Source organism: Carettochelys insculpta, chromosome 18, assembly GCF_033958435.1.
Source record: "Carettochelys insculpta isolate YL-2023 chromosome 18, ASM3395843v1, whole genome shotgun sequence".
NCBI classification, from domain to species: Eukaryota; Metazoa; Chordata; order Testudines; family Carettochelyidae; genus Carettochelys; species Carettochelys insculpta.
The window spans coordinates 2,971,872-3,256,080 of record NC_134154.1 but is presented as its reverse complement, the minus strand read 5'-3'; the positions used below and the strand labels follow the sequence as shown (position 1 = coordinate 3,256,080).

Here is a 284,209-nt window from a genome sequence, read left to right as displayed (position 1 = left end):
AGGTCGCCGTGTTGTTCTGTAGCTTCAAGAACAAGAAGTCTTGTGGCACTTTATAGACTAACAGATATTTTGGAGCATAAGCTTTCATGGGCAATGACCTGCTTCATTGGATGCATGAGTGGGGGGGGGGGGTTCCTTTACTGGAGCCCCATTCTTTAAATACTCCTCTGACACCCCCCCTCCCCAAACTCATGCATCTGATGAAGCAGGTCTTTGCCCACGAAAGCTCATGGTCCAAAAATATCTGTTAGTCTATAAGGTGCCACAAGACTTCTTGTTGTTCTCAAAGCATTGAAATATGGAATTCTGTTCATGTAGCTCTTTCCTCTTTGTAAATATCACTTCCCTCAAGTATTGTGATTCTGTGAATATACTTTGTTGGAGTCAGTGTGTCTAATTTAAAGAAAAGTAGTATTTTCTTTCTCTAGGAGCAAACTAGTGTTTTGGCATTGCTGATGCCTCTGCTTTGGCATTCCTGTGCTGGTTTCATTTTGCTGCTGTAGGCCACAAGATAGTTATGTCTACTTAATGCTTCTAAAATGACTGGGGGGAAAAAAAGCCTTTTGCTCCTTCTTCTTGACTAACCCCTCAAATTCTTCAGTAATTGTTACGAAAATGTTCAAAAAAATTCTTTCCCCATCTTCCATGTCACTCTGAGATCTCCATTTCTTTTTGTGCTACCAAGATTTTGAGACCTAGCATTGTCTTCAAAATAAAACTGTTTGGCTAGCTCTGCATTAGAGTTTTGTCAACAAAACCAGGGTCTGGCTGCTCTCTTTGTCAACAGAGTCCATTTTTCTTTCGATCCGCTTGTGTGTGTGGATGTGATCTGTCTGCAGAAGTTTTGCCAGAGGATCCCTTCCAACAGAAACTTCTGTCAACAGATTGCTGTGGTGTAGACATAGCCTTTCAAATTTACATGGCAGTTCAATATGCATAGTAGCCTTAATTTTGATTACCTGTTCTGTCAATAGCCGTGGTGACAGAAGTCCTGTTAAATCAAGTTGATGCTTTTCAAGGGCACTGAATCTATGGAGAAATATACAACAAGACCAAGTAATTCTATATCTCAGATCTTGAAAAGCTTATTAAAGCCTTCTATATTATGTAGGCAAAATTTATGGGAAAAGAAATGTACCATATTATTCTCCTATTTTGTCCTAGGTTTAGAGCTGTACTGTTGCAAAGATGTCCATTGGGGTGCCAATTAAAGTGCTGCATGAGGCAGAGGGCCACATTGTGACATGTGAGACAAATACAGGGGAAGTCTACCGTGGCAAACTTATTGAGGCTGAGGACAACATGAACTGCCAGGTATGTATGGGGTCGGTTGGGGGCGGGGAGGGAAGGGTGAGCTGGTGTATTTCTGAAAAGGTCCCTCTTTGGCTGTTTTTTAACTTTATTTAAATATTGACGTTACTTCAGAGTAGACAAGAGGGCTGAGTTGTCCTGCCTTGTAGCTTTGCCAACGTGAAATAGTTTCATCTCTGATGCTCTAGAGAGGAGACCGCTTAAACTTTTTGATTTATGGGCAGGAACAGCTGTCCCTAATGTAAATTGTACTTCTTTTTTTTTTTTTAGAAGTCTTGTTTATTTATGCCTAACTTAAGGTAACTGCAATTCTGCTCATTATTTCAGCAGCTAGCTGCTACTCATTACTGCTTTGTGCTCAGGATACTCTGTTGCCAAATTAGTGTCTTAAAGTTTTTTCTTAAATATTTTTGTAAAAACGCAAGTCTAGCACTTAACATGGGATTCTAATTGATTTTGAAGACTAGGGCTTCACATTCAAATATCAAATTGTTCTCTTGCTTCATGAGCAGTTACTCTTGTTAGAATAAACTAATTTTATATGTGATACTACAGAAGGGAACAGATTTCCCTTTATTGTATTCCTGTTTTATCTCTCTTATAAAAGCTTATTTTGGGTATTATGAGCAACTATAGGAATTTGTTACTAGAAATGCAATCTGGGGGAATATCTAAATCTACAAAATCCTCTGTGTTACTAACAGAACTTTAAATGCCTTGTTTCCCATAAATAACTACAACAGACAAAGGGCATTTGAAAATTCTGTAAAACACATCTTCAGCTTTGGTGCTTGAGTTAACAAACCTGAGCACAAATTGAGTAGTCCTTTGTAGTACAGGTTGAACTTCTTTAATCCAGCACAGGTGGGATCTGGCTGGTGCTGAACATAAGAATTTGCTGAACCATGGAAGGTCAGTATTGTCTAAGAGTATTATCAACACTTCCACTGCATATTGGGCTCTTGAAAGAAATTCAGGGGTAAATTACAGCTAAATAACAGTACAAAACACTGAGAGCCAGGGCTGGTGGCTGTAAACAAACTTTGGACATATGGCTAACTAAAATAATGCCAGACCAAGGATGTTGCCAGGTGAGAGAAGTTCAACCTGTATTGTTTGTGTACCAGGCTACATGGCTAATTCTAACTGTATGTGAAATCTGATTTAGCAAACACTGCATATGCAAGTAAAAGACAAAACGTATGTAAGGATGTGATATCTTTGAAAGATTCTCTCTGATATTGCTCTTCTGTTTCAGTGTATTTGCTTAAACAGGATTCCATTAGATTAGTCTACTTGCTGCAGCTTCTGAAAAAGACCAATTGATGTTCGCATACAAAAGATGAAAACTCTCAAAGGACTTTCAAAACAATCCTGGAGAGCTATTCTGTTGATTTTTGTATATGTTTATGCTATAGTTGACCAGACAGCTTTCCCTATTAAAAAGATTTCTTTGAATCAGGATTTTGTAGCCCAAAACAAACTGGAACACTTCACTGTTTGAGACAGTTATAGGCATTAACCAGCGTTATGCATTTCAGATGTCCAACATCACAGTGACATACAGAGATGGGCGAGTGGCACAACTGGAGCAAGTGTATATTAGGGGTAGCAAGATACGGTTCCTCATTTTACCTGATATGTTGAAAAATGCTCCTATGTTAAAGAGCATGAAGAATAAAAATCAGGGTTCTGGGGCTGGACGAGGCAAAGCAGCTATTCTCAAAGCCCAAGGTGAGTATCTCTGTGTTTGATCATATGTTTCCTGTAAATTTGTAAGAAACTGAAGCAGGTGTTATCAGGAGTCCTAAAACACAGAGTTTGCTTTATTACATCCCTTAACTATGAAATCATAAACAGAGAAGAGGGATTTGTTTAACAAGTCTCTAGGCTTAATTTACACTGTATTTTCCTTACCTCATGCTGTGAAACTCAAATTGCTAGTGCTTCAGAAAACTTAAATTGTATTAGTTCAAAAATAACCAGATGCTTAACAGTTTTGTAAAATCTCAGCTCAGTGCTCCAATGTAAATGTCAAGATTTTAGTGTTTCCCTAAATGCATGTGTGCAGATTCTCAAACAGCTCTAATTGCAGCATTTGGATCTTTTGTGCAGTGATCTTTCTCTTGGCATTAGGTTAATCAATCAATTACATATAAAAATGGCACTTATGTTCAAATCTTCTGTATTTAAAAGCCAGAGAAGTCAGATTTCCCTTATCGTTGACTAAATTATGCAGACTAGTGTATAGTTAAGAACATATCTTTTGGGGCTATTTATGTTTATAGAAATTGTATTGAAAAGGTTTTTGCTTGTAGGGGTTGAAATACTTGTAGAGCACTTTCCGATACGCTTGAGCAGGTTGTGTGATTGAAGTGGTGAAATGTTACTCAGAAGTGTCTGGTATGGCAGTGATTTTTTTTTTTTTTTTAAAGAAGAAGAAAAAAAAAAAAAAAAAAGATCCTGGGCTGCAGGTTTGTGCTGCTAAATAGAATGATCACATGTATTGCCTTTTGTTTTACTGTCACTCCAATATTAGTTACTTCTAGTCACACAAGATGTATATAAACATTAACCTCTGCTCCCCATTGCCAGGCTCTCTGATGTAGATCGTTACGCATCACCACCTGAATTGTACAGGGTAGTATAGTTTTCATATTGCTAACCAAGCACAGGAGGCTAGATTCAATATGCTTTGATACAGCACTAGTAGATTCTTACAAACAGGCATTTCTGAGGTCCATGTGGCGCTGCTGTGAGGGCAGGGGACTGGACTCGTTGACCTCTTGAGAGCCCTTCATTCTATGATCCCTTATTTTCTTTCTTCAGTGGCTGCAAGAGGAAGAGGTCGTGGAATGGGCCGTGGCAATATTTTCCAGAAGCGAAGATAATTTTGGACTTGACTTTTTTTTGTAGGCATTGAATTCACTAGTGGTGTAGCAGTTAGGGCTCCATTTTAAATAAAACATGTTTCTGACAAACAAGTGTTGCGTGCTGTTGTATGTTGACAGGTCTTGTCTGAGACACTGTGGAAGAAGCAATGGCTTTCTGTAGTGGGAAGAGTAATGCACATTGATAGAGAATATTTTATTTCTAAATCCATCTTGAACTAGAGGCTGGTACCTGGATGTGTGTTTTCATAGTGTGGTGGTGGTGGTGGTGGTAAACCTTGTATTTCAAGAAGTCCTTGTGTCCCTGACTGTTCTGACTAAATTCTGTTGCTGTCAGCATTGAAATGTATCCTTTAGGTAGGACAGGATGCACTCTGAACTAGCAGAATGCTTGACTCCCTGTGGAGTGTTTCAGGGTTTCTGGGGCCTTGAGTCTCTCTGGATTGGTCTACACATGCCCCTTCCTTTCCATGGGGGCATGTAAATGACAGGGATTGGAACTATTTAATGAGGCTCGATATGAATACTCAGTGCCTTATTGGCACAATGCCAGCCAGTCACACTTCAAAAGTGCTGCTTTCTAAATGCAAACTGGCTGTGTAGACAGGGGCACCTCAAAATAAACCCCAGACTTCAAACTTCCCTTATTCCCAATTTGTTTTAGGAATAAGGCTTTTTCCATGAGTTAGTGATAGTCTTGTTGTGTTTGTTAAATAAAGTGGTAAATCCAGAAACTCGACAAATGCACCTGGCCCGATGTCATGGGGATGAACCAGCAAATGATGCCAAGGGATGGTAAGAGCATAATTAGCGATGCACAAGACATCATAGATCACTGAGTTGCTGTGTAGATCTCACTCCACTTATGAAAAGTTACATGAACATAAGTTCTGTTCTCCCATTCTTTGTCCAGTTGAGGACACTCAAGCTCCTAAATCTGTATTTGCAGCATCGACTGCAAGGGCTAGTTCAATGCCTCTCATGTTAAAGGGGATGCACTGGGGTCAACTAACCCTCTTCTCTCAGCAGGCCACAAGGCACCTCTTCTCCACTAGCCCTCTGCAGGCAAGTCAGTGGCCTGGTTCAACCTGGAATAAGGGGTGGGGATGGGGGTAGCTGATCCTCTGTGCTGCCTGGACTGCCTCCCCTGCCACCAGCTGGAGTGTGCCTCCCTGTACTTTGGCAGCACTTAAAAGGGTCCAAACTCTAGTGGCAGCAGCTGCTTCCATGGTATCAATAGCAGCAGCCAAGAATCTGGCCCCTTTGAAGCACCAAGCGCTGTTGGCATGCCTGGCTGTGGTGTGAATGTACAATACCCTACTGAGGATTTGCATAAGCTTAACTGATGACAGAATCTGATCCAGTTGAATGGACACCTGGCAACAGGGGGCTAGAAGGGTCTTTGAGAGCATCTCATCCAGATTGTGCACTGAGGACCAACAGCCCTGACAGCTGTTTGTTTAACCTGCTTGTAAAAATGTCTAAGTGCTGGGGATTCCATGGCTGCCGGAGGTACCTTTGGCCAAGTCTTAGCTAGCCTTCTAGTTAGGAAGCTTTTCCTAATCTCTAACCTGAGTCTGTCTTGGGGCAAGTTTCCCTTTCTGAGTCTCCTGAATGAGAACAAAGTAGTTTACTAAACTCTCCCTCTGTGAATACCACTTCAGTGAAGATGTTTGAGGCATACTCTCTTTTTTTTTTTTCTCCAAAGAGTGGGCATGGCTAGTGCTGCAGAGTGGTTTTAATTGCTACTAAGCTCCAGGAAGCAGTAGGTTGGCCTATCAGTTCTCTGCCAAGGAGCAAGCATTTGGTTTCATCACCATGAACAACAAATTTTGTTAGTCTGGTAAGAATGATCCCTTACCACCCAGACAGAGGTCAGACTGCCCCTAATATTGGGGAGGGACAAGAAGATACACTCATGATTGGGAGACACAGATGTAACGTTTCCTCCTCAGCTGTTAACCCACTGAGATGTACTGGTGCAGGAAGGGAGGTTTAATCCCAAACAATTTTATGTCTCCCCTGTTTGTTATACAAAGAAGCAAGTGGAAGTAAAATAGATGCCATTAGAATCAACCCTTCAACAAACCAGTGCCCCTGCCCCAGGGGCAAAAACAGCCCTTCCACCTGCTTTGGTATGGAGCATAAATAACCTTTTCATGTAGGAAAATACCTTGACAGGTTCCATTCTCAAATACATTGTATAAAAATAAATCATACAAGTTGCTGCTTCCAGCTGTCTTGGCTCACTTATTTCTGCAGCCCTACAGGCCTGTAGGGTGCTTTGCAGGGTCCCGTGCCAAGGAGTTGACAACTTAGACGATGTGAAAACAGACAGCTTTCTCGATGCAAAATTGTCAGGCTTGGGGCACTAGTGAAAGAATGGAGGTGCCAGTTGCCTCAGCAACGAGGGGCCCATTGTTCTGGATCCAAGCAGTGCTGGCTTTTATCGGGGCCTGAGGCCTACCCTCTTTTGTGGATGGCCCAAATCTCATTTGTAACTCTGTTACTTTGTCAGCATCCTGCTCAGTGAGCACCGCTCTGCCAGTGTTCCCTCTGATTTTTTCATTTATGCGTGGAATAAATTTTATGTGCACCACAGCATGGGGGGAGGGTTATCTCAGTGGTTTGAGCATTGGCCTGCTAAGCCCAGGGCTGTGAGTTCAGCCCTTCAGGAGACCATTTAGAGGTCCAGGGTGAATAAATTAAAAAAAAAAATGGGTGAGGGATGGTGTTTGGCCCTGCCAAGAGGGCAGGGGACTGGACTCCGTGACCTCTCAAAGTCTATCCCTTCCAGCTCTGATGTGTATCTTGATAGATTCACTATCACTAGGAACCCATTCTGGTGAGTGGCACCTGGCAGCCACCAAAGCACTCAGCTTACAGGGAACACTGCTCTCTTCCCTGGGCACCACGTGCCTCTTTGGCTGGCTTTGCACTGCTCACCATTCCTGGGGCTCATGGGGGCTAGTCCCCTCCTGTGCCACAGCCCTCTGATGGCCACCTGACACTATGCTGCTAGGGAGACACCACTTATCAGCAACCCTGCTTTGTTGCCACACCTGGCTGTCTCCCTTGACCCCTGAGCACAGGGCAGGCTGGAGATGGGTTACAGCAGTGGCTGCCCCAGGCTATCATTTGAAAGAAGAGTTTGGAGGGGTGGTCATTGCCTCAGCAGCGGAATTATTCTGAAAAGAGGCCAGGCAGTGCCAGGAGGAGAATTTTAGGGATCTTTAATGAAGCAGGGGGATTGCTTAAAGACCCAGAGCACAAGCTGCACAGTCAGCAGTAGGGAAGAAATAGCAGGTAAGGGTGTCTGCCCAGTGTTGAAAACTCCCTTCTCCACTCCTAGGAGGTGTTTCTGAGGGGCGTGCTTTGTCCTCTCCTCATGGCCTGGCTGAGGCTTGTGCTGAAGCGAGCAGGCTGAGCTCTGCTCATGCACGCAGCACCATAAATCCCAAGGGACTCTGTAGACATCAGTGGGTGAGGTTACAATAGCATAAGTGCACACAGGAATTTGCCCAGTGTGATCTATCCTGTAGGTGGTACCTCTGTGTTACATCACCCAGGAGACAGGGCCTAGTCTGGGGTCAGCCTGACACAGAGTGAGCTGGACATCAGTGCTGGGTGGGATGTGCCTGTTCACCTTCCAAAAGCCCCCAGCTGCTGATGTGAGTGAGTTGTCACCTTCCTCTGCTGTGACCTTACAGCTGGGCTGGCACTCAGGTCTCTGTGGCCCCAATCAGTTCCCCCAGCAATGGCTGACTGAATAATTAGCGAATCAGAAGAGCCTGGGGTAGTAAGGAGCTAATTGGTCCTCAGCTAACCAGCCCAGGAAGGAAGCACGAAGAGGAGGAGGGCAGCTAAGTGAGCTGGGATGAAGAGAGTGAGCTTTGCCTGCCTGCTTTTCTGCTGAGGGCCCCAGTGAAGAGAGGCTGAAAGAAGTAGAGGTCCGAGGCGTGGGGTTGTATGGTAAGGGGGCACGTGGGTGGCTGTGTTTGGAATAAAATGCAGCCTGCCCACAAGAAGGAAATGGGGCTGAGCAGTTTGTGGGGCCAGGCCAAGGCCTTTTTGCAGTGGGTGGCCAGTGCAGGCCCTATTCTTCTCAGGTACAGGGGGCAACTTCCATTGAAGATTGCTCCCTGCAAAAAGGATTTGGCCCTTTATCTTTACTGGGGCATTAGCCTCCCTCAGGGAGTGGCAGCTGTTCCCTGTTCTCTATTTCACCGTAACTTCTATGCTGGCCGCTCAACCAAATCACCACAGGCAGAGACACCCTATGTCCGTGACTGAGCAGCCAAGTGCAGGTCTGTGAGCAAACATCACTCTGACCTGGCTTGAAAGCACTTCCAAGGACTCTGTTTCCTGGCAAAAGCTTTGTTGCTAGAGGACTGTAGACTCCTTGTCTTTTGAAATAGGGCTGCAGATGACCCCAGGCAATAGCAGCACTTTATTTCAAAAGCAGGCTGAATAACTGAGAGAACCAACAGACAGAGGATGTGTTTCTCTGCTCCATTGTACCTGGCCTTGTTTCTCACCCATCGTGTGGAGATGTAGGTGGTAAGGGAGAACCCCAGGACTGGCTGGTTAGGAAGTAAGAAGAGTAAAGGGGAGCTGTAACAGAATTAGAGAGGATAAATACAGAGGAAACAAGCTAGATGGTTCTATGTATCTTTCCCCATAGTACTCAAATAGATGGGCATCTAATGAAATTTAAAGGCCAGAATATTTTAGTGATAGAATCTGTACAATATATAGTTAACCTGCAAAACTCACTGTCTCATGATATTGTTAAAGTAAATAGTCTGGTGTGATGATTTAGGCACTGCAATTAAAACTTGTGCTTGGTGTATTGGTAAGGAAGCTAAAAATCAAGGGTTTTTGGATTTCCTGACTCATGGTGTAGCCCAGAGGCACTGAGAGAGGGAGAGGGACATCTACTCAACAGCCTTAGCTGAAAGGCATTTGGCTTTTAGCTAATGCAGTAGTGGCATATGGCTTTAGCCTCCAGCTGCCCAGGTTCGATCCGCAGACAACCCAGGTCTATCAGCTTCACAATAGACCAAAACCCAAGTAGAATAAGGAGGAGAGTTCTGCTCTGGCACAGCACTGCACACCGAGCTATGTTAGAGGATTTTACACAACTTCGCCTGGAACTTTGTGAAGCGGCCACTTCTGGGGGAGATGAATTTAAATAAACCGGTAGTTGATGCATGCTGGAATGTTGCTTCTACACAAGCCGCCGAATGAGCTGGTATCTACATCCTCTGATAGGCTCCTGTCTGGCTGTTGTAAGGACATGAATGGAAAATCTAAAGGATCATTAGATGCCAGTTATATTCTGGGTGATGGGCATTGTTAGGTCCCGACAACCTTGGATGCCTGTGACTACTTTTGTGGCTTATGGGGAAAGTGGTTACGACACAGACGATGCTGACAAATTGGCACACACGAGCTGAAAAGCCAGTCCAGGTCCATGAAAGGAGCTTGCAGATTGTGTCTGTCAACATCATAGAACTGTAGTGTTGTCTGGTAGCCCAGACAAGAGACGAGGAGTCACGGCTCCTAGGTTCCATGCCTGGCTCTGCCACTAACTTATTGCATGAGTCACTTACCTACTTTGGGTGCTCCATCAGGAAAAGGGGACAGTATTTACTGTTTTGTGCAGGGCTACAAGCTGGCTTTACTAACGAAGCCTGCTAGCACCCCCTAGAGATGGATCTAGAAAAAGGCAAACATTTTTAATTGAACAGTGTTAGTTGCAGTGTCAGAAGGTTGTGGGCAGGGAGAGAGGCTTTTTAAAAAATTAACAACCGATCAGTTTCTCACGTGGAACGGTACTGGGCAGCCCCAGAGACAGGTAGCAGCATGGGACTGTGCGTGAGGACTCCCTCCTGTGCTTATACCTGTTTGCCCAACATCTTACACAATGGGGCTCTAGACTCAGTGAGGCCATCTGGATCCTCCCATAGAATGAACCAAACTGCAGCATCCTGCTAAGAGAATGGCAACACTCTGTCCAAGAGAACCGTTTATTGTGTTCACATACAGCATGGCAATGTGGCAAACACTGGAAGTCTTGCATCGCTGGTTGGGTTTCCTGGATGGTGTTAGGAATGGTGTCTTGACAGTTTCCCTCATTTCTATAGTCTCAGAGAGATAACCGTGTTCCTCTGACACTTCAAAACCAACCAGCAGCCCCTTGGCACCTTAGGGACTACCCAGTGCTCAGGTCAGGAGCTTTCCAATCCCTCTGAGGAAGGTTTTAGCCACAGAAACTCATGACCTAATACCTTTGTGAGTCTCTAAGGTGCCATCGGACTGCTTGTTTCATCATAGCTACAGTGTTTGGAAACCCTGGCTCCAGCTGGACAAATGCAGGGTGTGGTTACCAAGGGGTAACCCAAAGCGCTGCTGTGGTTGGGGCTGTGCCCAGCTGCATTGCCATAACTTGTTCTTTATCCCCCATTGTAATGGTCCTTTTGGTGACTTCCCCCTCCCCGGTGTTTGGTTCTGATTGGTTTGTTTTGTACACAAGCACCATTTGTAAAACCAATCAGGTTAATCCACAAGGAGTGGCTATTTCCTACCCTCTTCCTGAGCAACCCCTCTCCCACCCCTGCCACACTCCCACCAGTGCACACACCCACTTTGTCCCTAAATGTCCTGACGCCGCAATTCCCAATCCTGTGTCCTCCCTGGCCTGCACTCTATTGGGCCGCCTGATTTTAATTCCTGTTGTTTGGCCATTGACACAAATCACACAATGGGAAAAAACAACTGAGCCAGGCTTCAGGGGAAGAGGCTGCGCTGACTCTGGTTCCAGTCTCTGTGTTTGATTAAAGCCTGCCAGAACCTCGACTCTGGGGCAGCTCCCATCCTGCAACGCCCTGACAATTACAGGGCCAGGAAGAAAAGGGAGAGAGGAGATAACCCAGCACGTGACATGGCTTTTTCTTCAGCTTTTCCCCCCTCTCTGCTCTGGTCAGTAGCCTCCGAGGAATATAGCAAACTCTACGACAACTCAGTTCCCATCTTCCAATGAGCTCCTGCTCCGAGGCCGGGTTCGCTGGGAGTATCTGCTTCCTGGTTGGAATGGGGGGGATGGCTCTGGCAGTGGCTGGCGGTGGAGGAGGCAGGCTTTCACTGAGAGCACAGCAAGTCTGGGATGTCTGTAAAGGCGAGAGAAGCACCAGAGGAAGCCGGTGAAGCTGGCCTTCTGCATTGCGGTTGTACTTGGAGCGCTGCTTGCCACGGCTTCAGTCCAACAGTGATGGCCTGCTGCTGAATCACCTTTCACAGCACTTCTGGGGGAAGTCCCCTGGGGTGGCCTTGTCTTCAGGTGCTCGCTGTGTGACTGCCATGTCCCTCACCTCTTCCTGGCAGCTGGCATCGTGTTCACCGGGCAGCTCCGCGTCACAATCGAGGGACTCGTAAATGGTGGGCAGCGTGGTCTGCTGGCTGAGGCGCTTGCGCAGACCCACCAGCAAGGGCTGTGGCATGGAGGAGATGTCCACGTTGTTGCCGAGGTCGATCCAGGCCAAGCACGGGAACTTGCTAGTGTCCTTCATGGCATCGGTCAGCTCCTTCACAGTGGCTCTAGTGAGCCGGTTGCCATTGAGGGAGAGGTGAGTGAGCGTGGGCAACGCCCAGAAGAAGGGAAGCAGCAGGCGCACCATGTCGTCGGTCAGCTCGGTGAAGCTCAGGTCCACTGCTGTGAGGTTGTCCCCGTTGTTCTGTAGGTAATAGGCCATGCGATGGACATCCCGCATAGTCAGGGGAATCCCTGAGAGATCCATGGTGTCTTGGCTCAGCTTCTTCTTCAAGCTGGTCTTCAGGCTAATGAGGAGAGGGAGCATGTTAGAAATGTGGACACGCAGCAGGGAAGGAGCTTGTTAGGAACCTGGAAACCGAACTCAAACAATACTTCCTTGGACAGAACCTCCCTTGCTAGAGGTCTTGCTCCCATTCATTTCCTCTTGACCGGCCCTAGCCACAGGCTTGCTAGGCCATGGCACAGAGCTCAGTGGGGATGCTGGGCTGGGTTTCGGCCACGGGGAGGGATGCCCAGTATGGTGTTCTAAAGTGACTGTAACGTCAAACACTTGCATCTCGGATTCTGCTTTACAAAAGCACATTGGACGTAACGGTGGTGAAAACCCTTATTAATGGGCAGGTCTGCACTGCTCTGCCTCTGTGGGCTTACTGGGTCCCTAATTGAGCGCAGACACCTCCCGGATCTCCAGGAGGTCCTTGGAGTCACCTGCTGTGGAGCAGCTTCCCCACCATGGGGCCCCAATGGATTGAACTTGGAGCACACAAGCTGCCCCCCTGCAATCAATGGGGACTGTTGGTTTCATAGGCCCCAGTTCAGCCAGGTGCCTGAGAAGGAATAAACCATTTCTAGCCCCCTTGCTCTGCAAGGCTGTTCTCCAGGAGGTGGCAAGGGCATTTGCATGCCTCGTGGCAAAGCTGATCAGAGGCAGCAATGGTATCATAGTAGTCATGTGGTGCCTCTCCGCCTGCAAGTGCCCCACTGGACAGCCTGGCTTGGAGGTGGTGCAGCTCCATTGGCTGCGTGGAAGGTTTGCAAAGGGGGTGTGTGGAGGCAGACTGCGTGTACTTCCATGCATTATCTCCTCCCCCTCTGCTCCCGCACAAGAAGCCCAGTACTCTGCAGCTTCCAGGTCGCTGGTGGAGACGTTTGCACCTGTGTAAAGGGCAAGTTACACCTATTGGGCTCCTCAGCTTTGTGGAGAAAAGTCTAATGCCCCCCGTTGGGCGTAACTCACCAGTGAAACGACTTGCCAAGGGTCACGGTGGTTACCTGGCACTGACCATTTTATAATCCAAACAGAATGTTTCTGCCACCCAAGATTTCCGCCCCCCCCTCAGGGAAAAGCCCGACATTCCCAAACCCCAGTGACATGGCTCAGCGCAGCCTCTGAAGAACAGGACATGCTGTAATCCAGTACATGTTCTTCATAGCAACGTTTTTACAGCCTGTGTCTCACTGGGGCTGAGTGAGCGCGCTGCGACCTAGGGCCCTGTGTAGCTCTGGCGTTCGTTGGTTGTTGACTTGAGAGCTCTGGTAGGGGCAGCCAGAGATCACACAGTTGGTTTTCACCTGCAGGCGTGCTGTGGGGACATTGGCTTTCCAGGTGATCGGCGTGCTGGGAGCCAGCCGGCAGAAACGGAATTTTTTTGCCTCCATTACTGTTCTCGGTGGTTTCAAGGTTTTATCAATTTAATATCAGAAATGCACCACTGCTGTCTGGGTTAGGAGTGGCTGGGGCTGGGCCAGCCACCTGCATGGCGATTGCAGGGAAGCTGTGCTCGGGGTCCGGGGCTCAGCACTGGAGTAGCCACAGGAGTGCAGCGCGCTGGCAGCATTTGGCAGGAATCACGACCTGCTGTGCTGCACTTGCAGAGCTGGATGGGAGACCGGGGAACATGAGACAGAAGCAGCAAGCGAAGACTGAGCTGCCTGGGCAGAGCTGCGCAAGGGAGCAGGGGTCCCACCTTTCAAGGTTGTTGTTATTCCTGGAGCCCTGTGCAGCCCGAGGGCGCAGCTGCACCCTCCATCCTCTGCTGGGATGGGGGCAGGTAGCTACTCCATGGGGTAGGACGGGGGGGAGGGCAGGTGGGGGAGCAGGCAGACTGGGTGGTACAGCTGGCTGGAGCTGCTGGCCAGTGGAGCAGGCAGCAGGGGGAGTGATGTGACCTGTTGAAACTGCAAGCTGGCTGGCATAGCAGGGGCCAGGAGGGAGTGCAGGGGGCCTGGGGATGACAGGCCTGGGAAGCAGAGCCTGGATGGGAATTTGGGGGTTGCCAGAGCCGGTCCTGCCCACAGTCAGTCGTGACCATAGGAACATGCACAGGTGTCCCAAGGTTGGCGGGGCCCCGCACAGCTGCATATGCCTAAAGATGGCTCTGCCAGCTCCAGCTGGCACTGGGCTGGCTCTTGCCTTCCTGGATGTGAAGGACTAAGCTGAATGCACAAAATAGGCAGGTGACAAGGCCGGGAGTGGTGCAGCCCAGTAAGGTTCAGCTCTTGCGGAATGGGCAATCGTGGGCACCCGGACATTTACACACACCCTTGCAGGTTCTGGTGGGCAGAGGGGTGTTTGCAGGTGTGGTTATTTGCTCCTGCCTGTGCAGAACTACGCAGTGTGTGAAATGCAGCCTGGCTCCTTCCTCTGGCTTATTGCACCTGGGCATCTGCCAGAATTTTCATGCTGCACCACTTCTCCTAACCCAGCGTGGATGGAGAACCAACTGTCCCTCTGCACGCACCTCGTCTTCTCTCTGGAGCCCTTCTGCAGTGGTAGAGGAGCTTGAGAGAGAGACGCACCTACCTAATAGAACTGGAAGGGGCCTCGAGAGGTTGACTCCCGTCCCCTACACTCACAGCAGGACCTACCACCATCCCTGACAGACTGGATTGTTTTTGCCCCAGATCCCTCAATGGCCCCCTCAAGGATTGAGCTCACAGCCCTGGGTTTACCAGGCCCATGCTTGAGCCACTGAGAGAGATTCAGGGGTGGGGGAGTGGGAGGCAAGAAAGCAGCTCATTGGGGGCTTCATATCTTTCCCCAAGAGCATCATTCAGTGCCCTGGATGACCGTTCTGGCAGCTGAGAACGTGACTTGTAACCCTCACAGTGCTATGGGAACACTAACCAAAGCATCCCCGCAGCCCTCTGCAGCCCATCCCATCCCCGCAGCCCAGCCCATCCCATCCCCGCAGCCCTCTGCAGCCCAGCCCATCCCATCCCATCCCATCCCATCCCTGCAGCCCTCCGCGGGAGGGAAAGAACGATCGGCCTTGTTTTATAGACAGGGAAACTGAGGCAGAGAATCGCCATTTTCCACGCCTGCCCCAGGGCAGTCAGGATCTGCACACAGGCCTTTCTGGTGCCAGGCCCTGGGCTTATTGATCCAGACACACCATCTCCTGTGGATGTGGATGTCAGTCAGCCCAATACAAGCTGGAGAGAGGGCGCTGGGGAGCGTTAGCATTTGTGCCAGGCAGTGTGCAGGCAGGTCTGGCTCCTCTACGTAATAGCACAGATAAATCCCAAATTCCAGCTGCCCCCCTGGGATTAGGGCACCAGCTTGGCAAACCCCCTCTGGGAACACCAACACCCAAGATCCCTGGAGTCGCCCACTAAATGCACCAGGGAAAGCATTTACCAGGGTGGGTTGAGAGGGGCTGTGGCTAGTCATGTTCACTGGGCTCCTGACAAAATACCCTGTCCGGGATCAACAGCTAAAGACCAGCCTTGGACTGCCAGGAGGGACAGGCAGACATGGGGAACTGGAGGGTAAGCTGCTATGGGTGGGGAGGGGTGAGACGTGGGAGAGGGCTGTCAGTTAGTAGGAAATGAGAATCAGTGATGGAATTGCATCTTCAAAGCTCTTATGTGCCCACGGATCCTTAACCAGTCAGGAGACTCCGACTGGGAGAGGAAGTGACTTGCCCAAGGTCACAGGGAGAGTCAGTGGCAGAGGCAGGCACAGGCATGTTCCTGGCTCTCCCATCATGCCGCGAGCTCAGAGGTTAGTGCACTGGCCTTGTAAACCAGAGGTCGTAAGTTCAACCCCTGACTGGGGGCCTCAGATGAATTTCTTGCTGACAGCTTTCAAGGCTCTGGGTCAGGGATGGTGCTCGGTTCTGCCATGAGGGCAGGGACTAGACTTGGTGACCTTGTGAAGTCCCTTCTGGTTCTATTCTATGGCTCTCTCCGTTGGCAAGGGCAGAGCAAAGCCAGGCAGGGCCTGCACATGAGGAAAGATTCAGGGCCGGTCATGGCTACAAACCCCAGACAGCTCCAAAGGAATTTGGGGGAGCAGCTGGAAGGTGATTTCTTGCTGGAAATGGGGCCCATGTGCATGGCCAAGGCTCAGTGCTGCCTCCTCTCATGCTCCCATAGCGAGCTGGGGAAACTAGCCCCCAACAGCAGGCAGCCTTGGGGTTAGCTGTGCTTCTCTTCTGATCCTTCCGGTGCCTGGCCCAGTGCAGCCACAGACCCGCCCAGGGGGCACCCTGGCAACCTAGGGAGGCAGATTATGCTAACAAGGCCATTGAGAAGGGCTCAGTCCTTTCCCTGATCCAGGCCAGGAATGGGAGGAATTGTTCAAAGGGCTCTTTGGCTGCACTCAGCAGAAGGAGCTGTCACAATTGCCAGTTCTGTGCTAACTAGCCAGTGGTGGTGGTTCCTCGCCTCTGGGGCGGTGTTGTCGGGAGGCAGCGGCACAGGGAACTATTGTGAAATGTCTGTGCTGCGGATGCAGAGGACAAAACCGTGAAAGGCAAAAGGATGAGGCTGGTAATTAGCTGGGGAGATGGGGGATGGGGCTGGCATGCCATGGGTGCCGCTGGCAGAGGCTGTGCTGGGAGCTGGGACAGGTTTAGCGGCGCACAGGGATTAGGAAGTCCAAGCTGCTTGTGGATTTGGAAGCAGGGTGTGTGGTTAGACCTGACAGCTGGCTGTGCAGCTGTGAAAGCTGAGACGAGCTGGGCATGGCTTGTCACTCAGCAGTGCAGCTCTGGTGTCAGTTAGGGAGCCGCAGGAAATGGTAAAGCCTATGCAGACCACTGTTCCCCGTCATTTTTTTCCATCCAGGCATGAAATAAATTTTGTTATGTGCACCAAGGTGTGTGCACCACCAGTAGAAACACACGTGAACAGCTGTGGGTGCTCTGGGTGGCCGCTGAAGTGCTCAGACCCCCTTAGCAGAAATGCTGGTATCCCCCACCAGGTTCCCGCTAATATTTTCCATCCATGGGTAGAATAAATGTTATGTGCACGAAGGCAAAGGTGGATGTGCACCACAGTAGAAATGCAGAGTGGGGGCCTGGGGCGCTCTGCTAACCTGCTGGGCAGCTGCTTACAGTGAACGCTGTCCCCAAAGCAGGTCAGACAGGTTAGGACACTGTATGCTGGGGCCTGCCTTCTGTGCTGGTTGCTCTGAGTTATCTGCATCTGGAGTGAGCTACCAGGGCAGCCCTCAGCCAGGCAAGGAAAGGAGCCAGGGAGTTAGCACTGCCTGGGAAAAGGCAAGCGGCCCTGGCGACTGTGCAAAAGGGCTGCTCTGTAAAGCCTCCCATTGTGACAGCGCGGCTGAGCCGCTGCTGCATTCTACAGTCAGTGCCAGAGGTGGGAGCGGGGGAGTTGAGCTGGGGGGCCACTAAAAATCTGGGCTGGTGGACATGGGGCAGCCCTCCTCCTAGTCCCAGAACCTCGAGAGGCTGAGGGGAAAGGGCCAGGCCCCAGGGACAGGGTTCTGTCAATTCCTGGTAAACAAAAGAAATTTCTTGCTGGCAGATTCTTTCCTCTACAGCTTCAAAGCGTCCTGCATTGGTTAAGCCCCAGTTTGCAGGAAGCTGGAGTGCTGCCGGAGGCAATGTGCAGAGAGGCTGTTTGCTATGCGAGAGAGAAGTCAGGGGATGCTCATGCTGAAACTTGCCTCCTGGGGAGCTCTCTCCACCAAGGCTGGCTGCCTCCCCTCCCTGCCCTGGTGCTTCCTTACCCCCCCCATGCTGGTGTGCTGTTTTGTCCCGTTGGCCACTTGCCCTGCTGCCCTATCTGGGGAGAAGGCAACATCCCCTGCAGGAGGCTGGTTACTCTTGGGCCTGTGGTTTGCTAAGGAATCCAGACTGGTGCCTGGTGCAATCTGCGTTTCACGCTGGCAGGGCTGCTGCGCTGCAGGGAACACCCCCAAGGCAGTGGGGAAATGCACACTTAGGAGCAAATACAGGCCTGGCCATCTTGGGAGAGGGGCGGTTTCAGATTCCTAGACTGTAAGGCCAGAAGGGATCACTGTTATCCTCTCGTCTGACCCCCTGTGTAACATAGGTCACACCAGTTCATAGAGCAGATCTCTTAGGCAATTGAAGCTGTCTGTTTAGAAACAACAGCAACCCTCCGGAGGCTCGACTGCTCACAGCAGCAAGGAGAAACCTTCCAAATGTGACCCAGGTGTGCAGGGATGCCCGGAGGTTGGGGAGAAGCGTGAACCAGACAATAGATTTGGGAGAGGTAGAACTATCCCGCTACATTGGCCACTCTGAAGCCTAATGAGGACCATGCCGATGCCAGCAGCGGTAACGATTTCACTGTGGATGAAGAGGCGGAAGGAAGCAGCGGGAGGGCGGCATTACAAAGCTCTACCCCAGCTGTTGAGAGCTGGAATGCCCACTGATGTCACGAGTGGGAGGAGCCTGGGAGCGTGCCATCGCTTTTCCCCCGACTCTGACCTGTGACGTTCTTCATTCATCTACTAGCACCCTAGTCAGCACTGAAACGCTTCTTGCTGGTTCTGACCTCATGCACACCAGCGCCACGTCCTCCTGATTTACACCTGTATGAGTGAAAGCAGCATTAAGGCTGTCCTCTTGCTGAGCTTCACAGGAGGAGAGGGGCAGGATCACATGTCACGGCTACTCTCTTAGGGCACATCCATACTTAGGGGGGATTGATACTCTGGAGGTTGATCTTTGCGGGGGCTGATTTAGCAGGCCTAGTAGGGATGCACTAAATCGAACGGTGAGGGTGCTCTCGTCGTTGCTCTTTGCAGCTGTGAGGCATAAGGGAGAGTTTCTCCCATAGACCTCCTGCAGCAGGGCAGTGCTGGAAATTCAACTTCAGGTACGTCGACTCTGACTATGCAAGGAACATAGCTGGAGTTGTGTATCTCAAGTCGAATTTCCTTTGTATCGTAGAGCTGGCCTTACCAGGGTGAAACGGCACCAGCCCATGTGCTGCTACCCATTCGGTGAGGCAGGCAGGCTGCCACATGCTGCAGGAAGAGTCTACATCCCCTGCTGTGGGCCTTCGCCCAGCAATTTCCACAACTGCTTCACCAAGCACCTCACTAAGATATAACTCGTGACATGACAAACAGGCTGGACATCCCCTATTGCATTCTGCTAATCTCAGCTGCTGCTAGGAGAGGCCTTTGGACTGAAATGAGTGATCCTCTTCTTTTCTGCACTGCTGGCTGGGGCAACACAGCAGGCAAAGCCATTGGCTCCGATCCTCAGTGATGCTCTGTACGCTGCCCACTCCCACTGTCTCAGGATCAGCGAGTGCACCGCAGCCATCTTCTGCGAGCTGAGCTCCAGCTGGCTAAGCATCGCTGTTGCATTTAATTACCCTGGTTTGAACTCCACTGACCTGCACTTCCTACATTAGCCCCTATGGCTATGTAGGACTTCGCAGTACTGCCTTAGAAGAGAAGGCACTTACCCCACAGAGCACAGCAAGATGTCCATCCGTTGTCCTTGGCTCATAGCTAGGTCCCTTCCATATTCATGGCCCATTTTGATGAATTTCACAGTCGCCAGCTGTTCCTTTGTTCAGCTATTGAACTGAAGTTTTTGTGGTGCTGTAGTGGTAGGGGCCCTGCCCTAAAAGGAGTTGTAAGGGGATCGCAAGGTATTGTAGGAAGGGTTAGGGTACTGCTAACCTTACTTCTGCGCTGCTGCTGGCCGCGATGCTGCCTTGAGAGCTGGGCTGCCACCCTCCCTACAATAACCCTGCAGAAAGGATGAGCAGCTGCAGAGCAGCAGCTGCTGGCCAGAAGCCCAGCTCTGAGGACGGAGCTACCACTAGCAGCAGCACAGAAGTAAGGGTGGCAATACTATGACCCTCCTAAATTAACCTTATGGACCTCCCCGCATTGCAATTCCCTTTTGGATCAGGATCCTGATTTGAGAAGCGCTGGTTTCGCCCAGGAAATCTGTACTGCACAGGGTGAAAGCACCCACAACCTCTGATTTCCCAGTCTGTGATGTGCTTGTCATGGCTGTGAATTTGGCAGGGCCCTAGTCACACCTACAGCTCATGTCAAGACAGCTGAGTGTGCTTTGTTGTTCAAATACATCGCAACAGAGGGCACCCATGAGTCAATAGGAACTTGGCCTTGACTTCAGTGGGACCAGGAAAGTCCATGCTGAAAGCTCTGACATGATGTGGGCGATAGAGACACTTTTTGAATATAGTGTATCAGCACCAGAATTTCATTGGCTTTTACAACAGAGTCTTTATAGTCTGAGCAAATTCTCGCTGTTCCTGCGAAGTACAAGTCTGATCCAGGCACAGTGCGTTAAACTCTTCCAGCCTTGCTTGAACCACATCCAAACTGGAATGGGTTTGGAAAGTTATTCTACCATCACCCCTGCTGTTACCTGGGTAGTTCCATGTGTGATTTGCTGGGCCGCTTGGAGCTCCACTGAGGCTGTACTGGAGGACAGGCCCGTACCTGTTACGTTCTGACCTGCTGGTGCTCTCTTGGAGATGGAGGCTGCCACATTCCAGGGCTCCAGCCTTTCATCTCCTTCCCTTTCCACCGCCCCTGCATAACTGCATTTCCGTAACAGCCCAAGCATAATTAACACGCAGCAGATGCTCCCGGTTCTCACTGTGGCCAGGCTTGTTAATTACCTTCCGGGCCCATCTGACAAGCTGCCAGAAAGCGGAAGCATTTCTGAGGAGAACAGGGTGGGGGTCTGCGTCTAGGCCAGGCCAGCCAGCTGCCGAGTGGGGCAGGAGACGTGGAAGGCAAGAGGAGAGCTCCTCCTGAAATGTGGCTTCCCTGCCTGGATCTTTCCCAGCTGCTCTGGGATCTGCCTTTGAACTTGATTAAACAGAAGCTGACACTCCCCTCCCCGACATGGTGTTCAGTGAGGCCATCTGGTAGGAAGGGCTTATGGCACCACGAAGATGCTGCTGAGGGGCTCATTCTGCACTGCTGTGTGTGCTGAGTGGGCAGCGTAGGAAGATGAAGGTCTAAGCCCATGCAGCACAGGCCTGGTGTGAGGCCTAGCAACAATGGACAAAACAAGGCTAACCAAAAGCAAAGCTAAGCTGTGAGCAGAGGCAGGCCCCTGCTAGCAGAACGTGGCACAGACAGGGCTGAGAGTGCAAAGCACGAATCGGTAATCGGCCCAGGTGCAGAACAACCATTGGTACAGGTCATAAGCTGAAGTCACAAGGTGCCACCAGCTCATTTACAAAAGACCTTGGTCCCTATTCCTCATAGATACTGACCCAGGCTCAGGAAAGGGTCTGCAATAAGAGATGATCTAACCAAACCACAAGGAACGGGGTGATGGGCGGTATCTAAGTAGCGTCAGAGGGTGGCAACCAGATACATCAGCAGTGAGATGTGCTCTGTTTGTACCTGTCAATAAAATGGTGTCTTGGGCAGGGGGCTGTCCTTGTCTGACCTAGAGGGGCAGTGGAATTCCCACTGACTGAGTCAGTCCACTGCTACAGGTACATATGTACAGTGGTTCAGCAGAGTCTAACACCTGTTGTATTTTGCTTGGAAATAAACCTGGCTGGGTGCCGCTGACCCTCACTTGGGGTCTGCTGCGGTCACTGGGCCCACATCACTGAACACACATGCAAGCAGCCTTCTGGTTATCATCATCCAGGAAGCCAGAGACCTGGGAGGACACCACGGCAGTAAATCTGCTGACCTACAGGCAGCAGGGCTGAAAACGCTTTCAGCAGAATGAGGGCGGGAGCAGCGCATTGGAGAGGGTTTTGTGCGAATTCTGTGCAGCTGGAAACGATCAGGCCATGAGGAACCAGGCCCAAGGGTTTCAAAAGGGAGCAGGTGTTTCTGCTGAACATCCTGCTCCTGGCATTAGCCATGTCACTGCAGTAACCTCAGAACCCAGCTTCCCGGGGGCCCACTGGCAGAGTCTGCAAACTGGTTTCTCTTTGGCTTCAACGCCAGTTTAGACATGTGAAGTAAAAGATCCCAGTGTGAGAGCCTCTTAGTTCGTGCTTCCTGGAGCAGAGTGGCTTGGCCCTGGGCCTGGAGCACCACCAGCCCTGACCACAGGACGAGCCCCACCTGTGAGGAGTCAGGTGGAGGCAGTGTAGGAGGAGCAGGAGGTTGCAGCGAAAGAGGGAAATGCTGGAAGCTGTGAGAGTCGGTAGGGAGTGAGGAAAGCTCTTCGGACGGCAGGGGCCTGTGAGACACCCTGACCAAGCAGGAGCGCATTGGCTAAGGAAAGCCTGAGAGGAGGCAGGAAAGCCTGGGGTTGTGTGGACACGTGGACGGACTTTTTGTTGGCTGTTAATAAGCCATGTCCCCAGCGACAAGCTGGAAGGTCTCTGGGTCAAGAAAGCTGGAAGTGGAGTTCATCTGAGCAGCCTCAGAAGAAACAGGGGCAGGCTGCCTCTCGCGTGACCCTAAGCCAAGAGGGGTATGCCGGAGGCAACTGGCCTGGTTACAACCTGGCTATGCCAGCAGGAGCCCGTGAGTCCCTCTTGTCAAAGAGAGAAATGGAAGGTGGGGACAAGTCCGAAGCAGAGAATGGAAGGAGCCATTTGTTGGCTGCCCAGCTGGGATGGACACAAGCGGCTTCTCTGCTGGTGCAGGAGGAGGAGGGGGCGGCTCTGTGAACTGTGCAGCAGAAGATAGGGGTGTTTGGGGCTCAAGGTCTCGGAAGGCAGGGACCTGCGGGGAGGTTGGAGAGCAAGAAAAGTTCCCTACCTAGCTGGGTGGTTAAGCACTGAGATAAATTGCCTGGGGAGGCTGTGGAGACTTTTACGAGCAGGTTAGACAAACGCCTGTCAGGAATGGCCTCCAGCAGGCTGGTCTGGCCCCAGCGTCTCCCTCTCTGACCCATGGCGAGGCTCGGGGCTTCTTTGCTTCCTGCAGTGGGGCCAACTGGTACCAGTGCTCCAGCCCTGCTGCATGTCTCCCTGCCTTGGTGCCCTCCTGTGGGGCGGGAGCTGTGTGAGATGAAGGAAGCCCAGAACCTTGCTGTGAGCTGGAGCTGGCCCCCAGGAGCTGGAGCACAAGGGAGCCCCAGTGCCCCACATGTAACCAGGGTGTCGTGTTTGGCTGGTTGGTTGTCTCTAGGGCTGGGCAGTGAGGGAGAAGGGCTCTGGCAGGGTGGTGCAGGAAGGTTGGTGCCTTTTTTATGTATTTATGTTTTTGCTTTTCATTGGTGTGTGGTCCCCAAAGGATGTTTCTTTGGGTCAGTGTCCCCTGACCAAAAAAGATTCCCCATCCTGGGTCTCCACAATGCTTGGTCCTGCCATGAGAGCAGGGGAGTGGCCTGGAAGACCTCTCGATGGGACTGGAAGGGACATGATTCTACAAAGAAAGGGCTCAAAACTGGTCATCAGAGAGTGTTCGGCTGAAAATTAAATGAAGGGTTGTTAATCAACAGAGGAACGGAATGTTTGATGATTGCCTCCTCTGTTTCTTTCCTTCTGAAGCTCCGGGCACTGACCACTGCTGGGGGACAGGCTATCGGACCATTGGTGTGACCCATTAGGGCTATTCTGATGCTCTTATATAAAGTCCCATTGTATCTGTCCCCTGCTAAAACCCACCAGACCCCACTCTCCTTCCGGAGCTGAGCCTGAGTTCTGACAGTCTCTCTCTGAGACCGACCACAAGAGACCCACTAGCCAACATGGTTATTGCATTTCAGTAGTGCCCTGGATGGGGGTCGTGAGAAGTCGTGTGTCCTCCCCTCCCTTGAGGCAGTCCCTCCGACGGGCCGTGGTTAATCCTAGGCAGGCTGTATCCAGTGGGAGTCACTCCACTGAAACACGGGGGTAAAGCTGCTGCAACCAAGATCAGAATCAGGAGGAAGCCTGCCTGCAGCTATCCCTGAGCTGTGGGGCAGCAGGGGCTGTCAGGCCCTAGTCTGTCCATCTCAGGCCTTCCACCACCACCGACTTCAAGCCAAGTTACAGGCTTGGAGCTGTAACACCCCACCCCCACCCTCGTGCTGCAGGGAGAGTTGTTGGCATTGCATGGACTCGGCGTTAGTTGGTGGGTGGAATGCTCTGTGGGCGGCTTGGGGAACATTTCAGGTCCAGAGGGCCATCAGGATATAACCAACAAAGCCAGCAAGGTCGCCCTGACCTGGCCAGGAACAGTTTGGCCAAGGTCCCTTTAAGAGATGAAAATCAAGCAAAGCATTTGGCTGCCACTCAAGCGGTTCTGGGATGTGGTCTCTCTCTGGGCTCGGGCAGTGCAAGTGGGGTTGGGCTAGCCTGCAACCATGGCAGTGAACTGGGCTTCCCCCAGCTGGCTGTGCCTGAGGTGACCGAGCAGAATTCTTCTGCATCCCCCCTCCCTGCCCAGCCACTTGGCTCACCATGCTTGGGACTTCCTGCGGGGCAGGCCATGCCTGTGCCATGTGGAGTGAGGGCTCAGATGGTAGATCAGCTGCCGGCAGATCCTGTCCGCAGACTTCCAGGGGTCGTATTCCTGGAAACAAAATGGCACATCAGCCTCCTGCTGTGCAGCTCTGGGCGTGCCTGGCCCAGTGGGAGAAGGCGAACCTCTAGAGCGTGTCAGAGAAGATAGATGGGCCAGGGAAGGGGGTGAGATCCACAGGGAGAGATGGGACCAAGGAAAAGGAGTAAAGGCAAAGCCGGGGCAGGGGACTGAGGCAATAGGAGATGAAGTCGTGGGTGATGCTCTCTCCCAGTAAGTAATTGAGGAACCAGTGAAATTTGCAACGGTTACTCAACATCTCTGGCATGGCACGTGTTGCTGGTTTTCCATCTGGTGTTTTCTGTGGTGGGTTTGAAACATTAATGCATTTGATCCTTGTTTAGCTTCTTGCAAACCTCTCTGGTATGATGGTAACCATAGCAAATGTAAGTAAATGTGATGTTTACAACCAATCGATCCAGCTGAAAAAAGCGGGTGCGCTGTGGAGTTGTTTGTCTTGTTGAATGGTGCCGTGTTACTGAACAGGGTGGGAGCCGCCACCCAACAGTGATTCCCACTGGTGAAAGATGGCACTGAAATACCAGGATCTGCTCCATGCACGCTGCAGGGAGACTGAGGAAGGGTAGAGCTAAAAGCAGGGTCTTTACAGCTCCAGCAAACAGCTGCTCTTCTGCAGCCCTCCACACAGAACCCCACTCAGACTGGCCTGATCCGGGGGTTTAGGATGCACCTGCTCGCTGCTCTGCAATCCATGGCTGTGCTGGCTGGGAGTGGGACCCAACCAGTCACATACAATGTTACATGTTTTCCAAGTTCCTCAGGCCTTTGGGTTCACCTGTTTTCATTTTACAGCCTAGCACAGTCTGCTACAGCTGTTCCTTTAGCCCAGACCCTGCTTCCTGTTCCTTAGGGGTCCTGTAACTAGACACCCGATTTTAATGGCTAGACTGGAGATGGGTGCAGCTTTCTCATTACTTGCCTTACGTCTATAATCCACAGTTTTGGGCTGCCAGGCACCCATATGAAAAACAGAAACAAACAAGGGCAGGGGTGGCCAGGCTCTACTATTTATCTCTCTTACATGCCTGGAGTCAGGGCTGCCTCAAAAGAGGGGACATGGTCTGGGGCAGCCTTGGGGTGCAGGCTCCACCCCTTTCCTGCTCCGTCTCCGCCCCCAAACAGTGCTGCCTGGGGGTGGTTACAGGGTCTGGCATTGCAGCAGCAAGGGTCAGTCCCCCACTCACTACGCCGGGGGCAGCACACCAGGAGGGAGGCATGGTGGAGGGGAGCAGGCTACCGAGGTCCCAGCACCCCCACGTTGGTGGACATGGGCGACCCTTGCTGCCGCAGCATCAGGCTCCTCCCATGACCCCGGACTCCTTCTAGCCATAGGACAGTTGGCGCAGCCACTGGGAGGCCCCCAAAAGTGCAGGGCCTGGGGTGGGTGCCCCCCTTCATCCTATGGACCGGACAACTCTGCCTGGAAGTCTGATCCTGAGAGGAGCTGGGCCTGAGCTACTCATCAACTTTGCTTTCACTGACTTCCAAGGCCAAGAGAGGTGCTCAGCTTCCTCAGAGTGTATATCAGAGTGGAGGGGTAGATAGACCCAGGGTTCACTCTGTCTGCTAAGCGACAGGCCAGCAGAAGAAGGTAGCACCATCAACCCCACCTCCCCTAGAAGACACTGTGCTTGGTGAGGTTCGAGAGACAATCTGCATGAAGGAACTTAGAACTATAGCCCCAGAGGTCACGGGGGTTATGGTTGTGAAGCTCTTTCATTCCAACACAATTTTCAAATAGTTACTTCCTGCGGGAGGAAATGACCCACCGGGTGGATGTTTTTCAGGCTTTCTCTCAACTCAGGACTGATGGTTGAAGTTCTCCCGGTTGTTTGCCTACTGACGAGCTGGCTGCTTGGTGGGGCCGGGGGCAGTGGGAGGTGGATTTTCTGAGCTAATGGCCTACCCTATCTAACCCTTCCTGACCCAAGGAGCCCTACACGCTCCATGTTCCACTAACACCAATGGGAGGCTCAGGCTTGGGTAACTGAACCATCCGGTGCAGGCTGGTAGGGAGAGCAGCACCTTTGCCCACCCTGAAAGTAGCCAGGAGCCGGGTCTGCCGTACTGCATCCGTAATGGAGCTGAAGCAGCCCCCGGCACACACACTCAACGAGTCTTTCCCCAGCAATGTAAAGGCTCAGTCTTTCTGCATGCCACAGACTGGGGCAGCTCAGCACCCTGCAGAAACAGGCCCAGCTGGCCAGACTATTAAAGAGCTCAGCACCCTTAGTAGGGGCCAGATTTTGAAAAAAAGCCCTCTTGCCGAGGCCCCTCAGGGGAGTCTCTGAGGGTGGAGCTCTCCTTGAAATAGCCGGCTCTTCTTGGGTGCCAAAATGGGGGCTGACCTCTGCGGAAAATGGAGTCCTAGTGGTGGGTGCTGAGCCCTTGGACAGCTGGCCCTGAGCCCTTTCAGTACTCTGGGCTCCCGCAGGGCAAAGCCGATTGACTTAGATGGGAGTTGTGGAGGCAGGGGGCTCACAGGACAGCTAGCTAGACGTGCTGGCATTTACCCGAATGTCTGCCTCGTTGCCTGGATGCACAGGACCACTTAATCCCTGCCTGTGCAGAGCCCCGGGGAGATGCAGGAGATCACTGGATGATTGCTGGAGCTGCACGCATTTGCATCTCGCATCCCACAATGCAACACCCTGTTCAGTTGGATGTGTGGTCAGTTAGCATTTGCTCCTGGATATCCAGAGTATCCCACTATAAGGGGGGCTATCTGCTGGTGAGCGCCCCGCTGGGGCAAAGGGTGCACTGTTGAGGTCTTCTCTGGTTGTCTTCAGGGCTGTGGGAATGTGATCTGACTAGACCTGTCCAGGGAGCTGTCAGTTCCTATCCTAGTGTGGTCAGTCTCAGGACTCAGGGCCTGGGCCTTGCCCAGATCTAGGTTTAGCTGGCACACAGAGCTGTCCATAGTGTTTCAGGCATTATACAGACCTGCCTGGGTGGAGCTCCCATCAGGAGCTGCCTGGCCCTAGCCCAGCAGCTTCTTTTATATGAGCCTGCTAGGTCCTGACTGTCTGCCATAGAGACAGCCACTCTGTCCCACTGGGAGGACCTTTCTTCTGCTCCTCTTGCTGGGCTGGGGTTTGGAAAGGCCTCTGGCCTCCTGCAGGGGGCATCATGGCTTAGTCCATCCCATCACACCCACCGCCATTAATACAATGGTAGGACACGTACATGAGGCAAGAGGCTTGATCCGCTGCTCCATTATACCGGTGTTACCTGGGTGTAACTCGTTCTGTGGCCGGACGCTAGAAGTGAATGCAAGCAGTGGGCCTGTGGGATGAAGACTGGGCTTGCAAGCATGGCTGAATTTCCTGCATTTTTTTTGATCCATGTGAATGCAAACATACATGCCCATGGAGCCTGAGTTTACTGTTGCTGTAGGAGAGAATTTCTTACCTCTCTGATGATTTAGGGGAAAAAAAAGACTTTGATATAAATCTATGGGATTATCTTCAGACATCCCTTCAGAGGAGTAGGCTGGCTGTTTCTAGAGACCTACAGCTCCTCCACCCAACCCAACAAAGAGTGGAGTGGCATCAGTCGGTTCGATATGCTCATTCCTGGGTCAACGTTTTCTCCCAAGGACACCCTTGTATGAGCGGGCTTCACCTTTTTGGGGCACTGCAGATCTCTAGCAAGGCTCATCAGCAGGTCGTGGGAAATGGGATCCACCAAGTTGAGGAAAGTAGCATTCTTGTAGAGCACTTCACTGAGGAACGTTCCTTCCAACCCCAGGTCCTAGGAGAGAACATAGGCAGTGAGAGGCGGCGGGGGCAAAGGATATACGGTGGCTACCTTTTTTTAAAACGTAGCATGAAAGCCCTAAAACAACCCTGCTACGACCCAAGAAGAACAGACTGTGCGAGGCAGGCGGCTGCTGTGCAATGTTGAATGCAGATTCTCGTGTGATGGGAGCCTTTTAAATGTCTGGGTGGACATGGCAATCAATGGTCTGCTAAGACTGGGGCCCGTCTGATGTATGAGGGGGTTCCTGAAAAGGTTTCACTCCATTAACCAAAGAAAGACGAGCCAGTCCCTTCCCAGAAGGAGGAGATATGTGCGAGCTCCCAGATGCTCCAGCCCTGCTCTGCCCCAGCAAGTCGGTGCAGGAGCACCAGCACTGAGGGAGCTGCCAGCGAGTTCAGCTGCAGCTGTTTCCTGGGGAGTGAATGCCTGAGTCAGAGGCTGGACTGGGCTACCTATGCAGCAGCAGTGACAGCCCTGAAGCTGCAGTGACAAAGTCTATTTGTAGCACGTCCTCTAGAGCTCTCGCAGGACCAACAGGGAAGCAGCAGCCTGCTTCTCCCATTGCAGCAGCCCCGGCATGAGCCCCAGTTGGGAACGCAGTGCCTAGAGCTGCTCTGTGGGCTCAGGACAGCCTCTCCCTGGCTCTCCTGCCGTTCCTGTGTTTGCGAGTGACGACTTTCCTGGGTGATGGGCTGAATTGTGGGATGTTCCACGGGACCAAGATTTGGAGGGCTGGTCTAGGCTAAAAGTCCTGCTGGGAATGGAGGGAAAGGCTGCTGTGAAAAGGGGAAATGGAGATGCCATGAGGCCTGGGAAGGGTGACCAGTGGAGGAGGCAGGAAAGAGGCACCCAGGAGACCGTGCTCTGAGGAGAGCGGAGGCAGCAGAAGTGGTGGTGGGGGAAGCAGAGCAGCCCTGTGCAGGAGGAGGGACTGTGCTGGAACTTGGCTGGATCAGCAGGGAGGATTCAGCTGAGAGAATAAACAAGTCATCTGTCCGCTCTGCAGTGCTGCCAGGAGACGTGAGCAAGCAAACGGGTGTCCCCTAGGCTCTCGCCGCTCCGCTGAGCCTGTGCTTCACGCAGCACGGGGCGAAAGATGCATTGCCAGCACTGAAGGGAGGTGCTTCGTGCAGGCACATCCCCCAGGGGACAGGGACAGGAGAGAACTGGCCCTAGATAGCAGCAAGAGGAAAACAACACCTGCTCTCCTCACCCCGCCCTGGTCTCGCCAAGCAGAGAGCAGGGTCCAAAAGAGCCCTATCCAGTGAAGGGCAGTAGAGCAGATCGCAGGCCTTAGAGATGCAGTTCAGTGCATGTTGGCTCATCTTCAGGGCACAGATGACGCAGACAGGCCTAAGATATCCCTGAGCGCACTGGGGAACGTGCTTCATGGGTCAGCAATGGAAGCCTAAGCTCTCACGCAGGGCTATTGCTATGGACAGCAGCTGGCCTGACCATCACTTCAGGGAAGTTGGCCCACGCCCTTCAGTCCTGTACTCCCCCACCTACCTACAGTGTGAAGCACAAAGATGGAGGAGGGAGGCCTGGCTGGAACCCCTGCAGCTGGAATTAAACACTCTGATTCAGCCGCCTCTTCGGAGCTTTCCAGTTAGAGAAGACTCTGCGTTCCTGCCATAACTCTCGCATGGGAGCAGCTCAGTGTGATCAGCAGTACCTTTGCAGCACCTGCCAGTGACTCCTTCCCTCCCGCATACAGCAATGTAAAGGGGCAAGCTGGTGGCTAGCAGACAGCACAGCCCTGTGGTTTTGGCCCCTTTATAGTTTTGAGAGTTCTGTTAATTACAGGGGCCTGATACTTGGTTGGTGTAGACCGGGGCAGGTCCCTGCTCTGAGGGGAGCCAGGCCTGCTGACGCCCACAGAGGAGCCGTCTCCGGGATGTGAAATCAGCAGCTTGCTGTGGCTGAAGGAGCTGTCCCAGTGCTGAACCCCAAAGCCCACTTGGGCTACATCTACATTAGCTGGAAAACTGACCCGCTCAGGGTCAAGCTTCCAGGTTTGATTTTGCACATCCAGTGTGGACACACAAAATCAGCCTCTCAGGGGCCACAGCTGACCCCTGTACACCTCGCGAGACACCAGGAGTAAAGGAGGTCGATCTGCCAGCAACCTTCCCCAGGAGGGCCAGGCAAGTTAGCCAAGAACAGATATGTCAACTCCAGCTACACAACTGCCATAGCTAGAACTGCGTATCTGTGGTTGACATACTTTGCCTAGTGTATACATGGCCTTGGACTGCATCTGGTAATAGAATAGAGCTGGTCAAAGCACTGCCCACCCCTGACAATGCAGTGGCACAAAGTATAAAAAAACTGCCAGGTTAACATTCAGAGCTGGCTGCAACCTGTTCTGGTGGCAGGAAGGGGATGGAGCGCGGTGGCAGGAGGGGGAAGAATTCCCAATGGGGCTCTGGGGGTAGAGGGGAGGAGGGCATGTGCTCCTTTTGCCCTGCTCATCTCTGCTTCTCAGTGCCCCTACGGGGGTGGTCCCAGCCACCCACTGGCTCTGCCCCCTTTGAAATGCCCAGCTCCAGCACCAGCACCCATGCTGGGTTCCTTCAGCCGTCTCCCCAGCTCCTGGCAGCTCCAGGGTATGGTCTGAAATGAAGCTGAACCTCTTAAGAGTGGATAAGAGCATCTCACTCCCTTCAAACAACCACCCTCCCCACACCTGTGCCCCTCGCTGTGCGGTTCTCACACGCCTGGGGACTGTGCATGGGGAACTCCCCATGCTCAGACTGGAGCCGAGGGTTCTAATGCCCATGGTCAGGAAGGCGGAGGGAGGAACTGAGCACAAGCTAAACAGCTAAGACAGGCTCAGTGCTTCCTGTAAGCTGAGCCCTTGGGCGGCCACCCAGCTCATATGCAGAGCACCCACAGCCAACTCCGCTATCGGTGGTGCACGCCCACACATGCCTTGGTGCGCACTCCACCCGCGGATGGAAAACCACTAGAGGGACCCCTGCTCAGGACACCCTCTTCAGGTAGCGCTGACCAGGGAATTGTTTTACCACCAGTGCTACTGACCAAGCTAGGCCGGCACTAACTGAAGGCACAACAACAACAACAACAATCACACTACATGCAGTGACGGAGCCCAGAGTGTAGCAGATAGGCCTTTGTCTCCACCCGACTCAGCCTTGGCAAGGTCCAGGTCCAGTTTCAAAGCGGCCACCCAGCATGGCGACATGTGACTGACCCTACATCCTTTACAGTAGGTTACTGCCCTCGCGCACAAACAACTGGAAATCCTGAGACAGGGATGAGCAGGGAAGGGAAAGGGACAAACCTTACCCAGCAAGAGGCTCTTCTCAGATGAACTGCAGAGCCCAGGAGGAGCGGGGCAGTGGCCTAGCTCGCCAGCGCTGTCTTTTAAACATAAGGGACTGTCTTGCCAGCACACTGCCACTCTTCCCAGTATTATTTATCAATACAGAGCCGCACTCAACTGTATTTGCCAGGGTATTTCTTGCTGCTTTTTCCAGCACTCCACAGCCCCTGATCTTGCTGTACACAGGTGAAAAAATAAGGCACATCCCTTCTAATGAGGGACTGCTGGCAGCCCAATAACTGGACCAGAAAGAAGCTGTCCGGCCATGTGCAGAAGGTTTCTAAATGACCTCACATGCCAGATGGCCCAGTGACTCAGCATGAAAACCCCAGCTGCCATCTAAAGAGCTGGCTGGAGACTTCAAGATCTGAGAGGGGTTTAAATGTCTGTCTGGGTAAAAGATTCTGAGCGCCATTGGAAATGACACTCTGTAATTCCAGCCCTGGGAAAGCCCACAACATTCTTCTCTCGTCACATCACTGCATTTTAGAAGCAAGTTGCAGCCTCACCCTACCTCTCTCCCCTCAAGCTTCTTGTAATAATCTCTTGCAAGTCCTCTTAGATCTCTACCCTCCTGCAGAACATGTAGTCTAAATCATTTCAAGGGGAAAAAACAGAATTTTTTGGCCACAAGGACTAATGTACTGAGCCTTTATATTAAAGGGTCAGGAGATGGTGTAAATTCTACTGCAAGGAGACACAATGAAACTAAGAATCTACATTAGGTTCCAACTCAGCAGGTTCTTGCTCATCAGAGTGCTGTATACTCATGTGAGTAATCCAGTGAGTAAGGCTACTCAGATGAGCAAGTTTTGTAGCATCAGAACCTTAAACTACTGAACAGATATGCTCTTTGCATAATGCACCATGAATCTATGGAACTCACTGCTACAGGATAATTACATTATACTGAAGTGCATAGATGCACACCAGTCAAAGTACTACATAAATACGACAGGTGACCCCTGCCCAAAGAGTTCACACTCTGAAGAAGTTTACTGATCAGTCTGATGTTGGACATTTCAAATGAAGATCAGACACTTATGTGAACAAGGACGGCACCTGCCAGGAGAGGATAGTGGAAGGGTTTTCAGTCCTCGGACGCTGTCCGTCCACCAGAATCAGGGAGGAGTCTCCCTCTGTGGTCTAGAATACAAACACCCAGACGGGGTCAGGGCATGTGCCTGCATTGGATGCACCGATCCAGCATTGGCAGCTGTCTGCCTGTGCCCTGCTCCAGTAGGTAATACGGTACTTGTGTCTTTATGATCAATGTGGCAAAGCATTGTCTGCATCTTCCCTTTTAGCTCCTGAACGGACACAGACCAGAACAAGTTTGCCTGTGATCCACTGACCCACTTACCTCTCCCTCCCTGACTAGCCAAACAAAAAAGCAGTCCCGTAGCACTTTAAAGACTAACAAAATAATTTATTAGGTGACGAGCTGTTGTGGGACAGACCCACTGCTTCTGATCATAGTCATACCAGAACGGACTCAATAGTTAAGGCACAGAGAACTCCCTGACCAGGTTATCTTTGGATAGTCAGTATCTGGGTCACTAGGTGGACCACCAGATTAATGGATTCTGAAATCTTTGCACTGACTCTGTTATTGTCATTATTATTATTATTATTTTCTCTGGAGGATGGATCTTGACTACAACTTGCTCAACAAATTTGAACCTTGGCAAATAATAATAATTAATAATTGATTACCCGAGTCTAGGGCCTGCATTCAGGTTCCCTGGTAGCCTGTTTTGATAGGCTCATCAGGTAGGATCAAGCTAGCAAAGGGCTCTGATTATCTCTTGTTAGTCTCTGGCATAAAATGGCTTTGATTAGTAAGTGGCTTTCCCTGGTCCTTGTGTGATGTTTTGGTCACAGAGTTTTGGCTCTAAAGTCCCTCACTGCACAGCTTGCGTGGCGCCCCCAGTGGTTACCGTCCGGTAACTCCCTCCCCCCACTTTCTAAGGCATTTGGTTAAACTGTCCCCCCGCCTCACAATGAGACTCAAGGAAATGCTAGTTACCACTAGCTTTCCTGGCTTCTCTGCTTCCACCCTGCACCTCCCGCCCCAGTGGACAGTGCCTCTGAGCATCCTTCCTGCCACTGGGGATGTGTGGGGAACAAAGAGCTTCCCCTTCCCCATGTCCACACCCAGTGTGGGACTGACAACGCCCCATCTCCTTGCACAAAGCAGCACAAAGAGCCCAGCCCCTCTCAGACCCCCTCCCCAGGTGCAGTCGCGGGAGAACTCAACACAAATCCCCCCCCACCAGCACCCCGGAAAGGGGCAAATCCGACCCCGCCTTGCAGCTGCATAGGGACAGTCCTGTGGGTCGAACCCAACAATGGGGAACGAGGCTTCTGTTCCCCTAAAGCAGGAGCTTCCTGCAGCTCCTCGACTCCCTGCAAAAGGCACCATGTGCAAATCCACGTCAACACGAGAGACAATCAGAATCCGTCTCTCATCCACAGGCCATTGTCTGGCCATAGCCTCCGTTCCGCCCAGTTCACAACAGCTCTGCCCACGATTAACCCCTTCCTTGCTGCCACGTCCGGGAGGAAGGGCCTTGTTGTTCCTCAGCATCACTTTCTCGGTGGCTGTTATTGATTGGTTTTGTGCCTGCACTCACCTATTGCTCTTTAAGCAATTGTTTTCCCCGTCCAAGCACTTCTTAAATAGCCCCGCTTGCTCTCAGAATCGGTCTGCTTAGGTGCATGCATTTGCCGCTGCTATTTCTTAAACTGCTGCCCGCTGCGCGCGCTGCTCCATTTCTGCGGGCTTTGAAACGTTTTGCAGGGGCGTGCAGCCTTTCAGCACCGGGCACGCGTTTTCTCGCCCGGCCTTCTGGCGGCTGAGCACGGCTGGCCGGGGGGCACACCTGGCCTAGTCAGCAGGTTGCACGCGCTTTTTTCTCCTTACACACGCCAGTCTTTGCAAGACGGGGTGTTAGTACTTTCTAACGTCCATGCACCCCCCACCTCCCGGGCACGGCTCGCGCGCTACCTTTCGGAGCAATCGGAGGACGTGGACCGCCTGCTCTCGCTTGTGCTCGCGGACGGTCGCCTGGATCTCCCGGATCCACCCCACCCGCCGCACGTGGGGCGCCGGGTTGTTTTTCCTCAGCACCCCGGACAGCTTCTCGGAGCTCAGCAGCAGGGAGGCGAACTGCAAGTCCCCGCGGTTAGCCTCCGCCCTCTGGCGGGGCTCCTGGCGAGCGTCTCCCCCCGCCGCGCTCTCCCCTCCCGGGCTGCTCTGTCTGCTCAGCCGGGAGCCCATGGCGGCTCGCGCGGGGTGCTCCGGTCCCGGGGGGGAGCCACGCGCCGGGGCAGGCAGCGCGTGGAACTGCCCCGCGGGCTGTGGTTGCGCCCAGCTGGGCGGGGTGCGTGCGCGTGCGGGCTGGGGACGCCGCTTGCTGGCTGCAGCCAATGGGGGGCGGGGGCCGGACCCCGCTGGGAAAGCGGCCCCGCCACGTTTATTGCTGCCCGACGCGCGGGAACTGATCCCCCCCCGGGCCGGGCAGAGCCCGCGGCGGCCGCCCCCCAGCGCGCGCCGGCTGCAACGCAGGGGCTGCGCTGCTGCGGGGGCGGGCCGGGGCCGGGGGGCGCTCGCGGGTTGCAGCAGCTGCCGCGCTTGCCTGGCTTTGGGGCGTTCCCGCGCGGCGCAGGCAGGGCCGGGCTTCCAGCCGCGGCTGCCGCCTGCTTGCCCGGCGGGGACATGCCAGGAAGGGCGGAGTTCTCCGGGCCTTTCCCCCTGCTGAGCGCAGAGCATGGGGCTCGACTGCGAAGCCCGGGTCAGCCTGGGCCCTGCCGCGGCAGCCCGGCAGAGAGGCGGCGTTGGGCCGGGTGTTTCTTTTCCTTGGTCCTTCTCCGCAGCTCACGGGCACGTGCACCGGCCGCTTCGGAAGATGGTGAAGCAGCCTCGACAAAGAAGCGCCGGAGCGGCTGGCAGCGCCCTGGCCATTGCCCGGGTCTTTGCTCTCTCTGGCCCGGTGTAGGGCGAGCAGAATGTGTTGGAGCGGGCTCAGCTGGCATGCCTGAGGTCAGGGCTGAGGGACTGGTCAGCCCAGACTTTGCAGGCCCGGATGGCGTTTTCCATCACTTCTGCAGTTCGACCCCGGGCTGGGTGGTTTATAAATCCAGGCCGGGGGTGAGAATTGCCCTAGTCACCAATGGTTTGTAATGGACCCCAGGGTCCTGGCTGGTTTCCTTGACTGGTATGGGCCGAGATGTTTTCAGTTTCTTAGCCCTGCCATCACAGACACCCACTCCCGCACATCACCCCCATCGGCAGCGCAAGAGCATTAAGCTTCTTCTCGGACAAAGTCTTCTTCTGTACAGTGGGAGGAGAAGAGGCTAGAACCCCTCTGGCAATAGCCCTGTAGCTCACAACATTCCCATTCCAGCATCGATAAAGCCTTGGTCTGACCATCCGTTGTAAAAGGCACTAGAACGTCTCCCTGAGCCATCTCCTCCATGGCGTGACTTCAGCACTGTTTGTGTGGGAGTGGGTGAGAGCATTCCTGGGCTCGAGTCAGGTGTGGCTGGACTCGCTGTGCTGCATGAATGAATGCAACGGATGTGCATGGCTATATGTGCAAGGCTGTGGATTCACTTCCAGTGGCAGATCCTTGTGCGCACTCAATGTGTGAGTGTAGTCCTGTGCATCTTCTTGCTCCCCTTCAAAAGAATGCGAGAAGGAAGAGAGGAAAAATTGTGCTTGTTAAGCTCAAAGGCTGGTTCGGGTTGGACATTGGGGAATAAAATTCCTAACTGTCAGGGTAATTAGACAACAGAATAACTTGTCCCGGGAGATTGTGAAATCATGGTCCTCGGAGACTTTTAAAAGTGCCCTGGGCAAAGACCTAGCGGGGATGGTCTAGGTCATAACTGCGCATTAACTCCAGTGCGAGCAGAGGTAGGCCAGCACAGGCCCACACGTAAGGGTCTGAGCTGGCTTCGCCCTAGTGGCTCACAGAAGGGTGGAGCTGGCTTTGGAAGTCGTCCATTCAGGGTGCTGCCGTGTGCCTCCAGCAGCAATAGCTCCTTAGCCTGCTGACCACGGGAACAGAAAACTTCCAAGGCCTAATCTGGCTTCTCGTTGGGTAAAACTTCTGTTAACTCCACTGGGTGTCGGTGCAGGCTCTGGGGAGAGATTCACACTGGGCAGACTAGAAGCACACAGCACATGTACTACCAAGGAAAGCAACTGCGCCCTCTGCAGATAGGGCAGGGGAGGAGATGACTGTCCCCAGAGGCCAGAAACTGAACTCATGTCACACAGCACCGAAACATCATGTGACTTGACGCTTCAGCATTGCAGGAGAGTGAGGTTAAGATTGCCAGTTTGGGTTGGCTGCATTCCTGGTGGTTTCACCCTGGTACCGTTAATTTAAGATTCATCTTTAATTCCTGGAGGCTGCAAGACAACCCTGGAGGCTGGTTGGCAACCCTAGCAAGAGTGAGATCCCTACACTCAACCTTGAAGTTGACTGTAGATGCGCAATTCCAGCTGCGGCAATGGCGTAGCTGGAATTGACTTGTCTACCATCAACTTAGCTGGCCGTCCTCCCTTACTCCTCGTGATATTGAGGAGTACAGGGGACGACTGCTGACCCCTGATCATTCAATTTCACAAGTCCCCGTTAGGTGTGTGAAATTGAACCCCAGGAGATCAATCCTGACTGGGTCGATCTTCTGGATCACGAGGACACACCCTCAGGGTCTGCAGGCCGAGTCATGCTCTTCAGAGAAGGCGGAAAACATTTCTCTGTTTTGTGGGAATTTTGGCCCTCTAGTTGCCATATCAACCTAGCTGCAATTCACGGCAAGCTCGGGAACAGGACCAGCTGGCTCTGCTCCTTTCCAAATAAGTCTGGTTTTCCCCCACACTCACAAGAGCTCCTCTCTTTGAAGAAAGTTCTGTCAGTTACGAAAAAGAGTCAGGCGCTATGCTGAGCGAGCCTGCGGCTTGCAGACAGGGACATGAGTGCCTGCCTGCCTGCCTTTCTGCGGCAGAGGCGTTTGGAGTCACAGCAGCCGATGCTGCCCCGGGCTTTCGACGAACTCCTGGAACTGCAGTTGTTGAAGGTGATCTGCCAAGTAGTGACAAAGATGGGGGGGCTGGGACAATTTCTACCATGGGGGGAATGGAGAGATGTTGAACCCAACTGGAAACCCTGTAGATAATGGAAACCACTTCAAGAGAGGGGATGCTGCAGAACCACCATCACCCCACGCCCCTAGTGCCAGCAGCTGTGGCTGGGCGCTGGCGTTCCCTCTAGTCTTTTCCATCAGTGTACAGAATATATTTTGTTCTGTGCACAAAGGTAGGTGCAGATGCGCACCACCAATAGAAACACACGCTGCTGGCTGTGGGCGCTCTGCCAATCAGCTGTGCAGCACCTGACTCGGACCCGGGCGACCACACAAGGGCTTAGCTTCCAGGGAACACTGGTGGGTGCCCTTTCATTGCTCTTTTCAGGTGTGTAAAAATGGCCCGTTTGTTTTTCACATTAGAAAGCTTGGTTGTGCCGCAGCTCTAAGATGGCCAGAAAGCTAATGCAATAGAGACAACACCAGAGCTGAGAGGGAATTAGGTAGGAAAGGGACTTTTGACTCTGATTAGTTAATACCTTCTGCTTTCAGGCGGCATCTATTAACTTCAACTACACGCTAAATTTTGAGTAAGAGTTGCCTTTGCCACGCCTTCCCTGAGCTGTGAGCATTCACAACACACCTCCTCAGAGAAATCCAGTAGGTCCTCCAGCCACACCAAGGAAGAGCTCAGCTGATACTCCTGATTCCCATAGCCAAGGGAAAAAATGCCTCTCTGGTGGGCGGTGGGGAGAGAGATCTGACTAATGTGGACCCAGGAAGGGGGGTGAGCCACAAAGGCCTATTTTAAACAATAGGCCAAGACAAATATGAACGTTCAAAGTAAAATCATTTGCTGGACTTACTCTGGCTATGCAAGACCTCAGTCTATTGCAGCGTCACCTGCGGTGGGAACCTCCGTCTGCCTGTCCCCTTTTTGGTGAGAGGAGACCAAAATGGCTCACAGCAGACAAAGGAGTAATTACCCACTTCCCGAGTGTGCTCTGACCTTTATCAAGTTGTGATTATGAAAACACTCCTTGGTGGGGTTTGAAGGACTGTTCATCTTCTCTGTTGGCAAGCAGCCAGGCGAGGCAATGGGAAGAGAGAGGGAGCTTTTGAACTGAAGCAGTTATTTGCTGAGGAAATCTTTTGTGTGGCTGGAGGAAAGAGCCAAAGACGTTTAAGCCTAAGTAGGGCTTAAGGAATTCAGTAACTCTCCAGGCCACAAGACGATCTGGGCACACAGATATGTAAGTAGAAAGGAAATGCTTAGTTAGAGGAGATCAGGTTATTTTTTATTTTGGGTTTGGAGTAGAGTAGGACTTCTTAGGCTGATGTACTCTACCCCATACACTGTAACTTCTAACATGAATCTCAGAGAAGTAATTCTCTGTGCTTTTATCTACCTTTTTTAAGTTGCTCTGTAACATCTAGCAACCAAGTATGCTTTCTTACTTAATCTGTATACTTTATCTTTTGTTTTGATAATAAGTCACCTTTATAAGGCAAAGATTTGATTCCTGTGTCCTAGGCTGAGTCTTTGCTTACCTGACAATTGACTGCGCTGCAGTCAATCTTCCAGAGTTCAGCTTTGGTGCATGTGTTGAGATGCAGCAAAATTGGTCTCTTTGGGCTCAGTCGTCGACCCTGGTACTCCACACTATTTCATGGAGTAAGGGAGGTCAGCGCGAGCCTGCAGAGTCCCCGTCTACACTAGGTAAGAAAGTCGATTCTGGTACGTTGATTCTAGCTATGCTAATGCCATAATATCGGAAATTGACTTTCTACCCTAATGTAGATCTAGCCCTAGAGAAGGGGCTGTATCTACCCAGGCCTAAGACTGAAAAGTCAGCTATCAGACTGCAGCCTAATTTCTTCCTCTTTGTTTTCAAGCGCTTGCTTAAGAGATGGTTAAGAACTTGCGGTTACCCCACAGGGAGACATCCCAAGTGTGTCTTTGTAGGCTTTAAAGGGGGGAGGGTTCATACTTGGGTGGTGGCAGCTACCTCCCAGGGTCAGGGAATCTGTGACCTTGGGAAGCTGTTAAGCAGATGCCTATAGAGGCATGGGGCTTTAAGGCGTCTTGCAGGCTTCCACCTTCTCCCCTCAGAGTTTCAAAGTGAGGATCAGCCTTGACGAGCATATATAACCAGGTTATGGCCGCTCCCTTACACTGTGATGGCGGCGGAGTCAGTTGGTCAGTTCCCCACCAGCCAATCTCCTCAAGCTGGCCTCCTGGGGGTGAGCTGTGAACTGGGCCAGCAGCACCAATAAAATTCAGTGGTTGTTCTGCAAAAACGTCTTGCTGGTTTTTGTGGAATGGAAAATCCTGCCAGCGTTGCCAACCCCGAGCCTTCACCAGTCATGAGCCCGGCCTTCAGACAGTATGAGATGGGCTTAAAACTCCAAGATTTTAAAGAATAACAGTGTTTGTCATCTGCTGGTGCCATAGCCACTCCTGGGGTCACGTTTCCAAGCTTTTCTCTGCAGCCACAAGGAAATGTACCTGGAATGAAAGTTGAGGTTGTCCCAAAACCCCGGCTGGGACTTGCAGGAAAGCACCAAACATTGCAAGAGTGACCGTCAAATTGCAAGAGCGTCACAGCTGTAGAAAACAGCAGGAATTTTGTAAGCACTTACTTACTCAGTGGAACCAAATAGTGATAACAAGAAAGATCATTAGTCTTATTAAAAGTCAGTCCCTTTACTCCACTCCTATGGCCTGGCCCAGGATTGTGCGAGAAGTGTGACATCACACCATGAGCCGTGATGGGGTGCAACAATGGCAGATACCCGCCAATTTAAGTGTAACTTCAGGAGACAGGAATGAACCATAAGTTATTGGACTGCTTCTCTGCTGCTGGGCACTTTGCATTGTCCTTTATCTCAATGCAAAGAGGGTGCGGTACAAAATGGAGCAGGTTAGACAGACACCTAACATCATCATCATCATCATCAATAACCACGGGCTCAGTGCGTCAGACACCTACCAGTGGTGGTCTGATACTGCCACGAGGGCAGGGGACTGGACTCAATGACCTCTCAAGGTCCCTTCCAGTTCTCGTGTTCTATGGTTCTATGATCAAGCCTAGAACTGCAGAACACCTGGTGTAACCTGTCTCCTTGGGGGCCTTTGGTACATACAGATCAGCTCATTACAAAAAATCACAGATCACCTTCACATTTCCTAAACAAGAAGAAGTCCTGTGGCGCCTTTGCCCACCAAGACCTTTGCCCACGAAAGCTGATGCTCCAGAATATCTGTTAGTCTGCAAGGTGCCACAGGACTTCTTGTTTTTGAAGATACAAACTCAGCTACCTCTCTGATACTAACAGAGAGGGAGCCGTGCTAGTCTATATAATATAGTCTATATTGTCTATAGGGGCTCGTCTGCATACTTGGCTTAATCTAATTCTCGACTTTCCTCCCCCCAACCCCTCCACTCTCTGATTTGCTCACCTTGATCATTTTTTTCTGATTTGTCCTCCTTGATTACTGTTTTTGGTTTTCTGGGCCTTAAATATTGAGCCTGTTCTGGTAATGGCTACGGGCTGAAGAAGTGGGTCTGTCCCACGAAAGCTCATCACCTAATAAATTATTTTGCTAGTCTTTAAAGCGCTACTTGACTGCTTTTTTCTCTCTCTGCACCGGTTCGCATTTCCTACGACTCATGGCGCGTGCCATCTAGTGGCCAGGCAAGGAATTTGCAACTTTTGTTAGAGCTTGTCTGTTTCACCCAGGAGAACAGACAGGTGGAAGTTGCTCTCTAGAAGTCTCCTTTCTCTTTAGGGAAGCCCATCAGACAAACCGCCCGAGGTGATGTGTTGAAAACACCCGTGAAGTGCCACGCAGACTCTTTGGAAAAATCAGACCTGGTTCCAGGTAGGCGTCTTTGTGTCCAGGTGTGTTTGTAGGGCTGGGTGGAAAGGGGAGGGAGGTGATTATGTTGCAAGCTTCCAGGTAACGTGCCCAGAGCACACAGAGCTGGAGTGGCCAAGGGTGCTAGGCTGCTGCTGAAGATTTGATAAGCTGAACGGGGACTAGCCATTGCTATCATTGCCCTTGCTTTTCACTTATTAAATTACTTCATCAAGGTCTGAGCGTGCCAGCCTCAGAAGCTCATCGTTATAAACGAAATGACCTGCCACAGTTTGATCTTGAATTGTTGTGTCTGGTTTGTTGTCGTTTCTATTGTGATCTGAGTGGAAAACAGCTGCCTTGAACTGGAACATCCTTTTATTGTTTTAAACACAAATACAGCACAGTCTCTGTTATGCCATTTCTGACCCAGCAGCACAGACAGTCATATCATTATTGCTCAGCACTGAGCACCTGGGATCAATGGATTTGCCAATTCTTAACTCTCTCCTCAGTCCCCCTTATCCTCTCCAAAGACATGGCTTTCCCCTTTCCCAGGCACAATTTCATTGATAAACCGTGGCTAAGAGGAAATCAATTAGGAGCTCCCAGGGTCCAGATGACGCAGACAGCACCTCCAGCAGCATCTTCTGACTGCATGTCTTCACACATTGAGAGAAAGAGACATTTGTTTGGGGTGGGGGTGGGGGAATTGCTCCTAAACTGAACCCAGCAGTGTGTATTTATAAGCTCTTCTTTCTCTCAGGTATTACCATGCACAGATCATCCTCAGATTGCCCCACTTCTCAGTTTTGTCTAGGGCTTCACAAGCTCCTTACAAACTCCTTCTCCCCAAGGTCTAACTAACCTAAATTTGTATCCTCATCCATTGCATTAACACTCCCTCTTCCAGGTCATTAACAGATACACAGCTGCCACTGAGCCGGGGGGGGGGGGGGGGGCGCGCAAACTGCTCCTAAGACACCCCATGCTGAGCTTGGTTATTTATTCCTGTATCTTTGAACCAGTTTTTAGTCCAGGGCAGGTCAGTATATCAAAGTATGTGGTGACTTACTGGCTACGTCTACACGTGCAGCCAACATCGAAATAGTCTATTTCGATGAATAACGTCTACACGTCCTCCAGGGCCAGCAACGTCGATGTTCAACTTCGACGTTGCTCAGCCCAACATCGAAATAGGCGCAGCGAGGGAACGTCTACACGTCAAAGTAGCACACATCGAAATAGGGATGCCAGGCACAGCTGCAGACAGGGTCACAGGGCGGACTCAACAGCAAGCCGCTCCCTTAAAGGGCCCCTCCCAGACACAGTTGCACTAAACAACACAAGATACACAGAGCTGACAACTGGTTGCAGACCCTGTGCCTGCAGCATAGATCCCCAGCTGCCGCAGAAGCAGCCAGAAGCCCTGGGCTAAGGGCTGCTGCCCACGGTGACCATAGAGCCCCGCAGAGAGAGCATCTCTCAACCCCCCAGCTGATGGCCGCCATGGAGGACCCAGCAATTTCGACGTTGCGGGATGCAGATCGTCTACACGGTCCCTACTTCGACGTTGAACGTCGAAGTAGGGCGCTATTCTTATCTCCTCATGAGGTTAGCGACTTCGACGTCTCGCCGCCTAACGTCGAAGTTAACTTCGAAATAGCGCCCGACACGTGTAGACGCGACGGGCGCTATTTTGAAGTTGGTGCCGCTACTTCGAAGTAGCGTGCACGTGTAGACGCAGCTACTAGCTCCTCTTGGGACTCTATTAAAACCCTCATCAAAGAGCTCTGTGGATCACACCCAACAATTGAGCCAGTTTTGCTAATAAATGATGGCTACCAATTTATCCTGCTGGCTTGGCTCTGTCACACTGCATTGATCAGAAAAGGGTGATAACTCATTGGAGTTCCTCACTTTGCTTTTTCAGTACTTGGGTCAGGGTTACTGGCTTAGAATTTGTGGGAGCTCCCTTAAGCTTTTTAAAAAATCACAACATTGATCAATTTATGGTCCACTCAGGTAGCGGCTGGTTTCACTCATCACTCAGCAATTTCATGTGCAGCATTTTCACAGGCATGCTATTTAGTCTTGGTGATGGGCTGGCGTTTAAGAGGCTGAGCCTGCAAACAGAGGTCATGGTTCAGTAAAGTGTTCAGAACTTGCTGAAATCCTGTTGAGTTGCCAAAGTGCCATTGACTTCTCAGTGGGACACATGGTTAAAGAGAAGTGTATGCTTAAGTGCTTTCCTGAATAGGGATGGGTTCAAGCATAGGTTAAAGTGCTTTTTGGGATGCGGGCTCCACATAGCTGGGCATGGAAAGTATGTCTGTGAGTGTGGTGGGATGGTCCTAGCAGCAAATGCCCCTAGGGAGTCATTGTAGGTCTGGGCCCTCATTGCTCAGGTAGTTCCATGAGCTTTTTGTTGCTCTCCATCTCTGGTGAGGCCCGGTATCTGCTGCCTGGCAAGAGCAATCTGAGTGTTTCTTTGTGGTGAAGATTCGGGCAAGGAACTCAGTTCACCCACAATCTCTGAGACCTCTTTGGCTGTTCCCACCAGACGATGTAGTCAGAGGGCTGGTTCTCCAGTGAGCTTTTGCTGCTAACATGCCCAAAGAATTCCTCTGGTACTGTCTTGATGCCTTTGGCTGTTTGTTCACAGGTCCCCTCTCAGGTAGTTCTGTGCTGCACAAGGTGCAAGGCACCGAAGGACTGCACCAGTTCCCCTACCTGGCTGTCTTGGAGAAGACATGTTCATTCATAGCTCTCAAAGGGCGTTAACAAAGGAATTCAGTACTAGCATCCCTGTTTTGCACATGGGGAAACTGAGGCATGGTGCTGTAGATTGACTTGCTCAAGGTCACCAAGCAGGCCTGTGGGAGAGCTGATAATATCCCCTATTCCCCCTGAGTCCCAGTCCAGGGCACCATCCCTAGGTTACATTTTGCCCTCAGTCTGGAAGACCAGTGTCTTTGCTATGGTTGTCTGGCTGTAAATCAGGGCTGAACTGGGTGTGGAGGGACCACTTCCAGGGCTGAGAAGGTGCTTTGCTTTGTGCATCACATATCCTCCCCCAGCACCGCCGTGGCTATCTCCACTAGGTTGAGCCGAGGTTGGATTTAGGTCCAGTATGATGGTTGCTAAGCCGAACTTGGTAGTTTTCCTGGTGTATATGCTGGGAAGCACCTTGTAGCTTGACTCAGCTGGCTGACTTCTACCCCCAGGGCTCCTGCCTAGGATTAACACATAGCCTCTACTGATGCATGTGATTACTGGTTGAGAAATTACAATGGGATTTTAATAAGCTCAGAGTAACTTCATCCGCCCTGAGTTTAGAGCCTTGCAAGCCAAACAAACAAAACTTCCTGCACCCTGAGTTAATGGGCTTTCTAGCCAAACCAACTGAAACACAGAGCAGGATGTGGGTGTGTCTGAAGAAGTGGGTCTGTCCCACGAAAGCTCACCAAGTAAATTATTTTGTTAGTCTTTAAAGTGCTACTTGACTTTAAAGTGCTACTTTAAAGTGCTTTTTTGTTTTGACAGAGCAGGATGTGCTTCAGGATATGTGCAGCAGCCACATACAGCAGGTGCTTTGCAGTGGTGTGTTGGCAACTTGAGGCGCTAATACCTCAAACAAGCATTTACAAATCAATGACTAAAAGCAGCCTGGCCCACCTGGAATAGTGTTGCTAAAACAAGTGGTAGCTGTGTAAGAATGGGCTTAGACTTTAGGGAATGCTTGGTGGCAGTTGCATGCATTCAGCTCACTTGTAACACCCATTATAAGGTAATATCTGAGCATTTGCATTATAAAGCCTCTGTAGGGAGGTGCATCACCAGACAGGACAGAGGTGTTAACTAGTGTGGAAAGCTGATCTCCAGTGAAAGGTGCCCTGTTCTGCCCATGGACACTGGACAGACTAGTGTGGAATGTTAAAGAGGACAAATGAATTTGTTGCTTATTCTTCCCTTCCCCTGAGAGTCACAGTATCACAGAACTGGAAGGGACCTCAAGAGGTCATCAAGTCCAGTCACTGCCCTCACAGCAGGACCAAGCACCATCTCAGGTGAGTCATTCAAGTGAATCCCTTCCCTGTTCTGGTATGGCTACGGTCTGAAGAAGTGGGTCTGTCCCACAAAAGCTCATCTAATAAATTATTTTGTTATCTTTCAAGTGCCACTTGACTGCTTTTTTGTTTTGATAGTATATACACTAGCACAGCTCCCTCTCTGTTACTTCCCCAGCTGAGTTTGCAGCACAGATCAGAAGGGGGGAGGAATCTGACACAAAAGGAACTGTTGGGTTTTCCTTGCTTGGATGCTGGGGGGCAAGGATTTTGGGGCACGAGCTGAAGGTCAGCAGTGTGCAACCTGGGCTAGGCCTAAAGACACATGGAGCTTATTGCAGAAGTGTCTTACTTTTTGAAACTCAAGATGGGAACTCACTTGTGCGTGTACATCTGTTTTCCTGCTTTAACCTTGTCCATAATGCCCTTTTCCTATCTAATAACATTAGCTGGTTTATGATAGGACTGGCTACAAACTTTGTCTTAGATCTCACACCAAAGGTTCAACTGACCTGGGATAAGAGACTGGATCTCTGGGAGTGGGAATGACCTGAGTCTTGCTGTGACCATCCGTGTAAGGGACCATCTATCACAAAGGAATGCCTACCTGGGCAGCACAGCAAATTGGAGTGCACAGGGAGTCTGTCTGTGACCCTGTGTGCAGCTGAGGAGAGACTTCATAGGCCCTGGGTGGCAGGGGCGGGGCTGGGGCTAGGCTTCCCCAGCTAGCCCTTCGGTTCTGCCATGCGGGGCTCTGGCACTGAGTGAAAGGGTCGGGACAGCTGCCATTTCCCCACCCGGGGCCCTGGCTCCTGGCTGGGGCTGTTATAGTCCTAGGGGAGTTTACACTTGATAACTGGTTGGTGAACTCACAGCCAGTTTGGGGTTTGTGTCCCATTTCCTAACAGTCTGCCTCTGGCTGGTCCCCCCAACCCTGGGCCTCTGCCAGACAGTGGGACGCAGGCATCTCTTGGCAGGTTTCCTGGGCTGGGCCTGTGTGCAGCTCTTTGGGGCTCTCGGCAGGGAACACAGGGCGGGTGCAGGGGCATCAGAATTCCATCCCAGGGCCACACCCTGAGCTGAAAATCCAACAGATCCATGTGCGGGCTGGGGTGTGGGGTGGGGTGGGCTGTGGACTTGGGGAGTGGGGCTCAGCATCACCAATCCCCTCTTGGAGTCGCAGGAAACGGACTGGGCGAGAGGGACCCCAGGAGCATCCACATCTGGGAGTGGGCAGGGCGGATGAACACTGTCTGCCCCATCAACTCCCACTGTAAATCCACGCAGAGCCCTGAGCGCTTGGACGCTGCGCCCAGGGCATGCAGAGGCGGCTGGTGGACCTGCTGGTTTGTCCTGGTCCAGGGCTGAAAGAGGGCAGCTGTGGATAGAGAGCAGGTATGGGGGCACCTTAGCCCTGGCCATTTGGGGATCCCCTGACACCTATGAAGGTCCTGGGGATGCACAAATTTTGGAGACCAAGCCCTGCACAGCTGCATCTACGCGGCCCCTCCCTTTCAGAAGGGGCATGCAAATGCAGCTGATTAGAAATGCAAATACGGCACATATTTAAGTGTCTCATGCCTCATTTGCATATTCCTACATGATCTGGCTTCCAGAAGAGACACTTCAGGAAGCCAAAGCAGCTGTGTGGATGGGGTTCCTTTGGAAGGAAACTCCCCTTTTGAAAGCACCTTTCTTCCTAATTTCTTTCAGGACGAAGGGTGATTTCAAAAGGGGGTTTCCTTCCGAAAGGGAGGGGGCCATGTAAATGAAGCTCACGTGTTTTGCTGAGGGACAAGCCAGGTGCAGGAGAACGGGAGGGGAACCTCTCCGTAGCTGCCCAAAGGGGTTGGGTACCTTTCAGTGCACACTGGTGTTCCCTTTAACTTTTTCCATCTCCGTGCGGCATAAATTTTTATGTGCACGGCGACAAGTGCGAATGTACACCACCGGTAGAAACATAAAGCCTGCAGTGTGTGCTCTGCTTAACAGCATCTGAATCCCTCCTGAGTGACTGCCCGCCCACGCGCACACAGCTCACCAGCGCACACACCCACACGCTGTTTCTATCAGCCTGTGCACTGCTGTGAGCATCCCAGGTGGACAGGGAGTGTCTGGCTGCACGGTGGTAGCTGGCTCTGACAGCACAGGTGCTCTCGCACGCTGCCTGTCAGCTGCTCAGGGCCTGGGCAGGCTGTGAAAATGAGCAGCAGAAAAATCCTCCCCACAGATCCCTTTACAGCCCGGTAAAGGGATCCGTGTTCCCTGCTGGTGATGGAAGCAGGAGCTGCAGGCGCCGCTCAAGGTGAGCGAAAAGCAGGCCGAGTTCTTCCATTACTCACTCAGAGCTAGGGGCAAAAGGCTGCCGAATTCAGTGACTCAGCAGCAGCACCCCCCCCCCCCCCCCCCCCGAGCGGGAACTCATTCGCATAGCTGGGGCTGGTGCAGGTGTACTGTGGCACTGCCAGCAGCTGGCTCGGTGGCAGTGGGGTTGTATCGCCTTGCTTTGTGCTCAACCGCAGGGGCTGATGCAGCTGCCAAACCAGACACCAAAGCCCAGAAAGGAATGCGACCGTGCAGGGGATTAAACGTGATCGGCCTTTATTCAATCCAGTGCTGGCAAAGAGCATAGACTCTCCTGCCTCTGCCAGCAACACTCTCGCCTCAAACCCCAGCACCCCAGTCTTCTGGGCCCCTGCCCCATTACAGCCCATCTGGCAGTCCGTCTGTCTGCCCTGCTCTGGCGCTGGATGCACACGCTAAATAATAGCCCGAGCAGACTGAGCAACTCAGACTGCATGTGCTTCGGTGTCCTTGCAGTGGAAAGATCTCAGGGGTACATGCAGTCCTGGTTGAGAAACGCTGGACTGGAGGACCTCCTGAGGTCTCTTCTAACCCTACTCTGCCCTGATTCTATGATCCTATCTTGTACTGATTGAGGACATTGGCAGCAAACTTGACCTTCATCTTAAATTTGCTACTGGGACTGACACCAAGGGGTTAATTTGTTCTTGCACAGCAAAGAAAGTGTATTGATTTGTCCGGCTACCCAGAATGAACTTTGGTTACTCACAGAAATCACCCTCTTACTCTAGGTTCAGAGCCCTGTCATCTTAGCAGACTTTAACAAGAATCAGTCACCAAACAGCTCCTTATGGCTATCGAAAAGTTTTATATTAAATAGTACGTGCTTTGAATTTCTTTTCAAGCCCTTTGCTGCAATGCAATGTGCCTTCATTTTGCATGAGGAGTCTGAGTTGTCTTCATGTTTTATTCATGTCTTGTTTATGCTGGAGGAGAAAAGGAGCCACATGAACCAGCAAAAGCAGCCCACACAGCTCCATGCATTGCGCAGTCAAATCGGAGCCAGCATTTTCAATTGCCATTTCCAACTTAGTCTGGGTTTAACACGTGTTAGCGAAAGGACAGAGAGAGAGAGAGAGGGGTGGTGTCTGTTGACTGGAGGCAGAAGCTACTGAGCTCTCATTTCAGCTAGGACACTGATTTGCTCTGTGGCCTTAAGCATGTCACCTTAATCCGTCTGATCTCCGTTTTCTTGTCTTTACCCTGGAGGTAATGATGCTTATTTCATGCAGAGCAGTGGGATTCATTGGATAAGCCTATAAAGAATATTCAAGATTAAAAGTGCTATCTAGGTGTAAAGCTTTGCTGTGATTTCCAAAGGAACAGGGGGAAAGATGGACATGTGGGATTTGGGGACCCATTCAAATTGTTTAAACTGCTTCAAAAAGCATTACCAGCACTACCCTGTCTCCCCCTTGCAGTCAGACAATTCTGCACGACCTCCCAAGTGAGCCTGCATTGCAGTGCCTTGTAACAGGTGCGTTCCCACACGGGCAGCTGCAGTTCAGTTAGGGGAAGACTGACTCTTTCAGGTATAAGCCTGAGAGGTCCCCTCCGCTGTGAGGCCTGGAGGAGAATTACACGAATGTACCTTCTGGCCAAACTGCCTATTCAGCACATAAATGAAGAACAGAATCATCAGAGCCATAATCTCTGCTTCTAACTCAACAGCTGTTCTTTGAGCTCTCTCAGGCGTGGGAGGGGGAGACCAGCTCCCTTACACAGGCTAGTGCAAGGCTGGGAATGAAGGTACCTGATGATAAGGGCCTCTGGGGAAGGGCAGCCCATAGGTTAGGCTGGGTGTGTTGCAAGGGCTCTTTGCCCTCCCATGGAGCATCTGAGGACAGGTCGACGTGAGGAAAATAAGTCCACTTCAGATCTGGAATTCTAGCTACGGTAATTGCGTAGTTGGGCTCCACTCATCTGAAATCAACGTACCTGGCCACCGGCAGTGGAGCCCTGATGAGTTGGTTTTGCGTGCCTCTACCAGCCAGTCAATCTTCTTGCTGTGTAGACCTGGCCTGAGTCTGTCATTGTACAGCACAGTTCTGGGAAGCTGCATCTGTATTCCCCCCTGTGTACCTTGTGAAGGGTTCCTGACTGCCAGCTGGCACCTCTCTTGGGCAGACGCACGTCTGTCTCACTCCTTCCTGAACCTGGGGTTCAACAGCTGCAAAGCCCCCTGGGTTATAAAGTGATGAGCCCAGGAAGCCAGACTGTCTAAATGAGCCAGTGACTGGGCTTGGTTCTCTCTTTCTGAGGTCTGTGATCAGTGTTTTGCTGCAGTTACAGGGTACCACACAGCTCCTTCCAAGCAAGCACGCTGATTTCAAAGGTGAAAGCCTTACAGGGAAAACATGTTCAAAAACCAGAAAAGAAACCGTATGCAGGCTGAAAGCCTACCAGTGGTCACCCAGCTGTCCGGGTTCCCCAGAGTCACATGTGACAAGGGGTGTCCCTATTTAAATGGAAAATGGCCTGTCCCATATTTCATCCCTGCATAACAAGAGTGGGAGTTGCTGAGGGCTGCAAAAAAGCAGCAAAAAATACATTGGGGAATGTAGAGTTGTGCTTCTGATTGTAGTAATAATAATAAATTAATGACTGGCAGTGGGGTAAGGGAGGGGTGGTAAGAACACCGTCCCTTATTTCTGAACCGCATTGTTGGCAATTCTGCAGCATTCTTCTGGGGCCCTGGTAGGTCAAGTCCTTCCAACCCATCCTCGAGCCTTGGGCTCCCCCTTTGGCAGAGGGGTCTGTGTTTCTGCGGATCACAAAGGATGTCCTGAGTCAGTTTAAACTCAGGTTATTTATTCTGCAGCCCTTTATTTGCTGGTTCCTGGGTAATCTAGTTTGAACTAGTATATGTGAGTGTGCCCAGGCGATGGTACCTCTCTGGGAAGAGGTGCATGGCTAATCAAACACCCCCACGGTTTTTAGTTCCTGGAGGAGCTGTGACATTCCCTTCCCCAAGTAGAACTGAATCCTTATTTCAAACAATGGCTCCCCAGCGATATTGCACGGACTTGCAGTATCTGTCATGCCTCCCCGCTAGAGAGATTCCATGCTATCTCACCAGTGCTCCCTGTAAGCCCTGCGCTCGTGTGGCCTGAGCAGGACAGAGTCAAAGGCCCCAGCTGGGTTTTTTGTTTTGGCTGGTGGTGCACATTTGGACATGCCTCAGCGCACATAACCACTGTGGCAGTGTTGGAAGGATGTTTCATCTGTCAGATCCCATTGTAAAGTTGGAAAGACCCCTGGTAAACTTATCTGCATGCAAGGAGGTGCTTTTATTTATTCATTTATTTATTTCATGTTTTCTCTGCAATGCTTTCACCTTAAGAATAATTGTGCCTGCTTAGAAGGAGCTGTGTGTGCCTTTACCCAGGAGCATTAACACTCTGTGTAGCTTCTGAGGAAGCCAGGCAGAGAGGGCTTGTTTAGGCAGCCTTACTTGCTCAGGCGTTCACAATGTAGGTAGAGAACAGCACAGCCTGGAAAAACACCAGGTCAGGAGCAGTGCTCCCTGTAATTGGAGCACGTAGGCAGCCTCCCAGGAGAAATTTAGGTGCCACCCAGCAGATGAGCTGAGCACCCAAAGCCACCCATAGCCAGCAGTGTGTGTTTCTATTGGTGGTGCACGTAACAAAATTTATTCCACTCACAGATGGACAAAAATTACAGGGACCACTGGTCAGGAGGGGAGAGAGAAAGACATGAGGGTTTGAACTCAGGAGTGGTTATCTCACTCTACAGGGCATGTATATCGGCCAAACCAGACAGTCTCTGTGCCAAAGGATAAGTGGACACAAATCAGGCATGGTAACACATGTAAACCTGTGGGAGAACATTTTAACCCCTCTGGACGTTCCATAAGGGATTTAAAAGCAGCCATTCTTCTATGAAAGAATTTTGTCACCTGATTACAGTGGGAGACATCTGAAAGGGACTTCATTTAGAAATTTAATACCATCCACTTAGGCTTGAATAACGATATTAACGGGTTAATGTGTTACAAGGGCAATTTCCCCATCTTTGATATTTACCTTTCTACATCACACACTATGAATGAGACACATCTAGCCCGACTTAAAGTGAGATATTAATCACTGACCCTATTAATGACAGGTAACTTCTTTTGTATTTTGCTGCTATATGTACCCTGGATTCTGTACTTTCAACTCCAACTCTTCGGAGGTAGTGGGTTTTACCCCAAAAAGCTCACGACCTAACACATGTGGTTGTTGTTTTCAATACAATGAAAGACTGTCAAGGATCCATCAGGAAAGTGCCATATCTGTCACAAATGTGTTACAGGATTCACTCTGTGTCCAGGTCACAAGGAGGCTATGTCTGTTACAGCCGTACCTGGGAACACTTGGCTCTTTGGGGCATGTTTTTAGCTCTGGAGAGCCTCAATTCTTCAGGGTGTGTTAAACAAGGTGGTGGTCTCAGCAACAGCTTTATTGGCCTCCTGCAGACTTCTGAGCAATATTCTGTGCCTGCAGCTGGTGTTCTCTCTGCAGTGGAAGGTGGCCTGAAGGGGGTCAGTGAGTTTCAGTGTGACTGAAGGGACACCCCTTGTCCCTGCCCACCAGCCTGGACACCTCAGAGGAACAGCTCCTGTTTTCAGTGAGTTTAAAGCCAGTGGGGTCTACCACACGTTGTGGTAGGAGGTTCCAGTTTACAGTTTTTATAGTGCTCAAAGATGCAAGTGGATGCAAGACGCAGCCAGGGGCCATTAACATGATTCCTATACGGCACCTTAAAAAATTCAGCCGCACCCTCAATGTCAGTAGCAAATTATTCTCACAAGCAAAACATGTTCAACTCCTTTGGGCCCTTTCCTCCCGTGTTCTCAGTCTGCTTTGCAAGTGCCTCACACCCTTCCTGGGAGTTAGAACGGCATTTTACAAGACAGTAGCTGAGGCAGTGAGAGCAAGTGCCTCACCCAATCTCAGCGTAAACGAGGGGCTCGCACCAGAAACTCACATCTCATCTTGAGTGATAGGCTTGTGCCCTGGTGTGAAGGCCACACTCCCAGCTGTACAGAGGGTGCTGTTTGTGCCCTATGCATGGCTGTAGGTAGGAAGTGTCACAGCAAGGCCCTGAACTCTACCCCAGGTAGTTTATAATGAGCGGGTACATTGCAGACTGGTGCTGAGTAGGTTAAAAACAGACAGGTGCCGAGCCGGTGTTGCTGGATGCCTTTTTCTATATGAAGTCTCTGGTTTACAGTAGTGATGAGAAATGGCCATAGCAATCTTCATGCCAAAGCTGGGTGTGGTCAGCATTCATTACCCGACTGGCTAATAAGAGCCATGGCCTGAGTGAGGTCCCATGTCCAGCATGGGGAAGGTCAACATCCCCTGTCCAGCATGGGGAAGGTGCTCTCTGGTCACCGTGGAAAGCAGCAGCCAGATTCAATCCAGGTGAGTCGAACTGGTGAGCTATGCTTGTATGGGAGTCACATGATGCAGTCCAGGCACAAGGTTAATCGTTTGGAAGCCCAGGAGGACTAACTGATGCCAGGAGAGTGGTGTGGTTTCCAAGTGCCAGTGGGGTTCTCTCAGACTGACGGCGGAGGGGAGACAGCGTTGTTCTTTTCTGGTGATGGAGTCAGACTCCATAGAGATGGCGTATTCTGCAGGGGCTACTTCACAGTGCAGGTCAAGTTTCTATTATAATCCTGACCTTTTTTTTCCCTGCTCTTGGCCTACTTCTCAACCACTAAAGTCCACCACCAAAAGGAGTATCAGCCTCGACTTTGGCAGGTTAGGACTGGGACTGAGGTCCACATTTTCTACCAAATAGGCAGAGTATTGGGCAAGGGCTTCCAAAATTAGAGGTGTTCACCAGCATCTAGTCTTCTAACTTCTTTTTTGCTCTTTGGAGCAGAAAGAAGCAGAGAAATAAAACTTACCAGGATTAGTGATTAGCTATTGAGATTTAAAAGTTGTTAAAGTTTTAACTGCTCACATCAGATAGGCATATTGGCCCCAGTGCACTGAACCCAGGGTGTCAAATGACCTCTGGAGCTTGACGCTTTAATATAATGACAAGGCTCTTTTCTCTTTTAGTACTGAATATTATGATTTAACATTGTACTGTCATAAGGTCTTGAGGACCCATCTGAGATTGGGGCCCCATTGTACAAGTTGGAACTCCCCGGTCTGGCACCCGTGGGACCTGCCCAGTCCTGAACAAGGAAATTTGCTGGACTAGGGAGGTCCCCATCCTGCCACTGGCCCCCCATCCTGCCACTGGCTTGACTTCCCACCCTCTGGCCCTGGGTCTCCAGCTCTCTGGCCACAGGGGCCTCAGCTGTGACTCTCCAGTGGCCCCCAGCTTTGGTATTCCCAGTTCTCCGGCATGCCCAGCTCCCAGCTACAGGGGCTCTGACCCAAATCAGGGAGTCCTGGTTTAGGGAGGTGCAACAAAAATACACAGTAGGATCTGACAGGCCAGACGCTGAGTTTGGGTAGTGGGGGTGCTGAGAGCCACTGAACTGAGCGGCAAACCCCAGAAACCACTTGTGAGGGTTTGAAGCAGCCCACACCGGTACCCTTGAGTTCCCGCCCTTATCTCTGACCCTGCCAAAGTCCATGCGGTATGTGTGGTATGTATGGCACCAGCCTTCAGTGTCTGAGACGAAGCCTCCAGGTAGAGACAGAACACAGCCACCAAGAAGGAGACCGAAATGGGATCCTTCATAAGCAGGGTAACCCAGCCAGGGTGGGCAAAGAGACCCAGAACTGAGGAAGGAAAAGCCGAAGGGACAGGGAACGGGGAAGCAATTTTCCAACCCCCTCATTGGCTTTGTTTCTGACCACTCTCATTTATAAAGTTTAGCAACCATCAAGCCCTGCGTGGGAGTTCTTACCTGGGAAATAGCTTTGCAGGCAGGTACAAGGCGAAAGAGCTGTCCTTGGTGTCACTGGCAGGAGGCAGACATTCCCAGCTAACGTCTCAGTTTTTCCAAAGGTAGGTAAAGCCCAGGGGTTATCTCCCCTTCTGAACTTTCCCTTCCGGTTGGGTTGTGTTCAGGTCTCGCTCCTGGCCTGTAAACAGCCCCCTTTCTCTGGCTGCTTTCCGCAATGTTCTGTTACAGTATCCTTAGGATGTGTGGAGAGAGCATGCAGCTGACCGAGCAGGACTGTGTCTCCTTACAGAGAACAATAAAAGCAGCCCTGTAGCGCCTTAAATACCAACAATATCATTGATTAGTGGGTCTGTCCCAGGAAAGCTCATCGCCTAACAAAAGCTATTGTTAGTGTTTAAGGTGCTGCAGGACTGCTTCTTTTTTGTTTTGTGACGATACTGACTAACACGATGACCTCTCTGAAAGTGCGGTTACAGCTGGGGACTGGGTGTCACATGAGCTGGGGTCATTTCTCAGCTTTGCTATTGACGAGCTGGGTGACCTAGGGTAAGCTGTTCCACTGTGTTGTGACTCAGTTTACCCATCCATCCCTTGTTGTTAATAATCATTCCTGCCCAGCTCCTGGAGGAGGAGTGAGGCGTCATTAATTAATATTTGGTGTTGAAAGGGCCTGTAGCAGTGCCAGGTTTTGTGTGCCACATACCTGAGTCCCACGCTTTGACCTGGATTCTCTCTAGTGAGGTGCAGTCCAAGGGTAGTGGGCAACATGACTGAGAGGAATACCTGCCAGAATAGCAGGAGAGTGTTGACTTGGCTGGGTGTGTGTGTGTGTGCGCGCGCGCGCGTGCGTGTGCACGCGTGTGTGCGTGTGCGGGTGAGAATTCCTTGCTGTTCTGAAATGACAGCCCCATTGGCTGCATGGAGTCTCCTTTAGGCCACCAGAGACTAACTGGACTAATTCCCAGGTGGCTGACACCCGGACAATAACTGATTATCTGGGCTTGTGGAGTGCCTGCGGGGAGGAGGTGCTCTACCCGGGAGCCAGGGGGACTGGGTAGCTGGGAGCTCTGGGTGGGCCCACCTGCCTCCCTACTCTTCTTTTCCACTGTTTTTGTGCACCCATGTGACCCCCCCCCCACCTTCTGCTTATTCTGAACCCTTGGCAGAGGGACCAGCCGTGGGAGGCTGGGAGCCCAAGCGCCAGGGATGATGGGCCCTAACTGACGGCACTAGTGAGACCAGCAGGAACGGGAAGGGTGGCTCACAGGGGGGTGTTGGCAGTGGCACAGAGCAAGCAGACGGAAGTCGATCTAGGCCTGTTGCACTACCGGTGGTGATGCCAGGAGGTTTTGGGGGTTTAAATAGCCTGTGGTTGGCAGGCCAGGCCAGGGCACACATGGCGGGGGGGCACGTGGGGAACCCCACCTGCCATGCCTGGAGCCCTGCCAGACAGCAGTGCCAAGTAGCCCTCCAGGTGGATTTGAGGCCTGGCACTGACCCAAAGGTAAATTGAGTTTGAGAGCACTGGGCGAGCGGGACCTCTCTCCCCCAGTGGCTACGCCAAACTGACACCAGCTGCACCCACATTTCCCTTCCCTGGTGAAGTCCCTTGTTTTGGAAAGCACTGTAAGCCCCTGCATAGGTCCCACTGATGTCAGCGAACATGGGTGAGGGCCAGAGTTAAACGGGTGGCTACAGCCCTGGCCTTCAAAGTTATTTAGGCTCCCAATGTCCATTGACATTGGTAGCAGTTAGGAGGAGCCTAAAACCCTTTGAGGACCTGGGCTTAAGCCTTCTCCTGACTCAGGGCCTGAACGCCTTTCCACATGGGTCAATGCGAGTCTTCCAAATAACTTTAACAGCAACAAAGGGTCCTGTGGCACCGATTGACGATATTGCTGGCTGAGTTAGTGGTACCACTGCTGTGGCTCTGTGTGGCAGGCAGGAGTTTAGACAGCTTGCAGTCCTTTTCCCTCTGTAGAGTAGTGAAGTGTGTAATGTAAATCTCCTGTCTTATTTTAGTAAAGTTCAGCAGTGTGGAAGTTTGTGTTAAAAGTTGGTTTTTTTATGGAAGACTCCAGATTTGAGAGCTCTTTTTTGATGTTCTCCTGTTTGTTGTACAGGATGCTGATTAGGTGGTTCCTCAGTTTCTTCGAGAGTGTGTGGCACAATCTCTCACTGTAGTCTGTGCAGTATGTAGATTGCAAAGGATTTTTCACCTTTAGTCCATTTGGTCTGATGTCCATTTGTTTGTATTTGGAGAGAAAAATGATGCCTGTCTGAGTGTGTTGCTGTTACAGACCCAGACTAACACGGCTACCCCCTCTGATACCAATACCTTTAGTGGGTGTTGGATCCATCCCTCGATCCCAGTAACTATTCTGGAATCGGCCTCTCTTCCCCACATCAGGGCTTGGTGGGCACCAAATAAGCTACGTGCTGCTGGGGCACAACGTTTTCAAAAACAAACCGCCAGGTCCAGGAGAGCAAAATACCATCAAGACTCAAATCCCGAAAGCAACAGCGTTCTGCTGTCCCTGTCTTGCAGGGCGGGTAGGGACAGTCTGTGGAGGAAGGGCCGCCAGATCTGCCTCAGCACCTGGGCTGCATGAACCAGGAGCCGCTAGCCTAAAGGCTGGGCATTGGTTCTCCTGTTGTCTTCCCCCATCCCAGGCTTTCTCTCTTTCTCCCCTCCCAGCCCCATTGTTCCTTCCCTGGCTCAAAAGAGTGTACACTCCTCTCTCCCACCTGGCTTTAATCTCTCCCATCTGCCTGTCTTCTTCCCTCCTTAGGAAACCCCCCGCTCCCCTAGCCCGGGGTTCCCAAAGAACTGTGAGCGTGAGGGGATTTCTGGGGCGCCCCACCTGTGGCCCAGGCGAAGGCCGAGTGTGGTGAGCAGAGCAGAGGTGAAAGTAAGCCCCAGCTCCACCAGCCTCACGCCTCCCGCTCCTTCCACACTGAGGGAGGGTGGGGGAGGTAATGCCCCCCGTCCTGATTCATAGTGGGATGTTGCTTGCTGTTCCCCTTCGTCACTGTCAGAACCCCTGACAACTCCCACCTTCTGCCTGACTCCTGCTTCCCTGGCCCCAGTCATCCTCTGCCCCGAGCCCCTCCCCACCCCCACCCCTGACTCCAGCACCTTTCACCCCGACCCCCTGCCCTGAGTCCCCCACAGCCCCAGCCTTCTGTGCTGACTCCTGCAACCCCCCCACAGGTCCCCCTGTCCTGAGACCCCCCCACACCCAAACAATCTCCAGCTCCTGCCTTGAACTCCAGCACCCCACCACTGTCATATTACAACCACCCCCAGCCCTTCTGCCCCTCCCCAGTGGTGCTGCAATACGACACGAGGTGTAAGATATGGAAGTTACTCTCACCCCATGGCAGAGGCAGGCTCGCAGGCGCTGAGGAAGCGGTAACCTGACCAAAGGGTTCGAAAGGCTGAAGGCGTGAGGAAGGCAGCTGAGGAAATTGTCTGGCCCGCAGCAGTTCAGAAATGACAGCGCAGGGCCTAACAAACAGCAGAAAACAGTGCAGCCGCGGCAGCGGAGGCGTAGCAATCTCAACCGTCCAGGGATGCGAGAGACCCGACCCGGAGGGGCTGAACTGATGGGATATGGCACTTGCCCCTGTGGTGGGCAGGAAAAGGGTTAAAATCCCTCCTTCAGCACATAATCTTTCATCAGCTGCCTGTCTGTAGGGCAGTGTACCCTGGCTTGGGAGCTGGGCTTTTCTGGGGCTAATTACCTCCTCAGAGAGGAAATCCAGAGATTGTTGATGACAGCATATGGCAGGAAGCTAGTCTCTGTTGGGTGCTGGATTACTCCTGCAAGGAGGCAGTGACTCTGGCTCTGAGAGGCCCTTCGTTTATTGCTGTGTGGGCTCTATGGCCAATGTGTTGGGCCTTGGATGGCCGTGGTGTAGGCCAGGTAACCTTTTCATCCTTCTACAATGTCTTTCCTCCACAGATTCTAATCTGCTGATTACTTGCTTTCCAAGGCTCTGTCAGCAAACTTGCCTGCTCTGGGGCTCAAAGGCTGGCCCAGGTTGGCTCTTTTATGGCCCTGATATAAGGAAGAGATTTGCAGCCTGTTTCCTGATGGGGGGAGGTGAGACAAACTGTTGACTTTGGCTCTGACAACTTGGATAACTGGGAATAGTGGCCCCTCTGCCCCACTCTTCCCTTTCTTGTACAATCCACCACAGCCTGTGTTTGGATTTAAAAACCCTTTCCTACTCCCACAAGAGAGCCCAGGGAGCTTCAACACCAGGCTAGCTCCCTGGGTGGGAGGGCTCAAATATTTGCTAGGAGCTGAGTGGCGGACAGCTGTTCAATGCAACAATTCATTAGGAGGCTGAAAATGGACTTTCTGCTTCCTTGCCTGTCATGTGATGTCCTGTGGGCTGGATTCAGGTGTTACTGAGCTGAAATGCTGCTGGCTTGAATGGAGTTGTTCTGGGAGGATCCTGGCGCACGAGAAAGGGGGAGCTCATGATATCCTGCCATCTGCACTGTGTTCGGCCCCTCTTAATAAAAGACAACTTCGCCCCCATGACTATAATCCGGGGAAGAACATGGTGGCAACCTGCCACATAGAATCCTAGAATCCTAGGGCTGGAGGAGACCTCAGGAGGTCATTGAGTCTAGGCCCCCTACCCAAAGCAGGACCAACCCCGACTCAATCATCCCAGCCATGAGATGAAAAGGTTTTAGAGCCACTTGGATGTTCTCAGCAGATGGTCATTTGTCTGACCTCACCCCACCTGGAAAGTGTTGCTGCTAAGATAACACGTGCTCCAATGAGATTAAACTTCACCTCTGTACAAAGTGGAGCCTCACCGAATAACCTCATTGTTGACCCTGGACAAAGAGAACATCTCTAGCTCTTTTCAGAGGTCTGGCTGACACGCACCACTGCTAGCCACAGCATCTGGCATGGGCTAACACCAGACAGGATGATGGTGCTTTGCATGGGCCATTTCTCTGCTGGTGCTTCTTTCAAACAAAGGCTCTGAGATGTTTTGTCGAGGCCTCACCTCGCATTTGAGCACAGATTTGTTGTCAGCTTTTTCTTTTAAGATGGTCTCATCTTTGTTTGGGTCCAGCGTCCCTTATGTTGAATAGGAGCAGATTACCATGCGGGGGGGTTATGATGTCTAAGGGGGAAAGGTGCCTCATAAAAGAGTGAAGTGCTGTTTATTAAGCGTGTACAGCTAACGCATGGAGCGGAAGCTGGTAAGTGACTCAGCAGCTAGGGGCACAGACCTCAGTGGGAAAGCCCTGCTCACATCTCTTTCATTGCTGAGACAATGGGCTGATTCCGTTCAGGGATGCCAGACAGTGCCTCTTAGAACGTCTGTGGTGAGATCAATCACCTAGGCTTGATTACCAGTTGGTGAAAGGCCGCTACAAAAAAATCTGCAGCGGTGCAAACACTGCAAACAAATAGAGAAACAATATCGAAGCATCACTCCAGAAACGATCTCCAAGGTGCTTGATGGATCTCAATGTCTGCAAACTGTCTCCTGAAGGTGATAAAACAAAAATATCCCTAAGGTAAGTAACACACGTTCCTTTAGGAGAAAGGGAACAACTTAGACATCCTATTTCTATTTAACCTGGCGATCTAAGATTTAGAACAAGATGGGCAAAATAGGCGGCAGGGGCTGCATCCTGCCCCTGTAAGCCTTTTAGTCCAGCCCGTAGCAGGGCTCATATGGCTGCAGAGTGAGTGGAGCTTCAAGTGCTGCCCCTGCCCCCTCAGGAAATTCTCTTAGCTCCCATTGGCTGGAAACCAGCCAATGGGAACTGAGAAATTGGGCTGCACTTCCCCCCTGTCCCCAGCAAAACCTCTCAGTTCCTATTGGTTGGACGCACAAGACTGACCACTGGGAAGTGAGAGATTTTGCTGAGGGTGCAATTTCGCAGCTCCCATTGGCTAATTACTGGCCATTACTAGTCTAGCACAGTCTCTGCATCTAGGGTTACGTCTATATTACGTGAACGATAGACCCAGTCAGGGCTGATCTTCTGGGGTTCGGTTTCACGTGCGCCTGGTAGGGACATGTGAAATCAAACTGTCTGGGGTCAGCAGTCAACCCCTGTACGCCTCAGTGTTGTGAGGAGTAAGGGAGGTCAATGGTAGAGTTTCTTCCATCAGCCTCCCTCTGTGAGGATGGTCAGGTAAAGTGATTGCAGATAGGTCGATTCTAGTGATGCCATTGCCGTAGCTAGGCTTACGTATCAATATTCGACTTTAATGCCTAGTGTAGACCTGGCCTATAATGGAGCTCCTATTATACAGATGGAGAACTCACTGCAGGGAAGCTGTGACTTTGAAAAAGATCAGGGGTCATGACGATTGCTCAGCAGAACATGAGCGGCCAGTGTGATGCAGTGGACAAAAGGGCTAATGCAAGTTAAGTGTTGGATGCATAAACAGGGGAATCTCAAGTAGGAGCAGAGATGTTATTTTACCTCTATATTTCATATTGTCGCTGGACTATTGTGTCCAGTTCTTGCATCCACAGCACAAAAAAGGGTTTTCATACACTAGCCAGGGTTCAGACAAGAACCACAAGAATGATTAAAGGATTGGAAAGCATGCTGCATACTGATAGATTGATAAGACAGATTCAATTGCTTAAGGAGGCAGTTAAGAAGTGACTTGATTACAGCCTAGAAGGACCTGCTTGGGGAACAAATATTTAATAATGGGCTCTTCAGTCTAGAGAAGAGAGATCTAACACCACCCAGTGTCCAGAAGTTGAAGCCAGAAAAATTCACACTGGATGTAATGTGTAAATTTTATCTGTGAAACTAACCAGTGGAACAATTTACTGGGGATAGCGATTGATTTGTTGTCACTGACCATCTTTAAATGGAGATTGGATGTTTTTCTAAAAGATCTGCTAGAGGAATTATGTTGTGGCCTGTGTAACAGAAGACCTCAGAGCAGATGAGCACAATGGTCCCCTCCTGCCTTGGCATCTAATGACCACAGGCACCAGTTGGGGTACTGATGTTTATCTGTGGCCTCACCCACTACTTCTCATCCTTCTCAATCGATAGCACATTTACTTGTTATGGATCAAAATGTGGGTCTCCACTGCCTACCTCCTGAAAGCTTCCTTTGTCTCAGCCTGCTCTTTGGATTCCTTGTAACCCACCCTGACCCACTGAGATTATTCTTGTATTAGGGTCAATAAGTGTGACAAATGCGAAGCTTTCACACTTCCGATGTCTAGTGTGTGAGGCATTTATCTGAAGTGAAAACCCTATCCTGAAAAACAACAAGAAGTCCTGTGGCATCTTAAAGACTAACAGATATTTTGGAGCAGGTCTTTGCCCATGAAAGCTGATGCTCCAAAATATCTGTTAGTTTATAAGGTGCCACAGGACTTCTTGCAATTTTTGAAGATACAGACTAACTTGGCTACCGCTCTGATACTAATCCAATTCTGAATAGTAACAGAGAGAGCCATGTTAGTCTATATACTATCAAAACAAAAAAGCAGTCCAGTACCACTTGAAAGACTAACAAAATAATTCATTAGGTGATGAGCTTTCGTGGGATAGACCCACTGCTTCAGACCATAGCCGTACCAGAACAGACTCCAGTATGGCTATGGTCTGAAGAAGTGGGTCTGTCCCACGAAAGCTCACCACCTAATACATTATTTTGTTAGTTTTTAAAGTGCTACTGGACTGCTTGTTTGTTTTAATCCTATCCTGGTTGTTCAAAAAGGTTTACATGCCATGCAGGGGACTTCTGTGCATCTCTGAAGCTAGAAAATAGATTGATGTTTTAATGTTAAGAAAATAATAGAAATGTTTAGTTGAACTTGAGGTTGGGTTTTTCCACCTGTAGAGATGGTCTCCCTCAGGAAAAGAATCACACTTTTATTTTCAGAAGCATAGAACCTTATTGGGAATGACTTCTTATTCTTGGAGTTAAGTCAGGCTACTTTTGAGTTTCAATGTCATACAGCCTTCACTTTTGTTATTGGGCTTCATGCCCTGAGGCAGGAGAACTTGGGTAAGGAGAGGGTTCACTGGCTGAGGATGGGGATAACGAGCCTTTAATTATTTGAAACCTTTAACAATTAGGTGGCTGCTTTAGAGTGCATCTGTTGCTAGAGGCCAGAAGTTAACATCTGATGGCATTAACTGACACCTCGGGAAAGCTGGGCGAGGAGCCAAATAAATTAAGCATTTGTTCCCAGAAGAAGCAAAGTCCAGAGAGGAAGGGCATTACTGGCTGGGGTAGCTAGTTCAGGTGCCTGCCCTGTCACTGTGTGACTGGCCCGAAGTGCCTCTCTCTGCCTCAGTTCCAAGTTTTTTTTCGAAGAGAACAACACTTGCCTAACTTGCAGAGCTTTGAGGATAAAGGTGCTGAAGACTGAGCGGTTCCGATACCATGGTAATAAGGTCCATGTAAGTACAGAATGTGTCTCCAAATGCTTTCCTCCATAGGAGAGACTCCTCTTAATTGGAAGTCAGACATCTTGGTGTTGTGTGGGAAGGCTGCTCTTCATCTTGAGGAGCAAATAAGCTGTGCTCCAAGTCCTAAATAAGGGTGGAGGTGAGTGGAGTGTTGAACTGGGGAAAAAGGAGGGCTGCTTCTCGGTGATGACCCGCACCACTGAGATTGATTCTGCCATTACGAAACTGGTGTAGTTATAGCCATGGCTTACACCACACTACTAACAGGAGGAATAGGATTACGCCCAAAAGAAAGAGAAGCACGCCCTAGTAGTAGTAGGCATCCTTCAGTCTGCATAGACTATGGATCGCGCCCTTTATAGTTTCAATTGAGGACTTCATTTACAGCGTCTACTGTGACTATGAAGACCCACATGAGAGTGACAGTCCTTGCTGCACCTCTTGCAGTTGTGGTGGGTGTCTGGCAAGTCCTTAGTGTGCTTTCTGTGCACTCGCTTCTCCTCTGCTAACTGTCTGATCCTCATCTTGCCCTTCTGAAGGCCCTTGTGTAACCCCTGCCTCCATCTGCGGTCGTCTGCTAGTTCTTCCCAGTTGTCCAACTTGATGTCTGCCTCTCTGAGGTCTCTCTTGCAAACATCTTTGTAACGCAACTGGGTGCGTCCGGGAGGTCTTTTGCCAGAGGCTAGCTCACCATACAGGATGTCTTTTGGAATCCTTCCATCATTCATCCTGTGGACGTGGCCAAGCCAGCAGAGTCGATGCTGCCTGAGGAGGGTGTGCATGGTTGGGATTCCAGCTTGGTCGAGGACAGCTGTGTTGGTCACTCTGTCCTTCCATGATATTCCAAGGATGTGCCTGAGGCAGCGTAAGTGGAAGACGTTCAGCCTCTTTTCCTGATGGGCATACAGGGTCCAAGTCTCGCTCCCATAAAGGAGGGTGCTGAGGATGCCGGCTCTGTAGACTTGCATTTTGGTGTGAGTGTACAGCTTGTTGTTATTCCACACTCTGTTGCTGAGTCTGGACAAAGTTGTGGCCACTTTTCCGATCCTCCTATTTAGCTCAGTGTCCAACGACAGGGTGTCAGTGATGGTGGACCCGAGGTAAACGAACTTGTGGACGACCTCTAACATATAGTTGTCAATGCTGATTGATGGGGATTCAGCAACATCCAGACCGAGTACATTTGTCATCTTTAGGCTGATGGTAAGCCCAAAGTCCTTGCACACTTTGGAGAACTGATTCAGCAGTTTTTGAAGCTGGTCTTCTGTGTGAGACACTACAGCATCATCGTCTGCGAACAGCATGTCTCTGATGAGGACTTCCCACACCTTAGACTTAGCTTTCAGTCTTGCAAGATTAAACAGTTTCCCATCAGATCTTGTGTGCAGCAAGATGCCCTCTGTTGAAGATCCAAAGGCGTGCTTCAGGAGGAGTGCGAAGAAGATTCCGAACAATGTCGGAGCAAGCACGCACCCTTGTTTGACGCCGCTCCTGATTCTGAAAGCACCCAATAACGCTGCCTGTGTGCCTGAGCTTGTGCTGTGCAGAGAGGAGCAGTTTGCAAGGTGTGAACTGGGGGAGTGCCCTGCCAGGTGAGCCTTCAAGGGCTGATTAGACTGGAGGCAAGGCTTTGAGCCAGGCCTAACCAGCTAGCAGCTCTCTCTATAAGAAGGGAGCTTTCAGCGAACACTGTGAGCAGTGAACAGGGGCAGCAGCTAACAGGGAAGGGAGTTTGCCTCTGGGCAAAGCGTCCTAGAGGAGCTTGGGTGAGTGTGGGATTTGGGGGGCTGTGTGGTGAGCTGGTGGGTTAATGTCTGTCTGTGCAGCTATGTTACTTTGCAGAGAAGCATGCCCTGGGGTTTTTGTAACTCCCAGTAGTTATCTAAAACAGCCCACGGGGTGGTGGAATTCATTGGCTGTTATCTATCCCAGTTTCTAAGAGCTGTTATCTATCCCCAAGAAGTGTGAATTTCGAGTTTCAGGGGATGGGACTACTTGAGGGTTAGTAGGTGGGTATGACATACAGACAGAAACGACACTCTGTCCTGTAGAGCTCGGAGGCTCAGCGGATCACGCTTCCCAGAGGAGGCAGCTTGCGTTCAGAACTTCCCGGTCATTGGGTCAAAGCCCTTTTGGGGGTTCTGGGGCGTCTTTGCCTCTGCCTTACACGTGACCCTTACAGGCTCATGAAACTAAAACATAAACACATCACCATATAGACGGACTTGCCACAGGACAGGATACAAACAGACAGAATACAAATAGAGTTAATGAGAGCATTTACTGAGAGCGTATACCTACATAGTTAAGCAGATACAGGAATAAGACGCACTGTTGCATCATGTTACTTCAGCTAACTATACTACTAATACAGATTTTTTGTGGTACCGTTAGGTATTCATACCCTACTCTATCTAACTTGTGAGCAGGTGGGAGGAGCGGCGAAGAGTGATCAGGCCTTGTTAGACAGCATCTGGTCTCTCCAGGATTCGGGAGTTCCTCCTCCTCCTTACGTTGTAGCCCCCCCTTTATAATCCTGCCGTTTGCTGGCTCTACCCGAGGCCTGACACATCTCAGCCTGGTTGCTTCTGCTTCTCTTCGCTTGCAGCCCCCCTCAGCCCCCTCCCCATTTTACCCAACTATATATCTCATCCTTATTTTTTCCCTTTTTAAGGTACACAGCTGGCTCCTCTGGGCTGATGGGTCAGAGGCCATGGTCTTTCCTGTTTTCAGGCCTCTGAAACAATTTAGGCTGGGAGGATGTGGATGCTGCTGAAATTACATACTGCTGTTAATGCAGGCTGTATGCAATCCAGTAAATCCCAGTGCTAACTGGTTTAGACTTGCCCAATTTACTCGGTTCCTCAGTTCTTATCCTGGGGTTAATGTTTTAGCCATTTTGTGCTGAGGCATATTTCTTTATAGTATTTTAAAGGGGTCTCTGTACCCTGCCTCCATCCCACGTACCTCACCGCATTGTTCAAGTGCCCATGCAATTCACCCTAACATGCCCGAGCGTGGTCGGTCACTTAGGGGTCACCAGGTTATTTTGCACACATCTCTTGGTTCCATCTACCAGTAACGACTTACGTCTCCAGGGCTGTCAATACAGTACCTTTCACAAGCAGTAAATCAGTATTAAATGGACAAGTTCTTGTTTCTTCAGTCAGTGACTAACTAAGGTTCTCCTTTGAGCCTGTTAATTGAAAAGTAACTAGATGGAGGGAACTCAACCTTAATGATCAAGGGAGTGCAGAGCTCATACAGTGAGGAATTCCTCAGCGTGCTTTTCAAGAGACATACAATTAATTATTACTAGTGCTGAGGCTGTACAATGGCAATTGGAAGAGCAATTATTGCTGCTTGGGAAACTGCATGAAAGGACAGGAGTGGTTAAAGATTTGCACTTGTGAGAACTAAAGGGGGATTACAGAGTTTTTTAGCAGATGATCACCTGGGACCTAGAAGTGACAAAGCTCTGTTGATGGGATTGCTTATGGACAAGGATACAGCAGACTGGCTCTCCATATGCATCTTAAATGCACGTACTGACACAGTCTGCCAGACTGTGTACAGAGACCGACAAGAAGGCCAGACCTCTTATTCAATTAAGCAGGAAGCTGGCCAAAATTTTTTTGACATTATGGAGGGGGAAGCTTTTCTACATCTGGCTCCATCAAAAATTTCTAAATATGTTATTCTGATGGAAGTTTCTTCATTTTGATTCACCCAATTGGAAGATCAAATTAGCTTTGATTCAATATTTAAAAATGCCATTTTTTGTTTTGGGAAGATGAAACTTTGATTTATGTACTTCCAGTGTTTAGGTTTTTGGGGAGCCACCCAAGTGAAAAAGTTGGCAAGTACCACATGGGATCACCACTTAACACCTTCTCCACCCCCTTTGTTCCTTTGGGAGGAAGGAACTACATTTGAACCTTAAATCAAAGCAAAAAGAAAATTAGATTAGAAAATACAAGTAACCTGGTGGAAAACCCCTAAATCATTTTCAGCTCTATTTCCAGATCTGAAGAAATAGGTCTACCCCACAAAAACTCATCACCTAATAAATTATATTGTTAGTCTTTAAAGTGCTACAGGAGTACTTGTTTGTTTTGTAAAGATACAGACTAACATGGCTACCTCTCTGTAATGACTATCTCTTGCCATCCTGAAAAACAATTAACAGACCAAGCCGGCGATGTATGATGGTTCTGTTAAGAATGAGGGACTCTACTACAAATTACTTCCTTCTAACAAAGCGTGGAACTACAAATTAAGTACAATGAATGTGTTACTAAATTTGGTACAAAGGGAAGATTTGTAAATATGAATCCTTATGTTCTGAATAATAGTTACTAGTACAAGGGAGTCTTGAAATGTGTATGCACATACTATAGAATATTTGAATGTTACAAATTAAGAGTGGCAATTGATAATTTAGCATAGGGTACTGATTATAAATATTGTTTCTTGATTATATTTCTGAATATTATTCTAGATAACTTCAAAAATGGAACAGCTGGAGTACTTGATATTAGGGGTATTTATTTTATAATGAACTCTGGATATTATTTGAAATCAAATTGGGGAATAAAAGGTCCTACACTTGAAGGCAGGCTGGGAAGAATTCTCCTCAAATTAAGGCTCATAGAAGAAGAATGAAACATGAAATTTAAGATTCAAGATTAATGAAGCTTTGTGAAAATAATCCCCAAATTTTCAACAGAATAAAACTGTTCATTTAAAAAAAAAAAAAAGAATTGTCAGAGAACCAGAATAAAAACTTCAGGTAGTTTTATAAGTATTATACACGTAGGGTGCGTCTACGCTAGCCAGCTACTTCGAAGTAGCCGGCACAACGTCGAAATAGCACGTGTCACGTCTACACGCACCGTGCGCTATTTCGACCTTGAAATCGACGTTAAGCAGTGAGACTTCGAAATCGCTGTTTCTATCCGAAGAGGGGAGTAGCGCCCACTTCGACGTTCAACATCAAAGTAGGGCGTGTATAGACATCTGTGTCCTGCTACTTTGAAATCGCTGGGTCCTTCATGGCAGCAATCAGCTGAGGGGTTGAGACGCTCTGTCCAGCCCCTGCGGGGCTCTATGATCACTATGCGCAACAGCCCTTAAAGCACCACGGACCCGGATTTCCTGTGGCAGGAAGCTGAGAGTGTGCAGGCAGCAGCACATGCACATGGCAGCCCTGCATGCCCTCCACAGACCCCGACCCCTCCAACCAGTGCCATGGCATCCAGCCAGCCCCCAGAGCACCCCCCAGGGCTCCCCCCCCCAAGGGGACCCAGGGTCCCCTGGCCGCCAAACGGGGGGCCAAAAAGTGGCAGGGCCCCTCCTGCTTGGAGGCCGAGCTCTGAGACATGCTGGGGCTCTGGGGTGAGGAGGAGGTGCTCCACGTGGTGGGGGGCAAGCAGTGGAATGCAGAAGTGTTCGCCCAACTGGCCGAGGGCCTGGCCGCCTGGGGTCACCCTGCCCGCACTCTGGATCACGACTGGAGCAAAGTGAAGGAGTTGCAGCAGGGTTACGCCTGGGCCCAGGACTTAGCCAGCCAGTCTGGGGCCACCCCCGCTGCTTGCCCCTATTACAGGGAGCTCAGGGCCACCCTGGGCCCCCAGGACACCTCCTCCCCACCAGGCCACATTGGACACCGCAGCCGAGGAGGTCCAGCAGGCCTCAGAGAAGGAGGCCAGCCCCACAGCCAGCACCACTCCCCAGGGCCCACCTGAGGAGCCACCTCTCAGGACAGTGGAAAAGCACCATAGACCTCCCCTCCCGGAGCACCAGCCAGGCATCCGCCCACCAGGCTTCCCCTGACCGCGGCAGTGGACGGTCAGGTACGTACCCCACAGGGCACACACCCCTGGGCCACAGGGCTGGGGGACCAGACACGACCGGGAGGCCCACACACTCCTGGCAGACCCAGCCAGAGCACAGTCCAGGACAGCAGCATGGCCATCAGTGCCTGTCAGCACCCACACCCATGGACAGCACTGTGCCCTAACCCCAGGGTCAGAGGGATCAGGCAGTGGGGACATCCAACGGGGGCACCACACCCACCAATGGGGACGGAGACCCAGGACCCAAGCGGGGGCAGGGGGGAATGGCCCGCAGGGCAGGCCACAGTACTAACAGCCCTCCCCTCCCACGCTCCCTCCCCGCAGCTGTACCATCCGAGGCCCCAGGCAGCCAGGCACTCTCCGTGGTCCCTGAGAGCCCACCAAAGGCCGGGCACCGCCAGCACCCGGGGACACCTCCAAGGCCAGCAGGACAGGCACGCCACCGCCAGACCCAGGGGATGGCCCCCGTGAACTCCCAGCTTCTGGCGGCTCTCCAGCGGTAGGCAGAGGTGGTCGAGGAGAGGCTTCACTGCGACAGGGAGGAGTTCGCTCAGAGCTGGGCGGCTTGGCAGGAATTCATGGGCATCTTCTGGGACATAGCCGGGTCGCTCCAGGAGGCTGTCGACCGGCTCCTGCCCCCTGCTGACCCCCTGTTGCCCTCCCTGCCACTCCACTCAATGCCCCCCCTGCTGCCCCACCTGCCTTGCCCATTGCCTCACCTGCCACCCCACCTGCCTTGCTGCCTGCCAGCCCCCCAGACCGGAGCCCACTGAGGCTGAAGACCGGCCAGTGGAGGCATCCTGGCCATACCTGCTGGTTGTCCTGGCCCCCAGCCAGCTGCACCAGGGACCATGGACAAGGTGGGAGGGCATGACCCATACTCGCCAGGGGTTGCACCTATCTGCACCCATCCAGATTGATGGGCCGACGGCTGAGCTGGCCTCCCCTTTGTATATAGTTGTCCCCCTTGTATATGGTTGTCTCCTTTCTATATTGGTTCCAGTTTTTTGTTGTGCACATAACACAGTTTACCAGTTTTCAATAATCCACAGTTTTATTTTCCAAAGAACCTGAGATGTGTGCTTTTTGGGGGGGTTGGTGTGCAGGCGATGGGGGCAGTGTGTGGAAAGCCCTCTGGGGAAGGCCAGGGAGGTGCTCACGGGTCTCCCTGATTGAAATGGGCCCACAGGGCCTCACGGACCCGTACCCTCTCATGGTGGGCCTGGAGACTGGGTGTGGCAGCCGGCTGGGGGAAGCCCATGCCAGTGTCAACTGCCCACCCCAGGACGAAGGCCTCCCCCTTGCTCTCAACAATGTTGTGGAGTGTGCAGCATGCTCCCAAAACCTGGGGGATGTTCTGGAGGCCAACGTCCAGGAGGCCAAGGAGGCACCACCAGCGGCCCTTCAGGCGGCTGAAGGTCCTCTCCACCACCTGGCGGGCGTGGTTCAGTTGGGCATTGGACCGCTCCTGGCTGATGGTGAGGTGGCCGATATACGGGTGCATGAGCTAGGGCTGGAGGGGGTAGGCCACGTCCGCCATGAGGCAGGGGGCACGGTGGTGTCCCCCAGAGGGATCTCCCTCTGGGGGATATAGGTCCCCACCTCCAGCCAGCGGCACAGGCCCAAGTTCCTAAAAATGCGGGTGTTGTGTGTACAGCCGGGTCCACCTACGCAGACATCCTGGAAATGGCCCCGGCTGTCCACCATGGCCTGCAGAACCACAGAGTAGTAGCCCCTCTGGTTGATGTATCTTCCCCCACTGCAGTCCGGGGCTCGAATGGGGATGTGGGTCCCATCCAGGGCCCTGAAGCTGTTTGGGAACCCCATGGCAGCAAATCCAGAAATGGCTGTGTCCAGGTCCCCGACTCGGATGACCCTGTGGAGCAGCATGGCATTGAGCACATGGACCGCCTGTGGGGAGGGGACATGAGAGCCCATGAGGGTGTGCAGGGAGCCCCCTCCTCCCAGGCCCTCCTCCCAGGCACCTCCCCACGCACCCCCACACCCAGCCCCTGCCTCCCTGGCACCTCTCCCTCTCCAGCCTCACACCCGGCCCCCTCCATGGCCCCCTGCCCCCCAGTGGGTGCGTGCCCAGGCCTCCTTACCTCCATGACGATGGCCCCGACCGTGGACTTTCCCACTCCAAACTGGTGTCCCACGGAGCGGTAACTGTCTGGAGCGGCCAGCTTCCAGATGGCTATTGCGACCCTCCTCTCGACGGGGAGGGCATGCCACATCCGTGTGTCCTGCTGCCTCAGTGTGGGGGTGAGCCACTGGCAGAGCTCCAGGAAGGTCTGCTGGCGCATGCGGAACTTCTGCAGCCACATGTCGTCGTCCCACTCCTGCATGACCAGCTGCTCCCGCCACTCGGAGCTGGAGGGTAGCTCCAGAGGCAGGGGAGCAGCCGGTGGGGTAGAAAAGAGGGGAGCCCAGTGAACAGGGGCATCCCCATCTGCCCCCTGGGAGGCCCCCTGCCAGGAGCTGCTGGGTGGCCTCCTGTGCAGCACCTAGCATGGCACTTGCTCCCTGGGTGACTACCTGGAAGGTGTCCAGGTGCTGCTGCTGCTGCTGGGGGTCCATAGCTGATGTGCGTTGGTGTGCGAGAGTGTGGCTAGCGCTGTATAGTCCCTGTGCTGTGCAGGCCAGGTGTGTCTCCCCCTTACAAGCCTCCCCCTTACAAGCCAGCTTGCTCGCTGCCCCCCCCCAACTGAGAAGCACACAGGGCATGGAAACAGCTGCTGACAGCTCGGTCTTTGATGCCCTTCATTGAGGCCCAGATGTGCTAGCTCATCGTGACCCTGAGAAACAGAAAGTACAGATAAAAGGCTAACAGGCCAAACTGTCAACAAGGGGGGGGCGGGAACCTCAGGAAATCACCCCAGATGGCGTTGATGGATATGATGACCACACAGCCATCCCAGAAGAGGAAGTCTCCACCCACACAAAAAGAATGTCCTGTACTGCTAAATTGCTTATCTCCTGTCTTACAAGTGCAAATTAAGAATCGCCCTTGTAACAAACTGGTGTCACAAAAGACAGACCAGTACGTTCTGGCACCTTAGATAAGAAAGAATATGTAACCTAAAAGGGGGTATAAAGGTGGGTATAAAAGGTGGGCCCAGCAGAACTCTAACTTTGAGTGCATCTCCACCAACTACCTGCTGGTCGGGTCAGGTGATTGCCTCTCGAGGTCCGCAACTGGGGACGCCCAACCTTGTATTCGTCTTTCCACGGAATTGAGTGACCGATCCGGCTTGGCTACGCTGGTATCGAGAGACGCAGAGAGGGTAAGATATACCCATGCAAGGTCTCCTTTTTTTTTTGTGCACAGTTAAAGAATTAGAGCTCTGTAACTAGATGTCGTCGTATCAAGATATCATTGTGTTAGATGGTAACAGATATCTTTGTATTGGATTGTAATGTAACCTGTTAACACCTGTACTTTGCTAGCATATAAGAAGTAGACAATAGCCTTTTGTAACCACACGCTTATAACTGTAGCTTAATAAACTTGTAACCAGTTAAGATCTAAGCCTGACTGCTGTTACTCTTTGTCAGTGTAACACAGCCGGCACAATAAAAAGAACTGTAACCGTTTGGTTACCACAGCCTGGCCGTAGGTGAGAGTGCTAGGAGCTCCCTGCTCTAACAGTAAAAAACTGGGTTGTTTAGGACCCAGGGGAGTACGTCACTGCACATTACCTGGCCACCGGCTAACAGAGGGGCCCTTTAAAGGAGCGGCTTGCTGTTGCCCTGGAAGGGCTAGTCCAGCCTGTGACCCGGTCCGCAGGCTTTCCTGGCCCCTTATTTTGATGGGGAGCGCTTGTGTGTGTGGACGCTCCGCGTTTCCTTCCGGGGTGGCTCCTTTTGACATTCTCTGTCGTTACTTTGATGCTGAACATCGACGGCAGCAGCCCTGGAGGATGTGTGGACGCTACGTGTCAAAGTAGCCTATTTCGATGCTGTTAGTTCGAAATAGGCTACTTCGATGTAGTGTCCTAGTAATGAAGTAGCCTTACTGTGCCAAGTAAGAATTAAAAATATATCCAGGAAAGAACTGAAATCACATGGGAACCGTAATTTTCCTGAATCACGGACATCATCTACTGGATGGGTAAAAGAATGCACTAACTCCACACCTGCCAAAATGATGGATTCATCTGCAGCCTGAGGGTGAGACACCATCACATTTTGGAAATGACCACTGAAAAGGCACCAAAAACATGACAGTGATCTTTATGGGGATGGTTCAGCTAATCAGTCCATCAGAATGGAAGAAGGATGCATTCTTGGGTGAGTAGAAGCAGCCTTGTCTGAAGATCAACAGGTCCCGAGTGCCCAGTTGTCATGATCTGAGCTAGAGATAGTGGTGACCCACTTCAAGCAAGGAGCAATCTGTCATTTGAGTCATTCTGCAAATGAGTCTGTCATGGACCGAAACCTTTGAGTTTGGGTTCTGGATCCAAAATGCCAACCATAAGCCCAGTTTTGGAAAAGAGAAAACTTTCCTGAAGATCCGAGATACCCAAAAGATCCTCTCACCACTTGAGAAAACTCTAGAGGCAACTAAATTAAGAGTGAGATAATCCTAATCTGCTACAAGAGTGAAGGGACGGGGAAATCACTATTTATTGCTAAATTATTCCATAGACAAATTCTACACTACAAAGGTTACTACAAAGGTGACACAGAACTTGGCTCTGGAGAGCAAATATTCTGCTTTCCTAGGTCATTGAATGAATTGGAATTCAGATATTTGTTCCATAAATCCAGATTTTTGTGCTGAAAGGATTTAAACTAGAACAAATACAAAACAGATCAATTTAACAACTTCCAGAGATGACTACTGAGATTCTGGCTGCAAAGAGTGGAAGGAAAGGCCATTCCAGAAGCAAACAAAAGCTATCGCATTGAATTAGCATTAAGATTTTGAAATCTTCCTCCTAAGAGCAATAACTGGATAAGTTTATAGGATTTGGATTGGACTGTTTGAGGATAAATACCTTTTGATGCCTGATTTAACTTCTTGTTTCCAAATAGAGCATTGCAGGCTTAAGGAGACACAGCATTTTTGTATGATATGTCTTTTTGACCATCACCCAGTTTATTAATGTTATCATTTTTACTGCTTAAAAGAGCCAACAATAGGCTTATAATTGTTTTGCTGTGTCTATAAACTCGTGAATTATTGTGTATTATACTTTCATGAGAGATCACAGTTTGATCATTACCTCTTGACTTGCTAAGACTTTCCAGAGATGTGAGGATTAATGAGCACTTTCTAGCATTAAAAACATCACTCTGTTCTGCTATAGTCCCTATCTAGCTCCTCAATGGTTATTGTGCTTGCCGTTTGTGAACCTTAACTCCTACCCTTGCTTCATTCTTCACATGGGCTTGCAAATGCTAAAGCACTCTTCTCCAGTGATTCAGACTGTGGTGTGTCTTACTAACTACCAGAGTTATTTTGTTTAGGTGGATGCCTCGTACAGTACATTCAAACACTGTCATTATTTCCACTTTTGTGCCTTTAGCTCCAACTGGGATTGGTTTACCTTTGTCAGACTTCAATACTGAGAGCTCTGTGTCTTGTATTTTCTTTTCTGTGTCTCCACTTTGCTAACTTTTGTCATGTGTTTTAAGAAACATCTGCTCTTCTTTGTGCAAACTGACGTGGATGGTATAATCACTCCCAGTGCATGCAACTCTTGGTTTTCCAGACACTGCTTGTTTTTCCGGATTTCAACATCCCACTTACGCACTGCCTGACTGAACTGCTTCATTATCTCTCACCGTTTTAAACACATATTAATTCCACACATACTTCGAGCTACATTGTTCACTCTGTATTGTTATAACAGTCTTCAGCTAGACACTGCATGACATTAAGGAGGAATGTCATCAGACCTTGAAATTATCTCTGTGAATCTTGTTCTTAATTCTTAAACTAAGGTTAAGATGGAATTGTTGATTTGCATCACTAGTCTTTAAGTGGGCAATGTTTAACAGTATCCCACTTTTGTTAGCTTGTATCTTCAGTTTTTATTTTTTCCTCTGTAGTTCAAATTTCTAGGCTCAGAATAATTAAATTTTGATGTGTAAATGTTGATTTCATCATATGACCCGTTGGAAGAAACATTTCCCTCTGTGAGGATTTAAATTTACAGATAGGCAAAATAAGAAAAAATTTGCTTGAGAAGTTATTAGCATTTGATTTCAGGATACTTCCTTTGTATATTTTGATGTGTTGTGTTAACAGTTTGTGTTTTAACGATTATAACCTGTTAATTTTTAATCTCAACATCTGTCATTAAATAGTTGACACTCTATTGTCTGCCCTTCCATAATTCCCTGCAGCTGTGAAAGAGTGAAAGAGTTAAAAAAGTTAAAAAATCAGATTCAGCCAACCTAGATATTTCTAAGTTGGAGTCTACTCTTGTCTTGTAATATAGTTTACTTTAATTTCTATCTAGTTACATGACAATAATCCTTTAAATACAAACATTGAATTATGTTAGCAGTACTTGATTACTGTTCTAGCTCAGTTGAATACAAATACTTTTTTGAAGCAATAACATTCCAAGTAAGCAACTGAATAGCGTTGCGTTTGACACTGTTTGTTGAACTTTATGTTCCCATGATATTAGCCCATCAGACACAGCTAATTAAATTCTTTTAAATTTAAATTCCTTACTGTAAATTTCCTACTTGATTAAGATGTTGCTTTTTAAGCACAATACCTGTATATACTGTAATTAATTTACATATGCTCTTCTGGTGACTGGTTTTGTTTTATTTTCTTCAACCATCTTTCAAAATCAAATTTCTTTTGTTAATTTTGGTTGCCATCTGAAATCCTGGCAGAAGAGCCCTTGTTGACAGAACATAGGATCAGCTCCCTGGAATAATCACGTAACATTGATCAGTACTTCCATCTGTTTTGTTCTTACATGGCGAATTGCATGAGAATCAGTTAGTCAGTACTGACATCTAATTGGCTTTCCCCACCCAAACTTCAATTTGGCTTTAGGTTTCAGGGTGACTTTAACTTTTGTGACAGCATCAGGCCAGAGGGCAAGCTTGCAAGAGGGGAGAGGCAGCTCTAAAACGTAGCCATGCCTCTGGCTACTCAGGTGTTATCACAGGCAGAGGTGGGAGCAGCAGGGAAGAGGCAGCTATAAATCATTTAGGGCTAGTTGGTCCCACCTGAGGCTGCCAGGGGCCTTTTAAAGCCTTCCCCCAGGGAGGGTGGCAGGAGAGAGGTGAGGAGGAGGTTGGAGAGAGGTGGGGGGATGAGAGCAGACAAGGAAAGCGTTAGAAACTAGTGAGGGAGAACACCTATGCATCTGCGCTAGAAGTTGCAGCGTCTACACACATTTTCCCTTACTTCGAAGTCGGGAGCACAGTTCCTGGGAATGGAGTAGTGCCCTACTTTGAAGTTGATCCTCAACTTCGAAGTTGTACTTCAAAGTAAGCAACTCTGAAGTTATTTTTGCAGTGCAGCCATGGCCCAAGAGTATCAGAAACAGCAGGGGAGGTGAGGAGTTCCTGCAGGAAGTGTTTGGAGCTCCTTGGCCCTGGTAACCTCAGGGCCCAGCTAGAGTCTGGGAGGGATGGGTCACTCAGTCTGGTTGGACCAGGGGGCTTTACTTCTTGCCCTTTGAGCCAAGGGACCAAAGCCTGAACCCTGGCAAGAGCAAGCAGGCCCCATACTGTGGTACAGTGAACTGAATAGAGGTCTGGGGCCCAGGCTTGGTACTGACCCTGCCACACTTTATAGTTACCTGGCACTTCTCCCTGTGCTGGCATCTCAGAATTTAGCTGCTGGTGCTAAGGGCTTGGTGAGATGTGGGGGGGATCTGACGTATTAGCACCGGATGAACTGAAATGGCTGAGAAGAGCCGTAAGAATGACCCTGAAGACCAAGAAGTTCTCCAGAAGCAGACTTGGAATAAATGGTCAGGTCACATTTATCTGTGCTGTGTGTTTAGGACAGGCTGATGGATAAAGCAAGTGCTTCCCATTTTAGACCCACTGGTCTGCTCGACTGCAAGTGGGGGAAAACTCCTGTTTTTTGATTTATGGGATGAGTCTGATTCTCTGTACATTAAATATTTTACGTCTTGGGCACCTGGTGACAAATGCAAGGCCACCTAGGACTGTATTGCAGCTGCGGCCAAGGAGGGCAAATTGCCTGTTTCAAAGGCAGAAGGTACCAAATGCAGAACAGAATTCCTATTTCCAGCTAGCAATGTTGGGCCTATGTCCTACAGCTGCACTGCATCAGTTTCATTGAAGGGAAATGATGTGTACTTACACACCCACAGTTCTTTACAATGGTACACAGAACAGGACTCTTATTGTTCTGTGTAATGTGTTCACAACCTATGAGTTCTTAAGTGACTCTATCAAATTACAGTGTTACAGGATCCCAACACTTACCTCTCCTAAGGATTATGAGGCTTGTCTAATAATACCCCTACAGAAGTTCTCTGTAAGGACTTATCTTGGGAACTTCAGAGTGAAAAGTGTAAACCTTTACCGGTTAAGCTAAAAGACCAACCAAATCTGTCAGCTCAGGTGCAGCAGGAAGCTCAGAAACCACTTAGCGTGGTCTAGCATTAAAGGAGGACAAAGATCAAAGTAGTAATACCAGAGATAATACTAGCATAAACCTTAGAACAACCACTAGAGGCTGGTGTGTGTGAATAGAGACAAAATAGACCAATTCTTATTTAGGTTCAAAAGAAACAAAAATCTTGAATGTTTTCTGCACCAATAACACGGAAATACCACCTGAAAGCCTTGTCATCTGAACCTACTCTACACATGGTCAGTATAATCTCTGCCTTTACTGTGGTGTTGGTAATTTTCTTTTTCCTCAGTGCTAGAAGGTGTCCCATGGAGCAAATAACCATAGCTTAATTGGCAGTGCAGAAATGATGAGCTGGGATGTTACTGCACACAGAGGCCGTGTCTACACTAGCCCCAAACTTCCCATGCGCTCATGGGAATAAGGGGACTTCGAAGTAGGCGGGATCCTTTCGAAAAGGAGCCCCATCGGGACGAGCCGCGCGGTGGCGAGGTGTGTCAATTTCGAAGTGCCGCGGCCGCCCGCATGCTAATGAAGCGCTAAATATGCATTTCAGTGCTTCATTAGTAAACTTTGAAATGGCCATTTGCGTGGACATTTCGAAGTTTGGGGCTAGTGTAGACATAGCCAGAGAGTGTGTGCTGCCCCTGACCCTACTAACAATTGGAAGAGGTTTTGGATGAATGCAGAATTAGACCACAGCATCCAAGGATATAAACAATAGCTATCTAGGCTTGCATAGAATGTCCCAGAAGAATCATTTGCTTTCTCTGTTACATAGCGGTGATGTGAGTTCATTGCCTCACATGTGAGCAAGGAAATGATGGTTTAGTTGGCTAAATGGATATATAATTACTGCAAACCTACCTTTAGCGGGAGAATGAAGTGACTCTTGTTCTCTAGCAGCCTATTGGCAGGTGCTGTTATAGGCTGAACCTCTCTAGTCTGGCACCCTCAGGATCTGACTGGTGCCGAATGAGAGAATTTGCCGAACCACAGGTCAATATTGTCTAGTAGCATTACCAACACTTCCACTCCTTACTGGGCTCTTAGAAGACAATTGGGGTAAATGAGAATTAAATAGCAGCACAGAGCACTGAGAGCTAGGCCTGCTGGCTGTAAACAAACTTTATGGGACCACAGGAAACTTGGCCACACCTATGACAAGTGGACATCCAGAAAGCTAAAATCACGCTGGACCACAAATGTTGCTGGACAAGTGTGCCGGACTAAAGAGGTTCGACCTGTACATAAGTACAGAGATATTTGGGAAAAGGCACTAACAACTACATCTGAAAGGAATGGTCCCCAGGTAACCAGGACTCCTACTCTTAACTGTCTCAGAGGAGTAGCCAAGTTAGTCTGTAATTTCACAAAATACAAGTAGTCCTGTGACACCTTAGAGACTAACATTGATTAGGTCATGAGCTTTTGTGGGTAAAACCCACTTCCTCAGATGAATGGAGTGGAAAAAAAGAAATTATTCATTCACTCCATTCAAGGGCCGGTGCCCTCTTCTTAGGCGCTGCACTGGTTTCTTTGGTAGGGGAGAATCTAGACAGCTTTCTGCCTGTGGGTTTTCGACTTACGGACACAAATGTTGTTGGCTGCTGGAAGATCTGGGTAAAAATCAGAGCTATTACAATCGGATTCAGGAGGTCTCACTGTCACCTCTATGCTGTGTGCTAGAAATGCACAGCTAGCTGCTAGGATGGCCCTGTGTTCCTGACAGCTTCAAGGAGTCCTCGCCTGGAATTCCTGGTCCTGTGGGCCACTGTGACCTCAGACTTTAAATGACGTGCATATGGAAAGGAGCCCTTCTGATGTCGAGGGGGAAATGCTAAATTCTGACATGCTTCTTGCAGTCACCTCTGGCCATATCCCCTTTTCAAGCCGACGTTGAATAAGCTGAAGAGTGGTGCTCCAGGCAGACCCTACTATTTACACCACTGCTTTTTCCCTAGCTGTTAAGTGGAGTGCCTGGCAGCATTCACACTATCACCTAACAAACCTTTAGTTACTTGAGTGAGGCCCCAGAGCAAAGCTGAGAACAGAACAGAGCTAGGCCAAATGCTTTAAGCAGACCTCAGGTATGAAGTCCCAGGTGGTTCAAACTTTGCAGTGGGCTAGAGACCCCTTGGGCCCCCCTTAAGTGGCTCCTTTATTGCAGAGCTGACAGCGGTAGGTGTCTGCAGAAGGTGACAGAGCAGAGCCATTGTGGGTGGAACAGTTGAGTGAACACAACAGACTACTATTGTCAAACCCTCTCTCACTCTTCCCTTTTGCAGACTAAAGAATCCTGGTTCCCTCAGCCTCTCCTCACGAGTCACATGCCCTGACCCCCTAATCATTTTCGCCATCTGCTGGACTCTCTCCTATTTCTCCACATCTTTTTTTGTGTTGGGGTGAGGCGGGGAAATGAACACAAGGTTCCAGATGTGCCCTCACCAGTGTCAAATAGAGGGCCTTGGTCTCAGCTGCTCTGAGCCCTAGCCCTACCCTCGAGGGTCTCTCTCTCTCTCCCCACCGCTTAGCATCCTCTGCAAACTTACTGAGGGTTCAGTACAGCATCCAGATCATTCATGGAGACGTTGAACAAAACCATCCCCAGGACTGACCCCTGGAACACTTCGCTTGATACCAGTGGCCAACCAGACATTAAGCCACTGAGATGGAATATTTAGCCAGTTTTCAATCCACCTCAAAGTCCATTCATGCAAGCCAGAGCACTTTAACTGGCTGGCAAGAGTAGTGTGGGAGTTCATAACAAAAGCTTTGTTAGAGTCAAGCTATATCACATCTGCCACTTTCCTCATATCAACAAAGCCAGTTACCTCCTCATAGAAGGCAATCAGGTTGGGTCAGGCATGAGTTGCCCTGGGTGACTCCATGCTGACTGTTCCCGGTTACCTTCCTCTCCTCTGAGGGTTTCAAAATGGATTCCCTGAGGACCTGCTCCGTGATTTTTTCCTAGGGACTCAGGTGAGTCTGACTTGTCTATAGTTCCCCAGATTCACCTTCTTCCCTTTTTTAAAGACGGGCACTAAGTTTGCCTTTTCCTACACTTGCTTCATTGATTTTTCAAAAGGCATTTGACAGCATAGATCAGAAAGTGACTTGAGTGGTGTTGGAGTCATATGGAGTGGATAGCAGACTGATACGGTTGTCGAAGGATATCAATGACAATGCGGAGGCAGCAGTGAGGACATGCAGGGAGTTGGAAAGTTGGTTTAAAACAAGTAGAGGTACAAGACAAGGAGATCCAATATCGCTAAGTATCTTCATCAGACATCTGGAGAGAGCGATGGACAAGATCAAGGAAGAGGTCGAAGAGCTATCGGTGCACGGGAAAAGAATTAACAACTTGAGGTTCGTGGGTGATATAGTTAACATTGAGGAAGATGAGGAGAAGCCAGCGAAAACAGTGCAGGTGCTAAGCGAAGAAGGGAAGTGGTGTGGACTGATTATGAACATGGTTGAAACAAAAACAATGGTATTTGGAGATAAGGAAATAGGAAGGGAGATCAGTGTGGATGGGATTGAACTAGAAAATGTAGAGAAGTTCACAGATCTGGGGAGCAACATAACGTATGATCTAGACTGTAAGAAGGAAATAGCGGCTAGAATAGCGAAACAAAAAGCAGTCAAGTAGCACTTTAAAGACTAGCAAAATAGTTTATTAGGTGAGCTTTAGTGGGACAGACCCACTTCTTCAGACCACAGCCAGACCAGAACAGACTCAATATTTAAGACACAAAGAACCAAAAACAGTAAGCAAGGAGGACAAATCAGAAAAAGATAATCAAGGTGAGCAAATCAGAGAGTGGAGCGGTGGGACTATTTTGGTAGTCTTTACAGTGCTACTTGACTGCTTTTTGTTTTGATAGTGTATAGACTAGCACGGCTTCCTCTCTGTTAGAATAGCGAAAGCAAGAGCAAGTTTGAAGGCGATGGATAAGTTCTGGAAAAGCAAAGCAATTAGCTTAAGAACGAAGCTTAGTGTCTTGAAAATGTGTGTATTCAACAGCATGTTGTACGGATGTGAGACATGGGTAATAATGAAAGATTTGAAAAGAAGAATATTGGTGTTTGAAAGCAGTTGTTATAGAAAGATTCTGAGAATAGGATGGATGCAGAAGGTCACTAATGAGGAATTATATAGAAAGATACAGCCGAACAAGAACCTGCTTCAGAAGGTTATGAAATGGAAGCTGCAACTATTTGGAGATATTTGCAGAATGAACGACGAACGAAAAATCAAGATCCTGGTATTTGGCATAATGGACGGTTCGAATAGGAGAGGCAGACCCCACAGAGAATGGATTGATTATATTGGTTGGTGCAGAAACTAAGCCGCTGTGCACTGGACAGGGAAAGATGGAAGGAAATAGTGATAGAGACATCAGACACCAATGGGCGCTGAGCTTGTGGTTATTCATGATGATGAATCATCCAGCACCTCCCCCGGTCGCCATGAGTTTTCAAAGATAATAGCCAACGGCTCTGCAATCACATCGGCCAGCTCCCTCAGCACCTGGGCGGTACTGGATCCGGGCCCATGGACTTGTGCATGGTCAGCTTTTCTAAACAGTCCTTAACCCGCTCCTTCAAAGCAGAAGGCCCCCCCCCCGGCCCCGCGCACTGTGCTGCCCCGTGCGGCAGTTGGGGAGCCGACTTTGTGAAGATGGAGGCAAAAAGAGCATTGAGTACTTCAGGTTTTTCCACATCACCTGTCACTAGGTTGTCTTCCCCTTTCAGCAAGGGTCTCACACTTGCCCTGAGCTGCTTCTTGTTGCTAACATACCTTTAAAAACCCTTCCTGTTACGTTCACGTCCCTGTCCAGCTGGACCTTCTCTAGCCTTCTTGATCACACCCCTTCAGGCTTGAATCTCCTTGCCTGGCAGTAGCTAAGCTGCTGTTTTTAAATAAAGGTTCCATATGTTTAGGACTGTTTAAGCTGTGACACAATTAACATGACTCCCTGGTAAAATCGCTCTTCCAGCCATAAAGCTGTTGCTTGCTGTTCTTCCCCTGCAAGAATTAAGACAGGTCAGACTTGGCCTTGAATTTCCTGCCTAGCTCTGGCCAGTGTCACAACCATCATGTCTGCGGAGTAGTTGTAGCGCCTTTTAATTGCTCGATAGCTCCTCTGTCCTGGCCCCCTGCTGCTGAGAAGGGCTGTCTGACTGAAATACTAACAAAGCTGCCACAGAGCTGGCTCTGGCCAAAGGTTAGAAGCACTTGCAGAACGCCGCTTGCTAGAGAGTTCCAGCACCCGCTAGCTGCACAGTCATTGTTCTGACTAGTCCCTGCAATAAATCCCTGGAGAAAAGAGACAGCAGCGTCAGCAGGAAAAAACTAAGCTGGTGTCTTAACACACCTGTCTATGCCACTTAGCCAGAGGCCTCAGGTAAGTACTGAGATGTTGGGCCTAACATTGGCCAGGACTTTGTAAGCTCCAGGCTGCAACACTCACAGGCTTCGTTCTTAGCTTCAAAACTGCAGTGCAGAAGCTCTCGTGTATGGCGGGGTCGGGTGGGGGATGCTGCCCACTAGTGGTTGGGCCAACAAAAGGTGAGGGAACCTGGTCGCTTTCCTTTAGCTCGGGCAGCGGAGACGTGTGTTCTTGGCTCTGATTCTAGTCTGGGCTGTGCTCAGGATTGCCTGCTTTTAGGTAGCTCAGTCCTGGAGCTTCCTACAGCAGCCAGTTCCCGCCCCCCGCCCCCCGCTTGCTCTCTTCCCTGGCATGATCCATCTCACGCTGCTGTGTTTGGTTGAGGTGGCTTCTCCTTCTGCTGGTCACAGGTCCGTGAACATACGGTGTCCTAACTGGCCCTTCCAAGTGCATGATTTTTCTTCCTGCTTTCTTGGGACTTGGCCTCAAATGACAGTAGTTAGAAACTCACCGCTTAGCTCTCAGGAGCCGCTGCAGGCTGGGGGCCTGGTCTCCTGGGGGAGAACGCATTGGATGTGCCACTATTTCAAAGCTCTGAGGTCACTTGGAAGAGCTGAATTCTGAACTGAGCATTAAGCTGCGACACTCACTGGGACAGTGACGCTTGAATGCAGTGCTCAGCTGTCTCATACGCACCATCCTGAGGACGCAGCCTGGCAGAGCTGCACTGGCTCCAGGAGTTGCTCCCAGGTACAGAGGCAGAGGCATGGACACAACCATTCTCTGTGTCTTTCCAGCTGTGCTGAGATGAGGGATGAGGTCCCTTTTGAAGTAAAGGGCTTAGGATAAACCCTCCTCCTCCCGCCACTGTACGAATGGGTCACCTGTTGGTGAGAAGTGACGCTCTCCCCTGCTACCCCACACCAGAGCCAGGCCACTCCGGACATGGCTGTCAATGAGTCAGAGGTTCAGGCTCAGGCCGGGGGCCATGGGACTGTGCCCCCTGCTGCAGGGGTAGAGGTGCCGTCCTTCAGCTGAGCCACTGAAAAGAGACGTCTCCCGCCCGACGACAAGCCCCATGGCACTTTCTGTAAGGTGCTGAGGACAGGGCCCATGCGCCAGCCTAACAGGCAAAGCGGCCTGTAAGAGCCAAGGCTGAGGGAGCGACTGGAGACATAATGGCCGCTCTGTTTCTGTGCACAGTGACTGTATGGCAAGTACGCCCTTGATTTTAGCCTGGTCTAGTGCAAAGCAAGCTCTGAACCTGCGCAGAGAGGCTCTGCCCTTCCCTGTTTGCTGCCAGTCATTAAGACTCATGAGCTTCATGGCAGAGGCAGTAGATTTGCTTTGTAACAAGCTATGGGACGTAGAAAGCTTTCAGTGCTTGCATAGGGGGAGTGATGCAATGGCTATTAACAGACAAAGGGGTGGGGTGGCAGATTGACCTGTTTGGCTGCCATGGTGTGTAGGCTGTTCAGCTAACTCCTCTCCAGTGGGCCAACTCACCCACTCTGCTTCCGTCCTGGCTGTTCTGCGTCCTCCAGCAACCTCAGCACTGGCCTCCCTGCAGCTGGTTGGTCCTGCATGTGCTGCTGCCACACAGCAGGGAGAGTTAGGGTAGGTCTTTGCTACCTTGAAGATCGACCTGGTGAGGATTGATCTTCCAGTGTTCGGTCTTCATCTCCTCGTAGGGGGCGCATGAAATTGAACAATCGGGGCTTGACAGGTGACCCCTGTACTCCTCAATCTCGCGAGAAGTAAGGGAGGTCTCCCATCAACTTCTGTCTCTGGGGACAGCCAGGCAAGTCGAGCTCAGGTAAGTCGATTCCATCTATGCCATTGCCGTAGCTGGAATTGTGTATTTACCATCAACTTTAAGGGCTAGCGTAGACCTGGCCTCGGTCTGACCTCTCTGGAAATCACATCCTGCTTTGGGTCTGTCACTGGACAAGGTCATTCCTTGCTCGTTGCACCCAAAGCCTCTGCCTGGTTTCGCTCTGTGCACAGCAGAAGGTTTGGGAAGGTGCCCGGGTAGCAGGCCTATTGCACTCGGTGCACTGGTGTATTAAATCCGTGCCTTGCCTGTGCCTTTCGGGAAGGGGGAAAAGTCACGAGCAGTTAAAAGAAAAACGTTCAGTTTCTTGCTTCCGCTGTGGCTGTTCCTGGAGGGATAAGGGACTGCAAGGGCTCCAGTGCACCTTGGAATGGGAAAAAAGACAATTCTTGAGCACTCTGCTGGTTGTGCCCCCTACTGTTGGAGGTGCCTGTATTGACATATGGCTTCTGGAAAATTGAGGGACAATGTAACTCATAGGCTATGTCTACACGTGAAGCCTACCTCGAAGTAGCTTATTTCGATGTAGCGACATTGAAATAGCCTATTTCGATGAATAACGTCTACACGTCCTCCAGGGCTGGCAACGTCGATGGTCAACTTCGACGTTACGCAGCACCACATTGAAATAGGCGCAGCGAGGGAATATCTACACGCCAAAGTAGCACACATTGAAATAAGGGTGCCAGGCACAGCTGCAGACAGGGTCACAGGGCGGACTCAACAGCAAGCTGCTCCCTTAAAGGGCCCCTCCCAGACACAGTTGCACTAAACAACACAAGATCCACAGAGCCGACAACTGGTTGCAGACCCTGTGCATGCAGCATGGATCCCCAGCTGCAGCAGCAGCAGCCAGAAGCCCTGGGCTAAGGGCTGCTGCACACGGTGACCATAGAGCCCCACAGAGGCTGGAGAGAGAGCGTCTCTCAACCCCTCAGCTGATGGCCGCCATGGCGGACCCCGCTATTTCGAAGTTGCGGAACGCGCAACGACTACACAGTCTCTACTTCGACGTTGAACGTCGAAGTAGGGCGCTATTCCCATCCCCTCATGGGGTTAGCGGCTTCGACGTCTCGCCGCCTAACGTCGATGTTAACATCGAAATAGCGCCCAACACGTGTAGCCGTGACGGGCGCTATTTCGAAGTTAGTCCCGCTACTTCGAAGTAGTGTGCACGTGTAGACACGGCTATAATGTCACAATTGACTAATGTGGGTATTAATGTACAATTGTATCTTTGAGTTGCTGTGATACTAGAATTTGAAAACATGCTGGTCCACCTGCGACATCATCGTCCGGCACTTATAACCTTCCTTCCAGTTTAATTTGAGTTCTGAACTTGGGGCTTTCCCTGCTCACGCCTCTTCTGCTCTCATTGGACCTGCTCCCTTCTCACAATGTAACACAATCTATCCTAGATGCTGGCTGTGTTAATGACTCCATCTTGGCCGGGCTCTTTTGGAAGAAAGGTTGGTGAGTCTTGCGAAGCCGTTCGCTGGATTAAAATGTTAGCAAAAGCTGCTGGGTTTGAAGGGCTCTGTGCTTATAGCTGGGACAATAGTGATGCCATATTAAGAGTACATAGGCAGAGGTGGATGGGGCAGCAAGTATATTACAGAGTAGGCCTGTTAATGGATGAGGAGGGAGAATTCACTAACCCTTCTAAAATGGTAGAACTGCAGACCCACTCCTTGTAACTGCAGTTCAACATGAAAACCAAAGACTTTTCTAGGGATGGTGCTGATAGAATATACTTGTGAATGAAAAATACATCTAGGGTGGGGAATTGCTGCAGATCAGCAGGGCTGGGGATGGCCGCTCATTGATTTACTGAGCTACTGGCCAGGAAAAGCTATGGAGAGCTAGTGTAAAGACAAGAACTGAGCGGAGGAATGAAATGTATAGATTTCCTGTGAGGGGAAAAGGAGGTTGTAGGGAGAGGAGAAGCAGTGCTGGTAGCTGCCCTCCAGTAAATCTAACTTACTCACTTACTTAAACCCGTGTACTCCGAGTGGAGCACAGGTCATCTACAAGTCTCCTACTTCACTCCGTCATGGGACAAAACTTCTAGCTGACTCCAGGAGAAACCCAGTTGTTGTCCTTCAATCTCAGTAGATCTTCTTTCTCCATGTTAGCCGAGGTTATCTTCTTTTGCTTTTTCCTTGAAGGTTCCATGTGAGAGCTTGATGGACTATGCTGGATGATGGTTTTCTGAGAGTGTGGCCCAGCCACCCCCACTTTCTTGTCTTGATTTGAAAGTCAAGTGGTTCTTGTCCTGCTCTGTTCCAAAGCTCCTCAGTTGTGACAGTCTTGCCATTTGATGTGAAGGATGGACCTCAGGCATCTGCTTATGAATGTCTGTAGCTTGTGATTTAAAGATTTTTTTAGTACTCCAGGTCTCGCATCCATACAAGAGCACACTCTTCACATTTGTGTTGAAGATCTGTAGCTTCATCTTTGCAGATATTATTCTTAACGCCAGATGGGATGGAGAGTCTTGAATGGCAGTGGTATCCTTAGCTGTTCCCCCGTCTCTGCCCGTAACACTCCCCAAGTAGGTGAACTGCTCCACATCTTCCAAGTCATCCCCCTCCCAGTGCAATCATGATGTTTTTGGATGGGTTGATCCTCATATTTCCCTTTTTAATGCTCAGTCCAATCACTGAAGCACTTTTGTCTAGAGTTGCGGCTTTTCTTCTATGCTTTCATGCTGGTGTGAAAGGAAGGAAACATCATCAGCAAAATCATTGTCCTCTAGCTGTTTAAAAAGTGTCCACTGAGTGCCCCTTTGATGGCCATCTGTTGTCCTTTTCCTAGTCCAGTCCATTGTGATCAAGAACAGGAAAAGGTGACAATAGGCACCCTTGTTGCACTCCTGAGAGTATGCTGAAGGGTTCTGTCAAGACAGCATTGTGAACAACTTGGCGTGTTGAAGGTTCATACGTTGAATGGATCAGGTTGATAAGTTTGGGTGGGATGCCATGGCGTTGCACCCATTTCCACAAAGTGTCTCTGTCAATGCTGTCAAAGGCTTTTTCAAAGTCTATGAAGGTTATGTACAGGGGGAGTTCCACTCAAGCGACTGTTCTATGATCACTCTGAGAGTAAATCTAGCTTGGGGCTCTAATGAAAATATTGGCTCAGATGCTGAGGCAGGGACTGTTTGTTTCCTTTATGCTCCAGATGCTCTCATAAGTAGGAAGCTGCTGAAGTAGCCCAAGCCAGACAGAGATGAGCATCTTAATTTTGACCAAATTACAAACGGTTGAATGACGGGCATGTGGGGATGTAATAGAGCTGGAGACTGGCAAAGCATCTGTTAGGGGTCCTCAGAGTTAACTGAGGTGGGATGGTGTTTAAGCACTGCCCCACTGGTACCGAGGGCTCTCTGTCTCGCAGGACTGCAAGAACAGGCCCGCCTGATGACTTTGAAATACTTCTTGGCATGGGGCTGAGTTCTGAAAGGCAAAAGGGGTAATCAGCCCCGGGGGGCCTAACTAAAGGCTGTTTGAGGTAGGTGCTCATTCACACAGGTGCCCTGGGAGAGCTTGTGACCTCCCTCCCTTCCAGACGGAGTATCCACAGTCTCTAGTTTCTCTGACTGGAATGAGCCTTTGGCCTCCATCAGCTGCTCTTCTCTGCACTTCCCTGCTTTGGAGAGGAGACAACTGGGTGAGAAACCAGAGCGTGGAACTGGCTAGATGGACATTCATACCCACTGTACAACACAACCCTCTGCTGGAGGCCTGTCTGAGACCATGTTCAGGAACCCCTGACAGGCTCTGTGCAGGTTGCCTGCTCACTCTGTCTCTCTTTCCACAGAAAGATGAAGCAGTGCTATTTGGTGGTTGGCCTTCTGACTGGCATCCTGGTGGGCTTGGCCCTTCTCTTTGGGCTTTTCTTTGGGCTGCGTACTGGCCCCTGGCCCCAGGCTGTGCACCTCTACAAGAAAGCAGCTGTGGCTACAGATGCTGGGCAATGCTCAATCATTGGCAGGTATCTCTCCTTACTCGCATCCAGATGTTGCTTGTAGCTACTGTCACAAAATCAAGGGCACAAACCAGTGGGGCTGACAGCCACCGCAGGCCCCGAGGCAAGGTGGGATGGTGCGGGGATCGGCGCCACACCTCCAGAAGGGGTGGGGCACAGGCAGAAGACGCAGGACCTAGCGAAGTCAGTGGTGCTGGGACCACCCATCAGAGACACACGGAGTTGGTGCAGCAGTGCTGCCATGTGGGTATTTCAAAGGGCCCTGGAGCTCCAGCCACCATCACTGCTGAAATAGCTGCAGCCAGGCCTCTGGGCCTCTTTGATGTGCCAGGCCCCAGGCAAGTTGTGGTCTTGAGGCAGTGTGTGTGGCCCACACCCACAGGTGGTGCTGCTTTATAGAAATTGTCCCGTAAGCTGGGGAAAGCTCAAGAGTAGGGGATGTGCTTAGTCACCTGCGGGCTTGTTCCCTGGGAAGTCGCCCCAGGGTGCCCTTGGCTGAGAAAGCGACTGGATACTGCTTCCCTCCTGCCTTTGTGCTGAAGCAGACAACCCCTGGGGGCCCAGGAGCAGGCGGAGAGAGTGGTGGCCGGGCTAGGAGGCTAAACTCTTCTAGCATGTGCAGCCACGAGAGGTGCCGCATGGAACGTCCCTCATGAACGTGCCACAGCCGAGGCTGCTGTGCTGTCGTGGGACTATGATTTGGTTCTCTTTTTTGCCTGGACAGGGATATCCTTCAGCAAGGAGGATCTGCCGTGGATGCTGCAATTGCAGCTCTGCTCTGTGTAGGCCTCCTGAATCCCCACAGCATGGGAATCGGAGGGGGTCTCTCCCTCACCATCTACACCAGCACAGGTAAGAGGGTCAGTGGTCTGTAGGGGCAGTATTGCCATGGGAAGGTAGCTCTGCCAATTCAAGCCGATTGCTTACGGCCCAGGACAGGGTGGGTTTGATAGACTTCATAGTCTGCCACGACAGGTGGGTGTGCTCAGGCACCGCAGCCGAGAAGGAGCCGGTTCTCTGTGCTGTAGCACCCCAGTCGAGAGGTTCAGTAACTGCGTGTGCAGAGCGAACAGGGGATGCCATCCTAATTCCTTGTGTTTTTCAAGGGAAAGTAGAAGTCATCAATGCAAGAGAAGTGGCTCCCAAAAATGCATCCCTGGGCATGTTTGGGAATGACTCCGAGCTCTCCCTTAAAGGTAAGGAGAGGTCAGGTGGGGCTGATGCATTGATTCCGGTAGGTGGGCCCTGAGCTACTGTTGCAAAGTCACCTTGGCTGAAAGCGCGCCTGACTGGTCTGCATCTTGTGGCTGGAGTTGGCTCTAACTACCCACCTGGGGCTTTCCCCGTCACAACATCCCCAGCAATCTCTTCTGCCTCCTCCCGATTGCCATTGTGTGTCTTCCCTTGTCCAGGAGAGCTGAGTACACTGCTTTGTCCATGACCGTTAATCACAGCAGCATCTGTTGTCTCTATCATACAGAGAACGAAGTAGAAAATCTACCTTCACGTACAACTGTTAAGGGACCATATTTTGTATTGCCCTGAACAGCATAACATCTGCCACTTCTTCCTCCCGCTGTGACAGACGAGAGTCCCCGCTGTTAGAGCGTGTCTTTCTGGGGGAGCCCTCACTCGACAATCTTAGTAGTGATGGCTCCAGCTGGAGAGCAGGAGGATCTGGAGGAGAGGCAGAAATTCTTCTGACAGAAAATAGAAACACACCAAAGAGACGTTAAACAGCTCAGTAAGGGTGGGCAATAATTTTTGCTGGCGGGGGCCGGGGGGAACATTTTGGAAAGTAGTCAAGGATCAAACTTTAGTATGGTGGGAATGGAGGGTCTGGGGCGGAGGCTGTGTGCAGAAGGGAGCTTGGGGCATGGGTCTGGGGTTTGGGAGCTCAGCGGGAGTTTGGGTGAAGGAGGAGGTTGTGACCTGGGCCGTGGGGTTGGGGTGCAGGGTCCAGGAGCGGGTATGGGTGCAGGAAAGGATTCTGATCCGTGGGAGTGGACAGGCTGTGATCTGGGCCAGGGGGTTGGGGTGCAGCAGGGGATACGGGGTCAGGGAGGGGATAAGGGTGCAGAGGAGGATGCTGGCCTGGGGGAGAAGTGTCAGAGGCAGTTGTGACCTGGGGCAGAGGAGCAAAGAGAGTGCAGGGGGTTTGGATGAGGATGTGGGGCAGGCGGGGTGTTGACTTGGGGCAGGGAGCCGGGGTGTGGCAGGGGGTGGGGTGCCAGGGGCAGGCTCTGGCTGGTAGGTTCTTACCTAGGCGGCTTCAGGCCAGCAGCCCAGTGGGGCCCTCAGGCAGGCTCCTTGCCTGCTGCAGCCCCAGGCCACTCAAAGCAGTTGGCTGCTGGGGCCTTGTGGCGCGGGGCAGGGAGGCTGCATGTGATGCCTGCGCCAGAAGCACAATCCTCTGAACTCCCATTGCTTTGACACCAGCCAATGGGAGCCGCGAGGATCATGCAGGGAGTGGGGGCTGAGTGCAAAGCCCCCACCCACAAGGCTCATGTGGCGCCTAGAGGCATGTGGCCCCAGCAGCTGGCTGCTTTGAACAGCCTGGGGCTGTGGCATGCAGGGAGCCTGCCTGAGGGTCCCAGAGGGCCACGGGCCGGATCCAAAGGCTTGGTGGGCTGGATCCATTCCACAGGCCATATTTTGCCCTTCCCTGAGTGAATCAAGCTGAGTGCTCAGAATCCTCTGTGGGCCCTTGGAAACCACGTTGTATTGGTAGGGCAGAAAAGCCGGGGGTGGAGAGGGCAGAACCGGGATCTGAGGAATACACGGTCATTTAGGGTAGTGCCAATGACTGGCTACAGAAGGAGCAAGTCCTTGCACCAAGCCACACATTGAAAACCCATCCACGTGAGTTTCATGCACAGTGCTGCATGTCCACACCCCAGAGCCAGCCTATTGCAGATGGCACCAGGAGGATGCAGTGAGGCCTAGGCTTCAGCTCTGGTTGCATTGGTGTCCTTTACTACAGACTGAACCTCTCTAATCCAGAACTCTCTTGCCCAGCAAACTCTGTAATCCAGCATGATTTCAGTTAGCTGGATGACCACTTATTGTGGGTGAGGCCAAGGTTCCTGTGGTCCCATAAAGTTGGTTTCCAGCCACCCGTCCTGGTGCTAAGTGTTCTGAGCTGTTATTTACATCTAATTTACCCCTAAATGGTTTCTAAGAACCCAGTAAGCAGCTGAAGAGTTGGCAATGATGGTAGACAATATTGACCTCCCGTGGTCTGGCAAATCCTCTTGTCCGGCACTGGTCAGATCCCAAGAGTGCTGGACAAGAGAAGTTCAACCTGTACAATGTTTCTCCCCTTCATGGATGGAAGCCATAAGCTAGTTCATCAGTTCAGGTCCCTCTAAGTCACACTATCCCATGCTCCAAGGCTTCATATTGGGTAACACACCAGACTCTCTTGCTGCTGGGCCCTCTAGGGTTAGCTGCTTCAAGAGTTGCAGAACATGGACAGGGAGTGACTGGACGCAAAGCAGCTGCATCAACTAGCACGATTACCCGGATGGGCTGAACATACGCAAAGATGAAGGACAGGGCCAGCCAGTTCCTGCAGACCTTTCCTATGCAACTGCTTCCTCGTTGAGCAGGAAGCAGAGGAAAGCAGCATTATATGCTGAAAATGCAGGTTTGGGTCAAGGGGGCTTTCTGATTTGAGGCTGAATTCAGCAAGGAGCTTCAGCGTTAAAAAAAAAACACAGGACTTCTGAAATGGAGCCCAACCCTTTGACCTCTCCTCTTCAGACCATGTTTTCATTTAGAAATTCACCCGGGTTTAATGACAGAATCAAACAAACACTGCCACCATCAAGGTTTTGAATTCAATTAAAAGGTTTTGTTCAAAGCCAAAACTTGGTTGTATTTTTTTTTTTCCATTTTGGTGAGAAACTAAACTTCCCATCTGGGCACAACAATTGTTTCCAGATTTCTCTCCCCATCCTCCCAGTTTGGCCCCTGAAGCAAAAACCAAAACCAAAATAAAAACCCACCGGTTGTTTGCTCAGCTCCAGTGAAGGTACGGCTGGGGAGGGTGGCCTGACACTTCTTGTTCTGGACCTGGGAGGGGACAGCTGCCCTGGGACCTGGCAGTCGGAGCACTGGACCCTTTAAATTGTCACTTGTCTTCCGGGCAGTGTACTCCAGGTGGCACTGAAGGGTTGGCTGGGGGGGTGGGGGAGCTAGCTCCAGCCCCGCCCTTTTGTCCAAGACTCCACCCCTTTTGCCAAAGGCCCTGCCCCTTCTGCCAAAGGCCCCACCCCTTCCAAGGCTGCAGAGCCGTAACCACCTCTTGCCCACGGGCCTGTCAAATCTTTTGGCCACCCTGAGAAACGGGCGTGTGTGAAGACAACTCTGTTTTTGCTCTTGCTTAGCGTTTGGTGCCAAGCGGTCTAATGAACTTCCTGTCTACTCCAGGGGGCCTCTCTGTTGCGGTGCCAGGAGAAATTCGTGGCTATGAAATGGCTCATAAGCGGCACGGAAGGTTGCCATGGAGTAGTCTGTTTCTGCCCAACATCAAACTGGCGAGAGAGGGGTTCCCAGCTGGGAAAGCCCTGGCAGCAGCCTTAAAATCAGAAGAGAAGGCTATCAAAAGCAACCCCTCGCTCTGGTAGGTAGCATCTCTGGACCCTGGGACTTCAGACCCAGCAGAATGTGTGGTGCCATTGGAGTGGGCAGACAATCCCCATAGCTGGCTGCTGTGGTAGTTGTGAGCTCTTCTGCTGGAGAGCCCCTCTCTTCCAACAGCGTCCCATCCGTGTGCAGAAAAACTTTGTTATGCGCACTAAGGGTGGACGTGCACCCTCAGCGGAAACACATGCTGCCTGCCAGAGCCGTCCAACCCGTCGGATGAATGGGGGTGGCCGCCCCAGGCCCTGTGCTTTTGGGAGGCTTGCGGCGGCTGCCCCAGGCGTTCTCTGGATGCGTGGCGGGAGGCTTACCTAGGGCAGCAGCAGCAGCAGGGGTTGCGTCCCCCCCCGGCCCTCACCACATGGGTGACGTGAGCGGCTGCCTGCGCTGCGTTGTGCTCTCGAGGCCCCCTGAGCCTGCTTCTCTGTGGCAGCGGGAAGTGGCCTCCAGTGCCCGTGGAGTAGCAGGGCCAGGAGGGCCTGGTGCAGTGGGGTGGAGGAGGCTGCTGCTCGCCCTGCGTGGTGAGTGCCGGGGGGGGGAGGGCAGGTGGCCCCTGCTGCTGTTACAGCCTTGCCCCAGGTAACCCCCAGCCTGCTTGGTTGGGGAGAGGGTAAAGATGGCCCGGTGTGAGCAGAGCAGGGGAGGGACAGGGTCTGTAGTGTGCGTGTGTGTGTGTGTGTGTGTGTGTGTGTGTGTGTGGTCGGAGTCCCAGGCTCTTTAAGTTGCTGCCAGAGGCCATATGCTCCGGACAGCCTGGGGCTAGAGGGACCAGGTGCGGGGGAGGTTGCTGCAGCCCATCTGGCTGGCCCCAGTCTCGCCCCTTTTCCCCAGGGCCCTGCCCTTCTGGCGGCTCAGAGCAGGGCCGGCTGTTTCCCAAGGACCTGCTGGTAGTATTACTATCCCGGTCCTCGTGTCTGCGGGAGTCTGCGACTAGCAAGTCTTGGAATTCAGCAGTCCTGGTGCTCTGCTGGAAGCTGTTTGCCTGAATACTGTGTGCAGTCCAAAGGCCAAGGGGTCTGTGCTGCTGAAGTGCAACATTATAGCTGATTCTCTCCTTTTTCCTCCCCCCTGCACCCCACAGCGAAGTGTTCTGCAGAGGAGGAAAGATCCTGCAGGAGGGGGATATCATCAAAATGCCCAAACTAGCCAACACCTACGAGACGTTAGCCAACGAGGGAGCTGATGCCTTTTACACTGGGAGCCTGGCGCAGCAAATTGTCAAAGACATCCGAGAGGCCGGTGAGACACTGGGGCTTGTGTGTATTTTTTGGTTAAGTACAGATCAAATGAGATGCCCCAAACTTATTCTTCGATAAGAGGGGCAGAAGCTCGGCTTCCACGGATGAAATCTTCACTCTGACACCAAATCTCAGACCCAGTGAAACTTCTTGTAATGGCCATCAAGTGAAACCCATTGCCCCTTGGCTGAAGTGGTCATTGATTAGAAACCAGTAATGGTGGAGATCTACTTAAAGCATTGTAGAGCAGCGGCTCTCAGCTTTCCCAGACTCTGCTTTTCAGGAGACTTAACCCCCGCAAGTTTCACCTCCTTAAATGTGACTCGATTGCAAAATCAGCCCTAAAAATACGAAAGCGTCACAACACAGGCTTACTGGCAAGGGTGATCTTCCTCCTTTTTACCACCTCGGTGCCCCCCAAGGTACAGGTATCCCTGGGGCACAACCACTGATTTAGACTGTTAATGGAGATAAACAATTTTATTGGAAGAATATTTTGTGCCAAATTAAATTTAATCTTGGGGAGCAATCAACTCTGCTCCAAACATCTTTTGATTTAAGGCTCCTGGGAAATACTGGCTTCCCACAGCAGATCAGGGGTCTGCTGTCTAGTCTGAGGTGCAACCTCTGATATTAGTTTATACCTAAAAATATAGGTCTATACCATAGTAACAGAGAGAGCCGTGTTAGTCCGTACTCTAACAAAACAAAACAGCAGAAATGTAGCAAAGACTAACATGATTTATTTGGTGATGAGCTTTTGTGGGACAGACCCACTTTGTCAGATCAATTTCATTTCCAATACAAACTGGCATCTATGAGTACAGACGTTCAAAAAAATGCAATAAAACTGACAAATCAAGTACATAGGACTGAAGGAGGGGGAATGAGAGGTGGGGGATGTTAAGTGTCCTGCCTGAGATAATAGCTGGCATCAAAGGAAGGGAAGCAGTCCTTGTACTGTGTGATGTGATTGGTGTCTCTGTTCATACCAAGTATTAATGTGTCAAATTGAATATGAACCCCAGTTCGCAGCTTTCTCTGTGCAATCTGTTTTTAAAGTCTCTTTGCTCTAAGACACAACTTCTCAGGTCTTTAACAGAATGGCCTGCTCCATCGACGTGTTCACGGACAGGCTTATGTGCATTGAGATTCCTGATGTTTGCTCTGTGTCCATTCATTCTCTGGCGAAGCGTTTACCCAGTCTGTCCAATACACACAGTCGAGGGGCATTGTTGGCACATAATGACATATATAATATTGGTCGAAGTACACGAGAATGTGCCTTTGATCTTGAAACTAACGTGGTTGGGTCCAGTGATGGTATCCCCAGAATAAATATGTGGACAAAGTTGGCACTGGGGTTTGCCACAGGAAAAAGTTCCAGGATTAGTTTTACTGTGGGTGTAACCAGTGATTGCTAGTCAGAATCTTCCTTAGGTGAAGGTTGTCAATAGGGGAGGACTTGTCACCTAGGGCCTTGCGGAGTGTAGCATCCTGATCCAGAATAGGTTGTAGGTTTTTAATGATACATAGCTCATAACATTGTACATAGCTTCTGAATTCATCTATTGTGCTTGTGTTCCTGGGGCAGTGAATTCCTCCTGCTGCTGTATATATACAGTAAACCCTTGAAATGCGTGATTTCGAGTTGTGCTTAACTCACATTAATGCCCAGTTAAGCGCAACTCAAAATCCTGCTCTCCTCAGCCCAGGTCAAAGTCCCCGGCCCCACGCGGCCCCGGTTCAACCCCCCCAGCTTCAATTCACACCCCATGTGGCTCCACGCCACCCACTCCACCCCATGGCAACCCTAAGCCACCCCACGCTTAACCCCCTGACTCCCTCCCACGTCCCCAACCCGCCACGAGGCTTAACCCTCCTCAAAAGTTCCCCCCAGCCCCTGGATTTACCTTTCAAAAGGAGCTCCAGGTGCTTCTGCTTTTCCACCGGTGAAAATGCTGCCCCCAACTTAAGTGAAATTCAAGTTATGCGAGGGTACAAGGGAGCACAACCCTCGCATAACTCAAGGGACTGCTGTACTGGGGTTTCATTTCAAAGCATTTCCTTTGGCTGGGTGTAAATGCTGATTCTCAACATCACCGAGCGCCCCCTGGCTCTTGTGTTTCTGGCTAATGATCCTAATGGACAGCACTTTTCATCAGCTCTCCAAGCACTTGGCAAAGAAGGCAGGTCCAGTGGGGAAACTGAGGCACCGGAGGGCTAAGCGGGTGGCTTGGTTTTGACAATGTCAGTACACAGAAGCTGCCAGTCTCTTTTGTCTTATCTGTCCTGTGTTAGCCTTCATGGCCCTTCTCAGGAGCTCTCTCAGTCTTTCCTGTCCTTTCCTTAAGGCGAGGGGATCTGAACTGGAGGCAGCCTCCAGATGGCCCTTTGCGTCTCCTGTCTGTCATCTGTCCCTGGGCAGCCACATCTCTGACCTCAGAGGGTCCGTTTGGGGTTGGAGGGCCAGGGACACTGAGATCCCCTCCTTTCCTCCACCTTTGTCTAGAGGTCTGTCAGCTACCCAAGGCCTGTCCAGTTCCCACCATGCTTGGCAAAAGGCCAGTTTATCAGAAGTTGGTGGCACCTGCCTGGGGACTGCTCTTCCCTCCCGCCCTTGCTCCGTTCTCTGGGAGCTGTGTTCTTGGAAACAAGGCCACAGGTTCTAAAGTGCCCTGGAGCTCAAATAAATTAAAATCCCTCACTGTTCCTAGCCTGGGTATATGGTCCCCCGGGGCTGGGCTCCCTTTACAGTACTCTCTGGCCCTCTGAGTGCATCCCTTGCAGGGGACGTAATACAGCATTGACGAGCTCCCCCAGAATCAAGGAGAGCCAAGACAGCCAGCCCCTAGTCACGCAGCATTCGCCACCACGTTCTTTCACAGCGCTCTGAAAGGCCTGGTCAGCTCCCTCCCAGTGCAGCTGTAGACAGCTGCTCTATCCCTCTGCCTCCGCACCAGCCTTCTTCCTCATTGCAAAACAGGAAGGTTCTGTTCTCAGCTACCTGGTGTTCTCCAGCTCCCACGCTGGGAACGCAGCCTGGAGCTCATGTGAACCCAGACTGACACAGGGCTTTTCTCTCTGGTCCAGGGGGCATCATTTCCATGGAGGACCTCAGGGACTACACTCCCCTTCTGAGTGAGGACCCTTTAAACATCACCATTGGGGAATTCACTATGTACACACCCACTGCCCCCCTGAGTGGCCCAGTGCTGGTGCTCATCTTCAACGTACTGAAAGGTAAGGGCAAGCCTCATGCCGCCACAGGCCACAGCAGCCGTGGGGTTCCCAAGGAGCGCTGCTCTTCCATCGCTTTGGCCCTGCCAGAGCCATCGCAGGGCACGTCTGTACTTACTGGGAGATGGACACAGCAGGTGGTCAATCTTCCGGGGTTCAATTTAGTGCGCCTGGTGGGGCCTCGCTAAATCGAACGATTGGGTCACCGCCATCGAGCCCAGTACCCCGGCAGTCGGGGCGAGGAAGGGAAATCGGTGGGAGAGTTTCCCCCATCAACCTCCCGCTGTGAGGACAGGGTCAAAAATCAGTTTGAGCTACACCAACTCCAGCCACGTGATTCTCGGAGCTGGTGTTGTACAGCTTAAATCAATCCTTCCCCCTAGTGGAGACCTAACTTCTGCAGGTCAGCAGCAGCATTCTTAATCCACGCCCAGTTCGGCAGTGGGCTGGGACTGAAGGCTGTTAGCAGAATGCTTCATACCTCTGCAAACAGGCCCTTTAATTCCATAAACAAAGGCTAGGCGCTCAGAGAATATGAAAGAACCGGGGGGGGGGGGGGAAGTACCCAAAAAAGTTACTTGTGTAAAAGTGCAGCTGCTATCACTTCTGGGTACTTGAGTACAATAAATATGTGATCTCTGTGTGTGTGCGCGCGCACGTGTGTACTTTTACTCAAGTAGTTTTCCAGAAGGACACTTAAGAGGGACTTGTACTTAAGTACACCCACCCCAAATTAGCTGTACTTTTACTTAAGTAACTTTGTGAGTACTTTTCCTGCCTCTGGAAAGAGCAGGCTCAAGAATGAAGAGGGTTCTTTTGATGGGTGTCCTCTGGGACCTGCAGGTGTCTAAATTAAAGGGGCCTGAGCATGTAAGTGGCACAGCTTTTTGTAATGTGCTTCTCTGCCCTTCTTGCACATAACACCTGAGGTCAGTGCAACAGAAGCCAGAAGACACGTGCCCTTTGCAGTGCTTTGTGCTGGCAGATGCAGTTTTCCCTGCTTAGATGGTCACCTGAGAGAGGTTCAGGTGCTACCCAGCTGATTAGCAGAGCAGCCACAGCCAGAAGCATGTGTTTCTATGGGTGGTGCACACTGCACACGCCTTGGTGCACATCACAAAATTTATTCCTCCCTTCAGGGCAAAAATAGAGGGACCACTGGTCAGTGAACTGTCTTTTCCTGAGTGGGTCTTTGATGCAGCAACAGCAGAGAAGGAACACATCAGACCGCACACTTTGACCATCCCTCAGTGCCAGTTCCTGTTTGCTGCTCACTGGCTCTGTGCTCACAATGTGCTGTCTACTATTGCCAGGTTTTAATTTCTCCAGTGACAGCATCACAACTCTGGAGAAAAGGGGCCTGACTTATCACCGCATTGTGGAGGCCTTTCGCTTTGCCTATGCCAAGAGGACCTTACTGGGGGACCCAGCTTTTGTCAACATCACGGAGGTAAATAGCAGAGAAGTCAAGGTATTCCTTGTCTGTTCTGCATGTCCTGACCCATACTGACGCTGAGTGGAGATTGGTTTACAGTCTCTGATAGGGTAATTGCCAGGTATTGCCAAGGACACTTCAAAAATATCCTGTTTGCCACCAGTAAGTTGGTGAAGTGAAGATCTAGATCCATGGTGTGCCACCAGTTCTGAAGCAGTAGCCAATATATTTTCAGAATTAGCCACATTACTCTGAAAATATATTTATTGTTCAAGTCAAGTAGCTACTCTCAACGAGCCAAATAGCCCCATGAGGCTAGTGGGTAGCAAGTTGAACACCATGGATGTAGATGGTGCTTGGTCCTGCTGTGAATGCGGAGGAGTAGCTTTGATGACCTCTCAAGCTCCCTTCCAGTTCTAGTGTTCCATGGGTCTTATGATTCTAAGATCTGAATGTAACTGTAAAGCTGCATGTTGCCACTGAGCTGTGAGTGAGCAGCCAGAGATAGAAAAAGGAATTTTTCCCCTGTATGTTGGCAGGGTGCAGCTGTTGGTTTGCCAGTAGGATTTACAAAAAATGGGTTAATTTGTGCTTCATGTTACATGTTCAAGGCTCTATACAAACATCAGCTGAATACGAACAAGGGTAACTCCACCTGTCTGCCAACTCATGGGGATGGTGACAAGAGGCCCCCATAGAGTGTGTTGACAATGAAAGTCATTAACTGGCCTCAGGGATATTAATGGTGTTGTTGTGTACCATGTTCTAAGTGTGACACATTAGTCTAGCAGCCTTGTTCTTCAAGGAACGAAGGATTCCACACAATGGAAAGCTAATGGCTTACTTGCTGGATTCCTCCCCTGCTTTTTGTAAGGTCTGATGTGCCCCATTCATGTGTTCCAGCATTTTAGGATTTAAGCTTTAGTAGATGCTTATTGTTAGCATTGAGCTGGATTTGTCTCTCCTAACAGGTGATCAGCAACATGACCTCTGAGTTCTTTGCAGATAAGCTACGGCGAAGGATCACTGACAACACAACCCATCCCATCGACTACTACGAGCCAAAGTACTACTCGCCAGACAATTCTGGTACATCCCATGTCTCCGTTGTGGCTGATGACGGCAGTGCTGTGTCCGCCACCAGCACCATCAACCAATAGTATGAGTTCAGACCTTACTTCCATGTAGGGCTCTGCCATCTTCCTAGTGGTTCTGTGGTTGGTGTAAACGTCATTGGACTCAACTCTCCAGAGAGGGTTAGGCAGTGGTGGAGGAACTGATGACGGGAACTTCTTGCCTGTATATGTTGCACTGAAAGGCCTTGGACTGAACTTCTATATTTTCTCTGATCTAGTCTTGTCTGGTGCTGAGCACCCTCAATGACCATTGAACTCATTGAGAGCTGAGGGTGCTTGACAGGTCAGGCCCTTACTGTAGAATCCCATGTGGTTGAGTTGGACACAGAAGATATAAGGCCTAAAAGTTTCTGTTTTGCTTGGTTCAGGCCGACTTTTAAAGATTTTGCAGTGACCTCTTCCAACCCCTTGGTCCCTTAGCTCTGACATCAGGAAGTCCCCTCCTGCAGCCAAGTACCTCTTTTCAATTAATGTTCCCTTAAACAACCAGGTTCTTCCTGGTGCTTTCCATCTGTCATAACAAAGAAAGTACAGTTACTGCAGCTTTATCAGCAGACCGAATGTTGCACCGTCATCAGCTCTTTAAGAGCTCCCTAGTTAATAAACAGAGGCTTTAACCTTACTTACCAGACTGCAGCCAGGAGGGTCTGGCCCCCCTCGGCTCACAGGGAATCCTTCCGTCTGTGTTACCTGGTGAGGTCGAAATCCCCCGTCCAAAGGCCTGTAAGGTGGCAGGTGCTGGGCTGTGACGTCGCTGAGTGCAGGGCTGTCCTTAGACACATGCAGCGCACACAGCTGTGTACCTTTGAGGCACCAGTGGTACTTCAAATGTAGTAGTGTCCTGGGCTGTGTATGCCTGGGGCCACCATGGGCAGCACCGGCTCTGGTGGCCCCAACCCTCCCAGACTTGTTGGACACCATCCCCTGGCTCCCTGCCCCCTGCTCCACCTCCCAGCCCCCCTGGATCCCATCCCCTGGCCCCCCCCCCCACGCTGCCGCCAGCCCCATTGGCCCCCATCTCCCAGCCCCCCGTTCTGCCTCCTGGCCACGTCACCCCATTTCCCCAGCTTCCTGCTCCGCCTCCCAGTCCATCAGATCCAGTCTCCCAGCCCCCCACTCTGCCTCCACCCCCCTCACACCCACGCCCCCAGACCCTGGTCTCCTTGCCCCAATCCTCCCCCCTCCCCTCCCTGCCAGCCCGCAGCTCCAGCCGGCTGCTGCCCCTCAGTCTGCCTGTGACCTCAGCCGCGTCTCTGCTCTCCTGCTGCCCAGCCCCGCATGGCTCCTGCCTTTGCGGCCCAGAGCACGGCCCTGCTCCATGGAGCGCCCCTGCTGCAGGCACCGCAGGGGGCAGGTGCCTGGCTGTGTAGGGCGCGGCCCTGGCTGAATGACTCGGGTGTGAGACACGACCAGTTTACGAAGGCGCTTGTAATTGATTCTTTGGCTGAGCGGTTTCATCAGGGTGGAGGAAACGTGTACAAAGCCGATGCTGCTGCCATGGCAGGCCGGTAAAATCTGGGTGAGACAGGGCTGGGCCTGAGCTCGCAGCTCAGTGCTGGCTCCACAATGAGCTGGACTGGAGCACCGCTAGCCCTCACGTGGGTGGGCTCCAGAGTCCCTCCCCCACGTTTAGGCACTTTGGCATATGGGAGGTTGGTTTGGCCCCTCGTACAGGAAAGCTGCACCTGGCTCTCTGCTGCCCTCACTCCTGGGGTAGTTGCACATGCAAAGAGGCTGTAAATAGTTTCTCACCTTCTGTCCAGGGGAGGTTACCACACAAGGTGAAAGGCAGAGGAGAAGCAGCTTCCCCAAGTGAGATCCAGAAGCTGCTTTAGGCCCCTCTGTTAATCTGCCAGGAGCTCTGTCAGAGCAGGCCTGTCCCTAGTGCGGGGGATGCGTTCTCACCGAGAGACACAATAGTTCGGAGCTGTCTACCAATTACCTCAGGCTTGTGTAGAGTCTGGGTTTGATGTGCCTTCCCTTCTGCTCGTCCCGTTTAGCTTCGGCTCACAAGTTCTCTCCAGCGTAAGCGGCATCATATTTAACGATGAGATGGATGACTTCAGTTCACCTTACAGCATCAATGCCTTTGGGGTCCCTCCCGCCACTGCAAACTTCATCGAACCAGGTAGCACGTTGCTCCTTCTCCTGAGCCAGTATCCTGGAGGCCTTTGTGTACCAAAATGATGCTGACTGCCTGCTAGAGAGCAGCATTCTCTCGCTGACTCCACCATCAGACACAGGCCTGGGAAGTCCCTGTAACATAGAATCCTTGAACTCTAGAACTGGAAGGGAAGTCGAGATGTTACCAAGTCTAGTCCCCTGCCTTCATGGCAGGACCAAGCCCCATCTAGACCATCCCTGTTAGGTGTCTATCTAACCTGTTCTTAAATATCTCCAGTGATGGAAATTCCACAACCTCCCTGGGCAATTTATTCCAGTCCTTAACCACCCTGACAGTGAGGAAGTCTTTCCTAATGTCCAACCTAAACCTCCCGTCCCACAGTTTAGGCTCATTGCTTCTTGTCCTAATATGTGGGAAACCCCAGGTTCTGTATTCTGCATTCCCACGAGGGAAGCCTAAAAGAAATGGGCTTGTTTAGTTTAGAAAAGAGAAGGTTGAGAGGGGACATGATAGTGGTTTTCAAGTACCTAAAAGTGTCACAAGGAGGAGGGAGAAAAATTGTTCTCCTTGGCCTCTGAGGACAGGACAAAGAGCGATGGGCTTAAACTGAGGTGAGAGAGGTTTAGATTGGACATTAGGAAAAAGTTCCTTACTGTCAGGGTGGTTAAGGACTGGAATAAATTGCCCAGGGAGGTTGTGGAATCTCCCTCACTGGAGATATTTAAGAGCATGTTAGACAGATGCCTATCAGGGGTGGTCTAGAAGGTGCTTGGTCCTGCCATGAGGGCAGGGCACTGGACTCAATGACGTCTCGAGGTCCCTTCCAGTTCTAGTGTTCTGTGATTCTCTGGCACCTTGGACACCACTGCGCAGAGAAGGAGTAAGCCTGAATGTGGGAAGCCTGCAGATGGCGCGCAACCTTGCAGCCTGCCAACCAGCTGTGGGCTGCAAGGAATTTGCATGACATTTACATGTCTTTAAATGCATTTGTGTCCCTGAATATACTCTCCCTGACCCACGCTCCCTCTGGAATACAACGCGGGAAAGACACATGCTGTATTTTGGTAACCTTGACACCCAGGTCTCTTCCCTGGTTTCCCTTTCTTTACAGGTGAAGTGGGTTTGGAGCGGTAACACCTCCTTGATGTAAAAGCTGCCTTTTGCCGATGAGAAGGGTGGATCATGGGGAGACCAAGATGGAATGTGGGCCCCGGGGAAGCGCCGTGGCTTAGAGCTGAGGTTCTCACCCGGAGGGGAAAGTGCCCATTGCTCAGAGCTGAGTTCTGAAGCTGAACTGTGACCACCAGAGCATGGGTGCCCACTGCTGAACAGCTGGCGTGCTGAGGTGTGCCCGTATGTCTGGAGCCACCTCGCGCCCCTGTAGGTCTCACTCCCACCCCTTCTGTAAAGGGGGCTCAGGAAACGGCAGGATCCCCTGGGGCACCTGAGGAGCAAGTCGCCTGTGCTGACCCAGCAGATGTGACCCAAACAAAAGACTGTCGGTAGCAGCATTCTTTATTCCGAGCCTGTGCAGGCAAAGGTGGTGTGGGCCTAGAGGCTGCACATGTGATTCTGCTCAAGTTAATGTCTGTTCCCACTCTTGCAGGTAAACGGCCCCTCTCCTCCATGTGTCCGTCGATCCTGGTGGATAAAACAAACAGGATCAAGATGGTGGTTGGTGCATCTGGAGGAACAAAAATCACCACGGCCACAGCACTGGTACGTGTCACCCTGTGGGAAGGATGAGGAGACAGTTGGTAGAGGCCAGACGAGGTTGGAGAGGCACCTGCGTTACATCACATGGAAGGAAGTCCCAGTCTGAGGCCAGGCCTGCACTAGGGGGCTCCCAGCTCCAGCTACCTGACTAGTGTTGCTGGAGATGAAGTCCCTTGGATCGGGTCCCTGTGGTTTCTCCACTGTGGGGGATCGAGGGGCAAAACCCCCACACTGGCTGCCTTAGTGCTTCCGGTTCCAATGAACTACCAAAGTCGACAGAGAGAGATCAGCAGTCAATTTAGCATGTCCTCACTGGACCCTCTAAATTGACCCCAGGGGATCGATCCCCACCATGCCAACCTTCCGGTAAGCATCGACTAGTCCTAAGCCCATCAATGTTTAGCCAACCTAGACATTCTGTTCTGCTTCTCACTGGGAAGCCTCCTGTGAGATTGTCTTGATCCTTAGATTTTAAGGGTAGAAAGAAACATAATGACAGTTTAGTCTGACCCCTTGCAAAATGCAGACCCTGACCCAGTGATTTCTGCAGCGAACCCATCACTTCTTTGTGAAGTATAGTGTATAGTTTAAGACATAGCCTGGATGTAAAGACTGAAAGTGATGGAGAATCCACAGCCTCCCTGTGTAAGTTCTTCCATTAGCTATTTGCTGTCACTGTTAAAAATCAGCCCAAGAATTGTAGTCTGACTCTGTCACGTCTAACCATAGGACCTCATTATACCCTTTCCTGCTTAATTAAAAAGTCACTTACTGAAAAATCTCTTCCCTGTGTAGATAGTAATAGACTGTGATCAAATCACCTCTAACTTTCTCTTGGTATAAACTCAGTGCAAAGATTTAAGAAGCTCAAGCCATTGGTAGAGCTCTGCAAATCCATGAATATCTGCTGTATGTCCTCAGGTATCCTCCTCCACGAATGCGGGTATCTGCGACTCATTTTTGGGGCTGCAGATGTGATACCAGTTTTGTACCCACGCAGGTCCCTGTGCATTGGGAATGGTTTCCAGACCTCAGCTATTCCTAAAGCTTTTTTCCTCAACCCTTTGCTGTTGCATGGAAACCAGGAGTAGATGCTATTCTGATAATTGTCTCGTGAAAGGGGTAGACAGGAGTAATATGGTCCTATCTGATAGTCTCCTACTTAGAGACGTAGGATGTGCTCACAGTCTCAGTTACAGCATCACACCCAGCGCTCACTTAGGATTCATGGATAGAAATCTCTTTTTCAGTGTTGCTGAACTCCAGGATACTGTCTTCCATCTTGTGTGACCAACACACTTTGTTTCCACGGAGAGTGTCATAATGAACATGCCACACTACAGTCGTAATGTAACCTCCCAGCCAGGATGGAGTTCGGAGATCTAGGTTCTATCCCCAGCTCTGCCATTCACTATTTTTGGGCAAATCAACTCACCTGTACCTCAGTTTCCCCACTGATAAAAGGAGGATGCCAATGCTGACCCTATTGAGTCAATGAGTGAGAATGCTACGGGGAGCTTAGTGCCATTTACTGAAAACTGGAGCATGGGACCTCCTGGTTTAAAGCTGCATCTGTGCCCCAGCTGAATCAGTGCATTGTCCCAAATTCCTTTGACATAGATGTTATTCCAAATGCATGTTTTGTGTTTCTACAGAGCGGAAACAATGCAATTAATCAACAGAGCAGGGTAGTGCTCCTGCAGAAATATGTACTTGAGTCACTACAAAATGTTCAGTTTACATTAATAGGTAACCCTAACAAACGTAGAAATGCATAATTAAGGCTCTTGTCCAAACCCTCACAACATCGTTCTAATAGAAAACAGTCTAGAATCAGAGAACTGAAAGGGGGCCAGGGAGTCACTGCAAGTCTCCTGTGCTCATGGCCGGTCCAAGCACCATCCAGACCATTCCCGACAAGTATGTGTATAACCTGCTCTTAAAAATCTCCAATGGTGGTGATTCCACAACTGCTCTGGGAGAAGCTTCCTAAACCATCTGGGTGGTTAGGCAGAGGAATTAACTGCCTAACGTCCAACCTAAATCTCCATTGCTGTGCTTGAAGCCCTTTGCTTCTTGTCCTGTCTTCCAGGGGTAAGAACGACGTGTGAAAGCTGTCATGTCCCCCCTCTGTCTTCTTTTCTCAAGACGAAAGAAGCCCACTTTTTCAATCTTGCCTCATAGGTCATGTCTTCTAGAGCTTTAGTCATTGTTGCTCTTCTCTGGCCTTTTCCTAGTTAATCCATATCTGTCCTAAAACACAGCTCCCAGAACTGCACACAGTATTCTAGCTGAGGCCTAATCAGTGCAGTGCAGAGTAGAAGAATTAAGTCCCAGAATGACGTTGAGCTTTCCAATGAGGGCGTTACCCTGTTGACTTGCATTTAGCTGGCAGTCCAGTGTGACCCCAGGTACCTTTCCACAGGACTCCATCCTAAGCAGTCACTTCCCATTTTCTGTGTGTGCAACTGACTGGGCCTGTGTAAGTGGAGGACTTTGCATGTGTCCTCACTGAGTTTCATCCTGTTTGCGTCAGATGATTTCTCCAATGTCTCCAGATCATTTTGCATTTTAATCCTATCCCCCAAAAGCACTTGCAACCCTACCCAGCTTGCTATCATCTGCAAGCTTTATAAGTGTTCTCTCGAGATAAGGGGTCTCCAACCTCTTTCATTGGGGCCTACACAGCAATTTTTACGTGTTCTGGGGACCAAACACAAAATAGCCACAACCCACCCCCAGGCTTAAACCCCTTGCGGTGCCAAACCACCATCCCTCTCCCCCAGACTTAGACCCCCCCCCTTGCAGTCCCAACCCATCCCCCTACCCTCAGTCTTAACCCCCCTGCAGCTCCAAAGCGCCCCCCAGCCTTAAACTACCCCCACCACCTCAAACTGCCCCCTGGCCCCAGCCTTAGACCTCCCCCACAGCCCCAAACCTCCCACAGCCTTAGATCCCCTGCAACCCCAAACCATCCCTTGCCAGCCCTCAAGCTTCACGCCCACCCCAGCAACCCCAATGCCCACCCCCACAACCCAGGGTGAGCTTACCCAGGAAAGATGAGTGCCGGGTTGGCTCCACGTTCTGGCCATCAGGGCTCTGCCCCCAGGGCTGGTGGCAGCTAAGCTTTCCAGTCACTGGGGCTCTGCCGTGGGCCCCACGCTCCAACTGGGGCTCTGCCCCTGGGGCCAGCAGGAACTCCACGCTACTGGCTCTGCGAGCCGAACAGAAAGGTTCCACAGCCCAGATTCTGGCCCTAGATCATTATCTACATCGTTGATGAAGATATTGAACAGAACTGGGTGGAGAACTTATCCCTGAAGGACCCTCCTTGTCCTGTCCTTCCAGCATGCCTGTGAGCCATTGATAACTACTCTCTGGGAGTGGCTGTCCAGCCAGCTATGCACCTACCTTACAGTTGCCCTGTCTAGGTTGTGTTTCCCTAGTTTGTTAGTAAGACCACAGCATGCTGAGGTCTCAGCAGTCACTGGTAGTCACAGATTTTGTGACTTCTGCAACCCCCCTGACTAAATCATAGCTGCACTTACTGAGACTTAATGGGACAATCAGGCCACTCGTAGGACAGGCATGCAGAGTTCTAACTGAAAAAATGGTGCTGAAATCTACATGGTGCTCCTGGGAACTGCTCCTCCCTGCATGTCTGAACTCAGGGCTCAGCTGCACCCTACAACTGCCACTTCCAGGTCACATTCACTGGAACTCTAACTTGGCTTCGTTTCCATTGACTTTAGAAACGTGGATCCTCTTGATTCACAAACTCCTGTCGACGGACAGGACACAGGGTGGGATGGCCCTTTACTCTAACTCAGTTTGGCCATTCCTATGTTCTTAGTCATGGAAGCAGCCTTATAAAGTGTTCTGGTATCGCAGGCGGAGGCAGTCGCCTTCGTGCTCTGCTTCCTCTGATAAAGGCTGTTGCTGGCCCCTTTGAGTACTGCAGAGTGACAGCGTGTGTGTGTGTGTGTGGTTTAGATACAGAGAAGTGCAAAGTTCAGATACTAGCTCTGAATGCTCTAAGGCAGGGGCCAGCACCCTTTCCAAGGTAGAGTGCCGAAATTTGACCCTTTCACCTCTATGTACGGCCCGAGTTCTGGTGACACATGTTAAAGGCACTTAGGAAAGTGTTTCTCATCCAGGGCTATGTGTACACTTGGCGGAACACGAGGTCTTCCAGGGGGTACATCAACTCATCGAGGTATTTTCCTAGTTTTCCAACTGGCTCCATAAAAAAAAATATGAGTAAGGTCAGGACAATCTAAAAGTTCACTCAGATGATGACTTGTACTGCTTCATCTGCCTTGTGCTGACGTGTGAATACAATATTTCTATTCCCATTCATTGAGATGGTAGCCAGTCAGCAAGTTTTCAGTAGTTTTCTTCTGTGATAGCTTTGCATGGTTTTGTAAGTGGTTTTTAAGTGACGTGTAACGTGATGCTCTGCAAAATAAATCTGACTCCTGCAAAGGGTACAATGAGCTGGAAAAGTTGAATGGCCCTTGTTTCAGGACCTCACACTCATGATCCATGTGCCCTTAGGAGTGTGCAAGAGAAGTCTGGGGGTATTTATATATGGTTTAATATAACATATCTATTTTAAAAAGGGGTACGTTATAAAAAGGGTTGAGAAACACTGACTTAGTCTATGCCTACACGACAGCCTAAACTTGAAATGAGCTCCACAGTTTGTGCTACCCAAATTGCATAGTTTACTCTGGGTCACTTTTGAATTCGGCTGTTTCAACATGGGACACTGTCTCAGCGACAGCACGTGTTGAAATAACGTGCGATTTTTGAGGCATCCCTTACTCCTCCTGCGATGAGGTGTACAGAGACGGCACAATAGCGTGCCCATGTTTTCGAAAAATATTTCAAAATGACGGGCACGTTGCATAGCCACGGGGCAGCTATTTTGAGATACCGCAGTGTCCTGACACAGCTGCCATGTAGACATGGTCTAAGAATCCTATTTACGACAGCTTCGTTCTTAAATAAATAACGATGCGGAGCCTTCCTGTTCAGTTGGTGGTTGGTAGCACTAGCTGGGGTTTTGTTAGTCCACGGGCAGCATGGAGGCGTGGGGCTGAGCTCCTGCCTCGTGTGCTGATGAAAATCGGCTTGCGTGCCACTCTTGGCACCTGTGCCGGGGGTTGCTGACCCTTTGCCATTTTTATTTTGCAAAAGCAATGCTTAGCTGAGCAGTTGGGACCCTGAACTCCACCTCTGAAGCACAGCTTTGTTTAGGGCAGGGTCTGTGAAGCCCTTCAGAGCCACTGCAGTTCTGCTTTTGTGGTCCACCCTGCTTCCTGCTTGTAGGTTTCCTCTCTGCACCAAGCACACAGCTGAACTGTGTGCAGGGTTTTCCCAAGTTCTCACAATGCACAGCAGTTGTACACATGGGGGCGGAACCTGGAGGAGACACTCTTGGTGCAAGGTGAGAGGAGGTTGTGCGAGAGTTGCCTTAAGCCAGTTATTGAGGTGCTCGATCCTAGAGGTTTTGTAACATGTGCCATTGGCCTGTAGCCATTACATGGCAGTTAAAACAGCCAAAGATAAGCCAGGCATAAAGTGCCTTTATTCAGCCTGGCTTCAAGGTGGCTGTGGAAAAGTTGCAATAGGGGCTCTGCATCACCCACAAAGCTCTGCGGCCTGTGGTGACCTTCTGTGTCCATTGTGACCAGCTTTTGAGGCAGCATTGTTCAGGTGAATTGATGCAGAGTGAGCTCAACATGCTGAGGAATTTGACTGGTGTTCACTGCGGTATTTTGAGACACCAATGGCAGATTTTCTCACAGGGTAGGTCACAAACTAATGCCAAGGATTTTGGTTCCTCCAGACAATCATCAATTCCTTCTGGTTTGGGTACGATGTGGTGAAGGCTGTGGAAGAACCTCGAATTCATGATCAGCTGTTTCCCAATGTCACACAGCTGGAGCATAACGTAGAGCAGGTCAGTTGGTCTTCTCTGCGAGGGGTTGGGGTGGGTGGTCTGATTCTGGACACGATCCTGGTTTCGCGGGCATTGTGAGAATGTTGTTTATGGGCCTAAAAAGTAAAACTGGGCAAAGCTCTGGCCTTAGTCCACAACATGGAGTTCAACGGCCCAATCCACACAAGTTCGCGCTCAGAATTTCTGCAGCAAACAAAGCCTGAAATGCTGGTCCCACAGAGCTGCCATTGGAGTAACACAAGGCTGTCCCTTCATTCTGGATAGCTGAAAAGCTTTTCAAAATATTCAGCCTGCACTAAGCTTGAAGTTTTTAACAACTTTTAACAACCCAGTGAATTTCAACAGGCCTTGTCTCAGAGTGCTGGTCTACACTGCAAAATTATTCTGAACTAACAGCTGTTATTTCGAAATAACTATCCTAGCTTCTACACAACACAACCGCAATTTTGAAGTGATTTTGGCTCATTGGCTTGTTTTGAAATTGGTAAACATCATTCTGCAAGGAGTAGCACCTATTTCAAAAGAAGCCATAGTGTGTCCAATGGCTGTGTTTCAAAATGGGCTGTATTGCGTGTAGGTGCTCTAATTTGAAACAGCTGAGTGCTGTTTTGAAATGCATTTTGTGGGTAGCAGCGTCATTTCAAAATAAACTATTCCAGAATAGTTGTTCCAGAATAGCTTATTTTGGAATAACGCTGCTATGTAGACATACCCTTAATGTGTCAATCTCTTCAGGATCCTGAAGAGCTGGGTCTGAAGCTGAATCATCCTATTGCACCTAAAGGATAGGCATGTTAAAACAGTCAACCAGTTAAATGATAGTGCTTTGCTGGTTAACCATTTTAACCTAGGTCCCACCCCCGGCCCTGCCGGGGCTGTGGGGTCCCCTGCCACCCTGCCTGTCGGCCTATTCATGGCCAGGGCGGCTCCAGCCTGGCATGTCCAGCTACCCATGGAGTCAACTGGAAAGGTTAACCCTTTCACATCCTTACAGACAGATGCTGAAGATATTCAGAGCCGAGACCACCGTTCAATAGCTGTAGAAAGCTTCCACCAAAGGTCCTTTCTTGGGACCTTTGCTGTGCTGTCAATGCATTGTTACACTAGGGTAAAACCTGCTGCAGTCTGGATTCAGACTGACAGATGTCACTTGCTTCAAGCCAGCAGAGCTGCTTCTCTGAGACACTAACCTTCCAGCTGTCCTGGCGTCAGGTGTCAGTCAGCCCTTTCTCTTCAGAGCTCTTGAACAGGTCCGGCAGACAGTTCAAGTCTTGGGTGTTTCAAAGCATACATTCTTTTGCCCCCCAGGCAGAACCTGCTTTGTTCCTCAAACTACAAACACTGTCCCAAAAGCTCTATTCTAGCTGTAGAGGGCTAAAGGGCTTCCTCTGGAGTTAGAGCAGCAACTAAAATTGCCTCTATCAAATTTAGAGATGGCCTCTGGCCTCTAAAAGCACCTCAGAACTAGTCAGCTGTCTGGAGTAAGGCATGCTTGACTTTTCTGACTTCCTTAAGCCCTTGTACTCTGAGTGGAGCACAGGTGATCCACAAGTCTCCTCCACTTCACTCTGTCTTGAAACAAAACTTCTAGCTGACTCCAGGAGTATCCCAGTTGCTGTCCTTTAATCTCAGTAGATCTTCTCCACGTTGTCTGGGTCTTCCTCTTTTTTTGTTTTCCTTGCAAGTTCCATGTGAGAGCTGGAGGGACTATGCTGGATGATGGTTTTCTGAGAGTGTGGCCCAACCATCCCTACTTTCTCCTCTTGATTTGAATGTCAGGTGGTTCTTGTCCTGCTCTGTTCCAAAGCTCCTCAGTTGCAATCAGGTCTTGCCATTTGATGCGAAGGCTGGACCTCAGGCATCTGTTTATGAAAGTCTGTAGCTCAGACTTTTTAGTATGCCAGGTCTCGCATCCGTACAAGAGGAGCATGTGAATTATTAATTTCTCTATTAATTCATGACCCCTAGTTTTTGTGTAATGAGAGGTAGTAAATAACACATTTACTTTCTTCACACCAGTTAATCTTTTATAGGCCTGCATCATATTTCTCTCCAAGTTGTCTCTTTTCCATGCTAAGGAACCCCAGTCGTCTTCGTCTTTTTTCATATGGACACTACTGTGAACCCATTATCATTTTTGTTGCCTTCTCTGTAACTTTGCCTAGTCTAATATATCTTTTTTGGGACGGGGTGACCAGATCTGCACCCAGTGTTCAAGCTGCGGCTGTACCATTGATTTTGATAGAGGTATTATGACTATCCCTTTCCTACTGGTTCCAAACAGTCCGTTAGCTTTTTTTTGGCTTGCTCCTGAACATGGTGCAGAGGTTTTCAGAGAACGGTGCACAATGACTCCAAGATCCATCAGACCCCATCATTTTGTACGTATCATTGGGATGATGTTTTCCAATGCTCATTCCTTTGCCTTTGTCCACATTGAATTTCATCTGCTGCTTTATTGCCTGCGCACCCAGTTGTGTGAGATCCTGTTGGAGCTCTGCTGGGACTTAACTCCCCTGAGTAATTTTGTATCACCTGCAAATTTTGCCACCTCACTGTTTACTCATTTCCAGGTAATTTCTGAATATGTTGTACATTACTGGCTCTTGTACAGACCCCTGGAGGATGCCACTATTCATTCTGAAAACGAAGCATTTACTCCTACCATTTTCCCCTGTCTTTTAACTGATTACAGACTCATGAGAGGACCTGCCCTCTTATCCCATGATGCCTCGCTTTGCTTACAGGCCTTTGGTGAGGGACCTTATCAAAGGTTTTCTGATAGTCCAAATACCCTATGTTCATGGAATCATCCTTGTCCACATGAGTCTTGACTGCCTCCAAGAATTCTAATGAATGAGTGAGGCAGGATCTCCTTTTACAAGAGCCGTACTGGCTCATGCCCCAAGAAATCATCTTCATTGACGTGCCTGATGATTCTGTTCTTCACTGTTCATTCAGCCAACATTCCCTCTATTTTTTTCCATCCATTTGAGGAATAAATTTTGTTATGTGCATCGAGGCATATGCAGATGTTCACTACTCACAGGAACACCCTCTGCTGGTTGCATGCACTCTGCTAATCAGCGGGACGGCACCTGAATCTCTTCTGGGTGGTTGCTCGAGGGCCCAGCTTACAGGGAACTCTGGTTTCAACCAGTTGGCTTGGTAATGAGGTTAGGCTTACTGGTCTGTCATTGCTAGGCTCACCTCTGAAGGTCTTTTTTGAAAACTGGTATCACATGAGCTACCCTCCAGTCAGCTGCAGTAGGTTACTACCACAGTTAGTAGTTCTGCAATTTCATATCAGCATTCCTACAGAACCTGTGGGGGATCCTAGTGGATCCTAGTAACTTGTTACTACTGGTTCGAAACCTCCCCTACTGTCTGTAAAAAAGCTAGCCCGTGAGTGGGGCTCTCCCTCTCCTCTGGTGCAGTGAAGACTGATGCAAAAAATTCATTTGCATTGACATCTCACTTAACGTTGCCTCGATTAACATTGTTCTGTTGCTTATCTATCAGAGCACATGCTCGTTTCAGGCTGTGCCGTGCTCCCTCATAGCAAGGTCTGGCTGCCTGCTTTGTCCTCTACTTGCAGGATTTTCTGGAGAAGCAGCCTGTCCCTGGGTGATGGGGGTTGGCAGCAGGGTGGGCGGGCAGCACCTCCACCAGCTCCCTTATGTTTCTTGTATGGGGTGCGGCTGGGCAGCTGTAGTTCAGCTGCCTTTCCCCTCACTGCACTGTCTTGCTGCACCGTCCTCTGCCTAGGGGCTGCTCTTGGGAGCCTCCTTGCTTGGGGTGGCGGGAGGGGACACAGGAGTGCTGAAGTCGGGGTGTCTCCCCCTCTTTGTCCCCACATGAACACCAGATCAGGATGGTGGTTGTGACTGTGGAATGCTCAGAGAGATTACAGAGGCTATAAAACTAACAAGTTCAGTAATAATGGTGGGTTTCAATTATTCCCATCTTGACTGGGTACACGTCACACCAGGACAGGGTGCAGGATAGGGCAGCTCTACACTGCAGGGGAAGGTCGAATTAAGGTACCCAATTTCAGCTATGTTAATCACACAGCTTAAGGGAGGTCAGCGGGAGCCTGCGCTCCCATCAACTTCCCATACTCCTCGTGGGGGACAGGAGTGCCACAGTGGATGGGGATGCCCTGTAAATTTGATTTAATATGTCCCCACTACACATGCTAAATGGAACTCTGGAAGATCGACCCCAGCAGCATTGATCTTCCCTGTAGTGTAGTTGTACCCATAGTTTCTTGACACCTTCTATCACTTGGCAGCAAAACCCGCTGGGAAAGCAGGAGAGAGGCAGTAGATTGTTGAAGGAGCTGGAGGGTGGAAGAGTGGAACAGATTTCTGCCAGAAGCCACCAAAAGCCTGGGGGACCTGGCAGTGGGTGTCGGCTGAGTGGTACATGATACTTGTGCACTACATGTGAGTTACAAACCATGCACTGGGTTCACTGTGCCAGCATTCTTTTGTGTGTTTTACCCTTCTCTCTGCATTCCAGGGCATAGAAGTGGAATTAAAGGAGAGGAACCATGATACGAAGCGGACTAACTCTGGTTCCGTTGTCCAGGCCATTCTACGGACTGATGATGGCTGGGCTGCTGTGTCTGACTCCCGGAAAGGTGGTTTCCCAGCAGGCTACTGAACCAGCTTAAGCTGCTCTGAGAGCCAGTGTCTTTGTAGATCTAGTGACCAGCTTACATTTCGGCTGAGGAAACTTAAGAGCTGCAATTCAGGGACTGTCACAGGAAAGAGAATTTGCCTGTGGTTCTGCTGATGGACATGAACAGATGTTCTCAAGGGCCATTGCTGAGAAGTGCCTTGCGACAGATCAGTGAGCAAAAAGCAAAAACCTGCCAGAAAATACACCACCTACCTAAAGGGCCTTAGTCCCTTCTCCTGCTCTTCTATCCACGCCGAGCAGGGATGGAGAGCACAGCCCCAGGAAGGTCCAAAGCCCCAAGTGCAGTAAGTGTTGACTTATTTTTCAGCTCTATCCAGCCAGTGGTGTCCTGCTCTGTTCCCTAGCAGTGACCAGATTCCTAGGAGCAATGTATGATGGAGTGTGAGACGGGTGTGTGTATAAGGGGCTGACCCTTGTAAACTAATATGTCCAGTGGCATCTGAATCGCAAGTAAGATAACGCTCCTCCACCGATTCACCAGTTCTTTGTTTTTAACCCAAGGGTCTTGCATCTCATTTCAGAAGCTGATTAGGGACGACTGGGTTGCTGAAGAAGCAATGGGGCCAATGTCTTTTGTACTTATTTTTTTTGAGGCTATAAAAGGCAATTGAAAAAAGAAAGCGGGTACTTGTTCAATTTCTACTGAAAGAGAATTAGCGGCCTAGGGGACCAAACATCCCTGCTTTTGCCTGCACAGTGCACTGGGCCAAGAGGAATCAGGAGGTTCTTTATGACTGAGGCTCTGGAGCAATTTGGCTCTTCAGCTAAACTCCTTCAAGTCCCTGGTCAGGTCCACACAGCAGCCTTATTTCGAAATAAGCTATTCTGGAAGAGCTGTTCCAAACCAGCGTGTTTTGAAATCACGCTGCTCCACACAAAGATGCATTTCGAAAGAGCACTCAGCTATTTTGAAGCACATTTCAAAACAGGCGCTGTCCCTCCTGAAATGAGGGTTTACCAATTTCAAAATAGGATGCCCGCTCTTGTTATTTTGAAGTGACTGTGCTGTGTAGACCTACCCACAGAGAATAAGGACAAGGGTCCCACATCTGTGATAAGTCTTTTCTTGGTCTTTAACTCAAATTGTGTAATTTATCTTGTTATTTCAAACTTGGTGCCGTCCACCTGGCAGCAATGTTTGAAATGACCGTCTATTTTCATGTTTCCAGTACCCCTTGTACAATGAGGGGCACCAGAACTGGAATACCATGCTTGAAATAACTATTTTGAGCATGGTGCTCGGCTGTGGAGTTGTTGTTTCAGGATACATTTGGTTATACACTTTGGCTATGTCTACATGAGAGTGCTCCATTGACAGAAGTTGCTGTAGGAAGAAATCTTCAAACAAAACTTCTGCCGCCAGATCACAGGCAGACACAAAAGTGGATTGCTCTGTCAATCTGCTCTGTTGACAGAAAGCAGCCAGACTGCCCGGCCACTTTCTTGGCAGAATGGCCAACAGGAAGCACAACAGACAGGGCTGCCCAGCGACCCAGAAGCCCTGTCTGTCGACAGAGGGGCACCCAGAGCATCCACAAGGCTTTTCTGTCGACAGATTCTGCCCAGAAAGGCATTGTGCCTCATGCGGGAGAGGCAGTAGGCTGTTGACAAAAGTGCCCAATTCTGCTGACAGAACACATTTTTAGTGTGGATTGTCCACAAGTTTTGGCCACAAAACTGAGATTTTTGTCGACAACCCTCTCTAGCATTGACGTGGTCTTTGATATGATGGCTAGTACCCAAGAGAAAAAGCTTTCTGGGGGTAGTGGAAATAATGTGCATTCTTACAATCCAAATTACACAGCGTTTTCTCAAGCTTGGGTGGGCTGCAACTCCCTTCTGACAACCACAACTGTGACACAACCTAGGAGAGAATCAATTGAGCTACACTCATCCCTTGTAACCCCATTAAAAGGGGCTTGTGACCCACTTTGGGCTCCTGACCACAGTCTGAGAGCCGCTGCCTAAAGGATTTAGGAGCACCATTTCCAGTCTGTGGCATATGTCTTCCTAAATCTCTTGGGTGCAGAGCTGTTCAGGAACTCTTTTCCTCTGCAAATTTCAAAGGCGTTTTTTTTGTTTTCATCAGCAAATGCTCAGCTTTAGCAGGCACCAAAATTCACTTTCTTAAATGTTTTGGGCGGAAAGCTTGTATTTCCACACTCCTTTCGGCCTGAAAAATGCCAGCTGAATTCAATTCCTGGCCCATTCTAACTAAAGCCTTTTGTACCAGGAAAAGGTCCTCATATGTCTTTCACAGCAGGGCCCAGTTTTGCTGTCAGGGTTGTGCTTTGATGGCAGGGACCCCTCGCTGTGACTCAGTTTCTCTTTGACAAACAAGTATGGACACCCACGATTTGAGCTGCGTTGCACTATCGTTTAAAAAAAAATCCATAAACAGTCCCTGACGAGTTATGAGTGCTTGAAAGTCCCAGCAGAAGAAATTAAGGCAATGGAGGGGCTGGTTTTTGAAAACAACACAGCAAACCATTCTACAATGGCTACTTCAGCTTTGCCATGTCTTTATAATGTCACCAATTGTCCCCTTGCACTCTTATTTAAGGGGGCCTGATGAGCACCTTAGCAAGAGTTAAGCTATTGCTTTCACACTCATTGGGGTGATGGCCAGACCCTACAATTCAGTGCCTGTAAGAGAAAGCAGGGATCATGATGAAATTGTCAGGATGGTTGACTTAAGGTAGCGTCTTTCTCTCCATTGGGTGTTCTGGTCTCTGGAGAGAGGTGGGGTTTCAAATCCCATGCCTGGCATAGTCTGCATTTTGGGGCTGGACTCAACCACCTCCTGAGGTCTCTTCCAGCCCTATGATTCTATGATCAGGGACCAAGCCGTGACAGCCAAGCACAGTGTGGGGAATGACACCCTTATGCGGCTGTTCGAAAGGCCGTTGAAGGCCTTGCTGCTGCTGTAAGAAATGCCAGCATGCCCTAGGATGGCAGCAAAATGGAAACTGAACTGCTAGTTCCATTTGCTACGAACCAAACTGGGGTGCGAGGGTTGTAACAGCATAAATGCTACAAATTCCCAGCAGCGAAATGCCTTTTGGAAAAGTGGTTTATTAAAAATACAACTTTATAAAACAAACATCCATTGGAAAATAGCTTCTGCTCACAGTGGCACATAAAGTCCATGGAACATGGCAGGGCACAGATAGATTGCCACTTTCCCAGCAGGGGGCAGCCAGCCCCTGGAGCGCTGTGGGGCTGGAGCTGAGCAATGCCGAGGGCAGGCTTGAAGTATGATATGGTATCAAAAATATCACATGCCTACGTCCAGCCAGTTCCTCATTTTATACACCCTAAGCAGCTTTCACTCAGCCACACAAGTAACAACAGCTAGTGCTGTTCAGTTTGTCTGCCTAATGGTTCACAGTGGTTGTTCTGCCATAGTACATTCAGCAAGCCTGAACACAAAGCCTGAGGTTCATTTCTGCACTTATGGTTTTGGACCTCTGCACTTACCCCCAGTTGTGTAGGCATCGGGGCTCCTGCTGGGCTAGCATTAGATTGCTAAATTGCAGTAGCTACTGCAAGCATCGGATTGTACCAGGCATGTAGGTGAACTGAAAGCCCTTTCTAAAAGCAGGAGCCCTCAGCCGGACCAGTCTTTTAGCCTGAAACCTTCCGTCACCTTGCCATTTGCTATTTGTTCAGCAAAGCTCTTCAGAGCATAAGCCTCAGTTCAGGGGAACACAAGCTTTAGATACTGGTCAAATAGTAAACCTCAAAGAAATCTGTGGGCCAGACAGACCCTCAAGTTCCTGCCGCGGGTGCACTCGGACACCGGCATGAGCAACTCACATGATGCCGTTGGAGCTGCTCACAGAGGTTGATGCAATAAAGACAAGTGTTGGTGTGTAATTTCTGGAGGGGAAAAAGCTCTTGTTCTGCAGGGACAGCATTAAACTGCAGCTAAAGGCTGACTTTGCATGTCCAGGTCACTGGGTTTCTGAGTGGTGACCATTTTCTTTAGACATGGCTTGCGGGTAGAAAAGGCAGGCAGCCAGCACCCTGGGGCCGATTGATACAGGCTATGTTTAGAAGGGGTGTGCGTCAGCCCTTGGTGACAAAAAGAGAACAGAAGCGTTTGTGGCGACCTTTTGGCCATTTTTTTTGTTTTGTTTTTTTTTTTAAAAGTGGTGGAAATAGCATGAGTGTGGAGTAAAAATACAAAGTTGGCCATGAATACATTTGCATTTCTGCATCGGATGGCGTAACATATTAGGACTCTATTCGTGCAAACAACGACCCTATAAAGCCGTTAAAGGCAGTTTTAAGTCTTTAAAAGCATACATATTCTTAACTTCTTGCATACAACCAACAGGTAAGTGATTGCAGGTGAATGTATACAGCCCCATTGACTAGTTGGGCCTATGAATATTTTGAAAGTCCTTTCAAATGATCAGTGTACAAATATGAGAGATGAGGCTGAAGGACCAATCACATTTAAGGCAGAGCTGAGGCACAGATACCCACCCCCCGACCTCCAGGCTGCTCACTGCTGCAGAAATAGTAGCGATTACTTCTCATTGGCATGGGCCTATATGCATCTCTCAGTCTCTGCACTGCTGAGGTCACTTGCAGTAGTTAACCAGTGGCAGCTACTTTTTGTGGAGCACAATGCTGCCTGAGGCTACAGGCATAACATCATCACAGACCACGCAGTATTGCTCTAGAACAGGCTTTGGTGGGTGCTCTCACAGCTTCAGGAGGGAGCCTCAGAGTGTACAAGTTGAACCTCGCTAAGCCAGAACTCTCTCACCCTGCAACATCCATAATCTGGCACAATGTAGTTAGCCAGCTGACCCTTTGCCAAGGGTGTAGCCAAGTTTACTGCGGTCCCATGAAGTATGTTTACAGCCACCAGTCCTGGCTCTCAATGTGCTGTGCTGTGCTGTTATTTAGCGCTAATTCCCCCTAAATGTCTTCCAAGGGCACACTAAGCAGCTGAAGTGTTGCTAAGGATGCTGGAAAATATTGACCACTCATGGTATGGCACATTATCACATCTGGCACCGGTCAGCTCCCGAGGATGCTAGATGAGAGAGGTTCAACCTGTATTTCTGAAGTTGTCACACCTTTCACAGAGAACCTACTGGCCTACATGGCTCTTACCTAGGGTGACCACCCATCCCATATTTGGTGGGCCGCGCCCACATTTGGGACGCCTACGTATTTTTTAAAAAGGCATCACTTGTCCGGTATTTAGCCCCTTGGGGGCTGGCGGAGGGTGGGAGCGCCTGTGGCCACCGCTTCCCTGGGGCTTGGTGGAGAGGGGAGAAGCCGCCCCACCACACACCCCCATAGCTCCCTGTCCTGTATTTGGAACTTGGAGATATGGTTGCCTGACTCTTGCCCGCATCCTTCTGTGAAAGGCTCCTCCCAGCCCCCATTTCATTCCTATGTTGCAGAAATATTCATTTCCTACTCTTGTGCATCCTCCCTTCAAATCATCCGGGGCCTGGCTTTTGCTGGTCCGTGGCACAAGGCGGAGGATGGTAATTTAGTGCAGGCCTGGCTCCCCACCCTCCAGAGTGGGTGGATAATCCAGGAAGAGGTGCTGTAAGAATACAGCTTCTGAAGGCAAAAAGAATTCACATCGTCTATGTTCAGGCACAGTCACATGTTGCAGGGAAGCCCTCTTAGGCAGGGCTTAAGTGCTGCTAGCAAAGGGGCCCTCATACCTCTAGTAGCTGAGTCCCCTAGCAGCCATCAGTACATAGACAAGTTTGTGCTAATGTCAAGTGACACCCACAGGACAGGCAGGGGCCCCGAGATGGCAAGAGCTAGTCAAAAAGTTGTTTGACTCACTACCTTAGTGTGTGTCCACGCAAAGCTGTAGCGGTGCAGCTCTGCGAGGCAGCCTGGTGGTGCTGACACACATCAGAGCAAAGAAAGGTGTCTGTCACAGCTTCCTTTTGCACAGGACTGGAGGGGCCAGAACACAGTGTAACAGGTGCCATTGGCGTGATGCAGGGAAAGCCAGAAAGCAGAGCCATCCCATTCCTCATGAGGCTCTTTGGTCACTAAGGATGATAGTCACCTCCCTGAGGGCAGGTCCCACTGCCTTTGGGTGCAAGTCCCCTTTCCAACTCCTGCTGCTTGGTTAATTCCTGATATTTGGATTCATATTCTAAACAGCTGCTCTGTTCACAGAATATATTGCTATATATCACACCAGGGCTGGGCCTTTGTCCTCTGGGCTTAGCTGCCGGGTATACTAAAGGGAAGGTATGAGTCCAGCCAAGACTGGCTGACTAGTGCCAGTAATAGCTTGAAGGTAGTGTGCCATATGCTGGCAGGTCAACTGTTACTATGAGGCTCACCTGCACACTCTGCTAGGTGGCTTTCACAAGTCCAGAAGATGTCAGAGGTGCTTGCAGACTAGCTAGTGCTCTGGTCCCTGACATTTCACATTCTCTTTGGCTGGAATACAGGGCTCTCAATACCCAGCGGCACTTCCCCTCTTTCTTTGGTCAGAATAAGCGAAGATGCATCTGCCTTCCTTTGAAATCCCCTGCACAACATTCAGCATCTGGGTTTTCATTTCCTGGTGTCCTTTCTCCAGCAATCCCCTTTTAACCTCCTGGAAGGGAAGGAGCAGAAAAAAACAGAAGGAAGTCTCTCTGGAGCCTCTGCTGTGTGTTGCATCTGGACTTATTCATTCCTCTGAAACCACGTAGTGCATCTGGGCCACCAACTGGGTTCAAATCATAAAAATCCTAGGGCTGGAAGGGACCTCAGGAGGTCAGTGAGACCAGCCCCCTGCCCAAAGCAGGTCCAAACCCCAACTAAATCATCCCAGCCAGGACTTTGTCAAGCCAAATAAAAGGGACATCAACCGGAACTGAGACATTGCCAGCATTCGGGATGGGGACTGAAAAGACAGCCCTCAGCCGCCAGGCAGTTAAATTTGTAACTAACACAGAGGGCAAAGAACAGGTGCCAGAAGAACTCACCTCATCAAAGCCTGTCTCAAACTGGATTCTGTTGTTCCTGGCTGCATGGAGAATGGGCCTCGAGATGGCATGTTCCAGGTCATCACCAAACCAGAGTTTGTTCATGATTGCCTGCAGGGGGGCGGGGGGGGGGGCAGGAGAGATGCACAGGACCGTTAATGAAGGCGAAGGGTGTGAAACTGAGTCACATTCTCATTTACGCTGGGGCAAACGGAGAGAAACGCTTTTCAAGCCTTTGGCTTCTACCCCACTTGTATGGCAACGTAAGTCTGAAAGAACACAAGACATCATTGATTTATGCCAGTTATTTCAGCAGGATTTGACCTAGACTTTGCCCTCTCCTCTTCTCCCCCACCCTCTGCGAGTTCCTGCACGGCCAACCCCTTCACTATTGTACTGAGGGCCTCACGTGACAGGCACAGCCTTGGCCTACATACTGCAAAAGCTCATGCTGCTTTCCAGTCACACGCAGGGAGTCTCAGGCTGGCAGGCGCTAGACGTGCGGTGTGCGTGTGACAGACACTGCGAGGGCCCCGGGCTGAGGTTTCGAGGCGTTGGCTCTCCTGGGGCAGGACCCCACCCGCCACCCTCCTCAGATCAGGGACTTGAGAGACACTCCCCCTCAGCAAGGTTCAGTTCAGCCCCAGACCTGCAGGTCAGCTCGTTCTGGGGCAAGGCCAGGGCTCATTAGTGGCCAGGCAGCTTCCACACAGCAAAATGGGCTTTAGTCAAACCAAAAGCACATGGCTTAGGTGCATGCCTGGCTTACCAGGTGCCCCCCCCCACCCCCAAGCAGAGACCATGGCAGGGTCGTTCTCGGGGCTTGTTCCTCTGCGTCACAGTCTCATGGCAGCTGTGGGGCTGACAGCCACTGCAGGCCACAGGGCTAGGATGGGGCGGGGGGGGGGGGGAACAGCTCAGTGCCCCTGGAGGGGGCGGCGCTCAGGGGAGAAGGGGGCGGGGCTCAGAGCTGTCAGCCCTCAGCAATGCTCAGGCCATGCATCCGCCTCCTCCTCCCCCCCGCAGCACTCAGACCCACGCGGGGCAGAGCTCCGCTGCTCGGACAGCGATTCGACACAGCAACACCAGCCAGGAACATCAGGCAGCTGTGAATTGCTGGGCCCCTGTGCATGTGTCCCTTCTTCCCCGGCGGGGGAGGCCGTCCCGGCAGCGCGAGGCTCACAGGAGAGCGACTGCTCTCCCTGGGGATTAGTGGGCACCTTGGACAGGGTTAGTTCCAACCCCCTGCCAGCAGAGGAAGTGGGTTTTACCCATGAACACCTGTGACCTAATACAGTTGTTAGTCTCTGAGGTGCCACACGGCTGCTTGCGGCTTCTGGTCAAACTAGTGTATGCAGCCCCACCCCCCACCCCCCCACACACATTTCCCCTTTACCAGACTTGCTACCTACCTAGGGATTCAAGTATCAGAGGGGTGGCCGTGCTAGTCTGGATCTGTAACAGCAACGAAGGGTCCTGTGGCACCTTACAGACTAACAGAAAAGTTTTGAGCATGAGCTTCCGTGAGCACAGACCAGCATCTGATGAGGTGAGTCTGTGCTCACGAAAGCTCATGCTCAGCACTTTTCTGTTAGCCTATAAGGTGCCACAGGACCCTTCGTTGCTACCGAGGGATTGGCACCAATTACTCACCAGTGACAGTAGTGCCCGCAGGAAAGGCTGTTCCTCGCTCACACAGCCACGAACACATCACTAAGGGCCTGTCTACACTGGGATTGGGGTGGTTTGTTTCTTTCCTGGCACCTCCCCTCCCCCGCCCCCCCGGCCCAGCCCTCCCCCTCAGCAAAGCGATCTCACAGCCAAGCAGGACAGTTCAACAAGTCGCCGTCAGAGCATGTCCCGCAACATAATCACTCCAGCTCTGCCAATGACTTTTGCCAACCACTGACAGCACCCCCCCCCCCCCCCAAGGACAGCAGGGCATGTGGATCAAGCACAGCTCTGCCCTGGCGCTGTAAATGAGAACGCTCTGGTTCCCAATGCTGCGGCTGCCTGCATGTGGTTTTCCAACACTAGCCTCTCCAACACTTCCATTTCCACCATTCCGTTAGACCGTCACAGTACGTAGCATTGGAAAAAAACCCCACCCTACAAGCTGTGCTTTGCCACTGTACCCATGTCTCTCAAACAACTGGCCATAACGTCGGCCTGCATTACACCAAGGGGAGGCAGATTATACCCCACGTCCTGTTGCTTCATGGGCCAGGGATGGCTAGCCACAGCTTCCTTCAAGAGCCCAGTATGACCCCAGACACAAGTGGCAGGCCAGGTGTGTGCGCACACACACACACACACACACACACACACACACACACACGCGCGCGCGAGTCTTTGCCACCATGCCGCACAGCCCTCACGGGCCAGCATTTGTGTCTGTCTTGATTCTCTTATGCCTCATCCATAGCAACATTTCTGTGCTGCAGCTGCAACATCAGCCCAGCTGTTGTTACCCTGACAAGAACAGTACCTGGAGCTTTAACAAGCTTCTGGACCAAGTCTGTTCCAAACGGGCTCATTTTCGCCTTTAGCAGCCCCTAAAAATAGCCTACACAGGAGACCAATGGCCCTAGGGGACAGGAGATGGGCTAGAATGCCTCCCACAGGGCTGGGCTTGCTCACCCCTAACTGCTCTCATTCAAGGCCGGGCTAACACCTTGGCCTCCGGACCTGACATCCTCAGTTTCCTGTCAGAGAGGGGCTCGAATAACAAAGGAGGGAGGCGAGAACGGATGTGACTTACCATCCAGAGCAGATGGATCCAAGAGTGAAGGGGAGCTTTACCTTGTGAGCTGGCCAACAAGTGACTATGAACTGCTTTGCTGTACCTGTTACCCTGTACCTGTACCCTGGGGCCCCTTGGATCCCAATGGCTATAGACAGGAAGTGAATTTTTCCCACCCGCAACCTGCTACAAAGGGCGTTTTTTAAGGCCAAGCCAAGCAATTGGGTTTGTGGACGAGGAGAAGGGTGCGCAGGTAGGCAGCAACATTCCCTGGCTTGTCTGGGAGATTCTACCAGTGATACCCATTTTGATAAGCTCCAGTTTCCTCCTCGCTACGTCCCGTAGGCATGTCAGCTCTTGCTTTTAGCAAGAAAGTCTAAGCCATCCCCATGGGGCCATGGCAGAGATGCCCCAAAATGAAAGAAACCCCAGTTCATGGTGATGTCAAAACCCACTTGGGCTAGTGTCCAGCCTACTCACAAAGGCTGGTGGGCCTGGAACACCATCAAACAGTATCAACAGCACCACCTCAGGGCGCTGCAGCCCCTCTGCCCTGCAGGGAGGGTTATGAACATCTCAGGCCTGCAGAGGGAGGAAAGTCACATGAAGGGTAGTAACTCCAGTGCTTCTGTTCCTGCCTGGGAGGACGGGCTGTGCAGCCAGTCCCTCACTCACCAAGGCAGTGGCACTGATAATCAGCTCCCCGCCGGAGCCCCCAATCACCAGCATCGAGTGATCATCTTTGGAGATGAGAATGGATGGAGACATGGCTGAGGGGGGCCTCTCCCCTAGAGAAGATGGAGAATAAGTTATTAGTTCATCTGGCCGGGAGGTGGGGGGTGGGATTGTGTTCATTACAAATCGTTGTCTCCTCCCTGTGCTGCTTTGAACCTCGCCATTTTCCTCAGCAATTCAGCTTCCCGGCTGCTGTTCCAGACATGAAAGTTTGGGGGATTTGTTTTAATCTCCCTTGGCCAGAAGACGCCCAACTTGCACTAGAGGAGACCTGTAACTACACAGCTGCTCTGCTCAGTTCTGCAGCGTGCTGCAGCCTCAAACGCCCTTGGGACCCACTGGAACCAGACACCTGTGATAGGCACAACCTCGGCACACCAACAGTCGCAGCCAGAGAATAGTGCCTGGCCTGTCACCCTCTGGAACAGCTGAGCCTCAAACGAGTTCCTCAGGGTGACATTTATCTGGTAAACGTGTCAAGAGCCACAGCCTCAAGCACTTTATATACAACTATAAATACACCTTTAGCACAAGAAGAGACCTAGCGAAAGCCTTGGTGGATGCATGTCTTATGGAGATGATTGTTTCCTCCATCACATGAGAATTGTGAAGTCACTCGGAGCTGAAAGGAAGAACTGCAGCAGCATTTATCTCTGTATGAGTATCAGTCAAAACAAACTGGTGCCTTGTTGTGGTGTGCACGGGGTCAGGGAGGGAGAGCGAGCTATGACCATTGCGGGGATCACCCATGTCATTTCCAAGGGTGCTCGCCAGGCTCAGAGCAATAAGCCGGCTGCTCAAGACCTGGGAGCGTGTCCTAAGGTTTGTGGCTCCTCTGGGTATGGGCACCAGCTCTCACCTGCAGTGATCTTGTTCCTGGACTTCCTGCAAAAGTCCTGGAGCTCATTGTTTAAAATGATCCCAGTGGTTGGCGAATAGACCATTGAGCCAAACCTGAGTGGAGAGAAAGCACACGTGAGATGGAGTAGTCAGGGGCTGTTATGCCAAAGATCTCAGCCAGTACAGATGAGACCCTTCGGGAATTTCCACTGGCCATCCTGCACCATGCCACCTGAGCGCTGCCATAGACAGACGCCAATAGACAGCTCTGCTCAGCCCATATTCAGTGTGGAGGTGATTATACCACTGTGCCAGTGCCATAAGGCAGGGATACCTTTACATTTACTCTTGTTTGGCTGTGTGGCTTGCAGCGTCCACTAGCTGTAAGGAGAGACAAGAGAGTTTTGAAATCGGTGTAAATACTGTGGACTGGCGCTGGGCCAGGGGCATTACTGAACGGGTGCTAAACATTCAGGAGTGACTGAAACACTTCTACTTCCTAAGCCAGCTGAGTCAAGGGGCTTGTAAAAGAATTGCTGGCTGCCACTTAAAATGGCTGAGTGAGCTGTTTGTCCTGTCGGACAGCTGAGTGGACACGACAGTGTGATGGACCAGGATACGTCCCTTGCTAGCAGGGGCAGTTTCACTGCTCCAGCTGGGAACAACCCAGTGCAGAGGACTGGCTGAGACAGCAAAGGAAACCAGAGTAAGACTCTCCTGTGGGAAGCTACGTATCCTGCCTTGTCTCTTTTGGAAACTCTGACACAGGCCATTGTATTGTTCATAACCACTTGGGAGCCTGGTAACTGGGTATGCACTGCCAGTTTCTTATACCAGACAATAGGTTTTTGTGTCAGTTTCAGGATAGTCTCAGGCCACCCGGTCCCCGCTCTATGTAACCCTCTCCCAGAATGCTGACTGCCAGCGTGTGATGGCAACCTGGGAAGGTGGCAATACCCAGGCTTAGATGCGCCAAACGCACTCAGAAGAGTCCCAGTCCCACTGCCTCTCGCTGACCAAATCACCAGGCTCAGGGCACTTACGGGTAGTTGATAGTGCTGGTGACAGACACCGCACTGCCGTCTTCAGCAAGGACAGAGACGTGGGAAGTGCCGTAGCTTACACTGCCCGGCTGGGAGAGATTGTAAAAGCTGCCCAGGTGGTCGCCTCTTTCATTGATCTGCATCCTGACTCGGTTAGCAAAGGAGCTGGACAAAAGTTCCTTAATCTGCTCCTGGAAATAACACCAAGGGCTGTGAGAGGAGCCTTTTGGAGCATGGGGGTGACAAGGAGGCCAGTGGGAGCTGTCCGCATCTGTCACCCAGCTGCTCCTCCCAATCTGCAGCATCAGACAGCACTAAGCAGAGCCTTGTGGCCAGAGGAGGCTGTGAAGACCAGGACTTTAACAGGGTTCAAAGAAGAACCTCACGGAGATTAGGGCCTTCAATGGCTATTGACCAGGATGAGTAGGAACGGGGTCCCTAGACTCTGTTTGTCAGAGGCTGGAAATGGACGACTGGGAAGGAATCACCCAGTGACAACCTGTTCACTCCTTCTGGGGCATCTGGCACTGGTCACTGCTGGAAAATAGGATACTGGGCTGGATGGACCTTAGGTGTGACCCAGTGTGGCCGTTCTTATGAGGGCTTCATCACTAATGCCTCAATGAAGAAGAACACTGGGCAAAGCACAACCGAGGATGCCACTAAACCAGATCCTCTTCCCTGGATCAATCAATGAGGTGACCAAAGCCACTGAAATGAAACAATCAGAACAATGACTTCGGGCCAGGTGGTCCAGATGTTCTGCGTTGGCCACCGTTAGAGCCACAGGACGTCACAGACAAGAGATACGGGCTGTGTCTACACGTGCCCCAAACTTCGAAATGGCCATGCAAATGGCCATTTTGAAGTTTACTAATGAAGCGCTGAAATGCATATGCGCTTCGAAATTGACGCTCCTTGCCGCTGCGTCCAGACAGGGCTCCTTTTCGAAAGGACGCCGCCTACTTCGAAGTCCCCTTATTCCACAGTCTGAGAACCCGGGGACCAATCCCAGGGTCAGAACAGCCCGTGACTAATTGTCCCACTGCTGTTACTTCCTCTCCAATTACAACAGAACTATGCAGAATAAACTCCTACTCAGCGTGAGTAAGCGCAGCAGAAGTAACCTTTAACCTGGCGGCGCACTGTTCTAATGAGTGTGAAGGGCTTTGGCAGGTAGTTTAGAAGGTTTAGCCTGGAGAATGTGATGAGTTTGTGATGACCAAGAGCATTCAGAACAGAACAGCAGCCCTTCACCAACATGCTAGAAGGCGCACAGGGCCCCATGCTCGCAGCTGTTCTCCAGGACAGTGTTTCCTATCAACTAGCCAATGGAGCATCTGGACAGGAAGGCCAAGTTTGCACTGGTGCACAGGACCAGTGAGGGGCTTGCGGAACTTGAATCTTATCAGCAAAAAAATATGACTGGACCATAAAATACATGGACCAATTAACAGAAATTTGATTTCCATTTCTTCCCTCCCCCAATGCAGGGGCAGGCTGAGATCAGCAAGGGTACGTCTAGCTGCCCCTTGGCACTGGGCCAGCTCACCTGGTCAATGTCAGAGAACTGGGGGTCCTCCAGTTTGGGCTTCTGCCCATTGCCAAACTTCATGGCCTCTGCAATGCGATGGTAGGTCTCAATCTTCCTGCTGGTCGACTTCATGGACTCTGGCGTGAATTTAAATTCTTTGGTGCAGGATAAACCAAAGGGATTAATGGCGTAAGAAAGACAGTCAGCAGCATTGCGTCGTGCGTTCTAAACACTTTGCCTGTCCCAGCTGTATTCTTAATCCATTTCCTCCCTTCCAGTAGGCTTGATCTCACAGGTTGAGCACAGACTGGGAGCCAGAAACACGGAAGTTCAAATTTCAACTCTAAAGTCATAGACTCACAGAACTGGAAGGGACATCCAGAGGCTTCCAAGTCCAGTCCCCTGCCCTCATGGCAGGACCAAGCACCATCCCTGATAGGTGTCTGTCTAACCTGCTCCTAAATATCTCCAGTGATGGAGATTCCACAATCTCCCTGGGCAATTTATTCCAGTGTTTCCCCACCCTGACAGTTAGGAAGTTTTTCCTAATGTCCAACCTAAACCTCTTTTGCTGCAGTTTAAGCCCATTGCTTCTTGTCCTACCCTCAGTGGCCAAGGAGAACAATTTTTCCTCCCTCCTCCTTGTTACACTCTTTTAGGTTATTGTAAACCGCTGGCAATCTTCTGTTTTCTGAACTAAGCAAGCCCAGTTCTTTTAGTCTTCCCACATAGCTCATGTTCTCTAGACCTTTAATCATTCTTGTTGCTCTTCTCTGGACCTTCTCCAATTTCTCCACATCTTTCTTACATCGTCACTTCCCTTTGTGACCTGCCTCTGTTTCCCTGACCTCCTGACCTCACAAGGGCTCTTTTGATGATTAATTGAGCCATACCTGTAACGTGCTTTGAAGACTCGGGCCAAGTAGTATTATTACATTGGTGTGCCTGATCACATCCCGCCCCTCCACCCACTGGTATTGATGGTGCATTTCCTGCTCATGTGAATGGTGCAGCCTACAAATCTCTGTTTTTCCTTCCATGGATTACCTTTGAGTATGTTGAGGATGAAGGAGAGAACAGCGCCCCCAGCAGGTGGTGGTGGGGAATACATTGTGTATTTTCCCAGAGAAATTTTCAGGGGTTGTATCACTTCCGCCTTGAAATTCTTCAGGTCGCGCAGTGTCAGCACGCCACCTTTGAGAGAAAACAAGAGGTGCGTGGTATCTGCAAGGCTGATGAATACAGCACTACACACACACACACACACACACACACACACACACACACACACGCACTTCTCTGTGACATTTTCTGTTTTGCGTACCAAACCCAAGGACAGGAAAAAGTGCAGCTGGTCAGACACTTGAACAGTGGCCCTGGCTGAAGGACAGAGCAGAGGCTGAAGGTACAGCTTCATTACTCAGAAGATCAGCCGGTATGGGTCTACTTTGCAGGTTCAATTTTGAGCGCTTAGGGGGTATCTGTAAAATCGAACAGCCAGGGGTCAACAGTCAATCCCTGTACTCCTCAGTCTTGCAAAGAGTAAGGGAGGTCGATGGGAGAGAGCAATTCCTGTAGCTGGAATTGCTTAGCTACAATCAACTTTAATGCCTAGTGCAGACCCAGCCTGAGTTTCAGGCTCCATTCCTGGAGCTGAGCCAGATCACGTCTGTCCCCATGGGAAGGGAAATAGCACACATTGCCCTGCTCTTGGAGTGCCACCTGCCAGCTGCCCCACTGGACAACACTGCTGCCTTATCCCTAACGAAGGCCAAGGTGAACCCGCACTGCCGAGCCGGCGGGCAGCCTTTGCACTAGGAACGAAAAGGAAAAGTATTATCCAGTGGCTGTTTTCTGCACTCAGTGAGTCAACAGGTTATGAATAAAGTGGAGCAACTGGTTGGGAGTCGATATCAAAGAGGGAACTGAACACCCAGTCAAGGTGCAGACTCATCCTCCTATTCCTTACCTCATATCAGGCGTCAAACACACAGGCGAAGGCAGCTTCCTTGTAAGGTTCCTCCCTTCCTTTGATAAAGGCACCCTCAGCAGCACTCAGTCAAGGCTATGGCTTGCCTGAGTACAGAGATGTTTGCGTAGCTCTTTTGCCTGTATAATCCCAGGCACTGGAGTCAAATCCAGGCCTGGGGCAGTTCCACTGAGTTGCACAAGGAAATAACAGGCCTGGCATTTTCACCAGTCCTGGCCATGGTGCCAATTTTTAAAAATGGTGAGAGTGCCTCAGTTCTGGGGTGTCTTCATTTGTGCAAAGGAGCCCGATTATCAGCAAGAAATCAGCATGCGCCCTCACCTCTCCCCTATGAAAATCAGGCCCCTGGCAGGTATCACACTTGCGCATCTGAACACCAAAGTGCCTCAACTCATTAGCCACATGAGATGATGCCCTCCCAGCTTGACAGCGAACCTCTAATAACTTCTAGGCTTTCCACCAGCTGTGCAACCACCTTCCAGGAATTTCAGCTATGAAGTGTAACTGGGACCTACTTTCACGCTTTATGTCTGTCACCAAATTCTGGGCTATCTTGCCCTCGTAAAATTCTTGTGCTCCCTTCTCTGCTACAGCCTTCAGTGTACTCTGTAGGGCTGGCCATTCGAAGACGTCACCAGCTTGGAGGACGGTGTCATTCTTGCAGAACAGCTTGCTGCAAAGAGAGACTGTCTATCAGTACAGGCTTGTGTGATTATTTCTCTCCTCTAACAGGCATTCCCACTTGCTAGCCACAGCTTATCTCTGCACTCTTTGGGCTTCCCCCTGGGGAAGACCTGACCTCACAATGGGGCAAGCGTGCCTCCTTCTCAAGGCCCATGTAAAGTGTGCTCCCTTTGGGCCTGAGGCCGCAGCCTTTATTCAAATAATCCCAGTGGGAAGCCTCCCCTCACGAGACTGCAGGATTCCACTCTGTCAACAGACAGTTGCAACACTGTGGATGTCTTTCCGCAGAGGCGGTCGTCATACAGCCAGTCCCCCAGCTCTTCCCCAAGGCATGGGGAGAAGCGTTTACTCCACCTCCTTACCCCTCAGGGCCGGGACGGCAAAGGGAAGATTTTTTTCTATTCTATTCTCCCAGCCTCTCAAAGTTGATTTTCCCTTCAGTTGCAAAAATGGACCAGTTGCCGGAAGTGTGTTCCAAATTCAAGCCCTTTGGGGGACCCAGTCGGGTTCTGCCCAGCCAGCTGCGACGCAGGGCTCTTACCACAAGGACGACTGTTTCAAGTCGTGCTGTAGGGCCCAGAAATTGAGGAAGGAGCTCAGCACTTCTGGAGTTCTGATCCCTTTTTCAAGGAGCTCAATGGTTGGTTCAAACAGCGATTTCCATGGCAACCGGCCATAGCGCCTGTGGGCTTCTTCATATCCACGGAGCTCCCCGGGCACCGCAATCCATTGACTCCCTACTAAGAGGAGAAGCAGAATCTAGCTCAGGAACTGCCAGTGGTTTCAAGTTGAGCTCTGGCGCGTAGCAGGGAAAGCGTCTCTCGGACCATTCCTCATCTTGTTAATAGCAACGCAGGCCACACACCCTCCATGCAATCCCACTGGTGACAGCACCGGTCACTCTCCCATCACACCAGTGACAACACAGGCCACTTCCACCCTCTCATTCAGTTAGAGATAGCACAGACCACTTCCTCCTTCCTGCCCAGTGCAGATAGCACAGGCCCTGTCCTCCCACAGCTGCTTGTGACTAGGGAAAACAAGGTCTATCCAGGAGCGGGCATGGAGCCAGCCCATTTGCCAATGTTTTTCTGAGCTCTCTGTCCCCTGCTCTGCACTTGTCTCTCATCCCCCACACATGCTCCTTGCTCCCAGCCACCAGCCACTGCCTCTGCACCCAGTGCCTATCCATGCTCTCCTGCTGCCCCACACCCAGCTCTCAGCCTTCCCCTTGCACCCAAGCCCCTGAGACCTCCCTGCCCCACAACAAACCCCAGAGAGGCTGTCAGGCTGAAGAACACCACAGGCATTTCTGGGAGCCCCAGCTCCAATCCTCCTCCTCTATCTCTGCTCCCCCAAAAGCCAACCAAACTCAGGCTATGGCTACATGGCGTGGTTTTCCAACATCCCAAGGTCGAACTAAGTGAAGTCGAAAAATTGCATTCCCACAGCCACAGCATTACGAGAAGGAACAATTTACAGCCACAGGTCACAGCCTCAGCACTGCAAATGGGGGTTCACATCAATAGATAATGGCTGTGCTTTGGCCATCCACATAATTTTGGACCTTAAAGGTGGGGGAGGTGGAAGAAAGCCGTTTGCAGAGTTGCAGTTGTTATTTCAAGGGAAAAACCCTTGTTGCTCAACTTTTTATGCATAGCAGTGTGATTTTTTTCCCCAAAAAAGGACTGTTTTTTTCAACCCCCCGCCCCAAGTATAGACAAGCCATCAGAGGGAACATGTTTTCAGACATCTTAAAAGAACAACACTCTGATGTGGAAAGTATAGCCCCCAAGCCACTAAAAAAGAAAACTCAGCTTTCTGCTGGGGGCATTGGACTCAGGCGATGAAAGCGTTGGTCTGCCCTGCTTTCGAGTGTTGTCAACTTAATGGGAAGCCACGTGTCCACGCAGCTTAGCAACGCCCCCTTAAATTAATCTGGTGACCAGACTGTAACATCCTTCTGGGACAGGACACCCAATGTAAGACAGGCTGGTCTCCCCTGTGAGAGCGGCATAATGCAGGGTAAAAGCCCACAAAATGCCAGCGTTCACAGTTCGTGATGTGTTTTTTGTGGCCTTGAATTTGTCAGGGTCCCAGTTGTCTTATACATCATTCTGCAGCATACGCATCAGTTCAAGAAAACTGCAGCGAGCTAAACATGCAAAGCAAGTTTAGTGTCTGCTTCCATTTAAGATACCTCGAGGAAGTGGCTTTGCATGTACAGTAGCCACTAAATACAGGCCAGCCCAAATGACATGATGCGCTATCACAGGGGTGGGTCCTCTGAGGGGGTGTGAAATTTCATAAAGGGGGCGCAGGGTGTCTGGCTCACCCATCTCATTATAAATGTTGCAATATGTCACTGGCTTTATGTCTGCGTAGTCACATTTATAGACTGATTCATAAAGTTTTTACATTCTGCCGACTTATTTTCTTACACTGACTGAAAGGTTGGGGTTTGTTTTTTTTTCATATGCACATAACTGAAGTTTCCATCGGTTTGGATTGCATTGGATAGTTGGAGGGGCCCTGCTAAGTGCAGGGATGAAAACTGCCAGCCCAGAGCCTGTAGCCCCTCATGCACTCAAGCCCTACACCTCCCCAGCCAGAGCCATTGTACCCTCAACCTTCTGGCTCAGCCTTCAACCCGTCAGCCCCTCCCTTGCGCCAGAGCCAGAGCACTCGAACTCTGAGCCCGCTCCAACACACAGAGCCCTTAGGCCGCACTCTTCCCACATGGATTTAGTTACATGTGCCCATATGAAGGTGATGTGTCGCACATCGTTGCCACAGTGGTGCAGATAATAAAGCTCAGGGCTGGGAAAAATTCGAGGGGACACTGATCCCAAAGTTTAATCCAACCACAGCTACACTGGAGGAGCCTCAGGTGTGACTGACTAGTGCAGGGATCCGAGACAGAGCGCTGAAATTTGACCGTTTGACTGTTCCGAGTGCCAGTGATACTTTTGAAGGTCACTAATAGTCCCACTTACAACAGCTCCATTCATACCTCCATTAAGGTGCACCACCATTGTGCAGGTGGAGGTTCTTAGCATTAGCTGGTCTTTTGTTAATCCACAGGCAGCACAGCACAGGGGGAGGAGGGCAGGGCGGGGCTGGGCTCCCACCTGGCATGCCAATGAAAGTTGGCTCCTGTGCCGCTCTTGGCACTTGTGCCCAAGTTGTTGACCCCTGGACTAGAGGGAGCAACAGATTAGTACTGAGAAAAAAGAGGATGAGCCTCCACTTGACTAGCCATGTCTGCTGCCCTGGAGAGGTGATCCAAACACAGCACCCTCACAAGCAGGGTTGGGCAGGGCTTCCCCTCAGGATTTGGAGCAGACCTAGGGACTCACAGAACAGGGTGAAATCAGTCTCTGGGAAAGCATTCAGGAGTTTGCTGCTTTCCATAGATATGCAACTCTCTTGCATTTGGAAAGAGTGAAGAGCGTGTGTGTGTTTAAGGAATTCCTTTGCTAAGCTCCAGCTTCTTTGTTTTATGGCTGTGTTGTCCCTGAAGAGGGTTAACTAGACATAGGGTGTGCACAGCCAGCTGGTCTCCAGGGACACGTTGAAGCAAGTAGGAGGCTTGGGAGGTATTGGTTTCACATTCTTCTCTCACAGATTAGGTGGGTTCAAAGGTTTTGTTCAGCTTAGCACTGAATAGCAACAGCAGAAAATAATGAAGGAGAGTGACCCTCCACAAACAAAGGACTTCCCATAGTGCAGTGAAGTAGCAAGGTCCATTATCTTCTCCCCAAATGCCCCCATCTCCTTTCCCATCTTCCCTTACAGCACCCAGCTGTTGGAAAGGAAAACAATCCAGTTCTTTTCCTTACCTGGGAAAGAACCATTCTTACACTTAGTTAGCCAGTCTTGACTGATGCTGGCCGGAGCTGTTTCACGAGCGTTAATCACCATTACCTCTTCTGGAAATAAGAAGGGAAAACACAAATGTCTGGTAAGTTTCATTCATCACCATCAGTGGGATAGAAAGCAGAGAGCTGGAGTTTCTGCATTTTTGTCAAATATGGTGACAGTTGGAGCCCAGCTGGGTTGCGTATTCTGGAAATCCATCACCGAACCTACCAAGACATCCTTCAGCAGAGTTGTCACCTTTCCAACAGTTAGAAGGACAGCACATCTCATACCACTGTTCTCTTTGACTCTTTGTTTGAACAGAAAGCAAGAGTGTGATCCAAGAGAAACATATGGGTTAATTCTGGTTGTATTAGTCTTAAAAACTGGTCTAGTCCTTTTAAGGTGCTTCAGTGGTGCAAAGGAGCAGAGAGTTGGCTTAACCCGCTAACTAGGAATTCTCATCGCTGCATCACTCCTGCACCTGCTGGAAGGGGCACGGTTGTGAGTCAAGGCATATCAGAACCTGTGTGGATCCTTCTCCATCAGACTCCATGGCAGCTTTCTTCACAGGAGGGCACTCAACTTTGAGAAGGATGCAATTCAGAAGGTCACTGGACTCTAAAAGAGAGGGGCAAAGACCTCAAACTTTTCTTGCACCTCCAAGGAGAAGAGGCTCACACTGAAACACGACTGTAGCTTGATTAAATCTGAATCGCTAGAAATCATTTTTCACCTATAACCATTTCTGATTTTATCCTTCACACCTGAACTCACTTAAAATCTTACACTTTTCATTCATAAACTTGTTACACTTTTCATCTAAACCAACTTGATGTTGTGCTTCAGTTGAACTACTCGTGAACTCCAGTTAAAGCAACAAACTGCTGGAGTTTTGTCTCTTTAAAGGAGCACATGACCTCCCCAAGTGTTTCAGGATAGTGTTGCATCTTTCAGGGAAGACAGTTTGGGAGAAATTCAAAACTGGGGTGGCTTGGCTAAAAGTAGCTGAAGCTGCTGGAGACCAGAGAGTGGTTGTGGTGTAATGAGGAGGCTGCTGGAGTTGCTGAACAAGTTTGCTTTTATCACACTCAATGCAAAACTGTACTCTGGCTCGGAGCATGCAGACAGGAAGCTACAGCAGCAAAGCAACATACTCAGAGTTAGAAGTGAAATGGTAACAGACTTGCACTGGTCTGGGTTGCATTCCAAAATGTGACAACTGCACCCCATTATTCTCCTCTGAATACTTTCCCCACAAGCCCCTGCAGCCATCTAATACCCCTTATTCATTGGCCATTATTGATAAAAGACTCCATTTTCCCAGTGCAAGCCAGACAGCAATGCAGCCTTAGACATGCAGCACTGGACATGTTTACAGAACTGGCGATTGATAATCATTGTACCAGAGGTAGGTTCGGAGGTGGGGCACGTGTGCAGATTATATTATCATGCAACAATAGCCTGCAGTCCTGCCAGTCACATCAGCAAGAGAGAGCACTGACGTCCCTTTCGTCTGGCAACCAGTGGGATTCTCCCACCAAGTAATGGGAAAAAGGTGAAGTGAAACAGTAGAGGTCAGGAGGGTTTTGAACCCACAAATGCTGCATTGCGGGGTTGCAGCTGGAAGACAGCCTATTACTCGTATCAGTAAGTGTATGTCCACACAGCTGCTGCCAATAGCAAATGCAGTGGCAGGGGATCTAAGGTGCTCTGAAAAGGAGAACAGATACGTCAGCAAAAGTGGAGGGTTTGACTGGCAGGCGAGAACGCACCAGGTGGTGCTGAGAAAAAGGAAAGATTTTCCAGCATAGCTTTGTAAAGTAGGTCAGCCCTGTGTATTACCGGACTTTATTACTTAGCTGCTTAGTTCGCTTTAAACTAGAGTTTTTGGGCTTATTCCTGATGTCTGTAGGCGCTATCGGCTGGGTTAAGTGAAAGCGCTAATAAAACCCTTAGGCGGGAACAGAACAAAACTTTGAGTGCCAAAAGCCAAACAAAACAGACGTCATATGTCGGGCCCTGAAAGCCACTAGAGTGGAGCACCACTAGACTGCCAAAGGCAGCGAGCTGCAAGCTCAGACAGCCTGAATCTCCACAGCCTGGCTCTTTGGGGAGTCCCCAACATCCACACCAAGTACTGCTCTGACCTGGCAGCCCTCTGCACTGGCACATAGTAAAGGACACCAGCTGCCCCCTCACAAAGCATTACGTCCACAGTCTGACCCAAGAAAGCACTGTCAGACATAGAGAGTCACATGCCTCCCTCATCACAGTCACAACAGGGCTGAACACAGCCCAGCAGCGGCACCCACAGCTGCCATGGCCCAGCTGGGAGGAGGAAGGGCAGAAGGGGCAGGGTCAAGCATGGCAGGGGCGGGGCCAAGAGCAGAAGGGGCGGTACCAAGCATGGAAGGGGTGGGGCCAAGAGCGGTCAGCTCTCAGCGACACCCAGATCACAGTGCTGACCCCTTCCGCCACTCCCTCACAGCCACATGCACTCGGAGCTCTTCAAAGGGGCCCAGAGCTCTGGTGGCTGCTGCCAACACAGAAGTGGTGGTGGCTGGAGCTCTGGGCTCCTTTGAAATGGCGGCCCCCGGGACAAGTGCCCCTTTGACACCTGCCTCCCCCATGGCCTAGAGGATTTACACTTTGATTCTCATCGTAGATGCTTCACTTCCAATCTCACTGGCTTTGGCTGAGTGTGAGGTGAGCATCAGCCCTTCAGACACAGCAGACCCCCGAAATGAGTGACTTTGAGTTGCGTTAACTTGTGGTTGTCTGCCCGCCAGTCTACCCCAGGAAGGGGAAGTGGGGCGGGCAGCCGCAATGGCACGGCTTCTCCCTGGCTTCCCCCAGCTGAGAGAAGCCAGTCCACTGCAGCTGTCTGCCTGGTGCAGCTTATCTCAGTGGGGGGAAGCCAGGGAGAAGCTGCGCCTGGCTCCCAGGATGCCACCTGGTTCCCAACTCCCCACCTCACTGTGGGAGACAGGAAATTGGCCAACGCTAGTGCTGGTCAGTTTCCCAGCTCCCACCAGTGGAGGGGAGCTGGGAGCCAGGCTGCTGCCTAGTTCCCGGCTCCCTTCTACTTGCTGGAGCCAGGAAACGGACCAGAGCTGGTGCCCTTGTCAGTTTCCTGGCACCCCCAAGTTGAGCAGGAAATTTGACTTATGCGGGGTTTGCAAGAACACAACCCCTGTGTAAGTCGGGGGTCTACTGTACCTGGGATTCAGACAACATTTGAACAGGGTTGCATTAACAGTCCCTCACTTCCACAAGATTCCTTTTTGACTTACTGCAATGACGACTGTAATGGATGGTTTGTCTGGGCATAAAATACCATTCTAACCGGGGAGTGCATAGAAAAATGCCTGGCCAGAGCGTCCAGGACGTTGGCTTCCACAAGGCTACAGAGTGAATAGATGAGAATTATGCAAATACTATGGGGAGGGCAGGCCCTTACCATACCTGTGGTTGCATTATAGATGGTAAAGATGACCCCTCCTCCCAGGCCCATACTCTGGGGGTTCAAAACTGAAGTGCAGACCAGAGCGGCAATAGCAGCGTCCACAGCAGAACCATTACGTTGTAGGATGTCCCTGTGGGAGAGAGGAAGAGAAAGTCTGGCTAAAGACCAGGCAGCCCACAACTGAGCAGGCTCATGGAAGATCTTGAAACATGGAGATACAAATCTCTCGTAGAACTGGAAGGGATGTGGAGAGGTCATCGAGACCAGTCCCTGCACTCACAGCAGGACCCATCACCATCCCTGATGGATGTTTTTTTTTTAAAACACTAACCTGGCCCAGAACCTTGGAAGGCCTGACCTCCCATGCACAGTTAACAAGGCCAATGCTCAATGATCCCAAATGATAGACTGGTGATGTGTTGTGAGGAGTCAATAGCTAAGTGGACTGAAGCAGCTGGGGCATTTTCACATAACCGGGGGAATTACAGCAGTAGAAAAAAAATGGGACAGAGAAGAGACCACTTCCCTGAAAAAAGAGAAGGCAATTCTCTGTGCAGGAGGGGCTGAAATGTGCACAAGGAATTGATAAAGCTGGACCTGTCTAGCGGCACAGGAACAATTTTTGGAGAAGGGTGCTGAGCTGCTCCCATCCTGACCTCTGGCTACACCCGTCACAACCCCTTTGATCGGGGGCCAGTAGCCAGGACCCCACATGTACGGCCCTGTGAACAAGGCCCCAGGCTTAGCCGCTAGGTGGGATCCAGCATGCGGAGATTGGTGGGACCCAGGGCTGTAGGCTGAGCCCCCTGTGTGCGGGACTGGCAGCTGGGTAGGCCATGGAACCAGCAGAAGTGCCCCTGTATGTGGGTATCTCAGCCAAGTGGGACCTCTGGGTGGAAGTGGAGCCCGCAGGGAACGGAGGGCCTGGCAGCTGGGACTCTGCACAACAGCGGCATGTGTCTGGGATGCCCAAAACCTAGGAGTGCTGCAGCTCACCCCCACTTCCCGTGCCTGTGGACCTGTCTACCAGCCAGAAGATTCATTTCAGTTAAGAGAAAGAGTGAAAACAGAGAACAATCATCGGAAACTGTGACTGCTTTTTTAAGTCACTGCTCAGGGCAGCTCAGGAAACGGTCAGACAATGAGGAAAGCAACTTAAAACCAGAAGCCCCTCAGCAGTGCACAGGACACTATAATGCAGTGGCAAAGTCTCTCTAAATGTCTTAAAGTGCTGTAGCACAGAAAACAAGCAGTCCTGCAGCACCTTAAAGACTAACAAATGTATTTATTAGGGAATGAGCTTTCTTATGACCCTTGCAAACTCATTCCCGCAGAAATAAATCTGTTAGCCTTTAAGGTGCTGCAGGACTGCTTGGGTTTTGGGAAGCTATGGACTAACACAGCTATCCCCGAGACTACTTAAGTATTGTAAGTGATTTGTGGCTAGTTCAAGCATACTAGAGGTTGAAACTTTCTCATCCGGCACCCTCAGGACCTGACTGGTGCCGGACGAGAGAATTTGCTGGAAGATGGGAAGTCAGTATTGTCTAGCAGCTCTGCTAACACTTCCGCTGCTTACTAGACTCTTAGGAGACATTTTGGGGTGAATTACAGCTGAACAACAGCACAGAACACCGAGGGCCAGGAGTGGTGGCTGGAAACAAACTTTATGGGACCTCAGGAAACTTGGCCACACCCATGACAAGTGGTCGTCCAGCTAACTAAAATCATGCCATGTTCTGGAGTTTGTCGGAGTAGAGAGTTCCAGATTAGAGAAGTTCAGCCTGTACTTTTCCAGCTTACGCAGCAATTACAGAAGGGACCATTAGGCTATCAAATATATTGTGGGGGGAAAGAGAGAAGCATGAATTATATGGCTACCTCTCTGTTAGTATTCAATGGGGATGGGAAATGAGCCCCAGGATCCAAACACCAAGTCTGGGGAAATCCAGAGCCCGATTCTTCACTGGTGAATGCCACAGTCACCCCGCTGGCTTCAATGAAACGATTCCAGGTTTACACCAGAGCGCATGAGCTCAGTCAGGGCACTGGATCCCACACTGTGCTTCATTTTATGCCCCCTCCTGAACGCAGTCCTCCTGATGACTGCTGCCTCCGCAGTAACGGCTGGATCCGCAGATCTCTTCCAATCTCATGGAGTTTGGAAGTAGCTCAGACCCCCACTCACTGCAGGCTCACATCAGCCCATGACCGTCGGCACACGAGCTGTGGTTTTGGCTATGGCATTGTCAGCTGGACAGAGACACCAGAGCAAGGAAGCTGATAACTCCACTTCCTGCCCAAGACCACAGCATGTCACCTCCACCATGTATTTCAGACAGTGCCCGCTGGCTCGATTATCTGAAATGGTTTCAGCAGATGCAGGGCTGTGTTCTGCACAGGCAGGCCTGCCAACCAGGGCGTGGTGGGGAGTGCCCCAGGGCCTGGCATTTCGAAGGGACCCAGTGCTGCTGGTCACCTCCATTGCCACAGGAGCAGCAGTGGCTTTCAGAAGCTCAGGGCCCCTTTGAAACACCATGGAGTATCACTCCATGCAGCTTCTGAGGGCTGGGAGGGGGCCCCAGCTTCGTGCTCTGGGTGGTGCCAGGGGCTGACTGCCCTTGTCCCCACCCCTTCTGCCCCTTCTGGGGGCTTGGACGAGGCCCCCACCACACCTTGCCCCCAGGCCCATGGTGGCTGTTGGCCAGGCTGCACACAGTGCCCGGGGGGGGTAGCATCTCTTGCGCTTCATGTCTGCTGCCCCTCACCTGCTATATAATCAGGTGCTGCCCTGACCCTTTTCAGTTCTTTCTCACCAACCAGGGCCGGAGTCAGAGTTCTGTCCGTGACGGCAGTTTTACTACTGTAAGCCTAGTTTATCGTACATGGATGCTCAGGCACCACTAGCCAAGTCCCCAGCTCCAGCGCACTGGGTGCACACACACCTAAGAGGAATACATGTTTGTATCTCTTCTCAAAGAACCACAATTACAGTAACCGGCCACTTCATTGGGCATTAAATAGGGTGAGCCTAACCCAGCCTTAGGCACAACCAGCAAGTAGCTGAGAATTACCAGCAGGATATGCTCAGTACTCCTTGGATGCCACTCTCTGGGGAGAGAAAAGCCAAATCTACACTAAAACTGGTTTCCCAGCGTAGTTATAAGAGAAAACCCTCTAGTGCAGATGTAAATCATAATGCCAAAAAAGTATTTTTGATCATAGAGCTTATACTAGCTCCCTGCGTGAAATAAGGTATCCCAGGAAAAGAACTTTTCTGCTGTATAACTGAATCTACATGGGGACTTCTACCAGAAAAGCAACGTTGTCCACAGAAAAGTCACCCCTCCCCAATCAATATTACAGGTTGAACCTCTCTCGTCTGGCATTCTCGGGACCTGACCAGTGCTGGACGAGAGAATTTGCTGACCAATGGGAGGTCAATATTGTCTAGCATATTATCAACACTTTCTCTGCTGACTGGGCTCTTGGAAGACATTTAGGGGTAAATTACAGCTAAATAACAGCACAGAACACTGAGAGCCAGGACTGGTGGCTGAATACAAACTTTATGGGAGCCTGGAAAACTTGGCCATGCCTGTGGTAAGTAGTGCTCTGGCTGATTAAAATCATGCTGGATTATGGAGTTTGCTGTTTGAGAGAGTTCCGGATTAGAGAGGTTCAATCTGTACGATAACCAGGAAAAGTTTCTGCTCTAGACTTGGCCTCAGTAAAACGGGAATTGCACTTTGTCTTGTACTGCTGATCAGCAGCCATGTCTTCCTGCTTGGACTTGTTTCACAAGTGCCTCTGAGCAAGACAAGTATAAAAACACTTTTCATCCATTTGGCTCCATTGGGAATTTTCTCTAAACCTTATCTTGATGGATGTACCGAGGTCATGCTAAATTAGGCGGCTAGCTGATCCCAAGGCAGCCAAAGGCAGCAGTGAAATAATCAGCGCAGGATACTAGCTGGGGCACGCCTGCGTAACCTGCTCAGCAAAGGCATCAGGCTGCAAAATTGGCTCCCTATCTGCATTGCTGTTTATATTTTGTTATTGCCCAGAAAAAGCCAACATTAGCCACTACTAGATGGGCCATTGGTCTGATCCACTGAGCTTATTCATATGCATCCACAGAAATCACAGGGCTCTTTACTTCAGAGACCAAATTTCTGACTTGGCTTTATCTCCCAAGGGAAACTGATCTGTCACTATCTGGGGCAGGAGCTGTTTCCTTTTTTCCACACCCATCTCCTTGACTAGAGGAACTAGGTGCTCCAATAATATAAACAATAACCTAATCAGAGCAAAGCAGGAAGCATTTCCTTTTAATAATCCGCAAGAGGAGTGTGCATCTTCCAGCCACAGTAAATCACGTTTTAATTTTTAAGCCATTGTTGGTTAACCTGCAGTAGCCATGTTATGAAACCTAGACAGCTGCTAATGAACATCTGCAGTGCTTTATGACCTCCAAGCAGGCCTGACGATGGGGGAGGGAGCACAAAGGGACAGTTGTCCAGTGATTTGGTGTTTCAAAGAGGCCCGTACCTCTGGCCACCACAGTAGCAGCAGCTGGAGCTTCAGTCCCCTGTGAAATGCCGTGGCAGTGTTGCTCTCCGGGAGACAGGAGGGCCCAGAGCCACAGAAGCACTAAGGATTACTTGCTCGAGGCCCCACCCCTTCTATCCTTGGCTCCGCCCCTTCCAGGGCATGGAGCCGCCCCCACCACCTTGCCTCAGGGCCCATGGTGGCTGTCAGCCCTGCTGCCCCCAAGCACTTTATGTACTCTTTTTACCACCTAATGCAAACACAAGTAGCACTGACTTTACCCATCGAGAAAATGCAGCCATCTCTGTGGTCAAATACATCTGTCCAAATACACACACAGCTTCTCCCTACTTCTCCTCGGAAGGGTGCTACTGAAGAAGCCCATATCTCACAGAGCAGGAAGGGACCTCGAGAGGCCATTGAGTCATGTGCTGTACGTCATGCACTGTATCATCAACATCATTTCTTGCAGCACCTTAGACCTCCCACCCAAGTACGTACCCAGCCTACGTAGGAGTGGTGCATCTAAAGAAACCATAGCACGAGAGGGCCTGGTTTGAACATTAGGAATATTTTCAGATCTTGGCAACATCCTGTTCTGTTGCTGATTATGACTGTGGGGGTAGAGACAAACTGCAAACACACAGGCACTCTCAGAAGAGGTTTAAATAAAGACTTGGAGTGGCTCTTTCATTATGACAAGCAATTTCCCCTTCAGGTACTCTCCCCTGCTCATCCCTGTTGAAGGCGAGCCACATGCCCCTGATTGAATTAGCCCTGATGTTACACTCCCATCTCTGTGTCCCAGCCTTCCTTTCACTTCAGGCGTTGAGGAAGTGAGTGGTAGCTCCCGAAAGCTGATGTCCTTGTAAATTTGTTAACCTTTAAAGTGCCCCCGGACTCCCTGCTGTGTTTCCTGTCACTAGGGTAGGTTTTGTGGTTCCCGTGATCCTGGATTTCCATTATAGGCTGCAATTCTCACAGTCTCTTGCAGATGAGAAGATGCTAACACACTACTGGCGTGCCCAGTTACACACTTCTCTCTACGGTTGGCCTGGTAACCTCAGCTTGCAAGGAAGGCAGCAGGTACCCAAAGGCAGCTCCATCTGGCGATGCAGAGCAGCACCACTCATATCATGTCTCCCTCCCTCAGCAGCACCAGATGGTCAGTATTGACCCTTGGAGGATTCCCAGCAGCAAGAGCAACAATTATTGAGCAACCGCCTGAAGAGGGAAGGACAGTTTACAGCTTAAGAATCCCCTGAAGGGAGCAACAAAGAGAGCAGATAAGAGGCGGGCTCCACTCCACCCCCGCATTTCATTCCAGTTGATTAAAGCAGCTCTTGAAGCGGGATCTACAGAGGCATTCAGGAGAGACCACAGTGCAGAATCACAAAATCATAAGATTTAGTCTATCTCCAATGATGGTGATTCTGCCTCCTCCCTGGGGAATTTATTCCAGTGCTTAACCACCCTGACAGGAAGTGTTTCCTAACGTCCAGCCTAACCCGCCCTTGCTAGAATTTAAGCCCATCAGTTCTTCTCCTTTTCTCAGAGGCTAAGAGCAATCTTACTCTTGCCTTCTTGTAATGACCTTCCATGTATGTGAAAACTGCTGTCATGCCCCCTCCCGGCCTTCTCCTTTCCAGACTAAACAAACCCAATTGTCTTTCATTCTCCCCTCACAGGCCATGTTCTCTAAACCATTAACCAGCGTTGCTCCTTTTCGCTGGACTTTCCCCAGTGTATCCACATCTTTCCTGAAACGTGGGGCTTGGACCTGGACACTGCTCGCCTCACCACAGACGAGAGCGGAAGAACGAACTCCCGTGTCTTGCTCTCAGCGCTCCTGCTCATGGGTCCCAGAATGACATTTGCTTTTTTTTGCAACAGCGTCGCACTGTAGACTCATCCTGAGCTTGTGCTCCACCATGGCCCCTTCCGCAGTCCTCCTTCCTGGGCAGCCGTTTCTCATCTTGCGCAGTAGCTCCTCACTGAACAGGACCGTTTTGCTGCTCTGTTGCTCATCTCTCAGAGGCGTCCTCCAGTGAAGCTGGGCCATGCCCTCTCGTAACGTTGCTGCCTGCTTTGCCCCTACGAGGAGGGTTTGCTGGAGAAGGAGCCTGTCCTTGTGGCGGATGGAACCAGGGCAGCCAGGCAGCTCCCCTAAGGTCTCTGTAAGGGATGTGGCTGGTAACTTTCTCCCCTGCCCCTCAAACTGATGTGCTGCTCCTGCTCTCTGCTTGCAGCTGCTCCTGTGCGCACGAGGGGGAGGGGGCGCTGATGTCAGCAGGTCCCCCCTCTGCCTCTCCCTGGAGTCCCGCCCCCCTCATTGCATTCCCCATCCCCACAGAGCAGGGTACCACTGCTACAGACTCCTGGTCTAACTACACGGGCAGTGTACTTTAGGTGGGGCCACAGTACTTAAAAGGGCAATGCATGTGTGTGTCTGCCCCTCTCCCACACAGGCGACTAGCATGGAGATTCCAAGACGGGCACTGGCCACATGCCCCTGTCCTGCCTCCTCCCGGCCCATGCTCCATCTGTCCCCAGTAGTGACCCATCCTTCCCTGCCCATGCTCCATGTGTGCCCCTTCCCCTGCTCCATGGCCTGTCCTCTCTCTGATCCTCCCCCTGCTCCACCCCAGCCCACCTCTTCCTGCAGCAGCGTGGCAGTATTCTCAGTGAGTGCAGGGGCTGTCCACACCCCCTCCCTAGAGTGGCGCGGCCCAAGAGCCGCATGCGCTAGAAAGCTTGCGCTGCTTTCAAGTCACCCGCTCCAGGGGACAGGCAGGACTGCTCCCGCACTCGCTGGAAGTGGTGCGGTGCCGAGAGTGAGCTCAAAGAGGGACCAGCACTGGGAGGGGGATACATGGAACCCCCTAAGCACCCCCAAATGTCACCTCTTCACACACACGACCTGAGTCTCGGCTCCTCCATTTTTTTTTTTTTTTACAAAAAAAGCACTGACCATTGTGAGTACAGAACAAAATTGAAATCCATCATCTTTATTTTGCTCTCTCTCCTCCCATTCCTTAGAATCGTGAACTTTCTCACTTCCTGATCACTTTCCCCCAAGCTGCCTGACACTTTCAAATTCTCAACCCATTCCTGGCTTTTTGTCTCAATCAAATCTAGAACAGCCTACCCTCCAGGAGCTTTTTCCGCCTTCCAAAATAGAAAAAAAAAAGTCTCCAATCCATTCCGGGAGCTTGTTGGGCAATCTGTGTCCTGCTGTGTTCAATTCTCAACAGACTTCTGAGTAGTTTAAGTCTCCAATTACTGCCAAGCCTTCACTTTGGATGATTTTGTCAGTTGTTTACAGAAAGTCTCATACATCAAAGGGGTGGCCAAGTTAGTCTGTATCTTCAAAAACAATAGGAGTCCTGTGGCATCTGATAGACTAACAGATATTTTGGAGCATAAGTTTTCGAGGGCAAAGAGCCACTTCATCAGATACATGAGTTGGGGGTTTCTGAGGAAGGTCTAAATTTAAAGGCTCTTGAAAAGAGGGTCTCTCAGTCAAGAGGAGGGCCAGAGTTTGGCTCTTTTTCCTGGTTAGGTGGTCTGCAGTAGATCCCCCACTGTGACATCATCCTTGGTTTTTAACCCCTTTTACCCTTATCCAGGGACTTTCAACAAGTCTGTCTCTTATTTCGATCTCAGTCTCACCAACAAAAGATCAAGTAAACTTCTTCCTACTTCTTCTAGATGTTTGCCCTCAGCAGGGGTCTTATAACCCTGGCTGACTATGTGATGGACCTGGCTTTATAAACAGCCTTTAAAAATAATTCCCAGCGGGGTCCCAGTTCTGGGTTTTAGTATCTTGGGATACAAATTGTCAACAAGATCCTCTCCCCACAAACTCCTTCAATTTTTCCAACAGGCTGGGCGGTGGCACCAGGCATTCCTGCTGAACCTGTGGCTGTATGAGGCTGTTGACCTGCATTTGTTACCTTTCCCATCAGCTGCTTTACACCTCCAAGGACTTACATGGTGTGCAGGAGAGGATGCAAACTTCTTCCACACCAGTAGTTAATTGTATGTGTGGTCAGGTTACACACTGTCCATAGGTCACCATGTAAGGGGAATTTCAAGCACAGGCTAGAACAACTCTGGGCTGATAATGACCAACTTTGAGGCACCGAGGATTCAATATAAACCCCTATAACTGAAAGCAAAGCATTGACCTGCCTACGCTTTGCTGCTGCTTAGAGGCAGCGCTCGGCAGGCACTCTCCTGGCAGCTCTTTGGTCTCTGCAGTATCACATTTCTCTGCACATCTGTGCTCCCACTTATCTATTTCTGCCTCACACAGAGATGACTGGAGCCACCAGCCGCTTTTGCTGCCCTTCTTGCCCCTCCCCAGGACGTTTTTTTCCTACGTTTACTGACGTAGATTTTCCCCTTGTTTTGCCACGACAGACAGCCAGACCTAGGTATGACACTGGGGATTATAAAGCGTCTAGGACAGGGTGGGGAACATTTTGGGGCTGGGGGATCACTGCCCCATAGAATAATCATTTGGGGACCACACAAGGGAGAAGCAGAAAAAAAAAGAACCCACAACAGCACAAACTGTTGTGTTCCACCAACCGAAAAACAAACCAAAAAAAGGACACTCCCTCATTCCCGCCACAGATGGAGCCAAGGATGGTAGATTTTGAGAGCCCCCACACTTGGCTCTGGGGTGGGGCCAAAATGAGGGGCTTAGTGTGTGAGGTGCTGCCAGGAAGCAGGCTGGGGGTGTGGGGTCTGAGAAGGAAGGTGCAGGAGCAGGCTGGGGGTGAGGAGCCTGGGCAATGGGGGGCGCTTACCTGGGGCAGCTCCCTGGCACCACCCCTGCTTCTCTGATTGGTCACAATTCCAGCCGATCAGAGCAGCAGGGAAGAAGCCTCTCCAGGCAGTGCCATTCCCCCAGCCAGGGGAAAGGGAAGGCGAGCGGGCGCACTGCACAAATCCAAGCGCCACTTCTCTCCCTCCCGCTGGCCCCCCACCAAACAGAGCTCACGGCCCAGCTCCGGCTCCGCAGCGAGACGGATGTTGGGGAGCCCTGAGCCCCGGGAGCCAAATCCAGGCAAGCTGCGGGCGGGATCTGGACTGTGAGCCCTATTCTAGAACCTCCCACCCACAGCCAGTTAACAAACAACTCCTGCAGCAGGGGAACCACCAGCCTGTGCTGCGCCCCCAGCCCCCTGAGCAAAGTTGGGGACATGCTCCCGGAAGAGGGCACCTCAGACAGACGGGGATGAGGGCTGCACTACCCAGATGACATGGTGTGGTGCTTCTGCAGCCATTTAAAGCTGGGACGCTGACTGCTGCCACTGATACAGTAGTAGCAGTAGCAGCTGGAAGTTCCAGCGCCTTTGAATCACGGGGTCCTGGGGCAACTGCCCCCTTTGCCCTGAACCGCAGCCTGCCAGCGGGCCTGCCTGCAGCAGTAGGGGCTAAAGAAACAGATGGCATAACCTTCAGATATGGGGGGGTTAAACCCAGCCCCCTTGAAGTCAAAGCCAATTCAGTTACATACGCTCTCTGCCCAGGCGCTGTAGACTAGGTTGGCAGGAAGAGACACAGTAATGTACTAATCTTTTTCTCCTCTCCATCCTTCACAAGCATAATATGACACCAGTCGCTGTCCCGCACTGGAAATCCTGTTATGTGGCCCAGAAGCCAGAGCGCTTTCTCCTAGCCACTGAGTCAGTCACAACAAGTCTAGCACTGAATCTGTGAGTGACGCCATTCAGATAATGAGGCTTCACAAAGGTACAGCTTCTTTCTCTAAAGGGTCTAAGTGGATTTGGAAACATTATAGTGAACCTAGGCTCAAAATATGTCCACGAGGTGGAATTACTGCCATCCTTGGGGAAACTGAGGTACAGAGAGGCTGCAAATTGCCAACTCCAAGTTAATTGCAGAGCCTGGAATAAAACCCTGGACAGAGCCAAAAGAAAAACTGATGAGGTTCAGCAAGGACAAGTGCAGAGTCCTGCAGTTGGGATGGAAGAATCCCAAGCCTTGTTACAGGCTGGGGACTGACTGGCTAAGCAGCAGTGCAGCAAAAAAGAACCTGAGGATTACAGTGGATAGAGGCTGGATATTAGCCAAGAGTGTGCCCTTGTAGCCAAGAAGGCTACAATGGTGAGGAGCATTTCCAGCAGATCTAGAGAAGTTATTCTCCCCCTCTATTCAACACTAGGGAGGCCAAATCCACATTGTATCCAGTTCTGGGACCTCCAGGGTAGAAAGGATGTGGATGTTTTGGAGATGGTTCATCAGAGGGCAACCAAAATTATTAGCGGGCTGCAGCACGTGACCTACGAGGAAAGGCTGAGGGATTTGGGCTTATTTAGTTTGCAGAAGAGAAGAGTGATAGGTGAAGTGATAGGAGCCTTAAACTTCCTGTAGGAGGGCTCTAAAGAGGCTGTTCTCAGTAGTGACGGATGGCAGAACAAGGAGCAATGGTTTCATGTTATAGAGGGAGGGGGTAGGTTGAATATTAGGAAAAACTGTCACCAGGAGGGTGGTGAAGCACTGGAATGCGTTACTTAGAGAAGTGGTGGAATCTCTATCTCTAGAGGATTTCAAGTCCTGGCTTGACAAAGCCCTGGCTGGGATGATTTAGTTGGGGTTGGTCCTGCTTTGGGCAGAGCTGGACTAAATTACCTTCTAAGGATTCTTCCAACCTTAGGATTGTATGATTCTATAATGTCTGAGTCAGCTTTCTCCAGACACTGATTTATGCTTCTGCCTAGGTTCATGTAGATGACAGGCTCAGGTCAAGGAAGGACACAAATTCTCCAAGGAGAGTTCTTCCGTCCCTGGTTTCACTCCCGTGCATTGATGCAGTGCCAGGTTAACACTTTATTGCAATGGGAAAGAACAGAGCGTAGATGGCTTTGTCCTCAGGGAACAGCTATTCCTGTTAAGGGCGCAGTCCAACTCCTCTTGAAGTCAGTATAATCTTTCTTTTGAGTTAATAGGAGTTGGATGGGGCGGGGACATGATATATTTTAAACCCTATCAATCAGGCAGTCAGAAAGCTTGTGAAATGCTGCAGTATGTGATGCCCCAGGTATCTAAGCTCCATTAGCAGCAGCTCATTGTAAACCGTGCAGCATGTATTTTATTAAAAAATCTTTTGACAGAAGAATAAAATCCAATGAAGTGTCAAAATCTGGAAATCACTGGGACAGGGTTCAGCAAAGCTGCTTTTATATGAGGGATTTGAGACTCTGTAATCAGGAGTCACTTCAGTTCAGTACTGAAACAGAAATCCCAGGATAAAAGAACTGGATAGTGTGCAAGCCATGTGGGGGGGGGAGCTCCGTGTGGGACCATGGCCAAGAGGCCATGACAGCACTGACACAGAAGTGTGAACCAGGAGGAGAGGGCAGGTTTCAGAGAGGCTACAGAGGAAGTAGCAATGGGCTATGAGGAAAAGCTAGATGCTAAGAGCAGTATCATCCTTGAGCCTCGTCCTATGTGATGCGAATGATGCTGCAGTCGCTGAGGAAGAGAGGAATAAGAGACAGAGAAAGGCTCTGAGGGAAAGGAAAGGTGGGAGCTGAACGTGTGGGAGAGGAGCAGGAACAGGGAGGTGTGTGGTCCAGTGAAGTAGACTTCCAAGTCACCAACCTAAAGGCATCTAAAGCTCATCACCTAATAAATTATTGTGCTAGTCTTTAAAGTGCTACGTGACTGCTGGCTTGTTTGGTTAGAACACAGACTAACACAGCCACTTCCCTGGTACTGACCTAAAGTCAGTGGCTGAAACCCTGGGAGCAGCTGAGGCGACAGTGGGAGAAAGCTGGGGGGGAAGGAGAGGAGCCGACTGACACCTGTATAGGACAGTTCCCACCACAGCAAGGGTGGCATTTCAGGTGAGCAGGGGGCAAACTGTGCCCTGCTAGTGGGAGGGGCAGAAGGAGGGCATGGTGGGCTCATGTGAGGACAGTGTCTTCAAGAGTGTTAGTGACCATGCTCGGTACAAACCAAGCAGCAAATCGGGGTTATGGGGCCTGACGCTGTTCCCCTGTCTCACACACAAACCCACCTCTTTCCAGGGGCTGGTCAGGCACTTGAAAACTTGAATTTTTTGGCAGATAACTAGCAATTAGCTGACAGGAGCACTGTAGCTAATTCCTATCTAAAAAAGAGAATTAAATACATACTAGATCCATTCAGCTGTAACATCTTGTGGCAAGTCACCTAAGGGCCACAGGTTAGTTTAAGGATGTTAACGTATATTGTTGCTTCATTACTAACTCTGAGGAAAGATAGACACACACACACACATTCTCAAATCTGGGAAGGGAATGGGGTCACGAGGTTACCTCAGGGAGCAGGTACAGCTCGGTTCTATACAAAGTAAGAATGGCCATATTAGGTCATACCAATGCCCATCTAGCCCAGTATCCTGTCTTTCAACTGTGCCCAGTGCCAGGTGCTTCAGCAGGAATGAACAGAAGATGTCAATCATGCCCAGCTTCTGGCAAACAGAGGGTAGGGACCACATCTCTGCCCATGCTGGCTGGTAGCCATTGATGGATCTGTCCCTCAACTTATTTTGGTCTTATCGGAACCCTGGTATAGTTTGAGCCTTTCCGCCTCTCCTGGCAGAGTTCCACAGGATGACGGTGAAGAAATAATTATTTTGTTTGTTTTAGCTCTGCTACTCATAAATTTCATTGGGTACCTTCTTGTATTACATTAGTGAAGGAGTAAACCGTACTTCCTTATTCAATGTTTCCACACCATTCAGGATTTTCTAGACTTCTAACATAGCCACATCCCCTGCCCTTTAGTCTTTTCTTTTCCAACCTTAAAAGTCCCAGTCTTTTTAATCTTTCTTCATATGGAAGCTCTTCCTTACCTCTGATAATTTCTGTTGCCTTTCTCTGTACCTTTTAGTTAACCAGATGACCACTTATCATGGGTGTGGCCAAGTTTCCCATGGTCCGATAAAGTTTGTTTTCAGCCACCAGTCCTGGCTCTCAGGGCTCTGTGCTGTTATTTAGCTGTAATCTACCCCTTAAATATCTTCCAAGAGCCCAATAAGCAGTGGAAGTGTTGGTAATGTGTAAGACAATATTGACCTCCCATGGTCCAGCAAATTCTCTCATTCGGCACCAGTCAAGTTCCAAAGGTGCCAGATGAGGGAGGTTCAAACTGTATTTTTTTTTTCAGAAGAGATGTCCAGATCTGCATACAGTATTCACCATGGCTTTATAAAGAGACAATATGTTATTTTCTGTCTTATTATCTCTTCATTTCCAAATGATTTCCAATATTCTGTTAGCTTTTTAGATTGCCACTGGACATTGAGCAAATGTTTTCAGGGAATGATCCACAATGATTCTAAGATCCCTTTCGTGAGCGATAACAGCTAATTTAGACCCCATCATTTTTGTCTGTCTAGTTGGAATTATATTTTTCCATGTGCATTACTTTGCACTTATCAACACTGAATTCCCAGTTACCCAATTTTGTGAGATCCCTCCGTAACTATCAGCATTCAGCTTTGGACCTCATCATTTTGAGCAACTTTGTAGCATTTGCCAATTTTGCAATCTCCCTGTTTACCCCCTTTTCCAAGGTCGTTATGAGTAAGTGAACCAGCCCTGGAGCCCTACACCTCTGGAGTCCATTACTTCTACTCTGAAGTGCCTGACGAAGTGGGGCTTTGCCCACGAAAGCTCATGCTCCAAAATATCTGCTAGTCTATAAGGTGCGACAGGACTTCTTGTAGTTTTTGTTGCCTTAATCGCCCTGCCTCCCTCTGCTTGTAAGCGAACTCACTGCTCCAATGGCAAAGCTGGGAGCAGCACCAGCTCTTAAGCAGACCCTCTGCCCCACCCCCCGCCCCAGCAAGGTGCCTGGGCACCTGAAGAGGGAAACTGCATGTTAGCTGAGTTGCACACTTCACTTGCTTTCCTGTGGCTTTCATGTACCTGCCTCAGCAACGCAACAGCCCTGTCTTTGACATGCTGGGAGCTGAGCCCTCACCTACTGACTTGGTTCCTCACTGAGCCAACTGACACAAATCCCCAAGCAGCTGCTCTGCTGGCTCCTCCATTGCTGTCTTGCCGGCACTCAGGTCTCTAGCCATCACCTTACTCAGGGAAGGAAGGAGCCTACATTTCTCTCCCTCCACACCAGAGATCTAGTCAGCAATTCCTCTTGCAACTCACTGAGGGTCTGTCTCCACTACCAGAAAGATCTAATCGCAATACTCCTGTCAACTCACTGGGGTTCGATTTTATGTGCCTAGTGGGGACACGCAAAATCAACCTCTCAGGGTTCAGCAGTCGACCCCTGTACTGCTCAATATCCCCAGGAGTAAGGGAGGTCAATGGGACAAACTCTCCTGTCGACCGCTCTCTCTGCGTGGACGGCCAAGTAAGTCAACTGTAGATACGTCAGTTCCAGCCATACCACTGCTGTAGCTGGAACTGCATATCTGCAATCACCTTTAAGGTCTATTGTATACCTGGCCTAAGAGAACATATTTTGATAGCCCCAGTTACAGGCATCCCTGTCACCCCTCTTCCACATGGAGCCTCTGGCAGGATCTGAAGTCCTTCAGATCCTTATGTCAGGATCTGGCCCTTATGGTGTCATCAGTTCTTGGCTCTAGTGAAAGTGACATCTTCCATATGACAGGCTGGGCACATTAGAGAAATCTCAGCTCTTTGGTAGCTGCTCAAAGCAGGAGGTGCCATTTCCCTCTGAGGGGAGCTGTCTCTCCACACTGTTTACTTGCCTCAGGATCCGCATTGATCTCCACCCTTAGGTCCTGCAGGAAACTCTCCCACTGCTTGACCCACCTCCCCAAGTCCACTCAGATACACACACCACAAAGCTGGTACAATGGTCTGAGGAGCCCATGGGTTGACATTTCTTGATAGTTCATTCATGCTTCTGTGTGGCTGCGTGCACATACCCCTCAGATCACTGCACTGCCTGTCCTGTTTCCAGGAAGAAATTAATCTTCCCCCTTCCCATCTAGCCACACTCATACAAAGCTAGTGGCTAAACTGAGTCATGCCTGTTTCCAAAAAGATCTCTCCATGGTTTCAAAGGTTTCCACACAAGGCACCTGGACAACTGCAAAACATTTGCCTTTCTGTCTGCTGTGCTGATTTCAGATAACTATGTGAAATAATTTCCCCAGGCTTGCCCTGTTATTGACATAAAGAACATTTCACCCAGCCAGCCCAGGCAGAGTTGGCCACAAGCCTGGGTGCGTGGTCTTTCCCGGCAGTCCAATGCCATCTCTTATGCGTTCTGCCTCACCTTCTCTCGGCTTGTTTCTAAGTCTTGCTGGACGGAGATTACTGCCATGTAAAGTGGAGCATCTCCTTAAGAGCTGCTTGTGGGCTGTGCCCAGTCACAGGCATCCCCAGGAAATCGGTCTGCAGAGCAGCCAGACTTGTTAGGTGCGGGAGACGGAGAAGGAATATCCTGCTGGCATGAAAAACTGCGGAGGTTTGACTGAAGAGTTCTCACACCAGGAATGAACTCCAGGTAGGGTCTGCAGCTTGTGCTCATATCTGCTATAACCCTTCAGATTAGGGTGGGGGGCTGGGGAGAGAGGGTAAGACCCAGTTCCTCTTGTCAGTCACTGGGAAGCACTGGCTTTTAACTGCAACTTCCCGTATTAGCTCTCTGCCTTTCACCCTGGTGCTAAGCATGCACTACAGACCCGAGTTCCCACCAGAAAAGTCCAGGCACATACCTGCCAATGTCTGAACAGACTCCAGTGTCAGCTGCCACAGCAGCGTGCGGATAACTTCTCGGAGCGCACTTGGGCAGGGCCAGGATCAAAACAGCAATTGTAATAGCCAGGAGAACTCCTGCGACCAGCAGCGCAAGACAGCAGATCCTCCCTTTAGACATGGTTATCCCGACTTTCCCCGATGCTGCTGAGAGAGGAGATTTCAATCCTGTTGGTAAAGACTTGCTGGGAGGCAGTGAGCGCTACAGGCAGCAGGGAGCTCGCCTTGTAAGAGGCGCTTTGATGCCCCACAGTGGTTCTGAAGGAAACGCTCTGCTGCTGTGTCTGATAGGAACTGTGTGTGCAGAACATACATCACTGGAAGACTTCCCCTCACTTTAAGGGAAAAGGATGGTTCTCTTTGGAGGGGAGGGGCAGGACACGGCTTTGACACTCGTTGGGATTCATTCCTGGAGCCCTTCCAGTGGAACATCTCCCAGCACTTTACACTCCCCCGGTTCCGGTTCTTGACACGTGCCAGCTGCAAACCTCCAAGCACAGATTTATGAGACAGCGTGGACCTGTACCACACAGGCTTCCCAGACTGCATGCTTGGACTGAGCCTGGGATCCTTCATCATACACTGACTCCGCAACACACAGCTCCTTAACTTCCCCCTGGAGCAGTACCCATGGCCCGCAGTGGGATTCCCATGGTAGCAACGTTAAGGATGTAAAAACAAAAAAGCGGTAAAGTAGCACTTTAAAGACTAACAGAATAATTTATTAGGTGAGCTTTCATTAAGGATGTAGTTAGATTGTTACCTAAGTCTTTCCTCATTCTTTTCTGTCATGGGGCAAGCACCTCCCCCTCTGGGAGGCAGGTGAGAGCCTCTGAGGCCCCCTGGGGGTGCTCAACCCCCTACTCAGTCAAGAATAGGGGTGTGGGTCCCCAGCTCCTTCTCGGCCCTAGGACCGGAGATCCCAGTCTATAACAATGCCCTCCTCCTCCAGCGTGGTCAAGCCTAATGGCCAGTCACAATTAATGCTCCTCTCCCACAGGGCAGAGTGGACTAAGGGCCAGAGTCACTACCCATATTCCCTTCCTGCAGGGCAGTGTTGCCTAGCAGCCAGAGTCAACAACAATATCAGCATGGGTTTGATGGGGCTGGGTGACCCACACTCCTCCCCCCGCCACCCCCGACTGGATCCCAGACCAGAGCCCCATCAAAGATAGAGTTATCCACTACTAGGTCAGTGCCTCTGAACAACCTGAGGTGGTGGGGTGCAGCTCCCCACACTGGGCCACTTCCTCCCAGTGTCTCTGGCACAGTCTTCCTTGGCTCTTCCTTTCTGACTAGGTGCATTGCCCAGGGGCATCATTTCAGGTTTAATGGGGGGTGGGATCAGTGGGCCTGACCACCAAGTCAAGCCCCAGGGCAAGGAGGGAGGAGGGCCAGCTCCACACATCCTCCCCCACCTCAGGAAGGGACAGGGCTGAGGGCAATCAGCCCTCCAGCCCCCTCCCAAACTGGAGGAGTGGCAGTGTGTGTTTGTGCACGTGTGTGTGTTTGTGTGTGTGTGTGTGTCCTCACGCACGAGCAGCTGGGCTCCCCACTTCCCATTGTGTGTGTGTGTGTGCGGCTAGGCTCCCTGCTTCCCGCTCTGTGTGTGTGTGTGTGTGTGTGTTAGTAACTAATGGGGTTGGTGTCATGATGAAACACATCTGGACAAACACATGACCTCAGTATTGCTGCACAAGACAAACTCATTCCACTCATGGATGAAAAATGTTAGAGGAAACAGTGCCCCACACCCCAACCCCTGCCTTCTGAACACCCCCACAACACCTCTTCCCTCTGGCCTGACCCTCCCCTCGCCCAGCTCTTACATTTCTTGCAGGCACTGTTTTAGCACAGCACCTCCCCACCCAAAGGGGCATAGGTTGTTGTAGCACACTGCCTGCAAGAAGTTTAACACTGTTCTTTCACCCCGGTTCTGAACAAATACAAAGGGTTGGAAGGAGGGCCCAATCCTAGTGTTTCTCTAAGGATTTGAAAGTATAAACATCACCTTCATGACATTCCGAGAAGGTACTCCAATTTGAGAGATTCTACTACCCTCAGAAATATTGAAAAGTAAATAGGAGCTAAGATTACTTACCTGTTGGAAGAGAAGGATAGTCAGGAGATACTCAGCTATAAAATGGCCGGAGGTTTAGAGCAAGGATTTGTTGTTTCTGCACAGTACCCGGCAGGAAAAGTGTTCGGGGAAAAATTCATTAGAATTCAAGAAGTTCATTTGCTATCCTGCCAAGGAATTGACATTTGTGTGTAACAGTCTGGGTCCTACCTGGTGATCTGACTCAGCCCATAGTGAAGGAAAGAGTGAAGGGCCAACATCCTGATATTGTATTATGCTAGATTCTGGCCACAGTCTTTGTTCAAAAATTTTTGACATTAAATTACACTAAGCAGGACCCAAGCCTTTCAGTCTAAGTGAGCTGTTCACAAACAAAGGCTCTTTAGTTACTTGGTATCAAACAAGAGCTAATTCCATGTAAACCTTGGACATAAAAGCAGTAATTGGGGCTTCTCTTGAATTGTAGCATCGTAATTCATTGAAAAGACACCCAAAAGTCTGGTTGCTTGTTGAGAAGGAAGGGAGAACATTCTCCTCCTCAGCCAGTTCACAGAAAGGTTTAACATGTCAATGTGAGTGACAGTGTTTATTCTTCATAGATGACAATCTGAGCCCTGACAGGACGGGTAGCATTTATAATTGTACCAATACACGTATTGCTTATTTCTTCCTTTATGTCTCAAAAACCTTATAGGAATGTACCAACAGAAAACATCTACTAGAAGGTGCCATGTGACATTACTAAAGACTAGGAATTGGAATTTAACCTATCTTTTACAGGAGAAATCTTAAAGGATAATATCTTTGTATTCACGTGTAAACCTGAGCCATGGGAGGAGCACTTATGTAATCTTTTAGATGATTGGCTTATTTGAGTTCATAACATATTGCTGCTAGCATCTGTCCAGGGGTCTTGGGGAACACCCAGACCTTTTGCTTCCCTCCGCCCATTGGCACCCTATATAATTCACTGCAATCAGCTGTTTGTCAGTTTCACTGAGCTTAACAAGTGAAGTGACAATCCACCAATAAGGGCCTTGTGCTTGAATCTATAGTCAAACTTTTGCTCCCTCAAAGACCCTCTCAGACGAGTGCGAAGTGGAACTAAATGAAAGAATAGATGCCCCACCCTGGCATACTGTCATTCCCCCCAAAACTGGAGAGTTGGAAAAACAGGAAAGTTTAAAGTGTAATTGAAGCAATGTTTGTGGTGTGATAGCATGTTTATTTCTTGACAGAAGGGACAGATCCCAGCAGAGGGTCATTCTTTAGCTCTGCTGCTCTTACAATTCCTAGGTGATAGAGCAAGGACTAGCTAGCTCAGAAGGAGTGGGAGGAGAGAGAAGCATGAAGCAGCTTTGCCATCAGTGTGGGTGGAGGCAAGCAGAAGCTGTTGGGTGGGGGCAGATCCTCAGAAAAACAGCAGAGCCAGAGATGCATAAATAAAGTGTTCTACATTCCTGGGTAGAGGGGAGGCAGGAGCCAATGTCCTGCAGTAGAAGGGTTCTTGGGGATGGGGGCTGCTGCCTCCATTGCCTGTCATTTCCTGCTGGCTGGCCTCTCTTGCTCGTGCTCGTTCAACACCCACTAACAATCCACCCTGACTGAGCTGCTTCACAGGCCTTTATATGTGGCCTCCAGCTGGAGCATGCTCAGCAGGGTTGTGGGGGGGAGGCAGGGGGCTTCCTCAGCCAAGTGAGTAAGGTTAACCCTCTCAGCCCCAGTGCGGGGTTAGTACACCCACTCACATTTCCTCAGACAAAACTCCCACAGACTGATTTTTCTCTACCCAGAGTGACCTCACATATGTTCAACAAAAATTTAACATACAAAAATCTGTAGCAGAACACTTCAGTCTCTCTGGACACTCAGTAACCGATTTAAAAGTAGCCATCCTGCAGCCAAAAATACTTCAAAAACAGACTCCAAAGAGAAACTGCAGAACTGCAATTCATTTGCAAATTTGACATCATCAACCAAGGATTGAACAGAGACTGGGAATGGCTGGCCAATCACAAAAGCAGTTTCTCCTCTCTTGATGTTCACACCTCCACATTAACTGCTGATAATGGGCCACGTCCTCAGTGACTGAACTGATCTTGTCAACTCTGGCCCTCCTCTTGACTCGGACTCCTTCATTTTCATGAGCTTTTAAATTTAAACCCTCTTCTGGAACCCCCCACTCATGCAGCTGACGAACTGGGTCTTTGCCCCCGAAAGCTTATGCTCCAAAACATCTGTTAGTCTACAAGGTGCCACAGGACTTCTTGTTGTTTTTGAAGATACAGACTAACTCGGCTACCCCTCTGATACTTGTCCTTGATAAAGGACTTATATTGTTACTGAGCTGGGGTTGTATTTGAGAAGACGCTGTAAGAGGCTATCCATGCCCATGTACTTCAGTCCTGTGGTTTTCCAGCAACCACCTCTACCAGGAATGGACATGCTCAGAGTAATTCTAACTGAGATCCAAACACACCCCTGATATGCTAATCCAGTCTCCATGAAGAACCTTTGTCCCTTAACAAGACTCTTTTCACATGGCAGCTTTTCAACTTGCCTTTCTCAGAAATCAGCTGTTTTATGGGAAAAATCAGCAGGCTCCTCAGGGGACGGGATAAGAAGCTAGTCTTGCTGTGGTGATCCAGATCAGTGGGGAAGAACCAGGAGGGTCTCTGGAGGGCAGCTGGTAATGTTCTTTACTTGCACAAGTTCTGTAGCATAAGCATCTTTCACTCAGTAAAGGAAAGGCTAAGAAGCTTACGGCCCTGTCCTTGCAGGGTGTGGAGTCTCTCTTTAACTGCGGTGGAGTTCTACAGAGTAGCAAAGGTCTGCATGTGAAGATCCTTTTGCCAACGTGGGATCTTGGTTAGTGGTGGTCTATGAGTAGATTAAAGAACAGTGAGGAGCTGCACTTTCCTCCATAGCCCTACCTAACTTTCCATGGGCCGACAGAGGAACAGTAGGAGGCCACGGTTGCTTGTGCTTTTTCAAGTAACAAGTCTCGAAGACATCTTTGCAGATTGAAAGATACAAGTGGCAAGGAAAATGCCAGGTGCCAGTCCCAGTCCAGATCCCCATCAAGCACAAATCCAAAGGATGTGGGAGGTAGGAGGGGAATAGCCAAAATCAGATCCCCTCTCATTTAGCCCATCAAGTAGTTGTTGCTGTGCAGGCACGGTCTGCCCCAGTCTAGCTGTTGACAGGTATCTTAATGCTTTGGGGCACTGGCTCTGGTCCCCAGTGGCCCCCTTTCCACTCAGAAGGGGGCAGAGCCATGTAGGTGCCAATCTAGGGAGAACAAACTATAGGGCTAAAATCTTGAAGCATCAATGTTTTAATTGCGCAATCTATGAAAACATGTCCCGTGCCTGAACATTTTGTGGATGATCCTGGGCAGGCCTGGAGTTAATACACCTGCTGGGCCTTACTTAGCAGAGGTGTGAAAAGGAGAATACAGGCTGGCAAACAGAGATAAATGTGAGGCAGAGAGAAAGGAGGATTTTCACAGTATATTTGCACTATTCACATGAGCTCAGAAGGTTAGTACAGTGCCTGGGAAAGGAAGGGCTCTGGAATACGGTTTATCTGTAAGTAAGGGAAAAGATCTTTATTGGCTTGAAATAAAAGGTGCTGAGTGTAACCGGGGACCGAATTTAGCCCATAGATGATTAAGAACATTCACCACTTATATAGCACTTTCCATCCTTTGATCTCATAGACTTTGACAGTGAGGAAACTGAGGCACAAAGATACTGTAATTTGCCCAAAGGCCACATTAGGAGTCAATGGCAGAAGCCCAAGACCGCCTGGTTTCCACTCTAGCACCATATCAATGGGAGAACAGCACCTAAGGCTCCAGACAAGAGCCCAGTAGATCAGAAATTCAGCACAGAAGACAGTTGACAGTGTAGCCTTTCAGTCAACGTGAAATCTCAGGAATTCTGCCTGAAGAAACTTCTTTTGCTCCGCTTACAAACACCTTTGAGGTGCTGGATGCAGAGCGGCCGATAAAAGCAGCACATCCCACCCTCCTCTTTGTTAGGTCAACTCCTCTGCTCAGCACAGCACCATTCCAGGGAGCAACTAACAACAGCTGATGAGAATCAGAGACAAAATCACCTGAATTTTCCAGGGGTCTTCAAGGGATTTTAGCTTTTCAAGTATTGCATTTCCCCAAGACCTATTCTTTTGCATCCTTAAACAGGGGGTGAGTACAGTTGTGGTGGGGGTGGGGGTGCTAACAACAGGCAGAGCTTTTTTTTGTACCGGCACCACTGCAGCCCAGACATGGGATTGGCTGGGATAGGCGGGAAGCTGACTGAGTACCGTCTCCTCTTTTTTTGCAAAAAACAACTATCACTGAGCAGACAGACAGCTACAGATATTCAGAAAATTAAGTTAGTTTCAGCGGGCCTTTGCCCAATAACCATTACTCCCACCAAGTCCATTTCCTTTAAATAAAACAACTTCAATAAATAACAGTCTTGTGATGACTATGCTCGGCAAACTGCAGCAGTGCAAATTCTGTAGCAATCACGCCCCTTCCTCCTTTGGCTTTACTTTATCTAAACTAAAGCATAACATCTGCATGGCCAGGCCCATCTCTTTTTGGTATTCATCTGCAGAGAACTGGACACATCGACAATGCTGTTTGTTACTATAATGAACCATAACAATAATAGTCTTAGAAAAATGAGACAGCTTTAAATGAAGTTTACTCTGGTTAAATGATTCTGGGAAAAGTTCCAACCTTGATGAAACGAAAAAAACTGAATTGGATATATTTCATACAAGTTCATATTCTCCTCCAAAGCAAACATATTTCCAATCATGGGACACCAGTTGTTTCTAATATCATTAAATTACATGAGCTCAAGAGGCATATGAGGACACTTGAAATGTTGATTAACCACAGTCCCTGCAGTTGTGCTCACAGTTTCACGGAGGCACATACTGGGGGTACTTTCTTTTCCCCTCGTTTTTTGTACCACCCCAAACAGGAGGCATGGCTGAGGGTGGGGCTGAGGCAGTACATCTGCATGACCAGAAAGACCTGGCCAGCACAGAGTGGGGTCCTCGGAGCAGAAGCACCACATTGGTTTCCTTTGATCACCGTGTCTCCCAGGAGTAGAGCCCGGTGGATCAGTGGGTACCAATTTCTATCCATGGGCATCTGCATCTGCATATACAAATTTTTATGCATGCAGGGCTCTATTGATTCTTTGTTCTCATGTGGATGAAGTTCTCCCTTTTGCAGAAGGTCAGTGTAGTTCCTCAAATGGGCTTAAGTGGGACTTAGTGGTGCATAAGCCCTATTGCATAGGGTTAAGGTTCATTAATTTATTATTAATTATTTCATTTGTTGAAGATAACCAGGTGATTTCCAAAATAGCACCAACACGTTACCTCTACTCTCAACAGCGCAGAAACGCTCAAGGTTAGATAAGTGGAATCTTGTAATTTCACTGTTAACTTGCTAATTGGATTTTGGAATGAATCCAACAGAACATGTTTATATGAAGACAAAAGCTCATTAGAACAATTATGGCAGTGACAGAAAATTATGAAGCCATAAAAGAAGGGGTTTATCTCCAACCCAGAAGTACCTACAGTGAACTTTATTTGAACTGTGCATTGGCTAAATTAGGTTCAAGAAGTACAGAGTCAAGCAAAACTACAGCATTGCACTTGGACTTTCAGACAACCTTAGACAAGGTCTCTCACCAAAGACTTGTAAGCAAAGTAGGCAATGATGAGAAAAGAGGGAAGGTCCTCTCTTAGATTAGGAACTGGTTAAAGAAGAGGATGCTTAGACCAGGTCTACACTAGGCAGGTAAGACAATGTAAGATACACAAGTCTAGCTATGGCAGTTGCATAGCTATAATCAATTTATCTGCAATTGACTTACCAGGCTGCTTTCATGGGGGAGGTCAGCAGGCTACTTTCCTTATTCCTTGCGAGACTGAGGAATACAGAGGTCAACCCAGATAGGTCTATTTCATGCATCTCTACTAGGTACACAAAATCAAACTCTGGAACATCAGCCCTGACTGGGTTGGTCTTCCACATATTTTAGACGTACCCCAAGGTTAATAAATGGTCAGTTTTCAGAATGGAGAAAGATAAATATTGGTGTCCCCCAAGGGTCTGTACTGGGACCCTCCTATTCAACATATTCATAAATGATCTGGAAAAGAGGATGAACAAAATGTGGTGGCAAAATTTGCAGATGATACAAAATTACTCAGAAGATAGTTAAGTCCAGCATTGACTGCAAAGAATTACAAAGAAATCTCACACAACTGCAGCACTGGCAAGAGCATGGCAGATGAATGTCATTGATGATAAATGCAAAGTAATTCACACTGAGAAGCTATGATAGGACGAGGCTTCTGGGCACAGCTAGAGAACTCAATCCATCTACCTTTGCTTCAAATCCAAGCTACTTACAGCCCTACGGGGACTTCCTTCTCACTAAGGCAAATCCAATGGGCCACCACAGCACTTCTGCCAGCCTCACTAGCCAGCCGGAAGCCACACAAGCAAACCCACAGACTTCCCAGCTGCTGTATCAGCCCACACCAACAACCCCCAAACTCAGGTGAGGGGCTCATAAGCCTGTTTCCCCCAACATTGCATAGATGCCTCCAGGCTCCAAAGAGCCCAGCCCCAGACCCCGGTCAATATATACTTGGATCTTACCGAAAACAACATGCTCACCAATCTTTTAGATCTAATATCTAAAGATTTATTAATAAAAAAGAAAAAACAGGATTAGAGAGAAGAATTGTTAAAGCGATTATTTAGATGCATCCATCGTAACTACTGATGCGGGCCAGTGATGTTATTTGCCGATTCTTGAAAGTCTCTGAAAGTTCATTTTAGTTTACATAGTTTCAGTCACTGGAGCCGTGTAGGTCCGGCCTGCTGGGGTCCACATACTGGGCACGGACCCTGGGAGACCAAAAGCAAAAATGATCCAAGATGGGCCCTACTAAGGCCACACTATCCTTTCTCTTGAATAGTAACAGAGAGAAAGCCATGCTAGTCTATACACTATCAAAACAAAAAAGCAGTCCAGTAGCACTTTAAAGTAAAAAAAAAAATTTATTAGATGATGAGCTTTTGTGGGACAGACCCACTTCTTCAGACCATAGCCATACCAGAACAGACTCAATATTTAAGGCACAGAGAACCAAAAATTGTAATCAAGGTTGACAAATCAGAAAAATATTATCAAGGTGAGCAAATCAGAGAGCAGTTTGTGTCTAGGACCAAATCCCTTCTTCTTCCCATAGTCCCTTGAGGATCTGCCCCCACCTGACTCAGGTGGGCTGTTGTGGCAAACTGCCATTGGAAGAATCTCAGGAGACAGCCCCATATTTCTGAGATGGACCTGTTCCTTTGCCTCAGCTCAGGTCCCTTGACCAGTGGGTTGCACTCCATTGACAACTCCCAAGTTTCTGGGATGTGGATTCAATGTCTGAGCACTTTGTTTGTGGTCCATTCATCCTGGCTGGGGCTGAGTTCACACCTCCTATTGTGAGGCTTAGCACTGAAACATTTCCTAAGACATTTTGATGGAGTGGGCCATTCTGTTAATGACTTAAGAATTTGCGTCTTATTGAAGAATTTTCAGTCTGCTTTGGAAAGAGAGACTGCTGAACTCTCTTTCATATTCAAATTCGACACATTAACACGTGGTTTGAACTGGGATGCAAATTTTCTGAGACGCTATAGGGGCTTGTTTGCATAATTGGCTTAATCTAATTCTTGACTCCCCCCCACCGCCCCTCTGCTCTCTGATTTGCTCACCTTGATAATTTTTTTTCTGATTTGTCAACCTTGATTACTATTTTTGGTTCTCTGTGCCTTAAATATTGAGCCTGTTCTGGTAACGGCTATGGTCTGAAGAAGTAGGTCTGTCCCACAAAAGCTCACCTAATAAATTATTTTGCTAGTCTTTAAAGACCCTGGGCTGCCCAGACACTAGGACCCCGCCCCCGCCCCCCGTCGGCTTTATTGACATAGTCCAAAGGAAAGGATAACCTCTACGTTTGGTACCAGCTCAGCTGCAAAAGTTGCCAGGCCAGTGTCAGAAGTTAACACAGAACTGCCTTAGGACTGCCCTCCAGATTTTCTGTCAGGGTCTAGTCCCTTAGCCTTACTCCTTCCCAGGATAACCCACAAGGCAGTGGGGCGTCTTCCTCCACTTTCACTGGAGTTGTCGATTTACAGCACCACACCTCCTGGTCCACCACTGAGACTGTGCATTAGAAGGGAGAAGGAACAAGTCCCTCCATAAGGTCGGTATGTGAGACAGACCAGACTCCCCTCACTGTGTTTTGCCTGCGAGATGACGCAGTTGCTCGGGGGATAGCATTGCTGTAATGCACAACAGCTGCTAGGAGCCAAGAGTGAGAGTTGAGTAGTGGGTGAGGACCAGTGCTTCCGTTCGCCTGAAAAGGTGCAGCTGCCGGAGAGTCAAAGGTACTACCTCTACCCCAGACACCCCATATCCACAACTCTGTTCAAACTTAGCAAGAGAGTGTGGAACAACACCAAGCTGTACACTCACACCAAATGCAAGTCTACAGAGCCTGCATCCTCAGCACCCTCCTCTACGGCAGCGAGTCCACTTCCGCTGCCTCAGGCGCATTCTTGGGATATCATGGAAGGACAGAGTGTCCAACACCGCCGTCCTCGAGCAAGCTGGAATTCCAACCATGCATACCCTCCTCAGGTAGTGGCGGCTCCGCTGGCTTGGCCACATCCACAGGATGGATGATGGAAGGATCCCAAAAGACATCCTGTATGGCAAGCTAGCCTCTGGCAAAAGACCTCCCAGATGCCCCCAATTGCGCTACAAAGATATTTGCAAGAGGGACCTCAAGCAGGTAGACATTGACCCAGATAGTTGGGAAGAGCTGGCAGACGACTGCAGCAGCTGGAAGCAGGAACTACACAAGGGCTTTCAGATGGGTGAGATGAAGATCAGACAGCTGGCAGAGGAGAAGCGAGCCCATAGAAGAGACAGCAAGGACCTGCCAGACACCCACTGCATATGCAGCAGATGTAGCAAGGACTGTCACTCTCTTGTGGGCCTCCACAGTCACAGTCAGTGCTGCAAATGACGATCTTAAATGGAGTTATGAAGGGCGCGATCCATAGTCTACACAGACTGAAGGATGCCTTGGACAAGTCTTTAAAGTGCTACTTGACTGATTTTTTGTTTTGATTTCCTAACACAGCTACAGAGCTAAAATCTGTAACTATCTACACACATGACAAAGACATATAAGTAGCCTACCAAGATTCAGGGCATCATCAGCCTTCATTAGACACAGCCCCCCAGCACAAGATTTGGAGCCTATAGCCACACTGGGCATTCAAATAGCTTCCAGACCCAATATAAAAAGCCAGTCACATGACAGAAGCATCCCTACTGTCCATATAAAATGACAGGGTCTAAATTAGCTGGGGAGCATAGAGTCATAGCGGCTAGAGCTCTGAAAACATCCACTTAGTGTGCAGGGCAGCAAACACACAAACAGAGCCTTAGTAACTACGGGAAAAGGGATAGCTAATAAGTTAGAAAACATGATAATGGCATTGTTTGAACCCCATGCTAGACCCACACTGTGAATACTGCCCATGTGTCTGGTCACCCCATCTCGCAAAAAGCTCTGTGAGAACTGGGAAAGGTACAGAGCGAGGCAGAAGCCTTACTAGGCGTATGGAACAGCTTCCACAGATTGAAAAACCGGGACTGTTCAATTTGGGAAAGAGATGACGAAGGAGGGCAGAGCTGTGCCATGCATTGGAGGGTCTAGGGGCACATGCCAGGCCCTGCACTTTGGGGGACTCTGCGACAGCTGCCTGAACCATCTCCTGGCTGGGTCCCAGGGCGTCTGGCCTGGGGTATTAGGTGCGGGGGGGGCTATTGCTGGGTGGCAGCTGGGGTCCCTGGCCCCACACTCGCCGTGGTGGCAGGAGCAGAGCTGCCTGGCAGTCTGCTCCACCTCACCCACCACCCTCTCCCAGCCCGCTGCACTCAGCTGCACCATGGCAGCAAGAAGCAGAATGCCCCAGCCCCAGGGTGCTCCGCTCCCCAATGCCGCAGAGAAGTGGGGCGCAGCAGGCTGGGAGAGGGTGCTGAGGTGGGGTGGAGCAGGCTGCCAGGCTGCACCAGCTCCCACCACTGCAGTGTTTGTGGGGAGGGGGCCCCAACCCTGCTGCTGCCCTGTGCCAGGCCCCTGGTAATGCTCCAGCTCTTGGGGAAGCGGGATTCAGCAGCAGGGTGGAGCGGGGATGGAAAGGGGTGGAGCTTGTGGGACAGGGTTGAGTGGGGAGGTGGGTGGGCAGAGGCCAGCTGGTGGTGGTGTCTGCAGCAGGGGGGTCACCCTGGGCCCCATGCCTGGGGCACTGGGGATGGGGGAGATGATGAAGGTGGAGAAAGTGCTATTTGCCCCGTTACACACCACAAGAACAAGAGGTCCCACACTGAAATTCATAGATGGCACGTTTAAAAACAAACTAAAAGCAGTACTTCATCACAGCCCACACAGCCAGCCCAGGGGACTCCTTGCCTGGGGATATGTGAAAGTCAAAAGGGACGCCTGGGTTCGAAAAAGAATCAGCTGTGTTAATGGAGGGCAGGTCCATCAACAGCATCAGCCAAGGTGGTCAGAAAAGCAACCCTCATGCTCCAGGGGTCCCTAAACCGCTGACAGCCAGAAGGTGGGACAGGAGGCCAGAGGATGAATTACTGTATAAATTGCCCTGTTCTGCTCATCCCTCAGAAGTGAATTGCCAGCCACCACTGAAGGACAGGATAACAAGCTCGATGGACCACTGCTCGGACCCAGTGCGGTCAGGCTGTGTTCTTCTGAGCAGGCATCATGACCAGAGCACAAAGAATAGGGATATATTATGGGTTTTGCCCAGAGGAATGAAATAACCCAGTACAATCAATATTTTAGTTACGGCTAATTACCAAAACACTCATATATCATAAATGCTGGCCATCAGTTTTATGCCATATTCCAATCGCAAAGGCAGGACAATCAATGGGGTTACTCTACATTTACACGAGTACAGCTGATCTGTCTGGCTACCAGAGAATAATCTACCCCTGAAATAATAAGCACAAAAAGCTGGCCAGATTCTCCTTCCATTACAAAGGAGTAAACTCAGAGTTGATGGAATTACGCTGGAACTCTTAGGTGTAAGTGAGAGCAGAATCTAGCCCTGTACACTTTCTTCAGAACAAACTTGTCTGAGGAGTGGAGACTTACAGGGTTATTTTTAAGGTCATGGATTTTTCTAGGTCATGAAAACAAGTAACTGATCATTCTGGTAAAGGGCAGAAGATGTTTAGATAACGCGTCTCTGCTGTCATGATCTGCTGCACCCTTTCCAGCTCTCGCCTCAGTCCCAATGAGCAACACCTCTTCCTTCAGACTCCTACAGCATCACGTGGTCCTGCCTAGGCAGAGACTGATCTTTGTGAACTACTGCACTCTGCCTTGTTAGCTGTCCAGTTCTTACAAGCTTTTCTTGACTCTCAGCAGGGATGCAAAACGCTGGTTTGAAAAAAGCTGCTCTTTGCAGGAAGACAAAGCCCACCAGGCTGAACTGTCTCAGGGGAATCGTTTAAGAGCAGCTTAGATAAATATCTAACAGCGACGATATTGAGGGTGCTTGGTCCTGCCATGAGGGCAGGGGACTGGACTTGATGACCTCTCATTGTCCTTTCCAGTTCTAGGATTCTATGGGCTACATTTCTGCATTCTTTTCTAATGGAGCAGGATGCATATGTCAAGAAAATGCCTCCAGTATCTACAGTTGAAAAACTGAATATTTATCTGAAACCTTCATGTCAAGAGAGATGCTAAAAAGCTTGCAGATGTTGGGTCATATCCTTAGCTGCTGTAAGGAAGCTTCTTCCCTGTGAAATCACTAGAGCTACTTCAGTTTGAAGCAGCTGAGACCCAGTCTCTTGAGTTCTTACAAATAAGAGTGGAGGTGGGGAGAAAATAATCTGAAAAAAAACAAGACACCAAAGTCATCTTGCCTTTTTTTTTTGTTTTGGAGGAAAAGTCCTTAGAAACTGCTATTATACAGCACAGAGAAGCAGGAAAGGGCAGGAACGCATCTTTTCTGATAAAAGTCGCCATTTTGGGGTTCTTCTTAATGCCTTCTGCTTTGGGGGCCTTTAGGGTCACATTTTCAAGCTTTTCTCTGCAACCATGAGGGCTAGAAATTTACTTAAATACACAGAGATTTGCAAATGATTCCAGAAAAAGGAACGTCATGAAAAGAATAAATCGTAATAGCTAGGAATTCTTTGAAGGAATTGCCAGCTGCTGAAATCCACTGGCTAGTGCAGCTGCTGAGGAGCCCCAAAAATCTCTGGCCTGGGGAAGTTGCCCCAGTTCATCTTATGGATGGGACAGCTCTGCATATGGCCTATGAATCTCTATATCAGGGTTGTAAGCAAAACATACATGGTGAAGAGTGTCACACATTCAAGGGACCTGCACCTTTTTCACTTTCCCTAGTCTACCGAGAGGACTTACTTAAGGCTTCCAGATCCCTGTCTGGCATTACAATGAGGGGGTTGTACCTGGATGCATAACTTGTTTATACCTATGTATAAAAGTGTGTGTAACTGGGGCTGTGTCAAGCAACTTAGGGGATGATGGAGCCCCCTTGACGTCAACTGAGTTGCCTCCATTGTCACGGCGTACGTATGTACCAGTGTAAACTGCTGAGTCATACTGGAGACTCATGAGGGTGCTGGAGAACATACATCAATGCCAATAAACCCGGCTGCAGTGCCTTCATACCTCGCTTGATTTGTGGTTCTTGGGGGCTCTCCGAGGTCTGCAGTGCTGGCTAACCACGGAGTCTGCACTGCTGTCCAAAGAAAGCACACACACGCGGCCAAAGTGATTGACATCAAAGGGAGCAGATTGGATGTCTGACCATCGTTCCGGTAGAGACGCCCGACCACAACGAGTTTGGTCCCTCTTGCAGCCTGGAGCAGCTTGAAGACTGCTCTAGCTTACTCCAGCTGCAAAAACAAAGAAAACAAAACCAAAAACCCTTGAGGAAATCATTCCGGTAGCTGGGGCATTTAGGTGACCTGACTATAGCTACTTGCGTAGATCTGCAGGGTCAGGCTGGGCTCAATTGTTTTAAAATCCTCTCTGGCCCTCCTCACCACTGCTCTATCTCACAGCTCCCCGCCATCTAAACCAGCCTTCCCCGAATCTCTCTTTATTCCAAATTGCTGGTGGAAATGTGTTTTCTCTCCCTTCCTATAATTCCGTGCCCCCCCACCCCGACCCTCTTGCTGTTATTTCTGTAACTCTGTTACTGCATTCACTTAAGCACCTTGAGACACTCCTATCGGAAAGTCATTATACAATAAGAAAACATACTTTATCTGTACAGGAATTCATCAGCTCCTCTGCCAGCACTGGGGCTGTTGGCTCCTCTATTTCCCAGAAGTATTTCCTTGACACTGAGAAACAACTAACTTGAAATTTGTCCTTTTATAAACATCAAAGTGTGCATCAGACCCTCGCCAAAGAACAATACAGTGGACAATTGCATAGGAAATTAATCACTGCATGAGGCACTGATAATGGGTCAAAATTCAGCTCTGGAGTCTTCCTGGCAGTGCTTTGGGATGTTGTCCGAATGTCCGGTTGTATGCTTTTCCCAGTCAGACTGCCTTATTTGTCACTAGCATGGCTATGATTTAATCATGGAGGTTGCAGGAGCCATGGAGTCCATGATTTCCAGCAACCTCCATGACGTCAGTCTGTGGTGGTCGCGTGCTGCAGGGTCCCATCACCTGCAGGAGCTGAGAACTCTGGGGTGCCCTTGCTGCCTCAGGAGGCAGCTCCAAGTCTCAGCAGGCAGCCAGGAACTCCCCAGAGCTTCTGGCCGCTGCAAGCAGCAGGGTCTCCCACAGCTCCTGGCCACCATGGGAGGTGTGGGGGAATCCTTGAGATTCTGGCAGTGGGGGAAACCCTGAGGTTCAGGCTGTGGATGGTGGGGAACCCCAGAGCTGCAAGTGGCAGGGGAATCCTGGAGCTGCCAGTTGCAGGGAAACCCCAAGTCCCAGCCACCACAAGTGGCAGGGAACCCCACAGATGCCCACTGCAGTGGGGGAACTCCTAAGCACCCAGCCACCCTGGGTCCCAGGAGTTGAGAAGCTACCCTGCATCTCCTGGATGCCACAAGAAGCCAGGTACCCCACAGCTCCTAGCCCCACAGACAACAGGGGAGAAGCAGGTGATCCCCACAGCCCCAAGCCACTGCAGGATGCTCCTAGGCCTGGTGCTGCTGCCCCACTTCAGGCAGTGTGGAGACCCCCAGACCCCTGTTGTGTTAGGGATCTTCTTAGTAAAAGTCAGACAGGTCACAGTGGGGGCAGGGCTGGGGCAGAGCAAAGGTGATTTTTTTTTCTTTTTCCTCTGACCTCTCCAAGACTTTTACAAAAAATACCCATGACAAAATCTTACCCTTAACCATCAGTATTTTCTAAGTTCTGACAGTATGTTCAGCCAGGCATGGAAATAAAAACTGTCCCTTCCCCAAACTGATTAACAATATGAAGACAGTTTTACAATTGAGCAAGCTCGCAGGGTTTAGGTGGGCTTCAGCAGAGGACAGACCTCATGTTGGCTCTTGACACATGGATGGTACCAAAATTTGTATCCGTATCCACATCTGTATTTGCAAAAGTGGGCTGCAGATATCCACCTTGACCTCCCTGGATGCAGATACCCACAGAGATAAAGCAGATATCTGCAAATCTGAAGGGGTTTAGATCAGTGGCCTCCCTAATTTTTTCCAACCATGGGTGGAATAAATTTTGTTATGTGCACTAAGGCATGTGCAAATGTGTACCGCCAACATAAACAGGCTGCTGGCTGTGGGTGCTCAGCTAATCAGATGGGCCACATCTGAATATCTCCTGGGTGGCTGCCCAAGTGCTCAGCTTACAGGGACACTGTTCTAGATACAAACTTTGTATCTGTATCCATAGCTGCAAAAATGGGTGGCAGATACCTGTGGCTTCGCAGGGTTGTAGTCATGGGTGTATGCACCTCCCGCTGCTCACTGACGGTTTCTGGCAAGCTGCCGGAGCCCTGAGAAGCGGAAGGACCAGGTGGCTGCCAGAGGAGGGAGTGGACGACAGAAAGGAGCTCCTGCCAGCAAACTAGCTATTAAAGAGCCGCAGCAGTCACCCGTGCAAGACAGGAGGAGGTGATTGACAGGCTGGGGAACCTGCGGAGATCAAACAGAAGGTAAAGGGGGAGCTCAAGGCACTGTCTGAGTGGAAGGACCCTGAACCTGCTCATCTCGTTCACAGTAGGGCCCTGAGCTGGAAACCAGTGATGCAGGTGGGCCTGGCTCCCCCAGCCCCCTGCATTCTCCTATCAACCTTGGGAGTGGAGAAAGATTTTCAGACTCCTGGGCACCAGGAATAGACAGACAGCTCTGCAGTGCTCTGTGAGCTGGGGCTTGGCCAGAGGACACACCGTTGCACAGATTCATCATCTCACAGCTGGCTCGTGACTGAGGTGGCCTGTCTTTTCCAGGAATTAGCCAGATGTTCACTTGAAAGAAGCAGGGCCTGTCAGCAGGGATTAAAGGGACACTCACCAGAGCAGGGAGAGGTTTCAGGAGCCCCCTCTCCTTCAGCCACCCTGGAAAGGCCAGGCTGGGAAACCCGTGCTGTGGGTCTTGGGAAGCTAGTTTAGCTCACTGTGCTGGTTGGGACAGGTAATGATTTGCATGCTGGGACCAGCCTTGTCTGCAACGCTCACAGTCAGTCTTATTCTAAAAACTCCCCCATGACAGCTACTGGAATATAGGAACCGAAGAGACACTTCTCGCAGTCTGTTTGATGACCTCTCTCTGGTAACTGCGGTGAAGCTGAGTGTTGCAGAGTACGGAGCACGGAGGGGATTTTTGGAGGTATTTCCCCCCAAAAGCAATTCTGAAAGGAGTCATTTTTTCCCAGGAATTCACAGCTAATTATGCTGCTGAGTCACAGCGAGCTCAGTCCCCAAGTGCTCAGTCATGCTAATGAGTCAGGGCTAAGGCATGGAACCAGCACTGGAGTGAAGATTTCACTGGGCGTGAGCAACAGGTCCCAGGGAGCAGGGACAGAGCAGGGCCTCCCTTTCCCTGGAGCCCATGCTGGGGCTTTGCAGTCTGGGCCTTCCAGGGGATGTTTAGAGCAGTAATTTTTGACCAGTGTGCCATGGAACACATGTCCAAGGGTGTCCTGAAAATTCATCAATTTCCTGTCACTGTGGCTCTTTGCAGAGCCGCTGGGGGAGAGGTGGGGGGATTGATGACCCTGCAGATGAGCCACCATGCAGGGGAAATGGACGGACCCCTTGCCAGCTGGGACTCAGGCAGCCTTGCAGCTTGAGCCCCAGCTGGTGTGAGGTTGAAAATTCCTGCCCCCCCCACCCCCCGCCATGGCTCTGCAAAGAGCCACAGTGAGTGGAAATCGACAGAATTTCAGGGCGCACTTGGCCAGTTCTCAGGCTGAAAACCACCGCCATGGAGAGCTCACACACAACCACCCAAACTGAGTGCAGAAGAATCTCCTCCAGAGGGAAGGAAGACAAGCAGCAGATTCATGAAGGCTGCCATGGACTTCCCCAGACAGTCCTAATTTACCTGCCGCTCATGATAACTCACTAGCACTGGCTAACTAGCTAGCTGGACCCTGCTGACTGCGTGTTTTTTCAGAACCTCAGAAAAAAGCCATCTTCACATCTCAAGACAAATAAAAGCAGAATCTATCTATCTATCTGTCTCTCATCTCAGCATGTGTGTGTCTGTGCTTCTGGGAGTCTGTCTGTTCAACAACTCCTGCGCAGGCCGTGGTGAAGCGGCTGGTGGCAGCCCCCAGAGCCTGTTGTCCCACCAGACAGCCTGTGTGTTCGGGGAGGACTAGAGGCCAGAGCCAACATGCAGAGCACACCCCTCCTGCTACAGTCTGCAGGAGAGGAGTGGGGCCTGGAGCAGCCGCATGCCAGGGGGCAGCCATAGGCTGGGGGCTGCCCCCAGAGTGTTGTCTCCCTGACAGGCTGCAGGCCGGGTGGAGGGCAGCTGGAGGCCAAGGCTAGCCCACACAGCCCAGCCCCCACCAGAGAAGGGTGCAGCCCTGGATATCCCGCCTCCTGGATACCTGCCCCAGGAGGAGTGGCAGGCCAGGGAGCACAGCCCCTGCCCTCTTGGGAGGCTGGGAGCACTGCCCTGGCTCCCTGGGAGAAGCTGCCACTGGAGCAGCACCACCTTCACCACCACGGGCGGCCTCAGTAACACCCCCTCCACCGCCCAGTCTCTTGTCCCGAGACCCCTGCCCTAACTTCTGCACCTGTCCTGGGCCCATCCCCACCTTCTAACCCACTGCCCTAAACCACCCGCCCGTCCCTCCTCACCCCTGAATCCTCACTCCAGCTGCATTTTCCTTAATTTGCCAAAAAAACAGTGTCACCGACAAAAAGCACAGCCAGTTTTCACTGATTTTCAAAAAATTATTTTGGTTAAAGACCTGAGCAACATGAGGTACCTCTGCTAGGAAGCTAATAATGGAAGGCTTGCCTCTTCTGGATAAAGTTTAGCCCCTAAATCTTTCCCTGGCAGCAAGCTTGAAAGAGGTTACACAAGAATACAAGAAAGCCTTGGTTTCTTCACAAGAAATTAAGTTGGTTTTGTTTTCTTGGCTGTTTTTTTTCTTTCACTTCTGTTTTACTTTGGAAATCTCCAGGGGGGCTGGATTTGCAAGAGAGCAGTGCATTCTTCCAAGTCCTTGCACAATCTGCCTTTGGGATGGTGCCTTAACTACACTGCTTAGCCACTTTCCCACAAAAGTTCACCACTTTAAACAGCACATCATCTCTCTGCTATTTCACACAGAGAAACTGGGCTGGTGCCAGCAAGCTCTGCTAGTCTGTGTTTGTGAAAAGGAAGATTGGGGCTCCAGAGTTAAATCTCAGTCTTGCTAGTCACTCACTACATGGCCTTGAACAAGTCACAGACTATCTGCCTCAGCTTCCCTATCTGTAAAAGGGGAGTAGTAATGTCTGCCTTCAAGGAGTAATCGATGAATGTCTAAGTAGTGCTAGATGCACCGAGACTATTTTTCTGAGAGTGGTCCTGCGTGAGATGTTGTGGGTTAATGAAGGGTTATCCTTGCCTTCTTTCCTATAATAAATATAGCATTTCAGCTGCCTCCTGGCACACATGAGCTGTGTCTACACGTGCACGCTACTTCGAAGTAGCGGCACTAACATCAAAATAGCGCCCGTCGCAGCTACACGCGTCGGGCGCTATTTCGAAGTTAACTTCGACGTTAGGCGGCGAGACGTCGAAGTTGCTAACCTCATGAGGGAATCGGAATAACGCCCTACTTCGACGTTCAACGTTGAAGTAGGGACCGTGTAGACGATCCGCGTCCCGCAATGTCGAAATTGTGGGGTCCTCCATGGCAGCCATCAGCTGGGGGGTTGAGAGACGCTGTCTCTCCAGCCCGTGCGGGGCTCTATGGTCACCGTGTGCAGCAGCCCTTAGCCCAGGGCTTCTGGCTGCTGCTGCTGCAGCGGGGGATTCATGCTGCATGCACAGGGTCTGCAACTCGTTGTCGGCTCTGTGTATCTTGTGCTGTTTAGTGCAAGTGTGTCTGGGAGGGGCCCTTTAAGGGAGCGGCTGGCTGTTGAGTCCGCCCTGTGACCCTGTCTGCAGCTGTGCCTGGCACCCTTATTTCGATGTGTGCTACTGTGGCGTGTAGACGTTCCCTTGCTGCGCCTGTTTCGATGTGGTGCTGCGCAACGTCGATGTTGAACATCGACGTTGCCAGCCCTGGAGGACGTGTAGACGTTATTCATCAAAATAGCCTATTTCGATGTCACCACATCGAAATAGGCTACTTCGATGTAGGCTTCACGTGTAGACGTAGCCACAGGGTCCTGTGGGCTCAGCATTTCCCTTCAGGGTAGCTCTGCAAAGAGCCACAATGCAGGGGAAATTGACAAACCCCTCACCAGCTGGGACTCAGGCAGCCTTGCTGCCTGAGCCCCAGCTGCCACGGGGGTGTCAGTCCCGCCCTGCCTCCCTCCTCACCCCCTAGCTTTGCAAAGAGTCACAGTGAGGGGAAACTGAGCAGATTTCAGGGCACACCTGAGTGCCACTTCACACTGGTTGAAAGCCACTGATCTATAGTCAAAGTTTTGTTTAAAGATTCAGGAATGGAGCAGCTTTCACCCTGTTCTCTCAGACGGCAGCTGCTGAGTTACTCTGTCATCCTGCAAGTGAGGCTCGTCATGCCCCAGTCACTTTTAGTTTAAAGGAAAAGAAAATGCAGATGTGTCAGCTTTAGCCACAGACTCATCGTCTGCCACAAGTCTCGTAAGTGAAAAAACAGGATGTCCACATTTTGCATTTGGCTGCTCAGACAAGTACTTACACTGGTGAACCATGCTAATGGAATGCCGATCTGTGTGACTGAAAGGTGATTATCACAATACAAACAGCCAACAACACTTGAGCAAGAACAACATGTTCAGCATTAGGTTAGAGATGTGAAAGAGAGAGATTCTCATTACAACAAGGCTGATACAAACGGAAAACAGAGCTCAGGGGAAAGGAAATGGTTTTGATCATTTTAAACAATACAGTTCACTTACTACCATCCTGCATAGGTCCTCCGGGAGGCTAAATTGTGCCATGCCAAACAGATAGGAAGAAACACAATCTTGCGCATTGATTGTGGTGGGTAATAAAATCCACAGGATGCAATGCTGGCCCTTCTTTAGGCTGTTTAACAGTATTCAACCAGAAAGAGTAACCCTACTTCATCCTTCAGTTTTCTCATCAATCATTCGCCACAAAATGCCTTGGCTCAATCAGAACCCAGTGAGCAGCAAAATGCTTGAGAATCAGCTCCCTGAGCCATTCAGCCAGCCAGGGGAAAGTTTGAAACCTGGGGCAATAGCAGGACATTATTCTATGAGCTCAGCCAGGAGAGAAGAGCTCAATCACATGTGAGCAGGTCTGCCACGTGCCAGTAGCAATGCAACATTCACAGATGCCCATTCATCACAGTGGGAGACCTGTCACTTGGGTTGTTTGTATGAAATTGGTGCCATAAGCTCGTGGGTCTGTGTAGGTTTTGGACGAGAGGAAACAGCAAGTTCTAGACTTCTGCTTTTCTTCCCTCTTCAAAGTCAGAGGCATTGGGAGGATGCGAGACTGGGGAGGGACTATGGCAGGGCCTTTTCTAACTTGGCACTCCATCAGGCTACATATTCCACTGGCTTTCTCCATTGCATTCACTGTCAAGGAATGGGATGGCCAGGGCCAACTTTTCTGCCAATAGCTGGTGTAAATCAGGATTAACCCCCCCGAAGTAAATGTAATTACTCTGCGGTAACGCTGGCGCGAAAGAGAATCGGGCTTGGGTCTAGTACTCAGAACAATGAAATCCAAGGAAGATAAATGCACCCTTCCTCCCAGTTGTACATGCTGCTCAGAGGTGCTAAACTCACACTATAGCATGCCAGGCTTCAAGCAGAAGCAGCTATTTCGCTGCGCCAGGGTATCTGCTTGGGACCATACATCAGACACGTCTGTGTCTGTCCTAGTTGGGGCAAAGTAGAGCTCTTTCTCGGGCTATAATTCTAATCTTGTTCCCAGAATATCCATCCCCCACACTTCATCCCACATTGTTTCTTGAATTTTTATCCCCGCTCTCCCTATTATGGCAGCAGGTCCAGCGGGACCGTCAGGAGCCCAGTCGCACTGCAGAGCTCTGTTCCAAAGCAGCAGAATGCCACAGGGAACTGAAGAGATGAGAAGGCCCAGCAAAGGGTTAGAGGTCACTTTTCAGTAGAGATCCAACCCAGCATGGTGACAGGGTCACTCCAGCAGAGGTGAGTTCCCTGTCTGCATTTCTTCCTGCCCCATACTGTTGTCCTTCTGCCAAGGCTCTATCACTCCTCAGAGCACAGTGCTGGAACTCCTCTATCAACTACTGTGGGTTGGTGGACACCAGACCTTACAGTCGACTGCAGAGACACAATTCTAGTTAGGGCAATTGCGTAGCTAGACTCGATGTACCTGCAGTCCACTGTAAGGTCTGTCCTCACTGATGGACCGTTTCTCCCATCGACCTCCCTTACTCCTTGCGAGAGGAGGAGCACAGGGGGCCCACTGCAGACCCCAGAGAGATCAATGTCACACCTCTTTACCAGATGCACAAAAACAAACTCCGGAAGATCCACCCTGAGCGAGTAGATCTCCCAGTAAGTGTAGACGACCCCTGAGTAGGCAATACAAGACTAGGGCTTTGTGTCCTCTTGAAAGTTTAAAGTGCAGACACAGCTGCATTGCTGCCGTTGCACTTTAAACTTTCATGCGCAGACAAAGCCCTAGTCCTCTCCGCTCCATGTTGAATTTTCTTCAAAATGGATGACCTAATCCTCAAAACCAGCTTCCATCACTCATGCTGTCCAGCGGAATTCATATCCAGGCCCTGATGTATTGCCCAGACTCACACAGATTTTTACTGAGGAAACAGACACACTGTGCTCTTTCGTAGAAACTTTACCCTTGTTCTTTTTTGATCAGGAGTTTCCCTTAACCCAAAATAAAATACATTCAAGCAGCTCTTTGTTTGTAGAGACATAGAACACAAATTCAGTGTAATGAAATATTGTGGCTAATCTTTCCAAAGTAACCACTGGTTTTGTGTATCCAGCTTCAGCAATCTTGAAAAGGAAGACTCTCGGCTCTTCTTGAACCATAAGGCCTTTCCATAGCACCTGAAATTCAGCAACCAAATACTGAGGTACCCTAGATCTGAATTTCCTAACAGCAGAAACCAGGTCTAAGAAACTCAAGTTTAAAAATGCAAAGGACTTTGGAGTTCAAGAGCTTTTGTACCCTCCAAATATCAGCTAGGAAAAAAGTATGGAAGAATTCATGGAAGTAAGTAAACATTTAAATGCAAACCAGAAGCCTGGACAGCTGCCCTGTCCTAAACTCACAGCTGATCTACATTGCTTCAGTGGAAGAATATTTTCCTTTTTTTTTTCTCATGATCCTCTTTTAGTATCTTCTACATAATAGATCCACTTATGGCAATATTTATTGTTCTTCTGAAGATTATTTTCAACTTTCATTCCAAAAAGATGAGCTCGGAAAAGCTTTCTGGTTTTTTAAAAGGACTTGACACTGGGTTGATTTAAATCCTTTCTTACAAGGTTTTATTTGAAGTCATAAGACAGCCAAATGACACTAAGAGCTGGTCTGCATCAACAGTGGTTCGCAGGAGCCTGCCTCAGGTCTGGGTGAACTGGGCTGACCTTCATTAACATTTCCTGGGGGTGCTTTGCTCGAGTCCTTTTTAAGTATATAAAATACTGAGCTGTTGATATGCCTGAGCAGAGCTGGCAGGTCGGTGCAAGGCAGATTGATGACCCGTTTTAACAAGAACTAACTTCACGAAGACGAGCCCTAATGCTGAAATAATTCACTTCAATCAATAGTTTATCATGTGACTATTTCAGCCAGTTACCTGCAAACCTCTTGCTTTGAACAGCTGCTTTTTGCAAGTCTCAGAGGCATCCATGCAGCTACTTGGAGTTGCGCCAGAGGATCTAGTGTGCGCAAAGAGAATAAAACTCACTAAATCCACACCCCACAGGCACCTTGTCAGCTCCCAGAGCTCCTTGAGCAGAGCTGGAGGTCTGGCCCTTGATTTGGCATTTGCTCTGAGTTTCTTCTGCAATGGATCACCTCAGACCACTGACCCTGGATCATAGAATCATGGAACACTAGAACTGGAAGGGACCTCAGGAGATCATCAAGTCCAGTTCCCTGCCCTCCTGGCAGGACCAAACACCATCTCTAGACCATCCACGATAGGTGTCTATCTAACCTTCTCTTAAACAGCTGCAGTGATGGAGATTCCACAACTTCCCTAGGAGGTCAAGGGCTGAGAACCAGTCCCCCTTGTCCAATGCTGGGATGATGGTTGCCAAGGTTACCATTCTGAACTATGTGTTGCAAATAAACTTGTTCAGACTCCTGAGATCCAAGATCGGTCTCCATCCCCATTTTCTTGGCTGTAAGAAAAAAGTGGTAGTAGAATCCTTTGTGCCAATGTTCTTTGGGGACAGGCGCTCTTGCTCCTAAGGTGAGTAGTTTCTGCATCTCCTCTTGCAGTAGGAGCATGTGAGATGGGTCCCTGAAAAGGGACAGGGTAGGGGGATGGTATCACGTGACCAGATTTTTATATTGTGGTCTGGACACCATTTTAATGCCCAGTGTGGCTACTGGACCCAAGTATTGTGCTGGGGAAGCACATGTGAGTTGTCTAATGAAAGCTGATGATGGCCTGAATCTATGTGTGCTGCTTATGTGTCTGTATTATGCATGTAGGTAAAATTATAGATTTTACCCATGTAGCTGTGTTAAAAAATGTTTGTGCTAAGCTTCACAATAGGAGGTTTTAACTCAGTCCCAGCCAGGATGAATGGACTACAAACAACTGCTCAGATGACAAATCCACATCCCAGAGGCTTGGGACTTGTCAGTGGAGTGCAGCCCACTGGTCAAGCGACCTGGGCTTGAAGAGAGGAACAGGCCCGTTTCAGAAATTTGAGACTGTCTCCTGGGATTCATCCAATGGCAGTTTGTCACAACAGCCGCTAAGCGTCCTGCTTTAATCCAACTGCAGAGGCATTTGAAGAGGACCAGTTGTGACTGACTGGAGGGTGCAGTAAATTAATAGTGAGAAAAGAGGGGTGAACCTCTCCTTGAGAACACCAGGACCAGCCATTTTTACTGACTTGGAGATGTGATCTGAACACAGCACACTCACAAGCAGGGTGGCCTCAATGTGCCATTGTCAGCCTCTCACCCAGTCTGCTGACCCCCCCTGCATGGTGCCTGGTGAGTCCAGGGTAATAATCTCATCCCTGATAAAGGCCCTGCTGGCTCATTGCAACACATGGCTCCATTCAAATCCTCTGTTAACCTCCTCCCTGCCAACATACCTCTCTGCAGCATGCCGGCCCCTTGCTTCTCTGGGGCATGAAGTGCAAGGACTCTGAATAAAAGTGTTAGCAACGCTGACCTAAAGGGACACATGGAACTCAAGGGGCTGGTGTGAGAGCAGATGCACTGTCTGAGCTATCAAAACCAAAAAGCAGTCCAGTTGCACTGTAAAGACTAACAAAATAATAAACAAAATTAATAATCAAAATAATAATCAAAATAATCTATTTTTGTTAGTTTGTAAAGTGCGACTGGACTGCTTTTTGGATTTGACAGTATGTAGACTAGCACGGCTCACTCTCTGTTGCTGTCTGAGCTGTGTAGGGCTCTTTGGCCCCATAAACAGCAGAAGGGAACTTGCTTTTTTTCTCAGCTCTTTGTGGCTGCTCTCCAGGGCAACGCATAACAAAGCCTAGGGGCCAGCATGCTGCAGGAAGGGAGGAGGAGCACAAGGCGGAGTGGGAACAAAAAACCAAACAAAACGTCCAAGTTTGATTAGCACTTTGCACTGCTACAGAACATGCCTAGGTCTGGGTTTGATTTGAGTTTAACCACAATGCCCAAGCACCTCAGCTGGGGTTTGTTTTGCAAAATTGCTAACAAAATGGAAAGGATGTGCATCAGGAGAGACCCAATCTAACTACTTCTCCCTCTGCGTAATTGGTCCTCAGTCGCTGAGAGAGACGGGCGCTAAGAAGAGAATCTTGGGAGCTGATTCAAGAACTGCGGACGCCTTAGGCTGGGAGTTGTCTTGGCAAGAGAATCAGTGCCAGGCTGGTGAGGCGAGCAACTTCACAGGCCCACAGACGGGGGGCAGAAGGGGCAAACTGCTCCCCCCACCTGGCGAGTCAAATGTCTGGGCTCTTCAGCTGCTGCCACTGGGATTGTGGCAATAGTGCCAGCAGGAACCCTGGGGCCTTTAAATCACTGCCAGAGCCCCAGGTGGCATGAACCAGGTGTCAAACTGGCCCACACACAGAGGACATCTGACAGGCCTCTCTCCCGTGTCAGTGGCCCTGCCAATGGGCAGCAAGGTTAAAGCACTCCTGATGCTCCTGGCGGCCCTGCCGGAGGATCTGGGATCCTAGACAGCCGTTGCTGCCCTCCAGCTGCTGAGTTCTGAAGGCAGCACCGCCGCCAGCAGCAGTGCAGAAGTTAAGGTAACAGGATCACACACTCCCAACAGGACCGCTGCGGTTACAGCACTGGCTCACTCTAGAATTCAGTAGCTGAAGTCAGGAAGTTTTCAATGTTAAAAGTCCTGTGACTGTGCAAATGACCAAAATGGCCCATTAATTTGGTAGGGCCCTAAAATAACTGAAGGTCTCAGCTGATCTCCTACCAGATGGGGGTCTGGACAATGAACACAACTGTCCCAGTTGGCTTGGCTGCAATAGGCCCCTTTGTTGGCATTCTCACCTTAGGGTATATCTGCACTACTGGGGAGATTGATCCGGTCAGGATCAATCTTCCGGAGTTCAGTTTTGCGCATCTAGGGAGGATGCAAAACTGAATGATCAGGGCTCAACATTCAACTCCTGTACGCCTCAATCTTGTGAGGAGTAAGGGAGATCGATCTCCCATCGACCTTCTTCAGTGAGGACAGCCAGGCAAATCAACTGTAGATAAGTTAATTCCAGCTATGCAATTGCTGTAGCTAGAACTGCATATCTAAGATCGACTTTAAGGTCTAGTGTAGACCTAGCCTTAGACAGCAAGGACTGACTGGTCCATTGAAATGACACTCTGTCTCTTCCTCCCTAAAAAATTGTGCACAAGGCTGGAGTATTTACATGAGCAGGACAACATGGGGAAAGCTTGCGTTGTCACTTCCTGAGACACACCCATTACCTGAAGGAAGAGGTTTACACTGGTTATTGATCTGGTTTCTGTGACCAGTCCAAATAGAACATCAGTCTTTAAATTACAAGCTTTAAAAGAAATGGACATGGACAAGCAGTGAGATGAAGGCAATTTATGAAGGCTGAAATTTACACCTTATTTAAAAGGCAGCCCCAAATCCCCCATAATCATGCTACAGCACTGGCTTCAGCCTGACTGTGAAAGAAGCATGCTCTCTGAAGAGTTGAGTCAGCAGTCACCTTCTGTACTAGAATTAAAGGGAACATAATAGCCTGGGAATGAGCTAGAAGTGGGCAAGAAACTGCAAAGCTGCAAATGACGGAGTGGGATGAAGCAATGCAACTGCTGACGGTTACACTGTTGAGCAAAGCTCTCAGGCGCTGAAGAAATCAGGGTATGAGTAAAATAAGCAGGTTGGTGATGAGAAAGACACAGGACAAGGGCAGTGGATTTCTGGGAATCAGGGACTAGTTTAAGAAAACAGGAAAGTTTAGGGAATTTCAAAAAGAATGACACTCTGGGGAAACCCTAATCCCCACAGGAGCTCTGTGCAGTACTGATTATAATTTAATGTCAGGGTGGACTATGAGGATGGAAAAAGCTTCATCTGTGTTTAGGTCTGATGGCAACATTGTCTCACTGAAACCTTGTGGGAGCTGTGTTCTGTCACCTGGCAGACTGTCAGCTTCTGCAGCTCTCAAGAGGAAGTGATCTATTGCTCCCTCCGTTGCTAAAGGGATTTGAGGGAGACTCGGTGAGCAGGTCTGGATTGCATTAGGACCAACAGTAATATGGTCTTCCGTAGCTAGGGGTGCCAATATTGCAGTTCAAAAACAAGGCAGTTGTCTGAGGCGTGGTCTGCGCTAGACCTGACAGTCAACTGCAGAACCACCGTACCTGCAGTTGACCGTAAGGTCTGTCCTCACTGAGGGGGGGAGTCAACGGGAGCATTTCTCCAATCAACCTCCCTTACGCCTCATGACAGCAGGATTACAGGGGCTCGACTGCCAAACCCAGAGAGATGGATTTCACACATCTTTAGCAGGCCGGTCTCCTGTTAAGTGTAGACATATCTCTCGCACCACCAAACTCCCAGTATTATTATTATTATTATCCTCATTGTACAGATACAGATTGGACCTCTCTTGTCCAAAACTCTCTCGTTCAACAATATCCATAATCCGGCATGACTTCAGTTAGCCAGACGACCATTTATCATGGGCCTGGCCAAGTTTCCCGTGGTCCCATAAAGGCGTTCTGGCTCTCAGTGTTCTGTGCTGTTACTTAGCTGTAATTTATCTTTCTTCTAAGAGCCCAGTAAGCCGTGGAAGTGTTGGTACTGCTGCTAGGTAACGCTGACCTATCGTGATTCAGAAACTTCCTTCATCTAGCACTGGTCAGGTCCTGAGGACGCCAGACTAGAGAGGTTCAACCTGTAGTAATAATAAGATGTAAGTAGTACTCACCTACAATCACGAAGGGTATTTCTTGCTGCTTTTTGCAGCACCTAGCAACTCCTGCTCTTGTACAGAGATAAAAAATTAAGAGACGGCTTTTGTAAAAAGGGGCTGTTGGCAGCTTTGTCTGGAGCAGAGCGTTTAATTCACAAGCCCTTGGGTTAGGAAAGGAACCTCCCTATTGGCTGTGGAACTGAGGCTCAAATAAACTCAGCGGAGTTGTTGCCACCCTTCCCACTCAGGCCTCCCCACAAAATGTTCGTGGCAATAGCTGGTGGGTCTGTGCAGAGAAAGACTCACAGGCTTATCACCAACATGGACCTGGGGGACCTCCCAGTGTTTCCTGAACACAGCAGGCAGCAGGCCTGTCTGCTGGGAGGGGGAGCGCAGAGGGCAGTTGCCCCAGGGCCTGGTGCTTCAAAAGGGTCCAGGGCTCTTGGCCACCGTCTCTGCTACTGCAGGAGCAGCAGCAGCCAGAGCCCTGGGCTCTTCAAATTGCTGTCGGAGTGTGGCATGGTGTGCTCCGGGCAGAGCAGGGGGCCAGGTGCCACAGTCCCCTCCCTTCCACCTTCCTGTCCTTTCCAGGAGCATAGAGCTTCCCCCACCCCCATTCTTGCTCAGGGGCCTGGCAACTCCACCCCCCCCCCACCACACCGCAAGCAGGAATCACTGTCGTCCTCCACCCTACCCCTGCACTGCCCAGTGCTCTGTAGCTGGATTATAGCCACCCCTTGTGTGGGGGACTTCAGAAAGGGGCTCTCATAGCCTGGCCCTACATTTCTTGGCATAGACAAACTCACATTAATACTCTGCATTTCTCAGGTACCTTTTGTCCAAAGACTTCACATCATGCTACAGCCATTAACTAGTCCTCTAGGCCTGTCTCTGAGGTACTGCTGGCGGAACGCCGTGTATTCCACAGTTCTGGGGCCATGGAATTCACCTCTTCTCACAGAATTAGGTTCCAGAACTCAGCTTTCATGGTAACAAGCATTATGCCACCAGCCTTCGTGGCTTTGAAGAAAATCTTGAAAACAGCAGCAAGGAGTATTATCTCCCTGAGCCTGCCGACGGCCTGAAAACCAGAGCTGTGAAAGCTGCCCCATTTATCTTAGTGGGCAGTTAAGTCTAAAATGGAAGGTAATCATCTGTGGCAGTGGTGCTCAACCAAGGGTCTGGGGTCCACGAACCATTTTAGGGAGTCCTCCAAGCATGGCCAGCATTAGATTTGCTAGAGCCCAGGACAGAAAGCTGAAGTCCCAGTGTATAGAGCTGAAACCTGGCACCAAGTTACCTGGGGCTGAAGCCGAAGCCTGTGCAACGTAGCTTCGAAGGGGGACTGAAAGCATGGGGTCCTGGACAATTGAACTGCCTGCTGTCCCCTAAAGCCAGCCCTGGCTTTTATAGGCAGAAAACCAGTTGTGGCACAGGTGAGCCGTGAAGCCTCTATAGCATGTTGAGGCAGGAGCTCAGAAAGAAAAAAGGTTGACAACCTGTGGCCTCCTGAAAACCAAATATCCGGAGGCAGAAACCAAATATTAAAGTAAACGATACAGGCTCTGCTGTCCTGATGATAACGTGACCGGATGCCTGGGAGGGCCACACTGATAATGCCATGCTCAGGGCAGGTTGAAACAATTGTCAGACAATCCTCCTAACTGGTGATTTACTCTGTAATTAGGTTCACCAAACCAATAACCAAAGAACTTACACAGTAGCATAGTCGGTAACCAGAAGTCAAACACATAATTTAGCATAACTCAGTCCGTTAGCATGCCAGCCCTTGGCTCTCACCCAGGCAACCCGATCTAATGCAGTGAGGTTGTTGAAAACCCATTTCCTCAGATGTGAGGTTCTTTCTAATACCAAAGGTTCAGGCACATATCCCATGAGCAACATGAGTCTCAGATGTTACCTAAACATCAGACTGTGAGCCAATCCTTAGTAAATGAACTAAAGATTTAATAATAAAAGAAGACAGTTACAAATGTTTACTAGATTGTACACATACAAGTAATTGCAAAGTCCTGTGGGCAGTTTGTAGCAGTGATGGAACAAATAGCGGGCTTGTAAAGTCTCTCTGGTAGCTTCCAAAAGATTGGAAGGCCTGCAGTCCGTCATTCAAGATGCGCCTTTTAGCTGTAAATCCACAATTTATCTACAAGGAAAGAGGCAACACAGAGATGTTTCAGGTGTCTTCTCATAGCCTCTGCCATGCACATGGAAATTTACTGTCCCAAACAAAGCCCACAGCCCCATCTACAGAAAGTTACTGGTCAAGATGGAGTCCAGCATCACGAGCATATTGCTTGCCTCTATGTTTTGCTGAGTCACAGTGGTTGGTCACTGGCTTTTGCCTGTGATGCATCCTCTGGAAGAGTGGTCTGGGCTCATCACCTAATAAATTATTTAGCTCATCACCTAATAAATTATTTTGTTAGTCTTTGAAGTGCTACATGACTGCTGTTTTGTTTTGATAGAATATGGACTAACACGGATACCTCTCTGTCACTGGACAGGCTAAGTTTCTTCAGTAGCCCGCTTTGAAAGTTGGCGTCCTTGACTGCCATCAACACAAAGCCGCCTCGCCCTGATGTAAGCGCCATCTGGTGGGTGCCCCCAGGAAATATAAACATACTGGGGACACAAATAGACTGTACAGCCAGTACTCATAACTTTAGCTACAAAGATGGTACATAGACAAATTGTAACGTTTCCATTGTTGCAAAGAGTAACAGTGGTAATAGCAGTGATAAAAATGATCATCCTTACATATACAGCTTTACACAGAGCATCCATTTTCAAGGTTCATTCTGTTCTCTGTTTTCAAAATTGAACTGAGGCTGGTGAAGAATTTCCACCAAAAGCTGCAGTATCTAGTGAGCCTGCCACAGAATTTAGTTGAGGCTTACCACAGAGTACATAGGTACCTGGAACTGCGGGGAGACCTTATCATCCATATTAACACAGCAGGGGCATAAAAGAGCTGAGGCTGCATGGCAGGTCCATGTCAAACTCAAAAACAGAACCAAGGAGTGCAGACATGCTGTTCCCTGCTCTAACTACTAGATAGCAGCACCTCCATTTTCGTTTCACAGGCATGGGCAACAATTAACTGTGCCCATTTTATTTGTGTTTTTGTAAGTGAACTCTGCAGTTTTTCCAACACATCTCAACAGAAGCATGCAGGTCAGGTGTGAGGGGGGGGAATGTTCAACAATTCTGCAGAATCTGGCAATGCTTCCTAAAGTTTCCTTGTAACCCTAGTGATGGCCTTCTCTGCCCATATGCAGCTGTGAAATCACAAGTGATGGGGAGTGGTATGTAGCAGTCAGAACAAAGAACAAAAGCAGAGGGCTGCCCTGTCATCCCATAGTCACTTTTTCAGGCTTTTGTCTACAAGAGGAGGTCATGGCAGACTGATGAGCAGAGGGGGATTGCTGGCCTTCTCCACTCTGCCTAGAACAAGGGTGCACAAAGTGGAGGTGGGGGCATAAAATTTCTTAAGGGCAGTGCAGTGTGATCACACTCACCTTCCCCTGCAGCCTCCACTGGCTTCACCCTGTCCCCGTGGCCTCTGCCGCTACTGAGTGTGGTGCATCAGGAAACTGGGTGCTGCGGGGAGGGTGCCTGCTCTTCTGACAGAAGACAATTTCCTGCAACCTCTTGTTAAAACCGTATGGGGTGAATGAATTCCCTTGGCATCTATTGTATTAAAAATGCAACTGTTTGTGTTACTGTAGGACTGTAAGTAACTTTTCTAGGAGCCAGACCCTAAGATAAACCTTGGAAAAATGCCAGGGACTCCAGAGGAATGTTTGGGACAATACATGTGATGTGTGTTTCCTAGGAGGTACTTGGGAGGAAATTGATTATCTAATGATTACTATGCCTGGAAACTCCAGATCGAAGACTCCTGAGCTGTGTGGTAACTGGAAGGTGATTACATTGTTATTAGCGTCCAAACAGAGGAAAACGCAGGCCAGCTTAGGATGGCTGTCTTGTGCTGGGAAGAACACTCTGAAGGCAGGGAAATATTCACTCTGACGATATCCAGGCATAAGAGGGAGACAGGCATGTCTTCTACTAAAAAAGCAGCACTCAGGGAGCCAGAAGCCTGTGGGTGGATGCCCTGTTGTACCATTAACTAAGACCTTGTCTAGGCTACCAAGTTTTGTTGGCAAAAGTTAAGGCACTTTAACTGAAGCACAAACAGCTCTTGCCTGGGCACACTGCACTCCTGGTCTCTGCTGGGCGTGACCAAGAGAGCAGCTTTTGCCTGGTCCCAGACAGCAGTGCGCTGCAGGTGCTTGGGAAGGGTTTGCAATGCCAGCTGCAACAGGTGCAATGTCACATGATGCAGGTTACTTGATCCCATTGTTTTCTGGGCATCCCTGTAGATTGGCATCGCTTTTCAATGGGCAGGGGGAGGGAGACGGCCAGCCAACTGAACTATCCTGAGGGGGCCTGCTGACTGGGAACAGGCAAAGGGGGCAAGTGCCTGGAGCCTGGTGATTCAAAAGGGCCTGGGGATCCTGGCTGCCACTGCTGCTACTGTGACAGTGGTGGTGCCCAGGGCCCCAGACCCTTTAAATTAACACAGGAGCCCCACATAGCACTCAGGGCTGGAAGGGTGCACACCATGGTCCTGGTGGTGCTGATGGCTGGCTGCTCCCATCCCTGCCCCTTGCTGCCAAGGCTTCGTCCCTCCTGGGAGCACAGAGAGGGCCCAGGCTTTACCACGAACAATCCACCTGCATGTCCCAGGCCTAAGCCCTGACCACTAGGCAACACTACCCTACCAACCAACCCTGAGTCAGGGATGTCATGAGCCCTAGCAAGACAAAGTGTCTCCTGTCCTTCCACAAGAGTTGGGATCTCCACCCCGCACCCCCTTGGCCAGCAGATCCTTTTGCTGGCTCAGGAAGAAGGTCCTGAATTAGTTTAACTGCAAACCTTTTATCTCAAAAGCACTTTCCTTGTTGGTCTCTGGAAAACTCATTATGGACCCATATATTCAAGATTCCCCAGGCCGTACTGCCACTCTGGATTGCTTATAATCCATTCCCCTTTACTAACCCCCAATGCTGTCTCGTCCTGGAGGAATTGTGATAACACTCCCATCTGGACAGGTGTACAGTCCCTGACCACTACAATATATCAACTTAATACAATATGGCCCCCAAAGATATTGCTTAGAACTGGATGATCTATGGCTACTCCTGTAAACAAACTAGGGCTGCGTCTACACGTGCACGCTACTTCGAAGTAGCGGCAGTAACTTCGAAATAGCGCCCGTCACGTCTACACGTGTTGGGCGCTATTTCGAAGTTGAAATCGACGTTAGGCGGCGAGACGTCGAAGTCGCTAACCCCATGAGCGGATGGGAATAGCGCCCTACTTCGACGTTCAACATCGAAGTAGGGACGTGTAGACGATCCGCGTCCCGCAACATCGAAATAGCGGGGTCCTCCATGGCGGCCATCAGCTGGGGGGTTGAGAGATACTCTCTCTCCAGCCCTTGCGGGGCTCTGTGGTCACCGTGGGCAGCAGCCCTTAGCCCAGGGCTTCTGGCTGCTGCTGCTGCAGCTGGGGGTCCGTGCTGCATATACAGGGTCTGCAACTAGTTGTTGGCTCTGTGTATCTTGCACTGTTTAATGAAAGTGTGTCTGGGAGGGGCCCTTTAAGGGAGCGACTTGCTGTTGAGTCCGCCCCGTGACCCTGTCTGCAGCTGTGCCTGGCTCCCTTATTTCGATGTGTGCTACTTTGGCGTGTAGACGTTCCCTCGCTGTGCCTATTTCGATGTTGGGCTGAGCAACGTCGAAGTTGAACATCGACGTTGCCAGCCCTGGAGGACGTGTAGACGTTATTCATCGAAATAGCCTATTTCGATGTCGCAACATCGAAATAAGCTATTTCGAAGTTGGGTGCACGTGTAGACGTAGCCTAGGTGTGGTAAATGATAACAGAGAGGTAGCAGTGTTGGTCTGTACTCCAGCAAAACAAAGCAGCAGAAACGTAGCACTTTAAAGACAAACAAAATGATTTATTCGGTGATTGGTCAATAATGAATAACAGTGGGATTCAATTTGAATTTTAAATTTTTTATATTCATCCATTTACGTGACTCAAGACTACTTCTTACCTGGAGTTGGAGGATTTGTAAGAAACACTAGTGTTTCAAATGAGTAACCCTTACATAGCTTCTTTGATGTAACTGAGACACTTATTTAATTTTCACAGGGCTCTCAGTTAAGATCACTTGCCTCTGCACATTTATAAATCATTTAGGTCTCCACTCTAAACCATGCAGAATTCACCAGCACTGAACAAAATTCCCTTGGCAATCTATAAACTGCTTTAGAGAGTGGAAGAGGAGCCCTCAGGTTCAAGGAGGCCTCTTGGTAAAGGAAGTGGGAGCAGGGACAGAGGTCCTTTCACTAGCCCATTTCACCAGGGTAGTGTAGGAGCCAAGCAAGTTCTCCACCATAGTGTGAGCATTTCCCTGCTTCCATTTGGGCTTTAATCTAAGTGCCCTTTAAGCAAATAGTTTTAAAATAAGAAACTGGAGAATGTTACCCTGGGCACCTTTGCCCCAGTGGTTTGATCACTATGCTTTCTTCAGGGGGACCATATGGGGATGTAGGGGGACCATATTTCTCAAAGGAAAATGGGACACCCCCAGCAGCTTACCTGGGCTCTCCTCAACCCCTACGGCTTTTTCTGGTTGCTGGAAGCCTGCCCCCACCCAACATGCTTGAACACTGCCTCTCCCCATCCCCAGCACTGCTCCCCCCACCCCCACACAGAGTAGGCATCTCTGCTGCCCTGCTACTCTTTCTCCCTATGACAACTGGCTTTTTACTGATCAAGGCTGCAAAGCCAACAGGACAAGTACCTGCTTCTGCAAAATACAATTCAGGGCAGCCAGGACAGGGCTTAAAAATGGGACCAGCCCAGGCAAAATGGGAAGTATGGTCACCCTAGCTTAGATAAGATTCAATGGGAATTTTGCCATTGACTTCAGAGAGCATAAATCCCCATCCTGTCTTCAAAGGATTTTCTTGCACGTGCATCAGGAAGCCATTCATCTCCATGAACAAGTGTCCTTATCTTATCTCCCATACGTGCTACGCTGATGCTCATTGATTTGTTATTTTCACAGGCTCTAGAAACATGCCGGGGTTAGACTTTTCTCTTTCACACAGATTTTATGGGATGGATTCTCAAATGTTCAATACTTTCCATCCTCCTCTCAAGGGAAGATATCCAAATATTTATTTTATTTTGATTTGTCTCATCTTGGTAGCCTGAATCTGAAAATGAATTCCTCTCATGAGGGATTGTCCGAGAAGTCACCAGTTGAGCTGCTGGCAGATCCAACTGAGTTTGGTAAGGTGCCATCAGAGGGAGAGGAGGAGTCCATCCTGCCTTACTATAAGTGCTGTACACTGAAGGGTTCTTTCTGAGCAGACTGACTTTTATTATTGGGCATACAAAAATATAGTCACAGCTCTTAAAAAAAAACTTAACAACTGAGAGACACCATTAAATAAGGTAAAAATAACATGAAACTCCCTAATGGCTGCTTCTTCCAGCTAAATGCATTCCACTCAGTCTGTGTCAATGGTCTGATCTTTAACACTTTCTTCAGACATTATTTTTAGAACATTAGTTTGTTTCACTAGACAGTTGGGAGAGCTCTCTTTACCTCACATTTCTGGGGAAATTAAAGGTACTTCTACACCAGGAACTTACACTGAATTTGTTGTGGTTGATTTAGCAGGACCGAGTTTTGTAAAGATGAGGGTGCATGTCCACACTGGCACATAAAGTTGTTGGGGTGCACCCCCATTAGGCTGGGCAGCTTCTACTTTGTCAGCAATGCACTGTGGGTACCTATTCCACAGTTCCTTCTGCCTCATTGCATTGTGGGGTTAGCTCCCAGTGTCTGACAGAACAAAAAAGTGCTGCAGGTGGTTCTGGGTGTGTATCGTCAGGCTCCTATAGCGCAAGTCTCTTCTCCCTCCCTTTGGAAAGCAATGGCAAAGTGTGTTTTTGCATCCTTTTTTCACTGGGTACCTGTGCAAACACCATTACAAGGCTAGCATGGAACCTGTCCAGCTTCAAATCGTTGTCATAAGTATTGTGAGCACCTCACGCACTGTGATGCAGGACATGCAGAGCCTAAGCAGCTGTGAGAACGATGAAGACTCAGAGGAGGACACAGACATACATGAATGTGAGACACTGGAGAGGAGGAACAGGGAGATGCTGGCTGCCCTTCGTGCTTTTTACACAGTGCAGCGCCAGTTCCAGTGCCACGCTCAGACTGATGGGACTGCTTTGTTCTTCAGGTATGGGACAATCAGCGGTGGCTACAAAACTTATGTATGCGCAAGGCCACTTTCACGGAAATTTGCGAATTGCTCTCCCCTGCCCTGAAGTGCTGTGAGACCAAAATGAGACGTGGTTTGACACTTCAGAAATGAGTGATGATAGCTCAGTGAAAGCCTGCAATGCCAGACAGCTATTGGTCAGTGGACAATCAATTTGGAGTGGGCAAACCTTCAGTGGGGGCTGGACTTCACACTCAGAGCGTTCTCCTGTCCTCCCAATCTACCCTTCTGTCTTCCCAACCTGCCCTCCTCTCCTCTGGCGTGGTTCTCCTCCATGCACTTAGCTGTTCCCTGTCCACATAGGCTGCCTGCGCATGCTCTAGAAACATAACTTCTTGCATTCATTTTCTCCCTCGGATCTGCCCCCCTCTAACACCGTGAGGGTGATAGGGAGCGGTGATCAAAAAGCCTATTGTTGCACACACTGCAACAAAACATAAGTGAAGGCCAGACATGAGGAAGATATATTTCCTGTAAATGAGGTAAGTTTTACAAACACACAAAGGAATTTCATGAAATTCCTTGTGGAAAACAATAGGGATGCATTATGCACAAAGACAAATTTTGGCTTCTAAGAGTCCCCTGTGCTGCAGCTACTACACAGAGATCTTCAGGGACCTGCTTGACTCAGTTTGTTTCCAGTCATGGTAAGGCACAGATTGGGGCATGCTTTCAAGCCTGTGATTGCAAAAGCGGTTTCTGCAGCTGTGCATGCTGCAAGCAGGGTGGAAGCAGGGATGGTAGCTTTCGGGGCTCTGCTGTGGGTGGTCATTGCATACTTCCCCTCCCTGCTTTCCTGGGGCATTGAGAGTTGCCCTTCCCCCAGGAGCCCAGGGATGGAGGAGGCGTAGCAGTGCAGCTTGTGCTATTGGCGCACTTTGCCTCTTGCAGGTGCCACATGCCTCCCCACTCCCCTTGGCTGGGACAGTGAAAATTTGCCTTTCCCCAGGAAACTGGGGAAGGGAAGGGAAGAGGGTGGTCCAGGCATGGTGGAGTGGCTTGTGCTATCATAGCTTAATGCTCCTTCCCCTGCTTCCTCTAGGTCGCAAAGAGAGATATCAGCCTGCCTAAAATAACAAACATTGATAAGGAACAGATGCTGAGTGACTGTGGACAGAAGGCTGGTTGTTATGCTGCACTGCTCCGTGGGGCAATGATGCCAGATTACTTACTGGAGGCTTGGCATGGAAAGGTGTCCTATTATGGAGGTCGGAATAAGCCAGACCTCCCAGAAACCTCCTAAACAGGATTAAAGGGTACCTGTTTGACAGCTTTACAGAGATATGCAGGGAAGATCGGTGCTCCATCTCCAGACACATTAACAAGTTGTTCCAGGAGCCCTGGGCTGTGCAGCTACAGCACCCACCACAGATCACAGCAAACTGCCTTAACCCACTTGTAGCATAATTACAAATGAGAACTCACCAGCAGTGCCCTCCCCATCATCAGGGTCAGGCAGCAAAATGTTCTGGGAGGAGGGGGTTAGGTCCAAAATATTAAAAAGTTTCTGGGTATTGGTGAGATCAGCTGCTGACTACTGTCATCGTCCTCCTCCAAGTCTTCCCTGCTGTTGCTAAAGGCTGCTTGAGGAATCTCTTGGGAAGTACCTATGGACAGTGGGACAGTGGTTGGGTCCTCACCTAGGATCCTATGCCGCTGCTCATAGAAGCAGCATGATAGCAGCGGTGACCCGGAAGGTCTGTTTTCTTCTTTTGTCTTCGGGTATGCCTGCCTGAGCTCCTTTATTTTCAGGCAGCACTGCTGGGCAACCCTGGTGTTTTGTTTTCCCACCATGCCCTTGGAGGTCTTGGCATAGACGTCTGCATTTCTTTTGATGCTTTGTAGCTCGACCAGCATAGCTTCATCCGCTCACACAGCAAGGTGGTCATGTATCACCTGCATGCTCCATGATGGAGCTTGTCTGTGACCCTAGGAATTCATGGCCAGATGTGCTACTGAGATATGCTGCCTGCTCTGCTCACCTCACTGGCTAAGCAGGGAATGAAATTCAAACTTCTACACACCTGGAGAACAGTGGAGCTGTCAGTAATGGCCAGGGTGGTCACATTGGGGGCACCTCCGGGAAGCCAAGAATGTCAAATTTTACAATGTTCCATCTGCACTACCCTAATGTTGACCATGGAAGGTCGAATTTGCCCTTACTCCTTGTGAAAAGCAGGAGTACAAAAGTCAAACTTAGGAATGCTTAAGATCAGCAGAATGGACCCTGTAGTGTGGATTGATTGCTTAGAAAAATCAACTTAAATTTGACTTAATCTCTTAGTGTAAACCAGGCATAAGTTATCAAAGCACCTGGAGGTTAAAACATCCCCAGGATGTGTATGATGATGGGTGTCTACAATCACAGAAGAAAATACACACAACAATGATTCAAAAAGCTGCTATTCAGATTCAGAGCAAGAGCAATCAGAACTGCTGAGCACATTTCTGGCGAGGAACTATGTTTACAGAACTGCCCATTCATCTCAGGGTGTTATATTTTGTTGTCCAAGAAACAAGACACCTGGAAGTTCCAATGAATACAGGAACTGACTCTCCCCAGCGGGTGATGTTGATTATGGACATCTTGGGGATGATTCAGATTCTGCACTTTAAGTTCCCAATACTGGCCAGGGATCCAGGCAGGAACAAGAATCTGCCCTGGTGCTCTGTGCAGAGTTGGATTACCATTTCCTGGAGCATTGGGCAAGATTAAGTGGGGTGAGGGCTCCCCACATCTTTCATCTGCAGATCCACTCCATTTCACCTATTTTACCTGCAGCCTGGCCCACAACCCCACCCATCTTCTCCTTCTGGCCCCCGCCATTGTACTTCCCCACTACAGCCCCACAACCCCTTTTGCTTCGTTCTGCCACCCCCAAGACCAGAGGAGCTCTGTCCTTGCACCATGGCCCCAGACTGCAGTATGGAGTGCGAGTTTCTCCAGTCTCAAGGCCACAACAGGGTTTGGGTGCTGGATTTACCCTGCTGCGCCACAGTTTCTACTGGGAAAGTGTTTGGGGACACTGAAGGAGGCGCTTCCCCTGTCCTGTGGTTTCTAATGGGAGTTGAGGGCAGCTGTGGGGGAAGACCTCCATGTTACACAGCTTTTAGAGGTAGGGGTTCCCGCAGCTTCAGCAATAGATGTGGTCAGGGGCTGCTTGGGTTGGATGTGGTGCTGTTCCCCCATCTCATGGCTTCTGCCAGGAACAGTTTCTGACAAAGTAATTTATGCAGAAAGCAGGGCTTTCTAATTGCCGATAACAAGCATTAGTCAATGCTGAGTACTGTACTATATGCTTATCTTACTTAGGGCAACAGTGTCTTGTTTTGAAAAGTCGACATGATTCTGTGAGGAACCAGCATCTACCAGCTTGTGGCATTATTTTCTCTTTTAGACATCAGGTATCATCAGGGAATGGAACAAGGCAATTCTCTAAAATTGTAAACTGGACAGCTAGAGTACAGTTCTCCTATCGATGGTAGCTGACAAAGGTTGTTTTTGTGGGGTTAAAAAAACATTTTAGTACAGCAAAAATCAGAGTGGGGCTTCAGGAAAAAAGTTCCATGTCAGAATAAGAGCAAAATTTTCCCAAAGTTGGATCCAGGCTTTGATTAATCTTCTTGTCTGAGATATTTTAAGGTCACAGCATGCAGTGTTGCCAAATCACACAATTTTATCTGAGTGTTGCAATATCTGGAATTTTTCTCAAGGTTGCAGTCTTTTGGAGTCATGCAGTTTATGTAAAAATTCCAACCGTCATTTAAAAAAAATTCTAGTCAGTATAGTAAAAGTAATTTATTTCTCTTCTTACTCTTCTTGAGGTGGGTTATAATGGCTGCTGTGAATAGAACTCGCCCCCTCTGCCACCAACATGCAGGGCTGTTCTATTCACATGTATGCTCGTCCTTCCCACTACTCTTTGTGGTATGTGCATTTCAACAGCCCCTCTAAAAGCTGCTGTTTCAGGGTATGTCTTCACTACCTGGATGATCGACCTGACCCAGTCAGGGTCGAACATCTGGGGTTCAATTTCATGTGCCTAGTGGGGATACGCAAAATCAAACTATCTGGGGTTGACAGTCCACCCTTGTATTCCTCATTCTCATGAGGAGTAATGGTGGGGGGGCATTAATAAGAGAGTTCCTTCTGTCGACCTGCTTCAGTGAGGACAGCCAGGTAAGTCGATTGGAGATAAGTCAGTTCTAGCTACACAATTTTCATAGTTGGAATTGTGTACCTCAATTGATTTTAATGCCTAGTGTAGACCTGGCCTCAGATGCAGCCCCACCCTCAGATGCAGCCCCACCTGATAGCTTTTAGGCCTATGTGACATGCAGGAGAGCCCGAGGGGAGGGAGGTCATATGCAGCCCCCTGCATCGGCCCCCCTGCACCCACCATCAGTGCCACACCCCTTCTGATGAGCGAGGGGGCAGTCCAGCACCCCCCCAGCACAGCACAGCCTGAAAGCAGGATGAGTATCCTTGTTTGCATTAGTCTCAGGGCACGCTGCTCTGAAGGGCGAGGGAGGCAGGGAACCACGACTGCCCTGCAAGCACCACAAAGAGTGTGGTGCTTTGAAAAGAAGAGGTGGTAGGGACAGAGCAGGGGCAAGGAGAGGGCTGGGCATGGATGGAGCAGAGAGGGACAGTGGCATGTGGCCAGTGCCCCCCTAGAGTCCTCACACCCATCTCCTCTGCTTTCAGGTCATTTCACAGGACCTGTCACTAACCTGATGAGCTGAAGCAATTGTTGTATATCAGAGAGAAATGGTTAAAGGAGCTTCTAGCAGTAGAAATGAGCTGAAACAATGTTATTTTAAAATGTTTCATTCTGCTGGAGAATCTGACTCCGTGATTGGGGTCCAAAGCAGTGTTCCCTGTAAGCTGTGTGCTTGGGCAGCTGCGCAGGACGGATTCCAATGCTATCTAGCTGATCAGCAGAGTGCTCACAGCTAGTTTTTTTGTTTCTTCTTGTGGTGCACACTCACACATGCCTTGGTGCACGTAAAATTTATTTCACACGTGGATGGAAACAACTAGAGGGAACATTGGTCCAAGGATGCTCCAGCAGATGCAGAACTGGGGTGCACAGGGCCTGACTGCGAGGAACAGAATTGCTTCATGGGCTACAGAGGGAAGTTTCTTGGACTACGAAGAGGTCCCTCACAAAACGAGGCACACCCTGTGCATAGGGTTGGGCTCCTTATCAAGAACATTTGCAATGGAACCAGATTGCCAAACCTGGGATAAATAGACTATGCCAGATTCTGCCCTGTTCTGATTGCCGCCGAAGTCAGTGGAGTCACCACTGGGATGAATTTGACTTGGCTTTAATTTGTAACTTCAAATAATAAAAGTCTTCCCAGTCCTTGGAACCTCATGGGGCTGAGGAAGCCACAACGGCACCTTCTAGCATAAAACAACTGCATTTGTTCAGGCTGGCAGGCAGCATGTGGGCCAAAACAGGAGTCTCAGCAGCAGCTGCATGTGGGACAGACTCTGAAATAGCCCTCATTTAAGTCAACAGCGGTCCTGTCACTAATTTTGATATGAGAAGCATTGGGTCCAATTACATTACCTAAATCAGGGGTGGCCAACCTTTGGCTCTTCAGAAGTTAACATGAGGCTTTTTGCACAGATGCCAACTCTGGGGCTGGAGCTACAGGTGCCAACTTTCCAATGGGCTAGGGGTGCTTGCTGTGCAACCCCAGCTCTGCCCCCACTCCACCCCTTATGGTCTAGATCTGTGGTGTCCAACACACTATAGTGGTTACTGCTTAAGAACTAGCTGGACACCACAGGTCTAGATGGTGCTTGGTCTTGTCATGAGGGGACTGGACTTGATGACATCAAGGCTCCTTCCAGTTAATTCTTCAAGTCCCACCCTTCCTGCCCCAATCTCTGAGCCTGCCACAGCCTCTCCTCCCTCCTTCTCTACAACCTCCTGCATGCTGTGAAACAGCTGATCGCAGTGGGGAGGAGGCACAGGGAAGGAGGGAGGGAGAGGGAAGCGCTGATTGGCAGGAGGTGGGAACTGATAAGAGCTGCTGACACGTTACAGTGACTCTTTGGCACCGTACACTGGTAAATTCTGGCTCCTTCTCATGCTCAGATTGGCCATTCCTGATCTAAATTCTTAAACAACTTCATTCCTGCTATAATCCTGCACATTTCAAGATGAAGTGTGACCAGCGAACTGTTCAAAATGCTGAGTGTTCAGCCAATCACAATAACTCTGTTTACATTTACAGGAGATAAGGGTGCTGGATTGTCACCTGAAAGTGAGAACAGGTATTTGCATGGAACTTCTGGAGCTGGCATTGTGAGGTGTTTGTGCACCACATATGCTAAACACTTGTATGTGCCTACATTTTTTGGCTGCCATTCTAGAGGATGTGCTTCCATGCTGCTGATGCTTGTTTAAAAAACAATTTGTTAATTAAATTTGTGACTGTACTCCTTTGGGGAAAACTGTAGCTTGGGGTGTGGTGTTTTGAGGAAGGGGTCAGAATAGGCAGAGGAGATGGAGCAGGGGTGAGGTTGGGGAAGTAGTACAGTGGGGATGGAGCCGGGGTAAGACAGAAGAGGGACCTGGGACAGAAGTAGGGCGTTACTCTGGGTCCTGCACCCCTTTAGTGATAGCCTAGGTTTAGGAGTAGGTAACTACATCTGTCTGCAGTTGATTAACCCATGTATTGGATATGACCAATGTGGTGGTCAGAAAAGAAGCAGTTAAATACATTGTGTGCAAAGCTTTCCTCTGAGATCATGGAATTCTAGGACTGGAAGGGACCTCAGGAGGCCATTGAGTCCAGCCCTCTGCCTAAAGCAGGATAAACCCCATCTAAATCATCCCAGCCAGGACTTTGTCAAGCTGTGACTTCAAAACCTCTAGGGATGGAAATTCCACCACCTCTCTTGGTAACACATTCCAGTGCTGCATCATCCTCCTGGTGAAATAGTTTTTCATAATAGGCAACCTAGACCTCTCCCTCTGTAACTTCAGACCATTGCTCCTTCTTCTGCCGTCTCCATTCTAATTATTAGCTTTCTCTTAACAATGTTAAGCTTTGACTAACCCACTTGGCAGATCTGTGAGTACTAGGGAGAAACAGTACTGGATTTAACATGAGTTGTTGAACCATGAAGATGAAACATTTTGCTGAGTGAGTGAACTGAGAAATAATGTCAATGAGCTAGGAATTCCCCTTTCTCCAGAGCTGTTTCACTGTAGGATATGTTCCAGCTGTAGCTCTCATTAGCTGCCATCAGAGACTTATTCCCATCAATGCTGAGCTGACTGGATATTCTCTGAACTTTTTCCACCTACTTTTGCTGAACATCCAAACAATTCTCCAGCCAGCCAAACCTATTTGACAGTTATCCACTGTTTATGATATCCTCACCTCTATCAGCTACACTACACTAACCTTCAGCTCCTTACAGTGTGTGTGTAAAGAAGTGGGCAGTGGGGATGAAGCAGGGATGGGACAGAGGAGGGGCCTGGGATTTAATGGAGCAATACTAAAGTTTTTTGAATGGGGAAGTGTCATGACTAGAGCACCAATCTGTGCATACCCACAATTCTCACTCAGTGGAAATGTAGAAGCAGACCGTAAGTAGTGATATAGATTTTTAAATAGAATATATTAACTAAACCCTCCCCCTGCCCTGCCACTAAATACAATCCTGGAATGTATGAGCTCCAGATTAAATATGGTGATACTGTGAGCTCCAGATTAAAGTAGGACAGTGTCATGTAACACACCAGCAGGCCTGTCTGCAGGCCTTAAAGAGGAGCTTGCAGACCCCAGAGAGCAAGAGTGAAAATTGCCAGTCCTGCTGTACCCAGACTGGCACAGCCTTGAACAGTGCAGGCACAAACAGCAAGTGGACTTTGTCATCCTTGGCAGGTCTTATCAGCTGCCACCCCTAGGCTATGTCTACACGTGAACGCTACATCGAAATAGGCTATTTCAATGAATAACGTCTACACGTCCTCCAGGGCTGGCAACATCGACGTTCAACATCGATGTTGAGCAGCACCACATCAAAATAGGCGCTGCGAGGGAACGTCTACATGCCAAAGTAGCACACATCGAAATAAGGGTGCCAGGCACAGCTGCAGACAGGGTCACAGGGCGGACTCAACAGCAAGCCGCTCCCTTAAAGGGCCCCTCCCAGACACAGTTGCACTAAACAACACAAGATCCACAGAGCCAACAACTGGTTGCAGACCCTGTTCATGCAGCATGGATTCCCCGCTGCAGCAGCAGCAGCCAGAAGCCCTGGGCTAAGGGCTGCTGCACACGGTGACCATAGAGCCCCGCAGGGGCTGGAGAGAGAGCGTCTCTCAACCCCTCAGCTGATGGCCGCCATGGAGGACCCCGCAATTTCGATGTTGCGGGACGCGCAACGACTACACAGTCCCTACTTCGACATTGAACGTCGAAGTAAGGCGCTATTCCTATCCCCTCATGGGGTTAGCGGCTTCGATGTCTTGCCGCTTAATGTCGACGTTAACATCGAAATAGCGCCCAACACGTGTAGCCGTGACGGGCGCTATTTCGAAGTTAGTGCCGCTACTTCGAAGTAGCGTGCACGTGTAGACACGGCTCTACAGCTGTAATTGAAAGTCAAGTACTGAAGCAAACAGCCCCAAGCCCTGCTTCAACTGTGCTTTAACTTTGTGGAAATGTAGAAGTGGTATTGACCCAGTGTGTGCGCACCTGGTGGTAAACAATTAGGATAGAAAAACCTTGGGAAACCCTGCCCCAGTTGGGTCTTATGAGGGGCTTCAGCCTTAGGGATGTCCTGAATTTTCCCAGCTGAAGCCGTGTCCGCTGTGGCCCTGGTGTGGGGCAACAGGGATTGGGACTCCCTGTGGTATAAAGGCCATAAGCATTCCAAAGAGCTTCTTTTTCTTTAAGCATCACCCTGTCGTGCCTTTTGCTTGCTCATGTGTACCCTGTGAAATGTAGCAGCACCAGAGTAGTAAGCTTAACCCTAATCAGCTCTGTGTTGAAGTGAGTCCAATAATCCTGTCCATCCTTGTCCCTGTGAGTAGACAGACAGTGGTTCTCAAACTTATTTGATTAGACTCCCCTTGTGCTTTTAGTCATTCCTGCCCTTCCCACCCAGCCCCCCATACATTATACTGCCATCAGGCTCCGAGGAAACAGAGGAGAGGAGCAGATGCTGGCTGAACATCCAACTCTGAAAGCAGCATAGTTCAAGAAGTAGCAGCACAGAAATCAGCATGGCAATGTGAAAAGGGACAGTCACCATTATCACTTCACAGCAGACATAATGCCCCACTGCTGTTCTGATGCTGCCTCCCTGGGTATGACCGCCAAAGCCCTCCCAACTCCAGGTGAGGGTGAGGAGAGCCCCAGGCTTGGGGCTCCAGTTCTCATTTTTATTCCCGCCTCCTCTACGCACCCAAGGCTGACAGCCAGAGTTCTGATTCTTTCTCTTTTTTAAAAAAAAAATATATATACAGCCTCTATATCTCCTTTGACATATTCCCTCACCTCCTCTGGGCGGCCCACTAGTCTGAAAACCACTGAACTAAGACAATATGAATACACCTACATGATAAAATGCTGGCTTGCCTTTGAAACTACATCAGAATAGAGATCATATCACTATCAGCTTATGCCCTGCATTTCTTTGCCCAACACCAGAGGGGGTGAGGATCATTACTGCAAACCAAGACAATCAAATAACTATTCATCTTATCAAGATGGAATTCTAGCCAAAAATAAACAGGTGAACTTCTACCTCCAAAGAAGGCTGGATCAACGTTTTGTGGACCTGGTGTCAAACATATCTGTGGGCCCCCATACAGTAGTTAATGGCTCCTTCAGAGTGGGCGCCTGTTGTGACAGTGGTATGCTATACCCGATACTGAATCTCAGAGGCATTTTTTTTTTTGATCACAGCCCTCGGTATATATGTACTGCTATACACAGCTACCTCACTCCTCAGTTTTTCTCACTGAGCCATACACCCATGTACCCTTCTTCAGAGACTGTTGTAGAAGTAACATTAACAAGAAGACCTGGCTCTGAGTGACATGGGCAAATGACTTTAACCACCCAGTGTCTCAGTTTCCCCTTCTGTACAAATTGAAATAATCATCCTTATCTAACATCTGAGATTTCTACTAAAAAAAGAACTATATGAGCCTGATGACACTTCTACTGAAATCAATGGAAGTTTGGCCACTTACTTTAATGGCAGCAGGATCAAATCCTATAAATGCAAAGCCTTATTATAGATGGGCTTTTACTGTTTCCTCCACATTTAATTAAAACTGGTGAACTTTCATCCCCTGATGTTCATTACTAACTTAATTACACAAGTGTTGACTGAGCCATTCCCATAAGTCCTGTCAATTGTTCTGCTTCCACTTAGTCATAGCAGACACAAATAATTTACAATGAAGTTTTCCTGCTTCTTCCTGTTATCAATTACTTCTATAAACACACTGACAATGTAGCTAGGGTCAGGTCTCTAATTTTAGCGTATTTCATCCATCATTGCCTAAACACATTACAAAACTTGCATCAGAAACTAGTAAATCCGAAACGTCTTTCAGATGTGATTATAATGATAACTCTGAATGTTTGTAATTTTGAACAAAATGTTATGGTGGGTCTTTCAAAAGTTTACAACTGAACATTGACTTAACATATGACTTCATATAGTTTTGAAACTTTTCTGTGCAGAAGGAAAACAAAACACGGCTTTTAACCATCTTAATTTAAATGAAACAAGCATAGAAACAGTTTCTTTACCTTGTCAATTTTTTTAAACTTTCCTTTTTTTTGAAGCAGTGTAGATTTAACACTGTACTGTATTGACTTTTATTTTCTTCTTCCTGACCCCTTTCTTCTGCTGCCTGGCTGCATACTTCAGGTTCCGAATGATGGATGTGGTTGACAGGTGAATTTCCATCTCTGGTGTTTGTAACTCTGAGATTCTATTGTAGCTCTTTATTACCACCAAGAGGAAATAACCTTGAAGAAAGCTTTCACACGCCACCACTAGTAATCTCCACTTTCAAATGCATTAATATGAAATGAAAAATGCTTTCCCACCAATCTAGGAATTATTTTTATATAATTGGTGGGGAAAGTTCAATTTATTTGAAATGTAGTAGGAACAATTATACTCAATCACACTCTTATAGGTATCAAAACAGCCTCTTACCATTCTATGGCCAGGTTGAATATGCTGAAAATAACTGATGTTCTGAACAAAATATATGCTGTGAAACAGAGACAAAGAAAAGCAAAGGAGTAAGAAAACTAACAGATTCCCAAGTCTGCTTCAGACATGCAAAACTGTCTACAGAACACTGATGACACAGAAGTCCACCTAGGCCTTACAGGAAAACCACCGCTACTTTCCTCAGTTATTCTATTTTGCTGTTTTTCTAGAGGCCAGTTAGCCTTTGGCCTTTAAGGGTTTGAGAAAAATCTTCTGCTTAGATCAAAAATTGTTATTAATCTGTGATTTCAGCTAACAAACTGTGTTCTGACATTCACTTCCAGGTTTTGTACCTACCTCTCATTATTTTTGGTAATGGATACCAACAAGGCTCTTGATTTCTAATAATGCAGAAATTCACAACCCATTTACTATTGTGGGCCACATTTGATACTACTTGTATGGCCTCGAGACTGTCATATGTCTGCAGCCCTGGGCTGATTGGGCTGCAAGTGACCTGCAGGCTGAGAACCACTGCACTAATGAGAGCAACTGTTTCCACACAGTCAGACTGGAAACAAATTCTGCCTTTATGTGTGTGGACTGAGCCGTTGATCAACAGATCTCATCTTCTACAATGCCGCTGGTGAGTGACTAAATTAATCACAGAATCATAGGGCTGGCAGGGACCTCAGGAGGTCATCTAGTCCAGCCCCTTGCTTCAAGCAGGATCAACCCCCACTAAGTCATCCCAGCCACGACCTTGTCCAGCCAGGACTTAAAAACCATGAGACTCTATAGTGCCTGAATATGCTGATTCTCAAACCATCTGAGAGACTGTACAATGGTTTGCTGCCAGGACCATCTGTCTTGAACTAGAATTTCCAGACCATTGGGAGATACACCACATGACTTCACAATAGCCTTTAAGATGTCTTTATAGCGCTTAAAACACCCCCCAGCTCTCAAGCTGTAAGTGGCTCTTTGAGCCATTAAATGTAGCTCCTCCTCAGAGCTGCACACCGGGAGTGCCATCCATTGCTCCATGCACGTGCCCCAGCACTTGGTGAGAGAAGAGCGCGGCGGCTCCAGTGAGTTGCTGGCATTGAATTAGAATGGGGGAGGGGAGGGGGCTGGGGTGCCTGGCTGTGGGAGAGGGAACAGGGTTGAGTTACAGCAGGGAGGAGTGTCTGGGGGTGCATACTGGGTCAGACCAAAGGTTCATCTAGCCCAGTATCCTGTCTTCTGACACTGGCCAATGCCAGATACCCCGCGTGGTAGTGAACAGAACAGGTAATCATTGAGTGATCTTTCTCCTGTCATCCATTTCCAGACAAACAGAGGCTAGGGACACCATTCCCACCCATCCTAGCTAACAGCCATTGATGGACCTAACTTCCATGAATTTATTTAGTTCTTTTGAACCCTGTTAAAAGCATGAATTCAACTTCCTTTTCTTAGTTTAAACCCACTACCCATTAATTTAATTTGGTGACTCCTAGTTCTTATGTTGTGGGAACAAGTAAATAACTCTTCTTTATTTACTTTTTCCATACCTTTCATGATTTTAAAGACCTCTTTCATGTCCTCCTTTAGTCTCCTCTTTTCTGATCTGAAAAGTCACCATCCTTTTAATATTTCTTCATATGGCACCTGTTCCAAACCACTAACTTTTGTTGCCCTTTTCTGAACACTTTCCAGTGCCAATATATCATTTTTGAGATGAGGTGACCATATCTGTACACAATATTCAATGTCTCCCTGCCATTTAGCTTCCCCTATTTTTCTATACTGCACAACTTCTTATACCAATTGGTATTTTTTTTTCCTTTTTTCTCTGTATTACAAATTGCTGCCTTCACTTCACCACTGAACAGGGATGGGCCTTTAGCCAAAGCGGAAATTTATCTTTTTATCCATCGAATAAACCCTTCCTAAAGGACTCCCACTTTCAAGTCGTAGTTTTCCAGCTTAATTTTATAGCAATACTTAATTTTTTTTCTTTCCACACATTACATATAGATATTTAAGTCAAAACCGATCTTTTGCTCTGTTGTGCTTCGTAACAGTTCTCTTGGGATTCAGTAGTTCGCACATAAACGCACACGCATTCAGGATTCAGTAGTTCTAAGTTATCAAAAACTCCAAAACAGGTAAGAGTGTCTTCAGTGCAGAATACTCCCCCCTGCACCCCCTTGCTCTGCCTGTCCCCCCCGACCTGCTTATTACCAGGGCTGCTAACGTTCCAGTCACGCCCCCGAGTCTCAGCAGGGCCCGTCAGAGCAAAGGAGATTTCCAGTTTCTCCCGTTTGTGGACCAGCACTTTGAAATTTTCTTCTCTCCTCATTGTCACCTTGATTCAATTTGTCACCAAGAGGCTCAGTTTGCAGCACATCGGCCTCCCTCGCAGGGGTGACGTGTGGAGTGTACTGGGGGGGTCACGGCCCAAGAGACAGCCCAACTGTGGGGACCTCAAGGTGCCTGTGTTCCCCTTGGGGCAGGGGCCCCCTCTGGGATTTGCTGCTCACTCGGTAACTAGCACAAAGGGGGCTTGGCTGTGGGCCCTTCCCCAACACAGTAACAACCAACCCTCCCCCAGCACCCCGGCTGCGGTTGCCAACTTCCCGACCGGACGCCATGGGAGACGGTCCGTCCGGTCAAGGAAGCTGGCATCGCTCGGGGCGTGCTCAGCCGCTCGCCTGTGCTGCGCTGACACGCAGAGAGCCGCGCGCGGGCACCTCTCTCCCGGGCGGGCGATGGGATTGCGTCACTGCACCGCGGCGCGAGGGGTGACGTCTAACACCAGCGCCGGTACCGCGAGGGGAGGAGGAAGGGGCGGCGGATTGAAAATGACCCGAGGCGCTAGAGCGCGGGCCGCGGTGAGGGGCTGCACATGTGGTAGGGGAGACAACCCCTCCTGCCGGATCCGATCCTCCGGAGAGCGGGCTGGTTACTGGGCCCCCCATATCCAGCCCTGGAGGGGGATCAACCTTCGGCGGGGGGAGGGAATCTGCAGACTAGGCCCCCAGTATCCATCTCCTCGGAGTGGTCTCAGCCATAGGGGGAGGCTGTGAGTTGGGCCCCCAAGATCCAGCTCCCTCGAAGGGTCAGCCCCATGACTCCCCATCCAATAAAGTCTTCCAGGATCCTGCTTCTCTTGGACCCTTCCGAGTCCTTCCCTGAGAGACAGCTGCTCCGCGTAGCGTGCTCGTGTTCCCCTTGCCGGTAGCCACCACCTCATGGGGAGCTGTAGCATTAACTGGTTGTAGACCGTCTCTCATAGTGTCGTCTTTCTCCTGCTGGAATGATACTTCCCTGACCATGCCATACAGTCAGTATCCTACAAGTTATATCCCCTAGAGATGGTTTTGTGCTGCTGCATCTGCTGCAGTGTATTTAAAGCGAGGCTCTTTTTGAATCTTCATTTGCCCTTCTTGCTGCCCCTGTTGTGTTTTCACTATGAATGTGCTACTGACAATGGGGGAAATATAATGTAGTCACCTCTGCCATGAGTCTGCCTTGGTTTAATTCAGCTCTCCTGTTACAGAGATGTAATAAATATATGTTTGCCTGTTTTCGTGTAGAAACGAACATATCAAAGTAAGTTGTTCCAGTATTATACCATGCAATTTGAATATTCATGTAGATGTTTTTGTCTCTCTTCTTTGAAGTGATTTCCGGAGACCAGACTTCCTTTTGAATATTGTAGAAAGACAGTTATGGCTGTCCCTCATTTACAACAGCCTAGCTTCCTATTGGTAAGTGCCAGTGCAGGTGGTTATTAGGATTTGGGAAGTCTTGTGGTGATACTGTTTTTGACTAATGAATTGCTGAAAAATCACTTAAAATTTATTTCTTTACACATTAATTCCAGGCAAATTATCTATAAACAAATTGCACACTATAAAATCCAAAAGGATTCTGTGGGAATGGCACAGAGAAAGTTCTAGGTCCTCTTCTCAAAGTGTGTGTTGGCCATTCTAAATGTTATGTAGTTTTATTTTCATAGAACTTCAGTGGTCACAAATTGGTTACTTGTTCTTTATTTAAAATTGTAGATCCAAGTATGTGAAAAAGCCTGCACCTGTGTTAAAAATATTCATGTTTAGAGTAAGTTTTGTGATGGAAACAATGACAGCCTATTGCTTACAAGAGCAATATCTGACACTGTGACCAGAGAATTTTCTGCCAAAATCTTTAACAATGTTGTCTTTTTTACTTTCTTTTGAAGAAGTGGTCTGATTTCCCTTTCTTTCCATAATAGGCCAGTCTGAAGGCAGATTGCATGAACAAGCCCTTCGCTCAGAGGTGCCATGATCTGGAGATAGTTATTGAAGACTTTCCTGCCAAGGTACAGAGCAGCAACCTTTTCATTCACGTAGGCTGAACTGTGCTTCAGTGAAGTTATAAGGCATTTATTTTTAAAATATTTCTCTTCATTCTTGCCTTTTTAAAAGTGCTTGAGAGGCTTCTTTGAAGTTTTAGGAGTCCAACAGTTTCCCAAATGTTACATAACTTTGCCAGTAGTTACAACATCACAATATTTTAATTTATCACATTTCAAATCATACTTTTCATCATCTTCTTAAATGCCAAATACGAGGACATTAGCATACTAAGATGTGCTGTATGATTGATACTTACTTGTGGAGCTAGAACCATAATAGTCTGTGAATAAAGAATGAGGTTTTCTACTGTCTTAGTTGCTCTAGATTGAAAACATGTATAGTAGCAATACAAACAAACAGATCCACATTTTTGAATCCTGGGTGCAGATCACTTTGCCACTTCTCAAAAAATATATATTAGAATTGGAAAGGTGCAGAAAAGGTCAGCAAAAATGTTTAGGGATATAGAACAGCTTCTATGTGAGGAGTACTTAATAAGAGTGGGATTTTTCAGCTTGGAAAAGAGACAACGAAGGGGGGATATGAAAGAAGCCTAAAAAGTCATGACCAGTATGTTGAAAGTAAATATGAAGGTGTTATCTAGAGGTCAAATGAAACTAATAGGCAGTAGGTTTGAAATAAACAAAATACATTTCTTCACATAACGCAGAGTCAACCCGTGGAACTGTTTGCCAGAGGATGTTGTGAAGGTAAAAGCTATAGTAAGGTTTGAAAAAGAAGTAGAGACCTTCAGGGAGCATAGGTTCATCTGTGGCTATTAGCCGGGATGGGCAATGTCAATACTTCTGGTGGACGATGGAAATGGGTGATATGGGATGCATCACTTGATGATTACCTGTTTTGTTTATTCCTTTTGATGCACCTGGGTTTTGGCCGTTGTTGAAGACAGGATACTGAGCTAGATGGACCTTTGGGCTGACACAGTAAGACCATCCTTCTGTATAGTTTGTAAAAGGCAAGCAAGCCAAGATTTAGAAAACAGGCACAGTCCAACTTCACGTCAAGCAGGGGAGGGTTATATGTTTGCATTTAAATTCCATTGAATGCTCTGCATGTAGAATTGTGTCCTAGAAATAGGAGCAAGTATGTATATAGCATATATTGACTCTAGTTGGTGGAAAATGTCATGAATTCAAATGTCTGAAATTTAGACTCTTTCAGACAAAAAATCTAAACTTAAACAACAATCTGTCTTTCTTTAAATTTTATTTAGCTGTTATCTGTTATGAATCCACTCTTTTTTTTCTGGTTATTTTCCTGTAGGAACTGCATGCTATCTTCCCGTGGCTAGTGGAGAATATTTTTGGTAGTCTGGATGGCATTATCATAGGTTGGAATCTTCGCTGTTTGCATGGAAGAGCAAACCCTACAGAGTATGCTATTGCCCTGGATTTCCTGGATCCTAGGTAAACATGCTAACTTCAGAAGAGTGGAAGATTCATAGCGAATTAATAAACCAGTATTTGGTCTGTTTCTTTATATGTAAGCATAGATTGACACAACTGTAAAAAAAAAAAAAAAAATTAAGATATTCACTATGTGTTTCCTCATCCTTGTTACAGTGGCCCGATGATGAAGCTGGTTTACAAACTCCAAGCTGAGGAGTACAGATATGAATTCCCAGTCTCCTATCTTCCAGTAAGTAACTGCTAAAGGTTGCATAAGAGAAAATTATTTTTGGTGTTTCAGTAACTGGAATGTTACTTACTCAGCTACTCTGGATTCAGCATAGGACCTGCCACTGTGGTATTTGAATTAGTATTTTTCTTGTGTAGCAGGCGCTGAAGACTGGATTTTTAGTTTGTTGATGTTTCAGAGGGCTGCTAGGGGCAGAAAATTCATTGTCATGATGGATTTTATAAGAAGTTGTGCGGTTAGCTTTTGTTAGTAGCAGCAAACTTATCAGCTGCTCTGATAAGAAATTTCACTTATTTATTATTTGGCTGTCAAAAAAGGCACTAGATTCTTTTTGTCTTAATTATCAGAACACATTAGGGTTTAAAACTTCTCTTCCAAGCTGTGGCAAAGAATCATTTTCTTCATCAACAGCTCATACCTTTCAGACACTTCATTCCTGTAAGTGAAGACTAACTGTCCTCCTGGTTATGGAACATGATTGTAGGAAAACAGGTGTCCATGAAAGCTTTGTGAAATAACTATTCTGTTGCTACCAGATAGCCACAGTCTATAACTAGGTGCCAGATGTATTTTTACAGTTTAATACAGGAGTGTATTCTGAGTAGCTTGTTAGCTATCTCATTACTTCCTGTCTTTTCAGGGTCCTGTGAAAGCTTCAATGCAAGAGCGAGTCCTACCAGAATGTTCACTCTACTACAACAAAGTCCAGTTCCCTCCATCTGGAGGCCTAGGTTCAAACTTGGCCCTCAGTATCCTTTTAATAATTGAAGGGTTTACATTTGTTAATTCCTTTTAACATTTTAAGTGACTAAAACTGAGAAATTCAATTCCATTTCTGCTGTTTGCTTTTTGTACTGCTACAGTGAAGTGTGTTAGTTCAGCACTGCTGTGTGCAAATTGCAAACATGGTAAGTGAATATTTAGACATAAATTTGTCTTTTGTTGAAGTCTTGAATCTTTGATAACAACTAGGGGAAAATCCTGGCCTCCTCGGTGTTGATGGCCAAGCTGCTATTGACCTCAGTGGGGTCAGGATTTCACCATTTATGTGTCATAAATATTTCTAGATTATTTGATAGGACAAAAAGCCTAAATTACCTAACAGTGCCTAATAAACACCTTGGAAAGAGCGTGAAAGATCAAACCTGAGCTTGTTGTTCAGCTGTAGAAAGTCATCTAATACTAGCACTGAGATACTGAAGTTTTAAAAGGCTAGTGAGTTCATATCATGTTTTCAGTACACTGTTTCCTTGACTCTGTTTCTCCAGATCCATTTGAATATTACATGTTTTACTTTGCAATAAGTCTTATCACACAGAGGGTGAATAAATTTTATTCTTTTTTACCTTTAAAGTGGCATCACTCTGGCAAGCACTTTCTTCACTGCACTTTGACAGCTTCCATCTCTTCTCTAAATGCATGAACTCAGTTAAATTAAATCTTGTAGCTGGTAACTTCTAAGAACCACTAGATAGGATGCATACATTGGGAGTGATTATACACATCTATATAATTATACGCATCCTTCCTCTTCTCAGTGCTGCAATCCATTGTTGGTGGCTGAGATTGAATAAGGTTTTGAAATTTCAGCTCTGTGTGCACTCTTCCTTTATACCTGCTGAGCATGCTGATCATCTTTTGTCTTTTGTTGTACAAACAATACACACGACAATCTTATATTGGGCACTAAGTTTCCTTTGTTTTTAACAGTATCTAACGGTGCTGTCAGATGTGAAGTGTGATTTAATACATTGAATTGTGGCAGAAAAGCTCATGAAACCACAGTCAGGTTGATTTCCTACATAATGCAGAAATTACTGGATGAAATTCTATAGCCTGCATCAGGCCCACAGTGAGATTAATCATGTCCTGAAATCCCTGTTCCCAGTGATACACTGTAACAGCATGTGTATTTACTTACTGTAGATATATGCTGTGTGTCTGTATTCCAGAACTCTCCCACCACCCATCATGTCAGCCCTTCAAACAGCGCTTACTTCAGTCTGGTGGACACATACCTGAAATGGTTCCTCCCCACAGAAGGAAGTGTTCTTCCTCCACCTTCTTCCAATCCTGGGGGAGCCATCCCTTCACCTGCTCCTAGGTAATAACTTGGTACATTTGCACTGTCAATGGTAGACTGAATGGGCACAGCTCACCAAAACTGGTTTGCTTTAGGACTGAGTTCTAGCCACAGACAATGTAAGAAAATGCCCATTTTTATATTGTATGTATATATCCACGTGTATAACAAACACAATTGTACCTACATAGCAGTCTTATAATGGAGGATATAATAATACAGAGGTCACTGAAGGCTGAGAAACTTTTATCCTGAAAGTTTGCTGGCCTAGTGTAGTAGAGCCAAAGAAGAGTTATAAATGTGGCTGTAGCTCTTGGATTTTTTTTCATTCAGCATTACTAATTAGGGCTCTTGCTGTATCCAGTGATTAGTGTGGGGGACACTGATCATCCACACAGGAATGGTTTGTCTACTTAATATGTATGCTTGCAGTCAGGCAGTAATTGAGTCTTGATCTTGTCTGTAGCCCAAGGAACCTCTCACATTCTAACAAGTTTGCAGTTTTAGCTTTTTGATGTTACCAGCTTCAGTCATCTCTGCTGCTATAATCTTCCATATTCTAGTTAAGAATTTGCCCATGTTTCCTTGCAAGCTACCAATTGTTTTGAGTTTCTTACTTCATCTAGTGTCCCAAAGCCTGGGTGGAATTTTTAAAATTCTAGTTAGGCAGCTTTACTTAGCACAGACTCTTATAATTTTTTAATGTCCTAGTGTTTACTCTCTCTGACTTCTGTGCCTATACAGAGGCCTGTTGGCTTCAGTATTTATATACATTTCTCCTTAAAGATCCCCAGCTGTGCCTTTCATGTCTTATGGCATGCATCACACTAGTCTGCTGAAAAGACACATTGCCCATCAACCTTCAGTGAATGCTGATCCTGCTTCTCAAGAGATCTGGAGATCAGAAACATTGCTTAAGGTGAGTCAGATTTATTTCCTTATATATTTAAAGTGAGAATGGCTTATTTGCTGTAAATCTTTTTCCCTAACAAGCTTGAGGTGCTTTTCCCATTCCTCTCTAGCATGGAGTCTGATAAAGGAACCGAGTAGTGCAGCTGTTGGCTTCTGTCACCATAACATACAAAAGTGCTGCTAAATTGTTAAGCAACAGTTCTCCTTCCTCTTTGGATATCAGGGACCTAAGTCTCTTCCAACGTATACAAGAGTCACTCCTGATTTAGAAAGAGAACTATCAGGAACTAAGAATTTATTTAGGAAAAAAAACCAAATCTGATTTCTTGCACTCATGCTGAACTGAAATACTGATAGCACAGTGCAAATGACCATTGGATTTTTATGTGGAAGAATGATCTTCTGGTTAAAACACAGGACTGGGAGTTTGTAGTTTATTCCTGGCTTTGCCACAGATGTTCTCTAGTCTCAGGAGTAGCCTTCACAAATAACACACAGTCCTGTGGATTTGTTAGTCTCTAAGGTGCCACAGGACTGCTTGTTATTGACAAACTTCCTGTGTGATTCTTGGCAAGACATTAAATCTTTGCACCTCAGTTTGGGGACAAATACCTGCCATAGAGGTAACAATGATTAATTTATTAACCTTTGGCATAATTTGCTTTTTCTCAGTGTCTTCTATCCAAAGTAGATATAAGTTTTGTTGGCTTTTCCATTAAACAGAAAGCAAGTAAAAATCAAGTTTTAAAAATAATTCCTAGAATTCAGAGGCCCAGGATTTCATCTCTCATCCAAAAATAGACAGCTGTCAATGTAGCTTTATTTCAAGGCATAAGTAGGCAAGATATGCCCAGTGGGAGCTGAGACCTTATGATGGGGCAGCATGCAAAGCTGGCCCCTACCCTCCAGGTGGTGCAGAGAGGCACATGGAGTAGCCAGTGGCTTTGAGCGGACTGGGGCTGTGAGAGACAGGGAGTCTGTCTGAGGATCCTGCTGGGCTGCTGGCCTGGATATGCCTAGGTTAGCATCTCCTGGACAGAGCCTGTCTCGGGCAACCCCACTCCCTCCTAAATCCTACGCCCTCTTCTGCACCCCAATCCCATCCTCCAGGTTTCCTTCCTACACCCAGGCTCCATCCCAGACCAGGCACCCTCTTCATAGAAAAGTGTGGCCCTTGACCACTTACCAAAACTTGGAGTGGCCCTCCCATCAAAAATTATTGCCAACCCCTGTTTTAAGGTATAGTGGCCTTTATAACATGTCTCTTCAAATAACACTGCTCTTTTGTTGAGTATGAGGACATCTGCATTAGGGAGCTAGAGTGGCGCTGCTCCAATCGATGCAGTGGCATCAATTTAGTGGGTCTGATGAAGACCTTGTAAATCGATGGGAGAACGCCGTCCTGTCATTTTCTGTACTTCACCTCCCCGAGAAGCATAAGGCACGTCAACAGAAGACTGTCTCCCATTGACACAGTACAGTAAGTCCATGTAACTATGTCAAGTTCACTTACATGATTTGTGCAATGGAAATAGCACAGTTTAGACTGATTTACTGCAGTTGTATAGACCAGGCCTAAGTGATGTGGTTTTTGTTCATTTTCCCCCCCATACTCCAATCACCAGGCAGGTAATGGGGGGCAGGAAAAATAAAACACTTAAAATGTTTCTTTCCATTGCCTCAGCCAAGTCTTTGTTCAGACTGTAAGTTCTTCCAGGCGGGGACAGTGTCTTGCTCTATTTGAGGGAATTGCCTAATATGTTTTGGGTGCTATCTCAATCTAGTAAAGGAACAGCATCAGAAGAGTCATCCACGTCCGTGCTTGCATCTCCCCCAAGTGCTGTGCTCACCACCCTCCCCTGAGTAACAAATAATTGAATATTTCACTTCAATGGATGTATTTTGGCCTTAAGAAATCTACCATTGTTAGGTTATGCTTCAAGGTTCTTAGACTGTGAAGGATTAACTTGATCATTGGACTTTTAGTCTTAAAGCAAGTTGGAGGGGAAGTGAAAACAAACAGAAGAGTCAAAAGGGATAGGCAATTCTGCTAAGGTGTTTGAATTCGGGGATGAATAAGTAATACCTGTGGGAAATGTGTGACGTGCTGGTTATGTAGTTCACTTGCAGCCTTTTACCATCTCCATTGAGAGAGAGAGACATGCACATTCTTATTAAAAATAAATGCCAATTAATAAATTAAACCTACTAAACCTGGATCACTGGGATTGCTAAAGGAGGAACTCTTCTTTTCGTGTTTCAGAACTGGTTTTACAGTTAATTAGACTTTATGATCCATATGGTAACTGTAGCTTGATCTGTTACTTTTCTTTTATTTATGAGTGGTTTTGACTTGTGTAATGGTTTCCTAAGAGCAAATAGAGAGGAAACAGTTCAGTGATGATACAAATAAAAGCAGAAATATAATGGGCCTTAAGAATATTAAGAACGCAAAATAGACATCTCGGTGGAGGGCAAAGTGCTCTTGTACCTGTGTATCAACATTGAAATACAGTAGGTAGGTCTGTGCGTGTTTGTGTTTTGGTGTCAACTGCAACATGCAAAATAGCTATGCAGATATATGTGATTGCAGATCATGTGAAATAATGCTTAGGTATAGCATTGTAGTGTGTTGGTCAGACTTACCTCATTAAATATAATAATGTAGTTAAGGTGAACTTGGAAGGAACCAAATCTGTAACAACTGTAACCTCCCTAAGCACTGTTTTACAAGTATAATGTAGTCTTTTGTTGAGTGCTGTACCACAGACTTCAATTTGGCCAGTCAAAGGTAGATTGTGACTGGCAGTTCCTGGATCCTTCCTTCTTTTCCTGTAGTTGAGAAAACATTTGTTGTTTTGCAGGTTTTTGTTGAAATGTGGCTTCATCACTACTCCCTGGAAATGTATCAGAAAATGCAGTCCCCTCATGTCAAGGTAATAGGCCGTGCTTCATTCTTGGATGTCCCTTGCTTGTTGGCTTCTTATCTTGCCACAAACCTTTGTCACTCCCCATCTTATGAAGGACTTTTAACTGGATGGTTACAAAGGAGCATTCTTTAAAGCATACATCAAAGCTTCTAAACTTTGGTGATGAAGAGATGTGAACAAATGCTTGTGTCATCCAAATTTGTCTGTGTTGCAGTAACTGACATATAAGCTGATTTTGTGGATTGATCATAACAATCAATGCTACTGGTAGTAATTGGAGCAGTAACTACTGGTGTAACCTCAGTATAAAATGCCTTGTTAAAATCCCACACAAATATGTCAAGATGGCCCTACAAGAGACCTACATTGGTTTCTGGAGCTGACAGTGTTACTGAGGAATTAATGAATAATTTGACAATCCAGTAGCATGTTTTTCAACAGCAAAGATTTAAGCCTAAATCCAATTGCAGTCGGCTTGCATAAACTGTCTTTCTATAGGTTTTAATTGGTAAGGCATATTGTATGTTTCCAGTCCCAGAAACTGACCTTGTTAAGTGTGTCCTGCTTTTCAGTGATGGCAGAGCACTTTCTGTGTGTATGTAACTTTGGGATCTTTTATAAGGTCTGACTCAAATAAGATATTACATCAATTACAAGCCATTTGTTCTAGCTGTTCAAGAATAAAACTGATGTGCTAATGGGGGAACCTTCTGAAAGAAGAGTTGGGAGTGCTGAGATTTGTGCGAATTTGGAAAAAGTCAGGGGACTAAATTTAGGATTCCCAGTTAAGAGTGGTGGGGAGAAGGGGGGAGGAATGCAAAAGTTACTAAAGGCTTGCTTGTTCTTATGTGAAGGAGTAAGATGAGACTTGCTTGATTGGGAAATTCAGGTCCTTCACTTCATCAGGTTATAAAACAAATATTTTGCTAGGCAAGAATGGTGAAGATCTAAATGTGGTGAGTTTGTCTGTCTTTTTTTATTTAATGATTTGATGTCAAATGGCAAACTCTTGCTAAAGATGGTAGGTCTCCACTCAGGAACTCCAGCAGCATGGCTATGCGCTGATGATGGAAAGGCGTTGTTCTCCGTCTGCATAGTCTTTGTGCATGCAGCTTTATGTTGAGGTTAAAAAAATGCATCACTTTAAACTTCTCTCCTTTCTTCACCCTCTGTAGCTGAACCTCTGTCTGCTAATGTTATGGCAGCATCCAGGCAGATGACGATGATGATTCCTTAGTGCTCATAAGACAGTGTGATTAATGCTGTGGAAATATATGGGTAGAGCCTGGAGGGATTTTGCCACATAGGCTCCCAACCAGATGAACAGATCAGGGTAGGACTGAGATTGTGGCTTCCTGGTGCCTTTCTACTTCTGTCCCTGATTATTTTCCACAAATCACTAGTCATGGGCATGTAGAAAAATTGAAATCTTCCTGCATTTTGGTGGGTTGCAGGATAGAAAATAAGAGCAAGGAAGTGGCATCCTCATCCAAAAAGGTACCTCCCTCCAGATGGCTGATGTCTAAGGCTTTAGGAGGTGTGGAGACAACAATTTCCCAAGCAGACCAAGAGAATTGTCAGGAGTAGTTGAAGAAAACCAGTGAAGCTTATCAGTTGTTCAAATTGAGGGATAAACTAGAACTTGCAAGAGGAACATTTCTCTGCTATTCAGAGGAGTTCTTTTAAATTGGGCTTTATGGGCATGTCTGAACTAGAGAGGCTTGTAGACAAAGCTGGGGTTTTGTTGACAAAACTTGTGCAGCGTCTACGCACAAAATGCGTTTTGTCAACAGAAACTATGGACAAAAAGCCAGTGTAGATGCTCTGGGGCCCTTTTGTCAACAGAGCAGATCAAAAGATTGATCCGCTTTTATGTATAGACAGGATTGTTGGAACATCTTTTCCAACAGTAACTTGTGTAGATAGATGCTTCTAGTGTAGACATAGCCTATGACTGCCAATCCAGAAAATACCAGAACTTTTAAAAGGTAAACCATGTGTTTTCCACTGCTCCCACTTATTTTTCTGCACATCAAGAGCAGAGGTATGGTTAGTGCAATAGAAGGTCTCAGTACCTGGGCCCATTTTAAACATTCACTCTTTTAAGTCTTTAGCTAGAAACATTGTGGGATGGTGTTCCACAGAACTTCATGCCTCTTCCCTCCCTGTAGCAAGACCTGGTCTGTCTTGGAGTAGGATCTCAGCTGTGTTGTTTCCCATTGCCCCTCTGAATTGTCTGAAAAAACAGGCTGGTCTTAAGAATGATTCATGTCATTAAGGATCTCTCATACTTCCCAATGTGGAGTGAGCCTGAGGGTCACATTGTTATGCTGGGTTTGATTACTCCCCCATTAATTCAACTTGATTCAGTTTCATATTTCCCCCTTTGTACTGTACTCTCTTTTTCCTCTATATTGCAATGCTCATTGGGGGGTGGGGAGCAGGTGTGCAGTATATTTTCCTTTTACCTTCTGCTTTTTTCATTATTTGATTTCTTTTAAGGGGCCGTTATCTAATGGAGTTATGTGTAAAGCCTACTCCATTGCCAGGAATTGCAGACCGTAGTAACAAGTGCATGTGTGGCACCTTTCAGGTATCTAGCTCTTACTGCAGCAATGAGAGGGGAGTTAATTACTATTGCAGAAGATGGGCTCTGCTACCACTCTGTGGCATTGCTACCACTCTATTAGCAGGAAATCTGCAAAAACTAAATTGAGCTAAAGAAAGGAACAGATAAACTTAGAGGAGGTGTGAGATGGAGAGTTAGTTTAGAAGCCTGATATTATTGATTTGGGTCTCTGTTTGCATTTTGTTTTTTATTTTATTTATTTATTCCATACATGTCTATGTGGGTACGGTATCCTCTTCACCTCTATATTGATTAGTTTTAGAAAATGTTTCCATGCAAAGGAGGAGCATGGTTGAGGCTGGAGAAAATCTTGGCAATAGGCCTAGAATGTCAATGTCCCTGTTTTCATGTCCGCATGCCGTCTCTACTACAAGCTTGTGTTTTTGTTTAGTTGAGTGTATTTTTCCTCATCGTCCTGTAGTGAAGGCCATTCTATCTTTGAGAACTGTTAACTTTCCACAGACTTGCAATTACCATAATTAATATTTGGCCTTTCAATAGAAGAACAAAGCCTGGAGCGTGAAACGCCTATCTGGTGATTACTAATACAGCAATTAATTAAAGAGGCTCACAGTGGTACAGTCAACTCTCTCTTTTTCCCTTCATGTCACTGGGACAAGAAAGTCCTCTGATTCTCACTGGCACACAAATAAGAATCCCAACCCATGGCCTCCCAGTGTACTGCAGGCTAAGGGTTAGTTTTACAGTGGCCTCTATAATACTGTACCAGTTTGGGACTAAACACTTCAGGAAAAATGAGTGGGTTGACCCAATATCAAAGCATTCCACATAGTTTAGCTGTTTTCAAGTGGAGAAGGTGGACTTTATTTTTCCCCACAAGCCAAAGATTTCCTCAGCAAGTTTGGTGGAATCTTTGTCTCTCTGTGTCCTGCTTGTTAGGTCACGGACACAAGCCTGCTACTTTTGTGGTAGTGGCAAAGACAGAGTCAACTTGTTCATAGCTTCCCCCGCATCTGCTAATGTTAATTGTGAACCCAACAGCAATGAGCTGTCAGTTGTTATCCCAATTTGAGAGAGGGTCAAGGTACCTGTGGAATCAGGCAAGTGAGCCCCAAAAGGAGAAGAGGATACCGTGGCTGCAGCTGTTGTGATATGTTGTCATTGATGGTATTTGTGACTTCCATTTTTTCACCCCACCCCTCCGTCTTCGGATCATTCTCACTGTTTCTTGTTTTTTATTTTTTTCTCTCTTGCTCTTTTCTCTCCCTCTTTCCCTCTTTTTGTTTCTGTTGTCTCTCAGCTGGAGGTTCTCCACTACCGACTCAGTATCTCCAGTACACACCACAGTAGTCCTGCCCAATCCGGCTACCAGGCCCTCCACGCATACCAAGTATTACCATCTTTTCATTTTGTTTCTTTTAAAAAATCTTGTTTCATCCTATAATCTGCAAGCTGTATTAATTGACATGAGCAGAAAAGGCGACTGTATGGCCAGTGTTTGGTTTGCAAGAGGATTCAGAGATTAATTCCACTGAAACAAAATTGGGTAAAGCTAGATGTGGCAGATACACAGAGATGCGGGTGAGCACCATGGAAGAGGATGTTACAAGAGTAGCACATATTAGAAGGAGCAAGTGAAATCCCCAGGGTAAGAGATGCATCTCTCAGTGGATTGTAAAGGGAAAAATTTGGTGTTGTGCTAACATCTCTTTTGCCCAACAACTTACTTTGCTAATGGCAGAATTCTGTCAGTCACATACTGCTCCTCTAAATGAATCTTGCAGGGAAGTGGAGATCAGAAATTGCACAGCTGTACCCCTAAAGAGAAAGGTAGGTGACAATGTAAACACACTTCCAGAGAAGCACAGGTGGACTGATGTTAAATTAATATTGGTACCCGAGATTGATTGCCTAACTTCACAAAGGAGTGTGTGGGTTGCAGATTATCAGGAACTTGCCTGCAAAGCCATTTCTGTTGGAATAGATGCCTTTGTTTGTCCTTCCTATTCCAGCCCCTTTATTCACTGGTTCATGATTTGATGGGCCACATATTCAATAAAACCAAGTTAATTCTCTTTGCCTTAGCCACTTAGTCCTCTGCTTTTGCATAGCTGGTATAAACACTTTTGCTATTAATCAACAAACCGCTTAAGAAGGAAAATAAGATTCTATTACCAGATTATTGCTTTTGTAGCTTTAAATTATCATGCCAGTCCATAGTGTTGTTCTTAAACTTATGTGAAATATGTTTTCTCTACCTCCCTGGGTGAAGGGAGGAATGATTGGGCATATGTTCCTGTAAACTGGGGTTGGAGATCAAGAGTTTTTTGAAAGCATGGGGAGAATACAAGCTGCCTTTTAAGTTTAAGGAACAATGCTCATGGTGATCCAGGTTACGAGAAAATTAGGCGTTTAAACTGGATCTTAAGTGATAGAGGATTTGTTATTTGAAAATGAAACATGTAATTAAACCTTGCCGCACAAACAACAGGTAACGGCTCATGTAAAAAAGTGAGAGTGCTTTCTCAAGGTTAGTCGTTGGCCAAGATTTTCAAAAGTAACCCGTGATTTTTGGGTGTCCAGATTTATGTTTCTGAAAGGGGCCTGAATTTTTATAAAGTGGGTGCTCAGCAGTTTGTGAAAATTAGACCCCTGTGAAGGATCTCAAGCTGGCACTCTAAAGCCACTAGCTTTTGAAATACCTTGGCCTAAGTTCCTTGTGTCAGAAGCACTCTGCCCAAGAGTTTTGTTAGGTATTTTCTCCTTCAGACTGTATAGAGACTGACAGACTCACAGCCACCTCTAAACTGTTGTGACTGCTGTTGTAGCCTCATCTCCAGTGGGGGTGGATAGTGACATGAATACAAATGAAATCGTCATCATTAATCCTTTTCTTTCTTATGCAGTATCTATACTAGTGAGATCGTTTGGACTGGCCGGGGCTCTTTCAAAAGACCCCATGGAGCGTCTACACACAAAATGTGTCCTTTTGAAAGGAATTCAAAAGAATGTGGCACTTCTTATGGAGGTCCTCTTCCTCACCCAGATGAGGAAGAGTGCCTTTTTCTGAAAGAGTCTTCTGGAAACAAGCATGTGTAGACATTCTGGGGGCCCTTCTCTTCAAAGAGCCGTCCTCGTGGTGCTGGATTTTTTGCTCCCTGGCCTGTTCTTTCGAAAGAGTGGGGGCTGTGTGGACGCTCTCTTTCAAAAGAGCAGATCACTCTTTAGATCTGCATTTTTGTGTGTAGATGCACTCTTTCAAAAGAAGTTTTTTTGGAAGAGACCTTCCAGAAGAAGTTCTTTTGAAGGATTGCTGTGGTGTAGACGCAACCTTAGAGAAGGCATCAATCCAGCTGCACCACTGCAGTAAGAGGCCTTTCATCACTTCAGATTTGAGCCTTTTCCCAGTGGCAGTGTTGCAGTGTGAAAATATTAAGGAAATGTTCAGAACTTTCTAAGCACAGGAATGTTGTTAGCTGCTTCCTCACAGCCACTGCAAGTAGGAAGGGCTTTAAAGTGTTGTCACAGCTCCAAGAATTGTTCTGAATTGCTCATAAACACAATTAAGTGAATGAGATTTCCAAAAAAAGAAAACCCCAAACAATTTCCCAAATGGTTAAACTATGCAGCTCCAAAGTGTCACCTGAACACAGCTTCATTGTAGCATCCAGGAAAGTTCTTTCACAGCTGCAGATAACGCAGCCCAGTGCAACCCTCCATCATCACGCTTGTTTTTGTTACTGAGGCACTTTCGTTTGGCTATCCTGGATCTCCCTCGAACATCAGAGCTGTGAGATTTAGGGAGACAAAAGTGCTCTTCAAATCAGCCCTCAATGGCAGATGGAGTTTAGTTTACTGTTTTGAAGACAAGTTACAGCACCAGTGCATTTGGTATGCGCCCCTGAGCTCTGAAGTAGTGAGGAAGGCTGCACTGAGACCTGACTCCCTTTTTCTCTCCCTATAGCCTCTCCCCATTCCTGTGTATGTTCAAACCTCTGGTAACAATACCAGACTGTCCCAGTCTTGCTCCCCTTTGTTCCTTGCGTGGGTTAAAAAAAAAAAACTTCCCAACTCCCACACTTCCAGTAAGAAGACTGAATGAAATACCCCCACTCAAACGCTGCCACAAACCCGCACTGATGTTAAATGCAACAGAAGGAAATACTATTCTGAGCATAACTCTTTTTTTTTAGAATTTTTATGTTTTAGGAGGAAGGAGAACACCCATATAAGAAGGAAAGTTTAGTAGAGAGTGAGCTGAGAGCATAACAGGTGTTCTCTTATGTTATCCACATCAGATACTAAATAACAATAAAAGAATTGATTTATGTTTTTTCCTGTGAGGGTCTATGTTAAAGTAAAACTTGCTTAGTGATGTTCTGTTACTGCTCTCTAGGGGTTACCATAACTTGAAGCAAATTGTGATAAACCATAAACTTATTTCCCACAATGAATAAAAGTATTTTAGTATTTGTTAGTGACCTGTTGAAGGCAGAGCTGTGAGGCAACTTGTTCTCTTGGAGAAATAATTTGTTTAAATCAGGTTGTGCAGTACTAAACATTTAGAGACAATCCTGTTCTGTTTAAACGTCTGATATGAATATATCTTTGTGCTAAGTTCCTTCATGGAAAGTTAATAAATAAAACTCAATATTTTTGCCTGTTGCTTTGAATCCAGGAGTCATTTAAACCCACAGAGGAGCACGTGTTAGTGATAAGACTGCTTGTGAAGCATCTACACGCTTTTGCCAACAGCCTGAAACCAGAACCCCTCTCGCCTTCAGCCCATTCTCATACAACCAGCCCATTGGAGGAATTTAAGAGGTAGCTATACTGTCACTCTGCTTTTTGAGCATACAGAACACTAATCAATAAATACCTTGGCAATTTGGCTTTTGTTGAGTGCTTGAAAGCAAGTTTTTGAGATGCTAAGTCAGAAATTGCTTTATTAGGAGGACTAGAGCCTACTTTTACACTCTTCTTGCACTTTGGGCTGGAGTCCAGATCAGGAGAAGGAAGTAGTTAGCTTCCAATCAAGAATGTGTCCTCCATGGAAACTGTTTCTGCTTTTTTAGAGGAGGAGGAGGGGATTAAACTGCTTTAGAGGTGCTAACATCTGTTCTGAGAACAGAGCATAGTTGAAACCAGTTTAGAAGAGCAGTCGGACTGGTGCAAAAATAATTTCTGTATGTTTATTTGCAAAGGACATGTGCAGATCAGTGTCTGTTGAAGAGAAAGTTGTGTTGCTGAAACTATGCCAGAGAGAAATTCCACCTAAATACACCTTAGAGATACTTGAGTTGGATTTGGCTCTGGAATAGCAGGTTGTGTGCATCAGGATTAGAGCTCTTCTGACTTACTTATATATCGTCTTTTTCTTAAACTGAGGAAAAAACGTCAAAACTCATTGCTTCTGTATTAAATGTCAGGTGTATTACTTTATTAGCTATTATTGGAGGAGGGATATCTCAGTGGTTAGATCATTGGCCTTGTAAACCCAGTTCAGTCCTTAAGGGGCCCTTTCAAGGAGTTCAGTCCTTGAGGGGCCCTTTCAAGGGTCTGAGGCAGATTAGATTAAACAAAAAAAATCTGTCAGGGATGGTGATAAGTCCTGCCTTGAGAGGAAAGGACTGGACTCAACGACCTCTGGAGGTCCCTTCGAGTTCTATGATTTATTTTTTTGTCTATTCACATCTTTGTGTCTGAATCTCATTGCAGAGTTGTGATTCCTCGGTTTGTCCAGCAAAAGCTCTATGTCTTCCTGCAGCATTGCTTTAGTCACTGGCCTCTGGATGCCTCTTTCAGAGCTGTATGTATCCGCCTATATCTTCTGGCTCAGTACAAAATCAGAGTTAGTGTTTAATAAAATGTTGGCCTGGATGCAGTGATAAAACTACTGTCAAATTGTTCCTTGTTTATGATATATTTTTCAGGAGGAGGGAAATAAACATATGTTAAAACTAGAGTTAGAAACAAAGTGTATCAAAGATGAGTGAAGAGGGATTCTTACGTACAGGCGAAAATGTGTGGTGATGATTCATTTCTCTTTCCTTTATGGAAATGATCACTGGTTTAAAACATGTTATTCTTGTTACAGAGAACCTGTATGAATATATTTGTCCTATTGAATAATATGTTCTAATCATGTTGTAACTACTAGACTTGGAGAAGAACTGTCGCTTTAATCTCTTAAGTTAAGATGTCTTAAAGATACATTCTTCTTCTTTGGGGGAAGTGACATGGTTGATCAGGTATGTTGCCATGTTTGCGGTATGGTGGATAGGACAGAACAGCCCACTGGAAAGCCTCTTGGGGTAAAATCTTAGTTCAGCTGAAATCAGTGTTTCAATTAGCTTCAGTGGAGCCAAGAGTTATCCCATGTTGCCCACTAGTTTTTTGTGTGAGTGACCACTGCTGTACTGGAGAGGAAGGACTGAAAAATCAGTAACACGAAACACTATTCAGCCCATAGGGAGGGCAGAAGGAAGTGGGGTGGGTGGGGAAGGATCTTTTCAGAGGATTTTTTTTTCTCCTCCCTTTCTTGCTCCCCTTCCTTCTGCCTTACCTAGCTGGTTTATCAGTTTGTTTTTCTTTCATTTTTGTTTCCTAGCTTTTTCTTTAAATTCTGTCCCTCTCAGTTATCAGTTAACAGGAGTCTCCAGATCTGAAGAACAGGGTCTGTCCCACGAAAGCCTATCACTAAAAAATAATTTTGTTAGTCGTTAAGGTACTACAGGACTGCTTTTTTTGTTTTGCAATGATACAGACTAAACCGGCTACCTCTCTCAGACTTCTCAGGCAGTGTGAGCAGAGTGCTCACAGCAGCCAGGCAGCCTGATCCCCTTGCCCCTCCTTCACCCCACACCCTCCAACATGCCAGGGGCTGCTGGCAACAGCATGTTTAAACAATCCGTTTAAAGCACCTGTCGACCACCTGCAGCCGGCCTTTTAAACAAATGGCCCCTGCTGCTTAAAGAGCTGTTTCTTTAAAATTCAGGTCCCTGCTTTGCAACATACAGGACAGAATCACAGGGCTGGAAGGGACCTCAGGAGGTCATCTAGTCTGGCCCCCTGCTTCAAGCAGGCTTAACCCGCAATTAGCCTGTTTTTTTTTTTTAAAAGAAAAGTCAGGATGCTCTCCAGGGAGCTAAAAAAAGGGACATTGTTGGCTAAAGCGGGATGGATGGTCTCCCTCTTTCTCACCCATCTTGTCTCTCTGGTATATTGGGCCCAGCGCTGCATACACCAATACTAGTGCATCATTGTGATTGGTGAATGCATCTTTGTTCCTGTGACAGCCGCTTGTGCACTCTTTCATCTGATCATTATTGTAAAGAGTGAACTGCTTGTTCAATGCAACCAGGTATTTTCTAAAATATTTTGTTAATGGACTCTTATTGAGCATTTAATACTCATCAGTTCTGCTGAAAGGGTACATGATTACCAAAGACTTGTTTTTCGGGGAGAAGACTTTTGCAAGAAATTTTCATTCCTGAAGCCTTTTGGTGACATTAAGAAAGCGGGTGTTATTGTCCAAACTTAACAAAACAGCCAAGGAAAAGTATTTTCCTTCGGTTGAATTGATATTTCTGTTTTTGCTTCAGGTGCTGGAGATGTGGTTAAGTTACTTGCAGCCCTGGAGATATGCTCCTGAGAAGCCACTTCAGAGTACAGAGCCTCAGCCTCGTAGTGTATCGGAGAAATGGTAAACAGAGAGATATTCTTAAGCAGAATCTTCAGGTCACTCTAATTCTGACTTCAATATTTAGTAACTATCAGAAAGTTGCATGTGAAATTCTTGAAGGCAGAGTTGTAAATGTTGTTCTGTGTAAGTATGTAGTTTGTGGATTCTGAACTGTGGGTTTATGACCGTGCACCCTCCTGCTTTATTGCTAAGTGGGGTCACCCAGTGGAAAAGGCTGAGAACTGCTTTCCTAGTTTACCCCATTTGGTTCCTCCTGACATGTTACTCTAAGTAGCATGCTTTGTACAGCACGTGCCAGACGAGCCTTCCTGCTGAGGGAGAACAAAGATGGCATATCTGTCACCCTGACATGAATAGAAGTGTTTCTTTGGCCTATGGTTGTATTGACAAGCATAAGCCCTGTTCATTGTTTCCTCTGGGTAGACTCATTGGTGTCTTTCTCTTTCCATCTCTCATATATTCAACAAAGTCCCTCTTGGTGGCTCCAACATGGATAGCTTTGCATTCCTAACCATCTTGTCTTATAGACCTATCCTCCATGAATTTATCTAGCTTTTTTAAACCCTGCTGTAGTTTTGGCCTTTACAGCATTCCCTGGCAATAACTTCCACAAGTTGACTGTGCATTGACTTTACCAACTGTTCTGAGGTACTGCCTTCTTCTCTAAGACCTATGGTGGCAAAATCCATTAGCAGGGAGGGTGGGCATCATGAAGCAGCAGCACCAGTTTCTCTGGTTCATGGATACTTTTACAGGAGGCAGTGAAGTCAGCGCTTTAGATAGAAACCACGCCTCAGGCTTCAGCTTGCCTCTGAAGTCCTTCCATTGCACATCTATGCAAGTAGATATCTGCCAGCACAAAGTCAGAGATTGTTACTGGTAACTAAAGCTTTTCAGTAAGGAGGGACATTCTCTGGTCTTTATTGTAAATGGAAAGGATGAGATCATTCCAGGTGATAGTCTAAAATGTGTTCTGTGGGATTATATATTTGGCAGAAGACTGAATATACTTACTTTAATAGCTGTATTTGTAAACCCACTTTACTTTAACAGGGCTCCCTTCATTCAAGAGAACCTACTGATGTACACCAAACTATTTGTAGGCTTTCTGAACAGAGCTCTCCGCACAGATTTGGTCAGCCCTAAAAATGCCCTGATGGTGTTCCGAGTAGCCAAGGTCTTTGCTCAGCCCAACCTCGCTGAAATGATCCAGAAAGGTAAATGAATACCATGTTGCCTCCATGCAGTTTTGTATCCTGGTCTGTTCCATGGTGACTCTTTTGCCCCAGAAAGAAATGTGAATTGGAGGATTCGGTTTCTGCCTCATGGGACAATGAAGTTCAGTGATCTGATGTCTTTGCTCCTATTTACAGTGTTGGTTTCATACATATATATAAGTTTTTTTTTCTTTTTTTTCTTAATTTTTATTCATCAACCTCTCTGACTCCTATTCGTTTGTGGTATTTGGTTATTAATTAACTCAGAATTAAAACTTTGTAATGCCCTTCAGGAATTTGTGTTTATTCAGAATTCAACAAGATGGCTAGTCAGCAAGAACTTGCACTCCATGTTCTAGATATCAGTTCTAAGAATATTGAAAGCTGCATATTGAGAGTATTGGGGGTTGGGAAGAGGGAGGAAAGGTTTGGTTGGGGGGCAGGAGAATTTGGGCAGCAAAAAGTTTAGGAGATAGAATGTTCTCAGCTGGGCAGGTGTGGAGACCATAATACTCTTTCCAACAAGTAATCATGGCCTACAATGTAGTATGTTTCTATAGACTTTTAGATCCACCACTGTAGTAATGATGATAACCTATCAACCTTGTTACAAAGAGGGTTGAAAATTGCATTGCTAGAGTCCCAAATGAGAAGGAAGATGTAACCTAGTCTTCTCCACCCCACAACATCTTATGCCAATTTCTAGGGGAACAGTTATTCCTAGAGCCAGAGCTTGTTATCCCTCACCGTCAACACCGAATTTTCATGAGCCCTACTCTTGGTGGGAGCTTTTTGTCGTCATGGCCTCCAGCAATCACAGATGCCTCATTTAAGGTGAAGAGTCATGTTTACTGTCTGGAAGGACAAGACTCTCAGTACAAGCAGATGTTTGGTCCAGAAGTCAGGAATTTGGTAAGCAATGATCTTGCTTACTTGCTCTGTGTAAGTTCTTTAATGTTATTGTGAGGGAATGAATCTATATTGAATATTTGCTTTGTCATGTAAGATGGGCAAGAAAATTTTGCTGTTTAAACACAGAGGGTAAATCAGAGTTGGTGGTGGCTGTAGAATCAGTTTGGAAAGTCCATAACAAGTATTAAAATATAAATGTACAGGCGGCTTTCCAGCCTTACAGGGTTGGGTGGGCTGGACGAGGCTTTCTGCTCTGGAGAAATCTGCTATGGGCATCTACTTGTTTCATCTCTCAGCAATGACTGTATATTTTTGATTCATAGTGTTAATAATCAATACCCAGCAGCGAGTCCATTAAAAATGGCGTAGCAGAGGGAGAGGATTTCTCTCTGAGCAGCAGGCTAAAGAACTGAAGGAAGATGCATCTCAAAGGCAGCTGAGGGTCATTCATATTCCCCTGTGTGCCCCAGCTGCCATAACTTCTTTTACTCTCTTGGAAATAGGGCATATGACTGCTACCAACACAAGTCCATGTCAGCTAAGGGGGTGCTAGTTCTGTTCTTACTGCTGACTTGTGTCCTTTATTCTATTTAGTGGTCATCCTATATTTTATTTTTCAGGTATTAAGGCTGGCCCAGTTAATAGGCCAGGCCCAGCAAACAGCCAAAACCATATCAGACCACTCTGCGGAGACCTTGGCAAGTCAGTCCTTCCTGTCCTGGTTTAGGTTTGGCCCTTCTGACATGAACGGTTCCTATACAGGCAATGACCTAGATGAAATTGGGCAAGACAGCATCAAAAAAACAGATGAATATTTGGAGAAAGCCCAGGAGTACTTATGCCAGATCTTTCGGGTATGTAATTCCTTCCACGTGCTTTCACTGGGAGGTAGTATGAATGGGACTCAGGATTCTTGCAATATACTTCCAGCTTTCTCACTTACTTGCAGTGTGATAATTGGCAAGTCACTTAGGCCAACCTTGTCAAAAGTGGCCACTCATGTTGGGTGCCTTGATTTTTTTTTTTTAAACTTTTTGTGCTCATCTCAAGACACTACGTTTTTTTTTTTTAAGTTTACCCCCGGGGTGCTGAGTGCCTGTAAACTGCTAGACTATTGCTAGAGTTGCAGGTGTTTCACGCTGTCAAGCCCAAAAGCCACCTGAAATTAGGTACCTGCAATAAGTGGCCACTTTGAAAAATCCCATATTTTTCTTGCTTATCAAGGGGCATTTTATGGCTTAGTGTTTTAAAGCACTTCAAGACCTTCTAATGTAAGGTGCTATGGAAATGCAAAAGGAAGTGTGTGCCAACTGATAAAGCCAATAGAGGATACTAGATGGTGGCTGCCTCTTTTATTGAGCTGAAAGGAAGCAAAGAGATTTTGTATAAGTTCTCTTGCACATGGCTGGGAGAAAATAGAACTAAACGGCAACCAGGGGGAGGCTAGGATGTACTGAGCCAAAAATTCTCCTGTCTTCCAGAGCTTGTCACTTGATGAAAACAATTAAGTAGTAGTCCCTTTATTTTCTAATTTCTATTATAGGCTGGTAAATGGGCTGTTTTCAGTACTTCTTGCGTAGTCAGTCACTGACTGTGGGTACATTTCCACGGCAAAGTTATTTCAAAATATAAACCATTACTTTGAAATAACTTTGCTAGCATCTACACAACGCAACCACTGTTTCAATATAGTAGTTAGCTTATTTTGAAATAGGTAAACCTCATTGCACAAGGAATAGCGCCTGTATCAAAACGGGCTGTGTAGACAGGGAATAGAGCCTATTTCGAAGTAAGTCATAGTATGTCCAATGTGTCTGTTTCAAAATAGTCTCTATCGTCTGTAGAGGCTGTATTTTGAAATAGTTAAGTGCTATTTTGAAATGCATTTTGTGTGCAGCAGTGTTATTTCAAAATGAGCTGTCCCAGAATAATTCTTCCAGCATAGCTTATTTCAGAATAATGTTGCTGTGTAGACATATCCTATGTGGTTATCAGAGACTGCACAGGAGCTGGTGAATGGGGAAATAGAACAGAAAAAGGTGGTAAAACTGAATAACTATGTAATTGTTCTTTTTGACTAGTTGAATGAAGCCCAGCTGAGTCAACTGATGCTGAACTGTGGAGCAGCTCAGGCTGAGAATGGAAAGAAGCAAATTCCGGACTGCATTGAGAGTGAGGATGGACTAATTCTTACGCCTCTTGGCAGGTATCAGGTAAGAGGGAAAGCTTCCAACCCAGTACTTACTGAGCTGCTGTTAAAGAAAGCAGAGCATGTGCCTCTACATCAAAAGAAATAGCTTGTCAGGGATGGGAGGAAAGATACCAGTTTAAATGCATTTCAAATTTGAGCTATAAAGTATGTGATTTCCTTTCTTGTTCGTAGATCATAAATGGTTTACGCAGGTTTGAGGTTGAGTACCAAGGAGATACTGAGCTTCAGCCCATTAGAAGTTATGAAAATGCCCCTTTAGTGCGACTGTTGTTCCAGTTATCCTCAGCAATTAATCAAAGAGTAAGTGCAGTGAGATGTCGTCTTTCTCTTTTCAGTTACATATTCCTATTCTCTATATCCTACACACTTGCCATATATGCTTATGTGATTTCTGCCTGAGTTTGCAGATATTCTTTCTTTCGTTCTAGGCTGTTCTTTTAGCTTGGAATCACTTTTTTCCTATTGCTCGAGAGTTGTAAATGTCACAGTGTTCTCTCAAAATCAGAAAGGGTCAGTACACTGGCATATATGGTTCATAGTCGATGCGATAGAAGGTATATCCTTCATGGGATTATATTTGCACACACTAGTTGCCAAAAGTCCCTATTTGTCAAAATAAACAGGAAAAGGATTAATCCCTTTTATTTCTTCCTCCTCCTGCCTGTTATTCCTTCAAGATCTGCCTTACAACTGGACAGTTAGTTCTCTCTCCACTTTATCCTGACATAAGATTTAAGACATAACTGTTCCATTTTTCCTTCTCTTGGTTTAGTGCATTGTACCACTGATACTAAATGAGCAGAACTACTACAATACAAATGTAAATGTGTGTTGGAATAATCTTAAATTTTGAGAGACTTTTATGATTTCTGAGTTAGAATTGCTGTAATCCTCTTTCCTGAACCCTTAATACAAATAAAAACAATTTTTCAGTGTGAACTTAATATCCACATTTTAATTTTTGTTTACATGTTACTTGTCCTGTTACTGACTTATATTTGTCTTACCTTAGTTTGCTGATCAAATGGAGAGTCTCTGCTCCAGGGAAGACTTTACTGGCATGTTGTGTCGCTATCATCTTACCAACCCATCCCTTGCAGAGAAGGTCAGGCATAGCCCTGCACTGAAACAAAGATCAGGATGTTCTCGGCGACCAAGGATCAGTCTGAGATTTTTGGCTAGCTACAGGACTCTTCTTTCCTGGTTCATGATGTACTTCATTGCATCTTGGTTCTGCATTGGACCGCTTGCCTGCACATTCATTATTCTCCTTGGGTATCTTCTTTATGTAATAGCAGTGACTTTCTTCACTGAAAGGTGGAGACTTCATCGACATTAATTTTGTTTTCTTTTCAGTGTACACTGTAAAACAAACATTTTTAAGGATGAAAGCACAGAAATTAGTGATTAAAAGGCTTTGGCAAAGGATCACTTCAAAATTTTAAATGTTATACCAAGGGGTTATACCAATGTTATATGAAAGTTGAGTGCAAGGGATGGGTTTATGGTTGTAGGAAGCCACTGTAATTTAATTCTGTTTTGATAAACTGTCTTTTCTACAGAATTTCCTAAGTGTAAAGGATGAGAGACATTGCTTGTGCTTTTGGGAACAAGCTCCAATTGTTGTAGAGCTGAAAGGAAGCCCAAAGCAGCTATGGGAAAGACATGTTGCTCTAGATTTGTCAATATAACCATACTGCAGACTTTTTACTCTTCCACTTCATGTGGGAGTTGGCTGTTTGAGCTGCTTCCTGCAGGTTTTATATCATATTGCTTGGAAGGGGATTTTCAGTGTGAAAATTATGATAATAGCTGCAAATCATTTGTTCCGATCACAGTGAATCCCAAAAAATCAGTAGGACAAAAATGACCTGTGATTAGCAAAAATATATTTTTTGCTTAAGTTATACAACAGAAAACTGGGGGAAATAGGTAATAATGGTTTGGCTCAGAAGCAGGCAAGGGAAGTTACGTCTTTTTGCCAGTTATACACAGTTGCTTTGATTTGCAAAAAGTTGCATTATAAATATTTCAAAATAGCAGGAAAGGAGGACAATCTGGCAGCTGGAATCCGATAGCCTAAGACGGGCTAACTCTGCATTCCCTTTTCTGAACCAATACTTGTTTTCACAGAACTGGTGTATTCAGAACGAGTAACTCTGGATATTGATTCTTCTAGCATTTAACTGGACCATGAGTTGTGTGTGAATGGGAAGAATTCATCTAAACGAAAATTCTGGTTCTGTGAATCTCCTGGTACCACTGATCCAGCTTTCCCACTCTGACTGTAGTTAGCTCCTAGTGAGAATAAATCAGTCACTGCACACCTGTGGTATAAAACAATCATAGAAACTGTACCTTTCATGGTACTGACACTCATTGTAGGAGTGAAATTCTGTCTTTTTACATTTCCTCTGGAACTTGAGTTCTGACTAGATTTTTGTCTGCTAGCCAAGGTTCCTTCTCTGCCCTAACTACTACTACTACAAATAGTGCAACCTTCCCAGCAAATAGCTACTTCAGAGGAGTCATCATCTAAATTGAGCTGCTTTGTTTAAACAGAAAAATAAACTGAGCTGCTTTGTTTGAACATTCCTTTGTGTAAGAAATCAGGTAGTTTAACCTGCTTTCCCCTCTGCCCCTGCCCCTACCCCCAAATACTCTGCTGTCAGAGGCATTTGTGGAGTAAAGGACTCAATATACCCAGCAGTAATGAGAGGTGAGTACAACATAATTTAGATCAAGTGGAATAAGTGAGATCATTTTTTTTCTTACCTGTATGTATGCATTTAATAGATACATGTTTGGAAAACAGCTAACATTTGGCTCTGAATTAGGTGCTTTCTAATACATTAGAATGCGAAAATCTTTGGGAGTACCCAAACTCTTTTTCTGTGTTTCCTGATAACTGCATCTACAATTTCTGTTTACCAAATGCAGAGAACCCCCCACTCATGTACAAATTTCTCTTGTGTAAATTAAAGTGCTTACTTGATTTACTTTTAAAGCAAAGTCTCCTGGTGTGTTTTGTGTTAAGCATTCCCCCCTTCCCATGTGCGTGAGTGAAATAGTATTAGGTAGTATGCATTTATTTTTAGTAAGATTTTGTCCGTTTCCTTCTACTACTGCAAGTTGTTCTGGTGGATGGCTTAAAGGAAGAGCGTTCAGGTCTTTGATTTGTAGTCCTGGGTTCAAAAGTTTCATTTTGGTAAACTCCTTTGAGCAGAGATTTGTTACTCTTGTTTGTAAAGCATCTTGCCTACCTGCGGGACTGCACAAATAACTCATCCAATTACATTGTCACATGATTGCTGGCTGCTGCACTGGGTGATTGGACTACCTACCTTAGTACTGGTGTTTCAAAATATGATTTGAACGAGAGAAGCTGGTGCAGGTAGCTTTGTGTAAGCACTGTGCTATTATTGCTGAGAATGAGATCTACTAACACATAGTTAAAAGTGGTACAAAAGAGGCAAAGTTAAAGGGTAAAAGCAGAATAAGAAAAGTAGATTTTCTTGTACCATGATCTGACCTGGAAAAGTCTTTAGGATGTCTGGTCTTTTTCCCTTATCAAGGGAGTATTGCTCCTATATTCTCATATAGTGCCATTCTTAGCTGAGGAGGACTGCACAGCTAGCAGAGATGCTATGGGCAAACAATAGCAAAGACTGGTTTCTAATCATGAAGATCTGGAACTGCCTTTCAACTGGAGTACGTAGGGCTGGGCAGAAACTAGCTTGTCTTGAGACTAAGCTTAATGAGTTTATGAAGTAGACAGGTATGATGATATTATGGTATAATGGTATAGATCCGGGTGGGGAGACTCTGTGACTTCAAGGGATGAAATCAAGAATTGAGGACTCCAGTAACTAAGCAAAAGGTTGTGGCCGGCAGTGTGGAAGAAGCCAGGCCCAACAATCTTGTTGGTTCCTCTGGCCTTAGAGTCTACACCTATGGGATGTTATGGTGCATTAGTTCCCATGCTGTGCTACTCAGGACCTTCCCCTGCCCCTGTAGGGGCAGGGCAGCATGGGATGGTTCCTGTTTAGTGTCCCCCCTTCCCCTCCCCTTCAAGCACCCAGCCCCTGATTCCAGTTGAGAGTCTCAGTGGGTGGAGACCTCTGGGAGCAGGACCTTAGCTCAGCGAGGCCACCAGGGGCCAGGCAAAGCTCCTTGCAGAGCTGGCCACCCCCCCAACACCGGGCTCCCTGCACTTGCTTTCAAATTGGGGGCGTGGCCGGGAGGTAGCACCACCTTCCCCCAGAGGCAGAGCCCGGGCTAGGCAGGCGGGGCCTAGTGCCTGTTTGGTCCCAGGCGGGTGATACCACCCTGCTGTGGGGGCAGGGGAAGAGCTTCCCTACCCCCCCCCCCCCCAGGGTGAAACCGGTCAGAGAAGGGCGGCGCCCGGGCGACCGGCAGAGTACTGTGGAGTGTTCCTGTCTCCATGGCAACACTGGAGACCGGAGCAGCGCCTGAGGCGAGCGGGGGTGGGGGGTGAACATAGCGTGGGGGGGGGGGAGCTGAGCCGGGCGGGGCTGAGCGCACAGGGGTGTATGGGTGAGCGAGGAGGGGCTTTGCCCCTCGGTGCTTTGGGAGGCGGGCCTTGCGTGTACTGGGGTGAGCCCAGTGGTGTATTGTGGGGGGCGGGGCTGAGCCCAGCGGTGTACTAGGGTTTTGGCGGGGGGGGGGGGGTCTGAGTCCAGTGTGTTGTTGCAGGGGGTCTGAGCCCACCGGTGTACTGGGGTGTTGGGGGGGAACGGGACTGAGCCCAGCGGTGTACTGGGGTGTTGCGGGGGGGGGCAGTGTATTGTGGGTGTGGGGTACTGAGCCCAGTGGTGTATTGGGTGTGTTTGGCAGGGGAATGGGTGAGCGGGGCTAAGTGTGAGGGTAGCTGAGCCTGAGGTGTGTGTGTGGTGAATTGAGCTGGGGGGGGGGGCCTGTGCTGGGTCTGTGTGTTGGGGGGGGCGGGGGGGGTTGGAATTGCTGAGCTTAGGGCCTGGTTCCTGCTAGCTCCATGCTGAATAAATTTGTGTTTTTGGTCTCTTGCCCCCCACTCATTTTTAGGTTAGCAGCTGTAGATTTGTAGCTTCTGCACAAATGGCTGGGGATGGTAAAGAAACCTGGGGCAGTGATACCTGCTCCATCACCTTGTGAGGGCAAGTCACATAGGGCAAAGGCACAGAGAGCCATATGCCAGCCTCCTCATCCCCCTTCTTCAGAGACAGTAAACACAAGTGGCTCAGTGTCTGGGCCAAGTTCCAAGGTGACCCCCACACCCAAACCCATGACATCTGGGTCACAGTGAAGGGGCATTTGCATGCCAGGAGTACAAGGCATATACAAAGTTTGACCTCACAGAGACTGAAGCACATTTAACGTGTTCTCTGATCACTGTCCACCTTCAGTGGCATTTCTTCAACTACTCTACTGGGAGGCCTAGCCTGAAAAACATTTTTGCATTGGGATCTTTGGGGATGTCCAATAGCAGTTTGCCTCCTGTGGAGAACCTATCACAGTGGTCAAGAGAACAACAAATGGATAAATCAAGCTATCTTCAACTTGAGACCCAGAATAACCAGGAGCCTCAACCTCACTTTCATTCCAAGCCTATTCAAGTCTGGAGCAAAGACCCTCATAAACTGATCATGGACTTGGAGAGGACCCTGGATTTCTTGCAGCAGCAACATGCTGAGACCCTAAAGAAGCTTCATGAGGAAATTGACCACCTCAAAAGGGAAAACAAAGGTGAGATGGCTTTGCATGTAGGACTTTGTGTAGATTCTAAAAGCACTGGATGAGAGATTGGGAAGATGTCACAATAAGTCAAGAAATCTTTTGTCTCTTTTTTCCCTGCCATATGCTAAGTTGCGAATGAATTACAATGAACGTTGAGTTTTGCTTCTGCAAAACTCTTTTGACTACTGCCCCCACCACCACATTTCTTTTTCCACATCATCTCTTTAAAGACCCTGTTGCCACAAGCTTAAGCCTTTTATTCTTTGTAGTTTTCACAAGAGTTTTGCTTGGGAATTATTAAAAAAGTACATCCCTGTCACAGATTAGAACTGGGGATATAAAAAGGGATTCTAATGATTTTGACTGTGAGGGCTCAAAGACAGCTCTGATCAGTTGACTCCAAAACCTGAAATTGCATGGAGGATTACTAGATATCTTAGTATATCTTACTATTGTCTTTCACATCAAGTAGCCTGCTAGCACAGGTTTATCAGGGGATGGATATGTAGTAGTTCATCTAAAATAAGCTGATTTCTCCAGTTAGTTTCTACTGGATAAGTGTTTCATTTGGCATTCTTGTGAGAAGCCATCAACTGAATCTTTGTAGAGAGAATGTGGTGTTGATTGTTTCTCCAGGTCAGGGTTGTGGCATATGGTCAATAAGGGATGTATGAAAAAGTGCCAGTATGACAGACTGATTTACAAGAAATACAACCATGAGAAAACTGACAAAACAATTCAAAGCTTGCTGCAACTGTACCATGAATGTAAAGACATTTATTGCTTAATGGTAAGTTATTTAAAGATCAGCTAGGTTCTTGGGCTCCTAATAGACCCTCATTCATAAATGAAACCAGTGCTGAATACAGAGTGGTGTCCCTGGCTGTGTCTACACGTGCCCCAAACTTCGAAATGGCCATGCAAATGGCCATTTCGAAGTTTACTAATGAAGCGCTGAAATGCATATTCAGCGCTTCATTAGCATGCGGGCGGCAGCCGCGCTTCGAAATTGACGCTCCTTGGCGCCGTGCGGCGCGTCCAGACGGGGCTCCTTTTTGAAAGGACGCCGCCTACTTCGAAGTCCCCTTATTCCCCAATAAGGGGACTTCGAAGTAGGCGGCGTCCTTTCAAAAAGGAGCCCCGTCTGGACGCGCCGCGCGGCGCCAAGGAGCGTCAATTTCGAAGCGCGGCTGCCGCCCGCATGCTAATGAAGCGCTGAATATGCATTTCAGCGCTTCATTAGTAAACTTCGAAATGGCCATTTGCATGGCCATTTCGAAGTTTGGGGCACGTGTAGACACAGCCCCTGTGACCCAAGTTTGCTATGCTATTGTGTGCATATTTGCCTTAAAAATATTAAAATATTTGTTCTTTAACTCTTCTAATCTTTGCCTCCATTCCAGTATTATTTGTTAATGTTAAATCTTAGGTTTCATATTATAAATGCTCCCCCACTTCCTGTAGCAAATTCATGGAGTCACATTTTTAATTAAAAAAAATCTTCAGTCAGAAATGTTGAAAGCAAATGTGAATGACATTCTCTGGAAACAAGCTTAGCTTTACTTTGTAATTGGAAAAGGGAAGTTAAGGGGGTCTGGAGAGAGCTGAAACTAAGATGTGTTCTCATTTAATTACAGAGCTTCATTATAAACTCATAATGAATGAGAGTCTGCAAGGGAGAGGTATGCTTTGCATTTTCCTATTCTGAAAACAGAAGTATATAGTACATATCTTGTCCCTTTGAAGTTCCTTCCCCTCCCCCCAGTACTTTTATTAGTAATAGACATATGCATTGGTGCTTTGTCCATTTCCCAGCCCTGGCTAGATCATTATGAAAGCATCGCTTTCTCTCTGCAAAGCAGAAATGTTCTAGGTCTTTGGTGACTGAAGACTGCATACAGTAAATACAGTCTTGTTTTCATGTCCAGATCTCAGTTTTCAGGAATTTGTAGGTGGAAATGGAATAGTAAAATATGGTTTGACTTTCACTATTCTCATCTGCCGTAAACTTGCATATAGGTTGGCATGACTGACAGTTTATAATCCAAGTAAATTAAATTAACCAGGAAGCATACTTGTGATGAAATAAAAACCTTAAACAGTATCAGCTTACGCTCAATGCTCCTCCATTCACCTCAGAACCAGACTAGAAATGTTTTACCAGTATAAGAAGAGCAGTTGAATGTGGTTTGAGGGGAGATAGGAGTAGGTTAACACCTTTATACAAATAAAAGCTGTGCTGCACATGTTATATAGGCAAACACATTTTTTGGCACTATAATTTATTTTGCTCTCCGAACACTTATAACAGATGTAGAACATTTTTTGGGCCAGGAGCCATTGACCCACTGAAAAATCAGCTGGATGGGGGCCACCCAAGTGAGAAGCAAAACAAACCCTCACTGATGTGAATGCTGACTGAGACACCTCACTCTCCTGAATAGTTTACCTATTTTTCCTGCTCTAAACTGAGGATAATACATCTCCTCACTCATCAGTTCTATGACCATAATGCCCAATTCATCACTTACTCTTCTTTGCAGATGGCAATGTTACTCCCACCAGCTCTGACAAATTCCATTCAAGGCACTGTTCAGCAGGTAAGTTAGCTTAAAACTACAAGGTTTAACTTAAGGGTAGCAGGACTGTAATAACTGGATATAATAGACACGGCAAAGGTAAATTTTTAAATGAAAATGTATGTAGGTCTAGATATAGAGGAAAAAAGCAACAATGTAAAAGCCCAAGTCCCTCTAACATGCTTGTTTTAAATATCATGTCTTAAAGCTCTTGATAATCAGGAGTCCTAGTATATGTTTTTTCACTTGGATCAGAAGTGCTTGCAAGCCCATTCACAATCACTTTTACATTTAACAGTTGCTAAGAAATTGGGGGAGCAAAGCCAAAGCTGCTTCTAATTTTATTTGTGGTAGTTAATGCTAACAGTGTGAAGAAATCCTCTTTTATTATGTGTTAAAGGATTAAAATAAACTAAACAACAAAACTGTTGACCTGTTCATAAAATAAAACCCTAGGACCTAGGAGAACATGGAATACCCTGAACTGCTGTGGAGATGAGGGTACTTAAATTTTTTATCCTGATGTCCTGTCTTTGGCCTGCGATACATGTTCTCACACTCCCCCTCTCTAATTTCCTCTCACGTTTTGTCTAACAGCAAGTGCTACAGCAGGTTTTAGGTCTTCACTGACAGACAAGCAGCAGATAGACCCATCCAAAAATGAAAAACTGAATACAGAAGAAAAGGTGGTCAACGTGGTACAATGTGAATCAGAGCCTCTCAGTGCAAAGGTGGAGAAGTCACAAGGGGAGGTTCTTTCTAGGTACGAGCAAACTATTAGCATACAGCAAGTGTAGGCAATTCATCTTTTTAGAATATAGAATATAATTGGAGATACACATCACCTAGAACTGGAAGGGACCTTGGGAGGTCATCTAGTCCAGTCCCCTTCCCTGTTGGCAGGACCAAGCACCATCCCTGACCTCTATTTGCCCCAATCCCTAAATGGCCCCTCCAGTGCTCAAACCACTGTGCTATCCCTCCCCCCTCAACAGCATCTGGGTTCTAAGGGTAGTGGGGCAGGGGGCTTGACCATGCAGATCCCACTAGTGGTACGTTTGCACCTTGCATATCTTAAACACAAGTCATGTCAAGTACAAATTTAGGAGGGTTAAGAATACATGATGGCAAACAACTGATTCTAGCAGTGGTACTGAAGCTCTTTGGGGATAAAGGTTGTCCTTGTGTATTGCAGTGTGCATGAACAGTATGGATTAATTCAAAGGAAAACCTCAGGTGTAAAGTGTTCTGCCATGCACCATCCTAGGCAGAGGATACAGAAAGTTGTTTAGCTACAGAGAAGAATGTTATTTTGTAGAATTAGGACTTTTGGACCTATCATGTTTCCTTCATTTCCCACTTGGGAAACAAGTACAATACCCACCCCCCACCACCAAACTTTTGACAGTTTTAATCAATGTTTGACAACGGCAACATTTACACATATAGTACAAAGGAAATGGATTAATTGTGATCACTTTTCTAGAGAGGAAAGAGAAATCTCTGATAAAATTACATCTCGAGTACTTTCACTGCCAAGTCAGATTAGAGCTAAGCAAAGTCAGGTACCACCAGCCTCCTCCAACCCTTCCCTGGTGAATGTCCTCCCCTACCACATCCGGAAACCACCTACACTGGAAGAATGCGAGATTGTTATTCACCAGCTATGGAGCATCAACCACATGCAGGCACAGGAGGTAAGGCTCTTGACCTCATGCTCACACATTTATTCACAGCTTTTAAGATACATTAAGTTTGTGTTAGTGAAATAGGAAAAAGATTTTCAGAGGCAAGCAGAAAGATTATTTTCTTCCCTGTCCTTCAGTTGATGTATTTGAAATCATATGTGGAGGACATCTGCAAGAACAAAAGGATTCCTGAGGACTATCTGCTAGCTAGCCAGATTGGGTAAGCTACTGAGTTACGGTTTCATGGCTGGGGTGTTTGGATAGATTTCTAGCAGAGTTTGCTAGTTCCCTTTCAGCTGTATATGGGAGTGAATTTGCAGAATAGAGGCCAATAGTGAGTTTTGATGTTGCAGGGCTTCCCTCCTTAAGTAACAAGGAAAATTTAATTTCAAGACTCTCCCTCTCAGCCTTTCCAGAAAGTGATGTTAATGTGAGTTGAGAGGATTTTAATGTTATCTGCCTTAATGTACATCTACACAAGAGGCCAAATTCTATGGCTGCAGCCCCCATGTGTTGTATTACAACAAAACTATTGCACAGAGCTGCTCACAGCACGAACCCAATTAGAGATAAGTTTCCATAACCTTAGAGTACAGATATACAGGGTTGTCTGTCAATATATGTAAATGTGAGTGCTCTAAAAAAGTGATCAGCCTAGGAGGTGAACCATATGGTTAACAGAATCTACTCACTCCCACTGAAACTCACTCTTCCACAGGAGCATTTCTGAGGGGTTTAGAGGCTTGTATTTTAAAGAATACAATCTTACCTAATGTGATACTATCTAGAGTCTTCTTTTGGGTTTAAGGCTGTCTTGTAGTAAGTGGTATACCTTATAAGCTCTTCAGGGCTGGAACTGTTGCTCTCTAGATAATTAACGAGTAATTTAGGCGCAAGAGATTACAAAGGCACCAAAACATGATCACGGGTTATGCAAATTTTCCTTATCTTTTACCCACCTCCGCCACCACAGTTCTCCAGGATGACCAGTAGTTTGTTAAATTAGAGGAGCATTTGCTGTAGCGAGCTTACCAGGGATGCAGATTCAGAAGGTTCCAAAAGATCACAGTGTGTGATCTGAATATTGATGTCATTAAATAGTCTCAGAGGGGGAGCCATGTTAGTCTGTAGCAACTTTCAGACTAACACATTTGTCAGGTCATGAGCTTTCATGGAAGGATCTGAAGAAGTGGGTCTTACCCACAAGAGCTCATGACCTGACAAATGTGTTAGTCTGAAAGCTGCTACAGACTAACATGGCTCCCGCTCTGAGACTATGACTATCAGGTCATGAGCTTTTGTGGGTAAGACCTGCTTCTTCAGACCTTCCCATGAAAGCTCATGACCTGATAAATGTGTTAGTCTGTAAGGTGCTGCAGGACTGCTTGTTTGTGAGGTCATGAAACTTCACCATGTAACCCCTTCCCTCTATCGCACCCAATAAAGTTTGACAAAAGCATCTCTTCCAGAAGGCATCAACACCACTTCCTTAAGTTTCTGTAGTTAATCACCTTCGCTTTTACACAATTTTCTGGCTTCAGCTTCCTGGCACTACTCTTATTACACCTTTCTCTGATAAACTGAAGAGTCCTTTATGCAGGGTTCCCTCTATTTTTTTTCCATCCATGGGCAAAATAATTTTTATGTAAATCACCAACAGAAACATGCTGCTAGCCGTAGGTGCTCTGCTAATCAGCTGGGTGGCCACCCAAATGCTCATCTTACAGGGAACGCTGTCTGTGGCATTTTCTTCTGATCTAGTCACCTCAATCTTTGAGAAGCGAAGCTCTTTAAATCATTTTCTCCAACTCTAATAATTTATGACTTTTTCCTGCACCCTCTCCAATTTTGACATTTTTAAAAAACTAATATACTGTGCCATTATCTCACATCACTGACATCTACAGAGGCATTCCTACTATTTCTTTCTAATCCCCTGTTTATCTGTCCAAAGACCACACTGTAGCTCCTGCCCACAGCATTGCACAGGAACTGCATGTTAAGTTGTTTCACCCCAAATCCATTTTCAGAGTCACTGTTTTCTCGGATACAATCCCCTGTTCTACAGGTATGGCTTATACTCTTTGTTCCTTGCTATATAAACATGCATTTTGACTGAATGGTCCCAGCTTCTCATGAGCCAGATCACACTGTATGAGTGCCATGTCCAGATGTTATGGTGTAGTTTCTCCTGTTCTCCAGGTTCAACATGCACGTGAATTAAGATTGTTTTCAAATCCAAGTTACATGGGACCAGCATGAACAATCAGTGCTCTGCTACTTTTCTACAGATTGAAGTAGCCAAGGTATTATATCTGCAAATATTTTTTGATTTAGGCGTCAAGAAGTTTCACGATTACCCAAAATGCTAAAAGATACATCTAAAAAATGGTAAGTGCTTTTACTTTCTTTAGAGATTGGTGCTACATGAAAAGGCAAGCTAGTTACATCTGATGAGTCAAGCATGTGATGCCTTTACCAAATATTAAGTATTACATCATGAAGTTAAACAAGCCTATTACAGGTTCCCCCCTATCTTTGACCTCCAATTTTATGACTTTGGTTGCCTACAGATCATATGCCCTGTGCAGGCCAGAGCTTTCAGAAGAAACCACTATAGTTATCCGGCTTATTTCTGTGCCATAACCTGCACAGAGCATTGTCACTAAGTCTGAGGGTGGCTTTTACATGTCCACACTACCAATCCCCTTTTCACAGTTCTACACACAGGCCTCAGGTGACAGGGTTTGTATGATCTCATTTGGCTTCTCTGCCAAACTTCTGATGCTGATGTAGTTCCAAGGAACAGTTTTCTCTGGGGATTAGGGAGCTCAACAACAAAGTCAGAGGCAATGCAAACCTTTTTCGAAGAGGCAGGACATTAAAGGCTGGTTCCACCGCAGAAAAACAGCAACTTTTCATCTTTAGTCTCACCTTCCTTTTGTATACTCAGGAGTCAAATCTGTATCGGGGGAGAGAAGACTGAAGAAAAATTAGGCCCTACTTCTGGCTGCTTATTAAATCCCTGCAGGCAAAACTAGTCTCCTTTTGTAATGTGAAATGTTAGGAAAGAAACATGAAACCCAGTTTCATGTACTCAGTGTTACAGGAAAACAGAATCCTGCACTTGGATTTCAGCAGGTAATGGACCATTCCCACTCAAAATACTTCTCTCACATGTAGCATTTTTCATCTGTCGACATCAAAATAATTGACAAAGGTCAATATCACTGCCTTCAGTTTCACAGACAGGTAAACATGTCTAGTTGAAGGACTTACAATAAAAGTTGGTATGCCTCTAAATGGTAACAGGAGTACTTGCTAGCAGGACCCCACAGATTATAATCCCATGGCACTGTATTGAAAGCCACGTTTTCCCAAAACAAAACCAAAAAAACCCCCCATACTCTGAAGGTTAGAGAGAGTTCTTAATTCAGAACTTTAAATCATCCAGCATGTAGAGTCACTGGGGTAACTAATGTGGGGAATGACTAATCCAGGAGAGTTTGGTAAAGAGGAAGTGATTTAAAATCACATTGCCCATCATTCCTCTAACCAACTCTTATCTCTAGTTTGATTGTAACTCCACTGCCAGCTGCTGAAAGGGCAGTGCTGCCAGCACTGAAGCAAACACTTGGAAACGGTTTTGCTGAAAGACAGAAGAGAACTCAAGCTATTCAAAGAAGCCGTCTTCGTCGGATCGTCCGTTAGTCTGGTTGTTCAGCAACTGCATTCCAGGTCTCTTCTCCTTAAGTGTTCCAGTAGCTACAGCATTCCCCATACAGTTGTTTACACTGTAGTTTTAACATAGATTGGCTTGCTGCTATAATATCTCCACTTCCAAGTAAAAATTAATTATGAAGTCACTGTCATTTATTCAGGAGCAAAGGGCTTGTGCTTCATGTTGCAGCTTTGCCTCACTCCTTCAGTGGTTTCTATGGGTATCGCTCCATTAGTTCCTTGAAGATGTTTGAGTGTTAATGATTAAAAAGATTACTGGTCAATAAGCATCCAATTTATGGTTCCTACTTTTAAGCATGCTTATGTAGCATCCCACATACATTGTTAAAAGTAGCCTACAGTTATGTTTTGTAGGTATGGCCAGCACAGTTTTACAGGTGGTAATACAGCACTGTTAATTCATCAGTGGAAAAGCTGGAAGTCACATATGCTACACTGTGTTACCAGCCAGGATAAAATTGCAATTTTTTGCTGGTAACTAAACTGACCTCAATAGTTTTATTAGAAAAAGTTTTGATGCAAATAGGACTCTCTGATTAGCAGCAATAGCATAGCTGAAACTATGGGGACTCACATTAGTCTGCTCTCGGTTGTGTACTTGTTAATCTATAGTATTCCATAGTTTTATCCTTGCTGTGGGAGTTTCCATTCAGCTCACCAAAAGTGTTGACTACTCTGAAAACTAATACATACAGCAAGTAGGAAATTTTGCATATTCCAGGATGCTGCTATGCATCATAGCTTACATAAATACTTGGATACCCATTTAATGGTATTGAGTTAGTAGTGACCTGGGGTAGATCTAAATTAAAGGTCTTCCACTTCAATATAACAATTCTCTTAAAAATCTTTTGAACCACCCATCCAGTTGCTGAAGAACTTGGCTGCTCTCCTGCAGCATAGAGAACTAATGTAGTGCCACACATGATCTTTCCTCCTTCGCTTCTGCGTGCAGAGATTTCAGCTTCTGCTGGAACACAGGAAGTAACTACCAGCCTTTGGTCACTCCAGAGCTGTTGCCTGAGGACTAACATTGGAATGATAGTATGTTAGTTTCAAACACAGGAATAATAATATTTATTACAATAAAACAAACAGGTAATGCATCAGTTCATGTACAAAATATTGATACCACTCAGCGGCCTTAATCAGTGCTAAGTACCCACATTTTAAAACATCCTAAAACTGATGACACCACACAAATTTACAGAAGTCACAGCAATTTCTTGACACCATTGTAAGAGTCCAGCTACTTGTTAGAGACTTGCACAATACTGGGGGATGGAGCAGTGGGTGATGGAAATACTTGAGCCTTTGAAGTTCCCTTACACCAGAAGAGTGAATGAACTATAAGAATAGGGCAAATTTAAATGTAATCACATTCTGTATGAAACCACTGTTACTTATGGCAAGTGGATGCATTTATGTTGTCTCACTTTTGTGCTCCTCGAGATTACCAGTAATACTTTCAGTTAGGTGTCCCTCAGTGCCCCAGGCTAAGAAAGTTAGTTGTCATTGTTAGACCTGACCTGTGTTCTGTTTTTTTTAAAAACAAACATGTAAGAGGGATATCCAAACACTTTGCATGAGTTACATCACTTGCCAGGGAAACCATCACCAAAGAGAAATGGCAGGTAAGATGGAATTTCCCTGGTAAACATAACTGCAGATAAGTAGCTGCATCCTGCTGGATTCATTTGCAGTGCTGCTATGATTAAATCAACTGATTTTCCCTGTACAAACACAGAACTCAGAGAAATCAGTCAGCATGCACACTGAATACCCCTCTTTCAGATCACCTGACCTTCTATGAGTGAGAAATGCATGGTCCGTGCTAACCAAAAAACATTTATACAAAGTAGTGTTTCAAATAAGCTATACATGTTTTCCTATGGTTGGTTTTATTCCTAAACAATTATTCAGATTAATCTGACACAGTAGGGATACCCTCAACTAAAAAGGTCCCGATTTCTCCCCTTTCTCCAAATTAAATTACCAGACTCCTGCAACTGTAGGGAAATTTGTGAGCACATTCTAGCTGCAGCTAATTTATTCTTGGGGCAGTATCAAGTCACACAACATACAAAGTGTGAGGAATACTGGCATCAGGCAAAGTCTGAAGCAAATTAGGACATTCTCCCTTTTCCCTTCTATATCAGACTCCCTGATGGAAGTCTACAAATAATTTCTTCTCTAAGAAGACAATAAAAGCCCCTCCTAATACAATCTCAAGACCCATATATACATGTTCTGTATATGTGAAAATGCTGGCAGAGTCCACAAAAACAGAAGATAAAAGCATGAAATCTAAATCTAACACCAGGTACTCTATTGAACCTGGCACCTAGAAACAAAACAGTATAAGGCTTTTTCTTCTGAAGTTCCCTCCCAAAATGCCTGTCATTCTTCCAGTGGCCATGGGAGAGGCCAGCTGCTGCGACCCAATTTCTTTCCTTCATGATTTCACAAGGTGTTGGGTAGGGGAGTTTATGCAGCAGAGAGGCAGGCTTGACGGATACTCTGTGCCCAGGTGTTTAAGAGTGCTGTGACTGAATGCTTGTCTGGAAGTTGCAGCAATTTTGATGTCATATACTGATACACAGACTGCAAGAAGGGATTGGCTGCTGGAAAAGAAAAAGGAGACAGCACAGATGAATAGTTGTACAACAACTGCATGTCACATATTAATTCTTGATTTTTTAAAATGATGCCACCCTACTGTTCCCATACCATATTGTCGAGAGTTGTCTATCCACAGAGGGCTCTGATCAGGATAGTCAGCTGGAACACTGAGCTGAAGTGGCGGGACATTTGGAAGGTTCTTGTCATCTAAAAATTAAAACATTATTTACTTATTTTCCACCACGACATCAAAGTAGGTCTTGGATGGTGTTATCCCTATGTCTATACAATAGATCTAGTCCCTCCCTGTCCATTCCAGGATCTAATCTTTGAAAAGAACCAAGGGTTATGGGTCATTTTTGAAAAGCTCACTTTAAAAATGGCCGCCTCTTGCTGGAAGCACAACCTGGAACTCCCAGCTAAACAATACACTACCACACATCTCACCAGTCTGTCTTTCCCAAGGTGTACTTCATGCGAGTTCAGTTTCCTAAATACAAAATGTGTAGGCACTGTTCAAGTCAAGAAGAGATCCTACCTAGCCTGGTACACATTAAAATGAATACACATTACATCTTCAGTCCAAGGACAAAACACCTGAAGGTATAGTCCATTCTTGTTTGTTTGAGAGAGGAGGGAAAAAGTCTTGCATACACTACACCCACTCAAACCAGCCGTGACAACTATTGGTGCAGCTGGGAAAGACGTTTTCAATGCACTCAGACTAAGTTCCTCTATGTTCCCAGTGTCAGATTTAAGGTGCTGAAAACTTTTGCCCTGACAATAGGAGGTATTAAACCCTTTTCTAACACCAGAGGAGGTTGAGGCAAGGGTGAGGAATTATCAGCAAATTGCACTCACTAGTGCAAGAGGCAGGATTTTTCATGTGTGAAGCAGAAACTAAACAATGTGGTGCTGGGGATTGGAGGGTGCGGAAGAAAACAGAATGATTTGGCAAGAGGTTATTTCCCACTTCCTAAAAAAGCTGCAAACTTATTAAGTAGCTAGCTCGGGGTGGCCAGCCTATGGCTCTCCAGGCAAAGGGGAAAAACAGGAGGGACTGGGCTACAGCAGGGAGCTGAAGGTGCCTGGTTCTGGAGGAGGGAACTGGGCATGCCTGACTATTCAAATAGATAAAAAGAAATGCCTAATACATGGCTCTTTGCATTCTATCCCTGTGGCTCTTCATCCCTAATTGGTTGGCCATCCCTGATCTAGCTACTTGAGCTGGGGTATATCTGGTGGCTGCTGCTGAACCAAGCTCTGTAGGATAGCACACTATGCATTGCCACAACTCTCGCAAACTATAGAAAAACAAGATGAAATTATAGGCTGGCAAGATTTATATCTGCACATAGTCACAGGAAAAAAAATCAATACCCCTTGAAAACTGTCTTAATTTCTTCTTAGCTTACCTAACTTGCATATGAGATGGACTGTACCATTATTACTACAATGGGAGGGATCCAGATTCACCAGGAATTTAGGATTTAATCTTGCAACTTCCCCTTGTAATACATTTGGTATGGTCTGCCTTTCATCTTCTTCATATTTGCGCTTTCGAGGGGAAGCCATCTGGGCCCTGCATAAAATACATCCACAAAAGGACTCAGAAAGTGCACCGTGTTATGCATAGCCCATGCCTTTCATTCTAAGTTGATTTCACAAAGTACTTTACAGATGACAAGGAAGCATACACATATCCATCACGCCTACCCATTCTTCAAGCAGTTCAACCAAATCATTCATTTCTCCTAAGTAGCTAGGTAGCACGGCAATGATACATACGTGATGGGAGGGCCATGTATCGCGGTCATAGCTGGCACAAAAGTACGATAGAGGGAATGGTTGAAGACTGGAGAACGAATGTTTGCCAAGACAGCATCCAAAAGTGGCTGGCACAAGTACTGCTGTTTGGTAGGGGGCACTGGTGGTGGTGGTGGTGTGGGCTAAAATACAAAGAAGCATATTGTACTTTATGCACTATCAGTCACAAATATTTCTTAAGAGACATCTTGCTATATGATTCACTATGCAAACTTTCACTTCAGTATTTCTAATAGGTAGGAAAATCCCTTGGCATTATTCTAACCTCTGATTTGTGCTATTCTAGAAACACAAACTTCTTGTATACATGAGGATAATTTGGATTTGCATTCTTGAGTAACTAACTGATTTTGAAATGGATTAAATTGCATTAAACCCGTGCAAGGGTACATTCATTCAGAATTCAACTCTGAAAGTGAATTAATCAAAATCAAATTATGACCACTTAATTCTGAATGAGAGTGTCCATACAGGGATTTAAGGCTGTTTAACCCATTCTGGATTCACATCTTTAATAAATTTGAATTAATTTTCTTGGCTGTCCCCATGTAGCCAAACTCACAGTAAACAAAATTGAGACTGTCAGTATTTTTCACATAGAAATCCTGTCTTAGCAACATCTACTAAAAACAAAGAATCAGGATCATTCCTAGGTGCATGTAGAAGACAAGAACATAGGAAGGTTCAGTAAGAATAATTTTTAAGAGGTGTGCACAAGGACACTTATGCTGAATGGCTCAGTGTTTTAACCAGTTTTCTGTTCACTTGGTCAGTCCAGCACTAACAAAAATAATCCTGCTGTGAACATGAAGTGGGGAATAACTCTGCCAAACTGGTGCCCTCTGTGGAATTCACTGCCAGAGACGAAAAATAAACCCCATGACTTACCACGGCCATGTCATTCTTGAGCTTCTCCAGGGCAATTTCGCATTTCTGTAGAGTCTTCAGAGGGCATCTGCAAAGGAACAGGAAAGAGTTAGCACAATCTGCTCTACTGTTCAAGATGGATTTGTCATATCTGAGCCACCCTTCAATATTATTTCAGTGTGGATGTGCTTGGGCGCTAGTCAAAACTAATTATAACTGCCTCCAGGAGTGTAAATTTAAGTTAGATAATACAGTTCAAACCTAACATTCTGGTAAAAAAGGCCCAATCACAGAGTGCTTAGATTTTTAAATAACTTATTGAGCCCTATAGCAGTTTTACTGAAGGGCATATTAAGGAGGGTCTTTTATGGAGAAGGAAAGAATGAATACCACAAAAATGTCTATGTGAAACACAGTTGATTATTTTGAGGAAAACAAAGTTAACCCAACTGGATATCTCCAGCCATTTCAATTAGACTGAATTACAGCAAAGAAAACTACAACTCAGTGATCAGTTTACTATCTAGTGTATAATAGTCTATAAAATGTAAGCAGTCATTGGCAAAGACCTGCTTTGTCAGACTCATGAGTCATGCATCTGACAAAGTGGGTTTTTGCCAATGAAAGCTTATGCTCCAAAATATAATGTTAGTCTACAAGGTGCCACAGGATTTATTGTTTTTGAAGATACAGACTAACTCAGCTAACCCTCTGATACTAGTCTATGAAACTGTGCACAAAAGATGCCATATTGCATTTTAGGGGACATCACATTGTAAAATCCCTTAGTAGGATTTTGCACAGCTGCTTAGGCAGAAATGGCAACAAAAGTTAAAATGTATCAAGTTAAAAAAAAGGCTCTGAAATGTAACCCTCCTAGCCTACAATGATTTCTCAACATAAAGGTAGTGATACAAGAATGTGGGTCTGCAAAACCAAGGACGTTTACATTAGAGTTAAGAACTCCTAATTTACTGTTACATACTGTCACAGTATGGCAGACTAATGTCTAGGACACTACTTCTCATGGTGGCCTATGTGGTCTCTTACATTCCTGGCAATAGGTTTAGCAGGAACAGAATTCATTTGGGGAAGGTGCTGGTACAATTTGAACAGAAAAGGAAGTTACCGTTTTGAAGGATCAGTCAGGATATCCAAGAGGCTTTTCATCTTACTTAGGTCCTTCTTCCTATCTGAAATACAATGAAAAGGTCTAGTGAGAAATGCACTCAGTGACTGCAGAACTGGAAACTCTGCCTACAGTCTTTAGCACAAAAATAAGGAAGGTTGGGAAATCTGAAATCATGACCCATTTCAGGAGAAAGCAGTAAAGGACTTGTGATTCTCTGCTTTTCATAAGGAAGAATGTATCCACAAAGTTTAGCTGTAGTAAAGAAAAACCAGGAGGGCCTGCAAAAACGGGATTTGGCAAAGAAAATGTGCCATGCTTCAGAGTTAAATTTTTGTAACCTTGAGCAAGGAAAAGCAGACTTAGGTATGGTCCTGCCAAAACCTCTAGAAGACCTGTCTCAGCCAAAGGCTCACGGAACAGTACAGTAAAATACTAGGGGCCGCACCTTCATTTTTATCAATTTTATTGATCATCCTCCGGAGTGGCTCAATGTACTTTGACAGCTGTTTGAGTTTCTCTAGGTACTGCTGTTCCTCAGACTGGCTGGAGCTTGCTGGACTCATGACAGAGTTTGGATTTCCTGTGGAAGGCAAAAAGTTGAAGACTATACATCGCTTGTCAGAAGGGACCAGGCAAAGCAGGACACTGGCTTATGAACTGTTGCTAGCAATTTCCAGTTGCATGAAACCCCAGAGCTTTACATCCCCTTCTGGTTACCATTTTTGTTTTGTAAGAAAATTATGAAAACCCTCATGTAATTCAATGACCAAAACAAAACCAACAAAATAAGATCAGAGAATTGCAAACAAGGTAAAAGCTAGATTGTACTCCTGGCTGCACATGTAGTGCATCTGGCAAATCCACCACTCAACTGCTACTCACTTGGTAGAGCTCTGTAAAGCCCACAGCACAACTGTACAACCTTTGATTTCTCTGTGTATGCTTTGGTTACTGAGATGCATCACTGGATTATGCTCTGCAGTACAGGAGTTACCTGGAGTGTTTAAAGGCCCTGGAGAAGGAACACTAAAGTTTTGCGGTGTTCGTGCAGCTGCTGGGCTCTGGGATGGTTGAGGAGATGGACTGGGGAGGAAGCTGCTAGGAGACGGGGCTGGGCCGGAGCTGAAGAATGGAAATGAAAGTCAACTCAGCACGTAACATGCATACAAAGCTGCCTGTAAGAGGCTAGCGGAGAAAATGGTTAGTCTGAGCAGGTGTTTTACAAAGTGCTGCAGCAGCATTCTCCAGCCCCCTTGGATGGTCATTGTCTTTGAGAGCATATCCCACCCAGCTGCACTGGAATGGGATTTATGTAAGTGCTCAGGACTGACCTAGCTCTGCTCCCAGGGAAATCTGAGGTTAAAATATAATTGATTTCGATGGGAATGAGGTTAGGTCAATGCTGAATGCTTTGAAAAATCCCACTCTTATAATGCTGTACTGCCCAAAGTCCCCAGTCTGAATCAGGTGCTGCTAGGAGCAGAACCAGCAGTCTTTTCCCCCAAAAGCTTACAATCTGAAACTGACGCAGTTTTGTGTCAATCTCAAAACACTGCTGTGGCAAGGTAGAGATTCAGAATCCCTGCCAGAAAGATCTGATTACAGCACTCAATATCAAGTCCAAAGCTACCATCATTTAATTTTGACTTTGTGGGAGAAACTAGCTAGGACTGAATTTTGTTAGCAGGGCTTTAGCGACTCCAAGTCTCTGAATACCTCCTCCATCAACCGGGGGCACGATGGGACCTCTCTCTGCACACCAAGCAGAAGCCTTGGATTTACGCACCATTGTCTCCTGCTTCTGGTATCCCACCCAATCCTTTAAATCCCACAACCCAGCAAATGACAAGAGCCAGGGGAGTATATGTACATGGCAAAACAGAGTAGCCTCAGAGAATGGGAATGGTGAAGGGAACAGCAATATTAGCATGACTCCTGTGGTTTCTGTGACATGAAAGGTCAACAGATGTACTGCTGCTGATCCCGATCCATGTAATGTCATAACCTCAGAACTGCTGTAGAGTTGGACTCCCCACTGACAAGTGCACCAGGACAAGCACCTATGACCACTTTGTTTTAACATCCATTCAAGCTCATCACCATTTGCTGAGAACATCTGCAGCTGACACTCACCTGAGGTGGTCACATTCTGGCTCACCTGACATTTGAGTTTGGCTGAGAAGTTGGCTGGCCTGGTTGGGGAGATGGCTGTGGCTGAGGAGGTGGCGGCATTGATTGAGGTGTCTGTGCTTGCTGGACAGGTGAGGGAGAAGGTATCATGGTAATGCTACTCTGGCTGACCTAAAATTGGAAAAAATACAATCAACGAAGGTGAGAGCTGACAATGACAACCTATCTATAAAGGGGTTGGCTATAATGAGAAGAGCATCCTCTGGACTCTAGTGGAAACAGAAAGTGTTAGTTTCCTAAACTCCTCCACAAGGACAGCACTGCCAGTACCCCATACACCTTTCCTGAGATACACAGAGGAATGTTACACACCAAGATTTAACAGTTAAAACTCAAAAATCTTGTATTACTTGACTCATACTGGGTTCCTCCTTCCCAAAGCAACAAACCTAGATTAAAATAGCACAAGTTTCATCTTATCAACAATTTCCTTTATTGTAACTTGAGTAAAGAGGGTTGTGAAGGACTAGCTTCAGATCACAATAAAAAAAATCCCTTCCTCATTTTGGCTTTAAACTTTGAAGACTAAGCCTGTTCTTATTTTTGGCTATTGCATCCAAATCTGTTTTGCTTCAGAGGTGGAAGGGAAGAACAATGTATGGAGAATGAAACATAAAGACTCTTAAAATTCAAATGTAAAAGCCTAGGGGATCCAGAAAGTTTTCAGGTGTTTGGGATCGGGTGGGGAGAGGGTATCTTATTTACTGGTCTTGCAGGCAGGGGTTGCATATACCCAAAGGCTCAAGGTGGGCAGTCTTCTAACAAGCCCCAACAACTTCAAACTGATAACCCTGGGAAGGAGAAGTTACATGTACAATAAAGTTTATTCTTCAGCTTGTACTGATAAAGTGATGAAAATAAGGGATACAGACTGAAAGAAAACCATTTATTCCTGTAATCTTGATGGTGTTAATTCAGATATTCAAAAGTGATTTGAGCTAGTCTACAAACAGCACATCATCCTATGAATTGACCACAAGTCTTCTAACTAGCTAACCAAGTTTCTACCATGTGGAAAAGAAAGAGCGCAATAATTCCCTTCCAAACACTTCATGAGCTTTGCAGATTTGCTCCTTTCTCTCATTAACTCAGAGTCACCCCATTATTGTCAGGGCCACACTGAATGTGGCCAACGTAGCATGGCACAATCTACTATACGCACCCAACAGCAACCAGGAATTTTTGGCCTTGAACATCACATCTTAAGGGTTGAACTTTTACTAAGTGTCCATCCTCTCACAGTCTCTTTCCCCTCTTACACTGTTTAAATGAGTCATAAGATGTAGGTTACAACAATCCTACATATGACATTCTAATGAGCTGCATTTTAGTAAAGCATCCCACATATACGTCTCCCCTCCCCCACCCCGTGTTCCCACCCCATCCACAGGGTATCGCAAAATAGCAGAGAACAAACAAAAGCAAAATCGACAGGACTGATCTAGCTAGATGGTAATCCAGGTCCTCTCTGAACCAACAGACAATTTAGTTGATCACTCACAAAGTTCCTCGCAATACAACATGCTATGGTCTCATTTCTACTTTCAGTAACACCATTCCTTTCCCACCCACTCTCCTCTATGACTTTAATATATGATTTCCAGCCTTTCTTTCCAGATGCTTTGAGGTAGCAGAGTTACCACCCTTTTCCCCAAAACAAGCAATGAGGCTGTGCTCCCTGGTTTTCCTGGGAGGTTTTCAGTCACTCTCTTCCAACAGCTGAAGAATGATGCTTGGAATTAAATGGCACAATTCTGCCTCTGATGGAACTTGTGTCCTGAGAGCTCATCAAAGGAAGAGAAGAAACCTTTCACAAGAGGGCTCCCTCTGCTTTAAATCCCTATCTACCCGCAAGCCCAGGTCCTCTCTTCTTAGCAAACATCCCTGCAGAACACCTCAAACAGTAAGAGCTGTTGAAGAATACGGGACTGAATCTAAGGGACTGCTGGTTCAGGACTGTACTTCCATCTCCAGTGGAGGGGGTCCTTCTCCAAAAGATTGTATAGCCACTGTACACTGCGCCTAACTGCCCAAAGGCAACCTGAATTAATGCTGATGACCCATTTCTTTTCACAGCACTCTCCATCCCCACAAGAGAAGAGCATACACAGAGCACTTTTCCGTACTTAAAAACCAACCTGCTGGGAGGATGCAGACCAGTGCTTGACACTTAGTGGGGTTATGGCATTTTCATATATTCCAAGGCCATCTTCTAGGCTGGCCCTCTATATTACACTGTATAATAAGCTCCCGCCTCCTCTATGGCAGCAATCCCTCTGTTAAGAGTACAAGACCTTAGGAGGTGCAAGCCAGACACATGCCGAGCAATGACTTGACTGTTCAATCCATCCCCACTGAAGCTTCAGTCATTGTACCTTTCCCAACGCTGCTTTGGTGCTTCAGGAATCTTCTCCAGCTAGAGGCCACCTTAGACACTTGTAATCTTCTGACTCCTACACTGCGCTATAACCAGGAAGTAGGGCTATATTACACAATTTTATAAAGAACTTAGTTTCCAGGCTATAACCTTTACAATGGATTCAAACCAGCTCTGTGAAGTCCAGATCAATTTGACGTTCAATTTTGACTCAGCTTGCACCCAGAAACACTCAAGCAAATCCAAGTTACTCCCTGTTTCTAAGAGGACAGCACATAGTGCTGGAAGTTTCTTTATGGGACTCTCAGCAAGAGTAAGAACACTTCTGGCCCAAAGGAAAACTAGCAGTTAAGTAACATTTCATTTCATTTCATTTCATTAAACTGGTGAGCAAAACCCTGGGTACCTTGTAAGCAAGTTGTTTTCATATGCATAACTTGATGAGTATGCCTATTAATTTATTAAATTCCATTTTACTATATTCCTAAATTTCCAATGTGCTCAAGATTCTGTACCAATATTTCATTAGTACAGTAAAGGCTCCTGAAGATTGTAGCAGATCAGGCAGCGAAGCTGGAGATTTTGACACCGAAGACTGTTTGGGATTAGTACACTGGTTCTTATTATAGCAGAAACACCTGGCTAAATGTTAAAGCAGAAAATAACTATTTAATCTGACATTTTAATTACAATCAGTAGACTTCATAATCAACCTAAATGCAGTAAATGGGGCTGCTCACACATCTTATTTTAACAGATGGATGAGACACTCAGGGCTACTAATTTAGCACTGAATAAACATGCCAGAATCTGTGGCGTATTTCTGTTCACTCTATCTTGCACATGCCACCTTAGCCAATACTAGCCTACTAAGTATGGGACTTCAGCAGCAATAAATACACCATGCTAAGGACTCAGGGCAATAAATACACTGTGCTAAGGACTTGGTTTATGGATCTTAGATACTCCAAAGTTCACAGGTCTGGTAGCAAAGGAAACTCAAAACACAACACTAGGAGGCTGTCAGAAGCCATGTGTCACCCATTAACAGGAGAAAGCTATATGGAAACCAGAGCTGGGCAGGAAACAGTGGTGAAGGTGACAGCGAGAACATTAAGACATGCAGCTCATGAGGCTCATGGAATCTGTCTTTATACATGCAAAGCCAATCAAGCACTGGATGAGCAGCAGGAAGAGTTAATCTCTGCTTCAGTGTCATTGCATGAGATAGCTTTAAATCAAGAGATTCACACAGGGCTGAGCACTGCAGAACAGCAGTGCAAGGTTTCACAACCAACTGAGAGAGCTGAGGCTTCGTTACTGTGACACTGCTAATAAGTAAATGGGGAATAAACTGTTTTTCTGCTTCTGTCTAGCTTTCCCCCATCATTCCTGAGATGGCATATACTGGGCAAGTAAAACGAAGATAAGAAAGGCTAGTGCTAGTTCTGTTCTGGCAGGTATAACAGACTCACACTTTGAAGGTCAGAAGGGACCATCATGATCATCCAGTCTGACTTTCTGCACATTGTGAGCCACAGAACTTCACCCACCCACTACCACAAGAGACCTGTAACCTCCAACATATTCTGATCCAACACATTTACCAAAATCAGCTGGCTAGGGGCCCTGTCAGCCTTTTCACTGAGGCAGTTCTAGAGATAAAGTGCAGTTATACTGGTTCCTGTTTCATATCTTTGAAATGACAGGCAGAACACAGACAACTTCCCAAGTGGAAGAGGGAACGGAAGTGCAGCAGAAATCCAGAACAGTAATTTGGGGGCATAATCATGTGCTGTTTGAATAAAATACAACATGCACATGTGGCAAAGACTGTTTGCAACTTGCAGCTTTGTTAAGAGTTTAAAGAAGTAACACTTTTTCATCAGTGCAGGTTCACTTTCGATTATCTTTATACTTCCCGCACCCTGTCTTAATAATCATTTGAAACTGAAATTAGCTAAGTTTATTATTCCTGAAAGAGGGACTAATGTTAGCTAGCACAAGGCATAGTATGGGGAAGTGTCACACAAGCTTCTCAACACAACTCAGCCAATGCCTTGCTCTCCTGGCCCACGGCACTTACTATATTGGGACTCTCCTGGGTAAATACTAGCCATGCAGCGGATTTGGAATATGTGCAAAGATTAAGTGGATACCATAAAATTCAATTCATTTGAGACCTGAATCAGACATGGACCCAGAAAAGTTTTAAACATTCAAATAAATATGAACAGTGTCACTTTTGCAAAGCTTTATTCCGTATCTCAAGCTCTCCAAAAAGCTTCCATTTGAAGGGAGGAAAGCATACTTTGGACAGTCCTGCTCAAAAAAAAAGGCCCAACACTGTGAGTAGTAAGAGTAATTATCTGTGTGCAGTTATTTTGATGAAGATAAGTGAGCTTCTTTTAGTCTGATAAGCACTAAATATAACCCAAGTACTGAATGCCTTGTACAATTCCTGACACAATGCACTTCGACTCAGTAAATACCTGTGGCATTTGCTGTCCACCCAAAGGAATGGAGCTTGGAGGCGTGGCAGATACAGCGGTGGTAGGCGGGAACCGTGGTCTTATTTGCATCCCACCTCTGGCCATAGTTGCGGTGATCATCTTTGAGGACAGAGGGACAACAGACAAAAGTAATCGCAAAACAAGAAATGCAGTGCACTGGCAGGATGAGAAGCACATGCAACCTCCAGGATGGGACTCAAGTGAACTTTTCTCCTGATAGCCCTAATAAGTTAGTTTTTTATGGATCTAGCCCCCTGTTTACCCCGTATCTCCACTGTAGAGGGCATCTACTGAACTCTAAAAACTGTGTGGGGCAATAGCTAAATTCAACTACAGGGGAAAAAGTCAATCATAGAGAGGGATAATTTAGTTGAAGGGGTTTCCCAAATTGTCCGACTTCTTGAATTTCTACCTTTAATACTGGAATTAAGGACTATAAGACTACTATATCAAGAATGCTCTGTACAAGCTTCTTCCATCATATACTGTCACAAGTTTTTGCTTCTGATGTCCTCTACCGCATTATGGATTCATCTGAGGAATTGACATCCACAGCAATATTTGTATATTGCACCTTTCCACATTAATGAAAGAGAGGGATATTTCAATAGCAACTGCTGATAAGAATCCTCACATGAAGTTTGTGATTTACCGAACAAGACTTCAGAACCAACCAACATATGGCAGTATAGTGACTCTAAAGAGATTTTCATCATTCCAACAGAAAGGACTTCCAGGGGTTAAACAAAACACTTCCTTTTGCCATCCCCAAAATAGGGAAAATGTAAAACTAAAGCCTGAGTTCCCTTTGGGTAAACACTCACTCTCATCTGCTAAATGAACAGCCCTAAGGCTCAAGGCCATAAAATACCAACTTTAATAAGACAGCCTTCCCTGGTACAGTCATTCATTTACTTGATTTCTGAGTTACAAGGACTCCTAAGAATCCATTGGAATATAAATACTACTTAGGACACATTTTAAAGCCAGTGCTAGAATGGATTAATTTTTAGACACTGTCTCAGAGGTAAGCTACTCCTGGTCCCAGAACACTAAAACCTACTTGCAGGCTGCTGGTTCAAGAAACCAGTTAATTATATGTACAGGTACCTGCATAAGTTTTTGTAATTGTTTTAAATAGTGTAATTATACAGAATGTGCTATGGATCAGAAGTCCAATACAACAGGTAAGAGTTTAGCATACTGTGGCACATTCTTCTACTGTGATTCAGGGAATTTTGGCGTATCAGTGAGGAAGAGCTCCTTTTCACTTCCATAACAGATAGCTCAAAGTCTCCTTTCTCTAATCTGCATACTACTAACAGTTCCAGCAGGACCTAACTAGCTCAAGTGTGAAAAAAGTCTTATTTGAATGACTCAGGGGATTCTTGCTTAGTGCTCTGTGTCAATGAATTGAAGCAGCCAGCAACATGTCTCTAGAGAGTCAGAGAATGCATGTGCTTACAATTGTTAAAATAAATAAAATTAAATTACAACACAGCAAGACTGCGAAAGGAAAGCAAAAACTGATAAAAACAGCATCAAATTCAGCACAGCTGTTAGTTCACAATATCAGAGCAATGATGTCTCTTTCCATCCAGGCAGTAAGGAATGGTCAGAGACAGGATTTCGGAAGATAAATGAGAACTTCAGACATCACACACACATGCACATGTACAAACACAGCATGCAACGGCCACCACAAGCAAACAACTGAGCATCGGCACAAAGCAAAGGTGGATGCTACAGAGTGCAGTGAAGAGCTACAATATCAACGTAAGAGCTGGTGGAGCAACACAACCCTAACAAAAAGGAAAGTGTTGGCAGAATACATGTCCCTCGAAGCCCGATCCACACATCCCACTGACTCACAGGTGCACACGAGGGGCCAGTAACGTAGGTGAAAACCCCCGGATGCCATGCTGAACCGCACTGTACCATCTTGATCCTGTTTCTCAAGCCACACCACCAAAGTGAGTGTTATCAGCCATCTCCTCCATAGTCAGTGAAATTAGATGCAGATTCACGGTTAAGGATTCTGGCTAACCGTGAAGAAACAACAGGACAAACCCTGATTCAAAGGCTCTCAGCTTTTTTGTGTTCTTTGTTTTGTTTTGTTTTGAATAAAAGCATGGGCTGCTAGAGGGGAAGGTAATGTGCTATCAGAATGATACCAATTCCATGACCTTTGAAGATGGAATTCACCCCTCGTTATCTTTCAAGGCATTCAGAAATTTTGTCACAGTATTTACACCCCCCCCCCAAAAGATCCCACTCCCCCTGGATATACATGGGAGGGAAAGCCATTCAAGAGGCTGCCGTTGTTTTGTGCAAGCAAATACAGGACATCAACACCACACTGACAAGATTTACTGTGTAAAAACTGAAGATATTGCCACTCCTGTGGCAGTTCTTTGAGGCTTCTGGTGACAAAGTCATACTGGAGGCAATGCAAACTATGTTTGAGATACCCTCACTCTGCAAACCAGCACAAACTGGCTCGGGGGAAAGGGAGAGAATCCGTCCTAAAAGAGGATGATAGGGGTAATAAAGAAAGGATTCTTCCCCTAAGATATAAGTCCGAGGATTTGGTAGTATCAGTCAGGGTATAAGAACTTGATTCTTAAAAACCTCAGACTGGCTCCACGTAAAGTCTAATTCCTTGGTTTGAGGATTCAGAATTTCCCTAATATCTAAATTAGCATCATGCTTGGATTACCAAGCCAGATGCTTACTTTCCAAGAGCAACAAGCAAATCTGCATTCTGAAATCAAACAGAACAGAATGCCTGCCAGCGGGATTTTTAGATAGCTTTTGGCAGCCCTAATTCTGTGACAGACACTGTTACACCTTAGTTTATCCCATATGTCAATCCAGCTGTGATGCAAAACCAGCTGTCAACTACCATCACCAGAAGCTTTCCAGATGCAATGGTCTGGATTAAGTCACCTGTATGAGGAATTCATTTATTAACAGGGCAGATGCCCCCATATAAACAGAGCCTACTTGACTGACAGCAATACTAAATTAATGACATGACATCTATCTTGCTTGCCTCTCCGACTCCCTGTAGTGCCCACCTGGAGATTATTCACAAAACAAAACCAAAGGAAAAAAAGTATTAAAAAAAGCACATTTGTAAACTTTAGTGAAAAGGTTCTGTGTCACTGTCATTGTACTTACCATTGCTCATCTTTCATCTGGTGTCAACATAATGTAAGAAATATAAAAGGCCCAGTATAGAAACAGAATGTAATGACCTAGCAGAACTTCAGCATCAATAAGAAAAGTGTCTTTGTGTTATCAAGCCACTATTTCCAGTACAGATCCTGAGAAATACAGGTGAGAAGAGCCATCAACTGTTACAACTCACTCTGTACACAAAAGCTTTAACACTCATCAGTGTAGGATAACCAGGCCATTACTTTTTGTACTGGAGGCAGAATGATACAGTGGACAGGGATTCAGGAGAACTGAATTCTATTCCCAGATGTGCCACTGACTGAATGTGGACAAATTACTACGGACTATGTACCTCCATTTAAGCACCTGAAAAATGGAGATCATTATACTTACCCATGTTAGTAAAACACTGTAAATGAAAAGCACCAATCATTATATGAGGCTCTTAGGGAGGATAGGAAGCATGGTTCAGCTCAAGACCAAATAGTCTTCCCCATCTAGCCTTGGTGCTGCACATACATAGGATCACAGTTACTGAGACTACAGTTTTCAAACGTGAAGGAAACTGAACTGTGCACGGGACAACAAGCTTTCATCCAGCACATCACATGCACCTCATTTACACATATCACTTCTCTTGAGCATTCACATTCAAAACAAGAGGTATTGATATCTGTCTATTTTACTCAGACAGAGGGGAGAGGAAATGATGGAACAGAGAAAAGTGGGGCGAACATATCAGTACCTCAGCTATTACTTTTGTGTTTGGGAGATGGAAGGGAGATCACACCTGAGAAGAGACCAGCAGACAGCAGTTCATAGTAGAGAAATAAGTTCAAATGACAAGACAGTCTCCTAAGAAAGTGTTATGGAAACAGAAGTGAAACTCTCCAGGAACAACAGTTAGAACTCCCATGACTACAGCAGACAACCTTAATGTGCACTGCGAGGTTGCTCCAGGCAGCAGTATCTGACCTACCAGGGACAGGCATGCACAAAGAGGGTGTCAACGAAATCCTGCCTCTGACTCACAGCAACAGTGCATGAACCAGTCAGACCTCCTTCATAAAGGCAGCGGATGTCAGATTCCTCCTCAGAAAGTTACCAAAAACCCATCTCCATGCTCAATTTTAGCATGCACTTGTTACCGACTTGCACTAGTGGCAGACAGTCCATGGGCCTTACCTGCCCTGTAGCTCCCATCTGAGCAGCCTGGGCCTGAGCTGCTTGGGCTGCTGCTGCTGCCTGCTGCTGCTGCTGCTGTTGCTGCTGCTGCTGCACCAGTTGGGCTCTTACCTGGAATATAAAAGAAAGAAGGGAGTAAAAGCATGTATACACTTGGTTGGTGGAATGCGGTGAGAGGGGACATCCCATAACCATGTCACAAAATCCTTGTGTTACAAGCAAACAAGACTGTCAACTATGCATTTACATTCGTCGAGTATACGATTTGCTTCATGAACCTGAGCAGCTGGCTTAGAATAAGCCTCCCCCATGCTACTTGTTGCCTTGTCTTTGTGACATCTTCTCAACACTGGCTTTCCCACAGGCAGAATCAATCACCATCCCAAACAATTAACTTTGCTCATTTCACTCCAGTACAAAGTATTAGATGCCCACATACAACAGCTGTTTAGAATTGTGTGATGCTCTGTAGCTGTTGCATAGGTGAACAACTCCTACATTAGCTGTCACACAACTACTAAATATAATTTCTGCAGTAGTGCCAAGTGCCCCCAGTCCAATAAGATCAAGAGGGAAGCACAGTAGAGCTCACAATGAAAACTTAGATCTCCTGCCTAGTTATCGACTGCACTCTAAGCCCTCAGTAGGTTCCATAGCACTGAACAGTAACAACAGTAAGAAAATCTACACCATTACCTAAATATACTGACTCAGAATGAAGCAATACTAGGAGATCCACCATGAAGTAAAACAATCATCCTGTCTTCAATCTATGAACTGTTATTTTAAGACAAGTTACATCAAGTGACAATCATCCTTCGCAGGTTCAAACATAACAACAGTGAGCAGGTACAGATGTGGCTGTTATTGTTGCACCTTCCACAACCCCAACCTGCTGGGGTTCCAACCTCTTTATATGTAGTTGCAGAAGTAATTCCAATGGAGTCTCCTGCTGCAGTAGTGTGAGAGCAGACACGTACACACACATACTAAGGCATTCAATTAAGGTTCTTCATGTTCTTACAAGACCAGCATTCATCAGAATTTCATGTTATAGCTATGTAAAATGAGATCATCTCATCTCCTTGTCCCACCAATAGCAACAGAGGAACAGAATTTCAAACACTATCATTTGTATCCAGGATTCCAAACAATTTCATAGACTAGCTACAGAATTGTGGGATTGTTGCAAAGAACTATTTGGCACTGGCAAGCAATAAAGCAACACAAGTTTGAGGTTAGTATTGTTATACATGCCCTGGATTAACATTGTAAAATGCTAAGAGGCTAGCTATTTCACTTCTCTCCTATTAGCAATAACAAGACTTATTTATCAGTGAGGACCTTCTATTTCCCTACAGGCCCACAGAGTACATAACCATTTATTTTGGGTCTTTAACACACTTACCTGCATGGCTTTTATCTGCTGCGGGGTTAAAGTGACAGGCATGACCTGACTCGGGATCTGTCCTGAGATTGCCTGTGCCTGAGACACCATGGGCTGGGGCTGGGATTGTGGTGGAAGCTGAGACTGTTGGGCTTGAGCAACTTGCTGCTGCTGTTGCTGCTGCTGCTGCTGCTGCATTTGTTGCATCTGCTGTTGCATGACTTGCTGAGGTGGCTGCTGCTGTATCTGTTGCTGCGGTATTTGTTGTTGTTGCTGCTGCTGCTGCTGCGGCTGCACCTGCATAGCCTGAGCTGCCTGTTGTAACTGCATTTGAGCAATTCGCTGTAGTTGCTGCTGCTGCTGCTGCATCTAAACCAGAAAAAGCCAGGATGCTAAAGTTTCTCTTTGTTTTTTTACAATGAAAGCCATTGGCAGGCAGCATATGAACTCATCATACTAAGTTAAAGCAGTTAGCTCGATAAAAGGGCCTCAGACCTCAAACAACTCACCTGTATCGAGTTAATATTCACATTTCCCTTTCCAGATGGGCACAAAGTCATCTGCTACCATTAACAGACAGTTTCAAGGCAAAGGTATCCAGCACTCCAACTTCTCCCACATTAAAGATCAAAACACACACTTCTCCAAACTGCTACTAAGCTAACATCAGCATCACCATTTACCTACACTGCACAAGAATCAGACAGCATAAGCCTCTTCTTACGGATGTCATCTTTAAGCACATCTGATTTCCTGTTCTGCAAATGTTTTAAGCAACAATGTGTAATTCATACAACTGACACACAACAGCTACTATTTGTAGAGGAAAGTTATGGGGAGAGAGGGAAGAAAGTAAGGTGTCTACTCCAATCCTCTCCTACACCCCAACATTCCTAGAAGCAGACAAAAACACCATTCTGACACTTAGAGTTGAACAAGAAGGGAACAAAATTGTTAGCTTCTTTCTTGCTCTGGAAGAGCCGTCTGAACAAGTAAAGAAAGGATCCCTTTTCTCCAGGATAGAATACACTGCTGTCAATGAACTCGACCAGTCCAAGATGATAACCTACTTCTGCTCCTGGACAAGGTACTTCCTTAGCTTGGATAGCTGATACTTAATATCGCTATTTAACCAGATCTCTGGAATGGTTCCATCTGACAAGCAGGTGACAGATTAATAACAATGCCTTTGTCACTGCTTTGTTGCTCATTACCTGTTGCTGATTTTGCTGCTGCTGCTGCATTTGCAGTTTCAGCATATGCTGCTGCTGCTGGGCTGCTTGCAGCTGCTGCTGCTGCTGTTGCTGCTGCTGCTGTGCAGCTGCTGCTGCTGCTGCCGCCGCCTGTTGCTGTTGAACCTGAAACTGTTGTGCCTGGAACTGCTGCTGCTGCTGCTGCTGCAAAACCACCTGTTGCTGCTGAAACTGCTGCTGCTGCTGCTGCGCCATCTGTTGCAGTTGGAGCTGGGCTGAAAGGCAGATGTGTGTACAAGGTGACAAAATGTAGACAGCTGTCCAACAGACTAGACTGGTGATCTCAACCTGTCTTTTTTAGTGGAAACTTAAGATACCTTGGTGTCTTTTATAGCACGCATTTGTGGTAGGAGCAGCTGCATACAAGCTAATCTGTTAAGCCATTAAAACCTCCCATTTCCAGAAGTCTATTATACACATTTAAACAACTTTTATTACTTGCATTATTAAGGCATTTCTCACTACTATTTCATCTAAGCCCCTCAGTTCTCTTGCTAACTCTGCAATCTAACTGTATAGCTTAAGAACTGCAGGGAGCAGGCAGAGGAAGGTGGGTTTATTCATGCCCTGAAGGCAACAGAAAAGGTCTCAAACTGTACCACAAAGGAATCTTTGGTCAAAGGAGGATCTGTTCTAATGGATTCTGCTGGGAGCTAGGGAAGTTAACAGTGAACTGGTAAACCTAATCATAAATGGATCTGCTTATTATGAGGCTTACTGGCTCATAATTAACTGATAACAGCTGGAGCAGCCCCCTGCCCATTGGGCCTGCCACAGGCAGGGTGCTCCAACCAGGCTGAGGCAGCCCAGGTCTGCAGCAGGCCCAGGAGTGTTGCAGGCCAGGGGGTACGCCAGCCTGGCCAAAGAAGCCTCTGCCTGTGGGGGCCATTTAACTGGTTAACTGATAAACCTCACCCTGTGTCTACACATGCCCCTTCCTTTTGAAAGGGGCATGTTAATGAGCAGGTTCAAAAGATGCTAATGAGGTGCTGCAATGAATATGCAGCACCTCATTAGCATAATGGCTGCCATGGCGATTTTAAAGTGTGGCTTTTCAAATCACACGCCACCCGCGGCGACGAGATCTTCCAAAAGGACCCCCCCAGTTTTCGACAGCCCCTTCTTCCTATCTGGTGATCAGAAGAAGGGCTTTTGAAAACCGGGAGCAGGGGGAGGGCGTCCTTTCAGTAGGTCCCGTCTCCACGGGTGACGTGCGATTTGAAAAGTCGCACTTTTGAATTGCCTTGCCTGCCATTATGCCAATGAGCTGATTTAATTTCAGGAGATGGGAGCACAGTGAGTACTTACTCTGTTGAGTAGCTGCAGAGACACCAGACATACTATGAGGGGTCATCCCAGAGGTTCCAAGAGGCTGCTGTCCTGGAAGGCTTATCTGTTGCCCCATTGGCCCAAGTCCACTCATCCCACCCATTGTTGCTCCTTGAGCTCGTGAAGTCATGCCCATTCCAGCTGCTCCTGCTGGCGGGCCACCTGTCAGATTCTGTAGTGCATTCATAGGATCTGTGAACACATGATCATTACTAAGTGAACAAGATGAGGACTTATCTGCCGAATTGTGCTCCGCACTCTGGAGCCATACGGAAATTTTGGCCCTAGTAGACTCAGCATAGGACAACAAATACAACTCGACTTCTACATTTATAATTCTGCTGCTGACTCAGCAGCTCTACAGAAGTCTGTCTTGATTTTTCCATCTGTAAACTGAGGGCAACAATATTTGAAAATTAGAGGTTGGTGAAGTGCTTTAAATACTCAATGCACCAAATACATTGTAAATAAATAAATAAATGTATGCTCTCGCATGCGCTCTCTCTCTCTCTCTCGCGCTCTCACAGGAAATTATTAGTCACCTCTCCTCTAAAGAGATATCCAGGTAGACAGACAAGACATGGCAGCCGCAACATGGTATCAGCAGAGCTTTGTGATAACAGATAGGATATTTGGCCTGTAACTCCAGGAAATAAGAGTACACTCATAGGATGGGTCCCAGTTATGTCCCTTCTGTCCAAGAGAAAGGATTGGGAGTGCTTGGGAGATCAGATATTCAGCCTGAGAAAGCACCTTGCAAGGCACTTCCTCTGAACTGCACACTGAAGCGTCTCTATACACTCCTCAGATATTCATGTTTGGCACTTCTTACTCAGAGATGGTGATAAACTGGGGCTGGGGTTAGGGAAAAGGAGCTGCAAACAGACTTCTGAAGGAAAGAGCATTACAGGCTTTTCAAGACAATATTACTCTTATTCAGCAAGGCTGTATGCCTTCCTTTTTAAGGACAGAGATCAAACAGGACATAACTTTAAAGCATCCCACAGTGCTGACATTACCATTACTGTGAAGCACATCTTTAATCCATGCTGGGAAAGATGGCAATGCCTCACTCTACACTCTCTTACAGGTGGATTAACATAGGAGGAAATATGCAGACATATGCAGAGTCCACCAGGACATGGTTCCTGTTGTTGGGACTATTCCACAGACTCTTTGAGGTAATAGGTATTAAACTCAAACACCAGTGAGGATGCAGAAAGGTAACTAGGGAGGTACTCAGCTATTTCCTGCTAGAGAATTCAATTCACAACACTGGCACTTGTTGAATAGGGTTTAATAATGTTTAGAACCAACAGTCAGTAAAAAGATGGAATCAAATGAATGTTCCATGCAACATCCATACCTGAAGAGTCCAGAAGAGTTTAAGTTGCTCGCCTTTGTTTCAAGTATGCAGTATTCCCTCCCTCCCCGCAATTTTATATGCCATCAAAAATACTGACAATTTTTCATTCAGACTGAAAAATATTCTTACCACTGACTGAGGCCTGAGATTTCTTGTTGTCTAGAAAATAAGAGTGAACAGATACATTACACATTTTGCTGCACTGTGTTAACAGAGGACTGTAAATACATGGCTACTTAAACAGTTATTCTCAACATGTAATGCCATTGCTACCGATATCCCACATAGATCTACCAGTGTAAGAGCTCTGCAAATCAGATTTCACTCCCAGTCTTCAAGAATAACCTTGCTTTGTGGAATTTTCTATAGATCAGGACAAGCACCTAAAACAGCTCCTCTATCCTGGTGCAGTGTGTGTCAAGGTGGCTTCCTCCAGCAATTCCACACCTAGGAAGTCTCATAAGTACCTTGAGACTAACAAAATAATTTATTAGGTGATGGGCTTTAGTAGCACAGACCCATGTCTTCAGATCTGAAGACGTGTGTCTGTCCCACGAAAGCTCATCACCTAACAAATTATGTTGTTAGTCTTTAAAGTGCTACTGGACTTTTTTGTTTTAACAGTATATGGACTGGCACAGCTATCTCTCTGTTACTATAAGTACTCTGAGATGTTTGTTCCATCCCAGAAACTTATTTCAGAAGGAATGAAACTCCAAGGAAAGGCAGATACCCTAAGTAAGGAGGATTTCATGTTGAGGAGCAAATTTACTTCTACGTTGCACAGCAGAGTTCTTTTTAATTCATTTGTAAATTAAAGCAAACAAATGAAGCTCAGACACTTTGTCTTCACAGCAGTCTGGCTTTGATGGAAATGCAGATGGAAGGTACCTCATAGAAAACATTTAGTGAAGTGTAAAATGGAGTTATCAGTAACTATCTACGGGTTCTTCAATTCTAGACAGGCATCGTGAAGATAGTTACACATGCAGGAGCTGGGCACTGATCTCACAACAGAAACTATTAGAGTAACTCCTAGAGAATGCCAGTCAGGACTGGCAGATTCAAGCTATCCAGGAAGCCAGCAAAACCCGTAACAAATAAATACAAGGATTACTTACGAATGTCTCGAAAGTGGATAATAAGTCTGGCCACAAGAGAAAGATATTCTTCCTAAAGTTGAAAACAAGACACTTCTCAGCAAAGAACGGGAAAGCAATGTACTCCATGACTCATTATTTCCCTTCCTCACATTGTCACTCCCTCAGTGTAACAGTTTCCCTCCTCCTGCAGAACTGGTACACTTTTTGTAGCAGACCATGATCTGATCTGAAACTGAAATGGGGGGTGTTGGTACATTTCTAGTTAAAAAATAATTGGGTTTAGCTATGCAGGACAGGAGGAGAAACAGCAAATGCTGGGTAGGATGGGGAGACAACTGCCAATACAGCTACATACGAGTAATGCTGTGTATATGTTTCTATACCAACAAAAAACTTTGGCTACACTGCAAGTGCTATAGTAGTACAACTGCAGCCGTGCCACTGTTGCATTTTAAGTGTGGACACTCACTGTAGTGATGGGAAGCGTTCTCCCACGACTGAAAGTAATTCTCCATCTAACAAAATGCCAGTGCTGTTTACCACGGGGGAATTAAAATGGCATAGCTATGTCTCTCAGAGGAGAGATTTTCCCTGTCCAAAGATGTAGCTTTGCAAATGCAAGTTTTCAGCACTGAACAACCCAATACCTTTACTTAAGCCAGATATATATTCAAAAGTTAAGTCAACCCCGCTACACTATTTAAGATAACAAAAATCCATACTCCTGAGCAACGTAATTAAACACAAGTCATGCTAAGCTGTACATAAGTCATCTCCATGCAGTCATCTGCACATGGGTTAACTGCACTGTAAACCATATGCCTATGTTCTGCATAGAGCTTGTTGTGTCTTGTGTGATAATAGGAATTTAACATATTGTCCTTGCCAAATATTTCACATCACACTATTTTCTGCAGAATGGGCAAAACCCCTCTGATTCCCTGAGCAATAATTGCTCCCATATAAATTTAACACAGTTTATGCAAATGTCCTGGCCAGCTGTTGCTAGGCAGCTTTCATTTGAGAACCTGGTTTATCTATTCCCAATACACCAAGGCAGACACAACTGGAAATATATAAAAGTGCCTTACCCGAGTTTTGGCTTTCATAAAAACATGACTCTCCATATCTTTGCTGGATTTATTGTGGGGTACACCAGCCTTCCTCATGGCCTCATCACTGCAAAACAAGTAAGAGAATCCACAAAGGACATTAAGTCAGGGCAGCAGAGACCCCCTTCCCTACCTATGGAACAAAAAGAGGGCAACTTTTGACAAATGAAGCACTGAAATTCACATGCACATCACATAAAGAAAAATAAAGCCATCAATTTACATGCACATAAATCTGATTAACATCAATAGCAGATAGCCAGCACATCTTAAGCGCTATGCCTCTTGTGGAAGTGGAGTGGGTGACACAAACTGATGCAAGCTACATTTTAGCATGGAAGCTTGAGATTGTTAGGATAACAAAAATCCTACCTACCTCTGTAGGGTAGGCTAAGCCTGACTTTTTTTTATTTCTTTCCAACTTCTCTCCAGCTGGCCACCATCTTTTTCTTGACAGATTCCTCCCTAATTTTACACAACTCCAACTTCTCAGAGAATCCCATCAACAGTTTGGTATGGAATTCTCATGTATTCCAATTTAAATGGAAAGACTACTCTGCACCTCAGGTATTTAGAATGAGATCTTTTCACCAAGTGAAAGTGTCCAGACCTGAGCACAATGCCAAGCATGCACCTCTCCACAGCTTCCCCATACCTCCTCAGGAAAGTAAGGCTTCAATTTATCATAGCACACCCCAGCAATGATTCATCTATTAGCTCTGATTCACTCTAGGGAAGATCATAGAGTTAGGATAATGCAATCCCTGTTTCCTGAACAACAGATCTCAGTCTGCTTAAACTCAGGGTGTTTCTCATGCAATTTTTGGATTGTATTTTATTTTCAACAATGGGGTGAGGAATATGGGTGGTTGAAGCAGTGAGGGGAAATGTGAATATGTGGGAGCCATATGGAAGGTGTGGAGGTTAGAAAAGTGCATGAAGGGGGAGGGAGGGATTGGGGGGCTGTAGAAAGGGAAGGAAGCTCTAATGGGCAGGGAAGTGAAAACTCAAGAGGGAGGACCTGGGGATGAATGGCACAGAGAATAGAGGTTCCTATATCAAAACGGCATTCTTCTCTCCCGTGCGCCCTGGAACCTGGTGAGCCACACCACAATCTCCCTGCCATCATGTGAAACAGGACCTCGTGAGGGACAGTGTCTGAGCCTTCTCCTTATTCCCAAATATGGGACTGGGAGATCTGGGGGGAGGGGTGGCTCCTCCCGGCTCCAGAGAGGGGCAGTGAGCTGGGAAGTGGGTGGCAGACGCCAGTGCTCCCCTGACTTTGCCGAGTGTCAGGGAGCTGTGAAGCGGGCGGCACCTACCAGTGCTCTCCGACTTTGCTGAGACGGGAGAGAGGCAGCAGCCACAAGTGCTCCCCCAGCTTCCCAATGGCACAGGGAGCCAGGAAGCAGAGCACCACCTTACCCTATCTTTGGAGGGCTCCCTGCTGGCTCCCTCTTTCTGCTGCCTGGGAGCACGTAAGCTCTCCAGCCAGCAGCTGCACCTGCACACACTGCTGAAGGAAAAGGTCAGCTGGTGGGGAGCCAAATACGAGACAATTATCCCTTTAAAAAAATAAGTCAGGAAGCCTTTCTGCCACCTGAAATACGGGGCTGTCCCACCCAATATGGGACGGATGGTCACCCCAATTATCCCCCATGTGAGCTGGGTTAAGGGCTGCTCCTCTGGTGACTGTGACCCCCAATCTCCCAGGATCAGGAAACAGGGGCCCGTACCTTCCATTTTTTGTGAGCCAGTACCTGGGGACCTGTTCCAAGCTCCCTCCTACACCTCATAGGTTCACAAGCGCTGGCACGAGGGAGGAGGAGAACACCCACTGACAGGAATGGAAAAGTTCACACATCTCAGACCTATTGTTTCGGATGGTGTTTATCTCCTTGGGGTGTTCACAGCTGAACAGGTACATAGCAGTGAGAGGAACGGGATAGTTCACAACACTGTCAACTTCCTACGTTGCACAATTTAAGCCTCGATCTTGGCCTTTCCTACACTATAGAGACTATAGGTATGCAAACATCGGCCTTTAGCATAGACATAGCCTACAGTGACTACAGCCTAGTGACCAAAGAGCTTTTTCTGTTGTTGTAAGACTTCACTGCAGCACGATCCCCTTAAGCCAACAACACACCATATGATCCTGGGCAGGGCTGGGCAGAGCTCAAGCCCCACTGCCCCAAACTGAAGCCCTTTGAGTTCAGCCCCAGACCCCAGAGAGTCTAAAACTGGCCCTTACAACCCCCGTAAAATAATGATGTGACTTGCTGTCAGGTCCTACTGCAGCTGTAAGAATGCCACATACCCAAGCGACAGCAGATAGATTGATGGAAGCATTCTTCTGTTGACCTAGCTGCCTCTACGCTGAAAGTTAGGTAGGCATAGCTACAGCACTCAGTGTGCATTTTTTTGCATCCATGAGCTCTGTAACTTGACTGTATTTTCAATGTAAACCATGTCTCAGCATCCCCACTTTCCTATCCGTTTTCCTCCCACTGGGACAGCATACTCCTCACTGCCTCACCACATTCCCTCCTTCCTATGGTCCCTCCAAGCTTATCAGGGGCATGGAATCACAAAGAGGAGAATGGAGTTGATATGGAAGAGCTCAAGGGAATTCAGAGGGGCATCAATGCAACAGCAACACAGCAAGCGTGCTGGCAGCACTGAAGTGATGATGTAGAAGTCCCAGCAACGACAGAGGTGTTGAGACTGTGTAAGGAAGCGTGAGTATTGCTGGAGAACATCAGTATCTCTCCCCAAAATCTCCACATCTATCAACAATGCTTCTACAGCCCGTGCCACACTGTACCAGCACACCTCATGATCTTTAAGGTATTTATCCTCATAACACCCCTGTGCAATACGGAGGTGTTATCCCCACTTTTGCAGATGGAGAACAGTGACAAAGCAACCTGACTTAAGTCATGCAGGAAGTCTGTCGAGGTGCAGGGAACTGAAACCTGGGTCTCCAAGACCCAGCTCCTATCCAGTGGACCATCCTTCCTTTTTTACATTGCCTCAATTCTATCCCACTCTATCAAAAATGCCCTCACTGCTATGATCCTGAGCACTATTCTGCACCCTCTTACCCAGCTACTTAACCTGTGCCCCCCAACCATGTACTTCCCCCTCTGGGGGAACGGAGAATCACTCTGTGAACAGGGTGGGTAAATCTTATTTTTTTCAAGCATGTTTTTCATTTCATTTTATAGTTAGATTTGAAATTATAAGAATCAGTATTAAAGCTTAAATTTACTATATTAAAATAATGTAAAAATACAAAACCCACAAAAGAGTGACCAGCTCTCTCTAATTAGTCTTTGATTGTCACACCCATTCCTGCAAAGACGAAAAGTGGGGAAACTGCATTTTGTAATGCCACCTTTAATATTTGCAGAAATGGGACACATCCTTCTTAATTTACCTCCTCTACCGGTCCTACTAAGGACAGGTAACCTCTTTTTATCGTCCCCCACTATATACACACTAGATTCTATTTTTCGTCTGAAGAAGTGGGCTTTGCCCATGAAAACTCATGACCTAATAAATGTGTTAGCCTCTAAATTGCCACAGGACTGCTTGTTATTTGTGAACCTACAGATTAACATGTCTACCTCTCAGACTATTACCCACGTAATTCAACCCTTTGCATGTATATATTGTGATAGTCTAATTACATAATCACAGCTGCACTCCAAGACAGGTACATTAGGGATCTTAATGGCTAACCAGTAAGCCTCCACCCTTGATGGATGAGGCTTGCTGTTTATGGTTAACTGGTGGAGACTGGAGGAGCCCTTATCTATGGTGCGACCGGGGCATGCCACGGGCAGAAGTTCTTCAGCCCAGATGTGGTCACTAGTACAACCAGTAAATGAAGCAAATTAAGGCAAGCTGGAGCGGCCCTGTCAGCTACCTCTCCCCACATTTAACCATTTAAACTTAACATTTAACTGGTTTACTAATTAAATGTGATTTTTCACCCCAATCCACTGATGGCACCCACTCTTTGGCTTCTGGCTCCCCAGCCATCACCTCTCTTGGACAGAAACACTTGCCTTGCTCCCTTCTAACCAGGCTGTTCCAAGCCACACAATTTAAGTAAGACTGTGCAAGCAGGCCTGTTTTTTTCTCCTGAGAAACAAAGTGAAAGCGTTTCAGAGAAAATATTAAAACATGACAGACCACACGTGTGCTAATAAGCTTACCAGAGATCATCCCAACTCTAGGATGGGGTCTGGCAGGAACTGCACGCATGTTAATAAGATTACCAGAGATCATCCCAAGCCCCACCAAGGGCTTTATCCTGTGGCTAGCAGTTCACAACAGCTACAGGTTGAACCTCCCTGGTGCAGCATCCTCAGGACCTGACCTGTCCTGAGCAAGGGAGTCTGCTGGCCCAGAGCAGATAAGACATCAGGGCTGGAGGCGGGAAGGGGCAGGACACCAGCCACCCCACTGGGCTCCCCTCCCAAGCCACCATGCTCCACTGCTTCAGCCTTGCTGCTGCCAGCCCTGCTGCCACCAGTGGGCTCCACTTCCCAATGGCATTCATGGGCTGCTGGCAGGTTCCACTGCCCCCAGCCTTCTATGGGACACTGGAGCCCCATAGACTCTGCTGGCCCCACTAACTCCCCAGGCTGTCTCCAGCTGCTGCTTCCCTGGCAGGGCCTGGTGGCCCCAAGGGTTATCAGCTTGCCAGACTGTGTCTGCTCCCAGTCACTAGTAGTCCTGTGGGCTACTTGCCCGTCAGACCACCAGCACCCTCTGTCACTGGGGCGCTCTGATCCAGCAACATCCATGGTCCAGAAGAGTCCCAGGACCAGAGAGGTACAACCTGTTCATTAGCTTAGAACAAATATCCTCATAAATCTGAGAATCACCCCTTTGCACAGTTTGGATCTCTGATCTTCTGGACCACAAAATCAATGATCAGCAGACAAAGGTCCCCTCCTGAGCTCAAAGCTTCCAAAGGCTGCATTATTACATAATTTGATTGGGTGTATTTGCATATCCTGTCCCTAGAAATGTACTACACCGTACACTTCACTTTAAAAGTTTATCTTTGTCTGGTACACTGAGTTAAATAGTCCTGTACAGCTGCTAATATTTTCCTGATTGACCTTAATCATGTATTCTAATGAATTTCTAAGGTACTTAAATTTTATTCAGTAAGATTTAACTTAATTTAATAATGTGTGTCTAGGAAATTGCCATCTCTTGTAATCACTATTTTTTCTATAAGCTCCCTCCTTCATTCTGAGCATAGGAGAAACAGCACTCAGGGAGTAAATCAATGTTGTGTAGAGAATGAATAGCTTCTTTGTAGGACCGTTGCCTCATTTGCTGAGAAAGCAGATGTGTAGTGAATGAGACACAGGAAGAGAAAGGACAGACTCGTGGGTAAGGTAAGGCAGCTGAATACTACTGCCTCTGCTAAAGAGTTCCTACATGATGCTGAGCAAGTCACAAACCACAGCATGTTAATTTCCCAAATCCTCATCTTGAGACACCAGGGGCCTGATTTGCAAAAGTACTGAGGATTCACACCCACGGTCAATGAGAACTCCTGCTCTGAATATATGAAGTACTGACTTTCGGGGGAAAAGAAAAAAAACAGGCTCTTGGCTTTGAAAATTGGTTTAAAAATTAGCTGACACTTCAAAATGAGAGATAATATGAAGTCACCTCACATGGATTTCATAAAGCTAGTTCTTTACAAACACTAATGAAATTCAGATACAACAAATCACACATGGACCAGACATTTAATAATGAGATGAAAAGAAATACTGAATAGTTACCTGGTCAGTGACCACCATCTAATCAACTTACTGAATGACACTGGGGATAAATTCAGTATCATAACTCACAAAGGCAATTATCTCACACATTACCAGGACTGATTTCCTTCCTTTGGTATTCGTAGTGATCTCAGGCACGAAAGTTAATATCTCCTCCACTCAGCCCCAGTTCAGTTTCATGTATCTGATTTGTTAGTTTTTATTTCTTTTTTTTTTTTGGACTCTGTGCTATATAACTATCAGTCTGTACTGGAAATACTATTCATCTGAAGAAGTGGATCTGTCCCACGAAAGCTCATCACCTAATAAATTATTTTGTTAGTCTTTAAAGTGCTCCATGACTGCTAGTTTCTTTTGGTAGAATACAGACTAACATGTCTAGCTCTCTGGTATTATTCACAAAGGGACCAGTTAAAGTTACATCACGCTTAATTTTGGCATTTCTTAATATTGGAGTGTTTCACTTTGCAACCTTAATGTTCTTTTAACAGCTATTTTAAAGGCACTATTACATATAATACATTTTTCAGTATGAGCATCTTGCACAGATAACAACTAAAACCCCAGTAAATTAACAGGCAAATTTTACTGTTCTTTGTACCCTACTAACAATTTTACCTGCTTGAAATACCTGGCTCCAACTGAAGTGTTTTTTGTTTTTTTTTTTGGCAAGTTACAGTTTAAAGGATCAGTACTTTTTCTTCTTTCTGTACTAGGGATGTTAATGGTTCACTGGTTAACCTCTAGGGGCTGAGTAGCCCCCTGCCCACTGAAGGCAGGGGGTTGGCTCCAGCCCTGCAGGGCTACCACAGGCAGGGATGCTCCAGTCCAACCAGAGCAGTCCCTGTCTGCAGTGGCCAATCTGACTGGGGACGAGGGAAGGGACAGTGGACAGGCTGAGGACAGGGACTGCTCCAGCCAGGCTAGAACACCCTTGGATGCAGTGTACCAGGGCTGCTCTGGACATGCTGGAGTACCCCTTCACCTGTAGCAGGGATGGTCCAGCCAAGCAGAGCAGCCCTGGTCTCAGTGCACCATGTGTGGGCCCAGTTGGAGCAGCCCTGATCCTCTGCCACCACCCCACTCGCGTTTAAGTCTACCAATTACACGAGATTTTACATCCCTACTCTGTACATAATTTAAAAAAGTAATCTACTATTTTTGTATACCTGCCTTTTTTAAAATTACTGATGGATAATTAAACAAACACCTATTTTCAAAAACTATTTACTAGCAACCACCAGAGCACGCTATTTATTAATAAAGGCCAATACAAAGTGCAAACACACACATTTTGGAATGTGTCAACACTGGAACAAACTACACTAATCCCTCACTATACGAGCACAACTGGTTCCTAACTTTTTGCTCATAGGTGAAAACGCGTAAGAGGGATACTAAATTCCTACTAAAATACTTGTAAAAGTCTCTGATTGGTTCCAACTGCTGGGAGTGGCGGCAGATGGTGCTGCTTTTGAACAGTAAGTGAGCCTGGGGTTGTGGGGGGTTAAAGACTAGGCGTAGTTGGGGGACATGTGTGGGAGGGAGGGTTAAAACATGGTGGCGGGTTGGGTCCATGGGGGGTGGGGTTCAGGCTGCTGCAGGCTGGGTCTGTGGGGCCAGTGGGCAAGGGGCGGGGGTTAAGGCTGCAGCAGTTTGGGTGCATGGGGCTGGCGGGCCGAGGGTTTCAGCGGTTTGGGTGCGCAGGGCCAGCGGGGGTTTATATTTTGGCAGTTCTGGTGTGCAGGGCCAGTGGGAGGGGGGTTAAGTTTCGGCAGTTCGGGTGTGTGGGGCTGGCTGGGGGGTTAAATGTCAGTGCTTCATGGTGCGCAGGGGGTTTAAATTTCGGCAGTTCCAGTGTGTGGGGCCAGCAGGGGGGTTTAAGTTTCATCAGTTTGGGTGTGTGGGGACCGGCAGGGAGGGGGGCGTTAAATTTCAGCAGTTCGGGGTGCGCACGGGCGGCAGGGGGTTTAAATTTTGGCAGTTCCGGTGCGCAGGGCGGGCAGGGGGTTTAAGTTTCAGCCGTTTGGGTGTGCAGGGTCCAGTGGCGGGGGTGGTTAAATTTCAGCAGTTTGGGGGCCCAGGGGGTTTAGGTTTCCCCAGTTCAGGTGCACTGGGCTGGCTGGGGGTGGGGATTGGGTTTCGGTAGCTCCGGTGTGCGGGGCCAGTGGGGGGCGTGGTTTAAATTTCGGCAGTTCCAGTGTGCAGGGCCAGTCGCGGGGGGGTTAAATTTTGGCAGTTCCGGTGTGCAGGGCTGGTGGGGGTTAAGTTTTGGTGGTTCGGGTGCGGGAAGCAGTGGGGGGTTTAGGTTTTGACAGTTTGGTGACTGTGGGACTGACTGGGGAAGTCAGGCTGCAACAGGCTGGAGACGTGGGGAGGGAGTACGTCTTGTATTAGCGGGGGAGTTCACTCATTGAGTGAACTAGGGGAGGTATGTTGTGTCCCTCATTTAAGCAAGTACTCGTAAATGAAGTACTTGTGTAATAAGGGATGAGTGTACTGAATGGCAAGGGGCCTAGTGATGCAAGTTCTCTACTGGGAACACCCTGTTGCTGGCCATTGGAAGTCTGACAGGAATCTACAGTGAGAATGGACCCTGGCAATAAGAACTCTGACAAGAGGATACAGAGCAAGAGGAAATCCATGATTACCATCTAGATAGCTACAGAGTAGAAATAGCAATTAAAACATAATTAAACCAAACAGGGCACTTGTGCAGACCCCTCATATATTCTGTCCAAATTTATTTGGGGAGACAGCTCAGTGGTTTTTACATTGGGCTGCTAGGCTCATGGTTGTCAGCTCAATGCTTGAGGGGGCCATTTAGGGATCTGGGCCATATAGATTTAAAAAAAAAAAAAAAAACTGTCCAGGATGGTGATAGGTCCTGCTTTAAGGTCAGGGGACCAGACTCAATGACCTCTCAAGGTCCCTTCCAGTTCTATGAGATATACCTACCAATCTCCATATATCCCATTCAGTTCTGCACTACACAAAGCTTCTGACGGTTTCAAGGGTAGGCCCAAACAGAGCACACTGAACTGTTCTTGTTACAAGGGCATGGATCCAAATACTAAGACATGCACCAGAGAAACTGCCTCAGCTTCTGCAGCAGCTGTAGATAGCAAATGACAGATCATGATATTGTCGGTCAATGGCCAAGACGACAAATGGATTAAGAGAAACCCAAAGACTGAATCACACTGACAAGTGAAGGACAGACACCTCAAACTGAAGACACACACAGCCACTACGCTCTTAACATTTCTTTGTGCCTAGAAACACAGTGTCCGTCATATCCAGGATGAGCCGGAGCCATACTCTCTCTCATATACTTCCCCTGGTCTCTAAGGTGTGTCTAGACAGCAAAATTATTTGAGAATTACAGCCACTATTTTGAAATAACTTTGCAAGTGTCTCTGCAATGCAACTACTATATCCAAATAATTTCAAAGTAGGGGTTGGCTTATTTCAAATTTGGTAAATCTCATGCTACAAGGAATAGCACCTTTTACAAAATCAATATTGCAGAATAGATGCTGCACAGAAAGGGAATAGGAGCTATTTCAAAATAAGCTATTCCTGAATGGCTTATTCTGAATTATCACTAGTGTAGACATAGTATTTCAGATTGGAACCCCTGTGCTTCAAAGGGCTCTAATCCAAAGTGGGCTCTGTTGTGTATGAACACACTATTTCAGAATAAGTTTTGCTGATTTTGGAGAGTCCCTGTAGTGTAGATGTGTTATTCCAGAATAAGCTATTCAGAAATAACTCTATGGTGTAGTCATGCCCTCTAAGTCAAAGACCAAAGAAACTGTAGTATCCAAATTTAATCAGAATCAAAGTCTAAGTGTCACCCATGATTGACATCTTGACTGCCCCTCCTAGGTGAAACATGTACTCCAAGAAGATGGAGCCCTGCACAAGACAAACCCCTGCAGAGAAGAATAAGCATTTATTACTAGTCCTTGGTGCACTCACAAGAACAAATATACTGAGGCATCTTCACATTCATTCGCAAAAGCATTGCAGGAAAGTAAAAATATAATTGCCAATAGTACCTAAGGCTATTTATAACAAACAAGGCTTTGCTTGGGCCCACACCACCATTTTGTGATTGAGCATCTCATGGCTATCTCCAGCAAATGCCTAACATCACAAGATAGAAGGAGCCCCTGTTTGAAGTTCCAACAACAGATGTTGCCTTAGTTATTACTTAGGTAGCTACACTATATCCAAGAAACTCTCTAAAGATGGGTTATATAAACATCATTATGCAAGTTTAATTTAGTCTAAATTATTTTTGGTAGTGTGACTATTTGTAATGGCAAATAAAATTACTTTTAATCATCTTGTAAAGATGAACAAGGAGATTTGTACATGGACTATTGAGTATTCAAAACTATTTTGCAAGACCTTGTTAAACACTTCGTCTGTTACAGAAGATTTTCTAAAGGGAATCCACACAGTAATTATTTTAATTATTTCCGTTACATGTCAGTTACTTATGATTCACTGGATCCGTAACAGCAGTGAAGTGTCCTGTAGCACCTTATAGACTAACAGAAAAGTTTTCAGCATGAGCTTTCATGAGCACAGACTCACCTCATCAGATGCTGGTCTGTGAGTCTGTGCTCATGGAAGCTCATGCTCAAAACTTTCCTGTTAGTCTATAAGGTGCCACAGGACCCTTTGTTGCTGTTATGATTCACTGAAGCTCAAAATGGAAGCATAGGAAGAACAACCAATTTGTGATGAGATTTCAAAAACACTCCTAGGCAACTGCTCCCAACCCTCCTGCTGTATTTCACACTGAGCATACCACCTCTATTACACAGGTGGGCAACAATGTTCACAGATGGGCCACTCCTCAAAGTTTGGTACTGATGGCAGGCTGGCTCTGGGTTCCTTGGGGATGTAGGGGGCTCCAGCCACAAATAGTGGGGCTAGGAGCTACAGAGAAAGATAAAGAGGATGAGTGTGTGAAAGAGAAAGTGTGTGAGAGACACAGGCTTTGTGACATGTTGAGTGTGTGCTGCAATGTATATTTGACAGTGACCGTGTGTGTGGCACGACTGAGTATGTGTAACAGTGACACACACTTTGTGTGCTGGTTAAGTTACTGAGAAAAGCCACCCTCTGCCACTGCAAGGGAAATCTGTTCTGGTCTGCATTCCTGAGTCACTTACCATCCACGCTTCATACTGAAGCACAGCTCTGCTATGTGTCTCCCTCTCCCTGATCCCTGCTGTACAGAGATAGGGTACAGGGAGCTGGGAACACCCTCATTTCAACACTTCCCTTCCCTTCAACCCCTCCTCCTCTGCACAGTTAGCAGAAGAATCCTAGGAACAGCTCAGCTGTGTATGGAAGATGGTGGTGGGAGGGGCAGCTCAACACATGCTGCTATATGCAGGCTCTGCTTATCAGCTGGATAGGCCAGAGGGACAAGCTTGGTGGGACAGATCTGGCCCCGGGGCTGATTTTGCACACAGGGGTCTGTTAAAACCCCCTGATTGCAGCAAGTCTCCTATTATTTTAATGACAACAACCAGAAACTGCCAAACTGTAATTTCAAATACGACACATGAACCCAACCCCCCAAAAAAACCAACCCCAAGCATTATTATGATTCCACAATGGAAGCTGTTAACAAAACATGACTACTTTTACCTCTGAGGTACGTTATGTAGTTCAGGGGAGGCACTGTCACTTGCAGAACACAAGATTTTGGACCTAATGAAAACTGTCAATGTTTACAATGATAATCCACCTTGAAAAAAACAGACACTATGAACTGAGAGTATTTGAACTTTATCTACTTTGCACTTCCCAGAATTTTAAATGTTGCAGTTAAATGGCATTCCTTGTTAATTAAGGTTTTTGTCCTGTTTTACCTAAAATTGGCAGTTAATCTGTTACCCTAAGCCTCTCTTGATGGTACTCAGCCTTTTAAAAAAAAAAAACACCACTCACAAAACACTCCTACAGATTGTGGTGCACAGTCAGTGAAAAAAAAAAAATCTAACAACATTACTCCAAGTTTGTCCTCTTGCAGATTGTTTCTGTGTAAAACAAGTGACTTCACAGAACAAACTAAGTGTAACATATTAACTCGAAAGCAAAGCCACTCCCTGCCCTGAATTGTTTAGAACCTAAATTCAGACATAAAACTTCACAAAAACCATAACAAATAAATCAGGATAGGAACAAGGTTAACAGGAAGAGAGACGTGAAGCATCTAAATATGCCGATGAAAACGCTAAGATAGTAATCATTTGCTTCCCATAAGAACAAAGCAGAGATAATGAGTGTAGGATCCACACAACTAACTATTCGTTTAAATGTTGCTCTGAAATCACAGATCCCACTTGAAGGGAAGCCACAGCAGGCGGCTGGCAGCTGCCAAAGAAGCAGCTGAAAGGCAATTTGGGGGAGAGTGTTTGTAAACCACACGCATAGGCGTGATTCACTGTCCCATGCAGTGGCACCTACACCACTTCCACAAAGGAAGGAGGAGTCTCTTCTACAGCCTTAGCTGGGAGCCAGGTGGCTTTCAGCTCAAACTGTAACGGCTCCTGCACTGAGGTCCCAGGTTCGAGTTTGCCTGTTGGTGGTTATATGCTCACTACGGGGAATGGCAACGGGGGCTTAAGGACACCCAGACAAGCCGCTGCAAGTGGAGAGACGCAGCGGCTGCCCGGCTAACTGCGCTGGGCCCAGGGTGGACCAGGCCCAGACACTCAGTCAGGCTGGCGGGGAGGGAAAAAGGGCGCCCTCCCTACAGCGGCTACCGCGGGAAGCGGCTGCCAAGCGGGACGGAGGCGGTGGGCTGCGGCAGGAGAGGAGCGTGGGGGCGGCGCAGGGCGAGGGGATCCCGACTCCCCGGCCGGGCAAGCCGAAGCAGGGCGCGTTTGCGGCCTAGGCCGCCCCGCCCCCGCCAGGCCCGCACTCACATCTGGCTGACCAGCTTCTGCCGGAAGTTCGCGCTGCGCCAGTCGCTCTCCTGCCCAGGCGCGTCCATCGCCGCTGCTGCCGCCGCTAGCCCCAACCCGCCGCCGCGCTGTCCTCTGCCACAGACGACGATCCGCCACGGCCTAACCCGGAAGTGACATTCACTTCCGTCACAGGGGGCGCGCGGCTGCGCTGGAAATTGAAGTCTCCGTTGGCCTCGTTCCCCCCCCACCCACAAACGGGTCTTCCCCCGATGCATGTCGGGAAATGTAGTCCCGCGGGTGCCAGGGGCCTATGGGAAGGGCGATGCATGATGGGAGACGTAGTTCTCAACAGTCTCAGCATTTTCTCTTTCATCCCTCAGGGCCAGTGAGAGCCCCTACAAGTGGCCCCGAGTCCCCGACCACTGTAGGGGTCGGAGCTCGCGTGATGCAGGAATGCCGAGCCCCACTGACTTCCACGTGGCTTCACACAGATGGGATGCGGGGGTTGCCCAGACAGGAGGCCTTGATTACTGGCAGCATTAAGTCCTCCCCTACCTTAGACATCTCCTTGCCCAAGAGCCAGAGTGAAGCAGTAAGATCATCACATAAGAACATAAGAATGGCCATTACTGGGTCAGACCAAAGGTCCATCTGTTCCAGCATCCTGTCCAACAGTGGCCAGTGCCAGGTGCCCCAGAGAGAGTGGACGGAAGACAATGATCAAGTGACTTGTCTCCTGTCATCTATCTCCAGCCTCTGACAAACAGAGGCCAGGAACACCCACCCATGCCCTGGCTAATAGCCTTTTATGGACCTAACTTCTATGAATTTATCTAGCTCTTCTTTGAACTCTCTTATAGTCCTAGCCTTCACACAAGGAAATAATTGGAGTGAGAACAATGTTACATAGGTCGGCCACCAGATTTGCTATGGTAACATCAGGGATGAGGGATGGTATTCCTAATAGCTTGTAGCCCATCTTCATGTGGAATATTGGCATAGAGAGCCTCTGCATCTTTGGTGGCAAGGATGGAATCATCAGGTCGGTTTCCAATATTTTGTAACTTCCACAGGAAGTCAGTGGTATCTCAGAGACAGCTATGA

General features: G+C 47.9%; 7 protein-coding genes and 1 long non-coding RNA gene across 15 annotated transcripts in view; 5 read left to right on the top strand and 3 right to left on the bottom strand.

Annotated features, from left to right (window-relative positions):
- The window catches only part of SNRPD3 (small nuclear ribonucleoprotein D3 polypeptide), a 5,065-nt gene extending 776 nt beyond the window's left edge, over positions 1-4,289 (top strand). Inside the window, exons 2-4 of the mRNA XM_075012339.1 lie at positions 1,165-1,314; positions 2,853-3,045; positions 4,141-4,289. Of these exons, the coding sequence (XP_074868440.1) occupies positions 1,189-1,314; positions 2,853-3,045; positions 4,141-4,202 (381 nt within the window). The 5' untranslated portion in view covers positions 1,165-1,188 and the 3' untranslated portion in view covers positions 4,203-4,289. The remainder of the gene's footprint in view (positions 1-1,164; positions 1,315-2,852; positions 3,046-4,140) is intronic.
- A 5,937-nt stretch (positions 4,290-10,226) lies between these two features.
- LRRC75B (leucine rich repeat containing 75B) lies at positions 10,227-35,149 on the bottom strand. Its single transcript, XM_075012336.1, has 4 exons — positions 34,612-35,149; positions 28,115-28,243; positions 24,348-24,460; positions 10,227-12,041 (listed from the first exon to the last, which is right to left on the bottom strand). The coding sequence occupies exons 1-4, from the start codon at positions 34,882-34,884 to the stop codon at positions 11,492-11,494; spliced, it is 1,065 nt and encodes a 354-aa protein (XP_074868437.1). The 5' UTR covers positions 34,885-35,149; the 3' UTR covers positions 10,227-11,491.
- A 29,626-nt stretch (positions 35,150-64,775) lies between these two features.
- On the top strand, positions 64,776-121,783 carry GGT1 (gamma-glutamyltransferase 1). 5 transcript variants are annotated; one of them, XR_012648052.1, is made up of 14 exons: positions 64,790-64,917; positions 88,829-89,002; positions 89,721-89,848; positions 90,103-90,192; positions 93,431-93,623; positions 94,725-94,882; positions 97,975-98,124; positions 99,435-99,571; positions 100,528-100,715; positions 102,693-102,820; positions 104,424-104,536; positions 110,388-110,501; positions 115,026-115,492; positions 121,664-121,783. XR_012648052.1 is itself a non-coding variant. In XM_075013067.1 (13 exons), the coding sequence occupies exons 2-13, from the start codon at positions 88,833-88,835 to the stop codon at positions 115,167-115,169; spliced, it is 1,704 nt and encodes a 567-aa protein (XP_074869168.1). In that variant the 5' UTR covers positions 64,776-64,917; positions 88,829-88,832; the 3' UTR covers positions 115,170-115,819. The 5 variants fall into 5 exon arrangements, 3 of the variants coding, with proteins under 3 accessions (XP_074869168.1, XP_074869167.1, XP_074869169.1); XR_012648051.1 differs by lacking the exon at positions 121,664-121,783 and adding an exon at positions 115,730-115,797; XM_075013067.1 differs by lacking the exon at positions 121,664-121,783 and having other exon boundaries at positions 64,776-64,917; positions 90,112-90,192; positions 115,026-115,819.
- Positions 118,264-155,707, bottom strand: GGT5 (gamma-glutamyltransferase 5). Its single transcript, XM_075013069.1, has 12 exons — positions 155,376-155,707; positions 139,084-139,214; positions 135,597-135,686; positions 132,296-132,494; positions 131,586-131,743; positions 130,128-130,274; positions 129,099-129,235; positions 127,547-127,737; positions 126,523-126,617; positions 125,604-125,716; positions 122,186-122,296; positions 118,264-121,812 (listed from the first exon to the last, which is right to left on the bottom strand). Exons 1-12 carry the CDS (start codon positions 155,534-155,536, stop codon positions 121,669-121,671), a joined length of 1,677 nt encoding a protein of 558 aa, XP_074869170.1. The 5' UTR covers positions 155,537-155,707; the 3' UTR covers positions 118,264-121,668.
- LOC142022843 (uncharacterized) lies at positions 155,095-180,917 on the top strand. The gene is made up of 3 exons (XR_012648054.1): positions 155,095-155,164; positions 178,310-178,474; positions 179,302-180,917. It is a non-coding gene; the product is annotated as an uncharacterized LOC142022843 (long non-coding RNA).
- A 26,464-nt stretch (positions 180,918-207,381) lies between these two features.
- On the top strand, positions 207,382-234,164 carry SMPD4 (sphingomyelin phosphodiesterase 4). 2 transcript variants are annotated; one of them, XM_075012733.1, is made up of 20 exons: positions 207,382-207,423; positions 208,216-208,302; positions 208,809-208,895; positions 210,217-210,359; positions 210,516-210,591; positions 211,232-211,340; positions 211,860-211,912; positions 212,544-212,695; positions 213,461-213,593; positions 216,451-216,522; positions 220,407-220,496; positions 223,785-223,930; positions 224,825-224,915; positions 226,711-226,811; positions 227,865-228,028; positions 228,735-228,940; positions 229,561-229,794; positions 231,022-231,153; positions 231,324-231,452; positions 232,165-234,164. In XM_075012733.1, exons 2-20 carry the CDS (start codon positions 208,264-208,266, stop codon positions 232,489-232,491), a joined length of 2,484 nt encoding a protein of 827 aa, XP_074868834.1. In that variant the 5' UTR covers positions 207,382-207,423; positions 208,216-208,263; the 3' UTR covers positions 232,492-234,164. The 2 variants fall into 2 exon arrangements, with proteins under 2 accessions (XP_074868834.1, XP_074868835.1); XM_075012734.1 differs by lacking the exon at positions 220,407-220,496.
- Positions 234,165-236,189: 2,025 nt separating this feature from the next.
- LOC142022644 (coiled-coil domain-containing protein 74B-like) lies at positions 236,190-245,503 on the top strand. 2 transcript variants are annotated; one of them, XM_075012709.1, is made up of 8 exons: positions 236,190-236,897; positions 238,526-238,570; positions 239,432-239,488; positions 240,065-240,230; positions 240,954-241,164; positions 241,293-241,375; positions 243,493-243,546; positions 244,728-245,503. In XM_075012709.1, the coding sequence occupies exons 1-8, from the start codon at positions 236,627-236,629 to the stop codon at positions 244,864-244,866; spliced, it is 1,026 nt and encodes a 341-aa protein (XP_074868810.1). In that variant the 5' UTR covers positions 236,190-236,626; the 3' UTR covers positions 244,867-245,503. The 2 variants fall into 2 exon arrangements, with proteins under 2 accessions (XP_074868810.1, XP_074868811.1); XM_075012710.1 differs by lacking the exon at positions 238,526-238,570.
- Positions 245,504-245,930: 427 nt separating this feature from the next.
- Positions 245,931-283,257, bottom strand: MED15 (mediator complex subunit 15). Of its 2 annotated transcripts, XM_075012542.1 has the most exons (18): positions 283,124-283,257; positions 270,322-270,409; positions 269,249-269,300; positions 268,257-268,286; positions 266,741-266,953; positions 265,394-265,647; positions 264,201-264,548; positions 262,793-262,903; positions 258,404-258,523; positions 253,503-253,645; positions 252,339-252,466; positions 251,790-251,924; positions 251,342-251,405; positions 250,234-250,300; positions 249,307-249,467; positions 248,934-249,100; positions 247,627-247,725; positions 245,931-247,520 (listed from the first exon to the last, which is right to left on the bottom strand). In XM_075012542.1, the coding sequence occupies exons 1-18, from the start codon at positions 283,189-283,191 to the stop codon at positions 247,384-247,386; spliced, it is 2,385 nt and encodes a 794-aa protein (XP_074868643.1). In that variant the 5' UTR covers positions 283,192-283,257; the 3' UTR covers positions 245,931-247,383. The 2 variants fall into 2 exon arrangements, with proteins under 2 accessions (XP_074868643.1, XP_074868644.1); XM_075012543.1 differs by lacking the exon at positions 258,404-258,523.
- Positions 283,258-284,209: the final 952 nt, after the last annotated feature.

Bases quoted from the DNA above. Each gene is read 5' to 3' on its own strand.
- LRRC75B (XM_075012336.1), bottom strand. From the start codon at position 34,884: ATGGGCTCCCGGCTGAGCAGACAGAGCAGCCCGGGAGGGGAGAGCGCG. The intron at 28,244-34,611 runs GTAGCGCGCGAG...GTTCTCTCCTAG, and splicing joins TCCTCCGATTGCTCCGAAAG to GACCTGGGGTTGGAAGGAAC. The intron at 24,461-28,114 runs GTGAAGCCCGCT...TTTTGTTTCCAG, and splicing joins ATCTGCAGTGCCCCAAAAAG to GAATACGACCCCTGGAAGTC.
- GGT1 (XM_075013066.1), top strand. From the start codon at position 88,833: ATGAAGCAGTGCTATTTGGTGGTTGGCCTTCTGACTGGCATCCTGGTG. The intron at 94,883-97,974 runs GTGAGACACTGG...TCTCTGGTCCAG, and splicing joins CAAAGACATCCGAGAGGCCG to GGGGCATCATTTCCATGGAG. The intron at 100,716-102,692 runs GTATGAGTTCAG...CGTCCCGTTTAG, and splicing joins ACCAGCACCATCAACCAATA to CTTCGGCTCACAAGTTCTCT.
- GGT5 (XM_075013069.1), bottom strand. From the start codon at position 155,536: ATGTCTAAAGGGAGGATCTGCTGTCTTGCGCTGCTGGTCGCAGGAGTT. The intron at 132,495-135,596 runs GTAAGGAAAAGA...TTCTCCTCTTAG, and splicing joins TAAGAATGGTTCTTTCCCAG to TAGGGAGTCAATGGATTGCG. The intron at 131,744-132,295 runs GTAAGAGCCCTG...CTCTCTTTGCAG, and splicing joins TTGAAACAGTCGTCCTTGTG to CAAGCTGTTCTGCAAGAATG.
- SMPD4 (XM_075012733.1), top strand. From the start codon at position 208,264: ATGGCTGTCCCTCATTTACAACAGCCTAGCTTCCTATTG. The intron at 211,913-212,543 runs GTGAATAAATTT...TCTGTATTCCAG, and splicing joins TAAGTCTTATCACACAGAGG to AACTCTCCCACCACCCATCA. The intron at 212,696-213,460 runs GTAATAACTTGG...TTCTCCTTAAAG, and splicing joins ATCCCTTCACCTGCTCCTAG to ATCCCCAGCTGTGCCTTTCA.
- LOC142022644 (XM_075012709.1), top strand. From the start codon at position 236,627: ATGTCCAATAGCAGTTTGCCTCCTGTGGAGAACCTATCACAGTGGTCA. The intron at 238,571-239,431 runs GTATGCTTTGCA...TCTTCTTTGCAG, and splicing joins TGAGAGTCTGCAAGGGAGAG to ATGGCAATGTTACTCCCACC. The intron at 240,231-240,953 runs GTACGAGCAAAC...TCACTTTTCTAG, and splicing joins CAAGGGGAGGTTCTTTCTAG to AGAGGAAAGAGAAATCTCTG.
- MED15 (XM_075012542.1), bottom strand. From the start codon at position 283,191: ATGGACGCGCCTGGGCAGGAGAGCGACTGGCGCAGCGCGAACTTCCGG. The intron at 251,406-251,789 runs GTGCGGCCCCTA...ATTGTATTTCAG, and splicing joins TAAAATTGATAAAAATGAAG to ATAGGAAGAAGGACCTAAGT. The intron at 249,468-250,233 runs GTAAGTCATGGG...TTTGTATTTTAG, and splicing joins TCAAGAATGACATGGCCGTG to CCCACACCACCACCACCACC.